Genomic DNA, 288,358 nt, shown 5'->3' with positions numbered 1-288,358 from the left:
ACAACAATGTAAAGAACAGCAGCAAACTGCCGGTATGCTCACTATTCCAGCTGACATAGCAATCATCCACTGCCAAGTGGTGGTTAAAGAAGGTCACCATGGGTGTAAGAGTCTGGGGATAATGCCTGAATACCTTGTACTTTTCCATCTGAACATGTATTTTCAGAGCTCATCCCTTTACTGCTAAGTATAAAGGTGAATATTCCATTCTCCTCGGCTGTTCATTCAAGAGACAAACAGTGGTATTCACTCAAGAGACCCATCTTTTCCTTATGGGGCTTCCTGGGGCCAGAACAATAAACCATTATAATGCTCAGTCACTCCAGCTGCTTGTGACCTGTATGGAACAGGTAATGTCTATGTTATATCTAACATTCTTCAGATTTCTTAACTTCAAATGAGGCCCTCTCTCACTGGCTACTTCTAATGGTCTTCCATAGCAGGACAAAAGTCCAAATAGTGTCCTTTTGAGTGGCTGTTCTAATAGGGTACACAAACAGCTGCCTAGTATTGGTATCTACAGCTGTAAAGGCAAATCTATACCATGAAGAAGGTAAAAGCCCTATATAATAGACCTGGCAGTGCAGCAATGACTGATCTCCTCTTTTAAATACTCCTGTTTGTCTTTTGAGTCAATGCCAATGTAGGGTGTTGGCAGCCCACTCAGGACATGCCTTACTAGCATCCACTGCCTCTACCATAGAAATATGTATACCATATCCATGGGCAATTTGTAGAAGAGTATGGGGTCCAACATGGCCACTATGCTTCTGCAGCCACATAGCCTTTTCCTTTCCTTGAGTATGTAATGTACATACCTTAGTTAAGGCTTCTGCAAGCATCATTACCTGGGTAATACTGCAGCTAATGTCCAGGTACATGGTACACAGTGACTTGAATGTGGGCACCATGCTTCCACAAGTCTTCCCATATTGGCTGTCCCCATATTGGGTGACCACTCACAGTCCAATTTTGGATTACCACTGAGGCAACCACAGGGTTAGTATTCTATACACTGCCCAGCTGTCTATACAGATACTCAAAGGTTCAGGTTCATGAATAATAACCATCCACACATTCCATAACTCAGCCCATTTGTCCCATGCCAGTTTCAAACCAGATATCTTCTATATCTAGTCTTATCCCTATGACAGTCCATTGGGATGGTTTACCTCAGGTTGGATCCATCCACATACCCAGCATCACCTAGTATGGGAGGTCAACCTTCTTTGCATGGGCTAGACTGTTCAGGCACTGAATTAACAATAGATCCTGGCATCTTCTGGGCCTAAAAGAGTCCATAAATGCATGGCTAAAGGGCTGGTACTCAAAGCTGCCCAATTGTTCCAAGTAAGCTCCCAATTTTGCTAAAGTAGATGTTTGAGCTACTCCACTACAGGGGGCTGATACCCATGACTATACCCAACATTCTGTGAGTAACAAAATGTGAACTGTTATCTTTTGAGAGACAGTGATTGGTTCACTAGCTTTCAAGGCTACATAGATGGCAGCTAATTGATGCTCAATAGGTGAATACTTAAGTGCTACCCCTTTCCATAGTTGTGACCAAAATCCTTTCGGGATTCTACATTTACCTTGAAATAGCCAGAGTCCCCAGCTGAATCTCACATCATGAGAAGTAACATCCAACTGGAAAGGGACAGTTTTGTCAAATATCTGTAAAGCTCGAGTCTGTGCTATTGCTCTCTTTGCAGCTATGAAGGCAGTTTCCTGATCATCTACCCAGTCCCAAAGCGTCCCCTTTTTTATTATGGCATATAGGGAGTGAAATATTTGTACTAGATGGGGTATAAACACCCTCCAATAGACCAGCAAACCCAAAAAGCTTGTAACTGCTTCACAGTAGTTGGTATAGGATATGCCTTAACTTTATTTATAACTGCTTCTAGGATTACTTTGGTCTTACCCAACCATACAACTCCCAAAATTTGACAGATAATCCATGTCCCTCGACCTTTGCCTCATTGAATGCCCATCCCCAGGCATCCAACATGTGGTCCAAACCATCCACAGCTTCTTCTAAATCTGTAAGAGAATCAGAAGTTAACATAACATCATCAATGTAATAATACAAAGAAACCTTGGGTTTCCCCTGCCAGGTGCCTAAATCTTGTGCCACCAATCCAAGGCAGGCAGTAGGGCTATGTACATATCCTTGGGGTAGGACCACAAAAGTCCACTGTCATCCTTCCCAAGTAAAAACAAACTCATCCTGACATTCTGGAGCTAAATTAATAGAAAATAATTCATTAGTCAAGTCCACTATGTAGTGGTATTGTCCAAACGAGGATGTCAAGTGGTCTGTTAGTTCTGCTATTGAAGGCACAGTGCTGTGAAGAGGTAGGATGACTTTATTTAATTCTTGGTAGTCCACAGTCATCCTCCACATTCCATTGGGTTTCCTGGCAGGCCACACAGGAGAATTATAAGGACTATGTGCTGCTCAAACAATGCCAGCCTTTTCCAGCTGCAAAATAGTCTGTCCAATCTCCTCATGCCCCCTGGGTAATCGATATTGATGTACTTACACTATCTGCCTAGGCACAGGCAACTGTACTGGTGGATGATATGCATGCCCATGAACCACAGGCTTAACTACTTTTACCAGCAGCCAGAATTCACTGTGAGTTGTCAGCAATGTTTGCCCCTGCAGTATGGCTATGCCCAATATATACTCTGAGATAGTGGAGATATACACAGTACATGCCCGGGGTAGGAGTTGTCTGATTCCCAAAACCACTATAGCTTGTTTTACCCAGATGGTTCAGCCTCCATATCCATCAATATAAGTTGTCAGACCATTAAATCGTTCAGGATTTCCATTTAATAAATTACATTCAGTTCCAATATCTATCAAGGCCAAAACATGTTGCACATTTTCAGGGGATCAATAAATGGACAACTCTACGTGTGGCCTCCAGTCTCTCAAGGCCCCCAACTGGGCTCCTTGGCCAGCATGTCAGTCAACAAGTCTTACTCATCTCCAACATTGTACCATAAAACATCCCATAACCATAAGGGACGATTGTCTATGACCTTCTTGCCTTTCATTTTTGTATACCGTTGCTCAGGAGCCAGTTCTCTCCACAGGGCTAACAGTACTTTGTTCAGACGCCACTGGCTTTATTCCTTATTTTATTGGATGTACACCTCTCTCTCTCCCCCAAACCTCTACATCTCCTAATTGGGCCATGAAAGTAGTTACTTCATGTATAGTACAGTCTACATAGGGGGCTAAAATGGCAGCTAAAGCCCTGAAGTTTCTGGGAGGAGTGGTAACTAATATCATGTCTTTCATGCAGGTGGTGAACAATTAATCATCTGTACCATGATATAGCTGTTGGAAAATCATTTGTCGCATTCCCATTTCCCATATAATCTGTATAAGGTCCATACATGTGGTCCACTTACTAATGGTTTCAAAGAGCTCACTGGCATTTCATCACATTTGGTGCACCAAACTCATCATCCAATTTATAACAGAGTAGTTACCTTGCACCAGCTGTTGGCTGGTCTGTATATATTGTCTCAAAGACAGATGGGTGGTAATGGAGCTCATTTAATGCATCTCTTCCCCCAATAATTCTAAGCTATCAGCCCATCATCCCAAAGACACAAAAGTCAAGCTGGGAGAGTTTCACTAGGATTTTGATAGATCTGCTTAGCCAGATCCCTCAATATAAACAACTCACACATATACATTCACATTCTAAGTGAATGATGGCTTATAACGAATGTATTAAATTATCCTTATCAGGAAAATAGAAGCAAGTAACTTTTCGATGAAGTTGTTAAATGTTCTCTATCATCTTGTGGGAGTGACTGATTCATTCTAATGCCAAGACTCAAAGGTCAGGGCAACATCTGGCTACTTTTACCTGCAACCAGAGTTCACTGTGAGTTGTCTGCAATGTTTGCCCCTGCAATATGTCTATACCCAATCTGTTAGAACATCTGTTCTAAGAAGAACAGTCAAATCAGTTCACTACAAAACTGATCCATGTAATCATAGACTTTCAAATATGGAAGACTTAAAGCCCATCGAATCAAATCAGCCACATATTGTTTATATTCACTTCTAAATATTAACTTTAAAGGTCTTTCTCACCTACATTTTAATAACTCTAGTTATAAGGAACTCATTACCAGTGAAACCTCCATCCAGCGAACTGTCCTGCAAATCCACTTAGATTTGGGAGAGTTCCAACTCTAACTAAATTAGTCCTTATATACTGAGCAGCAAGTTTTTCAATTGAGATTTTTATTTTTAAAACTACATCATATTCACAACTTACAGATAATATATGTGACACACCTGTAAAATAGTAAGCATAGTAATAAAATGAATAGTTGTGGACTAAACAAATAGAACAAAACCAGTGCTGTGCTCCACCCCTATCCCCTCTTGTGTGGTCATTAATCTAAATTTCATGTTTACTATACCTTTGTATTTTTTAAAGAAAGAATGTTACAACCAATGTAGGTATTTCTAAACCAGGGGATTTTAACAAGGGTCCATGAGCTTGAATTTAAATTCAAAAAAATTTATTCTTGAGGGGACATGTTTGTGCAGGTGTGATATATTTATTAAATAACACACAGTATAGTGTGGACTTAGTAAGGGATCTGTGGTTTTCACCTGACTGGCAAAGGGGTCCATGGAACAAAAAGGTTAAGGACCCCTGCTCTAAACAACATATTGTGGGAAAATTGCTTGAATTTGAATGTGGGAACTTGGCTTGAACTTGAAATGTTTCCATAACACAGATAAAAAGTGTGGGCTTAGGGACTCTGGCCTTGACTAGACTGAACACTGTCTTGTCAGCATGAAAATTGTTTGTATGAGGAGGCATTTGAACTTTATATGATCTGTTCCCTATTATTGTAATGTTGCAGTTCTAATAACAAACAGCCTTGAAAGTACACATAGCTAACGACTGCTTTGTAATTTCCAATAAATGCAATGTGGAAACTAGGGTTGAGGCCCTCAGTTCCAGAAGCTGTGAGTCCCCTGGTCCCTTCTTTATTTTCTTTCTTGTGTCTTTCCTTCTGTCCTTTATTTCTTAAGTTCTGCATCACCTTCCTTTCATGCAAAGCTATTGCTGAGCTGGTCTCAGCAACTGGTGCCTGAACAGGGACCCAAAAAGAAGAAGGATTGCTTCAGGTGAAACTAAAGTTGGTATAATGGTGCAGAACCCAGACTGGTTTAGAAGGTCTCCCAAGTCCTTGGTGAGTAAGGACACTCTCAGGTATTTTTGCATTGTTATGATGGGAAACAGAGACAGTTTGCCTGTATGTCTGTCTCTTGAAACAACTGCTCAAAGCAGGAGGAGCCAAGGCCAGTGAGCCTTGTATTTTAGAACTCTTACAGATTATTGAAAAAGATTGCTCACAGTTCCCAGCAATAGAAAGTTTAGAATTAGGAGATTAGGAAGAGTAGGAAAAAAGTTTTACAAATTACATGTACAAAGTATTCCATTCACTGTTACTATTTGACCCACTTGGACTGTTATTAAATCTGTTTTGATACTAAATCTAACGTTGTTTTGCCTTCAGCTCCTTCATTAATTGACTTTAGGAAGTCACCCTCCCCTCCACCAACACCTTCTACCCCTCCCATACCCAGAGACACTCAAAGTTGTCAGCTTTACAACAGGGCATCTTGCAGGCTAGAATGGAGGAAATCTTGTTGAGTCACTTGTGCAGGGAAAGGTTAACTCACAAATACAACATCCCACACAGGTAAAAGTGCTGAATAAGGCCCTTGTTCATAAAATCATGCTTGCAAGGAAACTCTCTGTTAAAATGTTGACTAAGGTAAAGAAAATATTCTGGCAGCAACTGTGCAAACTCCCTGCTACCTACATAATTATGTGGCTGTGGGTTGGTGGGAGCTGATAGAATTAAGCTGCTAGAAGAGGAGGATTCTGATTGGGCCTATTTAGCCAAATTAATAAAATTAGTACAAAATTTTTAACAAGGTGTTAAAAGGAATTTTCAGGTTTGAATAGCTTACTCCTGAACTTCAAGTCTTAGTGTAGTCTTAAAGAGTAGTAATCCAAAAACTGTGTGTTGACTGTCTGTCTAAACTGCTAAATAAGAGCTTAACTGCATTTATTCTGCTCAAGTTATCCTAACTAACAAAAGTGTTTCCAAGAACAAGCTTGCATGTTACATGCAACATGGATTCTAGAAGAAATCTTAAAAGCAGTAAAATCTAAGATGTGAAATGATGGAGCACTTAAAAACATCTATACCAAAAAAGTAAGAATTATGAGCCAAATTAGTAAGTTTTATGTTTCTGTTGGTGTGTTGTAACTGTTTTTTTGTTTGTCTGTTTATTCAATGTCAGTGTATATTTTGATACCTCTAGATGGTATTTGATAAATAAAAATTTCTAAAAGAGCTCTATTCAAATGGCCAAAAGTTAAGTAAGTGCTTATATTAATACATAAGTTTACATGTTAATAATATCTCTACAATGATAAAAATTGTAAGTCTTGATTAATAAAATTAGTATAAGTCTCTTCATAAAAGATAGTTATTGCCTAAGTTGAAATGAATAATTTATTTTTCTTCACAGGATAAAATGAAGGATGTAAAACTTAAATGAATATTAAAGGAGGTAAAAAGTTTGTGGTAGTGCTGACAGAAATTTAATAGATTTGTTCAAAAAAAGTATGTTTTGTTCTAAAATAAGATGACTAGTTTTCATAAAATCAAAATGGAAATATGCAGGACAAATCTTGAATGCATATGACAAGTGTAGAAGGTATTGTGGTAACTTTAAGTGAGGGAATGTATTCTGTGAAGATGAAATTTGTCTTAAAATAATATATAGTCTATATAGTTATAAATAATTATAAGAAGTTTGTGGAAGAAGTTTGAATTAAAGTGTTTAAATGGCTAATTCCAAGAAGTCATTATAAAAGAAAAACTGAATTGATAATAATAACAAAAGTAATTTTATAGCAGGAAAACTTGTTGGCAACCAACCTCCCCTGCCAACTTGTTTCTAAAAGACTGTTTCTAGTATTTTATGCTACTAGGTATTTGAAATAAAGAAAAGTTATATTTGCATATAACCAAATTGAATTATTATTTTAAAAAACTTTGTTTAGTGTTAATGTAATTGTATGTTGTAAGAGGTTTGTTTGAAGACAGCTTCCAAAATCATTTTAGTAACTTATGTATGTAGGGTATATAAAATGTGTTTTTATTATTACAGAAACAGAAAATAATTTTGTCCTTAAGATGATATGATTGATTATTAAGAAAGAGTAAAATGTGGAACAAAACCTGAGTGAATACAGAAAGTGCAGAAGGTTTGTGGAAAAGGAATTTTTATGGTTAAAGTTGAGTAAGATTTGATGGGTCTATCTATAGAGTTTTAAAAGCTTTAGTATCAATAGTGTACTGGTGCAAAGTTAAAATTTTGCTCTTTCTCAAAGTTTCTGAAGTCATTGGTCTGTTTTAGTAAAAGTTTATAAAGAGTTTTTCTCCTCACTAATCAATATACAAAAAAAGTCTGTATTATAAAAACAGCTTTTTGTAGTTCAACCTTATCATTCCCTTATTTTTTTAAAGAAGAAACAAGTCATCACTTTTAAGGGAACATAATGTTCAAACCTGCTTTCTCAAAATCAGATCCTGAAAAGTATCTTTTTATTTCAAGCTATTGCAAAGGATTTGTTCTTTTGCCTTGATTAAATTAATGTAATAAAATAGTTAAGTTCCTTTAATATGTTATAAGTTGAATGGAAAGTATTTTAAAGTGTTAGAAAATTAAAATGATTATTTAACCCTCTGTTAATTAAAGTTGTATGAGTAAAAAGTTCATATGAATACTTAGAGTATATAAAATTCCCAGAAATTTACCAATGTTTCAGCATAATATTAGATAAAAGTACAATGTTGATAATCATGGTTGTAATTAAAAAATAGTATGTTTCACAGAAACAACCTCTTATTGTAAATTAAAGTAATACCATTATAGTCTGCAGCAGTCCCAAATATTGCTAGTTTGTTGCAAGAAATTAATATCCAACTGTGTCACTATCACTCTGTTTTAAAACTTCCTAAGACTTTCTTAGTATTTCCTTAGGCAAGTCAAGCCAGCCGGCATTCTCCTAACTGTAAAAAATCAACAATGGACTTTGGCAGTGCTGTGTGCAAAGCTGTGTGCATAGCTGTGTGCATAGCTGTGTGCATAGCCCAACAATCTGCCCTGACCTGGTAGCAAAGAATCTGGCTGCTTAGAAGAAATTTGTAGCTGAAACCCTACTGATGACATTACCTTAGCCAGTAATCCTTTTTTCAGAATTAAAAGAAACACCAGAGACAATAGTATTTTATCTTAAGAGCCGGAAATATGCGAACAATTGGGACAGGCTGCAAGGTCCCTGCTGCTCTATCAAATTCTTAAATGTTGTTTAGTTGGGTAAGACAAAACTATACCCTCTGCTATAATTGACAGAGTCCTAAGAGAGATGTTAGAGAAGTGGGCAGAGACATGACAGGCAGTTACCTGTCACTGCTGGCAGGCATCCCAGATGTTCTTCCACAGATCTCAACATGCTTTACTTTTCAGAACTAGAGTGTAGTTTAGAGTCTACACATAGCTGGCAATGAAACCCATGTATTGCAAAATATAAAATGTTAAAATATTTTACCTTTGAATGTGGACCAGTTTCAAAGGTTGTATCTCACTGTTTCTAACAGAAAATCAATTGCTGTCAATGAGACATGTTGTGCAAATATTTTGAAAGTAGATTAATTTCATACTTGTCAATGTGGTACCGTAATTGCATATATATATATAGTCTTTAAGTGAAAGAAAGCACATTGTATTCAGTTAAATGTGTATGCTGCTTAGTTCCCAGACGTAAAGCACATGTTTTTCTGTAACACCACTATGTTTAAAGAGTGAACTAATAGTGAGTGTAGGGTTAAGGTTAGGGTTAGGTTTGAGCATACAGTTAGTCCTAGGTTTAGGTTTAGCATTAGTGTTAGGGTTAGGGTTATTGTTAGGGTTATGTTTCAATGTAAGTGAAAGAAAATACATCACAGTCAATGAAATGTGTACCAAATTTAGCTCCCAAAAGTAAAGTACATGCTTTCCCATCATAGGACTATGTTTAAAGATTGAGCTAATACTGACTGTAGTGTTAGGGTTAGGGTTAGCATTAGGAATAGGGTTAGGGACAGGGTTAGGGTTAGGGTTAGTGCTAGGGTTATGGTAAATGTTAGGGATAGGTTAAGGTTTAGGTTTCACTGTAAGAGAAATAAAGCACAAAGCAGTCAATGAAATATGTATAATTCTTAGTTCCCAGAAGTACAGCACATTTTATTTGGTCATAGCATTAAGTTTAAAGAGTGACTTAATATTGAATATAGTTAAGAGCCTACAAATAACAGGCAATAAAACTTGTGTATTGCAAAAAATACAATGAAAATCACTATGCCTTTGGATGTGTAGTACTTGCAAGAATTGTTTCTCTTTTCTTCTATTAGAAAACAAACTGCTGTCAATGAGGCATGTATTGCAAACATTTTTAAAGTAAGTTAGTTGTATACTTGTCCATGTGGTACCTCATCATCCATACACATGGGTTATAAGTGAAAGAAAGAACATAGCGGACAATGAAATGTGCATGCTGCTTAACTCCCAAAAGTAAAGCACATGTCATTTGGTAATAGAACTCTGTTTAAAGAGTGAGCTAATATTGAACTTAGGGAGTAGGATTAGGGTTAGGGATAAGGATAGTATTAGAGTTAGGGTTAGCATAAGGGATAAGGTTTGGTTAAGGTGAGAATCAATGTTAGGGTTAAAGTTAAGGTTAGTTTTCAGGTAGGGGTTATTTTTAAGTTTCACTGTAAGTGAAATAAAGTATATAGCAGTCAATTAAATATGTACAATAGTTAATTCTGAAAAGTGGAGCCCATGTTATTCAGTCATAGCACTAATTTTAAAAGTGAGTTAATTTGAGTATAGTTAAGAGTCTATACATAGCAGGCCCTAACTCCATGCATTGCAAAAAATACAATGAAGAAACACTATATCTTTGCATGTGGACCATTTGCAAGCATTGTGACTCATTGCTTCCAAGAGAAAACCAAATGTTGTTGATGAGATATGTGTGTTGTAAACATTTTGAAAGTAAGTCAGTTTTGTACTTGATCATGTGGTACCTTTATCGTATATACACATGTTCTGAAAGTGAAAGAAAGCCCATAGTATTCAATGAAATGTATATGATACTTATTTCCCAAAGTAAAGCTCATTTTATTTAGCCATGGCTCTAAGTTTAAAGAGAGAGTTAATACTGAGTGTGGTTAAGAGCCTACACATAGCTGGCAATAAAACCCATGTACTGTGAAAAATGCAATGTTTAAACACTTTACCTTTTGATATGGAACTGTTGCGAGCATTGTGTTTCACTGCTTCTAACAGAAAACCAATTGCCATTGATGAAACGTGTGTGTTGCAAACATTTTGAACATAAATAAATTTCGTTCTTGTCTGTGTGGTACCTTAATCATATATACACAAGTGTCTGTAAGTGGAAGAAAGCACATAGTAGTCAAGGAAATGTGTACACTGCTTAGCTATCAATGTGACTGCTATGTGCTTTCTTTCACTGAAAATGACACATAAACCTAATCTTAACCCTAACCCTAACTCTAAACCTAACCCTACCCCTTAGCCTCTCCCTAATCTTTAGTTTTAGGGTTAATATTATGTTTCACTGTAAGTGAAAGAAAGCACATAGCAGTTAATGAAATATGTATGAAACTTTGTTTCTGAAAGTAGAGCACTATACTTTTGATATGGACCAGTTGCAAGCATTGTGTCTCATTGCTTCTAACAGAAAACCAATTTCTGTCTATGAGGCATGTGTGTTGCAAACATTTTGAAATTAAGTTAATTTTTTACTTATCCCTCTGGTACCTTAATAGTATACAAATATAGTCTGTAAGTGAAAGTAAGCACATAGCAGTCAAAGAAATGTGTACACTGCTTAGTTCCCAAAAGTAAAGCATATGATTTTCAGTAATAGAACTATGTTTGAAGAGTAATATTGAATGTATGATTATGGCTATGGATAGGGTTAGGGATACATTTAAGTTTAGAGTTAGGGTTAGTGTCAGGGTTATGGTTAGGGTTAGAGTTAGGGATACATTTCACTGTAAGTGAAGAAAGCACATAGCAGTCAATGAAATGTGTATGCCACTTAGTTCCCAAAAGTAAAGCACATGCTATTTGGTAATAGAAATATGTTCAGTGAGGAATTATTGACTATAGAACTCAGGTTATGATTAGGATTAGGTAGTGGACAAGTTGCAAGCATTGTGTCTCATTGCTTCTAACAGAAAACCTATTGATGTTGATGAATATGTGTGTTGAAATCATTATGAAAGTAAGTTAATTTCATACTTGTCCATGTGGTACTTTAATTGTATATACACAGGTTCTGTAAATGAAAGATAGCATAAGGCAGTCAATGAAATGTGTGCACTGCTTTGTGCCTAAAAGTAAAGAACATGTTATTCTGTAATAGAAGTATGTTTAAACAGTGAGTTAATATTGAATGTAGAGTTATGTTTAGGGTCAGGCTTAGGTATAGGGTTAGGGATAGGGTTAGGGTTAGGTTTAGTGGTAGGGTTATGTTTTACTGTAAGTTAAATAAAGCACATATCAGTCAATGAAATGTGTATGATACTTTTTCCCAAAAGGAAAGCTAATTTTATTCAGTCACAGAACTAAGTTTAAAGAGTGAGTTAATATTTTGTCTAGATAAGAACCTACACATAGCTGGCAATAAAAACCTGTTTATTATGAAAAATACAATATTAATACACTTTTCTTTTGGATATGGACCAGTTGCAAGCATTCTTCTCATTGCTTCTAAAATAAAACCAATTGCTATCAATGAGACATGTGTTTTGCAAACATTTTGAAAGTAATGGAATTTAGTATTTGTCCATGTGGTACTTTAAACACATATACACATGGTATGTAAGTAAAAGAAAGCACATAGTAGTCCATTAAAAGTGTATGTTACTTTGCCCCCAAAAGTAAGGCACATGTTATTCTGTAATAAAACTATGTTAAAGAGTGAGCTAATATGGACTGTAGGGTTAGGATTATGATTTGGGTTAGGAATAGAGTTTGGGATAAAGTTGGGTTAGGGTTAGGGTAGGGTTAGGGTTAGGATTATATTTCAGTGTATGTGAAATAAAGCACATAGCCTTCAATGAAATGTGTATGATACTTAGTTCACAAAAGTAAGGCTCATTTTATTGGTCATAGCACTAGGTTTAAAGTGTGAGATAATATTGAGTATAGTTAAGAACCTACACATAGCTGGCAATAAAATCTATTAACTGTGAAAAATGCAATGTTAAAACAGTTTACTTATGGATGAGGACCAGTTGCAGGCATTGTGTGTCATTGCTTCTAACAGAAAACCAATTGCTATGGATGACACATGTGCATTGCAAAAATTTTGAAACTAAGTTAAGTTGGTACTTGTGCATGTGGTACCTTAATAGTGTATAAACATGTTCTATAAGTGAACAAAGCACATAGCAGTCAATGAAATGTGTACACTGCTTAGTTTCCAAAAGTAAAGCACATGTAATTCTGTAATAGAACTATGTTTTAATAGTGAACTAATTTTGACTGTAGTGTTATGGTTAGAATTAGGGTTAGGGTTAGCATTTGGGTTAAGGTTAAGTTTAGAATTAAGGTTAAGGTTAGGGTTATGTTTCACTGTAAATGAAAGAAGGCACATAGCAGTCAATGAAATGTGTATGATGCTTAGTTTCCCCAAAGCAAAACATAAGTTATTTGGTCATAGAAATAACTAAAGATTGAGCTGATATTGACTCTAGGTTTAGAGTTAGGGTTAGTGTTAGGGATAGGGTTAGGGCTAGGGTTTGGGTTCGGGTTAATGTTAGGTTTAAGGTCAGGGTTAAGTTTAGTGTTAGGTTTAGGTTTCACAGTACGTGAAAAAAAGCACATAGCAGTCAATGAAATGTGCACTATATTTAGTTCCCAAAATTAAAGCACAAGTTATTTGGTCTGCACAAAGTTCAAATCATGAGTTAATATTGAATGTAGTTAAGAGCATACACATATCTGGCAATAAATCCCATTTATTGCAAAAAGTACAATGTTAAAACACTTTACTTTTGAATGTAGACCAGTTGCAAGCATTGTGTCTCATATCTTCTCACATAATCCCAACTTTTGCAAGTGAGACATTTGTGTTGTACACATTTTGAAAGTAAGATAACCTCATACCTGTCTTTGTGGTACTTTAATTGTATTTACACATGGTCTGTAAGTGAAAGAAAGCACAAAGCAGTCAATGAAATGTGTATGCTGCTCAGTTCCCAAAGTAAAGCAAACGTTATTCAGTAATAGAACAATGTTTAAAGAGTGAGCAAATATTGACAGTACAGTTAGGGTTAGGATTAGGGTTAGGGTTAGGGCCAGAGTTAGAGTTAGGGTTAGGGTTAGGGTTTTGTTCAGATTTCACTGTAAGTGAAATACAACACATAGCAGACAATGAAATGTGTATGATACTTAATTCTGAAAAGTAAAGCACATGTTATTCCATCATAGCACTAAATTGAAATACTGAATTAATATTGAGTGTAGCTTAGAGTCTATTCAGAGCTGGCAATAAAACCTGTGTATTTTGAAAAGTACAATTATAAAACACTTTATCTTTTAATGTGGACATAAAGCACATAGCAGTCAAAGAAATGTGTTTGATACTTAGGTCCCAAAAATAGAGCACATGTTATTCTGTCATAGCACTAATTTTAAAGAGTGACTTAATATTGAGTATAGTTAAGAACCTACACATAACAGGCAATAAAACCCATGTATTGTGAAAAATACCATGATAAATCACTATACCTTTGGATGTGGAGCACTTGTAAGCATTGTGTCTCATAGCTTCTAACAGAAAACCAATTGCTGTTGATGACACATATGTGTTGCAAACATTTTGAAAGTAAGTTAGTTTTGTAGTTGTCCTAGTGGTACTTCAATGGTACATACACTAATATTGACTGCAGTGTTAGGCTGAGGGTTAAAGTTAAGGATAGGGTTATGAATAGGGTTAGAGTGAGGGTTAGGATTAGGATTATGCTTCACTGCAAGGGGAAAAGTGCACATAGCAGCCAATGAAATGTGTACGATACTTAGTTCCAAAAATTAACACATGTTATTCAGTCATAGCAGTAATGATGAAAGAGGTTGTTGATGTGGGAAGAGTGGGGTGAGAGGGGTGGTGGGCATATGGGGACCTCATATTTTTTAATGTAACACTTTAAAAAATAAAGAGAAAAAGGAAAGTTTATTGAACCTTTCTCTCTGTTGGAGGAGAAATATTTCTTTCCTTAGGACTGCCCTCAGTTCACTAGCCAGTGTTCTGGCAGATAATTTTTCTACAGTATAAATTGGAAAGCAGCATGGTATGTAGATTAAGGTTATAGCATTTAATGTTTTACCTAGCTTCTATAGTACATTTGACAAAACAAATCAGGAAACACATGGAAAGAAACTGGCTTTAGCCAGCATATACTAGATAGGATTTAAACTAAGGCAGCAGAACTTCCCAAAGCTCCCATTCTATTTCTTCATAGGACTTCCTGCAATTTATAATTATATATTTTCAGATTATAGATTGGTAGCTTCCTAAAGGCAAGGATCATAATTCTTTTGTTATCATCACTACACAGTACACTATGGATGTGGTAACAATCACATGATATTATTTTGCCTGTAACAAATGTTCCACTACAGTGTGGCATGTTCATAGATGGATGTTGTTTGGGAATTCTGCACATGTGTATGATTGTTTTATAGTTTACAACTTCGATCATAAAGATATACATTTTTAAAATAATAATAGGATGGGATAGGGAAAAATACACCAAATGTAAGAAAAGGACTATAATTAGTAGTAAGATTTTGACAATAATCTTTGATAATATGCAACAAAAGTCTTATGACAATGCAAGGTGTTGGTGGAGAGTTGATGTATGGGACCCCTGTATAATGTTATAAATGTTTGCTTTGTAAGTCCACAATTTTTACTATATACTTATTGTTTATGTATGTTCATATATAACTAATATAAAAATAATTATTATAATTGGGTGGGTTGGGGGAAAATACTTTGGTTAGCAGTAATGATTTGACAATGATCTTTCATCATTAGTTTAAAATGTTTAACAACAATCCAAGTTATTGGTGGTAGGATGAGTTATGAGAGTCATATATGATATTTTGTAAGTTCACAACTATTTTTATACACTTATGTATGTTTATGTGTGTGACATACTTCAATAATTTTTTAAATGTGTGCTTTGTAGCAGTTCTATACATATATATATTTAATATTGGAAATATGCTTTAACGATTTTAGATAAATATATATAAAAACATTATATTTTAATAAAACACAAGTCATTCTGTTTACCATCTCCATAAAAAAAAAGATTGAGTTAATATTGAGTGTAGTTTAGAGTCTACACATAGCTGTCAATAAAAACCTTGTATTGTGAAAAATATAATGTTAGAATACTTTATGTTTGGATGTGGACCAGTTGCAAGCATTGCATGTCATTGCTTCTAACAGAAAAATCTATTGCTATTAATGAGATATGTGTGTTGCAAACATTTTGAAAGTAAGTTAGTTTCATACTTGTCCATGTAGTACCTTTATTGTATATACACCTGGACTGTTAAGAGAAAGAAAGCACATAGCAGACAATGAAATGTGTACTCTTCTTAGTTCCCAAAATAAAGCACATGTTATTCAATGATAGAACAAAGTTTACAGATTGAGCTAATATTTGAGTGTAGTCTTAGGTTTAGGGTTAGCAATAGGGATAGGGTTAGGGATAGGGATAGGGATAGGGTTAGTTTTAGGATTAGAATTAGGGGTAGGGTTAGTTTAATGTTTAGGTTCATTATAAGTGAAATCAAGCACAGAGCTGTCAATGAAATGTGTACAACATTTACTTCCAAAAAGAACAGTACATGTTATATGGTCACAGCCCTAAGTTTAAACAGTGAGTTAATATTGAGTGTAGTTAAGAGCCTATGCATAGCTGGCAATAAAACCCATGTATTGCAAAAAATGCAATGGTAAAACAGTTTACCTTTGGATGTGGACCACTTGCAAGCACTGTGTCACGTTGCTTCTAATAGAAAACCAAATGCTGTTGAAGAGACATGTTTGTTGCAAACATTTTGAAAGTCAGTTTATTTTGTACTTGTCCATGTGTTTCCTCAATTGTATATACACATGTTCTGTAAGTGAAAGAAAGCACATAGCAGTCAATGAAATGTATACACTGCTTAGTTCCCAAAAGTAAAGCATGTGTTACTTGGTAATAGAACTATGTTTATAGAGTGATCTACTATTGTCTGTAGGGTTAGAGTTAACTTTACCATTAGTTAGGGTTAGGGATCAGGTGAGATCTAGGATTAGAGTTAGGGTTAAGTTTAGTGTTAGGTTTAGATTTCACTGTATGTGAAAAAAAGCACATAGTATTTTTTGAAATGTGTAGGCTGTTTAGCTGCCAAAAGTAAAGCACATGTTATTTCCTCATAGAAGTAAGTTTAAAGGGTGAGCTAATAGTAACTCTAGGGTTAGGTTTAGAGTTAGGGTTAGAGATAAGGTTAGGGATGGGTTTTGGGATAGGGTTAGGTTTAGGTTTAGAGTTAAGGTTAGGGTTGTGGTTAGGGTCTGATTTCACTGTATGTTAAAGAAAGCACATAGGAGTCAATGAAATGTGTATGTTGCTTAGTTGCCAATGCCTAACCCTAACAATAACCCTAACCATAACACTAACCACAATGCTAACCCTAACTCTATCACTAAAGTTAAGCCTAACGCTAACACTACAGTCAATATTAGCTCAATCTTTAAACTTAGTTTGCAGCGGCTTGCTCGGTCGGTAGAGGTGGGTCTGGCTGTGGACGAGGGGTTGGTCCAGCTCTGGACGAGGGGTCGGTCCCACTTGGGACGAGGGATCGGTCCCGCTTGGGACGAGGGGTCGGTCCGGCAGCAGACGAGGGGTCGGTCTCACAGGGGTTGCGCGGTTCGGCTGACGGGGTCGCCCGGCGAAGCCAGCGACGAAGGGTCGCCTGGAGAAGCAGGCGATGAACTGGGGACAAGGGAGGCCAGGCCCTTGTCGGGGGCTCTCAGGACTGGAGGGCGCATGGCAGAAGAACTACCACGGAGACAAGGTAAACACGCAAGTCCACTTTATTGAGGGAGAGGCAACAGTTTTATAGGGGCTGGGGAAGGCTGATTGGTCGAAGCCATGCCCTGTTCTGATTGGTTGCCGGAGAAAGGTCAGTGGGCAGTACTGGATGGGGGAGGGGTGGTGGTTAGGGATTGGCTGTCGCTGTTGCTGGGGGAAGGGGCAGGGTTTAGGGATTGGTGGCTGCTGTTGCTGGGGTGGAGGGCAGACTTGAGTTTCCCTGCCCACGCCTGGCTGTTGCGGCTGTCGGGGGAAGGGAAAAGGGCAGACTGGAGTTTTCCGCCCACGCCTGGCTGTTGCTGCTGTCGGGGGAGGGGAAAAGGGCAGACTGGAATTTTCCGCCCTGCGCCTGCGCAGGGAGAAAGAAGAAGAAGGGTGCCGCCCCACAGGCATCGTGTGGCGCCATCCGGGAGGAGGGGCGGCCGCGGAAGCATGGCTGCCGAGAAAGGGAGACCCGAGGGCACTCCGCGCCCATGCCGAGCTCCCTTCAGGGGTGGCGGTGAGTCCGACCAGCCACCCTATTATGGGGGCAGCGGCCTGGCCTGCCGCGGCTGCTCCCCCGCCAGGCCAGCAAACCACACTTCAGCCCGAGGGGTGACCGCATTAGCTCTATGACCAAATAACATGTGTGTTGCTTTGGGAGACTAAGAATCATACATATATCATTGACTGCTAGGTGCTTACATTCATTTAAAGTGAAACATAACCCTAACCCTTATCCTAACTCTAACCCTATCCCTATTCCTATCCCTAACCCTAACCCTAACCATAGCACTACAGTCAATATTAGCCCAGTCTTTAAACAGTTCTACTACTGAATAACATGTGCTTTACTTTTGGGAACTAAACAGTGTACATATTTCATTGCCTGCTAATTGGTTTCTCTCACTTACAGACCACATGTATATATGATTGAGGTACCACATGGACAAGTACAAAACTAACTTACTTTCAAAATATTTGCAACACACATTTCTCATAGACAGCAATTATTTTTCTGTTAGAAGCAATAAGACACACTACTTGCATCTGGTCCTCATCTAAAGGTATTTTGATTTGTCAATGTCTTTTTAGCAATACACAGGTTTTATTGTGTGCTATGTGTAGGCTCTTTACTACACTCAACATTAACTCACTCTTTAAACATAGGGCTATGACTGAATAACATGTGCTTTACATTTTGGATCAAAGAATTATACACATTTCATTGACTACTATGTGCTTAATGTCACTTATAGTGAAACATAAACCTAAACCTAATCCTAACACAAACCCTAACCCTAAACCTATCCCAAACTCAATCCCTAATTCTAAACCTAACCCTAACCCTACAATCAATATTAGCTCACTCTTTAAATGTAGTTCTATTACCAAATAACATGTGCTTTACATTAGCACCTAAGCAGCTATGTGCTTTCATTGACTCCTATGTGCTTTCTTTTACATACAGTGAAATCAAACCCTAAATCTAACCTTAATTCTAATCCTTAACCTCACCCAATCCCTAACCCTAACTAATGATAACCTTAACTATAACCCACAGACAATATTAGCTCACTCTTTAAACATAGTTCTATTGTCAAATAACATGTGCTGTACTTTTGGCAAATAAGCAGCATACACATTTCATTGACAAGAATGCAATTTTCACTCACAGACCATATGTAAATACAATTAAGGTACCACATTGGTGATTACAAAATTAACTTACTTTCAAAATGATTGCAAAACACATGTCTCATTGACAGCAATTGGATTTCTTTTAGAAACAATGAGACACAATGATTGCAAATGGTCCACTTACAAAGGTAAATTGATTTAATACTGTATTTTTCACAATATACAGGTTTGTCTTTTTTTTAATATTACATTTAAAAAATATGAGATCCCCATATACCCGCCACCCCCATCACCGCACTCTTCCCCCCATAACGACAATCTCCTCCATCATCATGAGACAGTCATTGCATTTGGTGAATACATCTAAGAGTACTGCTACACCTCATGGTCAATGGTGTTAGCTGTCTTTCCACTAAATGGGGCAACTGGCATGGTTACTCCTGAATATTCAGCTCCAGTATCTACCATGAAAGTCACTGGTTGGCTCCTGAGGTTTACTTTTGACTGTGGGCTTGTGGGAACTGAATTCTAGTGAGCCTGGTTACCCCTATTTGGGGTTGAGTCCTGCTAGCCCAATCAGGTGATCTTGGGGTTTGGGCTGGTATTGTCCTCTGGGAGCATTTCCCTTGTTAGTCTGGCCTTTGGGTGGACATTCATTCTTCCAGTGTCCAGTTTCTTTACAGTAGGCACATTGATCTCCCACCAGGGGCACTCTCTTGTAGGTATTCCCCCCTTTATGGGGTGGCCCTCCTCAAATGGTTGGATCTGGATTCCTTAAGGCTGCTGCTAACAGGGAAACCTACTGTTTCATTTGCTATTTTGCTTCCCTTTCAGCAGTTTTGTCCTAATTGACTAATACTTTGTTTGCAACTTCAAGGAGCTGGGAGATGTTCATTCCTGCAAATCCATCTAGCTTCTGAAGTTTCCGTCTGTTGTCTGGTGCAGCCTAGGCAATGAAAGCTGCATTGGCCATCCTCTGGCTTTCCAGGGACTCTGGGTAAAAGGGGGTATAGATCTCGAAGACTTACTCATAGACATCTCCTGGAGGTTCTTCAGGCTTTTGAGTGATGGAGACCATTTTGGACATGTTTGTGGGCTGCCTCACTCTTTCCCGTACCCCTCTGAGGAGGGCTTTTCGATACTGCTAAAGGGCAGCCCATCCCTGATTTGCGTTAAAGTCCCAGGCTGGTTGAGCTTCTGTTGCCACTTCCCAGGCTCATCTTCCTGGCTCCAACACACCTGCAGGAGCCTGTTCTTGCAACCACTTTATGGCTTCCATAAGGATCTGGTGTGTCTCTTTCATATTGAACAGGGCTAGGAAGAGTTGGCAGCAATCACCCCAAATAGGGCAGTGGGTTTGGAAAATGGACTTTATGAGGTCAATAAGAGCCTGAGGCTTTTCTGAATATGAAGGGTTGTGGTGCTTCCAGTTGAAGAGATTTGTCAATGTGACAGGCTGATAAAACAGGATTAGCCTTCTGGGTTGGGCTCTTTTGCCTGCACAAATCTGGACTGGACTCTGTATTTCACAGAGGGGCATCAGAAGCACAGGCTGCACTGACCAGAGTCTCCTTGCTAAAGGGGTTTCAGGATCCTCCTTGGGGGCTGATGGGCCCAAGGAGACTAAAAGTGGAGGATTCTCTGGGAGATCTGCTTGTGGAGGCTCCAGGGCAGGAAAATGTCCTGGAATGACTGGAACATACAGTGGGGGTAATGGGTTTTCTTCCAGAGATTTTTGTACAATAATAGGTTTTCAAGATTTGTCTATCTGAATGAATAGAACCCTATTCTGACCTTTTCTTCCAACACAGAATCGAACCCAAGGGGACAGGGTTGGGCTATTTTTAACTAGGAATTGATACAGGGAAATTGATCAGGGTGGCCAGGGGTGCCAAACTGCACAAACCTTGGCCACCTCTAGGGTTCCCTCTGAGGGCTAGGTAACACCAAACTTAGGCCACTCCAATTCGCACAGAGTCCAGAGAATTCTGGAGGAGATACAGACATCATAATTCCTGGAAAAGCCCTTTTTGAAATTTTTAACATACAATTTACAACTATGAGTTTGGATTGTGATGCATCCCTGACTGATGTTGTAGGACAAACAAAGGAGGGGTACCTCTCATGGGGCCACTCATTTGCCCACCTGTCCATGTCTCTCATGAGAACTTAGGCTCATCTTAGCTAACACATCCATACAGAGTCCAGATTAGCCATTATGCCATACAATGTAGCCAATGAGTGCAGGTTGGGGCCCACTCAGACTCCATAGCACAGTCCATGGAGCCACAGACTGGATCAGCAGAGGCAAGTCTTTGCAGTCCCCATTCATTCACTCGATCACTCAGAGGTTACACAGTCCCCTCAAAGAGCTACCCTATCCTGGCATCTCAAATCTTGAGATTTTGGGAAATGATCAGTCTCCCCTTATGACTAGAGATGGGCCTAACTGGGGCTCAGAACCCCAGGATCTTACCTTTCTGACATTTTCTGATGTTGTTCAATCCACCTCTCCACTGAGTCAGGCCAGGGCAGGGAACATGACCACAGGGATCCTTCCCCTGAAGGAGTCCCCATCAAGGGGACAGGTGGCACTGCCTCGTTCTTGTGGAGATCTCCACCAGACATGCCCACCAATACCAAACCAGAGGCTCAAAGGGCCTGCTTGGTTGGGTTTCTGGACAGGGAACCAAATGTTGCAGCAAAGCCAGGAGTTCTGAATGGCAGTATAACCCAAACAGCACTCAGAGAGGCAGAGGAACAGATTTATTATGCATGGGGCCAGAGGAGAGTCAATCTCCAAATTCTGAGTACCATTTTTCAGTTTTCATAGGTTTATATAGGATTTTATGGGGACTAGCTTGGCTCTTGATCATTGGCTTATGTGTGGCTAGGTGGAACTTTGCAAGCAGGGTTATAGAAGCAGAATGTAGGTGCAAGGTCATGCTTTCACAGGCTGATTTACAGAAGTGGGGGGCAGGAGTAGATCATTAGATTACAGAAGTGCAGGGCAGGAGTCATTTTTTTTATATTCTCCTGCAAGTCCAAGTTCTCACAGGCTGATTTACAGAAGCAGGGGCAGGAATATCATTAGATATTTTTCTGCAAAGTTATGCTTTTTATTTCTCAACACCTTCACAGTGTCCTACCTGAAACCAGTGATTCATACTGAGTGTCAGTGAACATAAGCCTGTGGGGCCTAATGACACAGCTATCTTGCTTAATTTTCAAAACTGAGGCACATGCTACCTTTAAAGAGCACTGGCTGAAACCTCTTGTTAAACATTGTTAAGTCAAACCATGCCCATAGTAGGCAATGAAACAGTATCTTGCTTAGTTTTCAAACATGGAGAAAACACTGCCTTCCCAGAGTACTAACTGAAACCAGAGAAGTCACATTAATTGAAAGTCATTTAAGCCTCTAGCAGTCAATGAAACGTGTATCCTCCCTAATTTTCAAAACTTAATTGCAAACTACTTTTGCACAGCACTAATTGACAGCAGCATATTCCCTTTGACTGAAAGACAAAGCAGTCATAATAAAGTCTACTAAATCTGCATTTTGCATTGCTTTCAAAACAGAAGGAAACACTGTCTTCATAGTGCCCTATCTGAAGCCAGTGTGTCACATTGACTGTAAGCCCACAGTAGTTAATGATACAGCTATGTCACTTAGTTTTCAAAACTGAAGTTCATGCTATGTTTACAGAGCAGTAGCTGATACCTGTGAATAAACACATTGTATGTCAAACCAAGATCATAGCAGTCAATGAAGCATGTCTCTTGTTTAGTTTTGAAAACTGAAGAAAGCTGTGTCTTCTCACAGCTCTACCTTAAACCTGGTTATTCACATTGTAACACACTATACTCACTAACAAAACTTAATCATAATCTCCCTTTGCACAGCCCAGGTTCAAACCAATTTATTCACTTTGACAGTAAGAAAACAGGTCCAAGCAAAGAAACATGTAACTTGCTTAGTCTTCAAAACTGAAGCACAGTGTGCCTTTGGACAGCAGTAGTTGGAACCAGTTCATTCACTTTAATGGCAAGACAAATAGGCCCATATCCATCAAAGAAATATGCAACATGCACGGTTTTCAAAACTGAAGCATATACAGCCTGAACAGAGCACTAGATGAAACCGTGTTTTATACTGAATATGAATCAAAGCCATCCCATAGCTGTCAAAGAAACAGGTATCTAGCTTAGATTTCAAACATGAATGAAACCCTGCCTTCCCAGAGAACAACCTGAAACCAGGGTACTCACATTAACTGTAAGTCATATAAGCCTCTATCTAGCATTCAATAAAATATGTAAACTACTTGGTTTTCAAAACCAAATCTCGAACACCTTTTACACAGCACTAATTGAAGTCAGTTTATTTACTTTGATGGAATGAGAAAACAGGCCCTTAGCAATCAATGAAATCTACGTATTGCCCTGTTTTGAAAAAAGAAGCAAACAAAGTCTTCACAGTGCCCTACCTCAAACCAGTGATTCACATTTAGTTTAAGTCAACATAAGCCATAGTAGTTAAAGATATAGCTTTATCTCACATAGTTTTCAAACCAAGACACAGTACCTTTACAGGGCACTAGCTGACACCTCTGGGTAAACTTTGATTGTATGTCAAAACAAACCCATATCAGTCAATGAAAGATGTATCTTGCTTAGTTTTCAAAACTGAAGGAAACAGTACCTTCTCAATCTCTACCTGAAAACAGGTTATTCACATTGTAAGTCATTATAGTCCATAGCTGTTGGAGAAAAGGGCCAGTCACTGGGACACAGAGACTGATTTCAGGCAGAAAGTATATTTGTTAGCTCTCCCAATGGAGGGGGTCTGAAGAATAGACTTCAGCCTCCTTGCTAGCATGATGGAGGTATGAAGAGAGACTTCAGCCCGCTTCTGGAAAGCAGAGACTTGAATTTATACAGTACATTCCTAGGTAGGGTAATGATAGTCAGTGGGAGGGGGTTGAGTGTTCAAGTGAGGTGCAGGGCCAACATGAAGCTCTAAAGGTGAAATTTTTCCCTTGTATAGTTAGAGGGTGGTGGGTTAGGGAGTTATGTTTTCTTGGAATGCTGGATGAGCAGGTGTTCCTATGATCTGCAGGGAGTGAAGGCCTTGATCTCTCTTTACTCCCATTTCCACATGGTTTCTCTGTTCAACCTTTGGGGAAGTGCCATCCTTTCAGTCATGTAGGCTTATGTGGGGGCTTGTCTTTCCTCAGTGTATGTCAGGGGGAACAGAGTCACAGCTTGTTTATTATTGCAAACCTAGAGAGAGGGTATCTCTAACATTCCTAACTCTTTGTTTATATGTTGCCAGGATCTGAGTATGGGGGTATGCGGTACTGGGCAGGATGGGAGGGTGAGGCAGTTTGGGGCATCGGCTCAATCTGGCTACTTCCTGCTGTCAAGGGGCAGAGAAAAGTTCCCTTCTGTTCTCCAGTGGGGTGTTGTTTCAGGTTTTTAAAGGGGTTGATATTGATTGTCATGTATTAGGAAGAGGACATTCACATATTTCTGGGAGGTTGGTTGTATGATTTGGTACACGAACCAGGAGACAAGCTGTAAGAGACAGGGGCTAAAGAAAAGCAGCACTATTGTCAGTAATAGTGTTGTTGATGTAGGCTATGGGTGGGAGGCTGTTTATATTTTCATAGATAACCTGAGCTGTATGTTTTCTGAGTGGTGCATTTGGAGTAGTGAGAACTGCAGCCCTGCCCTTAGTAACTATGACAACAACTCCAGTCCTGGAGAAACAGTTTAGCAATGCAAACCCTATAAACATTAAATATTCAGGGATATGCAAACCAAATGTGCTAAAAGCTTATCTAGAATGTATGAAGTCCATGCTAAAAGCTTACCTAGGATGTGGAAGATATATGCTAATTCAAGCCTATTGAGCACTGAAACAAAGAACCATTTGGCCCTTCCTCTATATAAAAGGAACTCAAAAATCTTGTTCAGGGCTCGGATTTTGGAATGAGAATCTCTGAGCCCAACCAGTCATAAATAAATCGTTTTTCCTTCCCCAACATTATTCCTGAGTCCTGGCCTTACTACACACAAATAATTGAACCTCTCGACTTCTACAACATTAAAATGGGTAAACAGATTGATTTTAAGGGTGAAGAAAAATGAGAGAGGAATGAGGCTAGCCATGTTTGATTTTCATAGTTATTATCTCAGGCTCCTTTCTGCTGTTGAGGTGTGGAGCAGGGTTTCATTGAGTTACTGTGATGGGGTTTTAGGGGCTAAAGGCTGGCACTGAATTTCATGCATTAGGAGGAGGTTGTTGACGTGATTCTGGGTGATGTTCCAGACTGTTGTTTGAATGAACTGCTGTAGCTTAGAGAAGGTACGGTTCTACTGATATTAAAAGAAGAAGGGTTTTTAATGGGGTGAATATGGGAAGTAAGTAAGAGATTCAGGGCTCAAATAATGAGGAAAATTTATCAGATATAGTGTCAGTAGCTAGATTATTAATATAATTTATTTGATGTGCCATATACTGTGAGGTTTGAGTGACATTAAAATTAGTTTAGGTATAAGAGTTTACATAGATATGCATAGAGTTTTACTGGGAATAGGAAACTTCAGATTATTAATTGTGGTTTCATAGCAATGTTTGGGTGAATTTTGTTTTTCATGGAATTAAGATTCCTATCCAGTAAGGCTGCATAGTATGGCTAAAAAGACTTTAATATTTGCTGTTTGTATAATTTTAGCATAGGCAATAACATATTATTATTACTTTTCATTTTGGGCTATTGGGTGGCTTGCACTTTATATAGGGTTCTTACATTTTTAGGCAGCAAATAGTAGTTGGCTGGTTACAGAGTTTTGTTGCAGTGTTTGGAATAGTGAAAGCATACCTTGTTCCTACTGGGAGTGGGAGGGGACTGATGTTCAGTTGTTGAGTGAGGATGATGAATATTTGTGGGTGATGTCCATGATCTCTTTGCAAACAACAAGCAGCTGGAAGTGCTGCTACAGATTTCAGTGTTGTAGAAGTCGAGAGTTTCAATTATTTGCATATAGTAAGGCCAGGACTCAGGAATAATTTGGGGGAAAGAAAAATGATTTATTTATGAATGGCCAGGCTCAGAGCTTCTCATTCCAAAATCTGAGCCCTGAACAAGATTTTTGAGCTCTTTTTATACACAGGAAGGGCCAAATGGTTCTTTGTTTCAGTGCTCAATAGGCTTGAATTAGTATACATCTTCCCCATCCTAGGTAAGCTTTTAGCATGGACTTCATACATTCTAGATAAGCTTTTAGCACATTTGGTTTGCATATCCCCTGAATATTTAAAGTTTATAGAGTTTACATTGCTAAATTGCCTCCCAGGACTAGAGTTTTTGCCATGGCCAGCAAGGGCAGGGCCACAGCCTCTCACTGTCCCACACCCACAAGTCAGGACACATAGAGCTTAGGATATCTACAAAGAGATGAACAGCCTCCCACCGATAGCCCACATCATCAGTAGTCATGATGCTTGTTTTTCTTGCAGAGCTACTCTGCTGCTTTTGGGGTTTCAATGGTATAACTCTGGATCTTCATGAGGGTATTTGCTTTAACAGTCTGAAGAGTGGTGTTAGAGGGGACATGATAGATAGTTACCTGTTGCTGCTGGCAGGCATTTCAGATGTCTTTCTGTAGAATTCTTCTTCTCAGAGGATGTTTTATGACAATTCATTGTTCTTGTCTTGTTTTTCCTATCTGCAATTCACCTTTAGATAGAGGTGGCAGTCTTCAGAGTGACCAGATACTAATGATTTAAGCCTTTCACTTACAAAAGGGTGTGGTAAACTACACACAGTTTTTTTTATTTTTAATTTTTTTTATTTTTATTTTATTAAGAGGCTATACTATAATTTGGTCCCTCTTACAATTGTGATTGCAACCCAAAGGATATTTGTTTAGAATGTTGCCTCTGCCACAAACCTTACTTAAAGCTAATGTTGATGCTGGCTACATTTAATTTACAAGGTGAACTACAGTTTACTCTTTTACTGCTTAAGCTTAGGTCAGTGCCTTCTCTGCTTTTTTTTTTTTTTTTTTAAAGCAATCTGCTGTAGGTTCTTTTATTTCCATAAACAAGTTTTCTAGGTTAACATATACAGTGGTTTTAATATAAAAGCTAAATGAGAAATGAAGGGTTTTTAGTATTTTAATAATATTACAAACTCATTAATTTGAGAAAACATTGTACTTTACCAATTACAGCAGAAAGTAATAGTTTTTGTTTTATTCAACTAAACATTAAAGAATTGACAGAGCAGCTTGGAATTAAGAGCTTGTTTCAATTGTTTGCCCATTTCAGGTTTTTAAGATAAGATACTATAGTTTCTGATACTTCTTTTATTTTTTTTAAGATTTATTTCTTTATTTATGCCCCACCCCAGTTGTCTGCTCTCTGTGTCCATTCACTGTGTGTTCTTCTGTGACCACCTCTATCCTTATCAGTGACCAGGAATCTGTGTTTCTTTTCTTTGCGTCATCTTGTGTCAGCTCTCTGTGTGCGGTGCCATTCTCGGCCAGGCTGCTCTTCCTTTCATATTGGGTGGCTCTTCTTACAGGGCACACTCCTTGCACATGGGGCTCCCCTACGTGGGGGACACCCCTGCATGGCACAGCACTCCTTGCATGCATCAGCACTGCGCATGGGCCAGCTCCACACGGGTCAAGGAGGCCTGGGGTTTGAACCGCAGACCTCCCATGTGGTAGAAGAATGCCCTATCCATTGGGCCAAGTCCGCTTCCTATCTGATACTTCTTTTAATTCTGTAAAAAGAATTATTGGTTAACATAACATTATTAATATAACAAAATAAGGTTATAGCTACAGGTTTTTTATGCAATCAGATTTTTTTCACCAGGCCAGGATAGATGATTGGGTTATGCACACAGCCTTGGGAAGGCACTGCAAAATCCACTGTTGGTTTTTTCACATGAAGGTGAATGCAGGCCAACTTGATTTGCCTAAGGAGATACTAGAGAAAGCTTTAGCAAGTTTGAAAACAAAGTGATAGTGACATAACTGGATATTAATTTTTGTAATAAACTAACAATAGTTAGGGTTGCTGCATATGGCAGTGGTATTACTTTAGTTTATGAAAGCTTGCTGTAACATATGACCTCATGAGAGCTTTCAATGTGAATTGAACAAGTATAAGTTAAAGCATCTGCTCTGCAGCAGCTTTCATGTAAATCAGACAAGTATGAGTTAAAGCATTTGTTTTTTGATTTTCAGGCAGAGAGGTTGTTTTTATGATACATACTATTTTTAATAATAGTTAAAACCATGATTAGCAACATCATATTTTTATCTAATATTATGCCAGAATAAATTTTCAGAAATTTTATATACCTTTAAGTATTCATATGAAATTTTTACTCATACAACTTTAATTAACAGAGGGTTAAAGAATTTCTTTTAACTTTATAGCACTTTTTAAACACTTTTCATTCAAATTATAACATTAAATGAACTCAACTATTTTATTACTTCACTTTTTAAGGTGAAAGAACAAATCTTTTCCAATAATTTGAAATGAAAAGATACATTTCAGGATTTGATTTTGAGAAAGCAGGTTTGAACACATTATTTTTAAGAGTGATAAAATTTTTCTTAAACAGCCAGGAAAATGATAAGGTTAAAGTACAAGAAGCTATTGTGATAAAAGAGACATTTTTGTACACTGATTAGTCAGGAGAAAAACTCTTTGTAAACTTTTGCTAAAACAGACTAACAATTTAAGAAACTTTATTAATTTAACAGAGGAAGAACAAAATTATAGCTTCATATTGGTATATTCTTTGATACCATAGCTTTTAAAACTTTTATAGATAGACCCAATAAATTTTATTCAACTTCAGGCACAAAAATTCCTTTACTGCACACCTTTTGCACTTTCTGTATTCATTCAGGTTTTGTCCCACATTTTATTCTTTCTTAATAACCAGTCTTTTTATCTCAGGACAAAATTACTTTCTTTTTCCTTAACACAGAGAAAATAAAACACTTTCTATACCCTCCATATTTAACTTACCAAACTAACTTTGGAAACTGTTGCAAAGCAAACTTCTTATAGAAGAACAAATACCTTTAAAAGTAAACAAACTTGTCAGAATAATGATTTTGTTAGACAAACCAACAGAAACATAAAGCTCACCAATTTGACATATACTCTTACTCTTTTTTTTAAAGATTTATTTATTTTATTTTATTTCTCTCCCTCCTGTCCCCCCCCCCCCCCCCAGTTGTCTGTTCTCTGTGTCTATTTGCTGCGTGTTCTTCTTTGTCAGCTTCTGTTGTCCGTGGAATGGAAATCTATATCTCTTTTTGTCGCGTCTTCTTGTTCTGTCAGCTCTCCGTGTGTGCAGCACCATTCCTGGGCAGGCTGCACTTTCTTTCACACTGGGCAGCTCTCCTTACAGGGCAAACTCCTTGTGCATGGGGCTCCCCTATGCAGGGACACCCCTGCGTGGTACAGCACTCCTTGTGCGCATCAGCACTGCACATAGGCCAGCTCCACATGGGTCAAGGAGGCCTGGGGTTTGAACCGCAGGCCTCCCATGTGGTAGACGGATGCCCTAACCACTGCCAAGTCTGCTTCCTATACTCTTACTCTTTTGGTATGACTGTTTTTAATTTTTTTATTATTTTACATTTCTGATTTTACTACATGTAAGATTTTTCTGGAATCAATATGGTCTGTAATATGCAAGCTTGTTCTTGGAAATATTTTTATTATTTATTACATTTAAGATTTTTCTGGAATCAATGTTGTCTGTAATATGCAAGCTTGTTCTTGGAAATATTTTTATTAGTAATTAGCAACCATTTAGGAATATTTGAGCAATATAACTGCAGTTTAGCTTTAACTTAACAGTTTAGATAGGCAAATATTTAACAATGCATATATTTTGGATTATTATTTTTTTAGGAGTACACTTAGACAGACTTAAATTTCAGGAGTAAGCCAAAGGTTTATTTGTAAGAGGTGAGTAATAATAGGTTTGATACTTAGCAGGGTATAAAGAGGGATAGGATATTGGGGTTTTAATGGGATATGGGTAGGATTTTTTAGTTGAACTGTGACTGGTTTGTGATGGGCAGAAATGATAAGAACTTTAGTATTTTAGATTTCAGGACTGACAGAGTTTGGCAGAAAAACGGGGATCAGAGGAGGGAGCGAGTGGGTGAACAGATGGCTTTTTAGTGAGTACAGGAAAACAGGGGTTGTAAAATGATTTTATCAACCTTTACTACCAAGTTAAGGAGTGAGTTAGGGGTTTCGGGACTTTGGGAAGAGCAGAGTAAGTGGTTTTTTTTGTATTAATAAGAAATGAAATTGGCTTACCTGCCACCATCAGAGTTACCTGAGATTCTGATTTCAAGATTGGCATGGGGACCTGCACAGTTTCTGGGTATTTAATCATCCATTGCTAGTTTCAGAAGGTCTGGGAGGTTGAAGCTGGGTAACTGATGCCCTTTTGCCTTGAGAGACCTGGGGAGTCAGACTTTCAGTGGATTTCTTGCTTACACAGTAGGCATGACCTTGGAGGACATTGTGGGTTTGGGCCCCCTTGACCCAGTGTCCAGGTTTTTGCCTTTGAAGCATGGCTTAGGTGGATTTTTGATAACTGACCCTGAGGGCAGCAGCAAGAAGGGAGACTTTAATCTGATCTTGCTTATGTTTTTCCAATTTGACTTCCTCTTCTCTACTATTAAAGACCTTGAAGGTGGCTTTAATTAGGTCTTTCTGAGGGGTTTGAGGGCCATCCCCTAACTTCTGTCGTTTCTTCCTAATATCAGGATAAGATTGGGTGATTAAGTGGGTGTGTAAATATAGTTGACCAGAATCTGAGTCAGGATCTATGTTAGTATGTTTAAGGAGAGACTTGGTTAATCTATTCATGAAAGCAGCTGGATTTTCATCATAATCTTATCATAATTAACTGCCTTATGAGCAGCCTTCTTCATGCCTTCTATTATGTAGGTTAAGAAATGGGCCACATGAGCAAAGTCAGTGGAGTCTTGTTGGTAACCCCAGGGAAAGCTAGTGGTGGGAACTGCAGTGGGGCTGCCCGGATATTAAGACCTTGGGTATGCATGGAATCTGCAAAAGTGGTAGCTGCAGTCCCAATGCAGTTTTTTCCTTCTGCAATTATGAAGGAGTTAATGATAATGTATGTGTCTTGATAGGAGGTCATATGAGTGAGTGAGGTGTTGAAATTCTTTGATGTATATAGCAGGGTTTTCAGAGAAAGATCCTAAACAGTCCTCTATTTGGCTTAAATCTGAGAATGAGAAAGGAATATTACTCTATTTCTTCAGCTCCCAGAAGGGTAAGAGAAGAGCTGGCATCCGTGTGGAGTGAGGAGCCTGTGTGCTGACAGAGGTGGAGGGCTGCAGTGCAGAAAGAGGGGAAGTAGTTCCTGCAAGTGAGTATGAGGAGGGGAGAAAGAAGGGGTAGTAGGCAGGGTGATGAAGAGGGGAGGAAGAAGGGGTGCAGGGGGAGTTCAGAGATTGCGGTGGCTTGCTCGGTCGGTAGAGGTGGGGTCTGGCTGCGGATGAAGGGTCGGTCCAGCTCTGGACGAGGGGTCGGTCCCGCTTGGGACGAGGGGTCGGTCCCACTTGGGACGAGGGGTCGGTCCGGCAGCAGACGAGGGATCAGTCTCACAAGGGGTTGCGCGGTTCGGCTGACGGGGTCGCCCGGCGAAGCCGGCGATGAAGGGGTCGCCCGGAGAAGCAGGCGACGAACTGGGGACAAGGGAGGCCAGGCCCTTGTCGGGGGCTCTCAGGACTGGAGGGCGCACGGCAGAAAAACTACCATGGAGACGAGGTAAACACGCAGGTCCACTTTACTGAGGGAGAGGCAACAGTTTTATAGGGGCTGGGGAAGGCTGATTGGTCGAAGCCACGCCCTGTTCTGATTGGTTGCTGGTGAAAGGTCAGTGGGCGGTACCGGACGGGGGAGGGGTGGTGGTTAGGGATTGGCTGTCGCTGTTGCTGGGGGAAGGGGCAGGGTTTAGGGATTGGTGGCTGCTGTTGCTGGGGTGGAGGGCAGACTTGAGTTTCCCGCCCACGCCTGGCTGTTGCTGCTGTCGGGGGAGGGGAAAAGGGCAGACTGGAATTTTCCGCCCTGCACCTGCGCAGGGAGAAAGAAGAAGAAGGGTGCCGCCCCACAGGCATCGTGTGGCGCCATCCGGTAGGAGGGGCGGCCGCGGAAGCATGGCTGCCGAGAAGGGGAGACCCGAGGGCACTCTGCGCCCATGCCAAGCTCCCTTCAGGGGTGGCGGTGAGTCCGACCAGCCACCCTATTATGGGGGCATTGGAATTAGGCCTACCGCGGCTGCTCCCCCGCCAGGCCAGCAAACCACACTTCAGCCTGAGGGGTGACCGCAAGAGATAACTCCAGAGGATTTTATGGAGAAGATATGGGGGTTGCATGATCTGAGGGAACAAAGTTCAAGTGTTCAGAAGTTTTATGGGGTAGAAGCAATAAGGAGGAAGATTTCTGAGGAAGTCTCTGGTATAAAAAAAGAATTTGGTAGAAGAATAGGATTAGCAGAGGAAGGGAAAGAAGGAAAAGGAATGTCTGAACATAAGGGATCTCTGATCATCTGCCATTGCATTGGATAAAGTTCTCCAACTTTGGAAAACTGGAAATTGAAAGTGCCATTTTTCAGCCATTGACTTTCTTTTTTTTCCTTTCTTTTTTCCTTTTTTTTCTTTCTTATTAAATTGTCCTTTTTAAAGATACATAGATCACAAAATATGTTACATTAAAAAATATATGAGGTTCTCATATACCCCACACCCCACACCACCTCACTTCTCCCACATTAACAACCTCTATCATCATTGAGGCACATCCATTGCATTTAGTGAATACATTTTGGAGCACTGCTGCACCACATGGATTATAGTTTACATTGTAGTTTACACTATCCCCCAGTACATTCAGTGGGTTATGGCAGGATATATAATGTCCAGCATCTGTCCTTGCAATATCATTTAGGACAACGCCAACTCCCAAAAATGCCCCCACATCACATCTCTTCTTCCCTCTCCCTGCCCTCAGCAACTACTGTGGCCACTTTCTCCACACCAATGCTACAGTTTCTTCCATTACTAGTCACAATAGTTCTATAGTATAATACCAGTAAATTCACTCTAATCCATATTTTATTCTTCCATCCTGTGGACCTTGAGTTGCTGAAGTCCACTCCACTTCTATATCAAGAGAGGGCTTAGATCCCACATGGTTGATGGATGCAATTCTGCATAGAGTTGTAGTCACTCTCAGTTCCCTGGTGTGGTGGTTGACTATCTTCACCTCCCTGCCCTGTGTAAGTCCAACAAACTGGAGAGTAGTTGCAATTCTGCTGAGGCTTGGGACCCAGATGAGACATGGCCAGTCCAAAGATTGAAGGCTCCTGGGTATATACCAACCCTAGTACCAATCCACTTATTCAGTAAAAATGACAGAAGAGGCATGTGTAGAAAGGTCAAATCTGAGTCCAACTCCATCACACTCAGGAACACAAATTACAAAGTAGCGTCCACTGACAAGGCACTGAACTCCAGAGCCAACTGCCATGACAGTAGAGCCTATGCTTCTCTGTAGTCTTCAGGAGCACCAGTTCCTGGGGTTGTGTCTACTTTGACTATCTCTGGGATCCTACTGAGATGTGCATAAGGACGACCCCTTTGATGACCTCCTGACTCTTTTTTGAAGATTCTTAGGCATATAAACTCATTTGTCTTTACCATTTCCCCTTTTATTCAAGATCTTTTTCTAGTTGCATCACTGGTTAGTGATTGGTAGTAATCCCTTTGTGCCGGGGAGGCTTATCCCCAGGTGTCATGTTCCATGCTGGGGGGGAAGGTAATGTGTTTACAGGCTGAGTTTGGCTTAGACAGTGGCCACATTTGAGCAACATGGAGGCTCCCAGAAGGTAAATCTTAGACACCATGCAGCTCTAGGCCTACTTCAAATTTCAGGCACACAGGCTCATAAGCATAGTCATCAGTATCAAGGGCTCATCATTGGACCACCATTCTTCACTGGTCTTTGCCCTTGCACTTGAGGGATTGTTGTTGTCCCATTGGGGAATGTGACAGAGCTCCTCTGGCTAGGAACTCAGCACTCCGTCAGTTGTCATTTGTAACTGTAACTACTATGAAAATACCCAATATATATCCAAATATTTTTATAGCTTTTTGTCTTTATTTATTTTTTTAATGTTACATTCAAAAAATATGAGGTCTCCATATACCCCCCATCCCCCTCACCCCACTCCTCCACCCATATCAACCACCTCTGACATCATCATGAGACATTCATTGCATTTGGTGAATACATCTCTGAGCACTGCTATACCTCATGGTCAATGTTCCACACCATAGCCCACACTCTCCCACAGTCCACCCAGTGGGTCATGGGAGGACAAAAAATGTCTGGTAACTGTCCCTGCAGCACCACCCAGGACAACTCCAAATCCCAAAAACGCCCCCACATCACATCTCTTCCTCCTACTTCCTACCCCCAGCAGTCACCATGGCCACTTTCTCCACAACAATGCCATATTTTCTTCGATTACTAATCACAATAGTTCATGAATAGAATATCAGTACATCCACTCTAATCCATACTCTATTCCTCCATCCTGTGGATCTTAGAATGGTTGTGTCCACTCCACATCTATATTAAGAGGGGACTTAGATTCCACATGGACAATGGATGCAATTCTCCTGCTTTCAGTTGTAAGCACTCTTGGCTCCCTGGTGTGGTGGTTGACCACCTTCACCTCCATGTTAGCTGAGTGGGGTAAATCCAATAAGCCAGAGCGTAGGTGTGCAAGTCCCAAGTATTTTTATGTACCCTATATACTTGCCCTGGGGAATTCCCTCCCAACCGTGTGTCCCCCATCAATAACACCCCACTCCAGCATTCCTCCTCTGCCATAGTTGAACTCCTCTGTAGCCCAAAACTTCTTCAAAAATGAAGCCTAATATATTGCCAAATTCAGTTAATAGGAAAATGAAATAGTAATGATAGGTTTAAAGTTTATATTTAAATGCAAAACTATTGTAATAGACAAATGTGGACACCATATATTGATAAAAGGGTAATATATCAAGAAGAAAAAACAGTATTAAACATTTACATACCTAACCAGTGTGCCTCAAAATTAATGATGCAAGTCCTGGAAAAATTAAGGAGAGAAATAGATGCTTCTACAATTATAGTGGAGGACTTTAATACACAATTATCACCATTAGACAGAACATCTTGTCAGAGAATCAATAAAGAAACAAAGACTTTACAAAATATACTAGAAGACCTAGACCCAATAGACATATACAGAGCAATACACCCAAATACAGCAGGATATACAGTCTTCTAGGTCACAGAGCAACTCTCAATGAATTCAGAAAGATTGAAATAATAAAAAGTAATTTCTCCAACCACAATGGAATGAAGCTGGAAATCAGTAAGGGGCAGAGAACCACATTAGGCACAAAGATATGGAAGCTAAACACACACTCTTAGACAACCAGTGGGTCAAGAGGTAAATCACTAAAAAAATCAGTAACTACCTTGAAATGAATGAAAATGACAACACATGTATAAAAGCCTATGGGATGCAACAAAAGCTGTACTGAGAGGAAAATTCATAGCCTTAAATGCCTATATTTAAAAAGAAGACAGAGCTAAATCAAAGACCTAACTGCAAACCTGGAGGAATTAGAGAAAAAAAACAACAAACTAACCCCAAAGAAAGTAGAAAGAAGGAACTAAAGAGTGGAGGAGAAATACATGAAATTGAAAATAAGAAAGCACTAGAAAAAAATAAATAAAATGAAAAGCCAGTTCTTCAAGAAGATTAATAAAATGAACAAACCATATTATTAGCCAGACTAATAAAGAAAAAAGAGAGAGAAGAGGCAAATACATAAAATACGAAACAAGGAAGCAGATATCATCACTGACCCCACTGAAATAAAGAGGATCATAAGAGGATACTTTGAAAAATTTTATACCAACAAAATGGATACTTCAGAGGAGATGGGCAAATTCCTAGAAACACACAACCTGGGGACATTATTAAAGAAGAAACTGATGAGCTCAAGAGATCAATCACAAGTAATTAGTCATCAAAAGCAACCCAATTAAGAAGAGCCCAGGACCAGATGGCCTCACAGGTGAGTTCTACCAAAAATTCTGGAGAGAACTAACACCAATCCTGCTTAAACTCTGCCAAAAAATAGAAGTGGAGAGAACATTGTGTAACTCTCTCTAATGAACCTAGATGAAAATATCCTCAACAAAATACTTTGCTAATCATATTCAACAACACATCAAATTATATACCATGACCAAGTGGGTTTCATCCCTGGTATGCAACAATGTTTCAACATAAGAAAATCAATGTAATACACTGCATAAATACATTGAAAGAAAAAAATCACATAATCATCTCTACAGATGCAGAAAAAGCATTTGACAAAATACAACACACTTTCCTGATAAACACACTGCAAAAGATAAGAATAGAAGGAAACTTCCTCAACTTGATAAGGGGTATATATGAAAAACCCACAACTAACATTATATTCAAGGGTGAAATCCTAAAAATTTCCCTCTAAGATCTTGAAAATGAGAAGGATTACCGCTCTTATTTAACATTGTGTTAGAAGTATTGCTTGAGCACTTAGGCAAGAAAAATATATAAAAGGCATACAACTGGAAAGGAAGAAGTAAAAACTTCACTATTTTCAGATGACATGATCCTATACATAGAAAGCCCTGAGAAATCTACAACAAAGCTTCTAGAGCTTATAAATGAGTTCAGTAAAACACAAGTTATAATACCAATGTGCAAAAATCTGTAGCTTTTCTGGACACCAATAATGAGCCATCTGAGGAAGAAATCAAGAAAAAATCCCATTTATAATTGCAACTGAAAGAATCAAATACCCAGGAATATATTTAATTAAAGATGTAAATGACTCCTACTACACAACACTGTTAAAGGAAATCAAAGAAGACCTACATAAATGGAAGAATATTCCCTGCTCATGGATAGGAGGACTACACACCAACAAGATTTCTATCCTACCAAAACTGATTTACAGATTTAAGGCAATCCCCATAAAAATTGCTACAGAAATTTTACTGAATTGGCAAAGCTAACTACGGAATTTTTTTAAACAAATCAATTTTATTGGTACATGTTTTTTCTTCCCCTCTCCTGCCCTGCTGTTTTTGCTGTGTCCATTTGCTGTGTGATCTTCTGTATCTATTGCTCTTCTTTTTTTCTCTCTCTTTTTCTTTTCACCTTTGTCCTCCAGAATTCACCAAGATTCAATCCTGGGACTCTGATATGGAGAAAGATTCCCTGTCAATTGAGCCACCTCAGTTCCTAGTCTCTGTTGCACTTCACCTTGACTTTCCCCTTCATCTCTCTTTTGTTGCATCATCATCTTGCTGTGTAACTCACTTGCACAGGCACTGGCTCACCACGTGGGCACTCAGCTTGTTGTATGGGCACTCAGTTCACCATGCAGGCACTTAGCTCACTGCATGGGCATTTGGCCCACTGTACAGTCACTCAGGGTACCATGTGGGCACTGGCTCACCATGCAGGCATGTTTTCTCTTCTTTTTCACCAGGAGGCCCCAGGGATCAAACCTGGGTTCCCCCATATGGTAGATGGAGGCCTTATCACTTGAGCCACATTTGCTTCCCTAGCTATGAAATCTATCTGGAGTCAAGGGGCCCCAAATAGCTAAAGAAATATTGAAAAAGAAAAATGAAATCGGTGGAATCATGTTCCCGGACTTTTAAACATACTGGAGTTTTCCCCACGTGTCTGCCACCCAGGGGAGGCTCCCCAGCGGCAGCGGGCCCTCTACGGCTGGCGGTTGGTGCAGAGCACACTGTTGGCGGCCCCAAGAGGCCTCGCCTCCCCATGCTCGTGCCCCAGCTGCCACAGCCGGGCTGTGCATGTAGTGCCCGGCTCAGACCCATAGGCCCTGGCAGGAAGAGGAGTGTGAGGAGGCGGTGGCGGCTGGGAGAAGGATGGGGGCCAACCAGCTTGTGGTACTCATCGTGTGCAACATGTACTGGGTGAACTAATACACCTCTTCCATTGGAACTGGAGTTTTTCACTCAGGAATTGAAGTATACGGCAGAGAATTTACTTATGGTGGCCATCCTTACCCCTTCTCTGGAATATTTGAAATTTCCCCAGGAAATGCTTCTGAACTAGGAGAAACATTTAAATTTAAAGAAGCTGTTGTTTTAAGGAAGACTGACTTCCTAGAGGATGACATAGAAAAATTGTAGAAGAACTGGGAAAAGAATACAAAGTCAATGCCTATCATTTGAGGCATAAAAACTGCAATCACTTTTTTTCAGCTTTATCAGAGATTCTTTGTGGGAAGGAGATTCCTTGCAGGATCAATCAACTTGCCTACTTCAGCTCCTGTATGCCTCTCCTACAGAGTTACCTCCCAAAGGGGTGGCTTACTCCTGCGGCTCTCCAGGCTCTTGTCAGCCAGGAGTTCCAGGGCAAGGTGGAGGAAGCAAAAGATGCTGCTGCATCAGCTGCTGCAGCAAGCACGGCAGTGGGCTCCCGGCCTGGGCGGCACACGGAGCTCTAAGAGTCTCCAAAGTCACACATTCAGAACTGTCTCTGGTGGTTGAATATCGCTAGAGAAAAGCAAAGAGTAAGCATCTTTTGGATATTTCATATGCAAAGATGACTCTCCCCCAAATCCCAGTTTTTCAGCTCAGAATTATATTTGTAATCGAGAAAAAAAAAAAAATCACTTGGCGCAGGAGGGAGAACTTTGTATGAAGCCACCTTGTTTTTTTTTTTACCCACTTGTAAATTTAGATTTACTTGTGTTTTAAACAAACTCTGTTATGTTTACAGTATTTTGTATCACTGTTTACAAATCTTGCATGGACTCCTGCCACCATGAAAAAAGAAAATCATCAGGTCTTTAAAAATTAGGCAGATAATCTTTGTATACTTCTGACAATTGCCAGAGCTGTGGCATAAATAATAGGCACATGAAAAGGTACGCACAGTTGTAGTCACTGTCATCTGCTTCAGGATTGTCTTTTGGGTTTTTTGTTTTTGGTTTTGTTCTTAAAGGTGTTGGCACCAGGATGAAGGAAGCCAGACTGACCAGGTGACAAGCATGCACCCTCCCTGCCTTGAGTAGCACATCCACCAGGCTTCCCGCTGGACAACTGGGCCATTACCAATAACTGACCACCTGGCAGGTGACTCCTTCCTGTGTGTATCTGGCACTGATGCCTTTGATTCTAAAATTAAGGTGGTTTCCTTTAAGGATATTCTTGCTAGTAACTTACACGTGGTTTTGCACATGTCTGGGGGAGGGGAGGCTCATTTTTATTTTAGTACACAATGATTTCCTCCCTGCACAGAATTTTGTGAATGAGGTAGGAATATCTTAAGTGGTAGCCTCTGAGTAGTAGTGTGAGTTGATATTCAATTGCTTTTAACTATTCGGGCTACTTTTGCTACTAAACTTTAAAAACCAGAGTCTAAAGTAATACACCCCGAAAGATAATTCTTTGACATTTCAAACTTTTTAGGAACCACTTCAGGAGTTTGTTGGAGTTTGTTGGGGAAGTAGTTTCACCTCATAAATAGAATACCTAGTCTCATTGGCCTCTTGTTGAAAAATCACAGTCGTGTGTCTTTACATGTGTCTTCCTGTGTTCTGTCAAATGTATGTCTCCTACATATAGCATGCACTACAGATGAAGCCGTCAGCCCAGACAGGGTCTCCTTCACAAGGAAGCTGTCTGCTCAAGTCTACTCCCAGTATGATCCTTGGATATAAGAACCAAGTCATTATATGTAAAATTAGATTTTTCTGCCTAAGAATGAATGTCCTGTGTAAACTCTCAGATGCAGTGTATAAGTTATCCAAGGCAGTCACTTGAGCTTCATGTATATTGTTAGTTTTAAAGTCATTTAGGTTTATTTAAACTTCTAGACTGGATTGTTTCTTAATGCTCTATGTGATGATACATATCTTACAATAAACTACATTTATAATTTTTCCAAAGCTGATTTTGAATCATTTTATCAACTAAAGCACACCCTATTCATGGGGAAAATAAACCTTGGGTTACAAGCATCGGCCTGAGGAAAATGAAGCCACTTAACCTAATTTGTGCTCTTGACTGTTCAGTTTCTAGAGAGAAAGACCTTTACAAATTACTCTTTGTTATTTAGGGGCCAGAGCACTTGTTCTAAGAGATTTGACAAAAAGAGGAAAAGAATATATGGTTCAGGTCTAAAAATGCAATTTAGGGCAAAACACTAAGACTGTAGCAGTGAGTTCAGTCATTGAAAGAGGAGTCCTGAGGTGATTGGTGGCAGTTTGCTGGGCATTTTGCTTCTTATAATATGGTGGGTTATGCTTCTTCCTACTCCATTCACATGCCTGGTTGAAATCTGGGTCCCCCACAAATGCAAAGGGGCAGCCATTGGGCCCTTCTCAGTGATGGCCAAGAGCATCCTTCCATGCTCACCCAAGGTCCAGCAGCTCCACACACAAGTGATTCTGTTGTGACTTTGTTGTATTTCCTGTCATCTGCAGCATTTCAGAGTACAATAAATATAGCATAAAGGGTCCTTGTCAAGCTAAATAGTGGACTAAGCCCAATTATTGTAAATGGTCAGCAGGTAAAAAATCTGGACATTAGATTTCTTGCAACCTAATTATACCTGAGCTTGGAAAATAAGGAAATTTTTTCTTTAATAAATCTCATTCAAGTCAGGTCCTTCTCTCAAACTTGATTTGGAGAGAGTAGATTCTGTTAACAAACATTTAACCAGCTTTTCCTTGCCTTTGGAGAAAAAGCATCTTGTTCTTAACCTGCCCTCTGGTAAGAACAATCCTATATCAAAAACCCAGGAGAGTGGATGTACCTCAGTGGTGTGGTGCCTGCCTCCCATGTACAAGGTCCTGGGTTCAATCTCTGGTACTTCCAAAAAAAATCCATTCTTTATAATGTATAATATAATGGACTCAGATATTCCCTTTGTAGTTTTAACAAGTGAAGCATACTTCTTTCTCATGGTGGATTGGACCATATAGAATGTTCAACTATCAGTAGCTGATGGTTTCCACTGTTTGTTTTAAATGCCTTTTTTCCCCCTGTAAACCCAAAGAAGGTGGCATCAGTTTTGGAAAGTGACTTGTGGGGATGTAGAAGGTGGTGGTACTCTAGTACAGAGAACTGCCATGTGATACGTGAAACCAGGCAGATGTCACTCTGACCCATGGCAGTCATGCAGTTACCTTCACCAGCATTTGTATAGAGCAGGGAATTCTGGTTTTAGCTTGTTAGTAGCAATGTGTGAGGAGATTCAACCATGCAGACTGTTGCAGGACTGTATCTGTGGCTTCTTTCCATCACGAAACGGGTAGAAACACATTCACTGCTTCAGGGTTCTAATCTGTTTATCTTCTTGTGATTCCATTTCTGTAAGATACTCTGTAATTTTTATACATGCTGTGTTTTCTTTAAATGACTTAAGTTTAAAAGACTTGCTTTGTCCAGCAAGCCGACCATACTGCTGTGTCCCTTTCACTTTGGCGTGGTGGTGGTATGAGCTGACGTAGACTACCAGTCAGCACAGTCTCCACTGCTTGAGAGGTGTGACAGCTGTGAATGAGTCTCTGTGAACCTGGAGCCGTTCTTGTGGAGTTGAATGCAGGTGTGCTGTCATTCATAGTGTTTATATTAAAAAATCACAGGACTCTTCACTTTTGCTACCTTTTTTTTTTTTAAGATTTATTTACTTATTTATTTCTCTCCCCTTCCCCCAACCCCCCTGCCCTGGTTGTCTGTTCTCTGTGTCTATTTGCTGCATCTTCTTCTTTGTCCGCTTCTGTTGTTGTCAGCAGCATGGGAATCTGTGTTTCTTTTTGTGTGTGTGTGTGTGTGTGTGTCATCTTGTTGTGTCAGCTCTCCGTGTGTGTGGTGCCATTCTTGGGCAGACTGCATTTTCTTTCATGTGGTGGCTCTCCTTATGGGGTACACTCCTTGCACGTGGGGCTCCCCTACACGGGGGACACCCCTGTGTGGCAGCGCACTCCTTGTGTGCATCAGCACTGTGCATGGGACAACTCCACACAGTCAAGGAGGCCCAGGGTTTGAACCATGGACCTCCCATGTGGTAGATGGACACCCTAACCACTGAGCCAAGTCTGCTTCCCCACTTTTGCTACCTTAATACAACATTGGACAATCATGTTACAATACTGAGATCCATCAATTTATTTTAAAAAAATACTTTTATAAGAAAAAAAATAAAACATACTATAAGTCAAAAGTGCATGGTATTGGCACAAGGATAGACATACTGGCCAAAAGAACCAAACTGAGATTTCTGATATAGGTCCTGACATATACAGTCACCTGATATTCGACAAGGCCACCAAGTCCATTCAACTGGGAGAGAATAGCCTCTTCAACATATGGTGCTTAGAAAACTGGTTTACCATATCCAAAGAATGAGAGAGAAATAACACTTCATACCTTATACAAAAATTAACTCAAGGTGGATCAAGGATATAAACAGAGTCAAGATCATAAAGCTCCTAGAAGGTAATATAAGGAAGCAGCTACAGGATCTTGTATTAGGAAATGGTTTCATGAAATTTACACCCAAAGCACAAGGAACAAAAAAAATAGATAAATGGGATCTCCTCAAAATTAAAAACTTTTGCACCACAAATGGATTTTTTAAGAAAATGAAAAGGCAGCCTACTCAATGGGAGAAAATATTTGATAACCATATATCTGATAGGAGCCTAATATCCAACATGTATAAAGAAATCTTACACCTCAAAAATAAAAAGGCAACCCATTTAAGAAATGGGCAATTGATTTGAATAGACACTTCTCCAAAGAAGAAGTACAAATGACTAAAAAGCACATGAAAAGATGCTCAATATCACTAATAACCAGGGAAATGCAAATCAAAACTGCAATGAGATATCATCTTATACCCATTAGACTAGTGGCTATTAAAAAAGAAGAGGACTACAAGTGTTGGAGAAGATGTGGAGGAATGGGAATATGTAGATTGCTGGTGGATATGTAGAATGATGTGGCCATTGTGGGTAATAGTTTGGCAGGTCCTCAGGAAGCTAACTAAAGAACTGCCATATCATCCAGCAATCCCACTCCTGGTTATATACCCAGAAGAATTGAAAGCAGAGACATGAACAGATGGATGTACACCAATGTTCATAGCAGCATTATTGACTATTGTGAAAAGGTGGAAACAACCCAAATGTTCATCAATAGAAGAATGGATAAACAAAATGTGGGACATACATACAATGTAATATTACTCATCTGTAAGAAGGAATACAGTATGGATGAATCTTGAAGACCTTACGTTGAGTTAAGCATGTCAGGCACTGAAGGACAAATATCACATGACGTCACTGATATGAATTAAGCAAATTGAGCAGGTTCACAGAGCTAGAGTCTGGAAGATAGGTTTACAAAGGGCAGAATGGAGAAGGTTGTGAGTCAATGCCCATATGGGCAAAATCTATGATAAGGTAGAGGGGTTTAGTTGTGCAGTGGATGGGCATAATAGTGGTGCAATGATGCTATTGGGCTATGTGGTGCTGGTCTATGAGTTAGGTAGGTTGGGGAGAGTGGATTAAATTGTCCGTGGAACTGGGGGAAGAAATGGGGGAGGGAGCAGGTGAACTCTGGGGAAATGTCAGTATGTGGTTGAAACTACAACATTGGGAATGTTCTTTTGGCAAATATGGAAGGGAAGAGTTACTGATTTAAGGTGTTGGATGTCAGTGGCCCATGGGACAATGTTCACCTTAAGGCAAGCTTCTAGGGAATGTGTAGCATTCATCTTGTCAAAATGTGTTGTTTCAGAGGGTGGAGACTCACATCATGAGTGGGAAGGTGTTGGACTCCCATCCTTCAGAGTCCTGCTATGATCTAAACTAGAGGGGCAAGAGTCTCTTGAGAGCACAGGCAGCACCTAGTATGGGAGGTTTTGAAGAGTTATAATATAGTTAGTTTGGGAAACAAATCTATATAATATTTTCACAGTTCATTATGTACATCTTATGATTTAACATTTTTGCAAGTAATATCATTACCCAGCATTGAATAAAGCATGTATTTTTAAAGTATCCAAAACCAATCAAGAAAATCCTATGGGTTTTTTTGTTTGTTTGGGTTTTTTTTTAGATTTATTTATTTATTTCTCTCCCCTTCCCCTCACCCTGACCCCGGTTGTCCGTTCTGTGTGTCTATTTACTGCGTCGTCTTTGTCCGCTTCTTTTGTTGTCAGCGGCAAGGGGAATCTGTTTCTTTTTGCTGCATCATCTTGTTGCATCATTTTCTCCGTGTGGGCGGCGCCATTCCTGGGCAGGCTGCACTTTTCTTTGGCGCTGGGCGGCTCTCCTTACGGGACACACTCCTTGCGCGTGGGGCTCCCCTATGCGGGGACACCCCTGTGTGGCACGGCACTCCTTGCGCACATCAGCACTGCACATGGGCCAGCTCCACATGGGTCAAGGAGACCTGGGGTTTGAACTGCGGACCTCCCATGTGGTAGATGGATGCCCTAACCACTGGGCCAAGTCCACTGCCTGAATCCTATATTTTAACATTTTTTGTAAGTCAACATCAGTACACAGCGTGTATTTTAGTAAGGATTCAAAACTAGTCAAGAAAATATTTTCCTTGTCCACTATGTGAATCTTGTGTTGCATATTATTTGTAAGTCTACATCAGTACATAGCAGTGAATAAAGCACGCATTTCAGTTACTTTGGAAACTAAATAAGAGAGTGTTTTATAGTTCACCATTTGTATCCCATTTTTTAACACTGTAAGGCAATATCAGTGAATAGAGAATATATTTTAGGAAGTTTTTCAAAAAATCCAGATAGTGTTTTCACAGTTTGCTTTATGCAACCTGTGCTTTAACATTGTTTTAAGTCAATATCACTACAAAGCAATGAATAAATCATGTTTTTTAGTTAGTTTTAAAACCTATCAAGATAATGTTTTCAGATTTCACCATGTGTAGTAAGTACTTGGCAGTGAATAAAGCATGTATTTTTTTTTTTTTTTTGGAAGCTAATCATTATAGTGTTTTCATTGTTCAGGATGTGAATTCTGTGTTTTAACATTGTTTCTAAGCCAATATATTACATAGCAGTGAATAAAGCATATATTTTGGAAAGTTTTCAAAACTATAAAGAAAGTGTTTTCATACATTCAATAAGTGAACCCTGTGTTTTAACATTGTTTTTAAGTCTATATCAGTACATAATGATAAAAGCACATATTTCAGTTAGCTTTTGAAACTAATCAAGATAGTGTTTTCACAGCTCACCATGTGAATCCTGTGTTTTAACATACTTTGTAATTCAATAACAGTACATAGTTGTGAACAAGGTATGTGTTATAGTTTTTGAAAGAAATCAAAATAGTTTTATGACAGTTAAATATGTGAATCTTGTGTTTTAACATTGTAAGTCAAAATATGTTCATAGCAGTGAATAAAGTATGTATTTAAGTTAGCTTTAGAAATTAATCAAGATATATATTTTCAGGAAGTGCACTTGACCCAATGGATATGGCATCCACCCACCACATGTGAGGTCCGTGGTTCAAACCCCGGGCCTCCTTGACCCACGTGGAGCTGGCCCATGCGCAGTGCTGATGCACACAAGGAGTGCCCTGCCACGCAGGGGTGTCCCTCACATAGGGGAGCCCCATGCTCAAGGACTGTGCCCCATAAGGAGAGCCACCCAGTGTGAAAGAAAGTCCAGACTGCCCAAGAATGGCACTGCACACATAGAGAGTTGACATCAACAAGATGATGCAGCCAAAAGAGACACGGATTCCCAGTGCCACTGGTAAGGTCAGAAGCAGTCACAGAAGGGCACACAGCGAATGGACACAGAGAAGCAGACAACTGGGGGTGGGCAGGGAAGAGGAGAAAAAATTTTAAAAAGATATGTATTTTCACAATTCACTATGTGAATCCTGGGTTTGTACATTCCTTATAAGGCAATATCAATATCTAGCAGTGAATAAAAAGTGGGTCTTATTTGGTTTTGAAAACTAATCAAGATAGTAATTTTACAGTTCAATAGGAGAATCCTGTATTTTTTGTAAGTCATTATCAGTATATAGGTGTGAACAAAGCATGCAATTTACTTAGTATTTGAAACTAATAAGACAATGTTTTCACAGTACTCTGGGTGAATCTCATATTTTAACATTGTTTATAAGTCAATATCACTACATAACAGTGACTAAAACATGTATTTAGTAAGTTTACTAAACTAACCAAGATAGTGATTTCAAAGTTCCCTATGTGAATCCTGTTTTAACATTGTTTAGTTCAATATCTAAATATAGCAGTAACTAAAACATATATTTCAGTTTGATTTTGACACTAATCTTTATAGTTTTCACAGTTCGCTATGTAAATCCTGTGTTTTTACATTGTTCTTAAATCAATATCAGTGCATAGTAGTGAATAAGCATATATTTTAATTAATTTTGGAAATGAATCAAATTAGAGTTTTCAAATTTCACTGTTAATCATGCATTGTAAAACTGTAAGTCAATATCAGTGAATAAAGCATGTATTTTAGTTAGTATGTGAAACTAATCAAGATAGTGTTTTCAAAGTTTGCTATGTGAATCCAGTGATGTAAAATTGATTGTAAGTCATTATCAGTACAAAGCAGTTAATAAAGCATGTAATTAATTAGTATTGATAACTAATCAATATGCTGTTTACATAGTTCAGAATGTGAATCCTGTATTTTAACATTACTTGTAAGTCAATATCTGTCCATAGCAGTGAATTAATCATGTACTTTAGTTACTATTAAAAATTAATCCAGTTAGTGCCTTCACAGTTCAGTATGTGAATCCTGTGATTTAACAATTTTTGTAAGTCAGGAGCAGTACATAGCAGTGAACAAAATATGTTATTTTATTTGGTTTGGAAAACAAATCAATAGGGCATTTTCATAGTTCACTATGTGAATCCTTGTGTTGTTTTTTTTTTAAGATTTATGTATTTATTTCTTCCCCTTATTGTTTTTGCACTTACTGTCTGCTTTCTGCATCCATTTGCTGTGTGTTCTTCTGTGTCTGCTTGTCTTCTCTTTAGGTGGCACCAAGAATTGATCCTGGGAGAGAAGTGCTCAATCTCTTGTGCCACCTCAGCTCCCTGGTCTGCTGCATCTCTTATTGTCTCTCCTCTGTGTCTCTTTTTTTTTTTGCATTATCTTGCAGTGCCAGTTCTCCATGTGGACCAGCATTCCATGTGGGCCAGCACTCCATGTGCACCAGCATTCCTATGTGGGCAGACTCTCCACTAAGACAAGCGTACCACATGGGCCAGCTCGCCTTCACACAGAGGCCCCAGGAATCAAACCCTGGACCTCCTATATGGTAGATGGGACTCCAATCAATTGAGCCACATCTGCTTCCCTGAATCCTTGTGTTTTAACATTGTTAAGTCAATATCAGCACATAGCACTTAATAAAGCATGTATTTTATTTAGCATTCAAAAACTAATCAAAATAATGTTTTCACCATTCAATATGTGAATCCCGTGATTTAACATTGTTTGTAAGTCAGTATCAGTTATTGAAGTGAATACAGTATGAATTTTAATTTGTTTTAAAAACTAATCAAGAATGAGTTGCACATTTCATTTTGTGAATCCTGGGTTTTAACATTGTTTTTAAGTCAATATCAGTATACAGCATTGAATAAAGCATGTATGTTAGTTGATCTTAGAAACAAGCCAATTCAGTGTTTTCACAGTTCACTATTTAAGTCCTGTGATTCAACATCATTTGTTAGTAAATATAAGTAAATAGCAGTCATTAAAGCATGTATTTTACTGCACAATGATGTTCATAGCAGCATTATTCATGATTGCCAAAAGTTGGAAACAACCCAGGGGTCCATCAACAGAAGTATAGATAAACAAACTGTGGTCTATTCACACAATGGACTATTATTCAGCTTTAAGAAGAAATGAAGTCATAAAGCATATGACAACATGGATGAAACTGGGTGACATTATGTTGAGCAAAGCAAACCAGACACAAAAGGACAAATACTCTATGATTGCATTTCTATGAACCAAATATATTGTGTGATTGCATTACTATTAACCAAATAGATTGTGTAACATAATGTATGGTTCAAAAAAATTTATATCCAATTTAGTGAATTAAATTAATTCATTTAATTGAGAAATGTATGTTTTTATTCAACTGTTTTCCTTTTAGTTTTTGTTTATATTTCCAATTATTAAATGTGAAATAAAGTTAAAAATTTTTTAAAGCATGTGTTTTAGGTAGTTTTGGAAACTAATTATAGTGCTCTCACAGTTCTTTATTTTAATCCTTTGTTTTAACATTGTAAGTCAATATCAGTACTTAGTGAATAAAGCATGAGTTTAAAGTGGTATTCAAGATGACTCAAGACAGTTTTTTGCAGTTTACTGTAAAAATCCTGTCGTGTACAATAGTTTGTACATCAATACCAGTACATGGGAGTGAATAAAGCATGTATTTTAGTGAGCATTCAAAACTAATCAAAACAGTGTTTTCCCAGTTCACTATGTGAATCCTGTGTTTTAAGATTCTTTGTAAGTCATTGTATTAGTCAGCCAAAGGGGTGCTAAAGCAAAATACCAGAAATTGGTTGGTTTTTATAAAGGGTATTTATTTGGGATAGGAGCTTACAGTTACCAGGCCATAAAGCATAATTTACTTCACTTGCCAAAGTCTATTTTCATGTGTTGGAGCAAGATGGCTGCCAGTATCTGTGAGGCTTCAGGCTTCCTGGGTTCCTCTGGGCTCAGCTCCTCAGTTTCCTCCACAAGGTCAACTGTAGACTCTCAGGTGAATGGCTCTGTCTCTGTCCCTGGGATTCCAGCTTCAGCATCAAACGCCAACATCAAAAACCCTCAGCTCTATTCTTTGCCTTGGCTTTTATCTGTGAGTCCCCACCCATTAATTCCCTAATCATAACTCAGTCATGCCCAGGAACATATCAGATTATAAACATAATCTAATATCTATTTTTGGAATTCATAAACATACCAAACTGCTACAGTGACTATCAATATATTTGTGAAAAAGCATGTATTTTAGTTTTTTAATTTAATCAAGATAGTTTTTTCACATTTCACAATGTGAATTGTGTGTTTTAATAGTTTGTAAGTCAGTCTCTTAGTATATTAGTATATTAGCATTAGAAACTAATAAGAGTGTTTTCACAGTTTACTCTGTGAATTCCAAGTTTAAACATAGTTTGTAAGTCAATATTGGTACACAGCAGTTAATAAAATATTCTGTTAACTTTTAAAAACACATCCAGGCAGTGTTCTCACAATTCATTGTGAAAATCCCATGTTTTAACATTTTAGTAAGTCAATATTAATACATAGAAGTGAATAGACCATATGTTTTAGAAAATTTTCCAAACATCCAGATAGTTTTCACAATTCATTATGTAAAACCTATGTTTTAACATTGTTAATAAGTCAAATAACACACTAGTACACACTAGTGAATACAGCATATATTTTAGTTAAGTTTTCAAACAAACCCAGGTATTGTTTTCACAGTTTCCTGTTAAACTTGTGATTTAACGTTGTTTGTAAGATAATATCAGTACATAGTAGTGAATAAAGCATGTATTTTAGTTAGTTTTGGATACTAATCAAGATAAGGTTTTCAGAGTTCACTAAATTTATCATTGTTGTAATATTGTAAGTCAATATCAGTACATAACAGTTAATAATTTATTTTAGTAAGTATGGAAACTAATCAGGATAGTATTTTCATATTTCACTATGAATCCTGTGTTTTAATATAGTTTGCAAGTCAGTTTCAGTGCATAGCAATGAATAAAGCATGTATTTTAGATGTGTTTGGATATGAAGCAAAGGTAGTGTTTTCACAGTTCACTATATGAATGCTGAGTTTTAACATTATTTGTAAGTCAACACTACATAGCAGTGAATAAAGATATATTTTAGTTAGTTTTGTAACCTAATCTAGAAAGTGTTTCCACAGTTCACTATGTGAATCCTGTGTTTTAACATGGTTTTGTAAGTCAATAACAGTACATAGCAGTGAAAAGAGCATGTATTTTAGTTACTTTTGGAAACAAATCCTAACACTATTTTCACAGTTCACTATGGGAATCCTGTGTTTTAACATTGTTAGTTAATATCAGGACATAGGATTAAATAAAGCATGTATTTTAGTCAGTATTTGCAGCTATACAGCATACTGTCTTCTGAGTTTGCTATGAAAAATCATTGTTTTAACATAGATTTCAGTCAATATCAGTATATAGCAGTAAAAAAAGCATGTATTTAATTTTGTTTTTGAAACTAGTTAAGATAGTTTTTCCTCAGATTGTGATGTGAATAATGTATTTCAACATTGTTTATAAGTCTCTGAAGTACATAGCAACCAATGAAGTACGTATTTTTTAGTTGTGGAAACTAATCAAGTTTTCAGGTTTATGTGAATCCCATGTCTGTTTGTTTGTTTAAAGATTTATTTATTTATTTATCCACCCACCCACCCCCATTGTCTATTCTCTGTGTCCATTCACCGTGTGTTCTTTCTGTGTCTGCTTGTATTCTCACCAGCTGGCTCTGGGAACCAATCCTGGGACCCTCTGGAGTGGGAGAGAAGCACACCCTCCTGGGCCACCTCAGCTCCATGTTCTGCCATGTCTTCTCATTGTCTTTCCTCTGCACCTCCCACTGCATTATCCCACTGCATTATCCCACTGTTCCAGCTCTCCACCTTGGCTGACACTCCTGCATAGTGTGGCACTCCTATGTGGGGTGGAATTCCCACACAGGGTAGCACTCCCGTGTGGGTCAGCACTCTGCCAGACCAGTGTGTGGGCCAGCCTGACTTCACCAGGAGGCCCTGGGCATCAAACTCTGGACCTCCCATATGGTAAATGGGAGCCCAACTGCTTGAGCCACATCTGTTTCCCCATATTTTTTAATACCATTTTTTATTTTTTTAAAAAAGAGAATTAGATAACATAAATGTTACATAAAAATATACAGGGGAAGCAGATTTCCCTCAATGGATAGGTGGTAGCCTCCATCTACCATGGGAGGTCCAAGGTTCAAACCCAGGGCCTCTTGACCTGTGTGATGAGCTGGCCCATGTGCAGTGTTGATGCGTGCAAGGAGTGCCCTATGATGCAGGGGTGTCCCCCACATAGGGGAGCTCCATGCACAAGGAGTGCACCCCATAAAGAGAGCAGCCCAGCGTGAAAAAAATTTCAGGCTGCCCAGGATGGCACCACATACACGGAGAGCTGATGCAGCAAGATAATGCAACAAAAAGAGACAGAGATTCTCAGTGCTGCTGACAAGAATATAAGCAGAAACAGAAGAACACACAGCAAATGGACACAGAGAGCAGACAACTGCAGGGGGGAGGGTGGGGAAGGAGAGAGAAATAAATAATCTTAAAAAAAAAAAAAATATATATATATATATATATATATAGGGGATTCCCATATGCCCCACTCCCTAGCCCTCCCATATTTTCCCACATTAACAACATCCTTCATCTGTGTGGTAGATTTGTTACAATTGATGAACACATTTTTGAGCATTGCCACTAAGCGTGGATTATAGTTTACATTGTAGCTCACTCTCTCTTCCACATATTTTTGTAAGTTATTATGAAATACATAATGATCTATATTTGTCGTTGCAAGGTAATTCAGGACAATTCACAAGTCTCAAAAATGACCCCAAATTACACCTATTTTCCCCCCTCATTCCCCTCAAAACCTCCAGTGGCCACTACCTCCACATCAATGAATAGTTCTTCCATAGCTTGGATCACAATTATTCTATAGTAGAATAATTGTAAGTCTACTCTAGTTCATCATTCATTCCCCAATCCTGAGGTTTCTGAGATGATGATGTCCACTCCAGCTCTAATTGAGAGGAGCTTAGATTCCATGGGGCAGATGGATGGGACTATCTTGCTTGCAACTGCTAACTCTGTTCCTTGGGATGGCCATTGTCCATCACCTCCTTGTTAGTTGTCCCAGGTGAGTCCAATGAAATAGAGAATAGGTGTTTGAAAGTCTGTTGTGATTCAGGTCCCAAATGGTACATGGAAGTCCAAAGATTTAAGTCTCTTGGACATACATCTATCAACTCTATTACTAACTAGAGGTTCAAATAGAAGTGGCAAAAGAGCCATGTGTAGGGAAACATAACTGAATCTAACTCTGTCACACTGGGGAACATAAACTCCAAAGTATGGCCCACTGGCAGGTGGCAAACCCCTGAACTGTCAGTCCTGCCTATAGTTTCTGGATGTCTCCAAAGAAGCCCCCAGGAGACTCATTATTTGAAGCAATACTTATTTGGGCAGTCAAAATTTTCCTGCTGAGGTGTGCAAAAACATGGCCTCTGGAATGCCTTCCTGACTCACTTTGACATCTCTTAGCCAGAGAAACTCATTCACCTTTACTCTTTCCCCCTTTTGGTCAAGGTCTTTTTCCAGTTGCATTGCTAGTTGGTACTTCATAGCAATCCCTCAGTGCCAGGAGGCTCATCGCTGAAAGTCATGTCCCACACCAGGGGCAGGGTAATGCATTTATATGTTGAGTTTGGCTTAGAGAGAGGCCCCATTTGAGCAACAAGGAGGCTCTCAGGAGGTAACTCTTAGGCACCCTATAATACTAGGCTAAGTTTCAATTTCAAAAGAAAAAGTTCAATCAGGGTAGTGTTTTCACAGTTCACTATATGAATCCTGTGTTTTAACATTGTTTTTAAGTCCATATCAGTATATAGCATTGAATAAAGCATATATTTTGGTTAGTTTTGGAAACTAATCAATGTTGTTTTCACAGTTCACTATGTAAAGCCTCTTTTTAACATTGTAAGTCAATTACAGTAAATATTGCATGATTTTAGTTTGTATTCAAAGTAATCAGGATGCTGTATTCACAGTTCATGATCTCAATCCTGCGATTTAACATTATTTTTTTTAAAGATTTATTTTTTATTTATTTCTCTTCCCCGCTCCCAAAGCTGTCTGCTCTCTGTGTCCTTTCGCTGTGTGTTCTTCTGTGATCGCTTCTATTTTTATCAGCAGCACCGGGAATCTGTGTTTCTTTTTGTTGTGTCATCTTATTGTGTCAGCTCTCTGTGTGTGTGGCACCATTCTTGGGCAGGCTGCACTTTCTTTTGCACTGGGCAGCTCTCCTTATGGGGCTCACTCCTTGCACATGGGGATCCCCTATGCGGGGACACCCCTACGTGGCATGGCACTCCTTGCGTGCAATCAGCACTGTGCATTGACCAGGTCCATACGGGTCAAGGAAGCCCGGGGTTTGAACCGCGGACCTCCCATGTTGTAGGCAGATGCCCTATCCATTGGGCCAAGTCCACTTCCCTTAACATTGTTTGTAAGTCAATATCAGTAAATAGTAGTGAATAAAGCATGTATTTTAGTTAGTATTGTGCACTAATCAAGATAGTGTTTACATAGTTCATTACATAAATCCTGTGTTTTACTATTCTTTCTAAGACAAAAATAAGTACATATCATTAAATAAAGTATGTGTTTTTACCAAGATGTGGAAACTAATCATGATAGTGTTTTCAATGTTAAACATTGAATCAGGAGTTTTAATGTTTTTTAAGTCAATATTAGTACATAACAGTGAATAAAGCATGTATCCTAGTTAGTTTTACAAACAAATCAGGATAGATGTTTTATACTTTGCTATGTGAATTCTGTGTTTTAGCATTGAATGTGAAAAAATATCAGTACAGGTTTGTGAATAAAGCAAGCATTTTAGTTGGTTTTTTAAACTAATCAATATAATATTTTTACAGTTCACCATGTGAATAATTTTTAAGAATGTTTGCAAGTCAATGTCAATATATATCAGTGAACAAAGCATGTATTTAGTTTTATAAACTCTTCAAAATTGTTGGTTCACAGTTCAGTATGTGAATAATGTGTTTTAACATTGTAAGTCAATATCATTACATCACTTTGAATAATGCATGTATTTTAGTTAACTTTGGAAACTAATCAAGATAGTGTTTGCACAGTTCATTTTGTGAATCCTGTATTTTAAAATTGTAAATCAATATCAGTACAGAGCAACGAACAAAGCATATATTTTAGTTAGGTTTGGAAACTAATCAAAGTATTGTTTTCACATTTCACTGTGTGAATCCTGTGTCTAATATTTTTGTGAAACAGAACATCATAGTGTTTTCATGGCTTAAAAGTAGATATTTGGTTTTAAAATTGTTTTTAAGAGAATAAAAGTGAATGAAGAATGTATTTCACTTTGATTTTGAAACTAATCATGATTGTGTTTTCACAGATCACTGGGTGAAACTTGTTTTAACACTTTTGTAATTCAACACAAGTATGTAGATGTGAATGAAGCATGTATTTCACTTAGTTTTCAATACTAAAGATCAAGGTGCTTTTGAAAATACTAATGAAATGTGTGCTTTAACATTTTTCCTAAGTTGTACAGATACATGGAAATGAATGCAGCATGTATTTCACTTTGATTTAAAAATAAACATAGATATTTTGCTATTCAGTAGGTGAAATGTGTTTTAACATTGATTAAAAGTCAACAGAATTGTTTAGATATGAAAGAATCATGTATTTCCTTTTTGTTGTTTTTTAAGCATGTATTTCATGCAGGTTTCAAAACTAAATACAAGTGTTTTCACAGCTCTCTGGTAAACTTGTGTTTTAACATTGTGAGGCAATAAAATTACATAGAAGTGAATGAAGCATATATTTATTAGTTTTTGAAAGTAAACTTCAGAGTGTCATTGCAGCACACTTGTGTTTTAACATTTTAAGTCATACAAATACATGAAAGTGAACATGACATATATTTCTCTTAGTTTTCAAAACTAAATATCATATGCTTTCTCATTTCATTTGGTAAAAATTGTGTTTTAACATTGTTATTCAATACAAGAACATAGAAGTGAATGAAACATGTATTTTAGTTATTTTTCAAAATATACATCATAATGTTTTCACAGCTTACAATGAGGAAGTTCTGTTTAAACATTATTAGTAACTCAGTATACAAACATGGTAATGAATGAAGAATGTATTTCACTCAGTGTTTGAAAGTGATCATAACTGTTTTTGCAGCTCACTAGGTGAAACATGTTTTAGCATTGTTTATAAGTCAAAGCACATACATAGAAATGAGTGAAGCATGTACATCACTCAGGTTTCAAACTAATCATCATAGTGTTTTCATAGAACACTAGATAAAACTTGTGTTCTAACATTGATTGCAATTCAACAGAAGTTCATGTAAGTGAATGAAGCATGTATTTCAATTAGTTTTTTAAAGCAAACATTGTAGTGTTTTCAAGTTTCACCAGGTGGAACTTGTGTTTTAATATTGTAAGTCACACTAGTACATAAAATTGACTAAAGCATGTATTTCTTTTAGTTTTCCAAACTAAGAATGATATTTTTTCCTATTTCACTAAATGAAACTTATGTTTTAACATTGTTTGAAAGTCAATACAGGTACATAGCAATGAATGAATCAAGTATTTCACATTATTTTTGAAACTAAACCTCATACTGTTTTCACAGTTCACTAGGTGAAATTTGTGTATTAACATTATTTCTAAGTCAATACGAGTTCATAGAGGTGACTGAACCACGTATTTTTCTTAGTTTTCAAAAGTACACATCATAGATTTTTCCCAGCTCACTAGGTGATCTGGTTTTTTAAACTTTTTTGCAGTTCAATACAGCTACATATATGTGATTGAAGCATGTATTTCACCTAATTTTTTACAGTAAATATCAGAGTGTTTTCCCAGCTCAAGAGGTGGCATTGTGTTTACAAGGCTCATAAGTCAAAACATGTACATTGAAGTGAATGCTGTATGTAATTCACTAGTTTTGAAAATAAACAATAACATTTCAAAGTCAATAGGCAAAGTTTAAATTTGAACATTTTTGTGAGAATACACGGATATAGAAGTGAAATGTACATGTGTTTCACTTTGTTTTCTAAAATGAACTTGGAACATAATAGGCTTTTCATGACTCACTAAGTGAAACATGTTTTACCATTTTTTACAAGACAATAAAAGTACATAGAAGTGGATTAAGTATGTATTTCATTTATTTTTCAAAACTATACATTATAGTGTTTCATAGCTCACTGGGTGAAACTTCTATTTTAACATTGTTTATAAAGCTGTAGAATTACATATAAGTGAAGGAAGTATGTATTTCACTTAGATTTTGAAAGTAAACATCATAGTGTTTTGCAGCTCACTAAGTGAAACTACAGTTTCAACATGAATGTAAGACAATACATTTATATAGAAGTGATTGCAACATGCATTTCATGTATATATTGAAATTAATCATCAGTGTTTTCAAGCTCACTAGGTGAAACTTGTGATTTAACAATGATTGCAAGTCATTACAAGTACATATGAAGCATGTATTTCATTCAGTTTTTTTAACTGTTTCAAGCTCTCCAGGAGAAACTTGTTTTTTAACATTGCTTGTAAGTCACTAGAAGTACATAGAAGAAAAGGAAGAATGTATTTTACTCAGGTTTCTTAACTAAATATCATAGTGTTTTCACAATCCATGAGTTGAAACATACGGTTTAATATTGTTTGTAAGTCTAGAAGTATAGAGAAGTGAATGAAGCAGGAATTTCCCTTAGTTTTTTATCTAAACATAGTGCTTTTTGCTTTTTTTTCTCTTTATTTTATCTTTTTTTTAAAGATACATAGAGCACACAAAATGTTACATTAAAAAATACAAATTTCCCATATACCCCACTCCCCACACCCCCACTCCTCCCACATTGACAACTTCTTTCAATAGTATGGTACATTCATTGCTTTTTATGAGTATGTTTTGGAGCATTGCTACATAGCATGGGCTATAGTTTATGCTCAGAAGGTGAAACTTGTGTTTTAACATTGTAACTAAAACAAGAACATAAAAGTGAAAGAAGCATTATTATTCTTAGTTTTTGAAAGCAAATAGCTCACTAGTAAAAACCTTGGTTTTATATTGTTTGTAGTTCAATAGAAGTACATAAAAGGAAATGAAGCATGTATTTCACTTAGTTTTCAAAACTAACATCATAAAGTTTCACAACTCATGAAGTGAAATGTGCTTTAACATTTTTTTAAGATTTATTTATTTCTGCCCGCCTCCCTCCATTGTCTGCTCTCTGTGTGTTCTTCTGTGTTGTCCGAACTGGTGGGGGCGGGTTCCAGGGACCCGTGGGAAGAAGTGGGTGCAGGGGTACGAGAAGAATGGAGGCAAGACAGGATTCTGATCAAGCCTCATTTATTGGGGGTAAAACACGGGGATATATAGAGAGGGAAGGGAACGTGTACATAAGTGATAGGCTGGTTTTACGGGTGGCAGATGTCCAAGGAGGGGATTGGCTGAAAGTTCGTGCCGGGTCTGCGGAGTTTTGCGCCTTGTGCGTGCGTATTGCTGTGGTCACCTGAGATGCAGCAGGAAGGGGAGAACAAAGAAGCAGGGAGGAAGAAGAATAAGGAAATGACAGAGCAGATTTGTGAACTCCGCCATGTTGTGAGATCCGCCATGTTGTGAGAGGCTGTAAATAGGTCTCACAGCGGGTGGCTCCCTACACTGTGTCTGCTTATTTTCTCTTTAGGCAGATCCAGGAACCAATCGTGGGACCTTCTGAAGTGGAAGAGGTGATCATTCTCTTGATCCACCTCAGCTCCCTGGTCTGCTGCATCTCATATTGTCTCTCCTCTGTGTCTCTTTCTGTTGCATCATCTTGCTGAATTCTCTCTCATGTGAGCCAGCACTCCTGCATGGGGCAGCACTCCTGTGCAGGGCAGCACTCCTTGCATGTGGCAGCACTCTGCATGGGCCAGTTTACCACACAAGCCAGCTTGCCTTCAACAGGAAGCCCTGGGTATCAAACCCTGGACTTCCTATATGGTAGATGGGAGCTCAACTACTTGAGCCACATACACTTCCCTTAACATTGTTTTAAAGTGATTAAAAGTAAGTACATAGATGTGAATGAAGCACATATTATATGTATTTTTTCAAATCTAAATACCATAATCTTTTTATATCTCAATAGGTGAAACATTTGTTTTAACCTAAGTCACACAAGTATGTGAAAGTGAATGAAGCATTTATTTCACTTAGTTTTTGAAATTAACATCATAGTATTTTCACAGCTCACTAGGAGATACTTGTGTTTTAACATTGTAAGTCAATGAAGTGCATAGAAGTGGATGAAGCATGTATTTCACACAGTTGTCAAAAGTAAACATCAGTGTTTTCTCAGAACTCCAGATGAAACTTCTGCTTAATATTTTAAGTCAATAAAGTACATAGAATTGAATGAAGCATTTATTTTTCTATTATCAAAACTAAATATCATAGCTTTTTGCAGCTCACTAGGTGAAACTTTGGTCTTATTATAACTTTATTTGTAAGGGAACAAAAGTATTTAGAATTCAATGAAGCATGTATTCACTTGGGCATTTTTAAACAGCTCATGATAGTGTTTTCACAGATCACTAGGTAAATCTTGTGTTTTAACATTGCTTAGAAGTCAATACAAGTACATCAAAATAAATGAATCGTGTATTTCACCTAAATTTGAAAGTGAACATGATAGTGTTTTCAGAGATCAATAGTGAAAGTTATGTTTTTACATTTTTGAAATTCAGTATGGGTGTAAAATTCAATATGGAAGTAAATGAGGAATTATTATTCATAGTTTTTGAAACTAAACATCATGTTTTCACAGCTTACTAATAGAAACATCATTTTAACATGCTTTAAGTCAGAAGTGTATAGAACTGAATGAAGCACTTACTTCCTTTAGCTTTTTTTTGCTTCTTTAAAAGCAATTTTATTGAGATACATTCATATACCATACAATCCACCTAAAGTATACATTCAGTAGCTTTCTTTTTATTTTTTCTTCCTTATTTTTCTTAAATGTTACATTAAAAAAATATGAGGTACCATATACCCCCCTCCCCACCCACCACACCCCTCCCACACTAACAACCTCTTCCGTCATTGTAACACATCCACTGTACGTGGTGAATACATTCTGGAGCACCACTGCACCACATGGACAGTAGTCCACATTGTAGTCCACACTCTCCCCCAGTCCACCCAGTGGGCCACAGCAGGATGCACAATGTCCAGTATCCATCCCAGCAGCACCACCCAGAACAACTCCAAATTCTGAAAATGCTCCCACATCGTATCTCTTCTTCCATCTCCCTACAATCAGCAGCCACCGTGGCCACCCTCTCCACATCACTACTACAATTTCTTCCCTTACTAATCACAATAGTTCCCCAGCAGAACACCAGTTCATCCACTCTAATCCATACTCTATTCCTCCATCCTGTGGACCCTGGGATGGTTATGTCAAGACCACCTCTATATCAAGAGGGAGCTTAGTTTCCACATGGATGATGGATGCACTCTCCTGCTTGCAGCTGTAGGCACTCTTGGCTCCCTGGTGTGGTGGTTGACCCTCTTCATCTCCTGTCAGCTGGCCAGGGTAAGTCCAACAAACCAGAGGGTAGGAGCCACAAGTCTGCTAAGGCCCAGGGCCTGACCATCATATGGACAGTCCAAAGATTCAGGTCTCCTGAGTATACACCAACCCAAATGCCAAACACAGGTCCAGTAAAAGTAACAGAAGAGGCATGTGAAGAAAGATCATGTCTGAGTCCAAAACCATCACACTCAGGAACGCAAACTCTAAAGTAGGGTCAACTGACATGGCCCTGAACTCCAGAGCCATCTGCCATGATCATAGAACCTATGGGTCTCTGCAGCCCTCAGGAGAACCAGCACCTGGGTTTCCATCTACCTTGGCTGCCTCTGGTACCCTGCTGATGTGTGCATAGGCATCACCCCTCTGATGACCTCCAGACTCTTCTTTGGAGACTCATAGCCATATAAACTCACTTGTCCTTCCCATTTCACCCTTTTATCCAAAGTCAAAACGCAGTTTTTAACACCTGATATTACATGTAGACTGAGATATTCTGCCGGTCTGAGTTGACCTCTTTATTCAAGTCTTTTTCTAGTTACATCATCAGCTGATGCTGGTAGTAATCCCTTGGTGCCAGGCAGGCTTATCCCTGGGAGTCATGTCCCATGCTGGGGGGAAGGCAATGCATCTATATGCTGAATTTGGCTTAGAGAGTGGCCACATTTTAGCAACATGGGGGCTCTCAGGATGTAACTCTTAGGCACCCCACAGCTCTAGGCCTAGTTCATATTTCAGGCACATAGGCTCATAATTGGAGCCATCAGTATCAAGGTCTCATTGTTGGATCATCCATCTTTGTTGGTCTTTGCCATTGCACTTGGGAGATTGTTGCTGTTCCATTGAGGAATGTGATAGAGCTCACCTGGCTAGGAACTCAGCACTCTCTCAGCTGTTGTTTCCAACTGAAACCACTAGGAACATATCCAAACCTTTCTATGTACCCTGTATACATGCCCTGGAGAAATCCCTCCCTACCATGTGCCCCCACCAATAATACCCCACACAAGTGCTCCTCCCCCACCATAGTTGAACCTCTCTGTAGTCCAAAACTTCTTCAAAATGGAAGCCCAATATATTGCCAGATTCCATTAATAGTAAAATGGAATATAGTGATGGGTTTAAAGGTTAGATATAGAATACATAGTAATGTAGAAAAATTAAATAAAGGAAAAACAAATTGGGGTATCAAAAAATGAAAGAATGAAAAAGCTTTGCTTTTACATTTTGCCTCTCATCACTGCTATAGGTGCTGCCTTGTATGTACAGTGGCAAGGCAGTTTCTTCCATTTCTTCCTCAGTGTCTACATCCTTTCTCTTTTTTTTCTAATTATTAAGTTTGTCTTCACATAAGTTTTACATCACAGTAATTCACATATATAATATATGGTACTCCCACATATCCCACATCAAACCCTTTGTCCTTTCCCCGGTAATGATCTTTTTACATGTTAATATTATATTTGCTGGAGCTGATGTACAGATATTGAAACAATAGTTTTCAAACATGATTCCATTTGGGTTTACATTATGGTATATTTTAGACTATACAATTTTCTAAATTTTTAGTTAACTTATGTTTTACATCAAGGTTTACATTTTAGCCTATAAACTTTTATACATTTTTTATGTAATTTAACATGTCCTATATCCATCATTGCATAATTTTGTGGAACACTTCCATTGCCCCCCAGTTACACTGATTCCATCTATTCAACACCTCTTTCCCCCTCCCCTCAGAACCCACCATGACAATCAATCTTTATTACTTAAAGGACCATATTCAGAGGCGTTTGCAACAATATTGAGGGCTTCACATACTTGACTGCCCTAACCCACTGGGAGCCACCAATTCTCCCTAGAGATACAATTCCTTCTGTTTGAGAACATCAGTCCTCCCCAGGATGTGGGTATACCTTCACTCTAGTTGTATGGGTCTCCATCCAATGATATAACCCACTGTAACAAAATGAGCACTCACACACTCCCTAGAAGCTCACCCTGTGTCAGATGCCCACCCTTATGCATCTTAAACAGGTAAACTTTCATATTATATTTTCTAAAAGAGTTTTCTCTACATTATAATTTCAACCATATACCTGACAATCTCCTATGTTCAAATGTTCCCCCTACACTCCCTCCAATTTCTTAGGCCATCTGACCCTTCCCCACATTCCTAGCCCCCTTCGAGCCCACAAAGACCCACCTGAAAGTATCCCTATGCCCCCATTTGATCCCTTCCCATTACAAATACTTACCTCAAGCTTATCATAGATATCAACCATGTAGGTGTCAACTCACAACCTTCCTCTACCTCCCAACTAAAGAGACCCACAGGTTTTATGGTCATGGCAGATGGAGTTCACTGCCATGTCAGTTGGCCCTTCTCTGGAGTTGGTGTTTCTGCATGATGAAGCTGGACTCAGATGTGATCTCTTTTCACAAGCCTTTCCTGCTACTTTACTGGAATTATAGTTGGTGCTGGGGTTTAAGATATATCTAGGGGATCTGAATCTCTGGACTGACAATATGATAGCCAGGCCCTGAGCCTCAACAGACTTCAGCTCCTACACTCTGGTTTATTGGACTTACTCCACTCAGCTAACATTGAGTTGAAGAATGCCAACTACCACACCATGGAGCCTAGAATGCCTACAACTGAAAGCAGGAGGATTGCATCCAGTATCCATGTGGAATCTAAGCCCCCTCTTGACATAGATGTGGAATGGACACAACCATACCAAGGTCCACAGGAAGGAGGAATAAAGTAAGGATTAGAGAGGACTTACTGATATTCTATTCATGAACTATTGTGGTTAGTAATCGAGAAAATGTGGCATTGGTGTGGAAAAAGTGGCCATGGTGGCTGCTGGGTGCGGGGAATGGGAGGAAGAGATGAGATGTGGAGGCATTTTCGGGACTTGGAGTTGTCCTGGGTGGTGCTGCAGGGACAATTACCGGACATTGTATAAACTCCCATGGCCCACTGGATGGAACGTGGGAGAGTATGGGCTATTATGTAAACCACTGACCATGAGGTGCAGCAATGCCCAGAGATGTACTCACCAAATGCAATGGATGTGTCATGATGATGGGGGAGAGTGTTGCTGTGGGGGGAGTGGTGGGGTGGGGGCGGTGGGGGTGAATGGGGACCTCATATATTTTGAATGTAATATTTTTTTAATGAATAAATAAAATAAAACTAAAAAAAAGAGGAATAAAAGGAGGGAAAAAAAAGAACATATAAATGAATGCACCATGCATTTCACTTAATTTTTGAAACTAAATATCATAGTGTTTTCAAAGTTCACTAGGTGAAACATGAGCTTTAACATTGTTTGTAAATAAACACAAGTACATAGAGGTGAATGAAATATGTATTTCACAATTTTTCAATGCTAAGCATCATAAGGATTTTGCAGATTACTAGATAAATCTGTTTTGACAGTGTAAGTCAATAGACGTACATAGTGTGAATGAAGATTGTATTTCAACTAATTTTTGACACAAAACATTTTTAGCAGCACAGGAGGTTAAATTTGCATTTCAACATTATACGTAAGTCAATAAAAGTACATATAAGTGAATGAAGCATATATTTCACTTAATTTTCGAAACTAACATCTTTGTATTTCCACAGCTCTCAAGGTGAAAATGAGTTTTATCATTGTAAGTAAATACAAGTACATAGAAGTGAGTGAAACCTGTATATCCCTTACTTTTTAAAAAAATCATCATTGAGTTTGCAGAACTGACTAGGTTAAACTTGTGTTTTAACATCCTATGTCAGTCAATTAAAGTACATAGAAGTGAATGATCTACAACAGCAAGCAGGAGAATCCCATCCATCAGCTATGTGGAATCTAAGCCCCCTCTCAGTTTAGAGGTGGAGTAGGCATTACCATCCCAGGGTCCTCAGGATGGAGGAATAAAATATGGATTAGAGTGAAAATAAAAGAGTTCATGATATATATATTCTTAATTTGATTTTAATTTATTCAAAAAAATTCTATTTGACACATACAGAAAAGAAGTAAATGATGCATTTATTTCACTTAATTTTTGAAATTAACATCATGGTGTTTCCACGGTTCTCTAGGTGAAAAATTGAGTTTTAATATTGTTTATAAGTAAATGCACATGCACAGAAGTGAATGAAGCATGTGTTTCACTTATTTTCCCAAACTAAGCATCATAGTGTTTTTGCAACCCATTTGGAGAATCCTTGGATTTATCATTGTTTTTAAGTCTATAGGAGTACATACTAGTAAATAAATCATGCATTTCACTTATGGTTTGAAACTGAACATCATAATTTAGGGGGCTGAGTAGGTGAAATATGTGTTTTAACATTTTTAAGTCAATGTAAGTACATAGAAGTGAAGGGAGCATGTTTAATTTGTTTTTGAAAGTAAGCATCATACTGTTTACAAAAGCTGAAACTAGTGTTTAACATTGTAAGTGAATATAAGCTCATAGAAGTGAATGAAACATGCATATATTTAGTTCTTGAGACTAAATTTTATAGTGTTTTCACAGCTCTCTGAGTTCAACTTGTATTTTTTTAATGAAATAGACTTTATTGTCTTTTTAAAGATACCTACATCACACAAAATGTTACATTAAAAAATATGAGATTCCCACATACCCCATTCCCCACACCCCCCACTATTCTCACATTGATAATGTCTTTCCCTAGTGTGGTACATTCATTGCATTTGATGGGTACATTTTGGAGAACTGCTACACAGCATGGATTATAGTTTATGTTGTAGTTTACACTCTCCCAGTCCATTCAGTGATTTATGGCAGGATATAAAATGTCCTACATCTGTCCCTGTAATATCATTCAGAACAATTCAAAGTCCCAAAAATGCCCTCACAACTCACCTCTTTGTCTCTCTCTCTGCCTTCAGCAACTCCCGTGACCACTGTCTCCACATCGGTGATATAATTTCTTCCATTCCTAGAGTCACAATAACTCTAGAGTGGAGTATCAGTAAGTCCACTCTTATAAAACATGGATTCATTTAGTACTCTGTTCAGGCAGTATATGCTTCAGTTTTGAAAACAGTGCAAGTTGCATATTTCTTTGACTGCTATAGGCCTGTTTGTCTTACCATTAGAGTGAATGAACTGGTTCCAACTCCTGCTGTGCAAAGGCATTATTTGCGCCAGGTTTTTTTTTTTTTTAGCATTTTCTCCTTTCATTTTTTTGTCTTTATTTGTTTTTTTAACATTACATTAAAAAATATGAGGCCCCCATATACTCCCACCCACACACACCACTCCTCCCTCCATAACAACAACGCCCTCCATCATCATGAGACATTTATTGCATTTGGTGAATACATCTCTGAGCACTGCTGCACTTCACGGTCAATGGTCTACACCATAGCCCACACTCTCCCACAGCCCACCCAGTGGGCCATGGCAGGACATACAATGTCTGGTAACTGTCCCTGCAGCACCATCCAGGACAACTCCAACCCCCAAAAATGCCCCCACATCACATCTCTTTCTCCCACTCCCTACCCCCAGCAGCCACCAGGGCCACTTTCTCCACACCAATGCCACATTTTCTTCAATTACTACAAATCACAATAGTTCATGAAGAGAATATCAGTAAATCCACTCTAATCCATAATCTATTCCTCCATCCTGTGGACCCTGGAATGGTTGTGTCCACTCCCTAACTAAATCAAGAAGGGGCTTAGATTCCACATGGATGCTGGATGCAATTCTACTGCTTTCAGTTGTAGGCACTCTTGGCTCCCTGGTGTGGTGGTTGACCTTCTTCACCTCCATGTTAGCTGAGTGGGGTAAGTCCAATAAACCAGAGTGTAGGAGTTGCAAGTCTGTTGAGGCTCAGGGCCTGGTTATCACATGGTCAGCCCAGAGATTCAGGTCCCCTGGGTATACATTAAACCCCAGCACCAACTATAGTTCTGGTAAAAGTAACAGGAGAGGCTTGTGGACAAAGATCACATCTGAATCCAGCTCCATCACATAGGAACACAAACTCCAAAGTAGGGCCAACTGACATGGCACTGAACTCCATCTGCCATGACCACAGAACCTGTGGGTCTCTGTAGCCCTCAGAAAAACCAATACCTGGGTTTGTATCTACTTTATCTGTCTCTAGCACTCTGCTCAGGTGTGCATAAGGGCAACCACTCTGTTAACCTCCCAGCTCTTTTTGGAGACTCATAGCCATATAAACTCATTTATGCTTTCCATTTCCCCTTTTTATTCAGGTCAAAAAGCATTTTTAACTCCTGGTATTATATGTAGACTGAGATAATCTGCTGGTCCGAAATGACCCTTTTATTCAATGTCATTTTCTAGTTACCTCATCAGCTGGTACTTGGTAGTAATCCCTCAGTCACCAGGCAGGCTCATCCCCAGGAGTCATGTCCCATGCAGGGGGGAAGGCAACACATTTACATGCTGAGTTTGACTTAAAGACTGGTCACATTTGAGCAACACGGAGGGTCTCAGGAGGTAACTCTTAGGCACCCGGTAGTTCTAGGCCTTGTTGTTATTTCTGGTGCTCAGGCTCACAAGCATAGTCATTAGTATCAAGGGCCCATTGTTGGACCTTCCTTCTTTTTTGGTCTTTGCTACTGCACTTGGGGGATTGTTGCTGTTCCTTTAGAGACTGTGATAGAGCTTCCCTGGCTAGGAACCCAGTACTCCCTCAGTTGTTTTTAATTGTAACCACTATGAAAATATCCAAACATTTTTATGTACCCTGGATATATGCCCTGTAGAACCCCCTGCCAACCATGTGTCCCCTGTCAATAACATTGCACATCAGTATTCCTCCCGTGCAACTGTTGAACCTCTCTATGATCCAAAACTTCTTCAAAAGTGAAGCCCAATATATTGCCAGGTTCCATTAATAGTAAAATGGAATATAGTGATGAGTTTAAAGCTTAGATATAGAATACATATTAATTTAGAAAAATTAAGGTAAAAATAAATTGGGGTATTAAAAAATTTTTAAATGCAAAAGCTTTGTTTTTGATGTTTCGCCTTCCATCACTGTAATAAGGGTTTCCCTGTATACAAATTGGCAAGGCAACTTCTTCCATCTTTTCCTCAGTGTCTATGTCCTTTCTTTTCTTTTTCTTCCTAATTTTTAAACTTATCTTCACAAAAGTTTTAGATCACAATAACTCATATATACTATATACAGTACTACCATATATCCAACGTAAAACCCTTTTCCCTTCCACAGCAATAATCTTTTTACATATTCATACTATATTTACTGAAACTGATGTACAGATATTGAGACAAAAGCTTTCAAACCAGATAACATTTGTGTTTACATTGTGGTTTATATTTTAGACTATACAATTTTCTAAAGTTTTTGTTATCTTATGTTTTACATTATGATATACATTTTAGCCTATCAGCCCCTATATATTTTTGGCATAATTTAACGTCTTATATCCATCCTTGCATAACCTTGTGGAACACTTCTATTGCCCACACAATTACATTGGTTCCATCTATTTAATACCTCTCTCCCCCTCCCCTTAGGACCCACAGTGATGGTCAATCTTCATTGCTTAGAGGGCCATGTTCAGAGATACTTGCAATATTTGAGAATATCAGTCCTCCCCAGGATGTGGGTATACCTTCACTCTCATTATATGGCTCTCTATCCAGTGATATAACCCACTATGGAAAAATGAGCACTCACACAGTCCCTAGGAGCCTGTCCTGTGTTGGATTATCCTCTTTAAGCATCTTAAACAGTTAACCTTCCTTATTATATTTTTGAAAAAGTTTTCTCAGCATTATACTCTCAACCAAATCCTAAAAATCTCCTATGTTCATATGTTCCCCACCTCCCACCAATTTCTTGGGCAACATTACCCATCCTGCCATCCCTAGCCTCCCTCAAGCCTGCAAAGCCCCACCCAAACATAACCCTATGCCCCCATTTTATCCCTTTCTTGTACAGATACTTACCTCCAGCTTATCATAGATTTCACCCATGTAGGTGTCAGCTCATATCCTACTTCTACCCCCCAATTTCCTTTAAGCCTATCATCCAGTCACTAGGTCTCTGAGGCAGCTTGGTTTACTTATTTCATATTGTTGAGGTCATGTAGTATTTGTCCTTCAATGCCTGGGTTGCTTCACTCAACATAAGGTTCTCAAGATTCATCCATGTTATCACATGTGTTTGTACTGTATTTGTTCTTACACCTGAGTAGTGTTCCATTGTATGTATACACCACATTTTATTTATCCATTCATATGTTGTTCAGCAATTTGGTTGATTCCAACTTTTGGCAACAGTGAATAGTGTTGCTATGAACATTGTTGTGCATGTATCAGTTTGTGTCCTTGTTTTCAGTTCTACTGGGTATATGCCCAGCAGTGGAATTGCTGGGTCATATGGCAAATCTATAGTTAGTTTTTTGAGAAACCGCCAAACTGTCCTCCAGAATGGCTGGATCCTTCTGCATTCTCACTAACAGTGGATGAATGTTCCCATTCCTCCACATCCTCTCCAGCATTTGTAGTCTTCTGTTTTTCTTATAGCTGCCAATCGTAGGGGAGTAAGATAGTATCTCACTGTAGTTTTGATTTGCATTTCCCTAATAGCTAGAGATTTGGAGCATTTTTTCATGTGCTTTTGAGCCATTTGTATTTCTTCTTTGCAGAAGTGTCTGGTTAAATCTTTTTCCCATTTTTAAAATGGATTGTTTGTCTTTTTATATTCGAGATATAGGTCTTTATATATGCAGATTATAAGTCTCCTATCAGATATATGGTTACCAAATATTTTCCCCCATTGTGTAGGCTCTCTTTTCACTTTCTTGACAAACTCCTTTGAGGTGCAAAAGGCTTTAATTTTGAGGAAGTCCCATTTATCTATTTGTTCTTTTGCTGCTCGTGCTTTTGGTGTGAAGTTCATGAAGCCATTTCCTATTACAAGGTACTGTAGATGCTTCCCTACACTACTTTCCAAAGTCTTTATGGTCTTGGCTCTTATATTTAGGTCTTTGATCCATCTTGAGTTGATTTTTGTATAAGGTGTGAGTTGGTAATCCTATTTCATTCTTTTACATATGGATATCTGGTTCTCCAGGCATTTGTTGAATAGGCCATTCTCTCCCAGTTGAGAGGGTTTGGTAGCTTTATCAAATATATACATATGAGGATATATATCAGAATTCTCAATTCAGATCCATTGGTCTGTGTGTCTCTCCTTATGCCAATACCATGCTGTTTTCACTACTGTAGCTTTGTAGTATGTTTTGAAGTCAGGTAGTGTGATTCCAGCAATTTCGTTTTTCTTTTTCAATATGTCTTTGGCTATTCGGGGCCTCTTTCTTTTCCAAATAAATTTCACAGTTAGTTTTTCTAGTTCCTTAAAGAATGCTGTGTTGATTTTTATTGAGATTGCATTGAAAGTGTAGAACAGTTTTGGTAGGATAGACGTCTTAATAATATTTAGTCTTCCTATCCATGAACAGGGAATAATCTTCCATTTATTTAGATCTTCTTTGATTTCCTTGAACAGTATTGTGTAGTTCTCTGTGTATAAGTTTTTTACATCTTTAGTTAAATTTATTCCTAGGTATTTGATTTTTTAATTTATTATTGTAAATGTTATTTGTTTCTTGATTTCCTCCTGAGCTTGCTCATTATTGGTGTACAGAAATGCTACTGATTTTTGCACATTGATCATATAACCTGTGAATTTACTAAACTCCTTTATGAGTTCTAGAATATTTGTTGTATACTTCTCAGGGTTTTCTATGTATAGGATCATATCACCTGCAAATAGTGAAATTTTCATTTCTTCCTTTCCTTGAATGCTCTTTATGTCTGGTTCTTGCCTCAGTGCTCAAGCAAGTACTTCTAAGTCTATGTTAAATAGAAGAGGTGATAGTGGGCATACTTGTCTTGTTCCTGATCTTAGAGGCAAAGCTTTCAGGATTTCACCATTGTAAATGATGTTGGCTGTGGGTTTTTCATATACACTCTTTATTATTATGTATTCCAAACTTTTGCACTGTTTTTATCAAGAAAGGGTGCTGTATTTTATCAAATGCTTTTTCTGCATCTATAGGTATAATCATGTGATTTTTTTCCATTCAATCTGTTTATAAGGTGTATTACATTGATTGATTTTCTTAGGTTGAACCATCCTTGCATACCCAGAATGAATCCCACTTGGTCGTGGTATATAATTTGTTTAATGTGTTATTGAATATGGTTAGCAAGTATTTTGTTGAGAATTCTTGTGTTCATTAGAGAAATTGGTCTGTAATTTTCCTTTCTTCTGGTGACTTTGTTTGGCTTTGGTATAGGGTAATGTTGGCATCATAGAATGAGTTAGGTATGTTCCTTCTGTTTTGATTTTTTGGAAGAGTTTCAGCAAGATTGGCATTAGTTCTTTCCAGAAAGTTTTGTAGAATTCACCTGTGAAGCCATCTGTGCGGGGCTCTTCTTAGTTGGGAGGTTTTTAATGACTGATTCTATCTCTTGACTTGTGATTGGTTGGTTGAGATCATCAATTTCTTCTTACATTAATATAGGCTGCTTGTGTGTTTCTAGGAATTTGTCCATTTCCTCTGAATTGTCATTTTTGTTGGCATTTAGTTTTTCAAAGTATCCTCTTATGATAGTCTTTATTTCTGTGGGGTCAGTGGTGATATCTCCTTTCTCATTTCTTATTTTGTGTATTTGCATCTTCTCTCTTTTTTTCTTTGTTAATCTCACTAAGGGTTTGTCAATTTTATTGATCTTCTCAAAAAACCAGCTCTTGGTCTTGTTTATCTTTTCAAGTGCTTTCTTATTTTCTATTTCATTTAGTTCTGCTCTTATCTTTGTTCTTTCTTTCTTCTTCCAGTGGTGTCACTTTGTTGTTTTTTTACTAATTCCTCCAAATGTGCAGTTAGTTCTTCAATTTTTGCTCTTCTTTTTTGATGTATGAATTTATGGCTATAAATTTCCCTCTCAGTACTGCTTTTGCTGCATCCCATAAATTTTGGTATGTTGTCTTACCATTATCATTTGTTTCAAGATAGTCATTGATTTCTTTTGAGATTTCCTCTTTGACCCACTGTTTTTCTAAGAGTGTGCTATTTAATTTCCATATCTTGGTGTGATATCTGGACCTCCAGCCCTTACAGATTTCCAGCTTCACTCCACTGTGGTCAGAGATATTATTTTGTATGATTTTGATCTTTCTGATTTCATTAAGCCTTTCTTTGTGGTCTAGTATATGGTCTATCTTGGAGAATGATCCATGTATACTTGAAAAAATGTATATCCTACTGTGTTTGGGTGTAATGATCTGTATATGTCTATTAGATCCAGCTCCTCTAATATACTGTTCAAATATTTTGTTTCTTTAGTGATTCTCTTTTTGAGATGTTCTGTCCAGAGTTGATAGTGGTGTATTAAAATCCCCCACTATAATTGTAGATGCATCTATTCTTTCACTTAGTTTTTCCAGTGTTTGCCTCACGTATTTAGAGGCCCCCTTGTTAGGAGCATAAATATTTATGATTGTTCATTCTTCTTGAGAGATTGTCCCTTTCACTAATATGTAGTGTCCTTCTTTGTCTCTTACAATTGTTCCACATTTAAAGTCTATTTTGTCTGATATTATTATAGCTACTCCTGCCTATTTTTGTTATTGTTTGCTTGTAAGATTGTTTTCCAACCATTCACTTCCAGCCTCCATGAATCTCTGAGTCTAAGATGTGTCTCTTTTAGACAGCATATAGATGGGTCATATTTCCTTATCCAATGTCCCAGTCTGAATCTTTTGATAAGTGAGTTTAATCCATTGACATTCAGTGTTATTACTTTCAAGGAATTATTTATGTTAGCCATATTTTGATTGGACTTGTGTTTGTCATATTTTGTTTGTTTTTTCTTCTCTTTTTGTCTTTCTTGTTGCTATTACACTCTCCTCCAACTCTGCCTTCCCTGTTTTTTCCTTTCGTTCTGCAGAACTCCCTTTAGTGTTTCTTGAAGGGGAGGTTTCTTGTTGGCATACTCTTTTAATTTCTGTTTATCTGTGAATATTTTGAACTCTCCATCATTTTTGAATGCTAGCTTAGCTGGGTAGAGTATTTTTGGTTGGAAATTTTTTTTTTTTTTTTTTTTTTTTTTTTTTTTTTTTTTTTTTTAAAGATTTATTTATTTAATCCCCCCCCTCCCCTGGTTGTCTGTTCTTGGTGTCTATTTGCTGCGTCTTGTTTCTTTGTCTGCTTTTGTTTCTTTGTCCGCTTCTGTTGTCATCAGCGGCACAGGAAGTGTGGGCGGCGCCATTCCTGGGCAGGCTGCTCTTTCTTTTCACGCTGGGCGGCTTTCCTCACGGGCGCACTCCTTGCGCGTGGGGGCTCCCCCACGCGGGGGACACCCTTGCGTGGCAGGGCACTCCTTGCGCGCATCAGCGCTGCGCATGGCCAGCTCCACACGGGTCAAGGAGGCCCGGGGTTTGAACCGCGGACCTCCCATATGGTAGACGGACGCCCTAACCACTGGGCCAAAGTCCGTTTCCCCGGAAATTTTTTTGTTTAGTAACTTGACTGTCATACCACTGCCTTCTTGCCTCCTGGTTTCAGATGAGAAATCAGCACTTAATCTTATGGAACCTCCCTTGAATGTGATGGTTCTCTTTTCCCTTGCTGCTTTTAGAATTTTCTCTGTCTTGAGCATTGGATAATTTGACAAGTATATGTCTTGGGGTAGGCCTGTTGGGATTTATGGTGTTTGGGGTGTGTTGTGCTTCCTGGACATGTACATTCATCTCCCACAGTAGATTTGGGAAGTTTTCAGCCATTATTTCCTCCAACACCCCTTCTTCTCCTTCTGGGATGCCTATAATACATATGTTTGTTCATTTTGCATTGTCATTCAAGTCCCTAATTCCCAGCTGGATTTTTTCTATCTTTTTATAGATTAGTTCTACCATCTGTTTGATTTCAGATGTACTGTCTTCCACATCACTAATTTTCTCCTCTGCCTATTCCAATCTGCTGCTATTTGCTGAGAGTGTATTTTTGATTTCTTGAACTGTGATGTTCATCACCATCATATCTGTTATCTTTTTGTGTATGTCTGCAATTTTCTCTCCAAGTGTTTTCTTCATAATGTTAATCTCTTCCTTTACCTCATTAAGTTGTTCTCTAATATATGTTCTGAGATCTTTAATTACTTGTCTGACGTTCTGCTCCTTTTCCTGGTTTTTAGTTTGTTCATTGGATTTGACCATGTTTTCCTTATTATTGGTTTGGTTTCTAGTTTTTTGTTGCTGTCTGGTCATCATTTTATCTTAACAGGTTTAATTGTTTCCCTAGCTTCTTTGTCTAGTCTTGGGGATTAATTAGTTGTTGTTCATGTGTAAGTGTTATGTCTTCTCTTTGTCACTTTGTTCTTCTTACTCTATTTTCTTGTTGCTGGCTAAGTTCACTTTGAAGGAAAATATTAGGGCCAGAGAAAGCAAAATGAGTAAGAAAATAAAATGTATAAAGTAGTATTGGTAATAAATGTTAACAGAGCTACAATGTGAGATCTAGGAGAATGAATGTTAGACTCATGTAAGTTGTGTAGAGTTATAGCAGTAAGTAGAGTACCAATACTGAGACATTCAACTGCATTTGGGGAGGAATATAGTATGAATTAAAAGGCCAGTGTTTTCATGGGAGAGGGAAAGAGAAAAGAAAGACTAATATCAAGTGGATAAAAGACAGAAAACAGAACAAAGGTATTAGAAATAAAAAGTCAGACAATTTCGGGGCTAAAGAAAGGGAGGTGGAATGTAAGAAAAACAGTAGATGATGGAGGATAGAAAGATGTAGGGGAAAGGATATAGTGTAGGTGGCCAAAATCAATACACACAGAGAAGAGGAAATGGAGGATCAGGAAACACAGCAAATGTGGAATGCTCCCTGCAGGACCTATTATATAAAGAAAATAAAACAAAAATAAGAAAAAGAGAGAAAAGAAAAAAAGCGAAGAGAAAAATGGGGCAAAGAAAAGGAGGGAAACAAGCAAGAAAAAGAAAAAGAGAAAAAAACTAAATAAATGAAAAAGGACGTTGGGGGGTAAAACAGGAAAAAAGACCAGGAGACAGTGCAATATTAGCAACCATGCCAGAAAAAAAAAAAAGAACTGACATTTCAAGCTAGGAATCCTCTTTGCATTTAAATAATATGCTTAGGGATCTGATCTTCCCCCTTTCTCCCTTCCTCGCTTCTCTCTCTCCCAGGGCAGCAGGAAAGCTGCTGAGAGGTCTGGTAGGAGATTCAAGTAGGTCCTTGTTGAACCAACTCAACACAGAAGACTATGACTCTTTATTTCCAGCATGAGAGCACCTACACCTCACCAGAAATCCAAAATATGCTATTGGAAGCTTGGATAGCACCTCCTACAGTCCCTTCCCCTTAGATGTGCTAAGGGAGGTCTAATTGATTTTCTGATTTCACCTTCTCCCAGACCAAGTTTCCTATCCCAGAACATTTAGGTAAATTGTGCTTTCTCAGCAGATTCACCACTCCTTTCTTCCCAGACCCTCCCCAAGTCAGCTGGTACACTCCTCCAAGCTCAAGGAGAGAGAAAAAAGCAAAAACAAAAAACGCAGAGGGCAAGGGTAATCAAGGACCTCAGATGGACCTCAGGGCATGGTGAGCTTGGGAATGGGAAGTCCGTGATATTGCAGACTCAAGGTGTGTGAGTCTCTAGCGTGGGCCACCAGCGTTTAGGGGACACAGACTTGGAACCACACATCCAGTTAACATGGTACCTGAAAACACTGCAGCACAACAAAGGCTTCAGGGATCCCCACGGCTGGGTCACCAGCCCTAGGGGGAGGGGTCCCACCACAACTTCTGACCTCCATGTCAGAAACCCAAAATTCCACCTCTTGCAAGAATCCCTTCTGTCACTGTCTCACCAAATCGACATCCAGACACCTCCCACCCTGCAAGTCCCTGAAACAGCCCGCTCAGGGCTTGGGAACACCCCAGCACAACAAAGCCTTCAGTAATTGCTGCAGGCAGGCTGCCAGCCCAGGGGGGAAGGGTCCTGCCATCAACCTCCGACCTCCATGCAAGAGACCCAAAATTTTACCTCTTGCAAGAATCTCCTCTGTCACTATCCCACCAAATCGATGTCCAGATACCTCCTGCCCTGCAAACACCTGAAACAGCCCAGTCCAGCAGGCCTCCAACCCTACTCAGCCACTTCTTTGCAGGAGAGATTATGAGGTGCACTCACTCAGACGCCATCCTGCCCCGCCTCTCCTATGGTATTTTCTTGCTTCAGTTTTGAATACTAAGCAAGTTACATGTTTCTTTAGTATTGGCTTGCTTTTCTTACTGTCAAAGTGAGTAAACGGGTGGAACCTGGGCTGTGCAAAAGGAGATTGTGATTTGGTTTTGCTATGGACTACAAAGACTTACAATGTGAATAACCTTATTTAAGGTAGAGGTGTGAGTATGCACTGCATCCTTCAATTTTGGAAACAAAGCAAGATACATGTTTCATTGACTGCTATGGGCTTGTTTTGACATACAATCAATGTTTAACTGCAAGTGTCAGCTAGTGATCTGTAAAGTTAATATGTGTTTCAGGTTTGAAAACTAAGCGAGATAGCTGTACATTTAACTACTAGAGGCTTATGTTGACTTACACCAAATGTGAAACCCTGGTTTCAGGTAGGGCACTATGAAAACAGTGTTTGCTTCAGTTTTGAAAACAGTGCAAAATACAGATTTCATTGACTGATACGGGCCTGCTTTGTCTTTCTGTCAAAGCAAATAAGCTTCTTTCAAGCAGTGCTGTAGAAAAGGAGTTGGTGATTCAGTTTTGAAAATGAAGGAAGATACATGTTTCATTGACTGCTAGAGGCTTAAATGACTTTCAAATAATGTGAAAATTCTGGTTTCAGGTAGTGCTCTGGGAGGGCAGTGTTTGCTCCATGATTGAAAACTAAGCAAGATACCTATTCCATTGACTGCTATGGGCTCCGTTTGACATACAATCAATGTTTATGACAGGTTTTAGCTAGAACTCTGTAAAGTTAGTGTGTGCTTTGGTTTTGAAAACTAAGGAAGACACACATTGACTGCTAGAGGCTTAAAGGGCTTTATTTGTTTTGCTTTATTTTTTATTGCCTTTTTAAAAAAGATAAATAGATCACATAAAAGGCTCATTAAAAAACATAAGAGGTTCCCATATACTCCACTCCCCACCCCTGCTCTTCCCACTTCAACATCCCCTTTCATCAGTAAGGCACATTCATAGTATTTGCTGAATACACCACAGAGCACTGCCACACCACATGGACCATAGTTTACACTCTCATCCAGTCCATCCAGTGGGTTATGGCAGGATACACAATGTCCTGCATCTATCCCTGCAATATTATTCAGGATAACTCCAAGTCCCAAGAATGCCCCATATCACACCTCTTCCTCCCTCTCCCATGGCCACCATCTCCACATCAATGATACAATTTCTTCCATTGCTAGATTCACAACAGTTCTATACTAGAATACCAGCAAGTCCACTCCAATCCATATTATATTCCTGCATCCTGTGGATCCTGGGATGGTGATGTCCACTCCACCTCTAAATCAAAAAGGGACTTCAATCTCACATGTGAGACACATTTGAATGTTGGACACATCTGACTCCAACTCCATCACAATCAGGAGTACAAATTCAAAAGTAGGTCCTGCTGGCAAGGCCATGAACTCCAAAGCCATCTGTCATGACCATAGAACTTGTGTGTCTCCATAGCCCTCAGGAGCACAAGTATCTGGGGTTATATCTACTTTGGCTGTCTCTGGGATCCTGCTGAAATGTGCATAAGTGCGACTCCTCTGATAACCTCATGACTCATTTTGAAGTCTCTTAGCCATATAAAGCCATCACTTGTCTTTACCATTATCCCCTTTTATTCAAGGTCTTTTTCTAGTTGCATCACCAGCTGGTGATGGTAGTAATCCCTTGGTGCCAGGGAGGCTCATCCCTGGGAGTCATATCCCATGGTGGGGGGAAGGTAATGCATTTACATGCTGAGTTTGGCTTAGAAAGTGGTCACATTTGAACAACATGGAGGCTCTCAGGAGGTAACTCTTAGACACTCTGAAGCTCTAGGCCTAGGTGAAATTTCAAGTGCATAGACTCATAAGCATAGTCATCAGTATCAAGGGCCCATCATTGGTCTTTGCCCTTGCAACTTGTGTTTTAACACTATTTGTCAGTCAATAGAACATATCAGTGAATGAAGCATATTTGTCTTAGATTTCAAAATAAGCATCAAAGAGTTTACACAGCTCTCTAGGTGCAACTTGTGTTTTAACACTATTTACCAGTCAATAGAAATACATAGAGGAATTGTGGGAACATGGTCAATGGGTTACACAGATAAAGCAAAGTTCTTTCCAAAACTGAGAGGGAGCCAAGCGCTGCCTTGTTGACTTATTTTTGGGGTACAACAGACCAGGACACTGCTTCACAACTCCCAGCAGAGTTGGGCACAGAGAGGAAGAGGCTGAAACACCAAACTGTGAGTTATTGATCCTCCCACCTGAAGGGCTCCCCTTTCCCATCCCCGACATATTGAATAAAGATAAAACTCCTGGCAAATTGAATCTGACTGAGAGGAAGGCAGAATTCTTACTCCCTGCAAGCTCCTTTAGATATATATAGAGTGGGAGGGTGCTCTGGGCATCTAGGAGAGTACTGGAAAGATAAGGAAGCCAAAGAAAAATCTTGAGTTTCCTGCCCCTGTGGCAGGAAGTGGCAAACATACCCCACCCTCAAGACAAAGAGCCCAGGTGGAGCTGCCAACTCCCTCCTCCAAAGAAGTGTGACAACAAGCATCCTGGGAGGAGGAGTGTCTTGGAGGGTGGAGAGTGGTTTATTAGCCAGTTGAGCTGCCCTTGGGTGTCAAAGGAGGTGCTTACACCTCAGGAAGAGGGCAGGGGGATCATCTCAGGCAGATTGTCCTGTGCAGCAACCTAAGTAAGGAGAGGAATTACATCAGAGGGGAGGAAGAGATAACAGCCTAAGTAGCAGGACTGCAGGGAATCTAGCCTGCCCATGGGAAAAGGAGCAGATAGACTTCTGAAAGGCTCCCTAACCTAAGGAGACAGATTACCACGGTGGAAGAATTCCTGCCTAGCATATACAAGGTCTCTGATTTGATCCCCAGCTCCTCTCTGAGAAGTGATACAGGAGTACTAGGTATCCAGATGAAACTTTATGAGAGGGAACATATTGACATTCTCTTTGTTTTTTGTTGGTTTTTTTTTTTTCATTATTGAAGTACTTTATTCTTAAAATAATTATCACTGTTTTCCAAAAGTCTGGAGTCACAAATTCAGATTAATTATTTATCCAGAAGGACCAAATAAATGGGCATATTGCAAATTAGATAAAACTTCCTAATTCATAGGTACTTCCAAGATGAGTCATTTTTGCAAATGGATTATCAGATAATTACACATTTCAAAATAATAGAAGAATCTAGATTATTATAGGAAATCTCCCAATACTGAAATGTACAAAATCTACATTAAAGAAAGTGCAGCTCATAACTGGTATATTTTGGGGGAGATCCGTGGATGGTCACTGTATTTTACCCAATAAAGGTATTTTCAGTCATGGATAAAAGGGTATAAATACAACCCCAAATAAGACAATATTTAATTCAACAATATTTTAAGCATAAACATCCCCTTGAAGACCTTTTTTTTCTTTCTTAATGCATGGATGTTTAGTACTGGAAGGTGAAACAAGACAGTCACACAGATGCCATTATATTACTGTTGCATATCGAGGAGTTCAGTGCCATGTCAGTGGGTCCTATTTTGGAATGTGTTCCTGAGTGTGATGGAGTTGAACTCAGATGCGACCTTTCTACACATGCCTCTTCTGTCACTTTTACTGAACTGTGGTTGGTGCTAGGGTTGGTGTATACTCAGGAGACTTGAATCTCTGGTCTGTCCATGTGCCAGCTAGGCCCTGAACCTCAGCAGAGTTGCAACTCCTCCTCTCTGGTTCAATGGACTTACCCAAGTCAGCGAACAGGGAGGTGAAGATGGTGAACCATCACTCCAGGGAACCAAGAGGGTCTACAACTACAAGCAGGAGAATCATATCCATCAACCATGTAGGCTCTAAGCCCCCTCTCAATTTAGAAGTGGAGTGGTCATCACCATCCCAGGGTCCACAGGATGGGGGAATAAAATATGGATTAGAGTGAACTTACTGATATTCTACTATAGAAATATTGTGACATGTATAGAAAGAAATTGTAGCATTGATGTGGAGAAAGTGGCCACAGTAGTTGCTGAGGGCAGTGAGAGGGAAGAAGAGATGTGATGTGGGGGCATTTTGGGGACTTGGAGTTGTACTAAATGATATTGCAGGGACAGAAGCTGAACATTATATATCCTGCCATAACCCACTGCATGTACTGTGTGGTGGGGGTGTGTGGAGTATATGGGAACCTCTTATATTTTTTAATGTAACTTTTTTGTGATCTATGTATCTTCAAAAAATACAATTAAAAATGATGGGGGTGGGGAGTGGGGTATATGGGAACCTCTTATGTTTTTTAATGTAATGTTTTGAGTGATCTATTCACTTTTTTAAAAGATAATTAAAAATCAAATTACATTTTTAAAAAGTAAATTGAGCACTTTAAAGCAGATCTCACTCAACTCTTGTTTGAATGCTGAGGGCAGTTTATTTGCTTGCTTACTCTCAAACAGCCAATGCAACAAATGAACAATAGCCAGTTAATAGCACATGATGTATTTAAATGTGAAGGATACCACAGTCTCTAAAGTCCATCAGCCAGAAAGCAGGGGAAAAACAGGCCATACCTTTAAGTCTCCTGCTGGTCTCTGGAGCCTGGTCTATAGAAAGTTTAGTGGAGAATCCAAAGCAGAAGGCAGGAGGTGCTGGTCACCGCACTTCAGTGAGAGTAGCATTGAAGACAGGTTTTGACGTGACTGAGTGTCAATTTGTCTTAACTTGATGCTTGCCAAAGAGTTGTCTGCATTTGGATTTTCATGAGAAGTGCCCATCCTGCCACTGACATCCTGCCAGCTCATAGAATTTCTTCACACAAATGTCTGGTTATCACTTATTACAAAAACGTGTTTTTCACAATTTGCTGACATTCTAATTGTGGCCAAGACTTTTACAATATTTTAGAATTTCCTCAGCTTCTTTGCATTCTATTTGTGGTCAAGATATTTACAGTGTTTTAGAGTTTTACCAGTTTGTTTAGGTGTGATCAACATGTTTACAATGTTTTTTGGAACTGACATTCTGTTTGCATTAGCTTTTCTGGGATCTCTCTATTTCTTTTTTTTTTTTTTTTTAAGTTTCTGTTTAGTTTTTCTTATTTTACTCACTAAAATCTGACTTAAAACCTGCAAAGAACAGGCTTCAGGGTGATTGGTTGGTGAATAGCAGCAGCCTGAGAAGATCCATAAGAGTCTAAGAGAGAAGGCTGTTTTTCAATGTGTATCTTTATTTTGTGATTTTTTTTTGCCTTCTTTGTATCCTGCCGTGGCCCACTGGGTGTACTGAGGGAGAGTGTGGACTACAATGTGGACCAAGGTCCATGTGGTGCAGCAGTGTTCCAGAATGTATTTGCCAGGTGCAGTGGATGTGCCGTGATGATGGAAGAGGTTGTTGATGTGGGAGCGGTGGGGTGGGTGGGATAGAGGGTATATGGGGACCTCATATTTTTTTAATGTAACATTTAAAAGAAAAGAAAAAAGAAAAAAAATTAGTAGCTACTGTCTTGTTTTCTTGTGTTTCCCTTTGTTTCTGTTTTCCCTTTTTTCTCTTGTTTACCAATTTTCTCTACCTATGCTATATCTTTTTTCCCCTTCATCTTTATATTTTCTGTTTTCTGTTTATCTTTCATTCCAACTCTTTTTGCTTGGTCTTCATTTTTTTTTTGTTCTCATGTCTTTCTCCTACTTTCTCTGTTTTCTTTCTTTTTAATTTTCTTTCTTTCTCTTTCTTTTCCCCTATTCTCATCATTCTGGCATTTTAATTCACTCTATACTTTTCTCTATTCTGTTTCTTGTTTCATTGTTTCTATTCCATTTTTCTAATCTTATTCTTCTATAGTTCTTACTTAGGGTAATTATTCAATTTCCCGGGTCTTATAGAGCCCTCTCCTACATTTTTCTATTATTACTGTTATTCTTTTTCTATTCCAATCTCTGCAATTTCTCTGGCCCTAATTTTCTTTTCAAGGGAACCTAGACAAAAGCAAGGAAATAGAATAAGAGGAACAAAGTGTCAAAGTGAAATCTTACCATACTCGGAAAAAAAAAAAAATGAAAGCATAGAGAGGGAAGCTAATCAACTGAATAAACTCATCAAAGAAAACAGATATCTAGACACCAACAAAAAATTACAAGCCATACTAAGAAAGGCATGGCCCAGTCCAATGAACAAACTAAAAACCAGGAGGAGATGCAGAGTATGGGACAACTAATCAGAGCTGTTCAAACAAATATCATGAATCAACTTAATGATGTGAATGAAGTGATTTCAATATGGGAGAACATACTGAAACAATTATAAACATATGTAAAAAGATAACAGAGATGATGGTGATGAATGGCATAATCCAAGAAATTAAAAGTACACTGGAAGCACATAGCAGCAAATTTGAATAGGCAGAGGAAAGAATTAGCAATGTGGAAGACAGCACATCTGAAATCAAGTAGATAATAGAACAAATAGATAAAAAGATAGAAAAAATCCAGCAGACTTATGGATTTGAACAACGTGAAATGCAGAAACATATGCATTATACACATCCTAGAAGGAGAAGAGAAAGGAAAGGGGACAGAAGGAGTGTTGGAGGAAATAATGGCTGAAAACTTCCCAACCCTATTAAGGGAGATGGACATACATATCCAGGAAGTGCAGCCCACTCCAACCAGTATAAATGCCAAAAGGCCAACTTCAGGACATATACTTGTCAAATTGTCCAACACTAAAGACAAAAAGAGAATAATGAAAGAAGCAAGAGAAAAGAGAACCATCACATACAAGGGAAGCTTGATAAGATTGAGTGCTGATTTCTCATCTAAAACTATGGAGGCAAGAAGGCAGTGGTATGACATAGTTATAGTGCTAAAAGAGAAAACTTACAGCCAAGAACTCTCTATCCAGCAAAGCTGGCATTCAAAAATGAGGGAGAGTTCAAAATATTCACAGATAAATTAGGAGAGTGTGTCATTAGGAAACCTGCCCTTCAAGAAATACTAAAAGGAGTCTGCAGGACAAAAGGAAAAAACAGGAGAGACAGAGTTGGAGGAGAGGGTAAAACAACTAAAAAGACAAAGAGAAATAAGAACAACTTATGACATACATAAACCCAAAAATAATATGAGAAATATAGGTATTTCCTTGACAGTAATAATATTGAATGCTAATAGAATAAACTCACAGATCAAGAGACACTGGTTGACAAAATGGATATGGAAAAATGACCCAGAAATGAAACTTAGACCTGGGAATTCAAGGAGGTTGAAAATGAATACTTTGAAAACAACTTTACAAGCAAAAAGTAACCAAAAAAGGGTGGGAATAGCTATAATAATATTGGGCAAAATAGACCTTAAATACAAAACTATTGTAAGACACAAAGATGGACACTATATATTAATAAAAGGGGTAAACTTTCAAGAAAAAAAAAAACATAAACATTTATGCAACTAACCAGGGTGCTCAAAATATATGAGACAAACACTGGAAAAACTAGGTGGAGAAATAGATGTCTCTACAACTATAGTGGGGGATGTTAATTCATCATTATCACCATTAGAGAGAACAACTTGACAGAGAATCAGTAAAGAAATAAAGACTTTGAATAATACATTAGATCTGGACTTAGAAATATACAGGACACTACACCCCAAACAGTGGAATATACATTTTTCTCAAGTGCACATGGATCATTCTCAAAATCGACCACATGCTAGGACACAGAACAACTCTCAATGAATTCAGAAAGATTGAAATTATACAAAGAAATTTCTCTGACCACAATGGAATGAAGCTGAAAATCAGTAAGGGCCAGAGAACCAGATTAGGCACAAATATATGGAAATTAAACAACACACTCTTAAACAAACAGTGGGCCAAGGAGGAAATCTCAAAAGAAATCAATAACTACCTTGAAATGAATGAATGACAACACAACATATCAAAACCTATGGGATGCAGCAGAAGCTGTACTGAGAGGGAAATTCATTGCCATAAATACATATATCAGAAAAGAAGAGTTAAAATCAAGGACCTAACTGCCCACTGGAGGAATTAGAAAAAGAACAAAAAACTAACCCCAAAGGAAGTAGAAAGAAGGAAATAAAGATTAGAACAGAACTAAATGAACTTGAAAATAAGAAAGCAGCAGAAAAAATAAAACCAAAAGATGGTTCTTTGATAAGATTAATAAAATTGGCAAACCCTTAGCTAGACTAATGAAGAAATAAAAGAGAAAAGATGCAAATACACAAAATGAGAAATGAGGAAGGGGATATCCATACTGACCTCACAGAAATAAAGAGTACCATAAGAGGATACTTTGAAAAGTTATATGCCAATGAGATGGGTAACTTAGAGGAAATGGACAAATTCCTAGAAGTGCACAAGCACCCTACATTGATGAAAGAAGAAATTGATTAACTGAACAGACCAATCACAAGTAATGAGATAGAATCAGTCATCAAAAACCCTCCAACTAAGAAGAGCCCAGGGCCAGATGATTTCACAGAATGTTTCCAAACATTCTGGAAAGAAATAACACCAATCCTGCTTAAACTCTTCCAAAAAATAGAAGTAGAAGGAACATTGCCTAACTCATTCTATTATGCCAACAATATCCAACAAGGAAGCCACAAAAAGAAAATTACAGATCAATCTCTCTAATGAACCTAGATGCTAAAAACCTCAACAAAATACTGGCTATGTGTATTCAAGATGGGGTGCAGTGATGCTCAGAGATGAATTTACCAGGTGCAATGGATGTGTCATGATGATGGGAGAGAGTGTTGCTGTGGGGGGAGTGGGGGGTGGGGGCGGTGGGGTTGAATGGGGCCTCATATTTTTCATAATGTAATTTTTTAAAAAATAATAAATAATTAAAAAAATAAAAAAAATAAAAAGAACACATCAAATGAATTATACACCATGACCAAGTGGATTTCATCCCTGGTATGCAAGGATGGCTTAGCATAAATAAATAAGTCAATGTTATACCCCACATAAACAGATCAAAAGAAAAAATTACATGATCATTTCTGTAGATACAGAAAAAGCATTTGACAAAATACAACATTATTTCTTGATAAAACACTACAAAACATAGGGGTAGAAGGAAATTCCCTCAACATGATAAAGGTATATATGAAAAACCCACAGCTAACATCATATACAGTGGTGAAATCCTAATAGTTTCCCTCTAAGATCGGGAACAAGTCAAGGATGCCCACTATCACCACTCCTATTTAACATCATGTTAGAAGTACATGTTCGAGGACTTAGGCAAAACAAAGATATAAAAGGCATCCAAATTGGAAAGGAAGAAGTAAAAATTTCAGTTTGTAGATGACATGACGCTATACATAGAAAGCCTTGAGAAATCTACAACAAAGCTTCTAGAGCTTAAAAATGAGTTCAGTAAGGTTGTGAGTTATAAGATCAATGTGCAAAAATTACTAGCATTTCTGTACACCAAAAATGAGCAATCTGAAAAAATTCCACTTACAATACCAACTACAAGTATCAAATACCAAGGAATAAATTTAACTCAGGATGTAAATGAGTTATATGCAGAAAACTATACAACAATGATAAAGAAAATCAAAGAAGACTTAAATAAGTGGGAAATATTCCCTGTTTCATGGATAGGAAGACCAAACATCATTAATGCAATTGGAAAAAGACCTCAAATAAAAGAAGGGAAAGGTAAAGACAAATGAGTTTATATGGCTAAGAGAATTCCAAGTGAGTCAGATACCTTACGCACATCTCAGCAGGATCTCATAGACTGCCAAATAGTAGGGCTCCCGAGGGCTCTGGAGACACCCAGCACCCATGTTCAGGGCAGATAGTCCGGGAGATTGGTGACTTTCCAGTGGGACCTACTTTGGACTTTGTGTTCCTGAGAGTGGCAGAGTTGGGCTCAGTTATAGCTTCTCTACATACGGCTCATCTTTCCCTTCTATTTAAACCTACACTTGGTGCTGGAGTTTGTTGCTGTAAACCTACACTTGGACTGGAATCTTTAGGTTCTCCATGGTGCCAACTGGGCCCTTAGCCTCAGTGGAGTTGCAACACCTACTCTCCAGTTCATTGGACTCAACCTGGATAACAAGGAAGTGAGGATTGAAAACCACCATACCAAGGAAATGAGCATGCCTACAACTGCAAGCAAGAGAGTCCCATTCATTGACTGTATGGGATCAAAGCTCCCTCTCAATTAGAGGTGGAGTGGACATCACCATTTCAGAATCCTCAGGATTGGGGAATGTACTATGGACTAGAGTGAACTCACTGGTATTCTGATATAGACTTGTGATTCTAGCAACATTCATACAATATTGATGTAGAGGCAGTGGCCCCTGGAGGCTCTGCAGGAGGGAGAGGGAAAAACAGGTGTAATACAGGGATCTTTCTGGACTTGGGAATCATCCTGAATGATATTGCAACAACAGATATAGGCCGTTTCATAACTTTCCTATAACATGCAGAATTGCGTGGGAGAGAGTATGAACTACAATGTAAATTATGGTCCATGCTCAGTGGCAAAGCCCCAGGATGCACTTATCAATTGCAATGAATGTGCCACATTAATGAAGAATGTTGTTTTGTGGGAGATGTGGGGAGTGGGGCATATGGAAATCCCTATATTTTCTAACATTTATGTAATCTAAGTATCTTTTTTAAAAATAAAAAATGTTATTTAAAAATAAATAAATAAATAAACACCATTAAATATCTATCCTACCCATACTTACCTACAGATGAAATGCAATCCCAATAAAAATATATACAGCAATTTTTCTGAATTGGAAAAGCTAACCATGACATTTATTTGGAAGGACAAGAAGCTCCAAGTAGCTAAAAACTTGTGAAAATGAAAAATGAAATTGGAGGAATCATATTACCTGACTTTAAAAAGTACTGCAGGGAAGCATATTTGGCTCAACTGATAGAGCATCCACCTACCACATAGTCGGTCCAGGGTTCAAACCCAGGGCCTACTGACCCATATGGTGAGCTGGCCCACGTGCAGTGCTTATGCACACAAGGAGTGCCATGCTATGCAGGGGTGTCCCCCACATAGGGAAGCCCCACACACAAAGAGTGCACCCATCAAGGAGAGCCACCCTGCAAAAAAAATTGCAGCCTGCCCAGGAGTGGTGCCACACACATGGAGAGTTGTTGCAGCAAGATGATGCAACAAAAAAAAAGAAACACAGATTCCCAGTCCCACTGACAAAGAATGCAAGCAGACAAAGAAGAACCACAGCAAATGGGCACAAAGAGCAGACAATGGCGGGGGGGGGTGAGAGGAGGGGAAGGGGAGAAATAAACAAAATAATTTTTTTAAAAAAACATACTACAAAGCTACAGTGGTCAAAATTGCATGGTATTGCCACAAGGATAGACATACTGACAAATGGAACCAAATTGAGAGTTTTGATACAGATCCTCACAGATACAGTCATCTGATATTCAACAAGGCCACCAAGCCCACTCAACTGGGAGAGAATGACCTCTTCAACAAATGGTGCTTGGAGAACTGGATATTTCCAAAAGAATGAGAGAGGAACACCATCTCACACCTTATCAAAATTAACTCAACATGGATGAAAGATGTGAATATAAGAACCAAAACCATAAAGACCTTGGAAGATAATGTAGGGAAGCATCTACAGGACTTTGTAATAGGAAATGGTTTCATGAACTTCACACCCAAAGCATAAACAGTGAAAGAAAAACTAGATAAAGGGATATCCTCAAAATTAAAAACTTTTGCAACTCAAAGGAGTTTGTCAAGAAAGTGAAAAGGCATACTACCCAAGGAGAAAGTATTTGGTAACCATATATCTGAGAGGGGCCTAATATTCTGCATATATAAAGTAACCTATATCTCAAAAATAAAAAGCCAAACAATCCATTTTAAAAATGGAAGTGATTTGAACAGACATTTCTCCAAAGAAAAAATACAAATGGCTGAAAAGCACATGAAAGGATGCTAACATCAATAGCTATTAGGAAAACGCCATAATGAGATATCATCTTACACCCATTAGACTCACAGCTATTTTAAAAAACAGTGGACTACAAGCATTGGAGAGGATGTAGAAGATTGGGAACACTCAGCTACTGCTGGTGGGAATACAGAATGGTGCAGCCATTGTGGAGGACAGTTTTTGGTGGCTCCTCAAAAAACTAACTATAGATCTGCCATATGATCCAGCAATTCCACTGCTGGGTATATACTCAGGAGAATTGAATGCAAAGACATGAACAGATACATGCACACCTGTGCATTATTCACTATTGAAAAAAGTTGTAATCAATCCAAATGCTCATCAATAGATGAATGGATACATGAAATGTAGTATATACATACAATGGAATATTACTGAGATGTAAGAATGAATACAGTACTAACACATGGGATAACATGGATGACTCTTGAGGACATTATTTTACTAAAACAAGCCAGGCATTGAAGGACAAATATTACATGACTTCACTGATACAAATTAAGCAAATCGAGCAAACTCACAGAGGTAAAGCCTGGAAGATAGGTTTAAAGGAAGTAGAAAGGAAGATGAAGGTTGTGAACCAATACTCATATGGGTGAAATCTATGATAAGGTGGAACTGTGTATTGTGCAGTGAGGGAATATGACAGGGGTATCGTGATACAATTGAGTTGAGTGGTGCAGGTTTGGCAGGTGGGGAAGGTGGAGAGGGTGGGTGGTTGGTCCGTGGAACTTGGGGAAGGGAGCACGTGAACACTGGCTATTAGTGGGTACATCATTGAAACTACAATATTGGGAAAGGTCTTTTGGCAAAATGACAAGGAAGGGTTACTGGTTTAGGATGTTTGATGTGGGACATTCAGGACAGGGAACACCTGGGGCAGTCTTCTAGGGAGTGTGAAAGTGATCATTTTGTCGTAGTGTGTTTTATAAGTGGGGAAAGACCCACATAAAGAGTGGGAAGGAGTTGGACTCCCATACTGGAGAGGCCTACTATGTTCTCAAGCAGAGGGACAAGAGTCTCTCAAGGGCATGGGTGGTACCTAATAGAGGAAGACAGACCAATGTGTCAAGCCCTCAGTGTTGTTGCACATAACTATGAATCTTGTCCCTCAAGCAGTGAAGTCTGGTGGTTGCTGTGGGCCCCAAGTGGAGGGGGAGGGAGAAATAGAGTAGATGGGACAGAGGGTATTCTGCGGGTGATGGAAGTGTTCTACATGATTTTACAATGATGGATACAGGCCACATTAAATTTCATCAAAAATTTATAAAACTATGGATCAAAATATAAACCATATATAAATATATAAATGTAACCATATACACATATATAAATGTAAGTCATTCACTGTGATTAGTAGCTATATTTCAAAACCTGTATGTTAGTTGTAACTAATGTATCATCTACATATAAAAAGGTTATTAATACAAGAATGAGGAAAATATGGAGGTTGTTGCGTAAATGGGAGTTCCCTGTATTATGTATGTGTTTACTCTGACCTAAAACTTCTTTGAAGACAAAAAAAGAAGAGTAAGACACTGAGGAAATAAATGGGAAAAAATGTCACTGTACATACAGGACAACAAATCTTACAGTGATGAAAGGCAAAATATGAAAAAAATTAAAATATTTTTCATTATTTTTAATACCCCAATTTATTTTATTTTTAGTTCTTTAAAATTTTTCTGTATTTTATTTCTTAAGTTTAAACTCTTTATTATTTCATTTTATTAAAAATTGTATTTGGCTATTTTGTTGGCTTAATTTTTGAAGAAATTTTGGGTCACAGAAGGGTTAAAACTGGTAGGGAAGGGTCATTGGTATATGGTGTCAGTAATGGGGGATACATGGGAGGAAGTTCACTTGGGCATACATAAAAGTCATATAGATGTGTTCACATGTTCATGGGGCATTGTCACAATAGGTGGAGATTCACACAATAAGCAAAACAATATCAAATTTCCATACTGGGGAGTTCTGCCACAATCTCCAAAGGTACAGCAACAATACCCCAAGTACAGGGGCAATGACTAGTGAAGGAAGATGGTCTATTGATGGGTCCTTGATACTGATGACTATGCTGATGAGCCTTTGTTCTTGAAATTGAAATTTAGCCTAGTGTTGTAGGGTGCCTAAGAGTTATCTACTGGGAACCTCCTTCTTGCTCAAATGTGGCCTCTCTCTAAGCCAAACTCAACATATAAATTCAATAACTTCCCACCGGTATGGGACATGACTCCCAGGAATGAGCCTCCCTGGCACTGAGGGATTGCTACCAAATACCAACAAGCAATGTAACTGGGGAATAAATAGACCTTGACCAGGAAGCAGATCTGGTTCAATCAACTGGGTTCCCATCTACCATATGGGAGACCCTGGGTTCACTTCCCAGGGCCTCCTTGTGAAGGCAATCTGGCCCATGCCCACAGAGAGGGGATGCTCCATACCCATAGAAAGCTAACAGCCCACCCCCATGGAGAGGTGATGACCTGCGCCCATGGAGAACTGGAGCAGCAAGACGATGTAACAAAGGAAGAAAAACAAACAGGAAGAACTCACAGCAAATGGGCACAGAGAGCAGACAGCAAGCAAGCAGCAAGGGGGGGCGGAATAAATAAATAAAATAAATCTTTTTAAAAAAAGACATTGACCAAAATGGGGAAAAGGTAAGTAAAAATGAGTTTATGTGGCTAAGAGACTTCAAAGTGAGTCAGGAAGTCATTCCAAAGGTAATGCTTATACAAATCTCAGCAAGATCTCATTGACAGCCAAAGTAGATAGTACCCCCCAAAAGCAGGGCCCCTGACAGCTCTGGAAACACCCAGACACTATAGTCTGGGTGGATAGCTCAAGAGTTTGGTCCCTTGCCAGTGGGCCCTACTTTGGAATTTATGCTCATCAGTGCGATAGAGTTGGACTCAGTTGTGGTTTCCCTACACATGGCTCTTCTGTCCTTCTATTTGACCTTATAATTAGTACTAAAGTTGGTATTTATACATCCAAGAGACTTAAATCTTTAGGAGGTGCAACACCTATTCTCCAGTTCATTTGACTCCTGCAGGACAACTAACAAGGAGGAGATGATGGATAACCAACCTACCAAGGAACTGAGAGCGTCTACAACTGCAAGGAAGACAGTCCCATCTATCTGCCATATGGGATCAAAGCCCCCCCTCTCAGTTAAAGGGGGAGTGGGCATCACCATCCCAGAATCCCCAGGATTGGGGAATGAACTATGAACTAAAGTAGACTTACTAGTATTCTACTATAGACTTATTGTGATTCTAGCATTGGAAAAAATATCACTGATGTGGAGGCAGTGGCCACTGGAAGTTCTGAGGGTAGGGATAGGGAAAAACAGGTGTAATGTGGGGGCATTTTCAGGACTTGGAAATCGTCCTGAATGATATTACAATGACAGATATAGGCCATTATAAATCTTGCCATAACCTACAGAATTGAGTGGGAGAAAGTGCAAACTACAATGTAAACTATAATCCATGCTTAGTAACAATGCTCCAAAATGTGTTTATCAATTGCAATGAATGTACCACACTAATGAAAGATATTGCTAATGTGGGAAAATGTGGGAGGTGTGGTGAGTGGGGCATATGGGAATCCCCTATATATTCTCTGTGACATTTATATAATCTAAATATCTTTTTAAAAATAAAAAAATGATAAGAAAAAAGTACATATATCATTATAGCAGTTTGATATTATTAATGAATGATATTATTAAGTGAATATAGCATTATAGAAGTTTGATATTATTAATGAATTCCAAAAAGAAATATTGGATTATGTTTGTAATCTGATCTGTACCTGGACATGATTGAGTTATGGTTAGGGCATTGGTGGGTGGGGACTCACAAATAAAAGGCATGGTAAAGAACAGAGATGAGTGTTTCTGATGAAGCTTTGATGTTGGAGTTTGATGCTGAAGTCTTAAGCTGGAGCCCCAGGGAAAGAGACAGAGCTGTTTACCTAATAGTCTACAGCTGACCTTGTGGACAGAGGCACTGAGCCCGGAGGAATCCAGAAAGCCTGAACCCTCACAGACCTCAGCAACCATCTTGCTCCAACATGCGGAAATAGATTTTAATGAGGGAAGTAACTTATGCTTTATGGCCTGGTAACTGTGAACTCCTACCTTCCAAATAAATACCCTTTATAATGCCCAGCAGGTTTCTGGTGTTTTGCATCAGCACCCCTTTGGCTGACTAATACAGAATTTGGTACCGAGAGTAGGGTAGTGTTTTTGCAATTACCAAAGTGCTGGAAAGGTTTTATAAATGGGTAAGTGGTATTTTTTTTTTTTTTTGAGGAATTGTGAGATGCTTGGAAGACCTACAGTGCTTTGAAGAAACTGTTGATAGCAATATGGATGCTAAAGAGACTTTTTATGATGCCTTAGAAGCAAATGATGCAACTATTATTGGAAACTGGAGGAAAGGCAATCGTGTTTTAAAGTTGCAGAGAACTTAGCAAGATTAACTACTGGTGTTGTACAGAAGACAAAATTTGAAAATTGTGTGCCTGGGCACTTAGCTGAAGACCTTTCCAAAGTAAACCCAGAGAATGCAGTTTGGCTTCTGCTTGCAGTTTATAGCAAAATGCTAGATGAGAGAGATAAGCTAAGGACTGAACTGTTTGGAAAAAGAAAACAGAAACTGATTCTGGAAATTCCAGGCCTTTGGATATCAAGTTCCCAGATGAAAGTGTCCCATTTGAGGACTTAACTAAACTTGGAACAGGTAAATCAAGATTGAAGACGCAGTTATCTAGGAAAGATTTGTGGAAAGTCTTACTGTCTGATGGCTTGAACCCCTGCTTCCTGCGTGCTAAACCAACAGACTCTTTGAGAGAGCTGTATGAATAATACCACTGTCAGCCTGGAATAAAAAAGACATGGAAAGGAGAGATTGAAGAAGAAACAGCTTTAAGAAGAAAACCATGAAAGCTGAGCTCTGGGATTAAGACTTCACCTCGGGCCAAGAGAGGAATCCCACCCATGTGTACAGAGAGGGTGAGTTTGCTCCAGCAGTTGAAGAGGGTGGATGTTCCTGTCTAATGTTCTGGGACTGTTTTGCTGTCCCAGGGTTCAGAGAGGGTGGAGCACATTCCCCACAGATTAGGGCAGTTAAGGTCAGTACCCCACAGGTCTGAGAGGGGTGGACCTGTCCCCCAAAGGTTAGGGAAGGCCAGGTGGCCAACTCATTGCTTTTAGAGGGTTGAGCCTGTATGCCAAAGGTTAGGGGGAATGTTGTCTTCACATCATTGTACTAGGGGGGTTAAGACTATAACCCAAAGATTGGGTGAGGTGTGGCAATCACCCTAACACTCTTGAAGGGAGAGATCTGGAGCTTGGTTGACACCTAAATGCTTGATGAGGGTGGAACCAAGAGAATGGCCATTGGGCAAATCAGTGGAAAGGGTGAGTTCCCATAACACCCCAAGAGGAATAAACATCTTCTTAAGAATGACTCTCAGACTTTGAAATTGTAAAGAGGATTCCCTGCAGGTCTACTGAACTGTAGAGAAATTGTGATTCATGTTTCTCTCCCAATTTCTCCTTATTGTAATGAAAATGTTTATCCTTTGTCAATTTGTGTATTGGAAGCAGATGAATTGTTTTGTAAGTTTCAGAGGTCTATAGCAGATGGGGTTTGCCCCAAGGCAAACTGTATTTCTTTAAATTGATTCTGATATGATTTAGCACTTGCATTGTAACTGATTTAAGGTATTTTTTTAATAGTGCAATGTCTTTTTGGAATTCAGAGGGGGGAGCATAGCATTTTGATATTATTGATGAATTCCAAAAGAAATATTGGGTTATGTTTGTAATCTGATCTGTACCTGGGCATGATTGAGTTATGATTAGAGCATTGAGTCCCCACCCAGTGGTGGGGACTTACAGATAAAAGGCATGGCAAAGAACAGAGTAGAGGGTTTCTGATGTTGGAGTTCTGATGTTGAACTTTGATGCTGAAGTCTTAAGCTGGAGCCCTAGGGAAAGAGACTGAGCCATTTGCCTAATAGTCTACAGTTGACCTTGTGGGAAGAGGCAAAGCCTAGAGAGCCTCATAGTCTACAGCTGGCCTTATGGAGGAAACAGAGACACTGAGCCCAGAGGAACCCAGAAAGCCTGAACCCTTACAGACCTCAGCAGCCATCTTGCTCCAATATGCTAAAATAGATTTTGGTGAGGGAAGTAATTTATGCTTTATGGTCTGGTAACTGTAAGCGCCTACCCCAAATAAATACATCTTACAATGCCCATCATATTTCTAGTATTATGCATCTGCACCCCTTTGGCTGACTAATACAAGCATGTATTTCACTTAGTTTATAAAACTAAACATCATAGAGATTTTACAGCTTACTACATGAAATTGTCTTTTTGCATTGTAAGTCAATGGACTTATATACTAGTGAATGAAGAATTTGTTTCAGTTAGTTTTCATAACTAAACATCACAGTATTTTCACAGCTCATGTATTAGTCAGTCAAAGGGATGCTGATGCAAAACACTAGAAATCTGTTGGCTTTTATGATGGGTTTTTATTTGGGGTAGGAGCTTACAGTTGAAGCATAAGTTACTTCCTGCACCAAAGTCAATTTCCAAGTGTTGGCGCAAGAAGGCTGCTGATGTCTGCTAAGAGTTCAGGCTTCCTGCATTCCTCTCTTCCTGGGGCTGTTTCTCTCCAGGCTCAGCTGCTGTGCTTTCTCCACAAGGTCAGCTGTAGACTATCAAGTAAACAGCTCTGTCTCTCTCACCAGGGTTTCTGCCTTGTCTAAGGAGCTGTCTCTATTCCTCTGTGTTCTTCTCCTGTGTGTTCACTTTCTGAGCTCTAGCTCAAAAAAACTCCCAACTCTGTCCTTTGCAATGTCTTTTCTCTGTGAGTCCTCACCAACCAAGGGGCAGGGACTCTATGTCACACTGATGAGGCCCAAGGTCCTAATCATAATTTAATCAATTAAAGGTGATATCTCTGACAGAACAGTTTACATAGTCCAATAACTAATTTTGGAATTCATAAGCAATTCCAAATTGCCACAGCTCATTAGGTAAAATTTGTGTTTTAACATTACTGTAAATCAGTAGAAGTACAAAGAAGCTAATGAAGTGTGCATATCACTAGTTTTTGAAACTAAACATCTAGATTTTGCAGTTCACTAGAAGAAATTGTTTTAACATTGTTAAAGAAACTTTAGATTACATAAATGTTACATAAAAATTATGAGCTCCCCTATGCCCCATTCCCTCCCCCTCCCACACTTCCCCACATTAACAACATCCTTCATTAGTGTGGTACATTTTTACAATTGATGAACCCATATTGAAGCATTGCTACTAACCATAGACTACAGTTTACATTATAGTTTACACTTTCTTCTGCATAATTTTGTAAGTTATGACAAAATACACAATGGCCTGTATCCGTCACTGTCATACAGGACAATTCCAATGCCCCAAAAATGCCCCCATATTACACCTATTCTTCCTTCTTCCATCCCTAATTCACTTCTGTGTACTTCTATTGACTTACAATGTTAAAAGACAATAACACCTAATGAGTTCTGAAAACATAATGACATTTAGCTTCAAAAGCTAAGTGCAATGCCTGATTCTTTCACTTCTAGGTACTTGTATATATTAACAAACATCGTTAAAATACAAGTTTCACTAAGTGAGATACGAGTACACTATGATGTTTAGTTTTGAAAATTAAGTCAAATACATGTTTCATGAACATTTTTTCATATATTTTTAATTGAAGTATATCATTCATACATGAACACACATAAACAATAAGTGCATAGTAAAGATTGTGAACTTACAAAATAAACATACATAAACATCACACAGGAGTCACATATATCATCCCTCCACCAACTCTTTGCATTGGTGTGAAACATTTTTTACAAACTATGCAAGAGCATTATCAAAATATTACTACCAAGTATATTTATTATCTTACATTTGGTGCATTTTTCCCCCAACCCATACTATTTTTTAATGTATTTTTGTTACAGATATTGTCAACTTACAAAACAATCATACAGATGTGTAGATTTCCCACACAACTCCACACCCTGATGGAACATTTGTTACAGATTATGAGATAATATCATCAGATTATTACCATCAATCATGGCCCATAGCATACATTTGGCACAGTTTTTCCATACACCTTCATTATCAACACAGTAGAGCTTGGCATTGATGCAAGAATATTATAGTATTGCTGTTAACCACAGTCTATAGGTCAAAACAATTGTAGTTTTCCCATGTTTCTGCATATTCCCATCACCCTGCAGTAGTGATGTACATCTGTTCTAGCTAACAGAAGGACTCTCTTGCATTGGTACCCTTAATTCTCAACAGCCTCTGGGTTCACTGTGTTATTCAGTGCCCAGATTATTCATTAGCTTTCTTTCTATTGACATTCACTTCCCCAGACTACCCTTTTCAGTCACAATCCCATTTATAAACCAGTTGTTACTCACTATAATGTGTTACTATCAACTCTATCATCTCCACACTTTTACAGTCAAGTTAATTAAAATTTCTACACACATTAAGCATTGATAGTTCTTCTTAACCCTCCTCTTATCTCTTTATAACCTATACTCCAGATTTTAATTCCATATGTTTATTATTAGTATTTAGTTCATATTAATCAGACCATGCAATATTTGTCCTTTTGTGTCTGGCTTACTTCACTTAGTATAATGTCTTCAAGATTCATCCATGTTATGTCCAGGGTGCATGGTAATGTTTGGATATACTCATAGTGGCAACAATTAAAAACCACAGCAGGGGGGGTACTGGGTTCCTGGCCAGTGGTGCTCTGTCGTGGTCCCTAGGGGAGCAGTGACAGCCTCCCAGGTGCAGCGGCGGGGACTGGGAGGGAGTGAGGGTTCAACAGTGAGCCCCTGACGCTAATGACTATGCTTGTGAGCTGATAAGCCTAAAATAAGAACAAGGCCTAGAGCAGCATTGTGCCTGGGAATTTCCTCCTGTCAGCCTTCATGTTACTTAAATGTGGCCAGTCTCGAAGCCAAACTCAGCATGTAAATGCAATGCCTTCCCCCCTGCATGGGACATGACACCCGGGGATGAGCCTCCCTGGCACCGAGGGACCACTATCAACTACCAACTGATGATGCAACTGGAAAATGACCTTATACAGAAGGTTCAAGGCAGATCAGCAGAATATCCCTGTCTACATAAAATAACATGACTTTAAAATGCTGTTTGACCTAATGTAAGGGGGAAATGGAAAGGAGAAATGAGTTTATATGGCTACGAGTCTCTAAAAAAGAGTCTGGAGGCTGTCAGAAGGATTGCCCTTATGCACAACTGAGCAGAGTCTGAGAGACAGATAAAGCAGATACAACCCCCAGATATCGGTTCCTTCGAGGGCTAAAGAGACCCATGGGAGTTATGGTCATGGCCAATGGGGTTAACTACCAGGTCAGATGGCCCCTCTTTGGAACTGGTGTTGATGTGTGACGAATCTGGACTCAGATGGGATCTCTCTTCATAAGACTTTCATGCTAATGTGCTGGAGGTGCAGTTAGTGTTGGGGTTTAAGATATATTTAGGGGATTTGAATCTCTGGACTGACAATGTGATAGCCAGGTCCTGAGCCTCAACAGACTCCAGCACCTACAATCTGATTTATTGGACCCACCACACTCAGCTAAGATGGAGTTGAAGAAGGACAACCACCACACCATGGAGCCTAGAGTGCTTACAACTGAAAGTGGGAGGATTGCATCCAGCATCCATGTGGAATCTGAGCCTCCTCTTGACATAGAGGTGCAATGGACACAACCAATCCAATGTCCACATAGAAAAGGTGGCATTGGATTGGGAAAAGTGGACATGGTGGCTGATGGGTATGGGGAAAGGCAGGAAGAGATGAGAGGTGGAGGTGTCTTTGGGACATGGAGCTGCCCTGGATGGTGCTTCAGAGGCAATCACCGGACATTGTAAATCCTCACAGGGCCCACTGGATGGAATGGGGGAGAGTATGGGCCATGATGTGGACCATTGACCATGAGGTGCAGAGGTGCCCAAAGATGTACTTACCAAATGCAATGGATGTGTCATGATGATGGGAATGAGTGTTGCTGGGGGGGGGGGGGGGGGAGAGAATGGGTGGGGGTGGTGGGATTGAATGGGACCTCATATATATATATATTTTTTAATGTAATACTATTACAAAGTCAATAAAAAAAAAGATTCATCCATGTTATTGCATATGTCCCAATTTCATTTCTTCTTATTGCAGCATAGTATTCCGTCATACGTATATACCACATTTTGTTTATCCATTCATTGGTGGATGGACACTTGGGTTGTATCTTTTGGCAATTATGAACAATGCTTCTGTGAACATTATAGTGCATATGTCTGTTCATGTCATAGTTTTTAGTTCTTCTGGATATATTCCTAGTAGAGGAATTGTTGGATCATATGGCAGTTCTATATTTAGCTTCCTGAGGAGCCGCCAAACTATCTTCCACAGAGACTGCACCATTTCACTCTCCCACCAACAGTGAAGGAGTGTTCCTATTTCTCCACATCCTCTCCAGCACTTATTGTTGTATGTTTTTTTTTTTTAACAATGGTCATTCTGTATGGTGTTAGATGATACCTCATTGTTGTTTTAATTAGCATTTCCCTAATAGTAGTGATACGGAACATTTTTTTCATGTGTTTTTGGCCATTTGTATTTCGCCTTTGGAGAAATGCCTATTTAAATAGGCATTTGTCCATTTTAAAATTGGATTGCTTGCTCTTTTATTGTTGAGTTGCATGATCTCCTTACATAGAATGGAAATCAAACACTTATCAGATAAGTGGTTTCCAAATAATTTCTCCCATTGACTGGGCTGCCTTTTCACCTTCTTGATGAAGTCCTTTGAATCACAGAAATGTTTAAGTTTGAGGAGGTCCCAATTTATCCATGTTTTCTTTTGTTACTCATGCTTTTGGTGTAGATTTAAGAATCCACCACCTACCACCAGGTCTTGAAGATGTTCCCCTACATTTTCTTCTAGAAGCTTTATTGTGCTTCCTTTTATGTTTAGGTCTTTGATCCATTTTGAGTTAATTTTTGTATAAGGTGTGAGGTAGGGGTCTTCTTTCTTTTGGCTATAGATATCAAGTTCTTCCAACACTAGTTGTTGAAAAAACTGTTCTGCCCAACTGGGAGGGCTTGACAGGCTTGTCAAAAATCACTTGGCTGTAGATGTGAGGGTCTGTTTCTGAACCATCAATTCAGTTCCACTCATCTATGTGTCTATCTTTATGCCAACACCATACTGTTTTTATCACTGTAGCTAGGTAATATGATTTAAAGTCTGGAAGTGAGAATCCTACAACTTCATTTTTTCCTTTTTAAGATGATTCTGACTATTTGGAGCCTCTTACCCTTCCAGATAAATTTGATAATTATGTTTTCCATTTGCTTAAAAAAAATGCTAGTGGAATTTTTATTGGGATTGCATTGAATCTGTATATAAATTTGGGTAGAATTGACATTGTAATGACATTTAGTCTTCCAATCCATGAGTATGGAATGTTCTTCCAATTATTTAGGTCCTTTTTTATTTCTTTTAGCAATGCATTATAGTTTTCTGAATATAAGTGCTTTTCATCCTTGGTTAAGTTTATTCCTAAATATTTTATTCTTTTGGTTGCTATTGTAAATGGAATTTTTTTCCTGACTTCCTCCTGAGATTGTGCATTATTAGTGTATAGAAACACCACTGATTTTTGTGTTTTGGTCTTGTATCTTGACACTGTACTGAAATCATTTATTAGCTCTAGCAGCTTTGTTGTAGGTTTTTCAGGACTTTCTAGATATACAATCACATCATCTGCAAATAGGAAAGTTTCAATTCTTCCTTTCCAATTTGAATGCCTTTTATTTCTTTTTCTTGCCTGATTTACTCTAGCTAGAACCTCTAGCATTATATTGAACAACAGTGGTGACACTGGGCATCCTTGGCTTGTCCCTGATCTCAAAAGGAAAGCTTTTCATTTTTCACCATTGAGTACAATGTTAGCTGTGGGTTTTTCATATATGGCACTTATCATGTTGGGAAAATTTCCCTCAATTCCTATTTTTTGTAGTATTTTTATCAAGAAAGGATGCTGTATTTTGTCAAATGCCTTTTCTGCATCAATTGATAAGATCATGTGATTTTTCTTCTTTGATTTATTAATGTGGTGTGCTATGCTGATTGATTTTCTTATGTTGTACCAGCCTTCCATGCCTGGTATAAAACTCACTTGATCATGATGGATAATTCTTTTAATGTGTCCCTGGCTTCGATTAGCAAGTATTTTATTGAGGATTTTTGCATCTGTATTCATTAGACAAATGGGTCTGTAATTTTCTTTTTTTGTAATATCTTTATCTGGCTTTGGTATTAGGGTGATATTGGCTTCATAGAATGTGTTTGGTAGCAGTCCTTGTTGAATTTTTCAGAAGAGCCTGAGTAAGATTGGTATTAAATCTTCTTTGAATGCTTGGTAGAACTCACCTGTGAAACTGTCTGGTCCTGGGCTTTTCATTTTGGGGAGCTGTTTGATGACTGTTTCCATTTCTTTACTTGTGATTGGTTTGTTGTGGTCTTCTATTTCTTCTAGTGTCAGTGTAGGTTGTTTGTACATTACTAGGAAGTTTTCCATTTCACCCACATTGTCTAGTTTTTTAGCATAAATTTGTTCATAGTATCCTCTTATGATCTCCCTTATTTCTGTGGAGTCAGTAGTAAGGTTCCCTTTTTCATTTTTTATTTCATTTATTTGCACCTTCTCTCTTTTTTTCTTAGTCAGTCTAACTAAGGATTTGTCAATTTTGTTAATCTTCTAGAAGAAGCAACTTTTGGTTTTGCTAATTTTCTCTATTGTTTTTTTGTTTTCAATTTCATTTATTTCTGCTCTGATTTTGTTATTTCATTCCTTGTACTTGCTTTAGGATTAGTTTGCTGTTCTTTTTCTAGTTCCTCCAGCTGTGTAGTTAGGTCATTGATTTTAGCTCTTTCTTCTTTTTTAATGTAAGCATTAAGGGCTATAAATTTTCCTCTCAATACTGCCTTCACAGCATCCATATGTTCTGATATGTTGTATTCTTATTGTCATTTGTCTTGAGATATTTATTGATTTCTCTTGAAATTTCTTCTTTGACCCAATGGTTATGTAAGAGTGTGTAGTTTAATCTCCATATATATGTGAATTTTCCCTTAATTTGCCACTTGTTGAATACCAGCTTTACTCCATTATGATCAGAGAAAGTGCTTGTATCATTTCAATTTTGGGGAAGCAGACTTGGCCCAATGGGTAGGGCATCTGCCTACCACCTGGGAGGTCTGCAGTTCAAACCCTGGGTCCCCTTGACCCACGTGGAGCTGGCCCATGTGCAGTGCTGATGCATGCAAGGAGGGCCATGCCATGCAGTGATGCCCCCCCATAGGGGAGCCCCACTCACAAGGAGTGTATCCCATAAGGAGAGCCACCCAGCATGAAACTACAGCCTGCCCATGAATGGCACCACACACACAGAGAACTGACACAGCAAGATGATGCAACAAAAAGAAACACAGATTCCTGGTGCTGCTGATAAAGATAGAAGCAGTCACAGAAGAACACACAGCGAATGGACACAGAAAGCAGACAACTGGGGTGGGCAGGGAGGGGAGAGAAATAAATAAAAAATAAATCTTTTTTAAAAATTCCAATTTTGTTGAATTTATTGAGATCTGCTTTGTGTCCCAACATATGGTCTATCCTGGAGAAAGATCCATGAGCACTTGAAAAGAATGTATAGCCTGCTGTTTTGGGGTGCAATGTTCTGTATACGTCTATTAGGTTTAGTCCATTCATCATATTATTCAAGCTCTCTGTTTCTTTATTGACCTTCTGCCCAGATGTTCTATCCAATGCTGAAAGTGGTGTATTGAAGTCTCCAATGATTCTTGTAGAGATGTCTATTTCTCCCTTCAGGTTTGCCAGTGTTTGGCTCATGTATCTTGGGGCATCCTGGTTAGGTGCATATATATTTATGATTGTTATTTCTTCCTGGTGAATCATCCCTTTTATTAATATGTAATGTCCTTCCTTGTCTCTAATAACAGTTTTGCTTCTAAAGTCTGTTTCGTCTGATATAAGCATAGCTACCCCAGCTTTTTTTTTTTTTTCTTTTTTGGTTACTGCATGCATGGAATATTTTTTTCCAACCTTTAACTTTCAATTTACTGGTATTCTTGAGTCTAAGGTGACTCTATTGCAGACAGCATATAGATGGCTTATATTTTCTTATCCATTCTGCCAGTCTGTGTCTTTTGGTTGGGGAGTTTAATCCATTAACATTCAATGTCATTACTATAAAGACAGTTTTTATTTCATCCATTTTGATCTTTGCATTTTGTCTGTCATTTTATATTTGACACTTTTAGTTAATGTTATTAATACACTTGTCATTTCTAGACTCTTTTCCAGGCCTCTCTCCTGTCTTTTCTTTTCAGGCTGTAGCACGCCCTTCAGTATTTCTTGTAAAGCTGGTATTTTTGTTATAAACTCTCAGTTTCTGTTTTTCTGTAAATATTCTAATCTCACCCTGATTTTTTAAAGATAATCTTGCTGGGTATAAAATCCTTGGCTGGCAGTTTTTCTCCTGCAGTATCTTAAATATATCATACCACTGCCTTCTTGCCTCCATGGGTTCTGATGAGAAATCAGCACTTGTTATTATTGGTTATCCCTTATATGTTATGCATTGCTTCTCTCTTGCTGCTCTCAGCATTCTCTCTTTGTCTCTGACATTTGACATTCTGATTAGTATGTGTCTCAGAGTTGGTCTATTTGGATTTATTTAGATGGGAGTACATTGTGCTTGTTGGACATGGATATCTATATCCTTTACTATGATTGGGAAATTTTCCACCATTAATTCTTCAAATATTCTTTCTGCCCCTTTTCCCTTCTCTTCTCCTTCTGGAACATCCATGACATGTATGTTTGCACATCTCTTGCTGTCATTTAGTTCCCTGAGACCCTGTTCAATTTTTTCCATTCTTTTCTTCATCTGTTCTTTTGTTTGTTCACTTTCAGAGGCCATGTCTTTGAACTCATGGATCCTTTCTTCTGCTTCCTCAAATCTGCTGTTGTATGCCTCCAGTGGGTTTTTAATTTCATTTATTGCACCTTTCATTCCCATAAAGTCTGCTATTTTTCTATGTATGCTTTCAAATTCTTCTTTGTGCTCATCCAATATCTTCTTAATATCCTTAATCTCTTTAGCCATCTCATTGAGTTTATTAAGGAGATTTGTTTGAATATCTAAGATTAGTTGTCTCAACTCCTTTATGTCATCTGCAGACTTATCTTGTTCCTTTAATTGGGCCATCCCTTCCTGTTTCTTGGTATGGATTGTAATTTTTTGTTGGTGTTTCCACATCTGGCTTGCTAGATGTATTTACTCTGGGTGCAGTTCCCCCTTTAGTTTAGGCATTTGTTATCTTTCCTCCCTTGCTGTCTGTGTAGTAGGAGCCAAGGATGTAGTTGGTGTTGTAAGCTATTTAGGCTGAAGCTGCCCATGTTGCCCCAGCAATTGATGAAGTTTCTCCCACCTTTCTCCTCATTGTCCAGAGAGGCTGTGGAGACACCAAAACCCTCTATCCTATTGGGGGTGGGGGTGGATTCATAGGCATCCAATAGTAATAGTCTGGACCATGCAGGCTGAAGGCCTGCTGTTGCCCAAAAAAGGCTGTGAAAAGACCAGCCCCCTTCTTTCCTATTGGGAGGTGAAGGTGCATCTACAAGTACACACTATACCAGGCTTTGTGATCTAAAAGCACCTGCAGTTACCAAAAGAGGCTGGGCAAACACAGTCTGTCTCTTGTCCTATTGGGGATGGAGATGGAGCCATAGCTGCCCAACAGTCAGACTTGTGCAGCCCAAAACTGTTGCCCTGAGACTCTGAGGTAACACCAGCCCCCTCCTATCCTGTGGGGGGACAGAGGTGGAGGGCTCAAAGGCACCCAACAAATCTGTGTGGGATGAAAACTCCTGCCATTAACTGGACAGACCAAGGATACCCAGCTCTTTTACTATTCTCTTGGGGTGCAGGGATGCAGCTCCAGGTGTCCAACTATTCAGCCTCTGCCAGCAGAGAGCACTTGCACTTCCCTAGAAAGCCTGGTGCAAGTCCTGCCAGCTACCTCTCTGCTGGAGGTGGAGATGGAGCCCAGGTTAGGGCTGCAGTCTGATCTTGGTGGAAAGAAGCCCATCCCTAACTTCACTGGATTTCAGTCAGCCAGGCTCCCCCTCCTGCCAGGGGTAGAGTCAAGATGGCAGCTACTGGACTCTTTCCCATTTGGAGAGGCTCAGACCCTAGCTGGCTCTAGGATTATACTTTAGCCAGACAAGTCCACTAATCAGTAGCTGAGTTCACTGGACATCTCTCTCTTCCTCCACCATTTGTGGGAAATGGAGCATTCAGCTCCAGCCACAGAATAGCTCCTGAGGTGGCCTGTGTCCCTGAAGTAGGATGGGCACCAGTCTCTGCAGCATGGCTTGCAGCTTCCCAGAGAGGTGGTGCAAGTCCCCCCAGCTTCCTCCCTATCAGAGGTGGGACTGGGGTTTAGGCCAGACCTGCAATCCAACCTGGGTGGAAAGAAGCCAGTCCACACAAGCACTGATTTTCAGTCAGCACCACTTCCCCTCATGCCTGGGGCCAAGTCAGAATGGTGGCCACTGGCTTCCCTCTGACCTGGACAGGCTCAAAGTTTATTTGTTCCTAGGATTCTATGTCAGCCTGCCAAATCCACTAATCAGTAGCTGAAGCCAGTGCCACACCATGTTCTCCTCCCATTTTTATTGGGGGAAAGGGAACTTCAACTCCAACCATGGAATAGCTCCCAAGGAGGCTTGCAAGCCACAGGCATCAACCTCTGCAGCATGGAGGGCTCTACTCACTATTCCTCTGTGCAGATGGGTAGTCTCCTCCTTCCGCACTGTCAAGGATGTTGCAGGATACTCCTCTGGTCTCCTGGGTCCTCCAAAAGGCACTTTAGGTGGCTCTGGGTGACCACCCTGTTTCAGGAACCGACTCCAGGAGCTCCTTACCCTAATGCCATCTTGGCTCCACCCCTCATGAACTTTTATGTACTTGTAAGATTTACAATGTTAAAACAAAATTTCTCTTGAGTTCCAAAAACACTATTCTGCTTAGTTTTGAAAACCAAGTGAAATACATGCTTCATTCACTTTTACCTATTGGTACTGACTTAATAACAATGTTAAAAAATGAGTTTCTCTTAGTGAGATATGAAAACACTATGTTTACTTTCTAAAATTAAGTGAACCCCATGCTTCATTCAATTTTATTTAACTATGTGACTTGAAAACAATGTTCGAACACAAATTGTTCCTAATGTGCCATGAAACACTGTGTTGTTAGTTTCAAAACTAAGTGAAATGAATGTTTCATTCACCTCTATACACTTCTGATGATGTACAATGTCAAACACAATTTCACCTAGTGAGTTATGAAAACACAGCTGTTTTGATTCAAAAACAAACTGAAATATATACTTCATTCATTTCTTTGTACTCCAATTGATTTGCAAACAATTTTGAAACACTAGTTACACCTAGTATGCTATAAAAACACTATGAGGCTTAGTTTTGAATACTCAGGGAAATACGTGCTTCATTTATCAATATACTTCTTTTTATTTTCAATGTTAAAACAAAGTTTCAACTACTCTGCAAAAACACTAAGAAGTGTTATTTTCTTCTTTTTTTGTATTTATTTATTTATTTTAAAGAAACTTTATATTACATAAATGTTACATTTAAAAAATTTAGGGGATTCTCATATGCACCACTCCCAACCCTCTAACACTTTCCCATACTAACATCCTTCATTAGTGTGGTACATTTGTTACAATTGATGAACACATATTGAAGCATTGCTACTATCCATGATTATAGTTTACATTATAGTTTACACTCTGTCCCATGCAATTTAAGTTATGATGCAATATATAATGGTCTGTATCCATTGCAACATCATGCAGAACAATTCCAATGCTCTGAAAATGCCCCCATATTACACCTTTTTTTCCCTCTCCCTCCCCTCAGAACTTTCAGTAGCTACTGCCTCCCCATCAATGATAAAAATTCTTCCATTTCTACAACAACATTAAGTCTATAGTAGAATAATAGCAAGTCTACTTTACTCAATTGTTCATTCCCCAATCTCAAGGATTTAGGGATGGTGAGCTCACTCTGCTCTGAGAAGGAGCTTAGATCCCATGAGGCAGATAGATGGAACTATTTTGCTAGCAGCTGAAGACTCTGTGTTTCTTGGGATGGGTGTTGTCTATAATCACTATCTTGTTACATGTTCTGGGTGAGTCCAATGAACTGGAAAGCAGGTGTTGAAGTTCTGCTGAGATTCAGGGCCCAACTGGCCCAAAGAATTAAGTCCCTTGGACATACACCTATCAAGTATAGTGCTTACTATAGGTTCATATAGAAGGGTCAGAAGAGCCATGTGTAGAGAAACCAAAAACAAGTCCAACTCTGCCACACTGGGGAGCATAAATTCCAAGGTAAGGCCTACTGGCAGGGTGCCAAACTCCTAAGCTCTCTGCCTTGCCTGTAGTGTCTGGATGTCTCTAGAACCTTCAGGGGCCCTGCTATGTGATATACTATTTACTGTGGCAGTCAATGAAATTCTGCTGAGACATGCATAAGCATAACCTATGGAATGACCTCCTTATTCACTTTGAAATCTCCCAACTATAAGAACTCATTTGTATTCACCATTCCTCCCGTATGTTCCAGGCCTATTTCCAGGTGCATTGTTATTTGGCACTTTGTAATTATCCCTTGGTGGCAGGGAGGCTCACCCACAGGAGTCATGTATCTCACTGGGGGAAAGGTAGTGAGTTTACATGCTGAGTTTGGATTAGAGAGAGGCCACATTTGAGCAACAAGGAGGTTCTCAGGAGGTAACTCAGGCAACATATAATACTAGGCTAAGTTTCAATCTCAGAAAAAAAAGGTTCATAGGTAGCATCATCAATATCAAGTGCCTTCACTAGGCAACACCCCTGTACTCAGGGGACTCTTGCTGTCCCATTAGGGAAGGTAGCAGTATTCCCCAGTATGGGAATCTGATATTCTTTCAGTTGTGTTGATCTTCACCCACTGTGAAAATGCCCCATGAACACTTGGACACATTCAAATGCCTTAGATGCATGCCTCAGATGAGACCACTCCCATACATCCCCCATCACCTACACCCTACACCAATGTTCCTCCCCTGCCACAGTTGTGATGCTTCTGTGATCCAAAACCTCTATAAAGATGAAGCCAACAAAATAACCAAATAAAAATAATAAGAAAATGAAATGATGAAAGTTTTAGAAATAACATGTGAAATACAAAAAAAATTTAATGTTTTAAATTTTAAAATGGTTTTTAGATATTATGTGTTTCAACAGTGTAAGATCCATTGCTTTGTATGTACAGTAACATTTTCTTCCATATATTCCCATGTCCTTTTTTTTTTTCATGTTACCTTCATAGAAGCTTTAGGTTACAGAAATGTCACATACAAAATATGGGGGATTCCCATATACCAACTCCCTCTCCTTTTACCCCTCTCCCCTTTTAATATTTTACATGCAGATGGTACATTTATAACAATTGATGTATAATTAAAGCATTGCTACTAACCATGGTCAATGCTTTACATTTTGATTTACATTTTGGACCATACACTTTTATAAGTTCTGATGAAATTTAAAATGGTCTCTATCCATTAATAGAAGATCATACAGAACAATTACAATGCCCTAAAAATGCCCTGTGTTCCACCTACTCTATTCTTCCCTCATCCTCCCCTCAGAATGTATGATAACCACTAAGTTTTACATTTTGAAGAATAAGTTTCATACTTAATTGCAATAACATTGAGGGCTTGATATATTGGTCTGTTTCATTTTATTAGGCACTCCCTATGTTCTTAAGGGACTCTTGCCCCTCTATTTGAGAACATAGCATGATTCCCCAAAATGAGAGTTTAATATTTTCTTGTTTATTTTGTGGGTCTCCACCCACTGATATAGCACACTATGACAAGATGAACACTTATATATTCCTTAGAAGCCTTCCACAGGTGCACCCTGTTCTGAATGCCCCCACAACATCCAACAATGTACACCAGGAATCCCCCCCCCCCGCGCCATATTTGTAAAAAGAACATTCCCAATGTTGTAGTTTTAACCACAGACCTGCAAAATCCCAAGAGTTCACCTGCTCCTTCCCCTGTTCCACGGATAGTCCAACCCAACCTCCTCACCCTAAACCCCTCACAGACTAACACCACCAAACCCAAAGGCATTACAACACCAGTCATGCCCATCCACTACACAACTACAACCTTCCACCTTATCCTAGATTTTGCCCATATGGGCATTGACTCACAACCCTCTACTCCCTTTCTGTCTCCTGTAAACCTATATTCCAGACTCTAGCGCTGAGAGTTTGCTTAATTTATTTAATTCATACCAGTGAGGTCATGTAATATTTGTCCTTCAGTGCCTGGCTTACTTCATTCAGTGTAAGGTCCTAAAGATTCATCCATGCTATCCCATGTGTTAATACTTTCATTCCTTACAGCTAAGTAATATTCTATTGTATGTATATACCAGAGTTTGCTTGTCCATCCATCTGATGATGGACATTTGGGTTTTTCCAACTTTTGGCAATAGAGAGTAATGCTGCTATAAATATTGGTGTGCTTATATCTGTTCGTGTCCCTGCTTTCAATTCTACTGCATATATACTTGGCAATGGGATTGCTGGATCATATGGCTTTTCTATAGTTAACTTCCTGAAGAACTACCGAACTGTCCTCCACAAAGGCTGCATCATTCTACATTCCCATCAGCAGAGGATACGTGTCCTCCTTCCTCCACATCCTCTCCAACACTTGTAGTTCTCCATTTTTTTAATAGCCATGGGTCTAATGGGTATAAGATATCTCATTGTAGTTTTCATTTGCATTTCCCTATAGCTAGTGATGTTGAGCATCTTTGCATGTGCTTTTCAGCCATTTGCATTTCTTCTTTGGAGAAGTGTCTATTCAAATCTTTTCACACTTTTTAAATCTGCTATTCATCTTTTTATTTTTGAGATGTAGGATTTCTTTATATATGCTGGATATTAGGCCCCTATCACATGGATGGTTACTAAACATTTTTCCCATTGAGTTGGCTGCTGTTCACTTCCTTGACAAGCACCTTTGAAGTGCAAAAGTTTTTTTAGTTTGAAAAGGTTCCATTTGTCTATTTTTTATTTTGTTGCTTATGCTTTGGGAGTAAAGTTTATGAAACTGTTTCCTACTACAAGATCTTGTAGATGCTTCCCTGCAGTATCTTCCAGGAGATTTATGGTCTTGGCTCTTATATTTAGATCTTTGATGAAGGTTAATTTTTTAATAGGGTGCAAAATGATGGTCCTCTCCCATTCTGTGGCTATGGATATATTTTTCTCCAAGCACAATTTGTTGAAGAGGCAATTCTTACCCAGTTGAGTGGCTTGATGGCCTTGTTGTATATCAATTGACTGTATAAGCAAGGATCTATATCAAAACTATGTCTCTTCCATTGGTCAGTACGTCTATCCTTGAGTCAATACCAAGGAGTTTTGAACAGTGTAGCTTTGCAGGACATTTTAAAGTGAACTAGTGTGATTCCTCCTATTTCATTTTTCATTTTTAATATGTGCTTGGCTATTCAGGGCCCACTGCCCTTCCAAATAAATTTTATAGTTAATTTTTCCAATTCAGTAAAAATTGCTGTGGGTATATTTATTGGGATTCCATTAAATCTGTAAATCAGTTTGGGTTGAATAGACATCTTAATGATATTTAGTCTTCCTATCCATGAACAGGGAATACGCTTCCATTTATTTAGGTCTTCTTTGATTTCTTTTAACATGTGTTATTTTTCTGCATAGAAGTCATTTACATTTTAGTTAAATTTATTCTTAGGTATGGGAAGCAGACTTGGCCCAATGGATAGGGTGTCCACCTACCACATGGGAGGTCCACGGTTCAAACCCCGGGCCTCCTTGACCCATGTGGAGCTGGCCCATGTGCAGTGCTGATGCGTGCAAGGAGTGCCATGCCATGCAGGGGTGTCCCATGCATAGGGGAGCCCCATGTGCAAGGAGTGTGCCCCATAAGGAGAGCCACCCAGTGCAAAAGAAAGTGCAGCCTGCCCAAGAATGGCACTGCACACACGGAGAGCTGACACACAAGATGATGCAACATAAAGAAATGCAGATTCCCAGTGCCGCTGATAAGGATAGAAGCAGTCACAGAAGAACACACAGTGAATGGACACAGAGAGCAGACAACTGGGGGGGAGAAGAGGAGAGAATAAAAAATAAATCTTTTTTAAAAAATTTACTCTTAGGTATATGATTTTTTTTTGTTGCTATTGTAAAAGGGATTTTCTTTCTTGATTTCCTCCTCAGATTGCTCATTATTGGTGTACAGATGCTAACGATTTTTCACAGATCTTATAGCCTGTGACTTTACTGAACCCATTTATAAGCTCTAGAAGCTTTGTTGTAGATTTCTCAGGGCTTTCAAGGTATAGGATCATGTCATCAGCAAATCATTACTTTTTTTTTCCTTTCCAGTTTGGAAGACTTTTATATCTTTTTCTTGCCTAAGTCCTGGAACAAGTACTTTAAATGCAATGTTAAATAAATGCAGTGATAATGGGCAATCTTGTCTTCTTCCAGATCTTAAAGTGAAAGCTTTCATCATTTCATTCGACCTGATATTAGCTATGTGCTTTTCATATATACCCTTTATCATGTTGAGGAAGTTTCCACCAATTCCTTTCTTTTGTAGTGTTTTTATCAGGAAAAGAAATTTTCAGATACTTTTTCTACATCAATAGAGATGATCCTATGATTCTGTTCCTTTGATCTGTTAATGTGGTGTATTACATTGATTGATTTTCTTATGTTGAACCATCCTTGCATCTAGGGATAAAACCCATTTGCTCATTGTGTATAATTCATTTGGTGTGTTGTCGAATAGGATTAGCAAGTCTTTTGTTGAGTATTTTAGCATATGGATTAGAGAGATTGGTCTATACTTTTCCTTTCTTGTGGCATCTTTTTGTGGCTTTGATTTTTTTTAAGATTTATTCTCTTCCCCTTCCTCCCACCCCCAGTTGCCTGCTCTTTGTGTCCATTCGCTGTGTTCTTCTGTGATTGCTTCTATCCTTATCAGTGGCACCAGGAATCTGTGTTTCTTTTTGTTGCGTCATCTTGTTGTGTCAGCTCTCCATGTGTGTGGCACCATTCTTGGGCAGGCTGCACTTTCTTTCACACTGGGCAGCTCTCCTGGTGGGGCACATCAGCACTGTACATAGGCCAGCAGCCAACAAGGGGCTAAAGATATGCAACCCTCCCAATCACTACCTCTACTAAGAGGGACTGATTGTTGAGGTCTCAGAGGGGAGTGGAAATAATTCCAACCCTGGAAAAGGGAGAAGGCTGCCAGAGAAGGCTGAAGAACTGTCATGGAGAAAGTTTGAATTACAAACCTCTTAGCATCCAGGCAGGTAGCTCCATCACATTGACCTATACTCTGACCAGGCACTGAACTGAGAGCTGCCAAAGAGCATCATCTGCTGGCAGAGCAAGGAAGTGCATGTGAGAGGCTTTTTCTGGTCTTTATACCTTCCCTACTCAAGGCCCCTAAGAGGCCAATCTGCAACCAATTACTGGTTCCAGAGCCCAGCTTTGAGCAACTATCAGGAACAATTGTAGCAATCCAGGACAAGCTAAGAATCAAAAATCAGTAGTAGTTTGTGTTCCTGAGTGTGATGGAATTGGACTCAAGTGTGATCTTTGTTCGCAAGCCTCTCCTGTCACTTTTACCAGACCTGTGGTTGGCACTGGAGTTTAGTGTATACCCAGGGGACCTGAATCTCTGGACTGTCCATGTGATAGCCAGTTCCTGAGTCTCAACAGACTTGCAAGTCCTACCCTCTGGTTTATTGGACTTACCCCAGCCAGCTAACAGGGAGATGAAGAAGGTCAACACCAGGGAGCCAAGAATGCCTACAACTGCAAGCAGGAGAATTGCATCCATCATCCAAGTGGAATCTAAGCACTCTCTCGATACAGATGTGGAGAGGACATAACCATCCCAGGGCCCACAGAATGGAGGAATAGAGTATGGATTAGAGTGGACTTACTGATACTCTATTCTGGAACTAATGTGATCAGTAATGGAAGTAAATGTAGCACTGTGGTGGAGAAAGTGGCCATGATAGCTGCTCAGGGTGGGGAGTGGGAAAAAGAGATGTGATGTGGGGTCATTTTCAGGACTTGGAGTTGCCCTGGGTGGTACTGAAGGGACAGTTACACTAGATGTCCTCCCATGGCCCCCTGGGTGGACTGGGGGAGAGTGTAAACTATAATGTGGACCATTGACCATGTGGTGCAGCAGTGCTCAGAGATGTATTCACCAAGTGCAATGAATGTCCCATGATGATGGAGGAGATTGTGGTTATGGGAGGAGTGGGGTGAGGGGGGTGGAGGGTATAAGGGAACTCATTTTTTTAAATGTAACATTAAATAAATAAATAAAGGCATGGTGGGGGGTGGAAGGCAGTAGTAACACACAGGCTTCTGCCAAAATCCCTATGAAAGAGAAAAAAATTGAGCACAAATAAACTACAACCTAATCAGTGCCTAGACATCAGCAAAAAATTATGAGCCATATTAAGAAAATGGAAGAATTGGCCCAAAAAATGAATATATCAAAGACCCAGAAGAGACACAGGATTTGAGACAACTAATTAGCAAGATTCACACAAATTTCCAAAATTAAATTAATGAGTTGAAAGACAATATGAATAAAGAATTAAATTATATCAAGAAAATATTGATCAAGCACAAAGAATTTGATATCCTGAATAGAAAAGTAACAGAGTTCATGGGAATGAAAGACACAATAGATGAGGTCAAAAACACATTAGAGTGAAGCATACGTGGCTCAGGTGACTAGGTTCCTGCCTACCACATGGGAGGTCACTGGTTCGGATTCTGGTGTCTCCTAAAGACAGCAAGCTGGCATGACTAGCAGGCATAGCAAGCTGACACAACAAGACACAGGAAGAAAAAAACATAATAAGAGACACAACAAAGCAGGGAGATGTTCCAGGTACCTCCTAAAGAAGACTGCAAGCTGAAATGAGGGGCAAGTGCAATGAACTGAAGCAGCAAGATGATGCAACAAGAGATGTGGGATGCACAAAGAGGTGAGAACGCAAAAAAACAGGGAATGGAGGGGGCTCAAGCAATTAGACACCTCTCTCCCACATAAGAGGTCCAGTTTCAGTTCCTGGTGCCTCATAGAGAAACAAAGAAGATGAACAGACACAGCAAATGAAAAACAAGGGGAGAAACAAATAAAATCTTTTCGAAATAAAAAAAAAAAACCACATTAGAGGCCTACATAGCAGGCTTGAAATGATAGAAGAATAAGTAATACCAAAGACAAAGCAGGTAAAATGGAAGAGAGAAAAGAACACAGAGAAAAGTGTGGGAATTTGAATTTGAATGTGGGAACCTGGCTTGAAGTTGAAATGTTTCCATAACACAGATAAGAAGTGTGGGCTTAGGAACACTGGGCCTTAACTAGATGGAACACTGTCTTGTCAGCACAAGAATTGTTTGCATAAGGAGGCATCTGAAATTTTTATGGCCTGTTCCCTATTATTGTAGATGTTGAAGTTCTAATACAAACAGCCTTGAAAGTAAACATAGATAGCTACTGATTTTTTTTTGACATTTATTTTTATTTCTCTTCTCCCCACTGTTGTCTGCTCTCTGTGTCCATTCTTCTATGACCACTTGCATTCTTGTCAGTGGCACCAGGAATCTATGTCTCTTTTTGTTGTGTCGTCTGCTGCAATAGCTCTCCGTGTATGCAACACCACTCTTGGGCAGGCTGCACTTTTTTCATATAGGGCAGCTCTCCTTGAGGGGTATACTCCTTGTGCATGGGGCTCCCCTATGCAGGGGACACCCCTGCATGGCATGGCACTCCTTGCATGCATCAGCACTGCACATGGGCCAGCTTACCACATGGGCCAGGACACCCTGGGTTTGAACCCTGGACCTCTCATATGGTAGGAGGGTACTCTATCAGTTGAGCCAAATCTGCTTCCCATGCTTTGTAATTTCTAGTAAATATGATGTGGAAACTAGGGTTGAGGCTCTCAGTTCCAGAAGCTGTGAGTCCCCTGGTCCCCTCTTTATTTTCTCTCTTGTGTCTTTCTGTCTCTTTGTTTCTTATGTTCTGCATCACCTTTCATTCAAGCCAACCTATTGCTAAGCACGTCTCAGCATCTGGTGCCCAAACAGGGACTTGAAGGGAAGAAGGATGACTTGAGGGAACTAAAAATGGTGCATTGGTGCAGAGCCCTGAGTGGTTTAAGAGCCCTCTGAAGTCCTCAGTGGGTAAGGACACTCTCTGGTATTTTTACAGGGTTATGATGGGAAAAGGAGACAGTTCAGAAAAATATTGCCCTTATGTCTGTCTCCTGAAACAGCTCCTCAAATGAGGCAGCGGGAACTTAAGCTAGTGAGTCCCATATTATGGAACTTTTACAGGTTGCTGTGGCTCACTGTTCATGGTTCCCAACATTGGGCAGTTTAGAGTTAACTGTTTGGGAACAAGTCGGTAAGGGATTCAAAAAAAATTACATGTTCAAGAGGCTTCCATCCCTGTTACTATCTGACCAACATGGACTATTATTAAGTTCGTCTTAGAACCTTTACAAACAGAGGATGAAGAAGATGAAGAAAAGGTCCATGATGGCCCTTCCCCTCTAAAAATTTCTAAAGGTTTTGATTCTAAACTATCTTTGCCTATGGCCCCTCCATTAATTAATTTTGAGAAAGCTGACATACCTTCTCTTCCTCCACCTCTTACACCTCTGCCTGGAAATACCCATCCTAAATAATCCTCTTTACAAAAGGGAATCTTGCAGGTTAGAATGGAGGGAAATCATGATGAGCCACTTGTGCAAGGAAAGGTTAACTCAGAAATACAACATCCCACACGGTAAAAGTGCTAAATAAGGCCTTTGTTAGTGAAATCATGCTTGTAAGAAAACTCTCTGCTAAAGTGTAACTAAGATAAGGAAAATATTCTGGCAGCAACTGTGCAAACCCCCTGCTGCCTACATGATAATGTGGCTGTGAGATAGTGGAGGCTGATAGAATTAAGTCACTGGAAGAGGAAGAAAACATGACAACATTGGTGTTCTGCTTTGTTTCTATGCTGATTCTTATTGGGCCTATTTGGCCAAATGAATAAAATTATTACAAAATTTTTATCAAGGTGTTAAAAGGAATTTTCAGTTTTGAATCAATAGCTTACTCCTGAACTTCAAGTCTCAGCATAGTCTTAAAGAGTAGTAATCCAAAAAATGTGAATTAACTGTCTGTCTAAACTGCTAAATAAGAGCTTTCCTGCATTCATGCTGCTCAGGTTATCCTAACTGGTTGCTGATTACTAATAAAAGTGTTTCCAAGAACAAGCTTGCTTGTTACAGGCAACATGGATTCCAGAAGAAATCTTTTTTTTTTTTTTAAAGATTTATTTATTTCTCTCCCCATCCCCCCAGCCCCAGTTGTCTGTTCTCTGTGTCTATTTGCTGCGTGTTCTTCTTTGTCTGCTTCTGTTCTTGTCAGCGGCATGGGTTCTGTGTTTCTTTTTGTTGCATCATCTTCTTGTGTCAGCTCTCCGTGTGGGTGGTGCCATTCCTGGGTAGGTTGCACTTTCTTTTGCGCTGGGTGGCTCTCCCTATGGGGCGCGCTCCTTGCGCATGGGGCTCCCCTACGCAGGGGGACACCCCTGTGTGGCACGGCACTCCCTGTACTCATCAGCACTGCACATGGGCCAGCTCCACATGGGTCAAGGAGGCCTGGGGTTTGAACTGCTTACCTCCCATGTGGTAGATGGATACCCTAACCACTGGGCCAAGTCCACTTCCCAAGAAGAAATCTTAAGAGCAGTAAAATCAAAGATGTGAAATGATGAAGGGCTTGGAAACAGCTATACCAAAAGAGTAAGAATTATTGGTCAAATTAGTAAGCTTTATGTTTCTGCTGGTGTAATTACAATTACAACAGTAATTGTTTTTGTTTGTCTGTTTATTAAATGTCAGAGCATATTTTGATACCTCCAGATGATAATATAAACTGATAAATAAAAATTTCTAAAAATGCTCTATTCAAATGGCCAAAAATTAAAAAAGCATTTATATTAATATGTAAGTTTAAATGTTAATAAGATCTCTACAATAATAAAAAATTTAAGTCTCTTCATAAAAAATAATTCTTGCTGAAATTAAAAGGGTTAATTTTTCTTCACAGAATAAAATGAAGGATGTAAAACTGAAATGAATATTTTTTAAAAAGGTAAAAACTTTGTGGGAGTGCTGACTGCAATGTAATAAATTTGTTCAAAAAGTGTGTTTTGTCCTAAAATAAGATGGCTAGTTTTCATAAAATCAGAATGAACATATGCAGGACGGGACTTGAATGCATGTGGCAAGTTGTGGAAGGTATTGTGGTAAAATTGTGGTAACTTTAAGTAAGGGAATGTGTTCTGTGAAGGTGAAATTTGTCTTAAAATAATATAATGATAGTCTGTATGGTTATAAATAATTATAAGAAGTTTGTGGAAGCATTGTTTGAATTAAAGTGCTTAAATGGCTAACTCCAAGAAGTTATTATTAAATAAAAACTGAATTGATGATAATAACAAAAAGTAATTTTACAATAGGAAAACTTGTTGGCAGCCAGCCTCCCCTGCTAACTTGTTTCTAAAAGACTGTTTCTAGTATTGCATGTTACTAGGTATTCGAAATAAAGAAAAGTTATATTTGCATATAATCAAAGTAAATCATTATTTTATCAAGTTTGTTTAGTGTTAATGGGAATTGAAAGTTGTAAAAGGTTTGATTGGAAACAGTTCCCAAAATCATTTTGGTAACTTATGTATGTAGGGTATACAGAATGTGTTTTTATCATTAAGGAAACAGTAAGTAATTTTATCCTAAGAGAAAATGATTGGTTATTAAGAAAGAGTAAAATGTGGGACAAAACCTGAATGAATACAGAAAATGCAGAAGGTTCATGGAAAAAGAAATTTTGTGGATAAAGTTGAGTAAGATTTGATGGATCTATCTATAAAGTTTTAAAAGCTTTAGTATTAGGGAAGCAGATTTGGCTCAATTGATAGAGCATCTGCCTACCACATGGGAGGTCCAGGGTTCAAACCCAGGGCCTCCTGGCCCATGTGGTAAGCTGGCTCACATGCAATGCTGATGCATGCAAGGAGTGCCCTGCCGCACAGGGGTTTACCCTGCATAGGGGAGCCCCATGCACAAGGAGTGCACCCTGTAAGGAGAGCAGCCCAGTGTGAAGAAAGTGCAGTCTGCCCAGGAGTGGTGCCACTCACACAGAGGGCTGTTGCAGCAAGATGACCCAACAAAAAGAGACACAGATTCCCGGTGCTGCTGACAAGAATATAAATGGACACAGAAGAACACAGAGCAAATGGACACAGAGAGCAGCCAACTGGGGGGGGGGGGGGGAGAGGGAAGGGAAGGGGATAGAAATAAATTTTAAAAAAATAAATCTTTAAAAAAACTTTAGTATTAAAGAGTATATTGGTATAAAGTTAAAATTTTCTTCTTTCTCTCGTTAATGTGACAAAGTTTCTCAAGTCATTAGTCCATTTTAACATCAGTTTATAGAGTGTTTCTCCTAAATAATTGGTATACAAAGAAAGTCTATTTTATCAAAATAGCTTCTTGTAGTTTAACCTTATCATTTCCTCAGTTTTTTAAGAAGAAACAAGTCATCACTTTTAAAGGAACATAACGTTCAAATCTGCTTTCTCAAAGTCAGATCCTGAAAAGTATCTTTTTATTTCAAACTCTTGAAAAGATTTGTTCTTTTACCTTAAAAAAAATAAAGTAATAAAATAGTTGAGTTCATTTAATGTGTTATAATTTGAAGGGAAGGTGTTTAAAATTGTCCTAAAATTAAAAGGGATTAGCCCTCTGTTAATTAAAGTTGTATGAGTAAAAAGTTCATGTGAATACTTAAAGAGTACATAAAATTCCTGGAAATTTAATAACGTTTCACCATAATATTAGATAAAAGCATAATGTTAATCATGGTTGTAATTATTTTTTAAAAAAGTATGTGTCACAGAAACAACCTCTTATCATAAATTAAAGTAACACCACTACAATATGCAGCAGTCCCAAATATTGCTAGTTTGTTGCAAGAAATTAATATCCAGTTATTAATTTTGTTTTACCATCATTTTGTTTTAAAACTTGATAAGGTTTTCTTTAGTATTTCCTTAGGCAAGTCAAGCCAGCCCACATTGCCCTATCTGTGGAAAAGCCAACAATGAACTTTTACAGTGCTTCCCAAGACTGTCTGAATAATCTAACCATCTGCCCTGGCCTGGTGGAAAATTATCTGACTGTGTAAAAGAAACCTGTGGCAGCAACTCTACTGATATTATGTTAATGAGTAATCTTTTTCTTACAGAATAAAAATAAACATCAGAGGTAATAGCATCTTATCTTAAGAGCCTGAAGTAGGCAAGCAATTGGGACAGGCAGGAAGGTCCTGCTGCTTTATCAAATTCTTAAGTGTTGTTTGGTTGGGTAAGACAAAACTCTATCCTTTGCTGTATTTGATAAAGTACAATGTTTTCTCATATTAATGGAGTTTGTAATATTGTTGGAATACTAAAAATCTTTCATCCCTCACTTAGCTCAAATATTAAAACCATTGTATGTGTTAATTGGGAAAAGTCCTTCATGGGAGTAGGAAAACCTTTAGCAGGCTGCTTTAAAAATTAAAAAAAGGGAGGGAAAAGGTGCACATTAATTTACCCTGTAAATTGAATGTGGCCAGCACCAATATTGGCTTGGGGTGGGGTTTGTAGCAGAGGCAACATTCTAAACAAGTACCCCTTGGGTTTTAGTCACAATTCTAGGAAGGGGCCAAAAGTACAATATAAAAAAGCATAGGAAACCCTACTGAAAGTGAAAGATTTAACCCAATAGTGTCTGCTCATTCTGAAGACTGCCATCCCTATCCAGGGGTAGATTGCAAATACTAAAAGACAGAAACAAGGGACTGTTGTGAATCACCCTGTATGTGGGAGAGATATGTAGAACAACATTGGGACACATGCCAGCAGTGACAGGCAACTGTCTGTCATGTCCCTTCCCACTCCTCTAATATCCCTTTCAGGACTGTTGAGGCAGATGCCTTCATGAAGATCCAGAGAAGAAGCAGAGTAGTATTTGAACATCATGAGTACCAAAGGCAAACATCATGAGTGCCAACCTTGTGATGCCTAGCCCAGCAGTTCTGGCTGGCTGTTGCTTGCTAACAGCCTGTGGACATCATCCAAGAGTGTCCTTCATGCTCACTTCAATGACTGTGACATCAGTCCCCTCATGTTCTTGGAAGGGACAAGGTATGCTTTCACTGCAACAAATGTTGCATCAGGACTCTTATAACAAGCCAGCAATTATTTTCTGCCTAGAAAATAAATCCTCACAACAATGGACTAAGTTAAAATTCACCACTGAGTTGTAGCTCCAGGTCCAGTGAAAATGCTAAGAGCATGACCAATGAAGGCATTGAAATTATGAGATAAACTTCCAGCTGCCCCACAGCCCAAAATGGGGGAGTAACAATAATTTGTCACTGCTTATGCCTCAAACTATACAAACTGGGGAAAATGAGGTCATTTTTGATCAAGTACTGGCCTATATAGCCTTGCTGGTTGGGAATCATAAGCACATGAGAAATGAAAGTCTATTCATTAAAGATCTGCTAGTTGGAAGTCTTATTGTTTGTTGTTGTATAATCTACTGCCATTATATATTATGTATAAAATGCTATTCTAAGCTTGGAAGAAAAATTACAAACTGTAAATATGAATTTATGCCTACAATGTGATTGGAATATATCTAGTTTTTGTGTGACTCCCTATGTATATAATAGCAGTGATACTTCTTAGGAATCAGTGAAACATCATTTGTGTGGCCATAGAAACACTTTAAGTTTAGATATTTCTCAATTACAAGCCCAAGTAACAAGCATTCAACAGGCTCATTTGCAATTGCTTCCTGCCCCACAAACTACGACAGGAATTGCGGAAGGATTAAGATCCCTGAGCGCATTTTTGGGGGTTGGAGTTGTCCTGGGTGGTGCTGCAGGGACAGTTACCGGACATTGTATGTCCTGCCATGGCCCACTGGGTGGACTGTGGGAGAGTGTGGGCTATGGTGTGGACCATTGACCATGAGGTGCAGTGGTGCTCAGAGATGTATTCACTAAGTGCAATGAATGTCTCATGATGAGGGAGGAGATTGTTGCTATGGGGGGAGGAATGGGGTGAGGGGGGTGGGGGATATATGGGGACCTCAATTTTTTTAATGTAACATTTAAAAAAATAAAGAAAAAAAAAAAAAAGATCCCTGAGCCCTATGATACGGATTAAGAATTGGAGAGGGGGTCTCCTAGGAGGTATATTAATTATCTGTTCCTGTCTGGTTTGTATGTGTTTAGTCCTCAGATGCATGCAACAAACCCTCTGAGGATTAACACTATAAGAAACCACCTGAGCTGTATTCATTACTTTGCAAAAACAAAAAGGGGGAAATGTGGGAAAATAGCTTGAATATGAACGTAGGAATCTGGCTTGAAGTTGAAATATTTTCATAATGCTAATAAGAAGTGTGGGCTTAGGAACACCGGGCCCTGACTAGATGAAACACTGTCTTGTCAGCATGAAAACTGTTTGCATGAGGGGATATTTGAACTTTGCATGGCCTGTTCCCTTATTATTGTAGATGTTGCAGTTCTACTAACAAACAGTCTTGAAAGTAAACATAGATAGCTACTGCTTTGTAATTTCTAATAAATGCAATGTGGAAACTGGGGTTGAGGCTCTGAGTTCCAGAAGCTGTGAGTCCCCCAATCCCATCTTTATTTTCTCTCTTATGTCTTTGTCTCTTTATTTCTTATGTTCTGCATTACCTTCCACTTGAGCCAACCTATTGCTGAGCAGGTCTCAGCAGAAAAGAGTGCAAAAAATTGAACAGGGGAAAAGAGAGTTGAATGGCAACATGAAATGCAAAAATATACATGACATTGGAGTTTCAGAAGGTGAGAAGGGAAAGGAAGCAGAAAGAGTATATGAGGAAATAACAGGAGAAAATTTCCCAGCTCTCACCAAAGAAATGAACTTGCAAGTTCAAGAACACTGTACCCTAATCAGAATAAATCCAAAAAGATCAACTGCAAGACACAACTACTTAGAATGTTAAATGTCAAAGATAAAGAGAAAATTCTCAGAGCAGCCAGGGAGAAGCAAACCATCACATACAAGGGATGCCCCATAAGACTTAAGGTTGATTTCTCTTTAAAAATCATGAAAGGGGAAATGGACTTGGCCCAGTGGTTAGGGCGTCCATCTACCACATGGGAGGTCCACGGTTCAAACCCCGGGCCTCCTTGACCCGTGTGGAGCTGGCCCATGCACAGTGCTGATGCACGCAAGGAGTGCCGTGCCACGCAGGGGTGTCCCCTGTGTAGGGGAGCCCCACGCACAAGGAGTGTGCCCCAGAAGGAGAGCTGTCCAGTGCAAAAGAGAGTGCAGCCTGCCTAAGAATGGCGCCACCCACACAGAGAGCTGACACAAGATGACGCAACAAAAAAAAGAGACACAGATTCCTATGCTGCTGACAACAGAAGTGGACAAAGAAACAAGATGCAGCAAATAGACACAGAGAACAGACAACCAGGGTGGGAGGGGAGGGGAGAGAAATAAATAAATAAATCTTTTTTTAAAATCATGAAAGTGAGAAGACAGTGGTATGATACAATTAGAATACTGAAATAGAAAAACCGTCAGCCAAGAATTCTTTATCCAGCAAAATTGTCCTTCATTTATGAAGATGAGTATACAATATTCACAAACAGAAACAAGGAGACTTTGCAAAAAAGAATCGAACTTTTCAGGAAATTGCTACATTCAGCTCACAATAGGCTGGCTCAAAGGGAAGACAATGCAGAAATAAAGATAGAGACACAAGAGGGGAGACAAACCTGGAACCAGGGGACTCACAGCTTCTGGAGCTGAGAGCCTCAACCCTAGTTTTCCCATCACATTTATTGGGAAACTACCAAGCAGCTGTTTGCTATTAGAACTTCAACATCATTTACAATAACAGGGGACAACTGCAACATCTAGCAACTGCTACATTTAACAGGTGTAACATTTACAATAACAAACAGGTAAGCCAGTTTCCCACAACAGGAAATAGTACAGGAAGCCTTAGAACCTGTAAAAAAAGACAGCAGAGAAAGGCCTGGAGGAGAGTTCAGAAGAAATAGAGGAAAGATAACCAAAAGAGTAAAAAGACAGGGAAACGGACTTTGGCCCAGTGGTTAGGGCGTCCGTCTACCACATGGGAGGTCCGCGGTTCAAGCCCCGGGCCTCCTTGACCCGTGTGCAGCTGGCCCATGCACAGTGCTGATGCGCGCAAGGAGTGCCGCCCCATGCAGGGGTGTCCCCCGCGTAGGGGAGCCCCACGCACAAGGAGTGCACCCATAAGGAGAGCCACCCAGCGCGAAGGAGGGAGCAGCCTGCCAAGGAATGGCGCCGCCCACACTTCCCTGCCGTTGCCGCTGACGACAACAGAAGCGGACAAAGAAACAAGACGCAGCAAAAAGACACAGAAAACAGACCCCCGGGGGGAGGGGAGGGGAATTAAATAAATAAAAATAAATAAATCTTTAAAAAAAAAAAAAAAGAGTAAAAAGACAAATTTATAATGCAACATAAGAAAACAAAGAATAAAATGGTAGAACAAATAGAGCATTTATAGTAATATCACTGAATGTGAATGGACCAAAATCCCCAATCAAAAGATACCCGCTGAGAGAGAGGATAAAAAACATGAGTCCCCTATGTACTGCTTACAAGAAATTCACCTTAGACCAAGGGATACAAACGAGCTGAAAATGAAAGGTTGGAAAAATATACTCCCTGCAAATCATAACCAAAAAAGAGCAGTGGCAGATATAGTAATATCGGACAAAACATACTTCAAATGTTAAAAAGTTATATGAGATACAGAAGGCCATTATATGTTAATAAAAGGACCAATCCACCAGGAAGATATAACAGTTATAAATATCTATGCACCTAACCAGGATGCCCCAAAATACATGAGAAAAACTCTGGCAAAACTGAAGGGAAAAATAGACATCGCTACAATAATCCCTAGAGACTTCAACACCCCATTCATATCATTAGAGAGAACTAGACAGAAGATCCACAGGGAAATAGAGAACTTGAACAGCATGATAAATGAGTTAGACCTAACAAACATATGTAGAATGCTGCATCCAAACTAAGCAGGTTATACATTCTTCCCAAGTGTCCATGGATCTTTCTTCAGGATAGACCACATATTAGGGCAAAATGCAGCTCTCAATAAATATATGAAGATTAAAATTATACAAAGCATCTTTTCAGATCATAATGGAATGAAACTGGGAATCAATAATAGACAGGAAAAAAGTAAATCTGCAAATGTGTGGAGGCTGAACAACACACTCTTAAATAATCAGTGAGTCAAAGAAGAAATTGCAAGTGAAATCAGTAAATATATTGAGACAAACAAAAACAAGAACACAATTTATCAAAATGTAATGGGATACAGCAAAGGCAGTCTTGAGAGGGAAATTTATAGCCCTAAACACATATATTTAAAAAGAAGGAAGAGCTAAATTCAAAGATTTAACTAAACAACTAGAGAAACTAGAAAAAGAACAGCAAACCAATTCCAAAGCAAGCACGAGGAAAGAAATAATAAGGATTGGAACAGAAATAAATTATTTCAAAAAAAATAGGGAAATTCAACAAAACCAAAAACTGGCTCTTTGAGAAGATCAATAAAATTGACAAACCCCAGCTAGACTAACAAAGAAAAAAGAAAGATGCAAATAAATACAATCATAAATGAAAAGAGGAAGTTATGACTGACCCAACAGAAATAAAAAGGATCATAGTAGGTTATTATGAGAAACTGTATGCCAACAAACTAGATAGCCTAGATCAAATGGACAAATTCCTAGAAATACAAAAGCAATCTGTGCTGGCACAACAAGAAATAGAAGAACTTAACAAACCAATCACATTTAAAGAGTTTGAATCCATCATCAAAAATTCCTAGCAAATAAAAGAGAAAAAATAAAAAACAAAAAAGAATTTTAAAAAAAAGATAAAAAAAGATTGAAAAAAAAAAATTCCCAGCAAAGAAAAGTCCAGGACCAGTTGGCTTCACAGGTAAATTCTCATGTAAATGCATTGCCTTCCCCCCAGCATTGGACACGACTCCCGGTAATGAGCCTCCCTGGTGCCGAGGGATTACTACCAAGTACCAGCTGATGATGTAACTAGACAATGACCTTGAATAAAAGGGTCAACTCGGGTTTACCAAGCATTTTGAAAAGAATTAACACCAATCCTGTGTAAACTCTTACAAAATATTGAAGAGGAGGGAAAATTACCCAACACATTTTATGAAGCCTGCATTACGCTTGTACCAAAGCCAGATAAAGACACTTCAAGAAAGGAAAATTACAGACCAATCTCTCTAATGAACATAGATATAAAAATTCTCAACAAAATACTTGCAAATGAAATTCAACAGCATATCAAAAGACTTATGCATCATGATCAAGTGGGATTTACTCCTGGTATGCAAGGCTGGTTCAACATAAGAAAATCAATCAACATAATACACTACATTAACAAAGAGAAGAAAAAAAGACATGTTCATCTCAATTGATGCAGAAAAGGCATTTGACAAAATCCAGCATCTTTTTTGATAAAAACACTTCAAAGCATAGGAATAGATGACCATTCTTCAATTTGATAAAAGGCAAATATGAAAAACACACAGCCAACATTTAAATGGGGAAATGTTGAAAGCTTTCCCTCTAAGATCTGGAACAAGACCATATTGCCCACTGTCACCATTGTTTATCAATATTGTACTAGAAGTTCTAGCTAGGGCAATTAGAAAAGAAAATTTAAAAAAAAGAAAGGCATCCAAATAGGAAAAGAGGAAATAAAACTCACTATTTGTGGATGACACGACCCTGTACTTAGAAAATTCTGAAGTATCCATGACAAAGCTATTTGAGCTAATATATGAGTTCAGCAAAGTGGCAGGATACAAAATCAACATGCAAAAATCAGCACTGTTTTTGTATACTAGTACTGAACAATCTGAGGAGGAAGTAAGGGGGGAAATTTCATTTACAATATCAATAAAAACACTCAAATACCTAGAAATTAATTCAACCAAAGAAGTATAGGACCTATATGCAGAAAACTACAAATCAATTGCTAAAAATTTTTTGAAAGACCTGAACAAATGGAAAGATATTCTGTGTTTATGGATTGGAAGAATATAGTGAAGATTTCAAACTTTCCCAAACTATTTATCGATGAAATGCAATACAAATCAAAACTCCAACAGCCTCCTCTACAGAATTAGAAAAAGTAATTACCAAATTCATTTGGAAGGGAAGATGCACAGAAATAGCAAAAAGCCTTCAAAAAACAATGTGGGATGAATTTCAACTGCCTGACCTTGAAATATATTACAAAGCTATAGCAGTCAAAACAGCATGGTACTGGCATAAAGATAGACACATCAACAAGTGGAATAGAATTGAGAATCCAGAAATAAACCCTCACCTATATGGTCAATTGGTTCTTGACAAACCTACAAAGTCCATATTAATGGGACAAAACAGTCTCTTCAACAAATGGTGCTGGGACAACTGGATATCTATAACCAAAATAATGAAAGAAGACCCCTTTCTCCCTATACAAGTGTCAGTTCAAATTGGATCAAAGACCTAAATATAAAGCCAGGACCATGAAAATACTAGAAGAAAATATAGGGAAACATCTTCAAGACCTTGTGGCAGTATTGCTGTGGAAGGGAAAAGGGTTTTATGTTGGATATGTGGGAGTCCTGTATATTATATATATGAAATTACTGTGATCTAAAACTTTTGTGAAGATAAGCTTAATAATTAGAAAAATGAAAAGGAAAAGGAAAAGATAGGATGTAGACACTGAGGAAAAGACAGAAGTACTTGCCTTGCCAATTTGCATACAGGCAACACTTATTACAGTGATGGAAGGCAAAATATCAAAAACAAAGCTTTTGCATTTTTAAATTTTTTAATACCCCAATTTATTTTTACCTTAATTTTTCTAAATTAATATGTATTCTATATCTAACCTTTAAACTCATCACTATATTCCATTTTACTATTAATGAAACCTGGCAATATATTAGGCTTCACTTTTGCAGAAGTTTTGAATCACAGAGAGTTTCAACAATGGCAGGGGAGGAATACTGGTGTGGGATGTTATTGACAGGGGACACATGGTTGGCAGGGAGTTCTACAGGGCATATATCCAGGGTACATAAAAATGTTTGGATATTTTCATAGTTAAATGAAAACTTAAAAACACTTAAAAACAACTGAGGGAGTGCTGAGTTCCTAGCCAGGGGAGCTCTATCACAGTCCCTAAAGGAACAGAAACAATCCCCCAAGTGCAACGGCAAAGACCAAAAAAGAAGGCAAAGACCAAAAAAGAACGAAGGTCCAACAATGAGCCCTTGATACTAATGACTATGCTTGTGAGCCTGTGCATCTGAAATAAGAACAAGGCCTAGAGCTCCAGGGTGCCTAAGAGTTACCTCCTGAGCTTACCTCCATGTAGCTTAAATGTGGCCATTCTTGAAGCCAAACTCAGCATGTAAATGTGTTGCCTTCCCCTCAGCATGGGACATGACTCCTGGGGATGAGCCTCCCTGGCACCAAGGGATTACTACCAATTACCAGCTGATGATGTAACTAGAAAATGACCTTGAATTAAAGGGTCAACTAGGACCAGCAGAATATCTCAATCTACAAATAATACCAGGAGTTAAAAATGCTTTTTGACCTGAATAAAAGGGGGAAATGGAAAGGACATATGAGCTTATATGACTATGAGTCTCCAAAAAGAGCCAGGAGGTTGTCAGAGGGGTTGCCCTTATGCACAACTGAGCAGAGTCCCAGAGACAGATAAAGTAGATACAATCCCAGGTATTGGTTCTTCTGAGGGCTACAAAGACCCACAGGTTCTATGGTCATGGCAGATGGAATTCGGTGCCATGTCAGGTGGTGTACTTTGGAGTTTGTGTTTCTGTGTGATGGAGCTAGACTTAGATGTGATCTTTGTCCACAAGTTTCTCCTGTTACTTTTACCAGAACTGTAGTTGGTGCTGGGGTTTAATGTATACCCAGGAGACCTGAATCTCTGGACTGACTATGTGATAGCCAGGCCCTGGGCCTCAACAGACTTGCAACTCCTACACCCTGGTTTATTGGACTTACCCTACTCATCTAACATGGCGGTGAAGAAGGTCAACCACCACACCAAGGAGCCAAGAGCCTACAACTGAAAGCAGGAGAACTGTATCCAGCATCCATGTGGAATCTAAGCCCCCTCTTGATATAGATGTGGAGTGGACACAATCATTCTAAGGTCCACAGGATGGAGGAATAGAGTATGGATTAGAGTGGAATTACTGATATTCTATTCATGAACTATTGTGATTAGTAATCGAAGAAAATGTGGCATTGGAGTGGAGAAAGTAGCCATGGTGGCTCCTGGGGGTAGGGAGTGGGAGGAAGAGATGTGATGTGGGGGTGTGTTCAGGACTTGGAGTTGTCCTGGGTGGTGCTCCAAGGACAGCTACCGGACATTGTATGTCCTCCCATGGCCCACTGGATGGACTGTGGGAGAGTGTGGGCTATGGTGTGGACTATTGACCATGAGGTGCAGCGGTGCTCAGAGATGTATTCACCAAACGCAATGAATGTCTCATGATGATTGGGGAGGTTGTTGTTATGGGGGGATGAGTGGGGTGAGGGGGTGGGAGACATATGGGGACCTCATATTTCTTGAATGTAACATTAAAAAATAAATAAAGACAAAAAAAAAAGACCTTGAGGCAGATGGTTTCATGGGCCTTACACCCACAGCACGTGAAACAAAGAAAAAATATATAAAAGGGACCTCCTCAAAATTAACACTTTTTCACTTCACAGGACTTTGTCCAAAGGGTGGGAAGTCAGCCTACTTAATGGGAGAAAATATTTGGAAATCACAAGTCAGATAAGGGTTTAATATCCAGGATATATAAAGAAATGTTACAACTCAACAATAAAAAGGCAAATGACCCAATTAAAAAATGGGCAAAAGATTTGAATAGACATTTGTCCAAATAAAATATACAAATGGCAAAAAAAAATATGAAAAAATGCTCAACATCACCACTGATTAGGGAAATGTAAATCAAAACTACAAGATATCATCTTACACTATCAGAATGCCCACTATTAAAAAGACAAAGAACTGCAAGTGTTGGAGAGGATGGAGAGAGAGAGGAATACTTATTCACTATTGATGGGAATGCAGAATGGTACAGCCACTGTGGAGGACTGTTTGGAGTTCCAAAAGAAGCTTAATACAGACTTGCCACATGACCCTGCAATATCACTACTTGAGAGCTGTGACATGAACAGACATCTGCACAATGATGTTCGCAGCAGCATTATTCATGATTGCCAAAACCCAGGTGGCTATCAACAGATGAACGGATAAACAAACTGTGGTGTATTCACATGATGGAATATCATGCAGCTGTAAGAAGAAATGAAGTCATAAAACTTATGACAACCTGGATGAACCTGGAGGACATTAGGCTGAGTGAAGTTAGCCAGACACAAAAGGACAAATACTGTATGACTGTATCTCTATAAGCCAAATATGTTGTGTAACATATTGTATGATTCCAAAAAATTACATGTATCCAGTACATTTACTTGAGAAATATTTTATTCAACTGTTTTTTTTCTTTTTAAATTATTGTTTAAAATATATTCAATTATTAAATGTACAAAATAAAGTAAAAAAACAAAAACAAAAAACCAGGACAAACAGCCTTCCCTCTTAAGACCCTAAGGAGCTTCTCAGGCTGTTAGTGCTCATCAATCAATCACCCTTCAGTGTGCTCTCTGGAGGTAATATACTGGGTTTTAGCAAATAAAATTTTAAAAAGTAAAAGGAACTGATAAATTTTTAAAAATAAATAACAGATCCAAGAAAACCTAAAACAAGAAAAAACTTGTCTATATGTTACCTGGCGTAAGGTACTAGCTGGGTAACTGCTAACCTGGTAGTTCACTCTCTGGATCACTTCTCTAAGGAGACCCAGGGCTCAAACCAGGGGCCTTGTATATGCAAGGCAGGAATTCATCCGCTGAACTACACAGGGTCCACAGTTTAAGCAGGCTTCACAAAGCTTATCTGGCACTACCTGCCCCCTTTCCCTCAGGCAGTTTAGTCTTCTAACAGTTTGCCTAACTGGGCTGTTTAGGCCCCTGTGTATGTCCCCTCTCTACTTTAGTTCCTTTCTCAGGTTGGCTTGGTGTGATAGCCTTCCTGATCAGATCCCCCTTCCTTCTCTCCATGGTCACCTCAGGCCAGTTTGAGACCCTCTGAGATTCAAGGGGCCCAGCTGGGTACACTCACCACAAAGAACTCACTCTTCATCCTCCTCCAGACTCCTCTTCCTCTTGGGGAATGCTCAGTCCCACTCCATTGGTTGCAGTGAGTCAGGCTTTACAGAGGCTATTTGCCTTGAGGGTGGGGTATATGTGCCATTTCCAGCCACAGAGGCAAATAACTCACAGTTTTTCTTTGTTTTCTTTATCTGTCTAATTCCCTCCTAGATGATGTGTAGCACTTTCCCATTCTATATATCTCAAAAGCAGATTCCTCTGATAGGTTTCTGCCCTTTCTCCGTTCTTTTTTGTGAGGGAGTTGGACTCTGCCTCCCTACTTCAGTGCCATTTTCCCAGAAGTTTGATATTTTGTTTCAAAAAGTGAAAGACATGCTTGGGAAGTGGATGTGGCTCAAGAGATTGAGCTCCCACCTACCACATGGGAGGTCCCAGGTTAATTTCTGGTGCCTCCTAAAGAAGACAAGCAAAGTAGTGAGCTGAAGCAATGGGCTGGTGCAGCTGAGCTGATGCAACAAGATGATGCAACAAAAGACACAAGAAGGAAAATCATAATGAGAGAAAAAAGCAGAGAGCAGAGGTGGCTCCAAGCAATTAGGCACTTCCCCCCTACATGGGAGGTCCCAGTGCCTCCAAAAAGAAGAAGAGGAGCACACAATGAACAGACACAGAGATCTCAAACAATGAGGGGTCGGGAGAAATAAATAAAATATTTTTTAACAGGACATTCCTCATTCATTATTATATACATCTACTGACTTACAATGATAAAACGGTTTCATCTAGTGAGCTGTGAAAACTCTATGATGTTTAGTTCAAAAACTAAGTGAAGTACTTGCTTTTTTCAATTCTATATACTTCTAATATCTTACAATTTTTAAACACAAGTTTCAACTAGTGAGTTGCAAGAATATTATGATGTTTAGTTTTGAAAACTAAGTGATTTATATGATCCTTTCACTTCTTTGTAGTTCAATTGACTAAACAACATTAAAACACAAGATTCACCTAATGAGGTGTGAAACCACTATGGTGCTTACATTCAAAATCTAAATGAAATAGATGCTCCATTCACTTCTATGTACTTGCATTGACTTACAAACAATGTAAAAAAATACAAGTTTCACATAACAAATGTGAATTCACTAAGAGGTTTAGTTCTGAAAACTAAGTATATGTATGCTTAATTACCTCTATGTACTTGCATTCACTTATAAAAAATGTTAAATACAAGTTCAGTTAGTGACCTGTGAAAACACTATGATGTTTATTTCAAAAGCTAAGTGAAATGCATGTTCCATTCACATTTATGTACTTGTATTGACTTAAAATGTACAATTGACTTACATAAATCTCACATAGTGAACTCAGAAAACCCTATGGTGTTTAGTTTCAAATCTAAGTGCAATTCATGCTCCATTCACATCCATGTTCTTGTATTTACATACAAACTATGATAAATATCAAGTTTCACTCCACAGATGTGGAAAAAAAATGATGTTTAGTTAAAAAAGAAAAAGCTAAGTGAAATACATGCTTCACTCACTTCTATGGACTTCTATTGACTTATGAACAATGCTAAAACCCAAGTTTCAAATCATGATCCATTACAGCACTGTGAGGTTTAGCTTTGAAAACTAAGTGAAATATTTCCTTCACTTCTATGTGCTTCTATTCACTTACAATGTTAAAACCCAAGACTCTCTCAAAGAGTTGTAAAAATAGTATGATGTTTAGTTTTTTAAAACTATGTGATTTCATGCTGCATTCACTTCTGTACACTTCTTTGACTTTCAGTGTTAAAACACATGTCACTATGATGTACACATTCAAAAACTCAGTGTAATACATGTCTCATTTATATATACTTGTATTGACTTACAATATTAAAACACAATTTTCACATAGTGAACTATGAAAACACAATTTTGTTTTGTTTCAAAAACTGAGATACATGCTTCATTCAGTTCTATGTTCTTGTCTTACAAATAAGGCTGAAACATAAGTTTCAACTAGTGTGCTGCAAAAACTTTATGATGTTTAGTTTTTTAAATTAAGTGAATTATATTTTTCCTTCACGTCTATGTACTTGAGAGACTTACAATGTTAAACCAAAAGTTTATTCCAGTGAACTGAAAAATAATATGTTGTTCAGTTTCTTTACCTGGGTGAAACACATGCTTCTTTCAGTTCTATTCACTTGTACAGACTTACAAACAATGTTAAAGCACAACTTCTACTTAATGAGCTATGAAAATTCTATGTTTTTTAATTTCAAAAGCTAAGTGAAATACATGCCTCATTCAATTGTATGTAATGTAACTCTGACTTACAATGTTAAAACAAAAGCTACACATAGTAAGCTACAAAAACACTATAATGTTTTGTTTCAAAAGCTAAGTGAAATAAATGCTTTCTTCACTTCTATATTTTATTTACAAACATTAAAACATGTTTTGGGGGGCAAGGCAAGATGGTGTCTGAGTGAGTGCACCCTCACCCTCAAAACCAGCTGAGTGGGGTCAGAATCCTGCCCGAGTGAGCAGTTTTAGGAACTTACAAAGCAGGGCGAGTATGGACATTGATCTGGAGAGACTGTGACAAAAGGAGTACTTGCCCAAGGTAAAACCGTGGGCTTCTGACACTAAAGTCAGAAGGTGTGGGAAGGTAAAACCCTTCCCCTAGGGCTGATAGTTGCAGCATTCCCTGAACACTGCCGGTTGCACAGTGGTGGCCCCAAGCATCATGCTCCCCACACACATGATCCCCAAGCCCATATTCCCTGAACCTTGCATTCCCTGAACCCCACATTCCCTGTAACCCACGCTCCCCAAACCCAGATACCCTGACCTGGCATTCTCCCAAGCCCATGTCCCCGAACTCAGCACTCCCCAAACTCAGGCATTCCTGTAGCCCTCCAGTCTCGGAAAAACTCCAAGAGTGGGAGAGTTTTTGTGAGGGGTGCAGAGGGGCCCGAGGAGTCTGCACTTATTTTGCGCTTGAAGGAGCATACCAGCTGGCTTGGGGGGAGGCTAGGAAGAAGGGAGAGGTGAATCTGCTGACAGAGCCCAATTTACCTTAATGCCCTGGAATAGAGAAACTTGGGCTGGGAGAAGGTGGAGTCAGAAAATTAACTAGTCCTCTGGAGCACATCTAAGGGAGTGGGAGAGTAGGACAGGCTTACAATCACATATTTAGGGTTCCTGGCAACGTGCGGGTGCTCTCTCTCAAAGAAACTAAGAGTCATTATTTTCTGTGATGAGTTAGTTCACCAGGGTCCCATTTGAATCTCAAGGGGCACCTTCACACAGCCTTCTTGCTGTCCTGGGAGAGAGGGAAGTGAGGAAGGGAGAAGGAGGGAAGGTCAGATTCCTAAGCAGTTTATTCAATTGCAAAGAGGATTCCCTGCTTGAGGCCATGTCTGATCTTTTTTGTTGGTTTGGTTTCCTCATATTTCTTTCTTCAGTATCCCTCCATGGCTCTTTTTCTTTTTCTTTGCTTTTTTTTTTTTTTCCTTTTTTACCTTTTTTTATTTTTTCTTTTTTTCTATTAGGTGTTGAAGGCAGTGATTCTTTTTTTAAAGATTTATTTATTTTTCTCCCCTTCCCCCCCATGCCAGTTGTCTATTCTCTGTGTCTATTTGCTGCATCTTCTTCTTTGTCCACTTCTGTTTTTGTCAGCAGCACAGGAATCTGTGTTTCTTTTTCTTGCATCATCTTGTTGTGTCAGCTCTCCGTGTGTGCGGCGCCATTTCTGGGCAGGCTGCACTTTCTTTTCACACTGGGCGGCTCTCCTTATGGAACTCACTCCTTGCACATGGGGCTCCCCCATGTGGGGATACCCCTGCGTGGCACGGCACTCCGTGAGCGCATCACCACTGCGCATGGGCCAGCTCCACTTGGGTCAAGGAGGCTTGGGTTTGAACCGCAGACCTCCCATGTGGTAGACAGACACCCTAACCACTGGGCCAAGTCCGCAACCTGGCAGTCATTCTTATTTGCTCTGCTTCCTCATCCTCGATTTCTTCATTTCTGTGTGTTCTGATTTTGGGTACCAATGCTATCCCCTTTCCATTACATCTTTCTCACTTCCATCATCTATTGTTTCTCTTACATTCCACCTCTTTTTGTTTAGCCCCCAATTTTTCTGACTTTTTATTTCTAACACCTCTATTCTGTTTTCAATCTTTTCTTCACTCTTTCTGTTATCGTCCTTTCTTTTCTCTTTCCTTCTCTCCTGACCTCACTGGCCTTTTAATTCATACTATATTCTTCCCCATATTCAGTTACAATCTCATTGTAGGTACTCCACTTTTTTACTGTTATAACTCTACACAACTTACATGAGCTTAACATCCATTCCCCTAGATCTCACATGGTTCTTCTGCTAAAATGTACTATCAATACTACTATTATATTTTTTTCTTTTCTTACCTCATTTGCATTCCCTGGCCCAAATATTCTCCTTTAAGGGAACTGAGAAAACAACAAGGAAATAGAATGAAAAGAACAAAGTGTCAAAGAGAAGACACAAAAACAATACCTTAAATAAACCCGAGTAGATGAAGAAACTAATCAACTGAACAAACCCATCAAGATAAAAACCACCAGATAGCAACAAACAATTACAAACCATACCAATAATCAGGAAAGCATGGCCCAATCCAATGAAGAAACTAAAAACCAGGAAAAGGAGAACATCAACCAACTAATCAAAGCTCTCAAAATATATATCATGGACCAATTTAAGGAAGTGAAAGAAGAGATTAAGGATATCAGGTAAACACTTGGACAGCATACAGAAGGAATTGTAAACATATGCAAAAAGATAATGGATATAATGGTGATGAACAACACAATCCAAGAAATCAAAAATACACTCTCAGGAAATAACAGCAGATTTGAAGAGGCAGAGGAAAAAATTAGTAATGTGAAAGACAGTACATCTTAAATCAAACAATGGTAGAATTGATCAATAAAAAGATAGAAAAAATCCAACAGGGACTTAGGGACCTGAATTACAATGTGAAATGCACAAACATATGCATTATAGGCATCACAGAAGGAGAAGGGTCAGACGGAATGTTGGAGGAAATAATGACTGAAAATTTCCTAAACTTATTGAGGGAGATGCACGTACATGTCCAGGAAGCACAATGCACCCCAAACAGCATATATCCCAACAGGCCTATGCCAAGACATATAACTGCCAAACTATTCAATGCTCAAGACAAAGAAAAACTACTGAAAGCAGCAAGAGAAAAGAGAAACATCATGTACAAGGGAGGCTCCATAAGATTAAGTGCTGATTTCTCATCTGAAATCATGGAGGCAAGAAGACAGTGGTATGGCAGAGTCAAGGTACTAAAAGAAAAAAATTTCCAACCAAGAATATGCTCATCAGTGAAGCTGGCATTCAAAAATGATGGAGAGTTCAAAATATTCACAGATAAACAGAAACTAACAGAGTATGCCAACAAGAAACTTACCCTTCAAGAAATGCTAAAGGGAGTTCTCCAGGATGAAAGAAAAAAACAGGAGAGACAGAGTTGGAGAGTGTAAGAAGAACTAAAAAGACAAAAAGAGAAAAAACAACAACATATGACAAACACAAATCCAAAGAAAATATGGCTAATATAAGTAATTCCTTCAGAGTAATAACACTGAATGTCAGTGGATTAATCTCACCTGACAAGAGACTTAGACTGGAAGATTGGATAAGGAAATATGACCTATCTATATGCTGTCTACAAGAAACAAATCTTAGACTCAGTGATTCAAGGAGGTTGAAAGTGAAAGGCAAGAAAACAATCTTACAGGCAAACAAAACCTAAAAGGGCAGGAGTTGCTATATTAATATCAGACAAAATAGACTTTATATGTAAAACCATTGTGAGAGACAAAGATGGAAACTACATGTTAGTGAAAAAAGTCTTTCAAGAAGAAAGGAAAATCATAAACATTTATGCTCCTAACTGGGCACCTCCAAATACGTAAGCCAAACACTGGAAAAATTAAGTGAAGGAATAATGGCCACTACAAGTATAGTGGGGGACTTTAATACACCACAATCACCATTGGACAGAACATCTCAACAGAGAATCAATAAAGAAACAAAGACTGTGAACAATATATAACAGGAGCTGGCCCTAATAGACATATACAGAATATTACACCCAAATAAAGCAGGATATACATTCTTCTCAAGATCACAGGGATCATTATCCAAGATAGATCACATGCAAGGCCACAGAGAAAGTCTCAATGAATTCAGAAGGACTGAAATCATAAAAACTAATTTCTCTGAACACAGTGGAATGAAGATGGAAATCTGCAAGGGACAGAAACCTAGATTTGGCACCAAGATATGGAAGTTAAACAACAGACTCTTAGAAAAAAGTGGGTCAAGGAGGAAATCTCAAAAGAAATCAGTAACTACCTTGAAACTAATGAAAATGATAACACAACATATCAAAACTTATGGGATGCAGCAAAAGCTGTACTGAGAGGGAAATTCATAGCCATAAATTCCTACATCAAAAAAGAAGAGCTAAAATTGAAGAACTAACTGCACACTTGGAGGAATTAGTAAAAAAAAAAAAAAAAAACAAAGGAAGAAGAAAGAAAAAAATAACAAAGATCAGAACAGAATGAAATGAAATAGAAAATAAGAAACTGCTAGAAAAAATAAACAGAACAAAGAGCTGGTTCTATAAGAAGATCAATAAAATTGACAAACCCTTAGCTAGGCTAACAAAGGAAAAAAGAGAGAAGATGAAAATACTAAAAATAAGAAATGAGAAAGGGGATATCATCACTGACCCCACAGAAATAAAGACTATCATAAGAGGATACTTTGAAAAACTATATGCCAACAAGAAGGACAATTTAGAGGAAATGGGAAAATTCCTAGAAACACAAAAGCAGCATATACTGATAAAAGAAGAACTTGATGATTTCAATCATAAGTAGAGAGACAGAATCAGTCATTAAAAACCTCCCAACTAAGAGTCCTGGGACAAATGGCTTCACAGGTGAATTCTACCAAACATTCTGGAAAGAACTAACACCAATCTTGCTTAAACGCTTCCAAAAAATCGAATTATAAGGAATATTGCCTAACTCATTCTATAATGCCAACATAACCCTAATACGAAAGCCAAACAAAGACACTACAAGAAAATAAAAACACAGACAAATCTCTCTAATGAATCTAGGTGCAAAAATCCTCAACTAAATACTTCCTAATCGTATTCAACAACACATTAAACAACTATGCCATGATCAAGTGGGTTTCATTTCTGGTAAGTAAGGATGGTTCAACATTAGAAAATCAATTAATGCAATACACCATATAAACAGATCAAAGGGGGGAAATCACATGAAAAATCTATAGAAGCATAAAAAGCATTTGAAAATATACAGCACCCTTTCTTGATAAAAATATTGCAAAATATAGGAATAGAAGGAAACTTTCTGAACATTACAAAGGCTATATACAAAGAACAAACAGCTATCATCATTTCCAATGGTGAAATCCTAAAATCTTTCCCTCTAAGATCAGAAACAAAACAAGGATGCCCACTATCGCCCCTACTATTTGACATTGTGTTAGAGGAACTAGCTCAAGCACTGAGGCAAGAAACAGATATAAAAGGCATCCAAATTGGAAAGGAAGAAGTCAAAATTTCACTATTTGCAGATGACACAATCCTATACAAAGAAAGCCCTGAGAAGTATACAACAAAGCTTCTAGAACTTATAAATGACTTCAGTAAAGTGGCAGGTCATAAGATCAATGTGCAAAAATGAGTAGGATTTCTGTGCACAAATAATGAGCAATCTGAGAAGGAAATCAAGAAACAGTACCATTTACAATAGTAAATAAAAAAATTAAATACCTAGGAATAAATTAAACTAAAGATAAAAAAGACTTATACACAGAAAACTACACAACACTGCTCAAGGAAATTAAAGAAGACCTAAATAAATGGAAGAATATTCCTTGTCCAAAGATAGGAAGACTAAATATCATTAACATGTCTATCCTACCAAAACTGATCTACAATTTAATGCAATCCCAATAAAAATCAACACAGCATTTTTAAATGAACTAGAAAAACTAACTATGAAATTTATTTGGAAAGGAAAGAGGGCCTAAATAATCAAAGACATATTGAAAAAGAAAAATAAAATTTGAGGAATCACACTACCTGACTTCAAAACATACTACAAAGCTACGGTAGTGAAAATGGCATGGTATTGGTACAAGGATATATACACTGACCAATGGAACTGAAGTGAGAGTTCTGATATAGATCCTCATATATACAGTCATTTGATATTTGACAAGGCCACCAAGCCCACTCAACCAGGAGAGAATAGTCTCTTCAATAAATGCTGACTGGAGAATTGAATATCCATATGAAAAAGAATGAAAGAGGATTACCATCTCATACATTATACAAAAATCAACTCAAGATAGATCAAAGACCTACATATAAGAGCCAAGACCATAAATACCTTGGAAAATAATGTAGGGAAGCATCAACAGGAACTTGTAATAGGAAATGCCTTCATGAACTTCACACCAAAAGCACAAGCAGCAAAAGAACAATTAGATAAATGTGACTTCCTCAAAATTAAAGCCTTTTGCACCTCAGAGTTTGTTGAGAAAGTGAAAAGACAGCCTACACAATTGGAGAAAATATTTGGTAACCATATATCTGATGAGACTAATATCCTGCACATATAAAGAATTCCTATATCTCTAAAATAAAAAGACAAATGACCCATTTAAAAAATGGGCAAGAGATTTGAACAGCTGCTTCTCCAAAGAAGAAATACAAATGGCTAAAAAGCACATGAAAAAATGCTCAAAATCACTAGCTATTAGGGAAATGCAAATCAAAACTACAATGAGATACCATCTTACTCCCATAAGACTGACAGTTACTTAAAAAAAAAAACAAAAACAGAAGACTACAAGTGTTGGAACGGATGTGGAGGAATGGGAACACTCATCCACTGCTGGTGGGAATATAGAAGGATCCAGCCATTCTGGAGGACAGTTTGGCAGTTTCTCAAAAAAAACTAGCTATAGATTTGTCATATGACCCAGTAATCCCACTGCTGGGTATACACCCAGAAGAACTGAAAACAAGGACACAAATAGATATATGACCACCAATATTCATAGCAGCATTATTCACCATTGCCAAAACTTGGACTCAATCCAAAAGCCCACCAACAGATGAATGGATAAACAAAACGTGTATATACTTAAAATGGAATACCACTCAGCTATAAGAAGGAATACAGTACAAACACATGGGATAACATGGATTAATCTTGAGGACCTTGTTGAATTTGGCAATATATTAGGCTTCATTTCTGAAGAAGTTTTGGACCACAGAGAGGTTCAACTATGGCAGGAGAGGAATACTTGTGTGGGGATTTATTGATGGGGGGGGCACATGGTTGGGAGGGAATTCTCCAAGGCATGTATATAGGATACATAAAAATGTTTGAATATATGTTGGGTATTTTCATAGTAGTTACAGTTACAAATGACAACTGAGGGAGTGTTGAGTTCCAAGTCAAGGGAGCTATATCACATTCCCCAATGGAACAGCAACAATCCCCCAAGTGCAATGGCAAAGACCAACAAAGAAGGATGGTCCAACAATGAGCCCTTGATACTGATGGCTATGCTTGTGAACCTGTGTGCCTGAAATATGAACTAGAGCTAGAGTTGCAGGGTGCCTAAGAGTTACCTACTGAGAGTCTCCATGTTGCTCAAATGTGGCCACTCTCTAAGCCAAACTCGGCATGTAAATACATTACCTTCCCCCCAGCATGGAACATGACACCCGGGGCTGAGCCTCCCTGGCCCCAAGGGATTACTATTACTATTGGTTATGCAACTAGAAAAAGACCTTGAATGTAAGGGGGAAATGGTAAAGGACAAATGAGTTTATATGGCTAAGAGTCTTCAAAAAAAGAGTTGGGAGGTCATCAGAGGGGTTGCTCTTATGCATGCCTCAGCAGGATCTCAGAGACAGCCAAAATAGATACAACACCAGGTACTGGGTACTCCTGAGGGCTAGAGACACACAGGTTCTATGGTCATGGCAATTGGCTCTGGAGTTCAGTGCCTTGTCAGTGAACCCTACTTTGGAATTTGTGTTCCTGAGTGAGATGGAGTTGGACTCAGATATGAGCTTTCTACACATGCCTCTTCTGTCACCTTTATTGAAACTGTGTTTGTTGCTGGGGTTGGTGTATACCCAGGAGACTTGACTCTCTGGACTGGCCATTTGCCAGCTGGGTCCTGAGCCTCAGCAGAGTTGCAACTTCTCTCTGGTTTGTTGAACTTACCCAGGTCAGCTAAAAGGGAAGTGAAGATGGTCAACCACCACACCAGGGAACTGAGAATGCCTACAGCTCCAAGCAAGAGAATCACATCCATCAACCATGTGGGTCTAAGCCACCTCTCAATATAGCAGTGGAGTGGACCTCACCATCCCAGGGTCCACAGGATGGAGGAATAAAATATGAATTAGAATGGACTTATTTTTATTCTACTATTGAACTTCTGTGACTAGTAATGGAAGAATCTGTAGCATTCATCTGGAGAAAGTGGCAATGATAGTTGCTGAGGGCAGGGAAAGGGAAGAAGAGATGTGATGTGAGGGCATTTTCAGGACTTGGAGTTGTCCTAAATAATATTGCAGGGACAGATGCCGGACATTATATATCTGGCCATAACCCACTGTATGTACTGGGGAGAGTGTAAACTACAATGTAAACTATAATCCATGTGGTGCAGCAGAGCTACAAAACGTATTCACCAAATACAATGAAAGTGCCACAATGATGAAAGAGGTTGTTGATGTGGGAGGAGTGGGGTGGTGTGGGGGTGGGGTATGTAGGAAATTTAATATTTTTTAATGTAACACTTTTTGTGATCTATGTATCTTCAAAAAAAATACAATAAAAATAAATATTTTTTAAAAAACATTTCACCTAGTGAGCTGCAAAAATAATTTGATATTTAGTTTTTGTTAATTTTTCTATCTGGTTTGCATCAGCATCTTTTGGGTGCATCACATCACTGTGCAGGGGCCTTGTGCCTCTCCGCACAGGTCTGGAATGCCTTTTTTTTTTTTTTTACCAGGAGGTCCCGGGTATTGAACCCAGGTCCTCCATATGGTAAACGGTATCTAAATTGCTTGAGCTGGGAAACGGACTTTGGCCCAGTGGTTAGGGCGTCCGTCTACCATATGGGAGGTCCGCGGTTCAAATCCCGGGCCTCCTTGACCCGTGTGGAGCTGGCCATGCGCAGCGCTGATGTGCGCAAGCAGTGCCCTGCCACGCAGGGGTGTCCCCGCGTGGGGGAGCCCCACGCGCAAGGAGTGCGCCCGTGAGGAAAGCCGCCCAGCGTGAAAAGAAAGAGCAGCCTGCCCAGGAATGGCGCCGCCCACACTTCCCGTGCCGTGCCACTGACGACAACAGAAGCGGACAAAGAAACAAGACACAGCAAATAGACACCAAGAACAGACAACCAGGGGAGGGGTGGGGGGGAATAAATAAATAAATAAATCTTTTAAAAATAAATAAATAAATAAATTGCTTGAGCCACAGCCATTTCCCTGATATTTAGTTTTAAAGACTAAATGCAATCCATGCTTCATTTCTATGTACTTTTATTAACTTTCAGTGTTGAAATGTTTAAAATAGTGTGCTGTGAAAACACTCAAGTTTAGTTTTGAAAACTAAGTGAAATACATGTTTCATTCACTTCTATGTACTTCTGTTGACTTACAAAAAGTATTGAGAAAGCAGAGAATTGCATCCATCATCCTTGTGGAATCTAAGCCTCCTCTTGATATAGATGTGGAGTGGACACAACCATTCCAGGGCCCACAGGATGGAGGAATAGAGTATGGATTAGAGTGGACTTACTGATATTCTATTCTGGAACTATTGTGATTAGTAATTGAAGAAAATGTAGCATTGATTTGGAGAAAGTGGTCATGGTAGCTGCTGAGGGTAGGGAGTAGGAAGAAGAGATGTGATGTGGGGGCATTTTCAGGACTTGGAGCTGTCCTGGGTGGTACTTCAGGGATAGTTACCAGACATTGTATGTCCTCCCATGGCCCACTGGGTGGACTGGGGAAGAGTGTAAACTGTAATGTGGACCATTGACCATGTGAGGCAACAGTGCTCAGAGATGTATTCACCAAGCGCAATGAATGTCCCATGATGATGGAGGAGGTTGTTGTTATAGGAGTGGGGTGAGGGGGGTGGGGTATATGGGGACCTCATATTAATGTAACATTTAAAAAAAGACAAATAAATAAATAAAATATACCACTGTCAAAAAAATATATATTGAAACTCAGCCTTCCTCTAGTGAACTGGTTAAATACTATGATGTTTAGTTTCAAAAACTAAGTGAAATACATTCTTCTTTCATTTCTATGTATTTCTATTGACTTAACAAATCCCCCGAAGAAGAAAAGTGCAGGACCAGATGGTTTCACAGGTGATTTCTACCAAGCATTTACAAAAGAATAACACCAATCTTGTTTAAATTCTTCCAAAAAATTAAAGAGGAGGAAAAATTACTGTAGCAGTTTTATTATTTATGAATTCCAACAAGAGATATAGATTGTAAACTGGTGAGTTTGCTCAAGCATTTGAAGAGGATTGATGTTCCAGCCTGCTGTTCAGAGAGTTTTGCCAACCCAGTTTACAGAGAGGGTGGAGCACATTCCCCAAGGATTGGGGAGAATGAGGTCAACACCCCAGTCCTCTGAGAGGGGTGATCTGTTCCCCATAGGTCAAGGAGAGTGAGGTCAACACCCCCACAGCTCTGAGAGGGGTGGGCCTGTCTCCCACAGACTAGAGAAAGCCAGGTCACCAACTCATTGCACTGAGAGGGTTGGGCCTGTATGCCAGACATTAGGGAGAATGTTGCCATCACCTCATTGTACTAAGGGGGTAGAGACTCTACTCCAGAGATTGGGTAAAGTGTGGCCATTACCCCAGTTCTTGGAGTGTGAGGTCTGGAGATGAGTTGCCACCCAGATGTTTTATGAGAGTGGAACCCAGAAAATGGCCATTGGGCAAGGCTGTGGAAAGGGTGGGCCTCATGGAGGGAGAAAAAACTATCATCTTAAGAATGCATCTCAGACTTTGAAATCTAATGGAGTCTGCCCTACTGGTTTTTGGAAATGTAAGGGACCAGTGCCTATTATTTCCCTCCCAAATTCTCCTTATAGTAATTCAAATGTTTATCCTCTGTACACTAGAAGCAGATAAATTGTTTTGTAAGTTTCACAAGTCTACAGCCAAGAGGAGAATTTGTCCCAAGACAAACTGTGTCATTTCTTTAAACTGATTGTGATGTGATTTTGTACATAACATTGTTAGTGATTTAAAGTTTTTTAATATTGTAATTTCTTTTTTTGGAATTCAGAGGGTAGAGTGTAGCAGTTTGATATTATTTATTAATTCAAAAAAGATAAAGATTATGTTTGCAGACTGACCTGTTTCTCTGGGTGTGATACCCTTTGACTGTATTAAATTCAAAGGTTTTGTTTACCTGATTAAATCAAGATTAGGACTTTGATTCAACCATATCAGTAGGTCATAACACAGAGTCTGGCAGTTCCTAAGAAAGTTGAATACAGACTTGCTGGGGAATCTGGTATTACCATTGCTAGGTATATACCCAGAAGAACTGAGAGCACTGACATAAATAGATATCTACACACTGATGTTCATAGCAGCATTACTCATGATAACCAAAAGTTGGGAACAACCCAAGTGTCCATCAACTGATAAATGAATAAACAAATCGTGGGGTGCACATGATGGAATATTATGCAGCGGTAAGAAGAAATGAAGTTGTGAAACCTATGACAACATGGATGAACCTGGAGGACATCATGTTGAGTGAAGCAAGCCAGCTGCAAAAGGACAAATACTGTGTGACTGCCCTATTATGAATTAAATGTATTATGTGAAATATAAATATATTATGTGAAAAATGAATATGGGTAGAATTGTACACATAAGGCCATTTTTCTTTTTTCTTTGCAGCTGAACAAATGTAAGTTAATACTACAAAATGGTAATACCAGACCAAAAAAAAAAAAAAATACTAAGTGAAGGAGACCAGACACAGAGTACTATGTATTGTATGATTCCATTTATATGAAATGTAAATATAAATCAATTATAAAGGTGAAATGAGAATAGTGGTTATGTAGATCTGAGGAAGGAATGCTAAGGGGTGTGAAGTCTTTCTTTCTGAAGTAATGAAATTATTCTAAAACTTTTGAGATGATGAATGTACACCATTGTGAGTATACTAAAAGCCGTTGATTATACAACTTTGGATCAAATAGCCAGAAATACCAGCTATGTATGGTGGAGGAAGCATTGAGAGGTGAGGAATTTTCTTGTTTGTCTGGTTTTTGTTTATTATTATTGAAATACTGAAAAAGGTCTAATAATGATTTAAGTCATGAACACACAACTATGTGATTATACCATATACCACTATGGATGAATTGTATGCTTTATCACTATGTATCAATAAAACTGATTTGTAAAAAAAACAACTGAAAACCATCCAACTGATAAATGGATGAACCAGAAGGATAAATAAGAAGAAATGAAGTAATGATACATGCTACAGTATAGATGAAACTTGAAAACATTATGCAAAGTGAATGAAGCTAGACACCAAAGGCCACACTGTATGATTCCATGCATATGAAAGGCCCAGAATAAGTAAGTCCATAAAACAGAAGGAAGACGACCCATTGCCAAGGGTTAGAGGAAAGAAATGGGGACTGCTAAGGCCTTGGTGATGGTTACACAATCTTATAAATACACTAAAATGCACTGAAGTGTACACTTGAAAATGGTGAATTTTACAATATATCAAAAAATATTCCTAAGTCTCTAGTGTCTAAATCCTCACTTCCCTCCAGAAGTGAAATCTTCATTGCACCTCTAGAGATGAAGTTTCTAATTACTACTACTGAGACTCCATCCACACGATGACAGGCAGTCACCTGAGGCACTCAATGACCTACATAACCTGCACCAGGACTGGCCAGCAAATCTTGAGGCCTCATACCTGAAACTTTCTGTCCATCTGTCAGATGCAGTACAGAGATCAACGTGAATGGCTTGCTGGAAGTCCTGGGTCCTTCAGGGAGGATGTGAGCACCTTTTCAGAAAGGTGCTATGTGGAATCAGGAGATCCTGAGACCCAGGCATAAATCCAACCTCCAGCACACGCTGGTCACTTTCGCCCTTTCCTGGCTTCTAAATGGCCTCTGCAATGAATTGTAGAGCCCAGAATGGCATATTGAGCTGTCAGGGCCTTTAGGGAGAGTACTAATGCCTTTTAGCCTGGGCATCAAACTTCCTTGTACCTCTACAGCCCTGGACCAAAACCTGGCAGGAACCTGGCTCTTAGGTCCACCTGATGCCCACAGAAGCTTAGCCCATACAAAGCCTTGAGACCTTGATGCTTTGGGAGTCTTTCCACACCTGCTGCACAATTGGTCATCTCTTTAACCTGGCTTCAGAATAGGGTATCTAGTCTATCCACACATGGAAAGAACATCTGAGTCACACGAGATTTCAGGACATCTGGTCAATCTGGTTTCTATCTTTAGATGCTAAACATGTTTTGCTCCAGCAACTGAGTCTGACCTCTCCTTGCAGCAACTAAAATTCACTTTTCCTCCAGAGAAAATGGTCCTACTAATCTCCTTTCAGAGCCTATCATAGATATAGAGATACAGGCAGGGAAAGGGAGTGGCAACATAGATTTAATATAGATGTAAATATAGATAAAAATACAGAACGATGCATGTATACATGTAGTTATAAAAATAATATTTTAAAATATACACACATATGATTTTCAATATGCAATTGTCAGGCTCATGTTTATAAGTTGGAGAACACTCACAAATGTGTTGGAAATATGGACATGTGGATAGAGATAGTAGTATCTCTGATCTCTGGCTATATATCAGGGGAACATTTTTTTAAAATCTAATGACATCATATCAATACTATCAAAAAGCTATATCAAATTCTTTTCAGGTAGACCTATGCCACTAAAGTAAGTGTGGGTGTGTTTCAACTCACAAATTAAGCAATGTACAGTTCATATTAGGAGCAATAACTTCTACTGAGGGTAATTTGGTAATTTAACAGGAAAGAAGGCAAATTGTTAAAAAAAGAACACTTATTTTTCAAAGATATTTTTATTACACCAATATAACTGCCATATGTTTATTAGACCATTTTGTATTTTTAGGAGTTAACAGAGGGTGACAAATTAGAATTTTTAGGAATACATATAATTTATTATAAAATTGGAAACTTTACAGATAAATATACATGCAAAAATACATCAAAAAGCTAAAAAGGTAAAAATATTAACATCAGTAGACTTTATTTTTATGACTGTATGATGTTCTATTTTCCTTGCAGTTTTCTGCATGTTTTAAATCAGTCAAAGGAAAAAATATTATATGTTCAGAATACATCATAATACATTTAATCTTTCTCTTATTGCTGGATACTGAGGTAGTTTCCAGTTCCCAATTCCAACCCTCATACTAGGGAAAAAACTCATTTTTATGAATGCACATTTTGACAGTTCAAAATTACTTCATGAATCCAAAAAGAAAAGGATTATATTCTTGAGCTAATATATTTCTATGGGTGTGGGGCCCTTTTAATTGGACTACATCAGTGAGGAGTGACTCTCTGCCCTCTAACTGGAGCTTTATATAAACAGAGACACAGAGAGCGACACACAGAGAAAAGAAACTGCCATATTGATGCTTCTACATGAAAGAGAGTACTGCAGGAAAACAGAGAAGTCCCAAGAGGCTGAGATAGCCCAGGGAATGGAATAAGCAGATTTTTTGGTAAAGAATGCAAAATATTGTGATTATACTCAAAGCCATTGATTATACACTTTGGATGAAGTGTATGATATGTGAATATATCTCAATAAAGCTGCTTTAAAATAATAAATGTGCAATAATAGCCAGAGATAGCAGCTACATACAACCAGGGGAGAAGAGAGAATGAGAGATTGTCTATTATTATTATTGAAATAATGAAATATTCTAATAATGATTGAAGTGATAAATGCACAACTATGTGATTTTCCCAAATACCATTGACTACACACTTTGGATTAGTTGTATGCTTTATTCATATGTATCGATAAAATTGATTTTTTTAAAAAGCCAACCCATTTCTGGTACTTTGCCTCAGCAGCCCTTTGGCAAACTAAGACACACATCATCAGGAAATATAGCATGCCCTCATTTTCCACACATTAACCTCATATCAAGTTTGGCTTTCCTCCTGGTCAAAAGGGAAGATGCAGGTAGACCTTTTCTCCCATTCCGAGTTCATTACAGTTCATGGATTGCTAAGATTGCTCAAAAAATGATGATTGCAAGGAGGAGGTCACATGTATCACGAAACTGCTTATCAAACACTCAACAACCATGATCTTCACAGAGATCAGCAACAATCTTTGGTGAGGAAGTAACCTTGAGTTGGACTCTTTACGGTCTTCTAACTGTAAGCTTCTGTTCCAAATAAATACCCTTCATAAAAGCCAAAAGATTTCTGGTACTTTGCTTCAGCACCCCTTTGCCTGACTAATACAGAATTTGGTACCGAGAGTGGGGTTGTGCTTTCGAAATTCCCAGAAGTGCTGGAATGGTTTTAAAAACGGGTAGGAGTATTTTTTGGAAGAACTGTGAGATTCCTCTATGAAAACGCCTAGATTGCTCTGAAGAGACTGTTGGTCGGAATATGGAGCCTGAAGTTATTTCTGACAAGGCCTTACAAGGAAATGAAACTATTATTGGAAACTGGAGGAAAGGTGATTCATGTTTTAAAGTTTCAGAGAACTTAGCAAGATTGAGTCCTGAAGTTATATGGAAGGCAGAATTTGAAAATGGTAAACCTGGACATTTAGCTGAAGAACTTTCCAAAGTAAACTCAGAGAATGGGACTTGGCTTCTCTTTGCAGCTTATAGTAAAATGCTAGATGAAAGAGATAAGCTGAGAACTCAATTGTTGGGCACAAAGAAACCAGAAACTGATTCTGTAAATTCCAAGCCTCTGGAGATCAAGCCCCCAGACGATAGTACCCCATTTGAGATATTAACTAAACCTGGAACTTGTAAGTCAGAACTGAAAATGCAATTATTCAGGAAACCATGTCCACTGCCTGGTACCCATAGTGCCTCCAGAGGTAGTGTGCAGCTTCAAAACAATCATTTATTCAGTGAAGTGAACAGAGAAGGTAAGTACTGCCTATAGCAGGATAAAAGTCTGCATTTGGGTTTAAAGTGGTTTATCCTTCTCTGTGTGTTAGCCTTGCTTCAGAACATTGTGTCTTCCATGTTCATCATCCTTTAAATTCCACTGATCCTGCATCAAAAGAAAGGAAGCACAGACTAGGGCTGTGAGGATGACATCTTCCTCCTTTCAAAGCTGAGGCCCTGGTAAGCTTTACAGCATGTGGAGCAGAAACCGAACTCTTCCTTGCTGAGGGGTGGTTTGGGTAGTGGGAAGCCCTGCTCCTATGGATCTAGATTCAGAAAAGGTTGTGCCTTTTACTGTAAATCTGTGGTTGGCAGATGTTGGTTTAAAGGCTTGACATTTCTAGTTATTGCTGGTGCCATTGGTAAAGAGAATGCCTCTTCAGCTGACTGTGCCAGATGCCGCTGCAGGTCTATCTCAGTGGGTCGTGCATGTCCAAGTGTCCCTTCAGGAGGTTCCCATTCTGCAATCAGAGCTTGACACCACTCATCCCACCACTGGACTAAGAAAGTTATGTCTTGCTGACCTAGATCCTTCAATTGTTTTTTATTGTCAGGTTTATGTTGCAAAAAGTTCTTTGACTGTAGTACACCCAGGCCAGCGTGTTCATTGTGGTCCTGGCATTTCTCTTGGTGTTGAGGCCTGAAAGAAGTCTGAGTATCTAAGAATCCCCTTCCTGGAGGCAGTACTATTGGCACGTGATTCATTAGCGTCAGAGGTGAGTGAGGGTTCTCCACTGCCTGCACAGTCTGGGTGGGCTGGACCATCAGGACACTTGATGCCTGACTCACACAACCCCCAAAGGGATCCCATGGAATAAAGGATGTGCAGAATAGAAGGCAAGAGTTTTGCTTGATGCTGAAAGAGCTGGAGGGAAGAAAATTATGGTACCTGGTTGGGAGTATAGAATGGTCGTTTTGGTGCTGCTGAACAGTCAACTCTTCCGTCAGATTTGCAGTATCTCCCAAGGAATTCACAGGTCTCCTGGTGCTCTGCCTTTGGTGCCGAGATCTTCGGTTCTGAAACCATATCTGAGTGAGGAGTAGAGAGACATGGACAATAGAAGACACAAGATTCCAATTCCATTGCTCATAGCCTGTAAAGCATAGGAGCTATTTCTATAAGGCCTAATCGCAGAATAATTAAAAATATATCATTTGGACTTTTAAAACATGTCCAAATTAGGCCAATCATTTACACCTGGCCTGGAATGTATTCTATATTGATTTCTGAGAATTCAGGGCCTTTATCACTGTCCAGCACTACTCTTCAGCTTCATTTTTTGTAATTCTATAATTTTATTATTACCCTCATTTTTTATATAGGGCATATATTTGGAAATCCACCAGCTTCACCCAAAAAAATCTCATTCCTCAAAAATTTTCCCTTCTTAGTCATTCCTGTCATCCAAACAAAAACCACCATCTCTGGCACAGACGTTCTTTCCTGGTTCAGGAGTTAATAATACTATATCTGGTCCATGTGTTCAGCATATATATTTATGTATATGCATACACACACACATATATATGTATATGTATGTATATGCATATAGGCACACATATACAAAAGAAAACCAAATTGAGACCGCGATACTCAGCTATCAACTACAGATTAACTAGAAACTCTAGTTTAAGACATCTGGTCTTTACAATTTACCTTCTAATTCAGATATGCAATCATTATTGAAAAGGCTGACACTTCCTATTCTTTGACAATGAGTTGAAGGAATACCTGACTCAGACACAACTGTATAACTATGTTCATAGGTTTATAGACACAATTAAGAGCAGCTCTGAATATATTACCCTGTGAATTTACCTCATAATCACAAGCATTTAACAAAGAGATGAAGGTACTCAATGGAGGTGATTTTAGCCCTCAACCTAAGTACTTCTGGCAATGTCTATAAATTCAGTTTCAGTTATCACAACTCGGGGGTTGGGAGCATACGCTCTACTGGCATCTAGTGGATTAAAACCTGCGATGCTGGGAAGCAGATTTGGCTCAACAGATAAAGCATCCGCCTACCACATGGGAGGTCCAGGGTTCAAACCCAGGGCCTCCTGGCCCATGTGGTGAGCTGGCCCACACTCAGTGCTGATGCGCACAAGGAGTGCCGTGCCACGCACGGGTGTCCCTCACATAGGGAAGCCCCATGCACAAGGAATGCCCCCTGCAAAGAGAGCCGCCCCACAGGGAAAAAGCACAGCCTGTCCAGGAGTGATGCCACACACACGGAAAGCTGAGGCAGCAAGATGATGCAAGAAAAAGAGACACAGTTTCCTGGTGCCACTGACAAGAATGCAAGCGGACAAAGAAGAACACACAGTGAATGGACACAGAGAGCAGACAACAATGGGGAAAGAAGGGAGAAAAATAAATAAAAAATAAATCTTGAAAAAAAAAAACCTGCAATGCTGATAAACATCTTACCATGCACAGAGCAGGCCCTCATGACAAATGTGGTGGTGTGAAGCTGCTGTGCACCAGAAAACATTCTTGGGAAGCGGACGTGGCTCAACTGATAGAGCATCCACCTACCATACGGAGCGTCCAGGGTTCAATACCCAGGGTCTCCTGACCCATGTGGTGAGCTGGCCCCCACACAGTGCTGCTGCACGCGAGGAGTGCCGTGCCACGCAAGGGTGCCCCTGCACAGGGGAGCCCCACATGTCAGGAGTGCACCTTGCAAGGAAAGCCGCTCCTTGTGAAAAAAGTGCAGCCCACCCAGGAGTGGTGCTGCACACATGGAGAGCTTACGCAGCAAGATGATGCAACAAAAAGATGCCGTTTCCTGGTGCTGCCTGATAATGCAAGCAGATGCAGAAGAACACACAGGGAATGGACAGAGAGCAGACAACGGGGGGGAAGGGGAGAGAAATAAATAAAATAAATCTTTAAAAAAAAAAAAGAAAACATGCTCTTAAATCTAATCCATTAATTTGGGGGTGAACCCATTGTAATTATGGCTTTCTGATGAGGTTACTTCATTAGGGGTTGACCCACCTCATTGAGGGTGGGTATTAACAGAGTCCTTCATTACTGGAATGAAGACAGAGAGAGAGAAGCACACCCAGGATTGAAGAAGTTGAAATCAACAAAATCCAGAAAAGACATTAGAGACTAGGAGATGCTACCACATGTCTTGCCATGTGACAGAGGAGCCAAGGATTGCTGCCACTGGTCTTCAGGAAGAAACCATCGCCTGGATGATTGGTGCCTTGATTTGGACATTTTCCCAGACCCTCACCATAAGCGAATAAATTCCCATTGTTCAAGCTGAACCATTTCATGTTATTTGCTTTCAGCAGCCTAGGAAACTAAAACAACAAAGAACTACCTGGTGAAAACGACAACACTGCCAAGGTTTAGAAACACTGGCAAAGAGTGTCCTCAAAATAATGAAATTGTTCTAAAATTTGTTCTGGTAATGAATGCACAACTCTGTGATTATACTGAAAGCCATTTATTGTACACTTTGGATAATTTGTATGATATATGAATATATATCAATAAAACTGCTCTTTTGGGGAAGCAGACTTGGCCCAGTGGTTAGGGCGTCCGTCTACCACATGGGAGGTCCGCAGTTCAAACCCTGGGCCTCCTTGACCTGTGTGCAGCTGGCCATGCGCAGTGCTGATGCGCGCAAGGAGTGCCCTGCCATGCAGGGGTGTCCCCCACGTAGGGGAGCCCCACATGCAAGGAGTGCGCCCCGTAGGGAGAGCCGCCCAGTGTAAAAGAAAGTGCAGCCTGCCCAAGAATGGAGCCGCATACACAGAGAGCTGGCACAACAAGATGACGCAACAAAAAGAAACACAGATTCCCGTGCCGGTGACAACAGAAGTGGACAAAGAAGAAGACGCAGCAAATAGACACAGAGAACAGACAACCAGGGCAGGGTGGGGAGGGGGGAAGGGGAGAGAAATAAATAAATAAATCTTTAAAAAAAATAAAATAAAATAAAACTGCTCTTTTGAAGAAAAAAAAAAGAAACACTGGCAAAGAGTGTTCTTAAAATAGGTATCAGCTTTCATTTTTTTCCATTTTTGCCTGCTATTATTTCTTTTTTTATTTCTTTGTCTTTATTTTTTAATGTTACATTAAAAAAATATGAAGTCCCCAAATACCCCCCCACCCCCCTCACCCCACTCCTCCCATAACAACAACCTCCTCTATCATCATGGGAGGTCATTGCACTTGGTGAATACCTCCCTGACCACTGCTGCACCACGTGGTCAATGGGCCACATTACAGTTTACACTCTCCCCCAGTCCACCCAGTGGGCCATGGCAGAACATACAATGTCCAGTAACTGTCCCTGCAGTACCACCCAGGACTATTGTTTCTAAATGCATATACTACTGGCAGGTAATAAACACTGGCAAAGAGTGTTCTTAAAATAGATATCAGCTTTAATTTTTTTTTCCACTTTTGCCTGCTATTGTTTCTATTTTTTTTTCCTCTCCCCTTCACCACCCCTCCTCCCCAGTTGTCTGCTCTCTTTGTCTATTCACTGTGTGTTCCATGTCCGCTTGGATTCTTGTCAGCAGCACCAGGAACCTGTGTCTCTTTGTTGCATCATCTTGCTGTGTAAGCTCTCCATGTGTGTGGCGGCACTCCTGGGCAGGCTGTACTTTTTTCACGTGGGGCAGCTCTCCTTATGCATGGCACGGCACTCCTTGCACACATCAGCACTGCATGTGGGCCAGCTCACCACATGGGTCATGAGGCCCCAGGTTTGAACCCTGGACCTCCCATGTGATAGGCGGACGCTCTATCAGTTGAGCCAAATCTGCTTCCCCACTATTGTTTCTAAATGCATATACTATTGGCAGGTACGTTTGAAAAATCTTCCTTTTGCAACACTGTACATGTAATGTTGGGTGTTTATAATCCCATAACTTTGCCCTGGATCTGTGAGGTAACCCAAAATAGTCCAAATATTTCTACGAAATCTCAGGGGGCTAAACCACTACCCAATCAGGTGTGACAAATTTGGTGCTATGAACATGGAACTTACCTGAATTCTTGATTCCGGAATGCCTGTTTCTTTAGCCAGTTCTTCCCTAGTAGCAATACCAGGGAATCGGTTCTTCTCAAAGGCTTGAACTAGGATACGGATTTGAGATCTTGTCATGTGTATCCGATTTCTTCTGTGTCCTGCTCCTAAATATTTTGAAGAACACAGGAACAAAAGAGTGCTTTAGGCAAGTTTTCACAATCATTCTCTGGAGCAGTTTGATATGGTTATGAATTCCAAAAATAGATATTGGATTATGTTTGTAATCTGATCTGTACCTGGGCCTGACTGAGTTATGATTAGGGCTTTAATTGGGCCACGTCATTAGGGCACTGAGTCTCCACCCCTTGGTATGGGGCAGTTCCTGATGTTGGAGTTTGATGCTGAAGTCTTAAGCTGGAGCCCCAGGAAAAGAGACAGAGCCGTTCACCTGACAGTCTACAACTGACCTTGAGGAGAAAACAGGAGCTGAGCCCAGAGGAACCCAGGAAGCCTGAACCCTTGCAGACGTCAGCAGCCATCTTGCTCCAACATGTGGAAACAGACTTTGGTGAAGGAAGTAACTTATGCTTTATGGCCTGGTATCTGTAAGCTCCTACCCCAAATAAATACCCTTTATAAAAACCAACCAATTTCTGGTGTTTTGCATCAGCACCCCTTTGGCTAATACAATCCCTAAGCACAAATTTCTGAGTATCATTCTGACCATCTTTATTCCCTCTGAATGCCCCACAAGGAACTCATAGACCAGTCCTGATAATGGGATAAAAGCCTTGTGGTAATAAATGAGAGAAGACTGCACTACCTAGCAGCAGTAGGAGAAAAATGTCTATAAGTTTCCTTGCTAAGAACCTACCTGGCCTAGTGGGACAATGTTTGTATCTCTGACACTAAGGTGCCCAGAACAAGCTATATTTTGTTGTCCTAGCATTCTTTCCCAAGATTTTGGGCACATCATACAGAGTTGTTTACACTGTCAATGGGATAAACTGAGGAACTGCATTTGATCTGGTAGGTTTTCACCTTGAGTCCTAAGCAAAGGCTGATCCTGAACATGAGTTTGATCTTCTTCTAAGAAGTATCCAGACTTTGGTCGCTGTGCCTTTAACTGTCGCGCTCTATGGTTCTGAAACCACACCTAAAAAGGAAAAGAAGATACAAAAATCACGCCTCTCCATCATTCTAAATATCAAATTCAGAGAAGATGGCAAATTACAGAGACACAGGACTCATTTCTATCAGAAAAACGGGTAAAGGACAGGCAAAAATGGCTTACAACAGCAGGGGAAGGCTAGATGCCAACCAGAAGAGAGAGGGGCAAATGAAAAGAATATCAATAACAAAACTGATTAAAGTGCCCATTCCCCATTCTCCAAGCAGATAGCTTTGCATTCTCTGGCCTCTGGCCAGCTGCTGTGGACAAAGAGGACCACAGGGATCTAGCTCACAAAGAAAGGGGAGAGAGAAGGATGCAGCCGAAGACTGAATCAGCTTTTGGCAAATAAATTTGGTCCCCTGTGACCCACGAGCCCTTCCAGGCCAGGTGGGGCTGTGCCATTGTTGGTTCTGGGAGCAGGCAGGGATGAAAGAGATCCAACCCTCTCAAACACCTTTCCTACTTACTGGGACTGGGTGTTGAGGACACAGAGGGGATAGAATTATTTCCGTCCTGGAAAAAGGGAAGAAGCTGCCATCAAAGGTTGCAGCACAGCCTCGGAGAATGTTTGATCTACCAGGCTCTGAATAGCCTTGAAGCAGGATTCTCTGTCACACCATTGTGATAGGTGTTGTAGCAAACACAATCCCACCAGAGTTTAAAGAGAGAGGGCTGTTGAAAAATACCATCTGCTGGTGGGCCAAGAAAGTGCATATGAAGAAATTAAAAGTAAATAAACAGGGAAGCAGACTTGGCCCAGTGGTTAGGGTGTCCGTCTACCACATGGGAGGTCTGCGGGCCTCCTTGACCTGTGTGGAGTTGGCCCACACGCAGTGCTGATGCGTGCAAGGAGTGCCCTGCCATGCAGGGGTGTCCCCCGCGTAGGGGAGCCCCACGCGTAAGGAGTGCCTCCCATAAGGAGAGCCGCCCAGCGTGAAAGAGAAGTGCAGCCTGCCCAGGAATGGTGCCCCACACACGGAGAGCTGACACAACAAGATGACGCAACAAAAAAGAAATACAGATTCCCGTGCCACTGACAACAGAAGCGAACAAAGAAAAAGACGCAGCAAATAGACACAGAGAACAGACAACTGGGATGGGGGGAAGGGGAGAGAAATAAATAAATCTTAAAAAAAAAGAAAGTAAATAAACAAGGGTTTTTCCAGGCTTTACAGCCGCCCTCCCAAGAATATTGGAAGTGGGTTGCAAACAAATACTGGGCCAAGGGCCCAGATTTGAGTAACTAATGGGGACAATCCTAAAGACCCAAAACAGGTTGAACCAAGAATCAAAGACCAACTGTAACACACAGACTCCTACCACTAAATCCCTGCACAAGAGATAAAAATTAAGAATCAGAGTAAAGAAAAGATATCTAGACATCAGCAAAAAACTACAAGCCATACTAAGAAAATGGAAGAAATGGCCCGAGCAAAGGAATGTATCAAAGCCCCAGATAAGACACAGGATTTGAGACAACTAATCAATGGGATACACACAAATTTCCAAAATCAAATTAATGAATTGAAAGGCAATAAGGCTAAAGAGATAAATGACATCAAGAAGACATTGAGCTGAGCACAAAGAAGAATTTGAAAACCTCAACAGAAAAGTGACAGAGCTCATAGGAATGAAAGAAATGATAGGTGAAATAAAAAATACATTAGAGGGAAATGGATGTGGCTAAACCAATTGGGCTCCCGTCTACCATATATGAGGTCGGGGTTCGATGCCCAGAGCCTCCTGGTGAGGGAAAGCTGGTTCACGTGGTGAGCTGACCCACACGGAGTGCTGGTCCATGCTGGAATGCTGCCCCACACAAGAGCATTCCCCTGCATGGGAATGCCACCCAGCACAGGAAAGTCACCCTGCACAGGAGTGCCAGCCGACACTGAGAGCTGGCACAGCAAGATGACGCAACAAGAGACACAGAAGAGAAAAATAAGAAGATGTAGCAGAACAGAGAGTTGAGGTAGCACAAGAGAGTATTTGCCCCTCTCCCACTCCAGAAAGTCCCAGGATCAGTTCCTGGAGCCACCTAATAAGAATACAAGAAGACACAGAAGAACACACAGTGAATGGACACAGAGAGCAGACAACAGGGGGAATGGGAGGGGGGCAGAAATTTAAAAAACAAATCTTTAAAAAAAGCACACATTAGAGTGCTCACTTCGGCAGCACATATACTAAAATTGAAGCGATACAGAGATTAGCATGGCCCCTGAGCAAGGACGATCCGCAAATTTGTGACACATTCCATGTTAAAAACACACACACACATTAGACAAAAAAATAAAATATTTTTAAAAGTGTATAAAAAACACACATTAGAGATGGGAAGATGACCTCAGATTAGGCCATCTAATCCAATTAGATCAGCTGTCTCACAAAAACAATGGAGAAAGAGCCAAAGGCTGCCTACAGGACATGCTTTGGGGGTCAACAGAGCAGAATGGTGCTTCACAGCTCCCAGGAGAGTGAGGGACAGAGAAAGGAAGAAGCCAAAACAACAAACTGAACCTCCTGGCCACCCCCACCCCCACCCCCACAATGTTCAGTGGGGTTAAAACCCCTGCCTCATTACCGCTGACTGAGAGGGAAGAAGACGTCTTCCCTGTTGGCTGTTACAGAAGAAAAAGGAGGGGGAGTCAAGGGCTTTTCTTCAGTGAATTGGGCCAGCAGAGCCTGCAGTGATTTTCAGCTAAGGCGAGAGGGAAAAGAAGGAAACTCTATAGAGATATACCTCCATGGAAAGGAGTGCCAACAAGCTCCATCTGCTGGCGGGTCTGGAAATTCCAAGGAGAAAGACTGCTTTTAGAGCTCTCTCTACCCCATCCCTGGGAGAAAGTCTGTGCCCCATTATGAAGTCCCTGACATGATTTTTGAATAACTTAATCTGGGCAATCTTAAAAACTAGGATAAGTTGAACCAAATATCAAAGAAGAGCTGTGAAAAAATAATAGGCAAGAGAGAGAAATTGGCCATCAGAGTAAATTCACCAACCTATCAGATGGCTAGGCATCAGCAAAAATTTACAAGTCATACAGGAAACAGGAAGAGATGGCCCAGCCCAGACAAAGGAACAAACCAAATATCTTAAATAGATTCTAGATTTAAGACAATTAATCAATGATAATCATACAACTCTCCTAAATCAATTTAAAGCATTGAAAGAAAATATGACTAAAGAGATAAAGGATATTAAGGAGACACTGGGTGAGCATAAAGAACAATTTGAAAGTCTGCAAAGAAAACTAACACACCTTATGGGAATGAAAGACAGAGTGGATGAGGTTAAAATATATATTGGAGGCACATAAGAACTGATTTGAATTGCCTGAAGGCAGAATAAGTGATTTCAAAGACAACATTTGAACTGGAAAAGACAGAAGAACAGAAAGGTGCAGGGAATTGAATAACATGAGACACAAAAACACATGTATTATCAGTGTCCCAGAAGAAGAAGGGAAAATGGGCAGAAAATATTTGAGGAAATAATGACTGAAAGCTTCCCTACCCTTATGAAAGCCATAAATATCAATATCCAAGAAGGGCAATGCTCCTCAAATAGAATAAACATGAACAGACTTACCCTGAGACACCTACTATTCAGAGTGACAAATATCAGTGATAAGATTTTGCAAGTAGCAAGAGAAAAGCAAAGCATTACATACAAGGGCAACTTTATAAGATTAAGTGCTGACCTCTCCTCAGAAGCCATGGAGGAGAAAAGAAAGTATTGTTAAGGTATTGAAAGAGAAAAACTGCCAGCCAAGAATTATGTGTCTGGCAGAGCTGTCCTTCTAAAATGAAGGGGAGTTCAAGGTCTTCACAGACAAACTAAAACTGATAGAATGTGTTATCAAAAGACCAAAATTATAAGATATACTAAAGGGAGTGCTGCAGCCTGAAAGGAAAAAAAAAAGGGCAAGAGACTTGGAGAAGAGTGTAGAAATAAAGATTATTAGAAAGGGTAAAAAAGATGACTACAGTATGATATGATAATAGAAAGCCAAAGGTGGAAATGGATGACGTAAGTGATACCTTTACAATTATAACATTGAAAGTTAATGGCTTGATACCCCTCTCAGAAAATCCAGACTGACATAATGGATAAAAAAATATGAGCCATCTATATGTTGTCTACAAGAGACTCACCTCAGACATAAGGACACAATCAGGTTAAAAGTGAAAGAATGGAAAAAGATTCCATGCAAACAGTAACTGAAAAAAGAGCTGGAGAAAAAATAGATTTTAAATGCAAAACTGTTATAAGGGATGAAATTATATATTATTATAATAAAAGGGCTGTATTCACCAAATGCAATGAATGTCTCATGATGATGGAAGAGGTTGTTGTTATGGGTGGAGGAGTGGGGTGAGGGGGGTGAGGGGTATATGGGGACCTCATGTTTTTTAATGTAACATTAAAAAATAAAGAGAAAAAAAATATATATATATGTAGTAATAGGGGCAATTCAACGAGAAGAAATAACTGTTCTAAATATTTGTGCACCTAACCTCAGTGCCCCAAGATACATGAGGCACACACTGGCAAAGCTGAAGGAAGAAATAAATGTCTCTAAAATAATAGTTGGAGGGAAGCGGATTTGGCTCAACAGATAGAGCAACATCCACCTACCACCTGGGAGGTCCAGGGTTCAAACCCAGGGCCTCCTGACTTGTGTGGTGAGCTGGCCCAAACACAGTGCTGATGCAGGCAAGGAGTGCCGTGTCATGCAGGGGTGTTCCCCATGCAGGGGAGTCCCACATGCAAGGAGTGCGTCCCATAAGGAAAGCCATCCCGTGTGATAAAAAGTGCAGCCTGCCTAGGAGTGGTGCTGCACATACGGAGAGCTGACACAGCAAGATGACACAACAAAAAGAGGCACAGATTCCCAGTGCTACTAACAAGAATACAAGTGGACACAGAAAAGCATACAGCGAATGGACACAGAGAGCAGACAACTGGGGGGGTGGAGGGGAGAAGGGGAGAGAAATAAATAAAAAATAAGTCTTTGAAAATAATAATAATAGTTGGAAATTTCAATACACCACTCTTGGTATTGGATCAAACATCTGGACAGAGGCTAAATAAAGAAACAGAGAGCTTGAATAATACGATAAATGACTTAGACCCAACAGATATCTATAAAGCATTGTACTGCAAAATAGCAAGATATATATTCTTTTCAAGTGCTCATGGATCCTTTTCCAAGACAGACCATATGTTGGGTCACAAGACAAGTGTCAAAAAATGTTAAAAGACTGAAGTTATACAAAAACGCTTTCTCAGATCATAACAAAATGGAGCTGAAAATCAATAATGGACAGGAAAAGGGGAAATTCATAAATATATGAAGATTAAATAACACAATCAGTGGGTCAAAGAAGAAATTGCAAGAGAATTCAGCAAACATCTTAAGACAAATGAATATGAAAACAGAACATATCAAAACCTAAGGGACACTCAAAGTCTGTGCTGAGAGTGAAATGTTTAACCCTCAATACTTACAGTAAAAACGAAGAGCTAAAATTGATGATCTAACTGCACACCTGGAAGAAGTAGAAAAACAAAGGCAATCTAATATGAAGCCTAGCCAAAGGAAAGAAATAGGAAAGATCAGAGCAGAAATTAATGAAATCAAGAACAACAACAACAAAAAAAAACCGAGATAATCAACAAAATCAGAAGTTGGTTCTTTGAGAAGATCAATAAAATTGACAAACCCTTAGCTAGACTGACAAAGAAAAAGAGAAGACAGAAAATCAGAAATAAGTGGTGGACATTACCACTGACCCCACAGAAATAAGAGAGATCATAAGAGGATATAATGAACAGATGTATGCCAAAAAAAAACTAGAAAATGTAGACGAGAGGACAAATTCCTAGAAATACATGAACCACCAAGCCACCTACACTATTTTAGAAGAAACAGAAAACCTCAACAAACCAATCACAAGTGAAGAGATTGAAACAGTCATCAAAAACCTCCCAAAGATGAAAAGCCCAGGACCAGATGGCTTCATAGGTGAATTCTACCAGTCATTCAAAAATGAACATTAATACGAACCTTGCTCAAGCTCTCCCAAAAAACTGAACATGAAAGAATGCTACCAAACTCATTCTATGAAGCCATCACCATAATACCAGATAAAGATACTACCAAAAAAAGAATATTACTAACCAATATCTCTAATGAATATAGATGCAGAAAACCTCAACAAAATACTTGCCAACAGACTCCAAAAGCATTTGGATGAAAAGAATTTGCACGACGATCAAATGGGTTTTATCCCAGGTATGCAAGGGTGATATAACACAAGAAAATTATTAGTGTAATAATCCACATTGATAAATTGAAGAAGAAAAATCACATGATCCTCTAGAATGATGCAGAAAAGCCACCTGACAAAATGGAGCACACTTTCTTGATAAAAACACTCTAAAAGATAGGAATAGAAGGAAGCTTTCTCAATATGATAAAGTGCATATATGAAAAACCTACAGCTAGCAATGTACTCAATGGTGAAAGACTGAAACCTTTCCTGCTGTATCAGGAAGAAGACAAGGATGCTCAGTGTCACCATTATTACTCAATATTGTGCTAGGAGTTCTAGATGGAACAATTAGACTAAATAAAGAAATAAAAAGCACCCAAATAGGAAAGGAAGAAGTAAAACTTTCACTCTTTGCTGTTGACATGATTTTATATCTGCCCTGAAAATCCAAAACAAGTCTACTAGAATTAAAAAAACAAGTTTAGCAAAGTGGCAGAATACAATGTTAGTATGCAAAAAAAAATAGCATTTCTATACACTATTGATGTGCAATCTGAGGAGGAAATCAGAATAAAAATTCCATTTATAATAGCAACTAAAACAATCAAATATTTAGGAATAAATTTTATCAAGGATATAAAGAAGCTGTATTCAGAAAACTACAAAACATTGCTAAAAGAAACCAAAGGAGACTTCAATAAATGGGAAGACATTCTGCATTCATGGATTTAAAGACTAAATATCTTAAGAAGTAAATTCTACCCAAACTGATTTACAGATTCAATGAAATCCCAATAAAAATCCCAATAGCCTTTTTTGCAGAAATCATAAAGTCAATAATCAAATTATTTAGAAGTATAAGGGGCCCTGCATAGTAAAAACAAATGTCTTAAAAAAGAAGAACAAAGATGGCAGGCTCTCACTTTCTGACTTTAAAGTATGTTACTTAACTACCATGATAAAAAAAAAAAAAACAGCATGATTATAGCATAATAACAGACAGATTAATGGAACTGATTCAAGAACTCAGAAATTGACCCTCACAACCGTCTGTTCAACAAATGGTGCTGGGAGAAGTGGATAGCCATATCCAAAAGAAAGAGGACCCCTATATCACACCTAATACAAAAATTAACTCAAAATGGATCAAGGACTTAAATATAAAAACAACCACCATAAATCTCCTATTACAGACCATCTTCAAGATCTTGTGGCAGGGCATTGTCACAGTGGGTGGAGATTCAAACAAAAACCAAAAGAATACTGAATTCCCATCCTAGAGAATACTACCACATTCTCTAACGGAACAGCAACAATCCCCCAAGTACAGGGGAAATGACTAGTGAAGGATGGTCCATTGATGGGCCCTTAATAGTGACAACAATGCTTATGAGCCTCTGCTCTTGAAATTGAAACTTAGCCTAGTGTTATAGGGTACCTAAGAGTTACTTCCTGAGAGCCTCCTTGTTGCTCAAATGTGAGCCTCTCTCTAAGCCAAACTCAGCATATAAATGCATTACCTTCCCCCTCATCATGGACATGACTCCTGGAGAGGAGCCTCCCTAGCACTGAGGGATTACTAGAAATGCAACTGGAAAAAGACCTTGAATAAGAGGGGGGAAAGGTAAAGACAAATGAGTTTATAAGGCTAAGAGACTTCAAAGAGAGTGGGGAACTCATCCCAGAGGTAACGCTTATGCATGTCTCAGCAGGATCTCAAAGACTGCCAAAGTAGATACTATCCCAATAAATTTCTAAGGAATTTACTGAACAGAAGCACTAACACTAGTGTACAAAAATATTTATCATAATATTTTTTGTAATAAAGAGAAAAGGAAAAGCTCATTTTAATGTCTAATTAACAGGGGGATAATTATCCCATGCAACAGAATAGTATATGGATATTATCAAGAATTATGTATTTTGATATAAGGACAGGTATTTCTGATATGATCTTAAGTAAAAAGAAAAGAGTTGCAAAACAATATATATAATATCATCAAAGTTTTATTAAAAACAACAACAAATACTTTTTGGGTAGAGGAAGAATAAAGTTTGGGGCTCTGGGGTTAAACTGTCCACATCCAAAGCCTGGCTCAACCACTTATTAAATACTTCAACAAAGATAATAATAGTACATACTTCATGGGGATTGCATGTTAAAATTCATGTATAGTTCGTACCACACTTCCTAGTTCATAGTAATTATTCTATAAAATTAGAAAACATTGTGAATATAATACAGATACAGATATATCATACAAGTAGATAAAGGTATACACAAGTATATAGGCAGAATAAAATCAGAAAAGAAACAATGTAAAAAGTTACAATAGCCAGGCAATGAGACTGGTAGAAGGGAAATTTTTCATTTTTACTTTGCACTTTTGTTTTACATGAATCTGTTATACTAAAACATGTGATGCTATTTTTATAATTGAAAAGACATTAAACCCTTTAAAAAAAATCTTGTGGCAGGCAGTAGATTCTTAAACCTTACGCCTAAACCACAAGCAACAAAAGAAAAAATAGATAAACGGGATCTCTTCAAAATTAAACACTTTTGCACCTCAAAGAACTTTGTCAAAATGGTGAAAAGACGGCTAACTCAGTGGGAGAAAATATTTGGCAGTCACCTATCTGAAAAGGGTTTAATATTCATGATATATAAGAAACTCATAAACTCAACAATAAAAAGAAAGTATCTGATTAAAAAATGGGCAAAAGACTTGCAAAGACAACTGTCTAAAGAAGAAATATAAATGGTGAAGAAACACATGAAACCATGTTCAACATGACTAGCGATTACAGAAATGAAAATCAAAACTAAAATGAGGCACAGCAAGTGCAAACAATGAGGGGATGGGGAGAAATAAGTAAAATAAATAAAATAAATCTTTAAAAAAAACTACAGTGAGATATAATTTCACACCTATTAGACTTGCCACTATTAGAGTCAGAAAACTGTAAATGTTGGAGAGGATGTGGAGAGATAGGAACACTTATTCACTGTTGGTGGGAATATAGAATGGTACAGTCACTGTGGAGGAGGGTTTGGCTGATCCTAACAAAGTGAATATAGACTTGCCATGGGACATGGCACTACCATTGCTAGGTATAAACCCAGAAGGACTGAGAGAAGTGACACGAATAGATATCTGCACACCAATGTTCATAGGAGCATTATACACAATAGCCAAAATTTGGAAATAACCTAATTGCCCATCAACTGATGAATGAATAAACAAATTGTGGCATATTCACATGATGGAATATTATGCAGCAGTAAGAAAAAAATGAAGTCGTGAAACATATGATAACATGGATGAACCTAGAGGACATTATGTTAAGTAAAGCAAGCCAGACATAAAGACAAATACTTCATGACTGCCCTAGTACGAACTAAATATATTATGTGAAATATAAATATATTATGTGAAAAATGAATATGGGGGGAAGCAGATGTGGCTCAATTGATTGGGCTCCCATCAACCACATGGGAGGGCCTGGGTTCACTTCCCAGGGCCTCCTTGTGAAGGCAAGCTGGCCCATGCCTGCGGAGAGTGGACAGCCCATACCCACAGAGAGCTGACAGCCCACACCCACAGAGAGCTGGTGCAGCAAGATGACGCAACAAGAAGAACATGCAGAAAATGGACAGAGAGAGCAGACAGCAAGCAGCCGATGCGGGGGGATAAATAAATAAGTCTTTAAAAAATAATGAATATGGGTAGAATTGCATATATAGGACCATTTTTCTTTAAAACTGAACAAATGTAAGTTAATACTACAATATGTTAACATCAGGAAAAAAATCATATTATGTAAAGGGACCAGACAGAGTACTACATATTGTATGATTCCATTTATATAAAATGTAAATATAAATCAATTTATAAAGATGAAATGAGATTAGTGGTTATGTAGGTCTGAAGAAGGAATGCTAAAGGGTGTGGAGTCTTTCTTTTTTGGAGTGATGAAATTGTTATAAAATTTTTGAGATGATGAATGTACAACATTGTGATTATACTAAAAGCCACTGATTATACACATTGCATAGAATAGCCAGAAGCAGGAACTATGTACAGTGGGGGAAGCATAGAGTTTTGTTTTGTTTGGTTTTTTAAATATGGAATGCTTCACAGATTTGCATGTCATCCTTGCACAGGGGCCATGCTAATCTCTGTATCGTTCCAATTTTAGTATATGTGCTGCCAAAGAGAGCACAAAGCATAGAGTTTGAGAAGTGAGAAATTTTGTTTGTCTGATTTTTATTTACTACTACTATCATTGAAATAATGAAAATGCTCTAATAATGACTGAAGTGATGAAGGCACAACTATGTGATTATACCAAATACCACTGATTGTACATTTTGGATGAACCATATGCTTTATTAATATGTATCATTAAAATAGGTTTGATGGGGAAAAAACACATTAGAGGCATATGACAGCAGACTCAAAATGAGAGAAGAAAGAATAAATGATGCAGAAGACAGAACAGCTGAAATTGAAGAGAAAGGATATATAGAGAGAAAAGAATGGGAAAATTTGAGCAGGTGCTCACAGAGTTAGATAACAACCTGAAACACAATAATATATGTGCCGTGGGAGTTCAAGAAGGAGAAGAGAAGGGAAAGGGGTTGAAAGAGTATTTGAGGAAATAATAGCTGGAAATTTCCCAACTCTCATGAAAGATATGAACTTACATGTCCAAGAAGCTCAGTATGCCCCAATCAGAATAAATGTGAATAGACCTACTCCAAGGCACATATAATACAGAATGTCAAACATCAAAAACAAAGAAAAAATTCTGATAGCAGCAAGGGAGAAGCAAACCATCACATATAAAGAAGGCTCAGTAAGACTTAGTGCAGGGGAAGCAGATATGATTCAAGTGATTGGGCTCCTGCCTATCACCTGGGAGGTCCATAGTTAGGTTCCTGGTGTCTGCCTCCTAAAGAAGACAGCTGGTGCAATTGGCAGAGGTGGCAAGCTGACACAACAAGATGATGCAACAAGAGAGAAAAGAAGAAAAACATAAGAGACCCAACAAAGCAGGGAGCAAAGGTTCCTGGTGCCTCCTAAAGAGGATGAACAGAACAGCAAGTGGCACAACAAGATGACACAACAAGAGACACAAGGGTAAAAACATAACGAGACACTACAAATCAGAGAATGGAGATGGCTCAAATGATTAGGTACCTCCCTCCCACATCAGAGGTCCTGGGTTCAGTTCCCAGTGCCTCCAGAAGAAACAAAGAAGACAAACAGACACAGCAAGTACCAACAACAAGGGGATGGGGAGAGATAAATAAATAAAATAAATCTTAAAAAAAAAAAAAGACTGAGGATTTCTCATCAGAAAACACAGAGGCGAGAAGACGGTGGTATGATAAAATAAGGATACTAAAAGAGAAAAGCTGCCAGTTGAGAATTCTTTATCCAGAAAAACTGTCTTTCAAATATGATTTGAAAGGATAACCAAAGGAGTAAAAAGACAGACAAAAATAAGATGTGGCATATGAAAACCAAAGAATAAAACAGTGGAAGTAAATAATGCATTTACAGTGATATCACTGAATGTGAATGGATTAAAATCCCCAAAATCAAGAGATATAGGCTAAAAGATGGATAATAAAACATGAGCCATCCATATGCTGCCTACAAGAGGCAAACAGTAGCCAAAAGAGAGCAGAAGGGAAGCGCATGTGGCTCAATCAACTGGGCTCCTGTCTACCATTTGGGAGGCCCTGGGTTCACTTCCTAGTGAAGGCAAGCTGGCCCACACCCATGGAAACCTGACAGCATGTGCCCATGGAAAGCTGGCGCAGCAAGATGATGCAACAAAGGGAGACAAGCAGATACAGAAGAACGCACAGCAAATGGACACAGAGAGCAGACAGCAAGCAAGCAACAAGGGGGGTATAAATAAATAAAATAAAACTTAAAAAAAAAAAGAGAGAGGAGTAGCTATACTAATATTGGACACAACAGAATGTAAATGCAAAAAGTTACAAGAGATAGAGAAGGTCATTATATTAATACATTAATAAAAGAGTGTACCAGGAAGAAATTAACAGTCATAAATATCTATGCAACTAACCAGGGTACCTCAAAAAATGAGGCAGTAAGATCAGGAACAAGACAAGGATGCCCACTATCACCCCTTCTATTTAATATTGTGTTAGAAGTACTTGCTTGAGCACTGAGGCAAGAATCAGACATAAAAGGTATCCAAACTAGAAAGGTAGAAGCCAGATTTTCACTATTTGCAGATGACATAATCCTATACATAGAAAACCCTGAGAAGTCTACAAGAAACCTTCTAGAACTTATAAATGAGTCCAGTAAAGTCACAGGTTATAAGATCAATGAGCAGAGGCGGACTTGGCCCAGTGCTTAGGGCGTTTGTCTACCACATGGGAGGTCCACGGTTCAAACCCCAGGCCTCCTTGACCCATGTGGAGCTGGCCCATGAGCAGTGCTGATGCGCACAAGGAGTGCCCTGCCATACAGGGGTGTCCCCCGCCTAGGGGAGCCCCTCGCACAAGAGTGCACCCCTTAAGGAGAGCCGCCCAGGGCAAAAGAAAGTGCAGACTGCGCAGAATGTTGCCAACCACACGGACAGCTGACACAACAAGATGACGCAACAAAAAGAAACACAGATTCCCATGCTGCTGATAACAACACAAGCGGAGAAAGAAGACACAGCAAATAGACACAGAGAACAGACAACCCAGGGTGGGGGGGAAGGGGAGAGAAATAAATTTAAAAAAAAAGATCAATGAGCAAAAATGAGTAGCATTTCTGTACACCAATAATGAGCAAGCTCAGGAGGAAATCAAGAAACAAATACCATTTACAATAGGCAATAAAAAAATCAAATACCTAGGAATAAATTTAACTAAAGATGTAAAAGACTTATACACAGAAAACTATACAACACTGTTCAAGGAAATCAAAGAAGACCTAAATAAATGGAAGAATATTCCCTGTTCATGATTAGGAAGACTAAATATTATTAAGATGTCTATTCTACCAAAACTGATCTATAGATTTAATGTAATCCCAATAAAAATCAACACAGAATTCTTTAATGAACTAGAAAAACTAACTACGAAATTAATTTGGAAAAGAAAGAGGCCCTGAAAAGTCAAAGACATATTAAAAAAAGAAAAAGAAAATTGGAGAATCACACTACCTGACTTCAAAACATACTACAAAGCTACAGTAGTAAAAACGGCATGGTATTGGCACAAGGAGAGACACACTGACCAATGGAAGTGAATTGAGAGTTCTGATATAGATCCTCATATATACAATCACATGATATTTGACAAAGCCACCAAACCCACTCAACTGGGAGAGAATGGCCTCTTCAAAAAATGGTGCCTAGAGAACTGATATCCATATGTAAAAGAATAAAAGAAGATGACCAACTCACACCTTATACAAAAATAAACTCAAGATGGATCAAAGACCCAAATATAAGAGCCAAGACCATAAAGACCTTGGAAAGCAGTGTAGGGAAATATCTACAGGACCTTATAATGGGAAATGGCTTCACCAACTTTACACCAAAAGCACGAGCAACAAAAGAACAAATAGATAAATGGGACTTCCTCAAAATTAAAGCCTTTTGCACCTCAAAGGAGTTTGTCACAAAAGTGAAAAGACAGCCTACTCAATGGGAGAAAATATTTGGTAACCGTATATCTGATAGGAGACTAATATCCTGCATATATAAAGAACTCCTATATCTTGAAAATAAAAAGACAAACAACCCATTTATAAAATGGGCAGGAGATTTAAACAGACACTTCTCCAAAGAACTACAAATGGATAAAAAGAACATAAAAATTGCTCCCAATCACTAGCTGTTAGGGAAATGCAAATCAAAACTACAATGAGATACCATCTTACTCCCATGAGACTAGCAGCTATCAAAAAAACAGAAGACTACAAGTGCTGGACAGGATGTGAAGGAATGGGAACACTTATTCACTGCTTGTGGGAATGCAGAAGGATCCAGCCATTCTGAAGGACTAGCTATAGATATGCCATATGACCCAGCAACTCCACTGCTGGATATATACCCAGTAGAACTGAAAACAAGGACACAAACTGATATATGCACACCAATGTTCATAGCAGCATTGTTCACTATTGCCAAAAGCTGGAATCGACCCAAAGGCCCATCAACAGATGAATGGATAAATAAAATGTGGTATATAAATACAATGGAATACTACTCAGCTATAAGAAGGAATACAGTACAAACACATGTGATAACACAGATGAATCTTGAGGACCTTATGTTGAGTGAAGCACGCCAGGCATTGAAGGACAAATAGTACATGACCTCACTGATGTGAAATAAGTAAACTAAGCTGTCTCAGAGAGCTAGAGACTGGATGATAAAGTTAAAGGGAGTTGGGGGGAGAGAAAGGTTGCGAGCTGACACCTAAATGGGTGAAATCTATGATAAGCTGGAGGTAAATATTTGTACAGGGAAGGGATAAAATGAGGGCATAGGGATACCTTTGGGTGCGGGCTTGAGGGGGGCTAGGGGTGGGAGGATGGGTCAGATGGCCCAAGAAATTGGGGGGGAGGATGGGGGGAACATTTGAACATAGGAGATGGTCAGGTAAGTGGCTGAAACCACAATATTAAGAAAACTCTTTAGAAAATATAATTAGGAAGGTTACCTGTATAAGATGCTTAAGGGAGGTCATCTGACACAGGGAAGGCTTCTAGGGAGTGTGTGAGTGCTCATTTTGTCATAGTGGGTTATATCATTGGGTGGAGACCATACAATGAGTGTGAAGTTATACCCACATCCTGGGGAGGTGTTCTCAAACAAAGGGAAATGTGTCTCTCAAGAGAATTGGAGGCTCCCAATGGGTTAGGGCAATCGAGTATGTCAAGCCCTCAACATTGTTTCAAGTACCTGTGAATATGGTCCTACAAGTAAAGAAGATTGATTATCATTGTGGGCCCTGAGCGCAGAGGGAAAGAGGTATTGAATAGATGGAAATCAGTGTAACTGGGGGACAATGGAAGTGCTCCACAAAATCATGCACTGATGGATATAGGACATGTTAATTACACTGAAAATGTATAAAATTCTGTAAGCTAAAATGGAAACCATAATGTAAAACATAAGATAACTAAAAATTTAGAAAATTGTATAGTATAAAATATAAACCATAATGTAAACCAAAATGGAACCATGTTTAGAAGCTTTGTTTCAATATCTGTACATCAGCTGCAGCAAATATAATATGAACATGTAAAAAGATCATTTTTGGGGAAGGGACAAAGTGTTTGCTGTTGGATATGTGGGAGTACCCTATATTGTATATGTGAATTACTGTGATCTAAAACTTTTGTGAAGACAAACTTAATAATTGGAGAAAAAAAAAAGAATGGATGTAGACACTGAGGAAGAAAAAGAAATTGCCTTGGCACTGTACATACAGGGCAACACCTATTGCAGTGATGAAAGCACAAAACATCAAAAACAAAGCTTTTTCATTTTTTCATTTTTTTATATTTCAATTTATTTTTACTTTGATTTTTCTAAATTAGTATGTATTCTATATCCAACCTTTAAATCCATTACAATATTCCATTTTACTATTAATGGAACTTGGCAATATATTAGGCTTCATTTTTTAAGAAGCTTTGGACCACAGAGAGGTTCTACTATGACAGGGGAGGAATACTGGTATGGGGTGTTACTGATAGGGGGCACATGATTGGAAGGGAGTTCCCCAGGGCATGTATACAGGGTACATAAAAATGTTTGGATATTTTCATAGTAGTTACAGTTTAAAATGACAACTGAGGGAGTGCTGAATTCCTAGCCAGGGGAGCTCTATCACATTCCCCAATGGAACAGCAACAATCCCCCAAAATGTGGCTGGTCTTAACCTTTCAGTTCAAGAAATTCCCCTACTCAAGGGCAAATATTTCCTTTTTTTTGTTTTTTTGTTTTTCTTTCTTTATTTTTTTAATGTTACATTCAAAAAATATGAGGTCCCTGTATATCTCCCACCTCCCTCACCCCACTTCTCCACCCATAACAACAACGTCCTCCATCATCATGAGACATTCATTGCATTTGGTGAATACATCTCTGGGCATCTCTGCACCTCATGGTCAATGGTCCACATCATAGCCCACACTCTCCCACAGTCCACCCAGTGGTCCATGGGAGGACATACAATGTCCAGCAACTACTTTGGAGATTTTTGATGACTGATTTAACCTCTTTAAATGTGACTGGTTTGTTGTGTTCTTGAATTTCTTGTAGAGTCAATGTAGGCTGTTTGTGCATTTTCATATGTGTTTTCTCATTTTTTTCATTCATCTCAAGATATTTGCTGATCTACCTTATAATTTCTTTGACCCATTGATTAAGATTTTGTTATTTGACTTCCATATATTTGTTTATTTCTATGCCTGTTATTGATTTCAAGATTCATTCCATTGTGTTCAGAGAAGATGCTTTATATAATTTCAGTCTCTTAAAATGCATTGAGGGAAGCGGATGTGGCTCAAGTGATAAGGCCTCCGCCTACCATATAAAAGGACCCAAGTTCGATCCCTGGGAACTCCTGGAGAAAAAGAAGAAGAGTAAGCATGCCTACGCGGTGAGCCAAGTGCCTGTGTGATGCCTGCATGGTGAGCCAAGGGCCCGCGTGAGTGCCCGCGTGATAAGCCAGTGCCCACATGGTGACCCAGCGCCTGCGCAAGTGAGTCATGCAGCAAAATGATGATGCAACAAAAGAAAGACAAAGGGAAGAGTCAAAGTGAAGTGCAGCAGAGACCAAGAACTGAGGTGGCACAATTGACAGTAAACCTCTCTCCACATCAGAGGTCCCCAGGATCAAATCCCTCTGAATCCTAGGGGAGAAAGATGAGAAGACAAAAAAAGAGAAACAGATACAGAAGATCACACAGCGAATGGACACAGACAAAACAGCAGGGAGGCAGGAAGTAAGTAATTTTTTAAAAAATTTAAAGAGAGAGAGATAAGATAACTCAACAATAAAAAGACAAACTACCCGATTAAAAAATGGGCAAAAGACTTGACTAGATATTTGTCCAAAGAAGAAATACAAATGGTGAAAAAACACATGAAAAAGTATTCAACATTACTAGCAATTAGTGAAATGCAAAGCAAAACTACAATGAGGTATCATTCCACACCTATCAGAATGGCCCGTTAAACTAGAATATATGTGACCAGAAAATAGAATGAGGTTAGAAAATGGAAAGCTGAGGGTTAATCTGTGCAGATTTGGTAAAAAAGGTTGTTTATAAACCTTTGGAAATGAATAGAAATGGTGAAGGCACATCATAGTGTTTGTAACTAGCAGTGATAATATATGGGTATGACAGTAGGTGAAAGGGAAAGTCTAAGGGCATATATATTACTAGAAGGAAAGCTAAAAAATATAACATGGAACTGTATAACATAGTGAAACTTCATGTGAAATATTAATATGGGTAATATTGCATATATAAGACTGTTTTTTAAAACATAAATATAAATAAAATAGAGAAAGAGAAACAATAGCAGTATGTACAGCAGGGGAAGCATAGATTGAGAGGGGATGAGCTTTCTTTGTTTCTTTGGTCTTTTTTTGTTTTTATTATTATTGGAATAATGAAAATGCTCTAATAATTACCAAAGTGATGAATGCACAACTATGGGATTATACCAAATACCATTGATCGTACACTTTGAGTGGATTGTATGTTTTATTAATATGCATCAACAAAATTGGTTTAAAAAAATATATCAAATGCAATAAAAATTTGGTGTAGCCAAATTATCTACAACAGAAAGGCAATTATCCTAGAAATAATGTTATTATCTCAAAGTATTAGCTGAAATTCACACAATCTGTATTGAATTCAAATTAGCATTTCTTTTTTAAGTCATACGTGGGGATTAGTTCCACCACTTCAGCAAGGGCATGGTTAAATGATTTATTAAAGCTCATCTGTTCTTGCTTCAGAGCAAAAATAACTCTGTCCCTGCCTATCTCTGCACAAGCTAATCTCTTTTCGCTTGAAGCTTGAAAACGGCTTCCTCTTGAACTTTCTGCCGCTAGACAGGATGTGAGTCTAAAGACAAGGTTCCTTGTTCCAAGACTAAACATCCTTGAGAAATTTAACTTTAAACACAGCCCTTGGCCGAATCCAAAAATACATGATATATAAGCAAGAGAAATAAAGCAGACAGAGTCGTCCCCGCATATGCCTTTTGGCGTGGGTGTCTTCATTCCCGCAGCAACTGGCACCCAAACACAGGGCAGCTGACTTGCCTCCTAGCTGAGGGGAATTTTTCGGGATGGCCCCCGGGAACAGCCCAGTGTAACTACAGTCCAGACGTTCTTCGCTGCCAGCGATCACAGCCACCCTTGAGGTAAGCTGCTCACTGGGTTCAGTTATAGAACGTGTCGCCATGGTGAGGTTGGTCCAAACCATGCATCCTGCACCGGCAGGACATCAGCTGCCCTGAGAGAGGTAAGCTGACCACAGATGCTAGTATAACATGGGAAACACATTATCAGAGCAACAGGAGATCTATCTCCACACTTTACAACAACTATTGAAAGCAGCTAATTGTAAAGTGAAAGAAGAACAAATTATTATATGGCTTCAAACAGTACAGACCTTTTGTCCATACTTCCCCAATGAGAGAACCTTGGATTTTGAATCATGGGAACTCTAGACCTAGAATTATGGGGCAAATTGTAAACTTTATGTCTCTGTTGGTGTGTTATAATTGTTTTTGTGTTTGTCTGTTTGTTCAATGCCAGTGTATATTTTAGTGCCTCTGGATGGTAATATTAAATTAATGGATGGAAGTTCCAAAAGGAACTTTATTCAAATAGCTAAAAAAATAAATAAGTGCTTATCTTAATACATAAGTATAAATGCTAATAAGGTCCCTACAATGATAAAAACTGTGAGTCTTGATTAATGAAATTACATAAGTTTCTTCATAAAAAAGTTCTTGCCTAAATTGGAATGAATAGTTTATTTTTCTTCACAGAATAAAATGAAGGATATAAAACTTAAAGGAATATTTTAAAAGGTAAAAGGTTTGTGAGAATGTTAACTGAAATTTGATAAGTTTATTCAAAAAAGTGTGTTTTGTCCTAAATAAAATGACTAGTTTTCATAAAATCAAAATGGAAATACGCAGGACAAAACTTGAATGCATGTCAAGTTGTAGAAAGTATTGTGGTAGCCTTCAGTGAGAGAATGTGTTCTGTGAAAGTAAAATTTGTCTTAAGATAAAGTAATTATAGTCTATGTGGTTATGAATAATTATAAGAAGTTTATGAAAGCATTGTTTTAATTAAAGTGTTTAAATAGCTAATTCCAAGAAGTCATTATTAAACAGAAACTAAATTGATAATAAGAACAAAAAGTAACTTCATACAGGAAAATTTATTGGCAGCCAGCCTCCCCTGTCAACTTATTTCTAAAACACTGTTTCTAGTATTACATGCTACTAAGTATTTGAAATAAAGAAAAGCTACTTTTGCATATAACCAAATTAAACCATGGTTTTAACATTTGTTTAGTGTTGATGGTAATTGCATGTTGTAAGAAGTTTGCTTAGAGGCAGTTTCCAAAATCATTTTGGTAATTTATGTACATAAGGTGTATAGAATGTGTTTTTATTATTAAAGAAACAAAAAATAATTTTGTTCTAAGATAAAATGACTAGTTATTAAGAAAGAATAAAATTTAGGACAAAACCTAAGTGAATACAAAAAGTGCCGAAAATGTGCGGAGACGGAATTTTTATGGTTAAAGTTAAATAAAATTAATGGGTCTATGTATAAAGTTTTAAAAGCTATAGTATCAAATAATGTACCAATGCAAAGTTAAAATTTTGTTCTTTCTCTGTTAAAGTAACAAAGTTTCTTAAATCATCAGTCTGTTTTAGCAAAAGTTTACAAAAAGTTTTTCTCCTGACTATTCAGTATACAAAAAAAGTCTATTTTATCAAAATAGCTTCTTGTAATTTAACCATATCATGTCCTTGGCTGCTTAAGAAGAAACAAGTTTTATCACTTCTAAAGGAACATAATGTTCAAATGTGCTTTCTCAAAGTCAAATCCTGAAAAATACCTTTTATTTCAGGCTGTTGTAAACGATTTATTCTTTTACCTTGAAAAAAGTGAAGTAATAAAATAGTTAAGTTGATTTAATAAGTTATAAATTAAATGAACAATATTTAAAAGCATTATAAAATTAAAAGGGATTCTTTAACCCTCTGTTAAAGTTGCATGAGTAAAAAGTTCATATGAATACTTAAAGAGTATATAAACTTCCCCAAAATTTAATAGTTTTCCAATGTAATATGGAACAAAATATAATGTTAATCAGTTTTAATATATATATATCATAAAAACAACCTCTCTGCCTGGAAATCAAAAAGCAAATGCTTTAACTCATACTCATCTGATTTCCACTGAAAGCTGGCAAAAGGCAAATGCTGTAACTCAATCTTGTCCAATTTACATTGAAAGCTGCCACGGGGTAATCTATAACAATAAGCTATCATAAATTAAAGTAACACCACTGCTGTGTGCAGCAACCCTAAATACTGTTAGTTTATTACAAAAATTAATACCTAATTATGTCACTATCAATTTTAAAGCTTGCTAAAGCTTTCTCTAATACCTCCTTAAGCAAGTCAAGCCAGTCTGCATTCATATGTGAACAAGCCAACAGTAAATTTTACAGTGCTTTCCCAAGGCTGTGTGCATAACCCAATCATCTAACCTAGCCTAATAACAAAAATCTAACTGTATAAAAAACCTGTAGTTTAACTCTATTTCATTATATTAATAATATGTTCACAAATAATTTTTTTTAAAGAATAATCTCACTCTACCTTAAAACGATGCTTACAAAACAAAAAAGGGGGAAACAGGGTGTTAGGTCTAACCAGTCCAAAAGATGTCATACAAATAGCCTTATGTACTTTAAATTTTTTTAATTGCAATGAGGATGGTTATACAACAGACATTTTGAGATAGCAATTGTAAAAACTTATCTTAAAGTGTTATACAAACCCCTGGATGGACAAAAAGCTAATGGTAATTAACATGGTACAGTAAATTTACTAACATGGCGAAGAGGGTATGCATGAGTTCTCTCCCCAGGAGGATCTCTTTGGCTCCCAGCAAAGCAAGTAAAACTATCACACCATTGCCCGGTGGGATCTGCAGCACTACCCAATACCAAGCCTGGAGGCACTCAACCTGCAATCAACCAACACCCTCCTGAGGATTACCCAAGGAGCCGAACCAGTTATACAGGAGAGTCTTTAAAAATTAGGCAACCAAGCACAAGCTCTTATGGCACAAGCTGGGTGCCCTAAGATGCCTAAAATTACTTTTTTAGCTTATTTCGCAGTATTCACTACTGCTTCTGCTAAAGTGGGAACATGGAAAATGTACATATGCTCATCCTTATGTCTTTTAACCCCTGCACTGCTCATCACACCTATTGGTCCCATATAACAGATGCAGCCCTATTTGCTCTCACCTCCTGGTGGGATCCTGAGCCCCCATTATCCTCAAACAATTCAACATGGACAGGAAGATATCAGAGTTCCTGCCGCCGGGCCACTAATAAATGAAAGCCAGACAGCAACTAAATTGTCACTGGGGGGGGCATTTTAGCATTTGTGTCACTCCTTTAAAATGGAAATAACACCCCACATAATTGGAACCAAATAAAAAGCACCTTCAAATGCCTTCTCCACTCGTATATCGGATGAAGTGGGGGCTCTCCATCTCCAATTAAAGCAGCAATTATGGAACTTAAAAAATCAAACTCAACAAACCGCACTAAAAATTTTAGTCAAACAGTTACAATGTCTGAATCCTTCGATATGGTTTTCCAATCTAAATTTTAAATGGTGGGCAACAACAGGAAGATTAATTTGTCTCTGTCTTGTTATATTTATAGAATGCTATGCATCTTCCAGCTATGGCAACATATCACACAACATTATGAGTACCTGGCTGCCATAGCCACAGCTACTCAAATAAAACCACCTGCTCATAAAAGAAAGGGGGGTGGGGGGGATGTGGGGACTACCCCCACCACTTTGACAAGGACATGGTTAAATGATTCATTAAAGCTCGTCTGTTCTTGCTTCAGAGCAAAAATAGCTCTGTCCTTGCTTATCTCAGCACAAGCTCTTTTCACTTGAAGTTTGAAAACGGCTTCCTCTTGCCCTTTCTGCCACTAGATAGGACGTGAGTCTAAAGACAAGGTTTCTTATTCCAAGACTAAAGATCCTTGAGAAATTTAACTTTAAACACAGCCCTTGGCTGAATTCAAAAATACATGATATATAAGCAAGAGAAATTAAGCAGACAGGGCCTCCCTGCATATGAGTTTTGGTGTGCGAGTCTTTCATTCCCACGGCAGTCACTCTCATTGTATCCAAACTAAATTTCCAGATTTAAGAGAAAGCTTTTGATCAACAAAAAGACACCTCTCCCCTTCCTCGCCATCTCTAACCATTTCTTTGTTAGGGAGAGGTCAAAGTCTGAATGTCTGTCCTTGTCCCTATTAGATTCCAATAGCCAGTACCATTTCATAACACAATAACAAGGAATTAATCTCTGCTAAAAATTTACTGACCAAGATGGCAGTGAGATATTTTTTTTTGTTTAAAAAATCTGATTTTAATATTGCCACTCCAATATCTTTTGTTGAGCATATAACATAAACTTTTTTAGATGAAATAGACTTTTTTAAAGATACATAGATGACACAAAATAAGATAGCTATTATTAAAAAATGGAAAACAGATTTTTTAAAAAAAGGAAAATAAAAAGTGTTGGCAGAAAGAAAGCCACAGGGAAGAGCCAAAGTCAGCAGATCAGAAAGGAAAGGAGAGGACATTGTTATGTACTGATTGCCAGACCTCCAGATGCTACTGATCTGGGAGGAAGCAAGCCTTCTAGACAGCATATCTCAAACAGTGAGTCACAGAAGACCCAATATGGTGACAAAGTAGGAAACTCTAACAAATCAGCTCCCACAGGGCAACTAATAATCAGCCAGGATCTTCCAGATCAACTGTTTGCAGGACCCTAGAGACCAGAAGAACATAGTGCACCATCAAGGGAAGAACAAGAGGAGGAGACTAACAGCCTGCGGTGAAGATTCCTGAGTGGCTTCCTCCACATTGCAGAGGTGGCTGCCCATCCCTGAATGGTGAGGAAGGCCATCTCGGGACCCACTGCCAGGCTGGAAGCAGAAGCTCTTTCCCAAAGGCAAGGTGGGGGAAGTGGCCTGGCACCAACTACAGCTGTTGATTGGCAAATTTGGGTACCTGGATTTCAATCTTGAACACAGCTGAGGTTTAAACCTGTCCATGCCACAAAGAAGCCAGCAGCCGGAAGTGGATGTGGCTCAAGCAATTGGGCTCCCATCTACCATAAAGGAGGTCCAGGGTTCAATGCCCAGGGACTCCTGGTGAAGGCAAGCTAGCCCCCACGGAGTGTTGGCCTGCACAAAGTGCTGCCCCCTGCAGGAGTGCTGCTCCACACAGGAGTGCTGGCCCATGTGGAGAGCTGGTGCAACAAGATGATGCAACAAAGATACACAGAGAAGAGATAGTAAGAGGCACAGCAGATGAGAAAGCTGAGGTGGTGCAAGAGAATGACTGCCTCTCTCCCACTCCAGAAGGTCCCAGGATTGGTTCCTGGAACTGCCTAATGAGAATACAAGCAGACACAGAAGAAGACAAAGCGAATAGACACAGATGGACACAGAGAGCAAAGGGGGTGGGGAGGGGCAAGGGGGAAATAAATAAATAAATGAATGAATGAATGAATGAATGAATGAATGAATGAAGCCAGCAGCCTTTTATGCTGTCTCTGCCCCCAGCAGAAGTAGAAGGAGTAGAAGCAGGGGTGACTGAAAAACACACCAGTCCCCCAGGGTGGGAGGGAAGCAGAGTCACACTGGGCCCCATCACCCCCTGGAGAGAGAAGTGCACACTCTCAGGCAGTACGGGCAGATTCAGCCAGCCCACCTTGAGGCCACTGCACATGTGGCCCCAACACGCCCCTGGATGGAGTGGAAGTGTGCACTCTCTTGGGCAGTGCAGGCAGATTCACCCTGCTAACCCTGAACAGCCGCTGCACTCGCACCCCCAAGATGCCCCAGGAAGGAAAGGAACCAAGAGCAGTCCTGTCACTCTCTCTCAAGAAGCACAGGCAGTCGCCCCACCCACCTGGGGCAGGGGGAGGACAGCACGGCGGTGGCAGTTGGGCAGAGAACTCAGATCTCAGGGGCTGGGAGCTGAGCAGCGGTTTCATCAAGGATAGGCTGGTAACCTCGGCCTCAATCACATCCCCACCAGGAGGTAAGGCAGCTGAGAATTAAAGGCACAGAATAACCTTGGACAGCAGGGAACAATTGGATAAAAAGTGCCTACCTGCTGGGTACCTTAGGAGAACCTAGCTTGGGAGAGACATCACAGAGATTGGAGGCCTTTAGGGTCTCTCCTCCAGAGCACATTGGAATTGATCTACACTCCCTTCATAGGTCCCTTCATAGGTCCTCTGAGCCACAGCTAGGAAGGTTGTCTCCCATGGGACATTTCTACCAAAATTAGCACTCCAGGTAATAGCAATGAGAGAAGATAAAAGGAGTATTAAAAATATAGAGGCAAATAGAAAACAAACTGAACAGACTAACATTCACAGAGGAAGAACAGGGGAAGCTTTAGCGAAAAGCCAACCAATAAGAAAGCCACAGGCTAAAGAGAGAAACTGAACACAGAAAAAACACATTAAAAAAACCAGATGCCAAGATACCAGCAAAATTACAAGCCACATTAAGAAAAAGGAAGATACAGCCCAGCCAAAGGAACAAATTAAACCTTCAGACAAAATACAGGATTTGAGACAACTAATCACAGGTATCCAAACAAATCACTGATTGAATATAAATACGAATTTGAGGGAAGCGGACTTGGCCCAGTGGTTAGGGCGTCCGTCTACCACATGGGAGGTCCGCGGTTCAAACCCTGGGCCTCCTTGACTCGTGTGGAGCTGGCCCATGCGCAGTGCTGATGCACGCAAGGAGTGCCCTGCCACGCAGGGGTGTCCCCCACATAGGGGAGCCCCACATGCAAGGAATGTGCCCCGTAAGGAGAGACGCCCAGTATGAAGGAAAAATGCAGCTTGCCCAAGAATGGGCCGCACACATGGAGAGCTGACACAACGAGATGACGCAACAAAAAGAAACACAGATTCCTGGTGCCGCTGATAAGGATAGAAGCGGTCACAGAAGAACACACAGAGAATGGACAACTCAGCAGACAACTGAGGGGGGGGAGGGGAAAAAGATTAGAGCAGAAATAAATGAAATTAAGGGGAAAAAAAGAGAAAATCAACAAAACGAAAAGCTCATTCTTTGAGAAGATCGATAAAATTGACAAAATCCCTACCTAGACTAACAAAGGAAAAAAGAGAGAAGGTGTAAATAAATATAATCAGAAAAGAAATAGCAGAAGTTAGAACGGAACCTACAGAAAGAAAAAGAATCATAAAAGGATATTATAAGAAACTGTACGCCAACAAACTAGACAATATAGATGAACAAATTTCTAGAAATGCACAATCAACCTATACTGATATTACAAGAACACAAGAACTTTTTTTTTAAAGATTTATATTTTATTTCTCTCCCCTTCCCTGCCCACCCCCTCCCCCAGTTGTCCGCTCTCTGTGTCCATTCACTGTGTGTTCTTCTGTGTCCCTTGTATTCTTGTCAGCAGCACCAGGAATCTGTGTCTCTTTTTGTTGAGTCATCTTGCTGCGTCATTTCTCCGTGTGCGCAGTGCCACTCCCGGGCAGGCTGAACTTTTTTGCGCTAGGCGGCTCTCCTTACGGGGTGCACTCCTTGCATGTGGGGCTCCCCTACGTGGGGGACATCCCTGCATGGCATGAGACTCCTTGCACGCATCAACACTGCGAGTGGGCCAGCTCACCACACGGGTCAGGAGGCCCTGGGTTTGAACCCTGGACCTTCCATGTGATAGGCGGACGCTCTATCCATTGAGCCAAATCCGCTTCCCTAGAATTCAAGAACTTAACAAACCAATCACATTTAAGGAGACTGAATCCATCATCAAAAATCTCCCAAAAAGAACGAGTGTTGTTGGGGGGGGGGGAGAGGGGGGGTGGGGGGGTGGGTTTGAATGGGACCTCACATATATATTTTTAATGTAATATTATTACAAAGTCAATAAAAAATAAAAAAATTAAAAAAAATAAAATAAAATAAAATAAAATAAAAGCACATGATACCAGCAAAAAAAAAAAAAAAAAATCTCCCAAAAAGAAAAGTCCAGGACCAGATGGCATCACAGGTGAATTCTACCAAGCATTTTGAAAAATATTAGCACCAATCCTGTTCAAACTCTTCCAAAATACTGAAGAGGTGGGAAAATTACTCAACATATTTTATGAAGCCAACATCACCCTAATACCAAAGCCAGATAAAGATAATAAGAAAAGAAAATTACAGACCAATCTCTCTAATGAATATAGATACAAAAATTCTGAACAAAATACTTGCAAACCAAATACAACAACATTTCAAAAGACTTATACATCATGACCATGTGAATTTATTCCTGGCAAGCAAGGCTGGTTCAACATAAGAAAATCAATCAACATAATACACTATATTAACTGAAGGAAAAAAAAACACAATAATTTCAATCGACACAGAAAAGGCATTTGATAAAATCCAGCACCCTTTTTTGATAAAAACAATTCAAAAGATAGGAATAGAAAGAAAATTTCTCAATATGATAAAAGGCATATATATGAAAAACCCACAGCCAACATCTTATTTAATGGGGAAACGTTGAAAGCTTGCCTTCTAAGATTGGAAACAAGACAGAATGCCCACTCTCACCATTGCTATTCAATATTGTACTAGAAGTTCTAGTTAGGGCAAAGAGACAAGGGGAAAAAAATGAAAGGCATCCAAATAGGGAAAAAGGAAGTAAAACTCTCACTGTTTGCAGATTACATGATCCTGTACTTACAAAATCCTGAAGTATGCATGACAAAGCTAATTGAGCTAATAAATGAGTTCAGGAAAGGAGCAGTATACAAGATCAACATGCAAAAATCAGTAATGTTTTTCTACACTAGTAGTGAACAATCTGAGGAGGAAATCAGGAAAAATTCAATTTTAAATAGCAACAAAAAGACTAAAATGCCTAGGAATCAATTTAACCAAAGAAGTACAGGACTTATATGCAGAAAAGTACAAAACAATGCTAAAGAAATGAAGAAAGACCTAAACAAATGGAAAGACATTCCATGTTCATGGACTGGAAGACTAAATATCGTGAAGATGTCAATCTTACCCAAACTGATTTAATAATTCAATGTAATACCAATCAAAATTCCAACTGTCTACTTTACAAAATTAGAATAAGTAATTACCAAACTTATTTGGAAGGGATAATACACCTGAATAACCAAAAGTATTCTAAAAAAGAAGAGTGAAGTGGGAAGAATTTCACTGCCTGGCCTTAAAACATATTACAAAGCTACAGTGATCAAAACAGCATGGTACCTTTTTGTGTGATCTATGTATCTTTTTTAAAAATAGACAATTTAATAAATAAATAAATAAAAAATTAAAAACCAGCAGGGTACTGGAATAAAGAGAGACACATTGATCAATCGAATAAAATCGAGAATCCAGAAACAAACTCTCACCTATAGAGTCAACTGGTTTTTTATAAACTTATCAAGTCCATGTTAATGACACAAAACAGTCTCTTCAACAAATGGTGCTGGGACAACTGGATATCTATAACCAAAAGAATAAAAGAGGACCCCAATCTCACTTCCTATACAAAAATCAACTCAAAATGGATCAAAGACCTGAATATAAAGCCAGGACCATAAAATTACTAGAAGAAAATGTAAGGAAACATCTTCAAGACCTTGTGGTAGGTGGTGGTTTCTTGGACCTTATACCAAAATAGATAAATGGGATCTCCTCAAAATTAAACCTCACAGGGCTTTGTCAAAAGGGTGAGAAGGTAGTCAACACAATGAGAGAAAATATTTGGAAATCACATATCAGATAAAGGTTTAATATCCAGGATATATAAAGAAATATTACAATTCAACAATAAAAAAGCAAATGAGGGAAGCAGCTGTGGCTTAATCAGTTGGGCTCCCGTCTACCGTGTAGGAGGCCCTAGGTTCACATCCTGGGGCCTCCTTGTGAAGGCAGGCTCACCTGCAGGTTGCAGAGCACTGCCCAGCCCGCAGGTGCCACAGAGAGCCAACTCAGCAGGGTGACCCAACAAAAAAGGGAGACAAGCAAGAACACAGAAGGGCATGCAGCGAATGGACACAGAGAGCTGACAGCAAGCAAGCTGCAAGAGGGAAGGGAAAATTAAATAAATAAATACAGACAAAGAAGAGCACACAGTGAACGGACACAGAGAGCAGAAAGCATGCAAAAAAAAAAAAAGCTGCAAAGGCAGGGGATAAAAAAAAAAAATGGCCCAGGAACAGATGTGGTTCAAGCAGTTGGGCTCCCATCTACCATATAGGAGGTCCAGGGTTCGATGCCCAGGGCCTCCTGATGAAGGCAAGCTGGCCCATGTGGCAAGCTGGCCCATGCAGAGTGCTGGCCCATACCAGAGCGCCAGCCAACGCGGAGAGCCAGTGCAGCAAGATGACACAAAAAGAGACACAGAGGAGAGACAATAAGAGACATAGCAGAACAGGGAGCTGAGGTGGCGCAAGAGAATGATTGCCTGTCTCCCACTCCGGAAGATCCCAGGATCGGTTCCGGGAACCGCCTAATGAGAATATAAGCAGATACAGAAGAACACACTGTGAATGGACACAGAGAACAGACAATGGGGTGAGGAGAAATAAATTTTAAAATCTTATTTAAAAAAAAAGGCAAATGACTCAATTGAAAAGTGGACAAATGACTTGAATAGACATTTTTCCAAAGAAGAAATACAAATGGAAAAAAAAACACATGAAAAAATGCTCAACATCACTAATGATTTGGGAAATGCAAATCAAAACTATAATGAGACATCATTTCACACCTATCAGAAGGGCCACTATTAAAAAGAGAACTACAAGTGTTGGAGAGGATGTAGAGAGAGAGGAATGCTAATTCACTGTTGGTGGGAATACAGAATGATACAGTCACTGTGGAGGACTGGCAGTTCCTAAAGAAGTTAAATGCAGACCTGCCACATGACCCTGCAATACCAAACTGGGAGCAGTGTCATGAACAGACATCTGCACACCTATGTATATAGTGGCATTATTCACGATTGCAAAAAGTTGGAAATAATGCATATGTCCATCAACTGATGAATGAATAAAGAAACTGTGGTGTATTCACATGATAGAATATGCAAGAAGAAACGAAGACATAAAGCATATGACAACCTGGATGAACCTGGAGGACATTATGTTGAGCAAGCAAATCAGACACAAAAGGACAAATACTGTATGACTGCATTACTATGAACCAAAAAAAATTTTTATATGTATTCAGTACATTTAATTGAGAAATGTATGTTTTATTCAACTGTGTTTTCTTTTTATTTTTTAATTATTGTTTATATTTTTAACTATAAAATGTACAAGTTAAAAATATATTACTAGCTTAGGGAAATACAGATCAAAACTACAATGAAGGACGTGAACTAACATTTGCACACAGATGTTCATAGCAGCATTATTCACAATTTACTAAAATACGCAAACAACCTAAATGTCCATCAACTGATGAGTGGATATACAAAATGTGGTATATACATACAATGGAGTACTATTCAGCAGTAAGAAGAAATGAAATCAGGATGTATAGGATAACATGGATGAACCTTGAGGACATTATGTTGAGTAAAATAAGACAGACACAAAAGGACAAATATTGTCTAGTCTCACTATTATGAACTAAAACAATGAGTAAACCTCCAGAAGTAAACTCTAGAGTATAGGTTACTAGGAAATAGAATGTGGGCTGAGAATGGGAGATTATGCTATATATGTAGAATTTTTAATAAGGTTTTTGTAAATGTGTGGAAATTAAAAGAGTTGATGGTAATACATTATAGTGAGTTTAACTAATACTCTTGATTTTTAAATGTGATTATGGCAGAAAGGGGCAATCTGTGGATGTAATATTTCAATTGAAAGGAAGGTAGAGGTAATATAGAGACTGTATAACTGATTTTGGTGGTAGATAAAGATTGTGGTTAACTGTGTAAGTATAAGAATGTTCTTTTTTTTTCATTTTTTTAATATTACATTAAAAAAAATGAGGTCCTCATATACCCCCCACCCCCCTCATCCCACTCCTCCCCCTGTAACAACAATCTCTCCATCATCATGAGACATTCATTGCATTTGGTGAATGCATCTCTGAGCACCGCTGCACCTCATGGTCAATGGTTCACACCATAGCCCACACTCTCCCACGTTCCACCCAGTGAGCCATGGGAGGACATACGATGTCTGGTAACTGTCCATCCCTGCAGCACCACCCAGGACAACTCCAACCTCCGAAAATGCCCCCACATCTCATCTCTTCCTCCCACTCCCTACCCTCAGCAGCCACCATGGCCACTTTCTCCACACTTTTATAAGAATAATGGTGAAACGTGGGAAAACTACAACTAGTTTAACTCATGGATTATAGTTAACAGTAATATTGAAATATTTTTGCAGCATTGTCAAAGAAGATATATCAATTCTAAGGGACATCAATAGTGGGGTATAAAGGGGTATGGGATTTTTACTTTTGGAGTAATGAAAACATTCTAAAATTGGATTGATGGCCTCAACAGACTCCAGCTCCTACAATCTAACTTATTGGGCTCACCACACTCAGCTAAGATGGAGTTGAAGAAGGTCAACCACCACACCATGGAGCCTAGAGTGATTACAGCTGAAAGTGGGAGGATTGCATCCAGCATCCAGGTGGAATCTGAGCCTCCTCGTGACATAGAGATGCAATGGACACAACCAATCCAATGTCCACATAGAAGAGGTGGCATTGGATTGGGAAAAGTGGACATAGTGGCTGATGGGTGTGGGGAAAGGCAGGAAGAGATGAGAGGTGGAGGCGTCTTTGGGACATGGAGCTGCCCTGGATGGTGCTTCAGGGGCAATCACCGGACATTGTAAATCCTCACAGGGCCCACTGGATGGAATGGGGGAGAGCGTGGGCCATGGTGTGGACCGTTGACCATGGGGTGCGGGGGTGCCCAGAGATGTACTTGCCAAATGCAATGGATGTGTCATGATGATGGGAGGGAGTGTTGCTGGGGGGGGGGGAGAGGTGGGGTGGGGGTGGTAGGGTTCAATGGGACCTCATATATATATATATTTTTAATGTAATATTATTACAAAGTCAATAAAAATAAATAAATTAATTTAAAAAAAATTGGATTGATGACAGCACAAGTCTGATAAATAAGAGAGACACCGAGTGCACACACTGAACGGTTTGTACAAAGCATGAGACTGTATAAGACAATGAACCCTGTGGTGGAAGACGGACTGTGGTTAAACAAACAAATATGAGAACATTTTCTTATGAACCACAACAAGTATATAATACCAATATGAGGTGTTAATAACCAGGTGAGTTGGGGGAAAAATATACCAAATGTAAGATATTGGCTATAGTTGGTAGTAAGATTTTTGATGATGCTATTTCATAGTTTGTAACAATTGTTTCACAGCAATACAAGGTGTTGGTGTTGGGGTGATATATGGGAGCCCTATATGATGTTATGCATGTTTGTTTTGTAAGTTCACAACTTTTACTAGACACTTATTGTTTATGGATGTTCAGGTATGAATGATAAACTTCAATTTTTAAAAAGTTTTTAAAAAAAGTATTGGCAATGAAGCAGAGAAATAAGACTCCTCATACATTGTTGGTAGGAATGTAAAATGGTGCAGCCTCTGTAGAAAACAGTTTGATCGTTTCTTAAAAAAGTAACCGTAAAATTACTATATGACCCAGCAATTCTGAGTATATACCCAAAAGAACTGAAAGCTGAGACTCCAACAATGATTTGTACACCAATGTAATATCAGCATCATTCACAACAGCCAAAATACAGAAGCAAACCAAGCATCCATCAACAGATAAATGAATAAACAAAATTGGTATATACATACAATGGAACATTACTTATCTGTAAAAATGAAGTTTAATACATGCTACAACAGAGAGGAACCCTGAAGACATGCTGAGTGAAATGAGCCAAAGACAAAAGGACAGATACTATATAATTTCACTTTATAAATAATTAAAATATACAAATTCATAGAGACAGAGAGTACAATACATTTTACCAGGAGCAGGGAGTGAAGAGTGATGGGGAGTTAATGCTTAATTGTTGCAATTTCTATTTGAGGTGATGAAAAAGCTTTGGTGATAGGAGAACAACATTGTGAATGTAATTAATACCCCTAAAATGTATATTTGAAAGTGGTTAAAATGGGAAACTGTATGCTGTGTATATATGTAGTACCACAATAAAAAAGAACTTAAAAACAATGTAAACTATAATCTATACTCGTGGCAGTGCTCCAAAATGGGTGCATCAACTGCAATGAATGTACCATACTAATGAAAGAAGTTGTTAATGTGGGGAAAAGTGGGAGATGTGGAGAGTAGGACACATGAGAATCCCTTATATTTTTTTATGTAATCTAAGTGTCTTTTTAAAATAAATAAGATATTTTTAAAAAATATTTTTTTTAAATCCCTTAGTCAGGAAGGCAAAATTGGACATCACAAATTACTGGGCTAACATTCATTCACATTTAACTTTCATTTCATTCCAGAATGAGGTATAAAATAATAAGGTCCTTTTGTATGATCTATGTATCTTTAAAAAATGAATTTTAAAAATCTATTTAAAAAAATAATAAGATCCTAGCAACCCAAATAAATAGCTTTGAAGCAATTATCCCTGTATAACCAAATAAATAATGGTCTTAGTTCCTCATTTCTAGAGCGAAAATAGCACCATACTTTCTAATAATCTGAGTGTTTTATTTTGAAAATGTGATAATTCATAACACTTATAATCTTAATGAAAACCAATACCTGTTGAGTCACTCAAGTCTCAGACATTTTTCTAAAAGTACTTATTTGTTCTCTGTATTAATTTTCCAAATATTTTCAAATTAGTTGTAAAAACAGAAAGAAACTTGAACTAATCAATTAATTAGTGAATAGCAGGGCATAGCTACCCTTATCCTATACTGTTTCCTGGACAATCACTTGATAAGCCTGGTGCTCTCAGCAAGCCAGTCCCCAGGTCTTCCCCCAAGACACACTTTCAGATGGGATTTGTGTATCCCATCCACTCGCCCAGGAAAGATACACAAAGAGATAAGAAACATTTCATCTCCCCAACATCTACTCAGACTGAGGAAGGGCAAATACTGTATGACTGCATTACTATGAACCAAATATAATGTGTAACATATTGTATGATTCAAAAAAAAATTTAGAGGTATCCAATACATTTAATTGAGAAATGTATTTTAAAAAAAGAAAAAAAAACGTGTCCTATAAAAAGACATTTTTACTTGTTCTTTGTCCAATACTGCTTCTCCAGGCCTAAATGTGGTTTTTTCCCAGCTATGTCTTTGATAACTGATAGCTTCATTTTTCACACAGATACTTTTTTTTAAATCTGATTATATAACATTGAGAAAAAATCATTATCATATATGTGCTTTCTAAAAATGCTCTCCTATTGAGTAGGCTGCCTTTTCACCTTCTTACCAAAGTCATGTGAAGCACAAAAGTGTTTAATTTTGATGAAGATGAAGCCCTTCTATCTCCTTTTACTTTCATTGCTCATCCATTGTGTTTAAGGTTTAATAAACTATCACAGACCACAAATTATTGCAAGTATTTCCCTACATTTTCTTCTAGATTTATGGTACTAGTTTTACATTAATGTCCTTTTTTCATTTGAAGTTAATTTTTGTAAAAGTTGTGAGATAAGAGTCCTCTTTCTTTGTGTTTTACCTACGGATAGATGAATATTAAATTATTCAGAACTTGATATAAATAATAGATATCACTTGTGAGATTAAAATGGAATTCCATATGGACACTTACATGATATTGTCTGGCATGTATTTTTTTTTAGATGAAAAACTTTATTATCTTTTTTTAAAGATACATAGATCACACAAAATACATAAATACTTCTTATTTAACATGGGATTGGGTTTCAAACAGTCCAATATATAAAACACATGTGAAATTATTTTCTAAATAATTCGGAATTTACATGAGTTCTTAAAGAGTTCTTACCACACACTATTAATATTAATGATATATTAATCATTATTCTGTTGCATCTATTCAAATGATTATTGATCTCATATCCTTACCATACTGATCCCCTTAACTAAATTCTATAAGGTCCCAAATAAGATACAATTATCTCCTATTGCAAAAGCCCAAGCCTGCACATTCACCTTCTCCACTCAGTGAATACACCCAGTCTGTTGCTCACCGTTGTCGAAGGCATAGAGTTCACGTTTTAAATTTATCTCTAATATTATATAACAGAAAAAAACTTCTAAACAAAATGCCTGACATAAGAGTATTGCTCGCAAGTGCTTAGCGTGGCTACATTCTTTACCAGGCTCTGAGAGAGAATAAAATAAAACTTAACGCCTACCTGAATTCTAGACTCCGGAATACCAATTTCTTTGGCTAGCTGCTCCCTGGTAGATATACTAGGGTAAGGGTTCCCCTTAAACCATGCTTCAAGGGTATCCTTTTGTCTCTGGTTCAAAATAGTCCTCCTTCGCGGGGCTTCTCTTTGTAGGGTATCTGAAAGAGACAAAGGGGGAGAAAGAATATAAAGAATATGTTTTTGCATTAAAAATTGAGGCCTGAGTCTTCTGTTTATCAGATTGAAAGTTTCTAAGTACAATGATTAGTATGTATTTTTACATTATGGGTAGCACTAAAGCCATGCTAAATTGGACACTTACAGTTGTAAATAGCATTAGAAAGACGATAATCATTGTTATTGTTATAAGTATCCAAAGCAAAAATTTAGAGAATCCACAAAATTGCATGCAAAGAAAATCAGGCAATAATAGAAATGAAGAAAATTAATGAAAAGAAACAAATAAAATTAATGGAAAATGTATAAAATAGTTTTCAATAAGTAATATATTTCCATAAAATATAAAACATTAGATATTCTAGATTTTTCACTCCATCTAAAGCATTACCTTTAAAACTTTCAGTAGACCAACCATTTATGGGACTTGTGGCTGCCATCTTAATTTTGAACTTCGAGAATGGCGTTTCAAAGCAATCCTCAATCCCCTGACTTAATTTATCACTGAAAAACAGCCACACCTACAATCTATCCCTCGAATCGTGGTTTTGATTTAAACTTTCATAATCTCTGGAAAACACACAAGGCATTTGGCATTATCAAGACCAGAACAAGGAACTTGGTGGAAACTTACCACTAGTGCTGGTAAAATCCATTTTGGGAAGAGTCACCTGGACTCCACAGAGATTTGCAACTAAGTGAGCAGCAACCAGAGAAGCAGGCATTATCACAACCAAGGGTGTCCCATCCATTTCTTAAATATCTTTCTATTTAATCCCTTCATGAAATATTTAACACCTTTAGAAAGAATCCTGACGTAATCAGATTAAGTGGAAGTTTACTTTTAAATGGCAGGACAGAGTCTACTAGGAAATTTTGCATCCTCCATAATATCACTACAAATGATTTTGTTTCTATGCTCTCTAGTTTAAACACATACAAGCATTTTGTTCTCTATTATTTTCAAGTCCTCTTATCTCTTAATCATTTTACTTGGTCATATTAATACAGAGAAACTATCACCTCACTTGGAACTTTCAAATTTTCCTCAGCTTTTTCTTAAACCTATTTGTTTCCACCATGTCATTTTCAATTTATGCATCACCTTAGGTAGATTGTGTTTCCCAGTTATTCAATCAAATTCTAATCTAGTGTTGCTAAGGAAGATATTTTGAAGATGTAATTAAGGTAATAACTATTTGACTTTAGGTAAAGGTTATTATTCTAGATAATCTGGTGGGTCCTGATTCAGTCAGTTAAAAAGAGGACTTAAGAGCAGAGTTGAGGCTTCTCTGAAAAAGAAGATATTCAGCCTGTGGAGACCACTTCAGCTTATGTCCAAGGATTCCAGCCTGCCCTATAGATTTTAGACTTGCCTAACTAGCTTCCACAATTATATAAACCAAATACATGTCATAAATTTCTCAAAAGGGTCTGGTTTTGTTTCCCTGGTTGAATCCTGATGCAATCATCAGATTCTTTATTTTGAAATGTGATAGAAGAAACAAATTCATATGTGGATTTGTCTCAGGGGACAGACCATGGGTAATGCAAAGTTTTACTGCATCTTAGAAAGATAACAAGGGAAGCGGACTTGGCCCAATGGATAGCGCGACCGTCTACCACATGGGAGGTCCAGGGTTCAAACCCAGGGTCTCCTGACCCGTGTGATGAGCTGGCCCATGCACAGTGCTAATGTGTGCAAGGAGTGCGCCCCGTAAGGAGAGTCGCCTAGTGCAAAAAAAGGACAGCCTACCCAGGAATGGCACAACACACGCAGAGAGCTGATGCAACAAAATGATGTGACAAAAAAAGAGACAGATTCCCGGTGCCGCTGACAAAAATACAAGTGGACACAGAAGAATAGCGAATGGACACAAAGCAGACAACTGGGGGGGAGGTGGGGAAGGGGAGAGTAATTAAAAAAAAAAAAAAACAAGAAAAATAACAATAGTTCTATAGTAGAATATCAGTAAATTCACTCTAATCCATATTCTATTCCTCCATCCTGTGGACCCTAGATTGTGATGTACATGCTACTTCTATATCAAGAGGGGGCTTAGATCCCACATGGTTGATGGATGCAATTCTCCTGCTTGGAGTTGTAGGCATTCTTGGTTCCCTGGTGTGTTGGTTGATCATCTTTACCTCCCAGTTAGCTGACCTGTTTAAGTTCAGCAAATCGGAAAGTAGATGTTGCAATTTTACTTGATGCTCAGGGCCCAGCTGCCACATGGCCAGTCCAGAGATTGAAGTCTCCTGGGTATACACTAACCCCAGTGCCAACCACAGGTTCAGTAAAAGTGACAAAAGAGGCATGTGTAGAAAGGTCGAGAGGGAAAAAGAGATGAGTTGTGGGGGCACTTTTGGGACTTGGAGTTGTCCTAAATGATATTCCAGGGACAGATGCTGGACATTATATATCCTGCCATAACCCACTGAATGTATTGGGGAGAGTGTAAACTACAATGTAAACTATAATCCATGAGGTGCAGCAGTGCTCCAAAATGTATTCACCAAATGCAATGAATGTGCCACAATGATGAAAGAGGTTGTTGATGTAGGAGGAGTGAGGGTATAGGGGGTGAGGTATGTGCAAATCTCTTATATTTTTTAATGTAACATTTTTTGTGATCCGTGTATCTTTTTAAAAAAAGACAATTTAATAAACTTAAAAAATAAAAGACAATTTAGACCCAAAAAAAAAAAAGATAATAATCTTTATGCCACTGTAAATCTTGTGGTCAACCTACAAGCCAGAAAAGGGGACAAATCCTGTTGTGCTTTGCAATAATAAAAATAAAGTATCATGATCACCATATATCTTTCTGGCTATTATTGTTAGGGAGTATCAAGAAAGAACGAGCTAAGAAAGGAGTGCTATTGTAACAGGTTGGAGGGTGAGAAAAACAAGGTAAGGCCTACAGACAGATTTTTTTCTCAATTCAAATGAGGAAACAGAAACTTAGAGGTCCTTTTTCAACTACCACCACCAAGTTTTGTTTTGTTTTAACCAAAAATCAAACATGATTATGGCTGTCACACCTTTGGTTTAAAGAATTGAGTAGATTATTAAAACTTCTACCAAATTATATCTGGGGGGGGGGGAGTTGTGTGCTTTGCCACTTTCAAACGATAAGATCAAGACATGCTAATTAAGATAAGATAAAGAAAGTATGGCCAGCATGATTTGGGGCAGGTGCTAATAGCTCCTGGAATTAAATGCAATCATATACATTAATTGGCCTTTATTTGTGCTTGTTTGTATGTTTGTAGGCAAGTATGTGTTATTACCAGAAAAATCACACACCTGAACTAAAAGAATTTTTTTTTTGCATGATAATAATGTTTCTAGACCACCAGGATGCCATTCAGATGGAAAACCTCCAAGAGAATCAAAACTTCTAATGCAATAAAAATGAGGCCAAGTTGGGAAGCAGATGTGGTTCAATTGATTGGGCTCCTGTCTACCATATGGGCAAGCTGATCCACACCCATGGAGAGCTGGCATAGCATGATGCAACAAAGGGAGACAAGCAGACACAGAAGAACGTGCAGCGTATGGACACAGAGAGCAGACAGCAAGCAAGCAGCAAGGGGGGAGGGTGGATAAAAAAATAAAATAAATCTTTACCAGGAAAAAAAAAATGAGGCCAAGCAATATAAGGGAAAATGGAAAGTCAACCCTGGGCAACTTGTCAATTAAGCAGAAATTGACCTCATTAGTAGGGACCTCAGTTAAAGGGAACCAATATCCACAAACACCTTCCCAGCTGCATCTTGGTATTGCTATAGCCACAGTGGTGTTATGTCTTACCTCTTCTTCTATATCATAAAAGAGAACCTGTTAAACAGTAACACAGTCCCTGTTCCAAATGTGTCATCTCAGAATGATCTGGATGATTACATGGGTCTTTTCTTTGAATACCTTGAGGAAGAGGTCCATCAGGATCTGCCAGATGCTTTGGATGTTATGGGAAGCTCTGGCTTTGTGCACAAATTGTGTTTGGAAAGAACTTTCATATAGTACCTAGTGGATAGGATTATTTTGTGTACTTAAGGGATGGAAGTTAATGATTTTGACCAAAAAGATGAGCCAAAATATATCTGATAACAGGTAAATATTTCTTGCCTATCCTCATGGGACCAGCCCAGTGGGGCCATGTCCTCCAAGAGGGCTACCCTCTCCAACTAGTTGATTTCAGGATTTGTCTTGTGTCTTTTTTCAGTCAATGACATAGGAGTGGATATCATGAAGGCATCTGTGCCATCTCTGAACAGGATTCACCATCTATTTGTGCCACTGTTCTCTTCTCATTACTGTGAGATTTCTATGTTCTAGATAGGGAGTAATAGGTTAACTGGAATTCCAGAAAGGGAAGTGAAAAATAAACTTTTGCTTTCATAACTTATTTGTGTTTGGAGGTCTTTTGCAACCACAGCACAATTTAGACTAAGGTAATAGGTATTCAAGTTTCCTTTAGTTATCTTCATGCTCTATCCCCAGAATTAGTCTTTATTTTTCAACAATTTTCTCAACATTCCCCAAAATACATTTTCTTTGCATTTTGTAGCCTCCCTTTTTTTTTCAATTGAAATAAAATGTTTGTGAAATTTAGAAGGGCCTGAAATCCATTTTCTAAGTAAAATGTTCCCAAGAGACTTGTCATTCTCTCATGCTGGAAGCCTAAAGAGGTACCAGGACAACATCCATCACGTTGGAGATCATAGGCAGATGTTTGCGCAGGTGCTCACGTGATACGCAGAAACTGAGGGACGCTCTAACGGACTAATGAGAAAAAAATCTCAATGTTTCTTACATATGGAAGAGGGAATCTGCTCAAGAGACTTCTTCATACTTGAGGGGCAGGTTATTTGTACTGCTGGAGAAAAGGACAAAAAGGAGTAAAACAAAAATCTTCCTGGATTTGGTTGTCAAAGTTCTAAAGCTATCTTTCTGTTAAAAGTGGAGAACAATCCACAGTCTCAAGGCCAATATAAGGCATAGCTTTTTAATTCAGAGAATAAGAAAAACATCACAGATTTGTCCCAGAAAAAAAGGCTATAATAATCCAACCCTCCCATAAGACGGACAAAAGACATGTGAAGACAGTACCAGATTTCCTCGCCATGCTGCCTGGGATGATATTCTTGAAGCAGCTGCCGAGCATTTCTAAGCATATGTCTACTACTCAAGGTGGGAAAGGGAGATGTCTGAGTTTTATCTTCCATCATTAGGCCCACACCTTGAGAGAAGGGTCCAAAACATCCATGTAGTTCAGATATTGTTTATGAACAAGTAAATGCCTCTATGTCAAAAACACTGCTTGAGACTTTTCTTTGATGAGAATAGACAGGCGATATTTCAAAGTCTGATAAATCAACAACAGGGACTAGAATGCTCTAGAGCACGTATCATGAGGCACAGCAGTCACTGCTCACTAAAGAGGCTACACAGAACCCAGGTCAGAGCCATTACCTAGCATCCAAACCCCTTCTAAACCCCAGTCTTTCAGAACGAACCATCACCAGTTAATAAAGCTTTGATGCCAGCCTGCACAGTCAGACCTGCTCTGGAAAGGGGGCAACAACTCCGTGGTGCACACCAGCCGTCATGGAGGTGCCAAGGGTCAGCAGCCGTGGCTCCACGTGCCCCAGCTCATTCTTTGCAACTTAGGCAGAGCTCACGCATTCTCCAGGTCATTTCTTGTCAAATCTCTTGTTTTGAGAGCAGTTGTGTCATTTTGCTGCCGAGTCCAGTTTCAGTTAGATAGCAAATACCCCAGTGATGTTAGGGCGTGGTCCTGAGAAGCACTTGATCCACCACTCAAGCATTTACAATGCTTTTTCCTAAATCTTTTTTTTTTTTTGTAGGATAATAATCATTAATTTTTACAATTAGCTGTGTTCACTTTTTCACGGCCAGCCACAAATTCTAGGGTATTCTGGCCACGAACAAAGCCCACCGGCCAATGTTCTGCTAAAGACCTGACGCTTTGCAACGGGCACCTCGTCCCAACTTGCCCTGCCAGAGAATGAGTCGCAACACTCCCGCCAGGAACAAAGCCCAGACCTTCCTCTCCAACGACTAAAATCCGTCCCAGCCCCTCCCCCCCCTCCCCCCCAGCAGCGAAAGCCTGATTCTGGCTCCAGAACCTTTCGACAGGCGGCCCCCAGGCGGCGCCAGACAATGGACGCGACCGGATCGGAAACTGGCCTGCAAGACCCGCGACCTCGTCCTTGACTCTTCTCCAGTTTTCCAGGTTCTGAGGCTCCAGCGGTGGGAGAGCGACAGGGCAGGTCTGTCGGGTCCGGGGCCCCGCCGTGGGCGGAGGTTGTGTCGGCGGCGGATCTGGGATGACTCGAAGGCCCAGACAGGACGGCGACTAGGGCTGCGCGCCGCCGCTCGCCCTCCTCCGGCGCCCGTGGTTACTCTCCTCGCAGGTGCGGTCCCGAGCGGCGCCGACGCCGGGCGCGGCGTCCGGGGCCTGCCCAGGGCGCGCACAAGCCTTGGCGCCCAGACTTTCTGGGGACAGCGCGGGCGCCGCTGCCAGAGACCCGGGCCCTCGCGAGGCTCGGCTGAAACGACCGCCCCGGGACTGCCAACCTCCCCGCCCAGGTCTCTCGGCCCTGCTTACGGCTCGCGGAAGTCCCGCCCACACGGAACCTGCAGGCCCCCGTGCCTTGCCCCGAACGCAGGTTCTTCGGAAAGACGAATCCCTGGCAATAAATCATGATAAGACTAGAGAAAAGGTATAAATCGAATATGGAACAGGCACAGTAATGCATCGCTGTCATTCCCATCTAATTGCACTGCTAGTTACAAGCCTTATGGGAAAGTCCAAGGTCATGTATATTACTAGAGGGAAAGCTAAAAAATGTAACATAGGATTTTTAAGTGTAGCTTGACCTCATGTGAAATATGAATAGGGGTAGTATTGCATATATGACTTTTTAAAAAACTGAACAAGTGTATTTTAATTTTACAAGATAGTAATATAGGGCAAAAAAACTTATGCTAAGTAAAAGAAGGCAGACGCAAAGTACTACATACTGTATGAGTCCATTTATATAAAATGTAAATATTAATCAATTTATAAAGATGAGATTAGACTAGTGGTTATGTAGGGCTGGGGAAGGATAGAGGGATTGATAGGTGACTGCTAAGAGGTGTGGAGTTTTTCTTTTTGGAGTAATGAAAATTGTTGTAAACTCTTTTGTGGTGAATGCCCAACACTGTGATTATACTGTAAGCCATTGACTGTGCACTTTGGATGGAATGTATGGTATGTGAATACATCTCAATAAAACTGCTTAATAAGTAAATATGCAAGAATAGCCAGAAATGTACAACAGGGGAAGAATAGAGAGATTAAGAAATGAAGAATTTTCTTGTTTATTTGTCTGCTTTTTGTTTAAATTATTATGGAAATAATGAAAATGCTGTAATAATTATTTTTTTTTTGTTTTTTTTTTGTTTTTTTTTTTTAATTTTTTTATTTTTTATTGACTTTGTAATAATATTACATTAAAAATATATATGTGAGGTCCCATTCAACCCCACCCCCCCACCCCCCCTCTCCCCCCCCCCCCCCAACAACACTCGTTCCCATCATCATGACACATCCATTGGATTTGGTAAGTACATCTTTGGGCACCTCTGCACCTCATATACATTGGTTCACATCATGGCCCATACTCTCCTCTATTCCATCATGTAGGTGTAATAATTATTGAAGTAGTGAATGCATGACAATGTGATTAGTATATACTAAATACTATTGATTGTACTCTTTAGACGAATTGTATGCCATGTTAATATGTATCAATAAAATTGATTTGTTTTTTAAGAAAAGAAAAATTCAAGTTCCCAAAACTCAAATCTGAGGCTTATATCATTAACATGATAGAAACCCCTCAAAAATAATAGCAGGAAAGAAAATTATTAGAGGCCAATCTCACTCATGGAAATAAATGCCAAAATTTTTATCAAAATATTGATAACCTCAACTCAACAAGATGTAAAAAATATGTCATGATTTAGTTGGGTTATCCCAGGAACACAGGATTCTTTAATATTAGAAAACCAATTAATTTAAATCACTAAGAACAGGTCACCAAGAAAGGACAAAATCATATGATAAACACAAAGAAAAAATTTGAAATGTGAACGGGGTAGGGGGGGAAGCTGAACAAAATAGGAATAAAAGGGAACTCCTTAGGCTGATATTGGTAATGTATGTTAGCACACATCACACCTAAGGAGAAATTTGGAAATGTAGACAATGATGCCACTTCTCACTACTCTGATTCAGTATTTTACTGCAGTTCTCAGACAATGCAATAAAGTAAGGAAAAATAAGTGTATAAGGACTGTATAGAGATAAAATTGCCATTATTGGCAGATGATGTGAACGTGTACATAAAAAATCCATTGAATCCACCAAAGCATCAACTATTATTTTTAATCATGGTTTTATTTAAAGTTATGTTTCATAGTTTAGGAAGAAAGGCATTCTTTCTCTAAGCACATGCAGTTCACTTCAATTTGATGCAATTAGATGGGCCAAATTTCCATGAACTTCCTTTTATGAGTTGTTTATGCTTTCAGGTGTGAGAAAATGAATAAAAATCAGTGTTGAAATTGAGAAGCCCAGTAATCAGAAATTCAGACATATAAAGAAAACCTTTTTTTAATAAACACTATAACAATGTTCTTTGAGATATTTGACCAGTGTTTCAATTTCTTCCCAAGTCATTAACTTGCTCAATTTTTCAACTTCATTTTGAAGAAATCATTGATCCTTTGCATTTTCCAGAAATGTTTTTAATTCATACAGTCTTTATAATTTAGTAGCATAGTTATTTACATAATATTTGTCTATATCTTTCTCCTCCAAACCTGATCTTAAATCCCTTTTCTAGCAAATATTAAGAGATAGTTTCTGGGGAGCAGATATGTCTCAAGCAATTGGGCACCTACCTCCCATAAGGGAGGCCTGGGTTCAGTTCCCAGTGCCTCCTAAAGAGGATGAGCAGACAGATGAGGGAGCCATGGGGGTGGAGGATTAAAAAAACAAAGGGAAGCGGACTTGACCCAGTGGTTAGGGCGTTCGTCTACCACATGGGAGGTCCGCGGTTCAAACCCCAGGCCTCCTTGACCCGTGTGGAGCTGGCCCATGCGCAGTGCTGATGTGTGCAAGGAGTGCCGTGCCATGCAGGGGTGTCCCCCGCGTACAGGAGCCCCACGCGCAAGGAGTGCGCCCCGTAAGGAGAACCGCTCAGCACGAAAGAAAGTGCAGCCTGCCCAGGAATGGCGCCACACACATGGAGAGCTGACACAACAAGATGATGCAACAAAAAGAAACACAGATTCCCGTGCTGCTGACAACAACAGAAGTGGACAAAGAAGACTCAACAAATAGACACAGAGAACAGACAACTGGGGTGGGAGGGGAGAGAAATAAATCTTAAAAAAAAAAAAACAAATAAAAACAAAAAATAATAACCTTTAAAGGAAAACATTTTTTTTAAAGTTTCTAATTTTTAAACAACCCTAAATCTAATGATCTATGCAGATTATATAACAAAGGCAGCAAGGGAAATCTTCACCATACCCTATATAAAATAGCATTACCCTAATAAAATGCATTTTTTTTCTAAACTGATTCTATGATTGTATTAGTCAGCCAAAGGGGTGCTGAAGCAAAATATCAGAAATTGGTTGGTTTTTATAAAGCGTATTTATTTGGGGTAGAAGCTTACAGTTACCAGGCCATAAAGCAAAAGTTACTTCCCTCACCACAGTCTGTTGCCACGTTTTGGAGTAAGATGGTGGCTGACATCTGCCAGGGTCCAGGCTTCCGGGGTTCTTCTCTTTCCAGGGCTCGTTTCTCTTTGGGTACAGCTGCTCTGCTTGCTCCACAAGGCCAGCTGTAGAATATTAGGTGAACGGCTTTGTCTCTTTCCCCAAGGCCTCTGTCTGTGTTGGATGGAGACTTCTGTTCTTCCTCAGGTATCTGCCTCTCTGTGTGTTTACTTCTGGGGCTCCAGGATCAAAACTCCCACCTCACTTCTCTGGGGTGCAGTTTCTCTGTGAGTCGCAGCCCACCAGAGGGGCGGGGACTCAACATCCTACTGATGTGGCCCAATCAAAGCCTTAATCATTATTTAATCAAGTAAAAGCAAAACTTCTGAATCCAGTATGCCCAGAGAAAAAGACCAGTTTACAAATATAATCCAATATTTCTTTTAGAAATTCATCAATAATATCAAACTGCTACCAGTATCTCAAAAAATTGCAAAATATTGGCTCATGCAGCAAAGAGTATGAAGCACCATGCTGCCAGAGACCATGTCTGGGATCAGGGACATTATTAATAAACTGACAAATTCCTTATGTATATCTTAGTTATGTCTCTTTCCCCGAAACATCAGACTTGCATATTCAACTGTCCACTTAATATCACCACTTGGAAGTTTATCTACCATATATTTCCGATGTCCAAAGCTGATCTCCTGATGTCTTTGACATGAACATCGTGTTTTTCCCTGATTAGTAAGAATCAACTCCTATCTTCCTTTTGTTGCCGAATTTTCTCTAGGTTCTTAGCTAAACTACAAAAAAATGAATTTTAAGTACAAGAGAGTTTAGTTAGGCCAGTAATTTTTTAAGGAACGGAGAGAAGAGAAAGGGGAGAAAATACCAGATTATGGGTCCCAGGTAGAGAGAAAAGGAGCTGAAATTAGACTAACAGGGCTGATTTATAGATTACAGGTGCCCATTACAGACTACAAATCCCCTGGTTTACTTGCATGCTGATCCAGGCAGAGGTAGAAAAGCCAAGAACACAGACATTTTGGATTCTGCTCTTGCTTGTTGAACAATTAATTATTCTGCCTGTTTGCTAATGTTGGGGGAGGAATTCCAGTTGTTTGCTGTTTTGAGTGATTACCCTACCTCTCAGTCTTCCGGGGGCTCCCAATAATAAGGCCCCTGGAGAACATCCGGGACTTCTTCTTGATTCCAGAGGAAATCCTGTTCTGAATGGGGGTTCTCACAAGGTTCTTCCAGCAGCCATCTTGTGGGTATGGCCACGTGGGCTTCCTGCCAGGTTCCAGATACATCGATTGATTCATAATCTAGCCTGCCTCACATTTACTCAAGAGAAGACTTTAACTCCACATATCCAGTACAGCAGCACACTCAGGCAGCTCCACCTCCAAACTGTGTTCAGAATCCTACTGGAAGCCAAGAGTGCTTACAACTGCAAGCAGGAGAATTGCATCCATCATCCAGGTGGAATCTAAGCCCCCTCTCGGTATAGATGTGGAATGCAGTGGGAAGAAGAGATGTGATGTGGGGGCATTTTCAGGACTTGGAGTTGTACTGGGTGGTACCACAGGGACAGTTACTAGACATTGTGTGTCCTCCCATGGCCCACTGGGTGGACTGGGGGAGAGTGTAAACTGTAATGTGGCCCATTGACCACGTGGTGCAGCAGTGGTCAGGGAGGTATTCACCAAGTGCAATGACCTCCCATGATGATGGAGGAGGTTGTTGTTATGGGAGGAGTGGGGTGAGGGGGGTGAGGGGGTATATGGGGACCTCATATTTTTTTAATGTAACACTAAAAAATAGATAAAAAGATTGGAAAATTTGTTTTAAAAAAAGGAGGTACCAGAAATGAAACCCAGGGCCTCATACATGCAAAGCAGGCACTCAACCACTGAGTTACACCACTATATAGTTAAATTATAGAACAGTCTTTTGGTGGCTTTTTTTTTTTAAGGAAGTACTGGGGACCTCATACATGGGAAGCAGGCACTCAACCACTAAGCTACACCCACTCCCTTTCCTTAATTTGAGTAAAGGAGTTTTTTTTTTTTCCATCTCAATGCTACATTTACTTCCATTCCTTATCACATTCATTCCAGAATAGAATATCAGTAAATCCACTCTAATCCATACTCTATTCCTCCATTCTGTCGGCCCTGAGATGGTTATGTCCACTCTACCTTTATATCGAGAGGGGGCTTAGATTCCATATGGATGATGGATGCAGTTCTCCTGCTTGCAGTTGTAGGCACTCTTGGCTCCCTGGTGTGGTGGTTGACCTTCTTCACCTCCATGTTGGCTGGCCGGGGTAAGTCCAATAAATCACAGAGTAGGAGTTACAAGTCTGTTGAGGCTCAGGGCCTGGCTATCACATGGACAGTCCAGAGATTCAGGTCCCCTGGGTATACACTAAACCTAGTGCCAACCACAGGTCCGGTAAAAGTAACAGGAGAGGCTTGTGAACAAAAATCACATCTGAGTCCAACTCCATCGTACTCAGGAACACAAACTCCAAAGTAGGGCCAACTGACATGGCACTGAATTCCATCAAGAGCAGGAGCTCTTAACAATTTTTGCTCCATGGACACCTTTGCCAGTCATGTAAAATGAATACTACTGTAATTTATTTATTGCTTGCATTCATAGGTGAAGGAAGTGCTAAATTTCAGTTTGAGGTCAGAGAAAACAAAGGTAATACATTGATTTTTTTCAGTTCAAACTCAAAGACCCCCTGAAATCTTTCCACAGACCTCTTGGGATTAACAACCTCTGTTTTAGAGTATATGGAGATCAAATCGTAAAGGGCCTTATAGCTACTATAAAGACTGGCATTGTGTGACATGGTATGTCATTGGAGGTAGAACCAGAATTAGATGAGGCTTCTGAAGGCTTAGCCTGGAGCTTGCCAAAAAAAAGTAATGGAGATAAATAATATTTTAATGTAATAGTTTTAAAAACAAAACTGGCAAAATATTTTTGTAAACAAAGTTTTATTAGAACAAGGTGGGATAGGATCCGAGACTGTCATTATTTAAAACTTTGATATTTTGGTCACCACAGATTTTTTAACAGAATTTTTTAGTTTTTAAGTGTTGTGCCTAAAGAGTATTTATCTTGGCTAGAATTTGTCTGGGGTTTGAAATGAGAGTCTCTCTGAAGATTGGGCACAGTGTTTATTTCGAAATAAATAAAATAACGCTTTGCCCGAATTCTGATTTTACTTCTACATAGCTCACACATTGTTCTCTTCTGAACCTTCACCTCTTTAGAGAGGAAGACACACTGAAGCTTGCAGCTGTGAATAGAGAACAGGCTAGGTGAGACGCGCTCTTGGCCTTTTCTTTTTAAGATAACTGAACATGTCAGTAGGGGAGCCCCACGCGCAAGGAGTGCGCCCCGTAAGGAGAGCCGCCCAGCGCGAAAGAAAGTGCAGCCTGCCCAGGAATGGCGCCGCACACATGGAGAGCTGACACAGCAAGATGATGCAACAAAAAGAAACACAGATTCCCATGCTGCTGACAACAACAGAGGCAGACAAAGAATAACATGCAGCAAAATAGACACAGAGAACAGATAACTGGGGTGGGGGGAAGGGGAGAGAAATAAATAAATAAATAAATCTTAAAAAAAAACAAAGAGACCCAACACCATATTTCAGATGTGTGGACTTTTTTTAAAGGTTTATTTATTCATTTATTCTTCCCATCCCACCCCCCAGCTATCTGCTCTCTGTGTCCATTCGCTATGCGTTCTTCTGTGTCTACCTGTCCTCTCTTCAGGTGGTATCGCAACCCGGGCAGTGCAGTCCCAGTCGAACTGGGTCTGCACAGTCCCGAGGAGGGGGAGGTGAGAGGATGAAGAAATGAAAGACACGAAATAGTGGGGATCCGGGGGACTGTGAGGAGCTGCAGGAGTACAACAGCTACCTCAGGCATCCAGCTTAATTACACAATTTATTTTATATCCTTAGTACAAACAATGATACAGCAGTTCTCACGGGAAGCTCTTGTCTCTAGGTCATTACAAATGCACAAGTTACTCTTTGACCTTGCTACTAATAACACAGTTTTCTTAGACTTCTTATCCATACTCAGTACAGTTTGTTCAACATATAACCTTGACCAGGAGCCCCTCCTTCTTTATCTCCAATCTCTTCAGGGGCACCTCCTTCTTTATCTACATTTTTCTGTGAACCTTGGAGCCTTGCTTTGCAGGGCTCCCCACAAGGTGGCACTGGGAACCAATCCCTTCTGGAGTGTGAGAGAGGTACACAATCTCTTGAGTCACCTCAGCTCCCTGGTCTACTGCATCTCTTATTGTCTCTCTGTGTCTCCTTTTGCTGAGTCGTCTTGTTGAGCCGGCTCTCGGCTCCAGTCAGCTTGCCACATGGGCCAGGACTTGATGTGTGGACTTTGAAGATGTGTCATTACCACCTGGAAAAGAGGCTGCATAGTCACAAGGGGCAACCACATTGGGCAAATGAGAAAATGTTCACAAGGACCACTGTATTTTCCTCAAAGGTAAACCCTGGTAGTTATAAACTGACCACTTAGCCACATGTCAATTTTGTAAGTCTCTTCTTCAGGGATTAGGCCATAAGAATGTTTTTTTCCGAAATCAACTCACATTTCACCTAAGTACATTTATTCTTAAAGGAAAGCTTTACATTGTTACCTGTAAGTAAAAATGTGTGTCACTTTTTATTTAAAAAGTAGTGAAGGGGAGAAGATGTGTAGCTCAGTGGTTGAGTGCTTGCTTCCCATGTATGAGAACCTGGCTTCAATCCCAGGTGCCTCTTAAAACAAACAACAACAACAACACAAAAAAAAAATCCAAAGAATGAAAGAGGAATACCATCTCACACCTTATACAAAACTCAACTCAGGATGGATCAAAGATCTAAATATAAGAGCCAAGACCATAAAGACCTTGGAAGACAATATAGGGAAGCATCTGCAGGACCTTGTAATAGGAAATGGCTTCATGAACTTCACACCCAAAGCACGAGCCATGAAAGAAAAAATAGATAAATGGGACTTCCTCAAAATTAACACCTTTTGTACCTGAAAAGAGTTTATCAAGAATGTGAAAAGATGGTCCACTCAATGGGAGAAAATATTTGGTAACCATGTAACTGATAGGAGCTTAATATCCAGCATATATGAAGAAATCCTATATCTTGTAAACAAAAAGAACCCATTTTAAAAATGGGCAAGAGAGTTGAACAGATGCTTCTCCAAAGAAGAAATGCAAAAGGCTAAAAGCACATGAGAAATGCTCAACATCACTAGCTATTAGGGAAATGCAAATCAAAACTACAATGAGATACCATCTTGTACCCATTAGACTGGCAGCTATTAAAAAAACAGAGGACTATAAGTGTTGGAGAGGATGTGGAGGAATGGGAACACTCATCCACTGCTGGTGGGAATGTAGAAGATCCAGCCATTGTGGAGGACAATCTGGTAGTTCCTCAAAAAACTAGCTATAGATTTGCCATATGACCCAGCAATTCCACTGCTGGGTATATACCCAGAAGAACTGAAGACAAGGACACAAACCGATATATGCACACCGATGATCATAGTGGCCTTATTCACTATTACTAAAAGTTGGAATCAACCCAAATGCCCATCAACAGATGAATGGATAAACAAAATGTGGTATATACATACAATGGAATACTACCTCAACTGTAAGGAGGAATACAGTACAAACACATGGGTTAACATAGATTAATCTTGAGGCCCTTATGTTGAATGAGGCAAGCCAGACATTGAAGAAAAAATACTACATGGCCTCTCTGATATGAATTAATAAAATTGAGCTGTCTCACAGAGCTAGAGCCTAGAAGATAACTTACAGGAAATAGGGGGGAGAGGAAGGTTGTGACCTAATGTCAACACAGGCAAAATCTATGACCAAGTGGAGGTAAGTAGTCGTGCAGTGAAGGAATAAGATGGGGACATAGGGATACTATTGGGTGGGGCTTTGCAGGCTTGAGGGGGCTAGGGTTGAGAGGATGGGAAAGATGGTCCATGGAATTGAGAAGGTTGGGGGGAGCAGGTAAACACAGATTGTCAGGTATGTGATTGAAACTATAATGTTAAGAAAACTCTTTAGAAAATACAATAAGAAAGGGTTACTGGTTTAAGGTTTTTGACGGAGGGCATCTGGCACAGGGTGCACCTGGGGCAGGCTACCAGGGAGTGTGTGAGTGCTCATCTTGTCATAGTGTGTTATATCAGTGGGTGGAGTCCCATACAATGAGTGGGAAGGTGTTGTGCTCCCATCGTGGGGAGGCCTGATATTCTCAAACAAGGGGAGGATGTCTCTTGAGAGCATTGCTCCCAATGGGGGAGGACAGACTAATGTGTCAAGCCCTCAGCATTGTTGTAAGTATCTATGAATCTTGCCCTTCAATCAGTGAAGCTTGTTTGTCACTGTGGGCCCTGAGGGGAGGGGGAGAGAGGAATAGAATAGATGGAAGAGGGAGTACTAGGGGGCAATGGAAGTGTTCCTCAAGATCGTGCAATGATGGTGTATTAATCAGGGTTCTCTAGGGAAACAGAATCAACAAGGGATATCCGTGATAGTAAGAGATTTATCAGAGTCTCTCACACAGCCGTGGGGATGCACAAGTCCAGGTTCCACAGGCAGGCTGCAACCAGGAACTCAGATGAAAGTCCAATGAAGATTCTTGATGAATTCTGGGAGATGCTGTCTGTCCAAAGATGAGCTGGGAAATTCTCTCTCAATGCTGGAATCACTTCCCCTTTTAAGGGATTCAACTGATTGGGTTAAGGTCACTCATTGCTGATGGCAATCTCCCTGACTGATGTAATTACAACCAGCTATCTAGGATTTACCACTGCAGTAAAGTCAATGGTGACTAAAGTCCATAAATGCCCTTGTGTCGCTGAGCGTGAGGGTTTCGACCTCACTCAGGCCCAAGAGTCGGGGGGGGGGTGGCTCCTGCCGAACCGCCGGCGGGGGTACTCCAAGAAGGAGCACCGGTTCTCCAGGCGTGGGGGACGCGCGGTTGAGGAAAAACCACGAAGACCGCTTGAGCGCAAGAACAGGTCTGCTTTATTGCGGAAGTACACTTAGTTATATAGGGTTGGGTAGAGGGAGGAGTGTGAAGAAGGGAGGGCTGGCTACGGGGCGGCTGTGGATAGGTTGAAGCTGATGGACAGACCTGAGGTAAGCAGTTACTGGGGAAGAGGGCAGATTGTAGGTTGGCAATATGGGCGGGACTGGCGGGAAGGATGGCGGGGGCTGGAAGGGGAGGAGGGGTGGAGAAGGCGGTAACAATTGGCGGTAACACCCTTGTATTACAGTTAGCCCAGTGCTTGCTTGACCAAACAACTGGGCACAATTACCTGACCGAGTTGACACAATAGCCTAACCATCACAGATGGATACAGGCCATGTTAAATTTCACCAAAAATATATAAAAGTGTATGGTCTAAAATGTAAATCATAATGTAATCAAAAATTTATAAAAGTGTACTGACTAAAATATAAACCATAATGTAAACCATAATGGAACCATGGTTAGTAGTCATGTTTCAATATCAGTATATCAGTTGTAACAAATGTAACATCCACATGTAAAAAGATCATTACTGGGGAAGGGGGAAAATGGTTTGATGTTGGGTATACGGGAGTCTCATATAATCTATATGTGACTTTACAGTAACCTAAAACTTTTCTGAAGACATAACTAAAAATTTTTTTTAAAAAAAGGATGTAGACACTGAGGAAGAAATGAAAGAGATTGCCTTGCCACTGTACATACAGGGCAACACCTATTACAGTGATGAAAGGCAAAATATGAAAAAAAGTTTTTTGATATTTTTCATTTTTTAATACCCCCATTTATTTTTTACTTTATTTTAGCTTTTCTAAATTACTATGTATTCTATTTCTAATCTTTAAACCTGTCATTACTATTTCATTTTCCTACTAATTGAATTTTGCAATATATTAGGCTTCATTTTTGAAGAATTTTTGGATTACAGAGGGATTCAACCATGGCAGGGGAGGAGCACTGGTGTGGGAAGTCATAGATGGGGGATGCATGTATGGGAGGGAGTTCTCCAGGGTATGCATATAGGGTAAATAGATATGTTCAGATGTTCACTGGGTATTGTCATAGTGGGTAGAGTTACACACAACTGAGGGAGTGCTGAGTTCCCATCCTGGGGAGCTCTGTCACATTCCCCAATGGGAACAGTAATAATCGCCCAAGTGCAAGGACAAAGACCAGTGAAGAAGGATGGTCCAGTGATGGGCCCTTGATACTGATGACTATGTTTATGAGGTTGTGTGCTTGAAATTTCAACTAGGCCTAGAGCTGTCTGGTGCCTAAGAGTTACCTCCTGAGAACCTCTATGTTGCTCAAATAAGGCCTCTCTCTAAGCCAAACTTGGCATTGCCTTCCCCCAGTAATGGAACATGACTCCTAGGGGTGAGCCTCCCTGGTACCAAGGGATTACTACCAAGCACCAACTAGAAATGCAACTGGGAAAAGACCTTGAATAAAAGGGGGAAAAGGTAAAGACAAATGAGTCTATGGCTAAGAGACTTCAAAGTGAGTCAGGAGTTCATCTCAGAGGTAATGCAGGATCTCATAGACTGCCAAAGTAGATGCTACCCCAAATAGTGGGGCTCCTGAGGGCTCTGGAGACACCCAGGCCCTATGATCATGGCAGACAACTCTGGAGTTGTACTCCCAAGTATGACAGAGTTGGACTCAGTTGTGACTTCTCTACACATACCTCTTCTGTCCCTTCTATTTGAACCTATAGTTGGTGCTGGAGTTGGTAGGTGTATGTCCAAAGGACTTAAATCTTTGGGTTGTCCATGTGCCAGTTAGGCCCTGAGCCTCAGTGGAGTTGCAACACCTACTATCTAGTTAATGGGACTCACCCAGGACAACTAACAAGGAGGTGAGGATGGACAGCCACCATGCCAAGGAGCTGAGAGGGTCTACAACTGCAGGTGAGAGAGTCCCATCCATCAGTCATATGGGATCAAAGCCCCCTCTTAATTAAAGGTAGAGTGGGAATCACCATCCCAGAATCCTCAGGATTGGAGAACAAAAGATGGACTAGAGTGGCATACTGGTATTCTAATATAGGCTTATTGTGATTCTAGCAATGGAAGAAATTATATCATTGATGTGGAGACAGTGGCCACTGGAGGTGCTGAAGGCAGGGAGAGGAAAAAAGATGTATAATATGGGGACATTTTGGGGACTTGGAATTGTCCTGAATAACATTGCAATGACAGATACAGGCCATATATATATCCTGCCACAACCTACAGAACTGAGTGGGAAAAAGTGTAAACTACAATGTAAACTATAATCCATGCTTAGTGGCAATGCTCCAAAATGTGTTCATCCATTGCAATGAATGTACCACACTAATGAAAGAAGTTGTTAATGTGGAGAAAAGTGGGAGGTGTGCGGAGTGGGGCATACTGGAATCCCTTATATTTTTTATGTAACATTTTATGTAAACTAAGTATCTTTTTAAAAAAATAAAAAGTAAATTAAAAATACAATAGAGGGAAGTGGATGTGACTCAAGGAACTGAGCTCCCACCTACCACATGGGAGGTTCTGGGTTTAGTTCCTGGTGCCTCCTAAAGAAGATGAGCAAGAGAATGAGCTGACGTGATGAGCTGGTGTGGCAAGCTGGTACAACAAGATGATGCAACAAGACAAGCAAGACAGTGAGCTGACTTAACAAGATGACTCAACAAGAGACACAAGGAAGAAAACATAATGAGAGACACAAAAAAGTAGGAAGCAGAGGTGGCTCAAGTGATTAGGTTCTCCCTCCCACAGAGGAGGTTCCAGGCTTGGTTCCCAGGGCCTCCAAAAAAAAGTGCGGGGGGGAGGAGGTGGGGAAGAGATGAGCACACAGTGAACAGACACAGAGAGCACCAACAATGAGGGAGTAGGGAGAAATAAATAAATGAAAATAATTATTTAATTAAATACAATAGAGGCGTGCAACAGCAGATTTGAAATCATGGAAGAAAGAATCAGTGACACACAGAACAGCTGAAATTGAAAAGAGAGAATTAAAGAGAAAAGAATGGAAAAAATTGAGCAGGGGCTCAGTGAGTTGAATAATAGCATGAAGCACAAAAACATACATGTTACAAGAGTTCCAGAAGCAGATGAGAAGGGAAAAGGGGCAGAAAGAGTTTTTGAGGAGAACATCTGGGAAGATGGCAGACTTGATATGGGACTCTCTTCTCTCCCAGAAAAATAGCTAAAGGTCACACTGAAATGGCCTGGAAAAAGATCTTCACAACAGCAAAACTGTGAGTTGAAACCAGCAGCTGCTACTCCTGGCACCCTTTGACACACTAAAGACACTTGAATTCTCAGGCCTCTGAGCCAGATAAAAACAAAGGAGGCTCCAGCAATTAACCACCCCAGGAAAAGGGAGAGAGAAGTACACAGCCTAAGACTGCCTCTGCTTTTGACTCACAAATTTGGTCTGCTGTGTCCCACCAGCCCTTCCAGGCTGGGTGGGTCTGTGCCATTGTTTGCGTGGGCATTGGCAAGGGACTAAAGAGATTTGGCCCTCCCAATCTCCCTCTCTACTAACCAGGACTGATTGTTGAGGATGCAGAGTGTAGTGGAATTGTATCCTACACAGGAAAAGAGAGGGGGCTGCCAGAGAAGACAGGAGAACTGTCTCCAAGAAAGTTTGAATTACAAGGCTCTTAGCACCCAGGCAGGAAACTCTATCACTTTGACCTGGTCTATGTTGCAGCAAACACACTCTGATCAGGCATTGAACTGAGAGGACTGCCAAAGAGCCCCATCTGCTGGCAGACCAAAGAAGTGCATGTGAGAAAATTAAAAGTAAGAGAGGCTTTTTCTGACCTTTATAGCCTCCCTCCCCAAGGCCCTAGGAAACAGGCCTGCAACCTATTACTGAGTATAGAGCCCAGTTTTGAGCAACTAACAGGGACAATCCTAATGATCAAGGTTGAAACAAGAATCAAAAAGCAGGGAAGTGAACATGGCTCAACTGATTGAGCATCCGCCTCTCATATGGGAGCGTCCAGGGTTTGATACCCAGGGCCTCCTGACCCGTGTGGTGAGCTGGCCCATGCACAGAGCTGCCACATGCAAGGAATGCCACGCCATGCACAGGTGCCCCCGCATGGGGGTGCCCCACATGCAAGGAGAGTGCCCTGCAAGGAGAGTTGCCCCACGTGAAAAAAAAAAAATGCAGCCCATCCAGGAGTGGCGCCACACACACAGAGAGCTGATGCAGCAAGATGATATAACAAAAAAGTGACACAGTTTCCTGGTGGCACTGAGGGTGCAAACAGACACAGAACACACAGCAAGTGGACACAGAGTGCAGACAATGGGGGGGGGGGAAGGTGGAGAGAAATAAATAAAATAAATCTTTAAAAAAAATCAAAAAGCAGCAGGAACACACAATCTCTTGCCATTAAATCCTAGACATCAGCAAAAATTATAAGCCACACTAAGAAAATGGAAGACATGGCCCAAAAAAGGAAATATCAAAGCCCCAGAAGAGACACAAGATTTGAGAGGACCAATTAACGAGATGCACACAAATTTCCAAAATCAAATTAATGAGTTGAAAGAATATATGGCTAAAAAGAAAAGTGACATCAAGAAGGCATTGACTGACTACAAAGAATTTGAAAACCTGAATAGAAAGGTAATGGAGCTCATGGGAGGGAAAGACACAATAGGCCAGCTAAAATACACATTAGACAATTAAAAAAAAAAAAAATTAGAGGTATATAACAGCAGACTCAAAATGATAAAAGAAAGAATAATTGATACCAAAGGAAGAACAGCTGAAATTCAAGAGAGAAAAGAATAGAGAGAGGGAAACGGACTTTGGCCCAGTGGTTAGGGCATCCGTCTACCACATGGGAGGTCCGCGGTTCAAACCCCGGGCCTCCTTGACCCGCGTGGAGCTGGCCATGCGCAGCGCTGATGCACGCAAGGAGTGCCGTGCCACGCAGGGGTGTCCCCCGCCCACGCGCAAGGAGTGCGCCCATGAGGAAACCCGCCCAGCGTGAAAAGAGCAGCCTGCCCAGGAATGGCGCCGCCCACACTTCCCGTGCCGCTGATGACAACAGAAGCGGACAAAGAAACAAGACACAGCAAATAGACACCAAGAACAGACAACCAGGGGAGGGGGGGAAATTAAATAAATAAATAAATCTTTAAAAAAAAAAAAAAAAGAATAGAGAGAGAAAAAAAATAGAAAATATTGGGAAGGGGCTCAGGGGGTTGAATAGCAACATGAAACACAGCAACATATGTGTCATGGGAGTCCCTGAAAGAGAAGAGAAGGAAAAAGGGGGAGAAAGAGGAAAGGAGGAAATAATAGCTGAAAATTTCCAAACTCTCATGAAAGAAATGAACTTACATGTCCAAGTACACTGTACCCCAATCAGAATAAATCCAAATGGACCTAGTCCAAAACACATACTACTCAGAATGTCAAATGTCAAAGATAAAGAGAAAATTCTGAGAGCAGCAAGGGAGAAGCAAACCATCACATATAAAGAAGGCTCAGTAAAACTTAGTGCAGATTTCTCATCAGAAACTATGGAGGTGAGAAGACGGTGGTATGATACAATTACGATACTGAAAGAGAAAAACTGACAACCAAGAATTCTTTATCCAGAAAAATTGTCCTTCAAATATGAAGATGAATATAAAATATTCACAAACAAACAGAAACTAGGGAGTTCATAATAAAGAAGCCCAAAGCAAGCAGAAGGAAAGAAATAATAAAGATTAGAGCAGAAATAAATGAATTTGAGAAAAAGAGAAAATCAACAAAACCAAAAGCTGCTTCTTTAAGATGAATAAAGTTGACAAACACCTAGCTAGACTAACAAAGAAAAAAAGAGAATATGCAAATAAATACAATCAGAAATGAAAGAGGGTAAGTTAGGACTGAACCCATAGAAATAAAAAAGATCATAAGAAGATACTTTGAGAAATCATATGCCGACAAACTGAAAACCTGGATGAAATGGACAAATTCTAGAAATGCAAAACAACCTGTGACACTATAAGAAATACAAGAACTTAACAAACCAATCACATTTAAAGAGATTGAATCCATCATCAAAATCTCCCAGCAGGGAAGCGGATTTTGTTCAACTGATAGAACATCCACCTACCACATAGGAGGTCCAGGGTTCAAACCCAGGGCCTCCTGGCCCATGTGGTAAGCTGGCCCACGTGCAGTGCTGATGTGCGCAAGGAGTGTCTTGCCACACAGATGTGTCCCACAAATAGGGGAGCCCCACACATAAGAAGTGTGCCCCTCAAGGAGAGCCACCCCACATGAAAAAAGTGCAACCTGCCCAGGAGTGACGCCGCACACAGAGAGCTGATGCAGCAAGATGACACAACAAAAAGAGACACAGATTCCTGGTGCTGCTGATAACAATGCAAGTGGACAAAGAAGAACACACAGTGAATGGACATGGAGAACAGACAACGGGGTGGGGTGAAAGGGAGAGAAATAAAAAATAAATCTTTTTAAAAAAGAAAAATCTCCCAGCAAAGAAAAGCCCAGGACCAGATGGCCTCACAGGTGAATTCTACCAAGCATTTCAAAAAGCATTATACTAATCCTGTTTAAACTCTTCCAAAAAATTGAAAAGGAGGGAAAATTACCCAAAGCATTTTATGAAGCCAACGTAATCCTAATACCAAAGCCAGATAAAGACACTACAAGAAAAGAAAATTACAGAACAATCTCTCTAATGAACATAGATGCAAAAATTCTCAACAAAATATTTGCAAATAGAATCCAACAGCATATCAAAAGACTTATACATCATGACCAAGTAGGATTTATTCCTGGTATGCAATGTTGATTCAACATAAGAAAACTACAAAACAATGCTAAAAGAAATCATCTGCACTTGGAGGATTATTGTTGTTCCTTAAAGAAAAGAAAAGAAAAGAAAAGAAAAGAAAAGAAAAGAAAAGAAAAGAAAAAAAAGAAAAGAAAAGAAAAGAAAAGAAAAGAAAAGAAAAGAAAAGAAAAGAAAAGAAAAGAAAAGAAAAGAAATCATGGAAGACCTAAACAAATCCTTGACTTTTTCCCAATCATTGAGGGAAAGCTTTCAACATTTCCCCATTGAGTGTGATTTGGCTGTGGGTTTTTCACATATGCCTTTTGTCATGTTGAGGAACTTTCCTTCTATTCTTATCTTTTGAAGTGTTTTTATCAGTAAAGGATGCTGGATTTTGTTGAATGCCTTTTCTGTGTTGATTGAAATGATCATATGTCTTTTCCCCTTCAATTTATTAGCATGCTGTCTAATATTTATGATATATAAAGAGATGCTACAACTCAACAATAGAAAGAAACGACCCAATTGAAAAGCGGGCAAAATGGGAAGCAGATGTGTCTCAGATGACTGGGCTCCCACCTACCACATGGAAAGTGGCTGATTAGGATCCTGGTGCCTCATAAAGAAGACAGCAAGCTGGTGCAAAGGGCAGGTGCAGCAAGCTACACAACAAGAGACACAAGAAGAAAATAACATAATAGGAAACACAAGAAAACAGGGAGCAGAGGTTCCCTGTACCTCCTAAAGAAGACAGCACACTGAACGCAATGGGCAGGCACAGTGAGCTGATGCAACAAGAGATGTAGGGAGGAAAAAGTAGAATGAAAGACACAACAAAACAGAGAGTGGTGATGACTCAAGTGATTAGACACCTCCCTCCCATGTCCAAGGTCCCCGGTTCAGATCCTTGTGCCTCCTAAAGGAGGAGACAAACAGACTCAGCAAGGGAAACACAGCAAGGGAGTGGGGAGAAATAAATAAAATAAATCTTTCAAACCAGTGGGCAAGAAACATGAACAGACATTTTTCTAAAGAAGAGATATAAATGGTGGAAAAAACACATGGAAAAATGTTCAACATCACTAGATATTATGGAAATGTAAATCAAAGCTACAATGAAATATCATTTCACATTTACTAGAATGGCCACTGTTGAAAAAAAAAACAGAAAATTGTAAGTGTTGGAGAGGATGTGGAAAGATAGGAATGCTTATTCACATTGGTGGGAATGCAGAATGGACAGCCATGTGGAAGTGAAGCAGGCTAGGTAGGAATCAGTAGATAGATCTGGAACCTGGCAAGAAGTCCACGTGTCATGCATTCCCCCCACCCAAGATGGCTGCTCGAAGACGCTGATGAGAAATGCACTTTGGAATGAGATTTCCTCAGGAAGCCAGGAGAAGCCCCGGATATGTCCAGGGACCTTATTATTGGGTCCTCCTGGGGGACTGATGGGTGGGGTAATCAATCAAAATAGCAAACACCTGGACCTCCCCCTGTGCCATTATCAAAGGGGTGGAATAATAAGCTGTTTAAAAAGCTACTCTCTTGCCTTCGAACTCATTCTTGCCTTCTGCACCTTGATCTTGCCGTGCTCCCCTGCATGGATCAACACGCAAGTAAAACCTGGGCATTTATAATCTATAGTGGGATATTGTAGTCTGTAAATCAGCCTGCTTTATCACTTTTCAGCCCTTTCCTCTCTACCTGGGACCATTACTCTTCCCTCCCGACCTTAATAAATTACTGGCCTAACTAACCCAACGTGCTCTTGAAATTCATTTCTGCAATATAGTCAGGAACCTAGACATAGCCTGGTTACATAAGTTTGTTAGGCGGTTCCTAAGGAAGTTAGATAAAGATCTCCTATGTGACCCCACAATACCACTACCAGGATTATATCCAGAAGAACTGAGTAGTAACATGAACAGAAAATTGTACACCAAGGTTCATAGCAACACTATGCACAATTGCCAGAAGATGGAATCAACCCCGGTGCCCATCAACTGACGAAAGGACAAGCAAACTGTGGCACATACACGCAACGGAGCCCTGCTCTCCCTTCTCTCTGGACCAGCTTGCGAGGATACCTGGGAACCTGTAATCTGCGAACTTCTCCTCTTCTCTCCTTTTCTTAATAAAATGGCCTAACTCAACAGGCCTGTTCTTAAATTCTTTTAAGAACCTAGAGGAAATCTGGCGACATCTGCTGGCCAGCCAGTCAGGGGAAGGGGGCCGTCTTCCTCAGTCCGGGTGAGGTGAGTCTGAACTACCCACCACCGCCTTTTCAGTGGCGCTTTTGGTTCTCCATGCTGAGCGCGTTCCCCTTGTAGGACCCCGCGGGACACAGTCCCCAGCCAAGGGCAGGGACAGGCCATGGGACTGCGCATCCGCGCCCCGTGCCCGGGCTTGTTAGACCTGACCCCAGCCAGGGGGGGCGCACCCTGCTGAGAGAGGGGGTCCCGGGCCAAACCCAGGGCGCAGCAGAGCCACTGTCCTGAGCCGGGTCCACGCTACAGCCCCGCTTTTTCAGCAGCTACCCCAGCCCCGCGTTGAGCCGCCGCCTTCTCCTGCCGCCCTCCCCGGCAGCGGAGGTGATGGGGAAAGCTCGGCGGTCTGCGCTGGCGCCTTCCGTGCTTCCACAGCTCTCTGGCCCTAGGACCCCACCTGCTCCCTCGTCTGGGACGGGGGAGGCAGCGGCTGGCGGGGCCGGGGTGCCTGGCGGCCGCCTTCGCTTTCCTTGGGGCGTCATGAACCAGGGGCTGTGTCCCTAATTCCCCTTAACTCCACATTTAATCTCCCTACTACTGAATTTCTCATTTGTGAAATGCTTTAGAATGTTTTAAACCTGACAATGGATTCATTAGTGAAGTTTTTGTCCTATCCATGGCACAGGGCGCAGCAGCGCGTTAACTGGAACAAATGATCTCTCCTCTCTTAACGGGCTTTTGATGTCTGGTTTAGGTGTAATTTTACAGGTAGAGGTGTAAAGACTGCTCCCTAAGACCTCTGTAAGAATAGGAGGGGAAAAAAGAGGAAATACACACACGACGGGATAGCATGCAGTTCTAAGACATGACGTTGTGAAGCGTATGTCAGCGTGGATGAACCTGCAGGACATTATGTTGAAAGAAGCAAGCCAGGCACAAAAGGACAAATATTATATGATTTCATGACTATGAACTAAATATAATGAGCAAACTCATGGAGTTAATAGCTAGAATATAAATCACCAGAGAATAAAATGTGGTTAGAGATTGGAAACCTGAGATTTATTCTGTGCAGAACTGGTAAAAAGTTGTTTGGAAATGAATAGAAATGGTGAAAGCACATCATAGTGTTCGTAATTTTGCTAATATATGGGTATGACAGTGGTTGAAAGGGTAATCTAAGGTCATGTATATTACTAGAAGGAAAGCTAAAAAATGTAACATGGGACTGTATAGCATAGTAAAACCTCAAGTGAAATATGAATATGGGTAATATTGCATAGATAAGATTGTTTTTTGGAAACTGAACAAATGTATGTTAATGTCACAAGATGTATCAGCAAAGGTGATACAAGAATGTATCAGCAAAAAAAAAAGCTAAGTGAAAGAAACCAGATGCAGGTCGCCGTTACTCTGAGGAGAGAACAGTCGGTAGAGGGTGGAGAAATGCAGAGCAATAAAACCTTTAACCTGGAGAAGCAAAACCATACTCCAAGGAAGCATCATCAGCATCACCATCCACAACACCACCCACAGCAACAACAGCAGCAGCCACCACCACCACCAATACCTGCAAATGGGCAACAGGCCAGCAGCCAAAATGAAGGCTTGACTATCGACCTGAAGAATTTTAGGAAACCAGGAGAGAAAACCTTTACCCAACGGAGCCGTCTCTTTGTGGGCAATCTTCCTCCTGACATCACTGAGGAGGAAATGAGGAAACTATTTGAAAAATATGGGAAAGCAGGCGAGGTCTTCATTCATAAGGATAAAGGCTTTGGCTTTATCCGCTTGGAAACATGAACCCTAGCGGAGATTGCCAAAGTGGAGCTGGACAACATGCCACTCCGTGGAAAGCAGCTGCGTGTGCGCTTTGCCTGCCATAGTGCATCTCTTACAGTCAGGAACCTTCCTCAGTACGTGTCCAATGAACTGCTGGAGGAGGCCTTTTCTGTGTTTGGTCAGGTGGAGAGGGCTGTAGTCATTGTGGATGATCGAGGAAGGCCCTCAGGAAAAGGCATTGTTGAGTTCTCAGGGAAGCCAGCTGCTCGGAAAGCTCTGGACAGATGCAGTGAAGGCTCCTTCCTGCTAACCACATTTCCTCGACCTGTGACTGTGGAGCCCATGGACCAATTAGATGATGAAGAGGGACTTCCAGAGAAGCTGGTTATAAAGAACCAGCAATTTCACAAGGAGAGAGAGCAGCCACCCAGATTTGCACAGCCTGGCTCTTTTGAGTATGAGTATGCCATGCGCTGGAAGGCACTCATTGAGATGGAGAAGCAGCAACAGGACCAAGTGGACCGCAATATCAAGGAAGCTCGTGAGAAGCTGGAGATGGAGATGGAGGCTGCTCGCCATGAGCACCAGGTCATGCTAATGAGGCAGGATTTGATGAGGCGCCAAGAAGAACTTCGGAGGATGGAAGAGCTGCACAACCAAGAGGTACAAAAACGAAAGCAATTGGAGCTCAGGCAGGAGGAAGAACGCAGGCGCCGTGAAGAAGAGATGCGACGACAGCAAGAGGAAATGATGCGGCGACAGCAGGAAGGATTCAAGGGAACCTTCCCTGATGCGAGAGAGCAGGAGATACGGATGGGCCAGATGGCTATGGGAGGTGCTATGGGCATAAACAACAGAGGCGCCATGCCACCTGCTCCTGTGCCAACTGGTACCCCAGCCCCTCCAGGACCAGCTACCATGATGCCAGATGGAACCTTGGGATTGACCCCACCAACAACTGAACGCTTTGGCCAAGCTGCTACAATGGAAGGAATTGGGGCAATTGGTGGAACTCCTCCTGCATTCAACCGTGCAGCTCCTGGAGCTGAATTTGCTCCAAACAAACGTCGCCGATACTAATAAAGTTGCAGTGTCCTAGTTTCTCAAAACCCTTAAAAGAAGGACCCTTTTTGGACTAGCCAGAATTCTACCCTGGAGAAGAGTGTTAGGGATTTCCTTCCACTAGTTAGGTTTTTCCTTTCTGTACTACTCTAGGGAGACCTAGGGCATGGGAGGGAGGGTGGTATTTAACAAATCAGTTCAGTGTGGTATATATTACTTAACAAATCAGTTCTGTGTGGTGCATTCCTGAAGTCTCAAATGTTACTGATGTTGGGGCCTGGGGGGAGCCATGACAAAAATGGATCCAGTTAGAGCCCCATTAATCCTGATCATTCCATTCTTTGTCCATCCTTTTCTGTTTGCTTTCTAATCCTTCCACCCCCTGGCCCCCAACCTGAGACACTGCCATATATGCCACAAAACAAAAAACAAAAAAAACATCACCCAATGACCTTAGCCCCATTTCTCCATTCACTCCCAGGTCAGAATTCAGGCAAATGTCCATAGAGGTCACAGACAGCATACATATTGTTCTGTTATATCTCATATATTACCCCTTAATGTCCTAAAGAAGACATTTTCTCATAGATTTTCATTTTAGTATATCTTTAAAAATATCTTGTGTTAACTTGCATCCATCTTTTTCTTGGGTGAGGACTGCCCAGGAATGGCCCTTTTGTGTCTAGGATGTTGCTGTTCACAGCTTTTCTTGATAGGCTTAGTACAATCTTGGAAACAGGGTTGCTGTATGCTAAAGGTCTGACAGTAGCTCTTAGCCTTGCCTATCTTAGGTAGTTACGCTGTGCATTTTTTATTGGTGTACCATGTTTGATTTGTCTCTGAAACCTGAAATTTGGAGTTTTTCTGAGAAATGGAGCAGTAATGCAGCATCAACTTATTAAAATACATTTTAAGCCTTTAAAAAAAAAAAAAGAAACCAGATGCAGAGTACTACACATTGTATGATTCCATTTCTATGAAATGAAAATATAAATTAATTTATAAAGATGGAATTAGATTAGTGGTTTTGTAGGGCTGGGGAAGGATAGAGGGATTAAGAAGTGACTGCTAAGAGGTGTGGAGTTTTTCTTTTTTTTTTTTAAGATTTATTTTTATTTTTCTCCCCTTCCCCCGCCCCTCCACCAGTTGTCTGCTCTGTGTCCATTTGCTGTGTGTTCTTCTGTGTTCCCTTGTATTCTTGTCAGTGGCACTGGAATACTGCATCTCTTTTTTGTTGCATCATCTTGCCGTGTCAGCTCTCCCTGTGTGCGCACCACTCCTGGGCAGGCTGCACTTTTTTCACACGGGGTGGCTTTCTTTATGGGGTGCACTCCTTGCACTTGGGGTTTCCCTATGTGGGAGACACCCCTGCATGGCAGGGCACTCCTTGCGTGCATCAGCACTGCGCGTGGGCCAGCTCCACATGGGTCAAGGAGGCCCAGGTTTGAACCCTGGACCTCCCATGTGGTAGGTGGACACTCTGTCAGGTAAGCCAAATCCGCTTCCCAAGCTTTTCCTTTTGGAGTAATGAAATTCTTCTGAAAATTTTTGTGATGATGAATGCACAACATACTGATTATACTAAAAGCCATTGATTGTATACTTTGGATAGACTGTATGGTATATGAATATATCTCAATGAAACTGCTTTTTTAAAAAGTCTAAGGTCATGTATATTACTAGATGGAAAGCAAAAATCTGTAACATGGGACTGTATAAGATAGAAAAACCTCATGAAAAACATGAATATGGGTGCTATTACATAAGACTGTTTTACAGATTATAAATACAAATATACTAGAGAGAAGGAAACAGAATAGCAGCTACATATGGCAGGGAAGCATAGAGATTGAGAAGTGATGAGTTTTATTTGGTTATTATAATTTTTAAAGATTCATTTATTGTATTTTTTATTTATCCCCACTCCCCTAGATGGTTCTTTCATCTGTCTACTCCAAGAGTAGCCTTCTCCAAGAGACACTGGGAACTGAACCCAGGACCTCCCCCATGAGGCGAGTGCCCTGCAGCCTGAGCCACACCCGCTCCCTGTGGGCTGTGGTATCTGCTGGCTTGTGGCATCTGCTCATGGTAGCAGGGGCAGCATCTAGCTCAATTCTGCAGCAAGGGCAGAATCTAACCTGTTATGGTGGGGCAGTAGCTGCTCATCTTCTTTTAGAAGGCACCAGGACACTAACCTGGGACCTCCCGTGTGGTAGGTGGGTGCCCAACTGGTCGAGCCACATTTGCTTCCCATACTATTTTTATTGGAATAATGAAAGTGGTAAGAATGATTGAAGTGGTGATTTCACAAATATGTGATTACATCGAATACCATTGATTATACACTTTGGATGGATTTATGCTTTATTAATATGTATCAATAAAATTGATTTGTTAAAAAAACAAAAAAAAGACTGGCAGAGTAGTTGTAGCTCAGCGGTTAAGTGCCTGCTTCACATGTACAAGGTCTTGGGCTCAATCCCTAGTATTGCCTTTAAAAAAAAAAAAAAAGCACTGAACAAATGTACATTGATATTACAAGATGTTAATATCAGGCAAAAATACAAACAAGGCAAAATATGGACAGTAGTGTATATTAATAATTCTAATCTTCCATTAAGCATAAAAGAAAAGGAAATATACTAAAATAAACTAGACAAACGGTTCTACATATCCTTTAATCCCATCTATACAAAATATAAATACAAATGAATTATAAAGACAGAAATAGCTATGTATGGCAGGGGAAGCATAGACAGGTAATTATTAAGGGGGCAGAGCTTTTTTTTGTCTGATTTTTGTTTATTATTATTATTGGAATAATGAAAATAATAATGACTGAAGTGATGAAAATACCATTTATTGTACACTTTGGATAGATAAAATACGGTTATATATATATATATACACAATGGAATATTATTCAGCACTAAAAAGGAATGAAGTTCTGATTCATGCAACAAAATGGATGAACCTTGATGACACGTTGAGTGAAATAAGTCAGACAGAAAGGGACACTATTGTATGATCTCACTGATAAGAAATAGAGTGAGCAAGCTCTCAAGAGTCAGAATCTAGAATACAGGCTACCAGGGGCTAGGTTAGGGATAGGAAATGTGGAGTTTAATGCTTAAATTGTACAGAATTTCTATTTGGGTTGATTATAAAGTTTTGGTAATGGATGGTGGTGATGGTAGCACAACATTGTGAATGTAATTAACAGCACTGAATGTGATCAAAAGGGGAAATCTTATGTTGTATGTATGTGACTACCATAAAAATTTAAAAACTAACAAACATAAAACTGTACGACATATTGAGTCCTAATGTAAACCTTGGACTATAGTTAATAGCACAATTATAAAAATGTTCTTCCATCAATTATAATAAGTGTACCACATAAGGTGTCAATAATATAGTAGTATATGGAAATCCTACATTTTATGCATGATTTTTCCATAAACTCACAACTTCTCTAATAAAAAAATTAATAAACATAAATAGAAGATATAGGGAGCAACTACTACCTATAATATTGAGGCAGAATATCCAAGGAATAGACAAATGTAGAAGAGTAACACCACCCACCACCCACCCACCCACACACCCCTGGGATCCATTCCTAGTTGTGAGGGGATAGCTGTTGCCCTCTATGATGGAGAGGTGCCATAGCAGCAGGCCTCTCCTTGCAGCCACCAACAGAAGTGACACCCTAGATGCTAAGAGACGCTTCCCATCAGGAGGTGCCAAGCCCGGGGGACTGTGCTGGGAAGCCACCCTCTGGGATGCTGGAAAAAGCTGCCCACAGGGAAATGCCCCTCCTCCTCTCCCTCCCTCCCAAGTGAAACTTGTGAGAAGCTACCCTCTGGAGTTCCAGGGAAAGTTACCAACACAGGGAAGCCACCCTGGAGAATCAACGGGGAAGCCTGCCATGGGGTTGATGAATTGAGAAGCCATATTCCGGGGTGCTGGGGAGAGCTGCCCACTGGGAAACACCGTGTGCTTCTGGCCCCTGGTTAAGCAGGACCCCGTTGAGAGATGCATCCCAGAACTCTAAGGAGAAACCTCTTCTTCCTGTGATGTCCCTCCACTGCCCTCTACTGACATAGTAAAACAAAGCTAAATGTTTACAGGCGTCACCTCCACTATTAAAGAGCAGAAAATGAAAGGTGGATTTGGAGCTGAGTCAAAAATGGTTAACTGACATAGGCTGGTTTTTTTTTTTGTTTGTTTTTTAAGATTTATTTTACTTATTTCTCTCCCCTTCCCCACCCCACCCCCAGTTGTCTGTTCTCTGTGTTCATTTGCTGCATATTATTATTTTTTGTCCGCTTCTGTTGTTGTTAGCGGCACGGGAATCTGTGTTTCTTTTTTTCGTTGCGTCATCTTGTTACATCAACTCTCCGTGTGTGCGGCACCACTCCTGGGCAGGCTGCACATTCTTTTGCGCTGGGCGGCTCTCCTTACGGGGCGCACTCCTTGCGCTTGGGGCTCCCCTACGCGGGGGGCACCCCTGTGTGGCATAGCACTCCTTGCGCGCATCAGCACTGGGCGTGGGCCAGCTCCACACGGGTCAAGGAGGCCTGGGGTTTGAACCGCAGACCTCACATGTGGTAGGCAGATGCCCTATCCCTTGGGACAAGTCCACTTCCCTGACATATGCTGTTTTGATCATTTATGTTTAATTTTTTTACTGATGTCTCAATTTAAATCTACCCTCTTGCTAGTTATTTCCTTTTTTCCATATAATAAACTTTATATTACAAAAACAAAACAAAATTTATTTATAGAGAAGTTTTAGATTGCTTAAAAGTTACATTGAGGAGGAGGAAGTGGCTCAAATGATAAGAGCTTCCGCCTACCATATGGGAGGACATGGGTTCGATCCATGATAAAAAAAAAAGGAAGAGAAAGTGTGCCCGGACGACAAGCCAGTGCCCACGTGAGTGCCCGCATGGTGAGCCAGTGTCCACACAAGTGTGCACGCGAGTGCCTGCGTGGTTAGTCAGTGCCCCGCGCAAGTGAGTCAAGCAGCAAGATGATGATGCATTGAAAGAGAGACAAGTGGAGAGTGAAGGTAAAGCACAGCAGAAACTAGGAACCAAGGTGGCAAAATTGATAGGGAACCTCTCTCCCAATCAGAGATCTCCAGGACCAAATCCTGGTGAATGAGAAAAGACAACACAGACAGCAAAAACAGGAGGGCAGGAGGAGAGAAGGAGGGGGGGGAATAAAATCGTAAAAAAAAATGTTAAAATAAGGGAAGCAGGGAAACGGACTTTGGCCCTGTGGTTAGGGCGTCCGTCTACCACATGGGAGGTCCACGGTTCAAACCCCGGGCCTCCTTGACCCGTGTGGAGCTGGCCATGCGCAGTGCTGATGCGCGCAAGGAGTGCCGTGCCACGCAAGGGTGTCCCCCGCGTGGGGGAGCCCCACGCGCAAGGAGTGCGCCCGTGAGGAAAGCCGCCCAGCGTGAAAAGAAAGAGCAGCCTGCCCAGGAATGGCGCCGCCCACACTTCCCGTGCCGCTGACGACAACAGAAGCGGACAAAGAAACAAGACGCAGCAAATAGACACCAAGAACAGACAACCAGGGGAGGGGGGGAAATTAAATAAATAAATAAATCTTTAAAAAAAAAAAAAAAAAAAAAAGGGAAGCAGATGTGGCTCAAGAGATTGAGTACCTGCCTCCCACATGGGAGGTCCTGCATTCAGACCCGGGACCTCCTAAAGAAGACAAACAAACAATGAGCAGACAACAAGCGAAAAATTACGAGCAGAGAAGGGGAAAAAAACAATGAGGGAAGTGGATGTGGCTCAAGCAGTTGGGCTCCCATCTACCATATGGAGGTCCAGGATTCGATGCCCAGGGCCTCCTGGTGAAGGCAAGCTGACCCATGTGGCGAGCTAGCCCATGCAGAGTGCTGGCCTGCACGGAGTACTGCTACTCCACGCAGGAGTGCTGCCCTATATGGGAGCGCTGGACCACACGGAGAGCGGGAGTAGCAAGATGCTGCAACAAAAAGAAACACAGAGGAGAGACAATAAGAGACGCAGCAGACCAGGAAGCTGAGGTGGCACAAGAGAATGATCCTCTCTATCTCACTCTGGAAGGTCCCAGCATTGGTTCCCAAAGCCGCCTAATGAGATACAAGCAGACACAGAAGAACACACAGCGAATGGACACAGAGAGCAGACAATGGAGGGAGGGGGGAGAAATAAATATATAAATAAATCTTAAAAAAACAACAACAGGAAACGGACTTTGGCCCAGTGGTTAGGGCGTCCGTCTACCACATGGGAGGCCCGCGGTTCAAGCCCCGGGCCTCCTTGACCCGCGTGGAGCTGGCCCATGTGCAGTGCTGATGCGCGGGGTCTGGCCCATGTGCAGTGCTGATGCGCGCAAGGAGTGCCGTGCCACACAGGGGTGTCCCCCGCGTAGGGGAGCCCCACGCGCAAGGAGTGCACCCATAAGGAGAGCCGCCCAGCGCGAAGGAGGGAGCAGCCTGCCGAGGAATGGCGCCACCCACACTTCCCGTGCCGCTGACGACAACAGAAGCGGACAAAGAAACAAGACGCAGCAAAAAGACACAGAAAACAGACAACCGGGGGAGGGGAGGGGAATTAAAATAAATAAAAATAAATCTTTAAAAAAAAAAAAAAAAAAAAACAACAACAAGCAAGACAATGAGCAAACCATGAGCAGACAATGAGCCAAAACAAATGAGCAGGGAGTGGGTGTGGCTCAAGCAGTTGAGCACCCACCTCCCACATGGGAAGTCCAGGTTCAGTTCCCCGTACCTCCTAAAGAAAGAACAGATGAGGTAGCCACATGGGGGACATGGGGGGGGGGGGTGGCCAGGGCAGAAAAATAGTTTAAAAAAAAAGTTACATCAAAAGTATAGGGGATTCTCACATACCCCATCCTCTTCCTCTCCCACATTTTCCCCTATCAATAACAGCTTACATCATTATGGTAGTTTTGCTGCACTTAATGAACAAATATTAAAACATTGCTAATAACCAAGGTCTATAGTTTACATTAGGGTTTACACTTTTGACTGTACAGTTTTATAGGATGTGGCAAAATGTATCATTGCAGTATCGTGCAGAACAATTCCAAAACCCTAAAAATGCTCTATCTTCCACCTATTCTTTCCTCCTCCCCACAGAACCTTTGGTAACCACTATCTTCATATCAATATTTCAAGTTCTTCCATTACAACAATAATAATATATCACCATTGTTATCAATTGTGTATTTCCCCTTATGTTTGCTCATTTCTCAATCTTAAGGATTTGGGGATGATGATGCCCACTCGGCTTCAGATTGAGAGGGGGTGTTATTTTCTATTTGTCCCTTTTTTTCCTTCTTCTTGCCTTCTTTTGAATTAACTGATTTATTTGTTATGCTTCCATTTTTCTTTTCATTTTTCATTTTATTATCTTTTTTTTAAAAGATACATAGATCACACAAAATATGCTTCCATTTCTATCTCTATTATTGGCTCACTAGATTTGCTACCTTTGCAGGGTTTACAATATATATCTTTTACTTATTACAGTCTACCAATAACTATTACATAATTCATGCATAGTGTAAGAACATCACAGCCATTTACTTTCATCTATTCCCTCCCATTTTGGTACTATTGTCATACATTGCACTTGTCCGTGTGTTGCAAGACACACAATACATGAACACTTTTTGCTTTAGAGTTATATTTTAAAGAGTCTAAACCTGAGAAAAGTGTCTTGTATATTTTTTCTCATTCTTACCATCTCCAGTGCTCTTCATTTCTTTGTGTAAATCCAAATTTCCTTTCTTGTACTGCAGGTCTGCTGGCAGTGAATTTTCTAAGGCCTTATCAGAAAAAAAAATTCATTTCTCCATTATTTCTGAAATACATTTTGCAGGGCATAGAATTCTAGGCTGATAATATTTTTTTCATTTAGCATTTTAAACTTAGATGATTAACTTTCTTCCAATGACTGAGGAGTGGCCAGCGGGACACCTTCTCCTCTAAGGAGAGTTTATAACCAGGTGCAGCCTCACAGAAGGGTTAATCATCTAAGTCCATTGAAGAACAGGAAGCTGAGTCCCAACAAGAAAAACTCAGTGAAATAAATGAGGGTATTTGCCCAACTGATGAAAAGGGAGGCTACTAGAGCCTGCACCATGCCAGGCAATATTTTAGATATTATGGAAGAAGTTGGCTCTTTAGTCCACAGGAAACAAGAAACAACAGTGCCTCACAGTAGGGCCTAAATGGATTACAAGCTTTTCAGGCTGTGCAGAGAGCAGAGCTATTCATTACAAGCTACCCAAGCAGTAGGTACACTGAGGTGCCAATGCCCGCTGACTGTGAGCCTCAAACTGGAACTGTATTCCATAAACATATAAGTGTCCTGGGAGCATAACTTATTTACCTGGGAGCATGAATCATTTACTGGGAAATACTCATTTGCATAGATGGGCATATCAAGTAATTGACACATGGAGCTTAGGAATCTTCAAAAGAAATGAAGAGTTTTAAAAGGTTATATGGAAACGGATATGGCTCAACAGAGAGTTTCCACCTACTATTTAGGAGGTCCAGTGTTTGATACTCCTGGCCTGGGTGGCAAACCGGTCCATGCAAGTGCTGCCACATACGAGGAGTGCTGCCCCGCACAGGGGTGCCCCCCATGTAGAGGTGCCCCCCACGCAAGGAGCGCCCCCTGCGCAAGAAGTGCTGCCCCGCCCAGGAGTGCAGCCCGCCCAGGAGTGCTGCTGCCCACACGGAGAGCTGATGCAGCAAGATGACGCAACAAAAAGAGAGACACAAAGAAGAGACAACATGAGACGCAACAAACTAGGGAGCTGAGGTGATGCAAGAGAATGGTCGTCTCTCTCCCACTCCAGAAGGACATAGGATGGGTTCCTGGAGCCACCAAATGAGAATACAACAGACACAGAAGAAACACACAGTGAATGGACACAGAGAGCAGACAAAGAGGGAGGGGAGAGTTATATGGTGGGAGTGGATGTGGCTCAAGCAATTGGGTGCCTGCTTCCCACATGGGAGGTCCCAGGTTTGGTTCCTGGTACCTCCTAAAGAAGATGAGCAGATGCCACAACCAGCGAGATGCCGCAACATGCAGATGCCGCAATGAACAGGGAGCAGAAGTGGCTCAAACGGTTGGACGCTTGCCTCCCACACGGGAGGTCAGATTTGTTTCCTGATGCCTCCTAAAGAAGACAAGCAGACAGTTGAGGGAGCCATCAGGGGAGGGGGGATTTAAAAATAGACAACAAAAGAAGTTTTTTTTAAAAAGTTCTGGGAAGCAGATATGGCTCAAGAGACTGGGCTCCTGTCTGCCACATGGGAGGTCCCGGTTTCGTTTCCCATGCCCTCCTGGTAAAGCTGAAGTGGCCTATGTGGGGAGCTGCCCTGCACAGTGAGCTGACACAACAAAATAGCACAACAGAAAAGAGACAGAGGAAAGACAATAAGAGACATAACAAACCAGGGAGCTGAGGTGGCTCAAGCAATTCGGTGCCTGTCTCCCACATTGGAAGATCCTGGGATCAGTCCCTGTGCATCCTAAAGAGAAGATGAGAAGAGAAGACAAGCAGACACAGAAGAACGTGCAGCAAATGGACACAGAGACCAGACAGCGAGTGTGAGTGGCAAGAGGGAGTATAAATAAATAAAATAAACCTTTTGAAAAAAAGGTTATCAGGAGGAGCAGATGTGGCTCAATAGTTGAGTACCCACTTCCTACATGGGGGGTACTGGCTTCAGTCCCTGGTGCCTCCTAAAAACAGAACAAACAAAAAAACCAACTCTCATTGGGGAGCAACATTGCTCAGTGGTTGAGCACCTGCTTCCCATGTACAAGGTCCTGGGTTCAACACCTAGTACCTCCTTAAATTAAAAAAAAACACTGCTGAGAGGTAGACAGGCATTACCAAAGCTCAGAGAAGATAGTTCATTTACTCAAAAGTAGGAAAAAAACCCTGAAACAAACAGACAAAAAAAAATACAGCAAATTATGAGAGCTACACTTATACCCATCATTGTTCTAAGGAATTTGCCAACATTAATTTATTTAAAAACTTACAACAAGCTAAAGGGGTAGATTTTATCACCATTAAGTAGAAGATGAAATCAAAGTACAGACAGGTTAAGGTACCTTCTCTTGTCTAAGACAACATAGCCAGTTTTAAACAAAATTTCTGTTTGAACACAGGTACATGAATCCAGTCACAACCGCCGCTCTGTGGGCCCGGCACTCACTCAGCTTTCAGGAGCAGAATGGCTACACGTTTCTAGCTTCACCACACAGTGCCAAGTATCAGTTCAAAAGAAACTGTGCAGATTCACATTTTCTATTACTTTTGTAATAAATAGGTCTGTATACTCTATTGCCTTGGAAAGATAGCTAGGCCATACTTTTATCTGAAAATAGAGCAATTTGAAATGTGTATCTTTTAAAATACCAACTGTGTGCAACTTACAGGAGGACATACACCGCAGGGTTTACAATGGTTAGCTCAGCAGTGTGAACTTGGAGTGCGCTGGAGAACACCCTTCACGGTGCAGATCTTTAGTCTTTTAATAGAAGTCACTGTTGACATTAGAGTTGCCCCTTGGAGTGTTATATTTACAAAGATACTAGGGAGTACAAATAGAAGTTGCTGCCTTTAATTGAAAAGCATCCAATAGTTGTTATTAAAAAAAAAAAAAAATAGGTCAGCACAGGGCATTCAGATGCTCAGTTGGATATCTTCAGATCTGCTGACCCTGGCTCCACACCCACGGCTGACTCGATCACAACCTTCTGGATTCTTAGACAACAGCTGTCAGCGAAGACAGGATGGTGAGAGCTGCACACTTGCTTCAGCAAAGGATCCTCCTAGGGTCTTGAAAGTAGACATCTGGGGCTGTAGCACCATTGGAAGCTCCTGCCTTTTGGATGAATGGAGGTCAGGCTGATGCTGTTGGGGTGCCCCTCACAGTCAGGGCTTCAGTGGGGCTGGCTGCTGGAGGAGATATGGCTGTTGTCCTCTTAGGCCATGCCCCATGTCCTGGAGATACTGACCTGGTCCATAGATTACATGGATTAGCAGCCCTGGAGACCACCAGCCAGAAACTGCAGCAGTGGGATCCTTGATTCTCTTGTACTTCTTGTTGGATACTAGCTTTTGAGAAGGACACCGAGCAAGGCAGTGGCTATCCAATGCTTTCCTCTTGAGCAGGAATTGCTTGAGTTTAAAACTGTTTTTGTTTGGGGGGGGGGGTCCTCCTGCAGCCTTTGTGGTTTTTAAGTTTGCACTCTATGCTCTAACCCAGCTTCCTCTGGGTCCTTTAAACTCCATGGTGAACTCAAAACAAAACAAAACAAAAACAAGGGAGCTGATGTGGCTCAGTGATTGAGTGCCGGCTTCCCACATGAGGTCCCAAGTTCAATCCCTGGTCCCAGTACCTCAAAAAATAAAAATAATAAAATAAAGAAATAAACACCATGGTGATTTTTCTGAAAGGATCAAAAGTTCAAGAAGCATTCTTAAAGATGGCTTTTTTTTTTTTTTAAACACATTTAAGCTGCTGAAAAGACCTTTGGTTCATGGGCTGCCTATTGCTCTCTCAACTCAGGCTTCATTTTCTGGGGCTACTTCCCCGGTCCCTGACATGCAGACCATTGCAGCAGAGGACCCCTCATCCCAGTACTGCTGCATTTGGGCCCTGGGTTGCTCTGCAACATCTTGCTGGAAACCTTGCCCCAAGGCCTGCAGTGGTGACTTGGCCAGCATTTGGGGAGTAGCCTGCTGTAGCTGAGGGCACAAGGACTGATCGTTAGTTTGAGGATACTGACTCTGCTGCTGCTGCGACTGAAGGGAGGGCAAATATTGCCCTAGAATCTGGTGGTTCAAGGGCTTTATAAGCTGTTCCTGGAACAGTGACTTCTCTAGAAAATTCTGAGGCTCTTGAGGTTGCTGCAGATGACATCCCCATCCAGTCTGCTCCTGTCCTGGCAATAGTGGGTAGTGATAACCGGCCACACTCTGCTCCTCCTGCTGGTCCCCCACTCCATGAGCATTGTTAATATAATCCAAAAGGAAGGGATTTGCATGTTGCCTTCTCCCTACCCCAGGACTGGCCCTGTCAGAATAATTCATAGAAGGTGTATGAAGATGAGTGTAAACTGCCGAGCTGTAGCTTACAAATGGATAGTCAGGAAAAGATGCATTTTCTGTGTCACCTGGATTCTCCAAAGCATAGCCCAGTTCCTCTTTAATGCCTGGGATCCCAGAGTCACCTGAATCCACCTGCTGAACGGTAAAACACTGTTTCTTCAGAGAGGAGCAGCCAGCGCCAGGTAGCAGAGCCTCCTGGGCACAAGAGAAGCTCCGTTCAGCGGTATATTTTGGGGCTTTAGCCTGGGCATCCGGGAGGCTTACAAGTGGGAGACCTTGGACAGGGTACTCGTGCAGTTTCCTAGCATCAAATAGTCTGCGTCTCTCTCTAGGTGGTAGTCGGGCTCTTTTGTTCTGGAACCAGTTCTAAAGGGAGAAGAGAATATGATTTTATTAAATCTACCTATCTGGTTATATTTTACAATGCATTTCTATAATGTGGGATTTTGAACTTTAGCCTGGTCCAGCATTATTGCTAACTTGTCTTCTGACCTTGAGGAAGATGTGAAAAATGAAGGCGTCCTTCCTGGGGTTGCACATGTGGTTATGGAGGACACACACTGCACATTTCCAGAACCACAGCCTCCTCCCCTGGATGCAGTGGCCCTCCTGTACATGCAGACCCAAGCCTTTCAAGACCCCTACCCACCCCTGCTTGCAACCCATTACAATGCAGTCTTCCGCATTTAAAGGCAGAACAGTATTCCCCGCTGTTCCTGCAACACATTGCATTGTTCTCACAGCTTCTTTTATTTCATGCAAGCTGCCCTTCTAGAATGAATTCATGACTCAATGTACTCTTGATAATATTCTTAAATATTTTTTTTTCAAAGACTACAAAGAGGGCAAGCAAGAGTTTGAGTTGATATATGATCCTCAACATTCTCATTCAACCCCACTAATCCTTATTTTCTTTCTCCTCCATGAAATGAGGATAATAATACATGCCGGCAATAATCCCCAGGACTCTGGAGGAGGCCAAAATGATCAAATGCTCTTTTAGACTATCCATTCTAATAAGCCATGGTTGTGGTTGGGAATTAGAGTCATGTACCACAAGTGATACTATCTGGAGACCTTTCTCCATTTGCTTACTCCTGGAACCACTCTGCATCTTCAAGTTCAGAACTTCTTTAGGCTTCTAGTAGCAATGAAGCTACAAGGACCTCTGATCCACATATATGATGACTGTTTAAAGCAAAACTCTCTGAGAAACCCAATAGTCAGAAATTCAGAAACAGTAAAATAGATAAAAGGATAAGAATGTTCATTTAAATATTTGACCACCCTTTTCATTTCTTTCCTTATTTAGATTTTCTACTTCTTTTAGTGAAATCATTGATTTGGTATTTTCCTTGAAATATTTCCAACTCCTGAAATTTTTACATTACGTTAACATCATTACTTATAGAGTATTGACCTATATTTTTCTTTTATCCTCCAACTTGCTCTTACATTCCCTTTCTTATTCCACTAAGACAATTTCTCTCTGTTGTCAAGCAACCAATAAAAATTTAGTGGCGAATACAGAACAAAGAGAAATACAGATATCTCAATTATGAGTTATAAGACAGTATAACTAATACAATAAAATTTTATGCAGTAATTAACAATCATTTCGAAAATTATATCAGGAATTCTCTAAAATATTGTTTCATGCAAGAAATGGTGATGAAGCCACTACAAAGACTGTGAGGCCCTTTGCCAGGTGCTGGGGACACTAATCAATTTTTTATATTTCTCCTAAACTTCAGACTTGTATTTCCAACTGTTTACTTACTATCTCCTCTTGGATGCTTAACTGACATACCAAATTTAATACATCCAAGGTAAAATTCCTGATGTCTCGGCACAAAACTGCTCCTCTCCCAGGCATTCACAACTTAGTTAAAGGCAATTCCAGGGGAAACGGACTTTGGCCCAGTGGTTAGGGCGTCCGTCTACCATATGGGAGGTCCGCGGTTCAAGCCCCGGGCCTCCTTGACCCGTGTGGAGCTGGCCCATGCGCAGTGCTGATGCGCGCAAGGAGTGCCGTGCCACACAGGGGTGTCCCCCGCGTGGGGGAGCCCCACGCACAAGGAGTGCGCCCCATAAGGAGAGCCGCCCAGCGTGAAAAGAAAGAGCAGCCTGCCCAGGAATGGCGCCGCCCACACTTCCCGTGCCGCTGACAACAGAAGCGGACAAAGAAACAAGACGCAGCAAATAGACACCAAGAACAGACAACCAGGGGAGGGGGGGAATTAAATAAATAAATAAATCTTTAAAAAAAAAAAAAAAAGGCAATTCCAATCTTCCACTTGCTCAAGTCAACGCTTTGTAACCACCTTTACCTCTTCTTCCTCACTGCACATCACTGCACATCAGCAAGCTCTGTCATCTCCACCTGCAAAATATACTGAGTCCTCCCCGTTTTTTCGCACCTCCACAGTCAGAACCCTGGCCCAAACTGTCATCATCCTATCCTGGATAATTACAATCGCTTCTCCTCAGCTGATGTCTGCTTCCAAACTTGCCCCAGGATAGTCAGTTTTTCATAAAACACAATACACAATATATTTGTGCCCACACTGAGATGAACAAGAAGAGTGAAAAAAAATGTTTAACACTTTTTCCTATGTGATGAAATGCTATTAAATTATTTCATACTCCTTTACATCATCCATATTGTCTACAAAAAAATATATGCATGCAAAGCTGTAGACATTTGACTTACATCGATTACAGACACATGGCAATGGACTTGTCTGGCCATTTCTTCTCTGGTTGTAAAATCAGGGTAAGGGTTCTCTATAAATGATCTGTTAAGTATGTTCAGTTCTTCCTTGGTAAATTTATGTCTTGTTTTCCCTTTTCCTCTTTCCCATTTTGTTCTTGCTTCATTACGGCTAGCCTCTTCATTTGGGGAGCCTAAAAAATGTTTAAGTAGAAAGAGAAAAGTATTGGTGAATACTGATAGTGTCCAGACAAAGAAAAGACTACTTAGTACACAGCATTGGTTCAATTAGCTACCTATTCATAAAATAAAAGAAGTAGAGCCTACCAAATAACCACTCTCAATAATAAAATTACAAGTGGATTAAGGCTTATCTTTAAAATTATGAGAAAATTAGATTATTTATGATCTCCCAGATAGAGAAGGAATTCTTTAGTCTTATAAAAATGCACATACTATCAAGGAAGAACTTGAAAACCCAGGAAAAAATCTCAGCCTCATTAGTAATTGTTCAAATTCCTGGCACCCAAAAAGAAATTAAGAAGTCTCCTGGTACTAATAATAATGTCTGTATTATTTCTTACAACTGCAAGTAAAAATATAATTTACCTTAAAATAAAAAGGCAAAAAAATTGAAAGAGCATAATTTGACCATTCAAAATATATATATAAGCATTATTTTATACACCATAGCACACATCTATCCAAAAGGTAAAATAAGAAATCCCAAAGAGGGAAGTGGATTTGGCTCAATGGATAGAGCATCTGCCTACCACATGGGAGGTCCAGGGTTCAAACCCATGGGCCTCCTTGACCCAGTGCTGATCTGTGCAAGGAGTGCTCTGCCACGCAGGGGTATCCCCTGTGTAGGGGGGCCCCACGCGCAAGGAGTGCACTCCGTAAGGAGAGCCGCCCAGTGCAAAAGAAAGTGCAGCCTGCCCAAGAATGGCACCGCACACACGGAGAGCTGACACAACCAGATGACGCAACAAAAAGAGTCACAGAGTCCTGGTGCCACTGATAAGGATAGAAGTGGTCACAGAAGAACACACAGTGAATGGACACAGAGAGGAGATAACAGAGGGGAGAGAAATAAATAAAAATTTAAAAAAAAAAGAAAAAGGAAAAGAGAATATTACTAAAAGAAATCATAAAGATAAAAAAATTATTGAAAAATCATATACAAATACTGGTAGTCTAAAATAAAATTGATAATAATTAATGGCGCCAAAATATATATATGATATATATGAATATATATATGATTAAAGGGGGAATTTTGAGATTGTGTATATAGTAACAGAACAAAAATTTTAAAAAAAATCCCTGGAACAGCACTACACAGCCCTAAATCAAACCATGGACTATAGTTAGTAGTACAATTATAAAAATGTGCTATCATCAGTTGTAACAAATGTTCCATACCAATGCAAGGTCAATAATGATAGGGAGGTATATGGGAATCCTGCATTTTATGAATGATTGTTCTGTAAACCAACAACTTCTATAATAAAGAAAAAAAGAAACAGTAAGAACAAGAGGGGATAGAAAAATAAAATAGATAAATGCTTGTTGAGAAAAAGACATTGCACATATAACTAATATTAGAAATAAGAAAAGAACTATCACATAGATATACAGATATTAAAAACTTCAGGAACTTTTGGGGTAATGGAAATGGTCTATATCTTGATAGTGGCGGTAGTTTTACAACAGTACACGTTTGTCAGAATTCACAACTCTATATGCCTAAAACGGGTAGTTTCAATGTAAATTATACTCCAACAAACCATATTTTAAAATAAACAGGCCCAGAAGAAGAGTATTAGAGGTTTGCAATAATTAATAACATGTACCTCAGTTTCCCCTGATATGCATTAGAAAAAAAGTAAACCCTGTCCCCCGAGTGGCACTTTCCCACAGGTTGAACAAAGGAAGCTGGCAGAGGCAGGAGTGAAGGGAGATAGAGATCTTCACATCTGCATATCAGAGGGAGATGGAGATCTTTACTACCTCTACCTGCATATCAGAGCTAGACAGGGACAGAAAACTTCACTATTTATAAACCCTTTAAAACCTTACAGATCAAAAGAAACATTTGCTCCTGCAGCATTCCAAGAAGCCATGGACTTCCTCGACCCCCTCCCACTACCTCGCTCAGACCCTCAACCCCCTCCCACTATCATTTCCCCACCTAGGAAAGTTCTGTATAAATACAAGTCCTGCCCTTCCAGGAGTGGGCTGAAGTCTCTCTTCAGACCGAAGTCTGTTCTTCAGATCCCCTCCATTGGGAGAGCTTCTCAAAAATTAACTCTTTGCTTATGGTCAATCAGTCCCCGTGTCCCAGTAAGAGCCGTATTTTCTCCAGCAAAGATACTGTGCCAGGTGTCCCTAAGCCCACCCACATGATCAGTGAATAGCTAGAATGACTCAAGACTCAGCGCATAGTTGTACTTGTGGCAAAGATTTACTAGAGCGTTGTAGTGAGGATACACTGTCTGGAGAAATCCATTTGCTTCTTTACCCTCTCCCGCCCATGAGGGCACACAAAGCACACTTTTCCCCTAGCAATGAAAATGCAATAGGATGTGCCCTTATTTCTGCCAGCGAGCCCATTAGAGACACGGTCCAAGGTTTTTCTTGTGGGGTGGTCAGATAGGCAACCTCTGCTTAGCAGGTATCAATCTTCTACAAGCTCAGAAGGAAAGCAGATACCACATTGAAAGCATAAACCATATTGATTATGAAAACAGTCTGGGAACTGTGAGTCATCCCAGTTAACTGTTGACTGGAAACACTCTGAGAACTTTGCAAACAGGCCCTTCAAAGGACAGAAGTCTCAGGCCTGCTATGTTAATTCTTTTCTGCACAGTCCATCCCCCTGACCCTAGGCCAAGGCATCATTACAGTAAAAAAATTATCTTAGGATCCCACGCAGTAGGGCGAGACTACCCCAGCCCTCAGATATGCCCTCAGGGGGGTTGGATTTAGCTAATTAAAACAAATCCCATTAATGCATAAAGGGCTATCTTATAAAGCCAGGTGGCCCTACTTAAGCTTTTGTAGTAACTTTTTTACCTAGCCCACGGCATCAATTCAGGCACAGCATAACTTGGACCAGTAAACTGAAGTTGACCTGAATGCCTTCCACTACTGAGTCACGGTCATTAAAATAAGGGTACACAGGCAAGTACAATCCCTAGAGGCACAAGTGGGAAAGTCCTAATAATTCACCTGAGTCATGGGTTTCAGAGAGACTGCCTAAAGGCAGTCAATTCCAAACCTTTCGCTTGTTCTTTACACCAGTGCTGTCAGGTGTGATTATGGGTCCAGTGGCCACTTTGAATTTAAAGTGCTGCAAGCAGTTTAGCTTTCTTCAGGAAGAAGAGAAAGCTGTCAGAACAGTTCTTTAGACCAATATTGTTTCACAAGAGAATTGAGCAACACATTCCATCAAACATTTAAGGAACAAATGATGCAAGGGAGAATAATCCCCAAACAGGTTCATGGGGCCAGTGTAACCTTGATACCAAAATCTGACAAAATTACACAGAAATCTCACTCAAACATAGATTCAAAATATGAAAGAATCAAGCCTTCCTAAATAGCACATGAATTTTTTAAAACAAAGAGGGTACCATCTAGTAGAAAAATAGGTAAAATAAACATAATAATCACAGAATTATATATAAGATAACAGAACTGAGACCAAGCATAAAAGTAATTCAGTAAATGTGAATGGGATTAACTTGTCTATTAAAAGAAAAAGATTTTCAAAATTAGTTCACAAAGCAAAACCCAACTCTGCTGCATATAAGAAACACTTAATATATAGGGAGTAAACACACATATCTATGTCCAAATAATTTGACAAGGATGCTAAGTACCTTACTTCAGGGAAGAATGGTCTTTTCAACAAATGGTGCTGAGAAAACTGGATATCCGCAGGCAAAAGAATCAAGTTAGACCTCTTCTTCACGCAATATACAAAAATTAATTCAAAATGATCATGGACCTAAACATAAGAGCTAAAACAATAAAACTATGAAGAAATATAGGGAGAAACCTCCATAACCCTGGATTTGGCAGTGATTTTAGATATGACCTCAAAACATGAGCAACAAAAGAATCATGGAGGGAGCAGATGTGGCTCATAGTTGAACACCTGCTTCCCACAAGAGTTCAAAACCTGCGTCTGAGGCCGACTGGCCTTTGGACAGGGCTGACTGCTGCTGCCCTCCCAGGCCACACTCCAGGCTCTGGATGGAGGCCACTGTCACAGCAGTTTCACATTCCAAAGCTGCTGCCACTGAGCCACCATTAATTTGGGAGCTTTTGGGTGTAGATTTTTGCCGGGGTCACAGAGATGGTGGCAGGACCAGTGGACTCCTGGGTCCACTGTAGTTGGGGAGCCTCTGACAATTCAGATATCCCCCATGAGAATACAAGAAGACCAACAAGGCATAACTGGAGCTGACAACACAGGAAGAGCGTTCCCTCCTCCGTTAAGGCTTATCTAGAAAAAGAAATCAAAGCCAGAAACTCAAAGCTTGGGTATACCACCTTCTCAAAGAACAGGAGTGTCAAGCCTCATCCATATATCCAGTTTGAAAAGGTCTAATATTTTTCTGAACTTCACAGGGTATCAAATTGCCACAGCTGTGAAACAGGGAATAAAACAATCCCCGGGGCCACATCTACAATTCCTCCAGGAAAGCTCTTTTGGTTTGGGGAGGTTTTTGTTTCTAATTTTTTATTCTGTGAACTTTCATATTCTGAAGAGAATCCCAGATATGTCATTGTATCCGGTATCTCTAAAATATAAAAAATAACTTTTAACATAACCACAGGTAACTTCATTTTTTTTTTCATTTTCAAATAGTACATCTTTCCTTAAGTCCTAATACCCAGTTCCATTCTGAACAGCAACCACAGAAAATTACATCAGTTTTATACTAGCTGTCCCCAGTCTATATGCTTTAACTTTTAAAAGATGAAAACTCAAACCCTGCAGAAAACTAAACATCAGGCAGTTTTCTAGGAGAAAAACACAATTAATTCTCTACCAAAGGCACTCACCATTGGAAGCCATGTTGAAACTCTAGTCCAAACTCTGAGTATAAATGTGCTGAACTCTAGAGCAGTATTAGCTACATATACCCCTACGGTGCCCACCCTAGTTGTAGACCCACCCTAAGCTCAGCTCCACCTTAGAATTAGCTCCACCCTAGAGTCAGCTCTGCCCTAGGCACAGCTCTTAATCTCTTTATCAAATTTGCCTTTCCAAAACCTAGCTTCTATTCACTGAGACGAATTTTCTTATTAATCCCCACAATACCTTTATAAAGTAGGTACTATTTTATTCCCACTTAAGAGTTGAGGATCTTGGGGGCAGACACAGAGTGACCACCTGATCTCCCACCTAATGCCTGTCACCATTACACTATTATAGTATACGCCACACACGAGATGACGAAAGCTTTGTTGAACTCACAGCTGATCCACATTGCCTGATATATCATTAACTAAAGAATACTGGAGGGAAGCGGACTTGGCCCAGTGGTTAGGGCGTCCATCTACCACATGGGAGGTCCACGGTTCAAACCCCGGGCCGCCTTGACCCGTGTGGAGCTGGCCCACGCGCAGTGCTGATACGGGCAAGGAGTGCTCTGCCATGCACGGGTGTCCCCCGTGTAGGGGAGCCCCATGCGCAAGGAGTGCACCCCGTAAGGAGAGCCGCCCAGCGCGAAAGAAAGTGCAGCCTGCCCAGGAATGGCGCCGCACACACGGAGAGCTGACACAGCAAGATGACGCAACAAAAAGAAACACAGATTCCCGTGCCGCTGACAGCAACAGAAGCGGACACAGAAGACGCAGCACATAGACACAGAGAGCAGACAACCGGGGTGGGGGTGGGGGAGAAATAAATAAATCAATCTTTAAAAAAAAATACTGGATTTGGAGGCAGGAGAGACCTGAGACCAACACTGACTAAGGATTATGGACAGAACATGTTAATTCATCTTATCCTTACAGCAGTCCTGTGAGAAAACCCAAACCTTCATTTTACAGATGACAGAACTGCAGGTCTTTGAGGATTCCTTTCTTCACAACTGTGGGACTTTGTGCCATCCAAAATGTGTGGGAGAAGGTAGCAGTATTTTGAAGTATTTTATGTTCCAGGTATAGAAGCACACGTCACGCTTGACATGTTTCAAATTAACTCATATGAATTCAGAGGGATCCACGCATCCCTCTTTCCATTTAAACAAATCACTCCCAATTTATGAGGACTCAAGAGGTGCCAGGCCCAGAGAGCCGGTTTTTCATTCATTACCTTACTTAAATTTCATAGCTGCCTATGGGGCTACATATCATTCCCACTCCTTATATGGATAAGGATGTTGAAACTGAGAGAGATTAACTAATTTGCCCGATATCTAACTCAGAGGAGAATGCATTAAAAAATAAGGTTTTTAATTAGGCAAATTAATGGCTGAGGTACTGACAGACGGAAAGGAGCCCAGGATGAATCATCCATTTCTGACTTGGTTGCAGGATAGACCTTAGCCTCACCAACCAAAATAAAGAAATGGAGAAAAAGTAAGAGAGACAGACTTGACATTCCCCCTGAAACAAAGGGAGACCATGTTAATAAGTTGTGATGTCGGATTCTATGCTGTCTACACTGGGGTCAGAGGCATTGGTCGCTCAGGAGGTCCTACTGGGCAGTAGTAGCAGGTGCTTTGGGAGAAGGTGGGGGAATATTGTGGGAAGTGGAGGAATTAGAGACTAAGCGAGAAGAACCTCTTTAAGTTTCTTTACACAGTCATAGAGAATGCATGACAGTGTTCTTCCTTTATTTTTCCATACAATTTGTAATGGATAACTTAAATTTGTGTGATATAAATATATATATATTATATACATATATAAAATTCTCAATTATCACATGCAAGAAAAAGGCAGAACTTGCTGGAATGCTTGACAGGGAGCTGTGTGAACTGGACGCTACATCCCTTTCAGCCACACCTGTGAAATTTCTTCACCATCTGCAAACTCGTGGCTTCAATCAGACTTGACCGTTTCTAGCTACCGAGGTAGTCTCTGCCCTTCTGATCTTTACATCTGCTTCAGCTGCCACACAGAAGGGCTCCAGGTAACTTTGGAAGAAAGTACTTTGACCAGAAGCAAGTTGGTCACATGGCAATCCAATTAAAATGATCGTCTGTTTAAAATAAGAAAAAGGGGAAACGGACTTTGGCCCAGTGGTTAGGGCGTCCGTCTACCACATGGGAGGTCCGCGGTTCAAGCCCCGGGCCTCCTTGACCCGTGTGGAGCTGGCCCATGCGCAGTGCTGATGCACGCAAGGAGTGCCCTGCCACACAGGGGTGTCCCCCGCGTAGGGGAGCCCCACGCGCAAGGAGTGCATCCATAAGGAGAGCCGCCCAGCGCGAAGGAGGGAGCAGTCTGCCCAGGAATGGCGCCGCCCACACTTCCTGTGCCACTGATGACAACAGAAGCGGACAAAGAAACAAGAGGCAGCAAAAAGACACAGAAAACAGACAACCGGGGGAGGGGAGGGGAATTAAATAAATAAAAAATAAATCTTTAAAAAAATAATAATAATAAAATAAAATAAGAAAAAGGCAATAATAACAGGTAAGTGTTATTAGTGAATTTGGTGCACTGTTCAGTGCTTTCTGTTTTCCTTGAGTGATTTTTTTCTGTTGCCCCCCTCAGAATTTGTGTTCATTTTTCCCTTTTTTATATGATGCTATAAGGTACCTTAACTTAAATGTCCAAAAATAGGGTCAGTCCTTGGTTTGCCTACTTCAAAAATGCAGTATTTTCCTTCTATGCAGATGGTTGAAACAGGGTATTTCAGTCATTCATTTATTCGGTAAATAGTTCAGAGCCACTACTATGTGTCAAAATTGCCCTATGCACTGATTGTCAATGATGTGTTGGTTATATCCAAATCTGGGTCTTTTTTTTTTTTTTCTGGGTCATTTTTTGTTTTTACTTTTTTCAAAGACTACATCTACTTCTGGGTGATAGTGTTGTCTTTTTCTTTCTTAATGTGTACAGTCAAAGGAAAAGTACCAGGTATTTTTGTTTCCTTCCATCCCTTACCCTACCGAAGCAGGCTAGTAAGATAGGGAATCAATAGACAGATCTGGGACCTGGCAAAAAGTTCACATGTCATTTGGTACCCCCAAGTTGGCTGCTGGAAGGCCCTCACAGGATTCTGCCATCTGGAATGAGATTTCCTCCAGAAGCCAGGAGAAGCCCCAGATATCCTCCAGGGGCTTATCATTGGGCCCTTCTGGGGGATTGATTGTTGGGGTAATCAATCAAAACAGCCAACAGCTGGGACTTCTCCCATGCCATTAGCAAACCGGCAGAATAATTAATGGTTCAAAAAGTAAGTGCAAAAGAAAAAATAAAAGAATAAAGAACAAAACAAAACAAATACAAAAACTAAGAAAAAAAAAAGCAAGCAAAAAGGCCCAGTCTCTCTCTTGCTCCCTCTTGCCTTCACCCTGTCCTGATAGCAGTCTTGGTGCTGGTCCGTGTGCCTGTTCCTGCCCTCCACATCATGCTCTCACCGTTTTTCCCCTGCCATGATTACCACACAAGTAAAACATGGGCATTTATCATCTACAATGGGAAATGGTAGTCTGTAAGTAAATCAGCCCGCTTTATCACTTTTCAACCCCTTCCTCTGTACCTGGGACCCATGATATTATATTCTTCCATATCTCTTCCCTCCCTACCTTAATAAGTTACTGGCCTAACCAACGTGCTCTTGAAATTCATTGCGGGAGCATAGTCAAGAACCTAGTCAAAATCCAGTTGCATTAAGCTGAAATATTGGTTACTCATAAGGGGCAGCGGATCTCTATCAAATTATATGCAGTGTGCAGAAGTATTGAAGCAGGCTAGTAAGATAGGGAATCAATAGACAGATTTGGAACCTGGAAGAGTCCACGTGGACATCAGTAACCCCCAGGACGGCTGCTGGAGGACCCCCACCCCCGGGACTCTGCCATCCAGAACAAAGACTTTTGGAAGCAAAGAAAAGCCCCAGATATTCCCCAAGGACTTTATCCTTGGGTCCTCACTGGGAGATTGATGGGTGGGTAATCAATCAAAACAGCAAACAGATAAAACCCCTCTCCTGCCATTAGCAAAAGGGTGGGGTAATTAACAGTTTATAAAGCAGACTGCAAGGCCTAAGTGCGCTCTCGCCCCCCGCTTTTGCCTCTGGACCCGTTCCTGCCCTGTGTGCTGCTCTCGCCATTTTTCCTCTGCCATGCGGCCACACAAGTAAACCTGGGGATTGATGACCTATAACGGGGAATTGTAGCCTGTAAATCAGCACGCTCTATCCCTTTTCAACCCCTTCCTTTCTACCCAGGACCCCTGATCTGTTATTTTCTCCCATTTCTCTTCCCTCCCTACCTGAATAAATTACTGGCCTAACTCACCCGACCTGCTTTTTTTTTTTTTTTTAACTAGAAAAAGGATAAGTAGATACTACATAGCCTCAATGTACTCTCATAATTAATTCCTTTTTGAAAGTTTTTCAGATGTGTATCAGCCAATAGTAATAATAAACATTTATTTATTGCTTACTTATGTACCAGGCATTAAGCCTAGCACTTTTTAAACATTATCTTATTTAATCCTCACAACAACCATATGAAAGGAAATATTATGACCATGTTATAGATGAGATAACTAAGCCTTATCATTAAGGACCTTGCAGAATAGAATGGAATGGAATGGAATGGAATGGAATGGAATGGAATGGAATGGAATGGAATGGAATGGAATGGAATGGAATAGAATAGAATAGAATAGAATAGAATAGAATAGAATAGAATAGAATAGAATAGAATAGAATAGAATAGAATAATAGAATAGAATAGAAGGAACATAGGGCATTTTGGGGGCATTGGAATTGTTCTGCATAGTCTTGTAATAACATATGGGCCATTTTAAATTTCGTCAAAACCTATAAAAGTGTAGGGTCCAAACTGTAAACCATAATGTAAACCACTGACCATGGTTAGCAGCAATGCTTCAATATTTGTACATCACCGACTTGCTCTTGAAATTCATTTCTCCAGCATAGTCAAAGAACCTAAACAAAATCTGGTAACAGTATTCCATGAGAAAGAATAAAATTATTCGTGTGTGTGAGGGTTAACCATGAGGCTATGAAGCACTTCAGAGTGCCAGGAGAGCCCCCTAACCAGAACTGGATGCCAACAGTCAGACTTCTTTTAAGTGGGAAGAAAATATAGGGTTAGTTTTTCCATAGCCATCTCTAATACTAATGTAATATCCTACCTGAGAAAAAGGCCAAAGAATCCTTTAGAAATTCCAAAAGGTCAACATTTTATAAGACATACATGTCTGGAAAAGCTATTTAACATCCCTATTGAAGTATTAAAGCAACAGTCCATAAATTTGGTGAATTTGCCAAATTGGCAATTCAGCAAATTGGCTTTTAGCTCAGTGGGTTTCCTTGAAATTTCATGGCATTTGCCCAATGAATTTGTATTTTCTCAGAGTTTTGTCAGCCCTTTGCCTGCCTCTTCTTCCCACATCACAGCACCTAGCTCACTGAACTTTAATAATAGTAAGAACAACAGCTAACATTTATTGAGTTTTTACTTTGTGCCACCCCTAAACTAACCACTTCCCAAGTACGTATTAAAAAAACATTTCCTACAGGGCCAAATTCTTCAAATTCTTGGATAAAGCTTATTTATCCTCCTCCTCATCACACCACCCTCATTATTTGAAATGGAAGATTTTTCGGTCAGGACAAAACTGCTTTCCCCACATGCCACCACACCTTATTGGATTATCCTTGTCCTCTTCATTCATGTGTTAATCAGATGCCCTGAAGACATTTCTGCTGGCAACCCCTAATATGGGATCACATACTTTAAGGATAACACAGGTACTTGTATTTTAAAAGTTAGGCAAGTTAGAAATCACATTTCTATTGCTTTGCCTGCCATCTGAACTACACTGTACCTATCCTAAGAGCTAGGGACCACATGGGTCTTTCTCTCAGTTTTATCTCACAGCACCTGACACCAAATGGACCCTCAAATATTTATTGAATACTGCAATCGAATCATGTATCTTTTCTCGATTCCCATTATACTGCCTTTCATCTTCTCTGATCTGGAAATAAACACCCAAATGAGAACAAAGGCTATTTATTCACAGGTTGCTGTAGCAAGGAAGTCAGCTTCCATCACTTGCATTTGGCAAATTAAAAGCAGGCAGGTATGTGAAAGCTTTTTAGTGGAAAAAAGGGAAGACTCTTGCCTGCCTGTTTCATACCTAATACCTTTCGTATTCCAGGCCCTATCTTTCCAGCCTCATCTTTCTTCACTCTATTTCACCATTTTCCTTCTAGTAGCCACAAACTGCTCCTAATTCTCTAAACACAAAGCTCTCTTCATATTAACTTTGCTTTTGTTTAGAATGCTTTCCCCCTTTCCTCTGATCCTGAGAAAGTGTGTTTTGGTTTTTTTCCCCTACATCTCAACTCATGCCCATTAGAGATACTAATTCTCTAAATCCTGTGATACTGCATTATCTGTGTATTTGTTTATAGGATGGCAGGAGTGGGGGGAATAAAGTTTAAAATGTTTTTTTCCCCCAAATAGATAACCAATTCCCAAATAATTTACTGAACAGTTTATTGTTCCCTTCTCTATTTGAAACGCTACCTTTATCATAAAATGCTTGGAGATTTATCAGCTCTTTCTCTAGAAGCTGTCAGTTTGTATATCAAATGCCAAATAATTTTCATTATTATAGCACAATATAGTGTGCCTTGATACCTGGTAGGCTGATCTTATGGGGGGGGAGTATCTTTTTTTTAATTTTGCATTTCCCAAATTGCTCATGAAGTTGAACATGTTTCATGTTACTTGGTCATTCAAGCTTTCTCTTTTGAGGACGTCCAATTCATATCCTTTGCTTATCTATTATACATATTGAGAATTCCTTCTTCCAGGTCTTCCAACTTTATTTTTGGTGTCTTTCAAAAGAATTAAGTTTTTAATTGGGAAGCAATTAAATTTTCTATCTTTCCTTCTATGGCTTTTAATTTTAATATCTTGCTCATTTTAATATTTCCCCTGCTTCAATGGTTGTAAAATTATTCTCCCATAGTTCCTTCATAGTTTTCCATGTTTAAGTCATTAGCCCATCCAGACAGAAGAAAAAGATTATGTCCAGGAGTGAGATTTCTCTGCCAATCCAGAGGGGAAGGCAAGGTGGGGTGTTTGGAAGATCACGAACTTAGCGGCCCCTTTCACACATGAAGGGAGAAATTGAACAGAAGAGAGAAGCCTCCCTGAATCTCTAGTTCACTGTGGTTTCATTATTGATGACAGAAACTACTCCAGCAGAGTAAAGATGTTCTGGTACATTCTTCTGAATTCCTTACAGTTGTGGGTCAGTCTCATGTTAAGACCCTTTGATTATGGGCTCTACCACTCCTCCTCTCCATAAGGGATATAGACCCGGGGAGGCACAGGACAGTAAGCAATTTGCTAGACCCAGAGATGGTGGTGGAAGATATGACACTACAGCCTAGTTCCCAGGAGTCTGAATCCTGAGTCCTTTGACCCAAGTCATTTGCTTTTCCAAGCTACGTTTATCCATGCATGAATTATGTTGCATATATCTCTCAGATCTAAAACCCGAGGAGAACAAAATAAATAAATAAATAAATAAATAAATAAATAAATAAATAAATAAATAAAAGACAAAACAAAACAAAACAAAATTAATTAAAACCCTGGAGAGAAATACTGAAAAACAATAACTTCAAATTCATGAAATTGTTGAAAAGTTTTGGTAGGACTAAGGCTTGATCAAAATTACATGAAGATAATAACTCTAACATTTGTGGGGCAAGCACATTATAGGGACTGCACATGGGTTTTGTTTTTGTTTTTTTTTAAAGATTTATTTTATTTCTCTTGCCTTCCTTCCCACTTCTGCCCCAATGTCTACTGTCTGTGTCCATTCTCTGTGTATTCTTATCTGACAGCACTGGGAAACTGTGCCTCTTTTTCTATTGCATCATCTTGCTGCATCAGCTCTCCGTGTGTGTGGCACCACTCCTGGGTGGGCTGCACTTTTTCCACACAGGGCAGCTCTCCTTGCAGGGTGTACTCTTTCGTATGGGACACCCCTACACAGGGGCACCCCACAGGTCAGGAGGCCCTGGGGATTGAACCCTGGACCCTCCATATGGTAGACGGAAGCTCTATCAGTTGAGTCATGTCCATTTCCCTGCACATGGGTTTTTGAAGTGGAAAGTTCTTGTAGAGCTTCTGGCAGAAAATAAACCATGGTTTAATCCAGAAGGGTGAGATGTTGTACTCAATCAATACTACTTTTTTTTTTTAGGATACATAGAACACACAAAATGTTACATTAAAAAATATAAGAGGTACGCGCTGCAGCAGGTGGGCTCACCGCGCTTGGCCTGGCTCCCTCCTGTCCCGGAACCACTAGCTCATTGGTTGTTTTTTGCTCTTGTTTGGCATTGCCCCAAATGATCCCAGTTTGTATCAGCTGCAGAAGGGGCGGCTGGCAAAACAGGCCTTCTTGATCCGAGCCTCCTGTCCCCAGGGAGGGAAACAGGGAGGCTCGGGGTGCAGACAATGAAGTGCAGGACCCGGGCTCCCCCAGGACCTGACGAGCTTGCACAAGTTCTCTTCCTGGTGGCAGCGTTTAGCCAGGGTGCTGGGGTGCCAGCCGGAGCCTCCCTGGACAGAAAAAGGGCACAGTTCCATTTAGAGGTCGAATATGGAGCCCCAGAGGCTCAACTGGTTGTGTGGAGTGAGGGAGTGAGGTCATCGGGAGCCCTGTCCAGCCGAAGCCAGGTGCCAGGAATGCCAAGGCCTCCAGGCTCCCACTTCCTGCTGGTGCCAGGCTGGCATTGGCAAGGGGTAGGGGAGTAGCTGGGCACCCCTGGCTGGGGTTGATACTAGGGAGTTAGAACCCATGACCTCAGGTTCCAGGCAGGAAGCCCTTTTGAACTTTGTGCTGAGTGCATCGATTTGTCTTTTTTGTTCTGTTTTGAACTTTGGCATCCACGCAACCCACCCACAGTGTGTTCAGCTCCTCCCTTTGCCTTTTTCCTGCTGCTGGGTGCAGTGCCGGTGGGCCTGGGAGGGAATTCGGAAGAGTGGAGGCTGGGGGCTTCCCCGCCTGAAAAGGCAGCGCAGGGGCCTCCTGCTCCCGGGGCTGCTCCCTGGTGAGCACAGATCCTCAGGTTGTTGGTGCACCACTTGGGCCAGCTACACTCGTGTGCACTTTGCTAGGTCAGGAGAAGGGAGCAGAACTACCTCCAGCCTGTCCTAGGGTGTGGGAAACAAAGGCATATTGTTTCCATGGAAGCAAGTTACTTTCTGACCACTGGGTCATGCTGTCCCTAGAGATATATGTGCAGGTGGCTAATCTCTCTGGGAAACATAACATTCCAGCAGAACCCAGACTTGATAATTCAAGTGACCTGGGCAACAAGATTAATGAGTATATTTGTTTCAATGATATAATAGAACATTATGAGCTTTGTTAACTATCTTATCCACTGTGCACTGTGTTATTTAGAATGAGGTAATGGGAATAGTTAGCTAGAATAGTTGCTGGTTCTCACAATTGCTTGGGGTATATAAAGAAGCCCCTGAGATTAATAAACTTGTCTGATGAGCTTGAGGCTTCAATGCTCGCAGATCCCCTGAACCCAATCTTTCTTTGTCTTTCATTCCCGATACCCTTGGGTCCATTGACTCCTACAAGTGGCGCCTAAACATGGGGCCCAGTCTCGAAGCCAAACTCAGCATGTAAATGCAATGTCTTCCCCCCAGCATGGGACATGACACCCGGGGATGAGCCTCTCTGGCACTGAGGGATCACTACCAAGTACCAGCTGATGATGCAATGAGAAAATGACCTTGAATTAAAGGTTCAACGTGGACCAGCAGAATATCCCTGTCTACAGATAATAACAGGAGTTAAAAATGCTGTTTGACCTAAAGTAAGGGGGAAATGGAAAGGACAAATGAGTTTATATGGCTATGAGTCTCTAAAAAAGAGTCTGGAGGTTGTCAGAAGGATTGCCCTTATGCACACCTGAGCAGAGTCTCAGAGACAGATAAAGTAGATACAACCCCAGGTATTGGTCCTTTTGAGGGCTAAAGAGACCCACAGGTTCTATTGTCATGGCAGATGGGGTTCACTGCCATGTCAGTTGGCCCTTCTTTGGAGCTGGTATTTCTGCATGATGGAGCTGGACTCAGATGGGATCTCTTTTCACAAGCCTTTCATGCTACTTTACTGGAATTGTAGTTGGTGCTGGGGTTTAAGATATATCTAGGGGATTTGAATCTCTGGACTGACAATATGATAGCCAGGCCCTGACCTCAACAGACTTCAGCTCCTACACTCTGATTTATTGGACTTACTCCACTCAGCTAACATGGAGTTGAAGAATGTCAACCACCACACCATGGAGCCTAGAGTGCCTACAACTGAAAGCAGGAGGATTGCATCCAATATCCTTGTGGAATCTAAACCCCCTCTTGACATAGATGTGGAATGGACACAACCAAGCCAAGGTCCACAGGAAGGAGGAATACAGTAAGGATCAGAGTGGACTTAATGATATTCTATTCATGAACTATTGTGGTTAATAATCGAGAAAATGTGGCATTGGTGTGGAAAAAGTGGCCATGGTGGCTGCTGGGTGCGGGGAAGGGGAGGAAGAGAAGAGATGTGGAGGCATTCTCGGGACTTGGAGTTGTCCTGGGTGGTGCCCCAGGGGCAATTGCCTGATGTTGTATGTCCTCCCATGGCCCACTGGATGGAACGTGGGAAAGTGTGGGCTATGGTGTGGAACACGGGACATGGGGTGCAGCAATGCCTGGAGATGTACTCACCAGACGCAATGGATGTGACATGATGATGGGGGAGAGTGTTATTGGGGGGGGGAGTGGTGGAGTGGGGGCGGTGGGGGCGAATGGGGACCTCATATTTTTTTAATGTAATATATTTTTTAAAAATGAATAAATTGAGTAGAATTTGGAGAAAGAAAAAGAAATGTCAGACAATGTCTCTTGGGTTCCTTCAATTACTCATTACCTGAAACTTTTTAAGATCAACTTTTAGGGAAATAGGTTTCATTTTTATTTGTCCAGTTTTATTCTATACATTTTATTCTATATATTACGTGTGTATATACATTCAAATGTATTGAGCTTGGTTATGTTTTTATGCTTTAATGTTTAATATATCTATTTTAAATTGCATTGAAATAACATTTGCAAGGAAAATTACTTTTGTTTATCATAATACTTCACATCATAGAAGGTATACTTTCATGACTGTCATTAAAAATGATTCTAAACCAAAAAAATAAATAAATAAACATGGGGCCCGAGGCAATAACTTCAGCAGAGATTCTTCCACGACAGTATCGGGAACATAGAAACAGAAAAGCCTTCTTTAAGGTAAGAGAATCAGTCAGTAGTAACCCGGGTTTGGCATTGCCGTGTATAAATATATTTTAATATTGTTTCTGCTAGCATCAGGGTACGGGTAATCAGCCAGGACGCTTGGAAGAATATTCACAAGTTTTAAAAATGCTTTTACATACAGTTGGCATCACAATAAAAACAGCAGATTTACTTGAGCTTTTTGCCTTAGTTTGGAAACATTGTTACTGGTTTCAGCCTCAGGGGTGTAATGTTTTAAATTTGAAACAGTGGAAATGTGTAATGAAAGCTTTATGAAGAGTCTATCAAAGAGGGGAATCCATTCCTTTATCTTTGTGGGCTTTGTGCCAGCAAATTGCTGCCGCCTTAGATCCTTTACAGTCTGAAGAAGGAGAGAAAGATGAAATTACTATATTTTCTAAGCCCATAAGTAAATTTAAAATGAAAGAAAGTAAATTGGAACAAAAACAGGAGGTTGAGGCAAATGGGGAACCATCATGTTTTTCCCCCTCATCCTGATATTAACCCTTTCATCAATAAAAGCTCAGTGAAGTGTCTTAATGAAATATCTTCTGTGTAGCCAGTACAACTCTCTGCACCTACTGAATTGCCTTCTGTTACTAAGCCTAAATTAAAAATGTTTTCAGATGTTGCCGATGCTTTGCCTTATGTTAAACTATTATTATCTGCTTTCCCAGTAACATTACATGCGATACCACCAGATACAAAGAATCTGCAAGGGGGTGTCAAGTTTCATCCTGAGCCAAAAACTTTTAAACTATTGAAAGATTCAAAACGGGCAAAGGTACTAAATAATGTCCTTGTTAGTGAAATCAGGCTTGTAAGAAAACTCTCTGTTAAAGTGTTAACTAAGATAAGGAAACTGTTCTGGCAGCAACTCTGCAAACCCCCTGCTGTCTACATGACAATGTAGCTGTGGGCTAGTGGGGGTTAATAGAATTAAGACACTGGAAAAAGAGGAAAACATGGCAACATTGGTGTTCTGTTTTATTTCCATGCTAATTCTAATTGGGCTTATTTAAACAAGATATTAAAATTAGTACAAAATTTTTATCAAGGTTTAAAAAGGAATTTTCAGTTTTAAATCAATAGTTTACTCCTGAACTTCAAGTCTCAGTATAGTCTTACAGAGTAATAATCCAAAAATGTGTGTTAATGGTCTGTCTCAAGTCATCTTAACTGATTGCTGATAACTAATAAAAATGTTTCCAAGCACAAGCTTGCATGTTACAGGCAACATGGATTCCAGAAGAAATCTTAAGAAGTGATATTTAAAATGTAATATAATGGAGAGCTTAAAAGCAGCTATACCAAGAAAGTAAGAATTATGAGTTAATTGTAAACTATGTTTCTGTTCTCTGTTGTGATTGTTCTGTGTTTGTCTGATCGTTCAATGTCAGTGTATATTTTGATACCTCTGGATGGTAATATAAATTAATAAAAATTTATAAAAGAGCTCTATTCAAATGGCCAAAAAATTAAATAAGTGCTTATATTAATACTTAAGTTTAAATGTTAATAAGATCTCTACAATGATAAAAATTGTGAGTCTTGATTAACAAAATTACGATAGGTCTTTTTATAAAAAGTTGTTTTTGCCTAGATTGAAAGGAATAACTTATTTTTCTTCACAGGATAATATGAAGGATGTAAAACTTAAATGAATATTAAAAAGGTTAAAAGTTTGTGAGAATGCTAATTGAAATTTAATACATTTTTGCAAAAAGGTGTGTTTTGTCCTAAAGTAGGATGACTAATTTTCATAAACTCTTGGAACTTAAATACATGTTGCAAGTTGTAGAAAGTATTGTGGTAACTTTAAGTAAAGAAATGTGTTCTGTAAAGGTAAAATTTGTCTTAAAATAATATAATTATAGTCTATATGGTTATAAATAATTATAAAAAGTCTTATGAAGCATTGTTTAAATTAAAGTGTTTAGGTGGCTAATTCCAAAAGGTCATTATTAAACAAATCTGAATTAATAATAATGATAATAATAATAAAAGGTAATTTTATAACAGGAAAGCTTGGCTGCAGCCAGCCTCCCTTGACAACTTGCTTCTAGGAAACTGTTTCTGATATTGCATGCTACTAAGTATTTAAAGTAAAGAAAAGTTTATTATTTTAACAAGCTTGTTTAGTGTTAATGGTATTATGTTATAAGAAGTTTGCTTGATAACTTTGTATGTGGGCTACATGAAATGTGTTTTTATTATTAAGGAAACAGGAGATGATTTTGTCCTAAGATAAAATGATTGGTTATTAAGAAAGAGTAAAATATGGAACAAAACCTGCACGAATACTGGAAGTGCAGAAGTTTCGTGGAAAAGGAATTTTTATGGTTAAAGTTGAATAAGATTTGATGGGTCTATCTATAAAATTTTAAAAGCTTTAATATCAAGTAGTATACTAACGCAAAGTTAAAATTTTGTTCTTTCTCAAAGCCTCTCAAATCAGTAATCTGTTTTGATAAAAGTTTTTATCCTCAATAATCAGTATACAAAGAAAGTCTGTTTTATCAAAATAGCTTCTTGTGCTCTAACCTTATCATTTCCTCCGTGTTCCAAGAAGGAAAAGTCTTATCTCTTTTAAAGGAACATAATGTTCAAAATTGCTTTCTCAAAATCAAATCCTGAAAAGAAGCCTTTATTCCAAATTAATTATAAAAGATTTGTTCTTTTACCTTGAAAGAAAAATTAAATAGTTAAGTTCATTTAATATGTTGTAAGTTGAATAAAAGGTGTTTTAAGTGTTATAAAATTAACAAGTTTTTTCTTTCCTTTAACCCTCTGTTAATTAAAGTTGTATGAGTAAAAGGTTTCTATAAATGCTTAAGAGTATATAAAGTTACCAATATTTCGACATAATATTAAAGAAAAGTACAATGTGGTTAATTATGGTTTTAATTGTTATAAAAGAGTATGTGTCACAGAAACAACCTCTTATCATAGATTAAAGTGACAACTCTGTAGTAAGCAGCAATCCCAAACACTGCTAGTTTGTTGCAAAAAGTTAATGTCCAGCTCTATTGCTATCACTTTGTTTTAAAACTTGCTAAGACTTTCTTTAGCATCTTCTTAGACAAATCAAGCCAGCTGCATTCCTCTATCTATAAAAAAACCCAACAATAAACTTTTGCAGTGCTTTTCAGGGCTATGTGCATAGCCCAACCATCTTGAACAGTATTTACTGATAGTAATAAAAAAGCAGCATACGTTACTTCTCAAAAAGAACAGGTTTGGCAAACTCCTTATTCATCTGGTCAATGCACAGAGCTTTCAGCCATCATTAAGGTTTTACAAATGTTTTGAGAGCCCTTGAACATTGTCTCTGACTCTGAATATGTATGTCTTACTGTCAAACATATTGAAACAGCTCATATCTTTGTTACTGGTGAGTTATCTCAACTTTTCACTGACTTGCAACATCTCATCAGGTTAAGACAGCATCCTATTTACATTACTCATATATGCTCTCATACCTCTTTGCCTGGTCCTATGACAGCAAATAGTGCTCAAGCTGATTTATTAGTAGGGTGTTTACAAGGTGCTCATGATTACCATGCTGTAACTCACATTAATGCTAAAGGCCTGCAAAATAAATATCAAAAGTTAACAAGACTACAGGCACAAGAAATTATTCACACTTGTCCTACTTGTGGACCACTAACAGCGGTGCCTTTTCAGGCTGGAACTAATCCCAGAGGCCTGACTCCTAATCAATTATGGTAGATGGATGTTACTCACATACCATCCTTTGGTAAACTACAATATGTTCATGTTTATATTGACACTTATTCTCATTTCATGTGGGCTACTGCTCAAAGTGGGGAATGGTTTCATCATGTTCACTCACACCTCTGGTCTGCTTTTGCTGTAAAGGGATGCCCTCTGAAAATTAAAACTGATAATGGACCTTCTTACATTAGTAAATCCTTTGAATCTTTTTGTTTAAAATATGGTATTGAACATGTTGCTGGCATTCTTTATAATCCTACAGGTCAAGCCATTGTTGAACGCAGCCATCATACCCTAAAAACTATGCTTTTAAAACAAAAAGGGGGAGATGATGGTATTATAACACTAAAAGATCAATTGGCAAAAGCTTTATTTACTTTAAAATTTTCTTAATGTTTATAATTTATTGACACCTGTGGAATGTCACTTTGGAAAATGTCAAATATCTGCAGTGGATGCAGGAAATGAAGATCAACCAATATTCTGGAAAGATATTTTAAGCAATGAATGGAAAAAAGGCAGGATTAAAGTAAGGGGGCGAGGCTATGCTCTTATTTCAGAAAATGGAGAACAAATGTGGCTACTTGCGAAGAGGATTAAACCCTGGAATGAAGAGATGGGGTCTCCTGCAACTTTTGATGATGGTGATCGTAAGTAATGAGGAAGCTGCCCGTAATTACACTTATTAGGCCTATATACCTAACCCCCCATTACTTAAAGTGTTAACCTGGAAAGATCCATTCTTTCATATATATCTGAATAAGACCCATATATTCCCTGGGCCAATTGATGATAGATTGCCAATTAAACCCTATGAGGAAGGACAAAGAATCGATAATCTCGTATTACCATTTGATTATTGACCCTTATGCATTGGTAACCATCCTTCCTGTATGTATGTTAAAAATTGGGCCATAATTATCTTCAAAAATAATAATACTTAGTTTATTGTGACTTTATTTCCCTCTTCCAATTTATTCAAGACCAAAAATCCTACTTATGATTGTCTGCAAAAAGACAGTAGAGATAAAGAAGGATGGCAAGAGTGCCATATAGGAAGAGGATCTGTCATTTTTAATGATTCCTATGGAATAGTGTGGGAAAGTGCCCCTATGGGGAGTCCCATTGAATATAATGACAGATTTATTTGGCATGATCTAAATAGTAAAGGACAACAAAAAATAATTTTTACTAAAAATAATAATGCTTGGAAACAGAAAGGGAAATGGATCCCTTCTCCATGGTGTGATATTACATCTATACATAAACAAAAGAATTTGTGGAAAGTTTTTCTAGGAATAGCTCCTACTATAGAATGGATTGGGAATAATAGTAAGAATGGTCAATATCTGCATTTAAATCAAATTCATCATCTTCAGGTGTGTGTAAGAGATCCTTATGTGTTTGTGGTTGGAAAATTGACTATAACTGAGAATGCTCTATTTTATAAAAGTGAGCCTTGCATACTTATTTGTCTAAGAATATTTTACAGAATGGAGATTTCATTACAATGGCTCGAAGGTGGTGGGGAGTTTGGATCCTAGTGCGACTGAACCAAATTTGGCAATTGTCACCTGAGAGTCAACTGCTGTTCCATATGGCTCAAGAAATCCTGAAGCACTCGTGGTGATTTGTGGGACTGCTAGTAGCTGGCATATTAGGACTGATTGGTGTCATTGCAGCTGCTGCTACAGCTACAGTGGCCTTGCATGAGATGGTGCAGACTCAACAATACGTGCATGAATGGCATAAGAATGCTAGTGACTTATGGCATAGTCAAGAATATATTGAGGGAAGTGGACTTGGCCCAGTAGTTAGGGCATCCGTCTACCACATGGGAGGTCCGCGGTTCAAACCCCGGGCCTCCTTGACCCGTGTGGAGCTGGTCCATGCACAGTGCTGATGCGCACAAGGAGTGCCCTTCCACTCAGGGGTGTCCCCGTGTAGGGGAGCCCCACATGCAAGGAGCATGCCCCGCAAGGAGAGCTGCCCAGCGCGAAAAAAGCGCAGCCTGCCCAGGAGTGGAACTGCACACATGGAGAGCTGACACAACAAGATGACGCAACAAAAAGAAACAGATTCCCATGCCACTGACAACAACAGAAGCAAAGAAGAACACACACAGCAAATAGACACAGAGAACAGACAAATGGGCAGGGGAGGGAGGGGAGAGAAATAAAATAAATGAATCTTTAAAAAAAAGAGAATATATTGATGGAGAATTAAACAGTAGAGTTAATAATTTAGAATCAGCTGTTTTGCATATTGGAGATCAATTGTATAATTTAAACTTAAGGGGATTGAAATGTGATTGGAATGAAAGTAACTTTTGTATTACTCCACTTGCTTATAATAATTCTATGTTTGATTGGGAAAAGATTAAAAATCATTTGATAGGTCATAAAAGTAATATGTCATTAGAAATAGAAGAATTACAGAAAAAGATATTAGAAATGTCTCATAATCAGATTTATGTAGCTGAAGATAAGGGTATCTTTAATGATTTAATTTCTCATTTTAATAAGTTTAATCCAGTAGATTGGTGGAAGTCTCAATATTTTTTATCAGCATTAGGAATAGGATTTTGTGTATTAATCTTGTTGCTCATTGTTGTCGCTTGCCTGGGATGAGAAGTATGCCGAAGACTGCACCATGTTGATGCAATGGGACAAGCTAATAATTTGGTACTTGCAAAAAATCTGATATAGTTCCCCATGGTCAGAGCGCTTGGCTAGTAGTCAATGACGGGTAAGACTCTCAGAGGAGGGCAACCTAAGACAGGCACAGGCACCCTGACTAAAACAAAAAGGGGGAAATGTGGGAAACAAAGGCATGTTGTTTCCATGGAAGCAAGTTACTTTCTGACCACTGGGTCATGCTGTCCCTAGAGATATACGTGCAGGTGGCTAATCTCTCTGGGAAACATAACATTCCAGCAGAACCCAGACTTGATAATTCAAGTAACCTGGGCAACAAGATTAATGAGTATATTTGTTTCAGTGATATAATAGAACATTATGAGCTTTGTTAACTATCTTATCCACTATGCACTGTGTTATTTAGAATGAGGTAATGGGAATAGTTAGCTAGAATAGTTGCTGGTTCTCACGGTTGCTTGGGGGTATATAAAGAAGCCCCTGAGATTAATAAACTTGTCTGATGAGCTTGAGGTTCAATGCTCGCAGATCCCCTGAACCCAATCTTTCTTTGTCTTTCATTCCCGATACCCTCAGGTCCATTGACTCCTACACTAGGGAAACCATCACCAGGCATCTTGGGGTTTCAGGTCAACAAGCAAGTCCCAAGACCTCCCTGAGTCTTGGTTTTCCCATCTGTAAAATGGGGGGGGGGGGGGCGACTCTGATGCGTGCCTCCTGTAGCCTCACAAGTAACCAGAGGTACTTGAGCTCCTAGGGGCTGAGCTGAGCTCCTTTAGGCACTCAAGTCGTGGGTCTGGGCACCCAATCGGGACTGCCAGGTCCCTCTTGTAGAAAATTCCTGTAATCTGGTGTGGTGAGTGTTCAGGCAACCCACGATGCCGTTGCAAAAAATTCTGTTAACCATTGTAAGAGGTGTGCTTGCTTCCCCCTCTCCCCCAAAGGCATTCCTTTCCTACATAAAATATCTCATTAACTTTTGCTAATTAGTTTTAGCCTAAATTTGTTTGCATGGTGGGTCTGGGCCCAAGGAGCTGAGCTGGAGTTCAAGCTGTGCCCCCCTCTTTTGTGGATGGCTCTCCATGGGGCGGGAGCAACAACACCCAGCCCTGCTGCTCCCCTGCTTAAAGTCTGCCCATTCACCCCTATCACAGGCCTAAATGTGCTCAGCTTGAGCCTCCCCCACCCCCACACTGGCCCAAAGCAGCGGCCGCCCAGGTGGCCTAGATGACCACCTGGAGGCAAGTTACTTGGCCACTCTCAGCCTCCATTTCCTAAATTGCAGTGATAGCAGCTACTTCACACGGTTTCCAGGATTAACTGAGGAGATATTTATATATGTAAAGCAAGTAGCTTGGTGCCTGGCATACTAAATCTGTGCTCAGTAAGCGTTGATCACTATTTAATATTTCACAGTGATTATTACATGCCCACCCATGGGCTCTGCATCTTACCCTCTGGTTGGGCAAGAACAGCTGTGGCCCAAGTCTGGCTCTCAGCAAGTGCTCAGTCAATGGCCGCTCTGTTCAGTAATCATGTTGTCACAATAATTATTAAACAATAGCACAATCTGGCAGCCTCCTCTCCCAAGCCACTCAGAGGTCTGAATTTCCCTCAGGTGCGCCACGGTCTCGGCCTCTGAGCCTTCTTGCCTGATATTCCCCTGCCTGGGAACACTTCCCTCCCCAGCCTCTCCTGTTCTGTCCTTGCATCCTTGATGGCTCTGAACACACAATCTCTTAATTATTATAATCACCCTCCCAGGTTAAAAATATATATATATATATATATATATGAGGTTCCCATATACTCCATTCCCACACCCCCCACTTCTCCCACATTGACAACTTCTTTCATTAGTGTGGTACATTCATTGTATTTGATGAGTACATTTTGGAGCATCATTACACAGCATGGATTAAAGTTTATGTTGGAGTTTAAACTCTCTCCCAGTTCATTCAGTGGGTTGACAGCTGACTTGATAAAGAAAAACCAAGGCTGGGAGTTCACATACCTAGAAGAAAAGTGCTGTTAACATAAATAGGGGCCTTTTCCGCAGTTGTCGTCATGGGGGTAAGGGGTGTTCGTATGTGGGCTTAGTGGTGGCTGGTAAAGGGAAATAAGGGACAAGCACCTTCCTCATTTCTGGAGCGACGTTTCCGCAGAGGTTGACACACAGGGAGGAGGGTGCGTCCCCCTGCACGGCCGCCGCAAGAGCCTGGGGTCCCCGAAGGCCAGGCCACCCTTCCCAGGGCCTGCCACGGGTCGCATGCTAATCCGAGAGTTGGGTCACAGACTCACTGCAGGATATTGAAGACTGCAGCCTCCCATCATGACGTGTAAGGTCTCAGAGAAGCGAGTGCTGGAGAACGGTGGGTCAGGCAGAGAGATTCCACTGGCAGCAGTTGCTCAGCCCAAGAGATAAGAGGCTATATCCTCAGGCTGGTCACCTGTCTGTGACAGGGGCAGAATTCCACCATCCATTTGGACCATGAGAAATTACACACCATTAACCATCTGGACCAGAGTGGCTGGAACATCCTCCACTTGCACTGAGTACCTGGCGGCCGTTCTTACCAACACCGCCAAGAAAAGTCTGAAACTTTCTGGGACAGGCATGTTTAGTATCACCCATTAGATTCTGTCATTGTTCTTGCCAGGGTGCCAAAGAGCTTCTGAAATACGAGTTTTTTTAAAAAATAAATTTTTAAAGATAAATATATTTTAGTTGTAAGTAATTTTGAGACAGAACCGAGGTCTTTAAGCAGGAAACTCGGAAAACGGACTTTGGCCCAGTGGTTAGGGCGTCCGTCTACCACATGGGAGGTCTGCGGTTCAAGCCCCGGGCCTCCTTGACCCATGTGGAGCTGGCCCATGCGCAGTGCTGATGCGCACAAGGAGTGCTGTGCCACACAGGGGTGTCCCCCGCATAGGGGAGCCCCATGCACAAGGAGTGCACCTGTAAGGAGAGCCGCCCAGCGCGAAGGAGGGAGCAGCCTGCAGAGGAATGGCGCCGCCCACACTTCCTGTGCGGCTGACGACAACAGAAGCGGACAAAGAAACAAGACGCAGCAAAAAGACACAGAAAACAGACTCCCGGGGGAGGGGAAGGGAATTAAATAAATAAAAATAAAATCTTTAAAAAAAAAAAAAAAAGCAGGAAACTTTTTTTTTTAATGCTGATTTCTCAACTGAATTTTTTTTTTTAAGATTTATATATTTATTTATTTCTCTCCGCTTTCCCCCCTCCCCCCGCCCCGGTTGTCTGTTCTCTATGTCTATTTGCTGCATCATCTTCTTTGTCCGCTTCTGTTGTTGTCAGCAGCACAGGAATCTGTGTTTCTTTTTGTTGCATCATCTTGCTGTGTCAGCTCTCCGTGTGTGCGGTGCCATTTTTAGGCAGGCTGCACTTTCTCTCACACTGGGTGGCTCTCCTTATGGGGCGCAGTCCTTGTGTCTGGGGCTCCCCTACACAGGGGACACCCCTGCGTGGCACGGCACTCCTTGTACATATCAGCACTGAGCATGGGCCAGCTCCACACGGGTCAAGAAGGCCCAGGGTTTGAACCACGGACCTCCCATGTGGTAGACGGATGCCCTAACCACTGGGCCAAGTCTGCTTCCCCAGGAAACTCTTAAATTCCAATTTCTCCTGAAATTGATATACCCATGCAAATGTCCATGACAAATACAATAAAGAACTGTCTTTGGTATTGGTTCTTAACAAAAAAAACAACAAAAAAACATAAATAGGGGGAAGTGGCTGTGGCTCGGCTCCTGCCTACCACATGGGAGGTTGGTGGTTCGGATCCCAGTGCCAGCAAGCTGGGGCTACGGGCAGGTATAGCAAGCTGACACAAGAGACATAAGAAGAAAAAAACATAATGAAAGCTACAACAAAGCAGTGAGCAGAGGTTCCCAGTGTCTCTGAAAGAAGACAGCGAGCTGATGCAATGGGCAAGCACAGCAAACTAACCAGCAAGATGATGCACCAAGAGACCTGGGGAGTAAAAATAGAGAGTCACAACAAAGCAGGGAGCAGAGGTGGCTCCCTCCCACATCAGAAGTCCAGGTTCCACCCCCATTGCCTCCTAAAGAAACAAAACCAGAGAAGAAGGATGGTCCAATGGTGGGCCTTTGAAATTTGAACTCAGCCTAGAGCTGCAGGGTGCCTAAGAGTTACCTCCTAAGAGCCTCCATGTTTCTCAAATGTGGCCACTCTCTAAGCCAAACTCAGCATGTAAACCCATTTCCTTGCCCCCAGTGTGAAATATGACTCCTGGGGATGAACCTCCCTGGCGCTGAGGGATTACTGCCAAGCACCAGCTGGTGATGCAAGTAGAAAAAGACCTGGAATAAAAGAGGGAGCGGTAAAGACAAGTGAGTTTATATGGCTAAGAGACTTCAAAATGAGTCAGGAGGTCACCAGAGGGGTCACGCTTATGCACATCTCAGCAGGATCTCAGAGACAGCCAAAGAAGATACAACCCCAGGTAGTGGTGCTCCTGAGGGCTACACAGACACCCAGGTCCTAAGGTCATGGCAAATGTCTCTGGAGTTCAGTGCCTTGCCAGTGAGCCCTGCTTTGTAATTTGTGCTCCTAAGTGTGATGGAGTTGGACTCAGATGTGACCTCCCTACGCATCCCTCTTCTGTCACTTTTACTGAACCTGTGGTAGGTGTGGGATTGGTGTATGTTCAGGAAACTTGAATCCCTGGACTGTATATGGGCCAACTGAGCCCTGAGCCTCAGCAGAGTTGCAACACCTACTCTCCGGTTTATTGGACATACCCAGGTCAGCTAACGGGGAGGTGGTGATGACACCAGGGAACCGAGAGAGTCTACAACTGCAAGCAGGAGAATTCCATCCATCAGACATGTGGGATCTAAGCCCCCTCTACATTTAAAGGTAGAGAGGACTTTGCCATCCCAGGGTCCTCAGGATGGAAGAATAAAGTATGGATTAGAGTGGACTTACTGGTGTTCTACTATAGAATTATTCTGACTCTAGCAATGGAAGAAAGTATTTCATTGATGTGGAGACAGTGGCCGTGGGAGTTGCTGAAGGGAGGGAACATGAAAAGGAGGTGTGATATTGGGGCATTTTCGAGACTTGGTGTTGTCCTGAATGATACTGCGGGGACAGATGCAGGACATTATATATCCTGCCATAACCCACTGAATAGACTGGGAGAGTAAAAACTACAACATAAACTATAATCCATGCTGTGTAGCAATACTCCAAAATGTACTCATCAAATGCAATGAATGTACTACACTAATGAAAGAAGTTGTTGATGTGGGATGAGTGCACGGAGTGGGGTATATGGGTATATTTTTTACTGTAACATTTTGTGTGATTTATGTATCTTTAAAAAAAGATAATAAAAAAAGAAACAAGAAAGACGAACAGACACAGCAAGTGCAAAACAAGGGGGTAGGGAGAAATAAATAAAATAACTCTTAAAAACAAATAAATAAAAAGGGGAGTCATGGTGAGGATTGACTGTTTGGATAACAGCAAACGACTCTGCCTGTGAGATGGAACTTGACACCTGGTAGAGGTGACCTGGTAGACAACTAGAGAAAGAGACTACACTGGAGAGATAATATATTCATGTAAAAAAAATTGTGGAAACTCAGCCTTGGTGGCTTTCCAAGCTAAGTGAAGAAGTTCTGAGAATATTCCACCCTTGTATTGTATATTCCTTAAGAGCACCATCTCTAGTTGGACCACTTGGCTTCCAATACCCTCTACCCACTTATGCATTAAGGCCTTGAGAACCTCGTCTCTGCTACTTCCTCCTCTTTCAAGTATAATAAGAGTATCCATTGCAGAACGTTGTTTTAGGAATCAAATGAGCTTACCTTCGTATAGTCACTTTAGAATAATGCCTTCAACATATAAAGTGCTCAACAAATACCAGTCATTGTTTTGTTGTTTCAACCATTTTTAAGGCCCAGGTAAAACCTAATTTCTCTAATGAAGCTTAGTAAGAAGCCACTTGGGCTCAACCTGTGCTGCTTCTAAAATACCACTGCCATTGGCGGTGCCAAGCACATACACCAAAGGGCCACTGATACTAATAATCAAAATGTACAAAGCACTGTGTGCCACTTTCTAAGTGCTTTTACAGTTATTAACTCATCCATCCCCAAAAAACTGAGGTAGGAACTGATATACCACCATTTTACACAGAGAAAAACTGAGGCTCAGACAAGTAACTACTCTATGTTTATTATACAAATAGTGGCTGAGTCAGGATTTAGCCCTAAGCACTCGGTTCCAGGCCCGCGCTGTTAAATGCTCTGCTGTACGGTTCCACACTCTTTAATTCATTAGGAACAGCATTATTCTTCACGCCGCACAGCACAGGGCCGTGCTTAAGTGCCTCAAAGCACCATCTAATCCAACCCTTTCATTTAAGACGCGGGAAACAGACACGCAGAGAGACGACTCCCCGAAAGATGAGGAACCAGCCCGCCGAGCCAGAACCGAGGTGTCAGGATTCCAAGTCCGCTCCTCCAGGGCTGGGCGAGGCGGAGACGTGCTCGAGCCCCGGGGAAGTTTCCGACTCCCTCCCGGGATGGACTTGGGGAGGGGGGAGGAGCGGGAGAGCTGGCCTCCGCCCCGCCCCCGGCCCGCCCCCGGCCCCGCCCCCGGCCCGCCCCCGGCCCGCCCCCGCCCCAGAGGAGAAGAACCGCCGCGCAGACTGAAGAAGCTGCTGCGATGCGGAGCGCAAAGAGCGAAGGGGCTTACTTCCAGAAGGCCAGTCTGTTCTGGCTCACGGTCATCACCCTCTCCATGGGCTACTACACGGTAAGTGCTGCAGCTGCCGAGGAGCAGCGAGCGCTCCATTCAGTGTGGCTCCACCGCGGCCCGCGAGGAGGGTCCGCGCAGGCGCAATCCAGGCTCTCACGCGCTGAACCTGGCGCCCTCGTCTGCCAGCGCCTTTGCCCTGTACTCCAGGTATTTCCCGGTCGTGAGGAACCTGTTAGCCAGGATTTCCCAACATGGGGGCGGTGTCAGCGCCCCACCCAGCGCCTCAGTAGCGAGCTCTTTCAGGATGGTGGCGGCGAAGTCGGGGGCTGGCCGGGCTACTGCCGCCTACTTCCGCATCGCCAGACCCTTGCCCTTGCTGGTCACGGTCCTGGGACTGGGCTGCTATACGGTGAGGCGTGCGGCGGGGGCACTTTTTGGCCTTCCAAGCCCCTCGTAGGGAGGGTGGGCGGGTAGCTCTGGGAACATAGTGGTTGCGCATGCGCGTGTTGCTGTGGTTACTGGTGTACGCAGGTGTTGGGTATGCTCAAAAATGGTTTTTGCTTTAGAGTATACCTGTCTTGGCATAACTCGCCCTCTACGATTCCCGCTTGTTTGACATAGCGTAAGGACAGGACTTCCGGAAGCGGGGTGTTTGAGGCAGTTGGAATTCCTTGGAAACCCGGGATAAATCTACTGGATGATTGGGATTAACAGGCATACTAGTTTTATTTTGCTTTCCTTTATTGCCCTTCGCAGATAGTTCGTTATTTTTTTTTAAGGATTTATATTTATTTATTCCCCCCACCCCCGCTGTTTTGCGCTGTCTGCTCTGTTTCCATTCGCTGTGTGCTCTCTGTCTGCTCTTTGTGTCTTCTCTTTAGGAGGCACCAGGAACCGAACTTGGGACCTCCCATGGGGGAGAGAGGCACTCGGTCCCTTGAGCCACCCCAGCTCCCCGCTTTGTCTTGTCTCATTGTCTTTCCTCTTTGTTTCTCCTGTTACATCATCTTGTGTCAGCTTACTGTGCCTGCTCTCTGTCTTGCTCCTCTTCTCCAAGAGGCACTGGGAACCAAACCCGGGACCTCCCACGTGGTAGGGAACTCAGTCACTTGAGCCACGTCTGCCTCCCATGTTATTTCCAAATTGAAGTTTGTGGCAACCCTGTCTTGAGCAAGTCTGATGGTGCCATTTTTCTAACAGCATGTACTCACTTTCTGTCTCTGTGCACATTTTGGTAATTCTTGCAGTCTTTCAAGCATTTTCTTTATTATTCTATCTGTTATGGTAATCTGTGAACTATGATTTTTTTTTTTTTTTTTTTTTTTTTTTGCCCCTGCCACCGGAGGATCTATGATTTTTGATGTTACTGTTATATTGTTTTGGGGCACCACAAACCACACCCGTGTAAGATGGCAAACTTAGTTGATAAATGTTGCATGTGTTCTGACTGCTCTGCCTGCTGGCGCTTCCCAGGTATCTCTCCCTCTCCCTGGGCCTCCCTGTACTCTCAGACACAATATTGAAATTAGGCCAATTAACAACCCACCATGGCCTCTGAGTTCCAAGTGAAAAGAAGAGTCAGAGGTTTCTCACTTTAAATCTAATGCTAGAAATGATTAAGCTTAGTGGGGAAAGCATGTTAAAAGCAGAGGCAGGCCAAAATCTAGGCTTCTTGCACCAAACAGCCAGGTGTGAGTGCAAAGGAATAGTGCTACTCCAGAAAGCGAAAGTCTTATTGCTGATACAGAGAATGTTTCAGTCTTCTGAGTAGAAGATCAAACCAGCCCCAACATTCCCTTAAGCCCTAAATCTCTTCAGTTCTGTGAAGGCTGAGAGAGGTGAGGAAACTGCATAAGAAAAGTTTGAAGCTACCAGAGGTTGGTTCATGAAGTTTAAGAAAAGAAGCCATCTCCATAACATCAAATGCAGGGTAAAGCAGCGAGTGTTGATGTAGAAGGTGCAGCAAGTTATCCATAGGCTCTAGCAAAGATTGCTAAAAATAGTCATTCTAATTCTCAGTGAAGGTGGCTACATTAAATAATAAATTTTCAGTGAAGGTGAAACAGCCCTCTATTGGAAGAAGATGCCATCTAGGGCTTTCATAGCTGGAGAAGTTAAGTCAATTCCCAGTTTCAAAACTTGAAAAGACAGGCTGACTCTTGTTAGGGACTAACGCAGCTGGTGAGTTTAAGTTGAAGCCAGTGCTTATTTACCATTCCAAAAATCCTAGGGTCCTTAAGAATTATGTTAAATCTACAATGCCTTTGCTTCGTAAATGGAACAACGAAGCCTGGATGACAGCACATCTGTTGACAACATGTTTTGCTGAATATTTTAAGCATATTATTGAGACCTATTGCTCAGGGGAAAAAAAAGATTCCATTCCAAATATTACTGCTCATTGACAATGTATCTGGTCACCCAAGAGCTCTGATGTTGATATACAATGAGATGAATGGTGTTTTCATGCCTACTGACATGCCATCCTTTCCGCAGCCCATGGATCAAGGAGTCATTTCAAATGTCAAATCTTATTATTTAAGAAATACATTTCATAAGGCTATAGCTGCCACAGATAGTGATTCCTCTGGATCTGAACTAAGTAAACTGAAAACGTGAAAAGGATTCACCATTCTAGATGCCATTAAGAACATTTATAATTCAGGGAGGAGGTCAAAATATCAAAATGAGTTTGGAAGGTGTCAATTTCAACTCTCTTAGATGACTTTGAGGGGTTCAAGACTTCAGTAGTGGAAGTGACTGAAGATGTGTTGGAAATAGCAAGAAACTAGAATTAGAAGTGAAGCCTGAGGAGCTGACTGAATTGCTGCAATTTCACGACAGACGAGCAAAGAAAGATTCTTGAGATCTTTACTCCTGGTAAAGACACTCTGAATATTGTTGAAATAACAAGAAATGATTTAGAATATTGCACAAACTTAACTGATAAAGCTGCAGCAGAGTTTGAGAGGATTGACCCCAATTTTTAAAGATGTTCTAGGGTGGGTAAAATGCTATCAAACAGCATCACATGCTAAAGAGAAATCTTTCATGAAAGGAAGAATCAACCAATGTGGCACACTTCCCTGTTTTATTTTTCAAATTGCCACAGTCACCCCAACCTTCAGCAGCCACCACCCTGATCAGTCAGCAGCCAGCAACACTGAGGCAAAAAGATTATGACTCGCTGAAGGCTTAAATGATGGTTAACGTTTTTTTGCAAGAAAGAATTTTTTTAATTAAGGTATGTTATGTTTTTTAAGGTAATATTATTGTACACTTAATACATTACAGTATTGAGTAAACAGTATAGTGTAAAAGTGATACTCGCTTTATTGCGATGGTCTGGTACAATCTGAAATATCTCTGACGTATGCCTGTAATTGGTAAGTGTAGCAGTTTGATAAAGTTATGAATTCCAAAAATAGATACTGGATTATGTTTGTAAACTGGTCTGTACCTGGGCATGATTAAACTGTGATTTGGGCTTCGATTGGGCTATGTCAGTAGAGTGTTGAGTCCCCACCAATAAAAGACATGGCAAAGGACAGAGTTGGAGAATTTGATGTTGGAGTTTTGAGCTGAAGTCCTGGGAAGTAAACACACAGAGGAGCTTAGTTGTGAGGAAAGAGAAGCAAGCCCTGGAAAGAGAGGAGCCCTGAGCCCGAAGAGAAGACTTTGGTGAGGGAAGTAGCTTATGCTTTATGGCCTGGTAACTATAAGCTTCTACCCCAAATAAACACCCTTTATAAAAACTAACCAATTTCTGGTATTTTGCATCAGCACCCCTTTGGCTCACTAACACAGTATGCAAGAACAGAAAGGGCATAACTGTTATGGCATAGGTTTGGAAGCAAGATAGTGGATCTCTAGTGAGAGGAAGAGTGACTTCTGTTAAGCTGAGGAAAAGTTTAAAAGATATCAGGAGGGAGTGGACTTGGCCCAGTGGTTAGGGCATCCACCTACCACATGGGAGGTCTGCAGTTCAAACCCCGGGCCTCCTTGATCCGTGTGGAGCTGGCCCATGCACAGTGCTGATGCACGCAAGGAGTGCCCTGCCACGCAGGGGTGTCCCCTACGTAGGGGAGCCCCACGCGCAAGGAATGCGCCCCATAAGAGCTGCTCAGCGCAAAAGAAAGTGTACCTGCCCAAGAATGGGGCTTCACACACGGAGAGCTGATACAACAAGATGAAGCAACCAAAAGAAACACAGATTCCCAGTGCTGCTGATAAGGATAGAAGCGGTCACAGAAGAACACACAGCGAATGGACACAGAGAGCAGACAATTGGGGGGTAGGGGGGAGGGAAGGGTAGAGAAATTAAAATAAATAAATAAATCTTAAAAAAAAAAAAAAAGAGTAGGTGTCATCCACCATGGGCAAGCCTGAGAACCACATATTATCCTCAGCATATAGCTTCCACTTGCCTAGCCTTTAGGGAATAGAAGTTGAGAGCCAGGCCCCAGATGATTTTATTCAGAGGGTTTTTTGTTTCTTTGATTTTTTTTGTTTTGTTTTGGTCTGCATTTTGTTTGCCAAACTGAAGGTATATGATCTTGTACAATCAGGATTATTTCATAACCTCTCTCAAAAGCAAAAAATTACTAAGGGTTTAAGTGACCTAATTGGTATTCTGTGCCTCTGGTTCTCTTTCAGTGGGTTGTCTTCTGGCCTCAGAGTATCCCCTATCAGAGGCTTGGGCCTCTGGGACCCTTCACTCAGTACTTGGTGGACAACCATCCCACCCTGCTACGCAATGGGTAAGGAGAGCTGCAGACGTGGGATGTGGACCCAGGAACTTCTGTCCCTCTGGAGATCTTGAAGGCCTGCAGTTGCCCTCAGATATAAGAGTCGTGCTAGTTCACATTCCAGTACCTTTCTCTTTTGAGGTTTCTGTGTTAGATTTTATCAGCAGATAACCGTCACCCGAAACTTTTTGTTTGTTTCAGGTTTTGGCTTGCCTGGCTGATTCATGTGGGAGAGTCCTTGTATGCCATGGTATTGTGCAGGTAAGTCTTTGTAATAGCTCTCCAGCACTTTTCTTCTGTGTCTAATATAAGGTGGGAGTAGCCACACTTACGTAATGCATGCACTCCTAGCTTAGTGTTGAATCTCCACCCTAAAACTGAGCCTGGCCCGGTAGGAGCACTCAGTAAATATTTGATAAGTGAATTCATTTCATTTGTGTCAATCAATTGTTTAGGTATTTCATTTACATGATTTTATCGTTTTTTGTATAGCCCCAACTAAAGCAGAAGGTTAGAAATTATTAACATAGGCTGATAATTCTCAAACTTAGATTCACAACTGAATCACCTAAAGAGATTTTTCAAACTACGTGCGTCCAGTTTCCAGATGCAGAAGTATTACTTAGTAGGTGTGGTTTCAAACATAGGAATCTTTTATTGTTTCCAAGCTCTACAGAAAATTCTGGGGTACAGTACAAGTTAAAAGCCACCGAACCAGACCTTACTCAGCAGCCACCAGTGTAGGTTAATACTTGGTAAGAGTCCTAAAAAAATTCTCTTTACACTTGTACTGTAGCATATACAGAAAAGATAGGGTAATGAAAAAGATGGTTTTAGTAATGTCACATTTCTTTGGAATTATTTTTTTTTTCAAGCCAAGATTAACTATCACCTCTATTCTCATGCATTACTTCTGAAAGTGGAAAGTAAGATAGCATGCCAAACATTGCTGAGTGCTTTAAATAAGTCATGTTTCTTTATCTTCTGATTTAGTAAACAAGCTGGACTCTTTAAAATAGGAGCAGAAAGCAACTTTATTCTTTCTCACCCCTCCCCAAGTAAAACTCACCCCATGACTTGTTCCCAGCCTCCCACCCCAGCCCTGGATGAAACCTCAGGCAGATCATAGGTTTTCTAGGCACCATCTGATATTATCAAGTCCAGTCTATTTATTAAAACTGCAAACTATCATCCATTCAAAATGTCTGCTTTCCAACTGGGGCTCAGGTACCTGTTATGGGGAAAAGAGTTGCTATCTTCTCTCCTTCCTTTTTTCCCTGTTCAATGGCATTAGCTGCTTGTGGTACCTTGGGATGATGGGAATGGTTAAGGAAAAAGAAGCACAGTCTCAAATGGCTGCTGCCGTGCAATCTGGTGGCCACGTCCTGTGGGTGTTGTCAGGACCCCTTTCTTGCCCAAGGGGCTTTGGTGGGTTTTTGGGAAACTGCCCAACACTAGGCATCTCCCTTTCCCTTCCCTTCAGATGCCTCCTCCAGCTAGCCGCTCACAGTTTTACCCTCAGGCTCTGTGTTGGGGGGATCCATACCCCCTTATTAATCCTTTCTACGCTCCAGTGGGCCTCTGGGCTGATTCCCTTTTGGCTCCCTTTTAAACTCCCCTGTATCCAGTGCCTTTCCCCAGGATCTGTCAGGCTCAGAGTAAACAGCTTCCTTATCCCTCCAGAACCCAGAAGGGCACACAATTCCCAGCCAGGTCTCTTTGCTCTCCTACCAGGCAGGCTGCACCAGTCTTTAAACGTTATAAGTGTGAATTAGGTGTTAATCCCCTCACCCCCCACATCGCAGGGCCCGGTGCCACGCTCTGCGGGTGGCTCTGCTGGAGCCGGTCTCTGGGCTCCAGGTGCTGTAGGCTATGCGGCAGCGTTCTCGTACCTCTTTCCAGTGGGTCTTTTCAGCCACTCAGTGAAAGTGAGCTTTGAGATGTGCAGTATGTAGGAGTACTTGACGTGTACTTTGTTTTTGGCATTTGGAGTCTCTAATGGAAAACAAAAGAGTCAAATTTAGCATCTTGATGTACTGCTCTTTGAAGGGTAGTGGGAAAACAGATGTAGGTCACTGTTATCATATTCTTGAAATCACTTCTTTATGGCCTGTCATGTGTGGTCACTGCGAACCCAAGTAATTAACCCTTTTGAATTATGAGCTAGATGAATGATTGAATAAGTTTAAATTAGTGAATACATGGCAAGATAGTACATTTAAATTTCCCAAATCCCACTACTCAGCAATAAATATTTTTAATATTTTGGTGAATTCCTTTTAACCAGAGATAAGATTGAAATATATGTTCAACTTTATGATGATAATTTTAAGTACTTTCCCATGTTTTTAAAAATTTCTTGGTAAATAAATTTAAAGTTTGCATACTATTTTGTAATTGAATAGTCCTTAATTTGTTTAACTCTAGCAATGAACATTTGATTTTTTGACCATTATAAATAATGCTATAATGAAGGTCTTTTTTTCTCTAGAGCTTTTTATGTATTTGTGATTTTCTTCAGCCAAAATTCCTGGGTGTAGAATTGAATGAAAGAGAAGGAACAGTTTTAAAGCTCTTGATACTTATTTCAAAATTGCCTTTCAGTGAAACAATACATATTTTTACTAGGCGATCTAAGAGAGTGCCATTTTTGGAGGAAAAAAAAGTTCTTTGTTATTTTGATAGGTTAAAAAGGTTTGTCTGGCCATTTTGATTTGTATTTCTTTATACAAATTCTTATTTGTATTTCTGTATACCTTCTGTGACTTGATAACATTTTCACCAAAAAATTAGATTTTTCATTAGGGATAAATCTAATAGTAGCTCTTCAAGGCCAGTATTAATGTTCATTGTTACCTTTGTACAATCTGGAGTTTTTCGTTCAGGATATATTGTGCTTCTTCTCTTAATTCAAAAATGAGTGATCCTTGCAGTCTGGCAGCTGGGTCATGTGATGTACCCCATTTTGCTTTGTAGCCCCTTGAAGGGTTTTTCAGTGCAGTTTTAGGTAGAGCAGATTCCATTAGAATTAGAAACAGGGCAGAAATTCCTTTTTTATTTTTATTTATTTATTTTTTTAAGATTTATTTATTTATTTCTCTCCCCTTCCCCCCGCCCTTCCCAGTTGTCTGTTCTCTGTGTCTATTTGCTGCATGTTCTTTGTCCACTTCTGTTGTTGTCAGCGGCACAGCAATCTGTTTCTTTTTGTTGCATCATCTTGTTGTGTGTGCGGTGCCATTCCTGGGCAGGCTGAACTTTCTTTTGCGTTAGGCGGCTCTCCTTACGGGGTGCACTCCTTGCACGTGGGGCTCCCCTACACAGGGACACCCCTGCGTGGCACGGCACTCCTTGCACGCATCAGCACTGCATGTGGGCCAGCTCCACACGGGTCAAGGAGGCCTGGGGTTTGAACCACGGACCTTCCATGTCGTAGGCGGACGCCCTATCCACTGGGCCAAGTCCACTTCCCGAGGGCAGAAATTCTTAAATGTGGATGCACCCTATGATTGGGTAGCCCATGTAACCAGAAGAGGTAGATTGTGACATTTTGGAGGTATCAGAAAGGACGGTTTTTCCAGGCAGGTAAAAATATACTCACAAGCAAAGATACTCTTACATCTAGCTAGGTCTTAGAGGTGTCATTAAGAGATACCAGTTAAATTAAGAAGGCCTTTTACACATGGGATTTGTAATTAGTAACACCAATATATGGGTATAATAGTGGTTTGTTTTCTCTTTTTTTTTTTGAGTAATGAATATATTCTAATATTGAATGAAGTGATGAATGCACAACTGGTGATTATAACAAATGCCGTTGATTATATACTTTTATTTTTTTGTTGTTGTACACTTTAGATAAATTATATGGTTATGAACAAAATATATATAATAGGGTGGGTTGGGGGAAAAATACACCAAATGTAAGATAGAGACTATAGTTATTAGTAATATTTTGAGGTTGCCCCCCCTTTTTTTTTTAAAGATTTATTTTTATTCCCCCACCCCCAACCCCCAGTTGTCTGCTCTCTGTTCATTTGCTGTGTGTTCTTCTGTGTCCGCTTGCATTCTCGGTGACACTGGCACTCTGCCTCTTTTTGTTGTGTCATCTTGCTACGTCAGCTCTCCAAGTGTGTGGTGCCACTCCTGGGCAGGCTACACTTCTTTTGCACAGGGTGGCTCTCCTTGTGGGGCACACTCCTTGCGCGTGGGGCTTCCCTACACAGGGGACACCCCTGCGTGGCATGGTACTCCTTGCGCATGGCAGCACTGCGTGTGGTCCAGCTCATCACACCAGTAAGGAGGCCCTGGGTTCCAACCCTGGACCTCCTGTATGATAAGCAGATGCTCTATCAGTTGAGCCACATCTGCTTCCCAAGGATGCTCTTTTGTAATTTGCTTCACATGTTTCACAGCAATGCAAGGTATTTATGGTGGGTTGATTTATGGGAGCTCTGTATGATATTATACATGTTTGTTTTGTAAATTCACAACTTCTATATATTGGTGATGTATGTTCATGTATGAGTGCTATCCTTCAAAAAATTGTTTTTAAAATGGAAAAAAAAAAAAAAGAAAGCCTTTTAAAAAGAGAAAATGAGCTAAGAATGCAGATACAGGTGTGTGGAGAAGAACAAGTTGTGATAGCCCCAGGAAAATACTTCTGGGGTGGCCCAGCCACTACTTTCACCCCTCTGAAGAATGCAGAGATAAGCACCTTAGTTTAGTGGGCCTGTTGTCCCAGGGGCCAGAAAATTTATTTCTTTCCCTTCCTAAAGTTTTTTATACATTCCTCAGTCATGTAAATTTACTTTCCAAAATGGAAATATTTTTGTTGTTTGCTCATTTCAAAAGAAATCATAGAAAGAATTTTTTAAAAAAATAATTGTGTTTGTTGTTAAAAGTTAAACATCTGTATATAAAATGGAAAGCAGAAAAAAAGAAGGAAAAAAAATGTAAAGCAAGTCTCCCATAATCCCAAAGATAATTTGTTCCAAATTTGAGTACTTTGTTAGTTTTGTTCAAATATCCCCTCTTGAGTCTTTCAATAAATAGAAATTCATCAATGTAATAAAATTAATTATTATTTTTCTTTATGTTAAGGTCAAGAATATATTCTTTTACATTGTCTTCTAATACTGTTAGGATTTTGCCTTTCTTACTTAGGTCTTGAATCTCCCTGGAACTGATTTTTATAAAAGAGAGGTTTCCATCTTTACTTTTTTCCACATGATGCCCACTTATCCCAGACCATTTATAGAGAAGTGCACTCTCCATTAATGTGCTCTAATATCGTGGTATATGTACTTGTATGTGTGGGTCTGTTTCTGAACTCTATTCTGTTCCACTGTTTTGGGTTTTTTTGGTTGTTTTTGTTTTTACCTTGGATGAGTACCTCACTGCCTTAATAGTGGCAACATTTAAATTGATATCTGTTAGAGCATGTCCTCACACCTTGTTTCAGAGGGTTACATGTTCTGGGCGCTCTGAATATCCACACAAATTGTCAGGTTCTAAAAAGATAAAAAGCTGTTGAAATCTTTACTAGATTGAATATGTGAATTAATTTAGAAAGAATTGGAATACTTCCAATATTGATGCTTCTAAACTGAAATAGGTATATTTCCATTTATTTACATTTCCTGTCATGTCTCAACAGTTTTATAATTTTTGGAAGAGGTCTTCTATAATCTTTGTTAGATCAGTTACTTCTTTCAGATGTTATTATAAAGAACTTTTATTTTCCAATTGTTTAATGGTAGTGTGTATGAATACAGCCAGTTTTTATATGTTGACCTTACACCTATCAACCTTGCTAAATTGATTAAATCTATTAGTTTATCTGTAGATTCTTCCCCCCACCCCCGCCCCGAGATGCCTGCCTTGTCTGTTTGCTCACTGTCTGTGCTCACTCTCTGCACTCATTGTCTGCTTGTTGTTTTGTTTTTTCTTATCTGCTCATTTTTGTTTTTTTTGTTCATTGTCTGCTCATGTTTTTTTATTTGTTTGTTAGTTTGTTTTTCTGCTTGTTATCTGCTCCTTGTCTGTTTTTTTCTTTAGGAGACACCAGAAACCAAACCTGGGACCTTCTGTGTGGGAGGCTGGCGCTCAACTGCTTGAGCCACATCCTGTCCCTGCTCATTTGTTTTTGCTCGATGTCTGCTCATTGTTTGCTTGTCTTCTTTAGGAGGCTCCAGGTACTGAACCCGGGATGTCCCATGTGGGAGGCAGGCACTAAACTGCTTGAGCCACACCCACTTCCCTGTAGATTCTTTTTTATATTCTAAGTACTCACTTGTGTCTAGAAATAAATAAAATTTATTTCTCATTTCAATTCTCTATTCCTTTTAGTTTTGTTTCTCTTTTATTTTTAAGTCCCTCCTGTTGGCACACTCATCTCTTGGCCCATTGTCTGGGCTTTGTTGTCTGCTCATCTTCTTTAGGAGGCATCAGGAACCTAACCTGGGACCTTCCATGTTGGAAGCGGGTGCCCAACCATTTGAGCCATCGGCTCCCTGCTCATTGCATCAATTCATTGCATCTGCTTGTCTTCTTTTGGAGGCTCCACAAATGAAACCCAGTACCTCCTATGTGGGAGGGGGGCACACAACTGCTTGAGCCACATCTACTCTCTAGTTTTGTTTCTTATTACACTGTCTAGTACACCTACTACAGTGTTGAAAAGAAGTGATAGTACACATTATTGCCTTGTTCATGATTGCAAAGGGAAAGCTTTGACTGGATGTTGAATTTATCACATGCTTCTTCTGTATTTATTAAAATGATCAGATGATCTTTTTCTAATTTTTGACATAGAAAATGGCATTAGTTTCACATATGTATATTTAATTTGTCATAAATAAAAGTCTTCAAAATGAGATCTATTTATTTGCAAATGAGACTCTAGCATACCATTCACTGCAGTTGGGTCTTTTTCTTTTGAGTTTCATTTTAAGCAGTTTAATTTGAATGACTATATAAGTGGGTGTTTATTATAACTATGTGACAGGATTTCTACTAATCACTTTGTATTTTATGTCATAATTATCTTAAAAGATGGATACTATTATTCTTATTTTTCATATGAGGATACTGGTTCTGAGAGATTGCATGATTTGCCCATGTTCACAGTTGGCAGGTGGCCAAGCTAGGACTCCAGTCTTATCTGTCTTTATCATTTGCTCTGAAATCACACCCCATCTGCACATCAGAATCACATGAGGATCACTTTCATAATACTAGGCAGTGCCAGACTGGTTCTCAGGGAAGAACAAGCTGTTTCAATGCATTTTTTAGAAAATCTGAAAGATGAAAAATAAATGAACTAACCAATAATTAAGAAGCCAGAGAAAAACAGTAAATTAAACTCAATGAAAGTAGATGGAAGCCAGGCGCAAAAGGACAAATCCTGCATGGCTGCATTACTATGAACCAAATACATTGTGGACCATACTGTATGATTTAAAAAAAAAAAAAAATTGTATATGTCCAGTACATTTAATTGAGAAATGGATGCTTTAATTCAACTGTGTTTTCTTTTTAGTGTTTGTTTATATATTTCAATTATTAAATGTACAAAATAAAGTTTAAAAAATTTTTTTAAAAAGGTAGATGGAAGGACAAAATTGCCAATCAACCACAAGATTTAAATTCTGGTGTTTAAACTTTTCTTTTTTCTTTTTTCTTTTTTCTCTTTTAGGTCTAAAGGTATCACAAATGGTCAGGCTCAACTCCTCTGGTTCTTACAGACTTTCTTCTTTGGAATAGCATCTCTCTCCATCTTGATGGCTTACCGACCAAAGCATCAAAAACAAACTTAAAGAAGACATCCAAAAGCTTTCTTTTACATTCGATACCGCCTCTTCTGGTAGATGCTCTGTTTACTTGATCTTCTGTCCTTCAGTGCTCCTTCAGACCCTCTAGTTTTCATTATTCTTTTATATTCCCCAGTTGAGCTTGGGTAGACCAGTTGTTTCTAACAAGAGAATAAAGAAAAGATTTTAGCTTTTTAGTTTATCTGACTTAACCTACGTGGCAGAGGGCCTCCAGCTACCTTTTTGAGGTCCTTTACCAGATTGGTGCTTTCCTCATCACTTAGGTCGAAAACCTAGCAGTTGTTTCAGACGTAGCGCCCTTTAGTCCGCCCGTGACCGAGTTCTTTTATCACTGCAGGACGGCCTTCCCATTCCACTGCAGCCCTCTTGTTCAAGGCCCTTCTCACTGCCTGGAGCATGCCAGCAGCCCTCTCATTTCAGCCTTCTCTGTACTTCACTATGTCACAAAATTAATCTTTCCGAAATCATGCTGAAAGCAAGTCACTCCTTGCCTTCAAACCTTCAGGTGCTCCTCATCTATAAAATAAAATAACCACCAGGTTAAAGTATCCAAAGCAAAGCTCTGCTTTCCAGCTCATCTCAGCTACCTGCTGGCCCTCAACCACAAACTGAATTTTCCCAGTGGCATACCTTTACTCCTGCCTTCTGATTAGAATGCCTTGCCTCCACCATCTTAACCTTTTCTTTCCCAAAAAAGTTTTTCCACCTTTTCGGACCAAAATAGAACAGCCCTTCCACAAACATCAATTCCACACAAGTATTTATTAGGCACCTGAGATGCAAGATCTTAGCCTCTCATACTTCTGTCTCTCAAACTACGGAGAAAGATTAGACAAGCAAATGCCTGGAACGGGACAGACTGAGACTTTAGCACAAAGGACGTGCTGAGAACCAAGAGGAGAGGACTGGGGAATGCCTTTTTGACCCTGCCAGTCAGAAATGATCCTTCCCTCCCCGTGGCCCCTGAGACACGATGCTCTGCAGTGTGCTGGGACCTGATGCCCCTGCTAGCGTGCTCCACTGTGTCTCAGGACCACATTTCAGACAGCTTTATTTTTTCTCCTTAGTACCTGTTCCCCTGGCTCTCCCATAGGTCAGTGTTTAGAACAAACAAGAGAAACTGATTTCCCTTTCCATTTGTTCAGTATCTTTCAATTTTTACATGAAAACTGCAGAACCCATTCAGTGTACGCTCATCTCAAAGAAAAACCCAAGAGAACCCTTGACTGGCAGTACCACCTTTCTGTGGGTTCCCTAGTGGGAAACCTGTACTTTTCCCTCATACATTCCTCTTCTGTCACTTTCTCCAGGCACCTGCACCCTCACCCCCACCCTACCCCCCACCCAGCTCTGGTTTATTCAAACACACATAACCTTGGTCTATAGATTCTAACCCATGGGTTATCCTTCTAGTTACTACCGCTCAGATTCACCTGGTTATGCCTTGCTACTACTGACTTGTAGTAATTACTACTGACAAGGAAAGGGTTCCTGATGCTGATAGGATGGCTCACCCCTAGGAGCCACTGGGGCTCCTTTCCTGAAGGACCACCTGCTTGTTCTCTGGGGACTAGTCCTCACTTCCTTTCCATGGTACAATGAGGCAGGTTATTTGTATTAAAGATTTGTGAGAAGTAGTCATACCCCCTCTCCCCCAAAAAGGCCCCAAGTGAAAATACAAACCTGAAAGATTATGAGCTATAAATTCTTTTTAGTAGAGATAAATTTGCACAAATCTCAGTGTTCCCCTCTGCCTCTCTTGTGACTAAGGGGTTGCTTTTTCATAAATAAAAGGATTTTGACCATAGAGTTACACATGGAGATGCAACCCAGAATTTTTTAAAACCATGGTCCTTTCCAAGGGAGAAACCGTAATGACAGTAATATTCACAGTGCCAGGAACTGTATGGCAGGTTATTGAATGAAATGGAGTAACTTGAATAAAATGCTGTGAATTGTTGTTTTTGTTGTGGTTTGTATTTGTCAGTGTTGATATGTTGTCACTTTTTACTTTTTCTTAAATAGACACTATTATGGAACTGTTGGGACAGTTCACCGATGAGTTTGTTGTTCACTGAAGACACAGAATGCCCTGGCTGTAGGGAGCTAGCCTGCTGAACTCTTCTACTCAGCGCTGTCACTGGGGTGAACATGAGTGCTTCCTTTTCCCTGTAGGTTGTCTCATTTTCATTTCATTCAACATTTGATATAGTCCATGAAGCAAGTGAGAGGAACAAAGGGTGAGAAATATTCTGGCATTCTTAAAATGCCAAATGTGTAGAAACTTAGAATCTTATTTGGGGCATCTTATCATGGCTTAGAGCCAAAGGGGACCTTAGTAAGCAGTTGGTGTGTGGGTCATTCATTTTATCAACCCAGAGAGGTGAAGTAACTTACGTAGTGTCACAGGGAGAAAGGCTCACCTTGGTGGGCCCTGTATGAAACTGGATGGACCCCAGAGAAGTGTTTTCTTAAGTTAATCCATTCCTGTGGGTATGGGCGCATTGTAAGTAGCATCTTTTGGTGAGTGGATCAAGATGTGACCCACTTCAACCAGGTGGGTCTTAATCCTCTTACTGGAGTCTTTTATAAGAGAATGAAATCCACAGGGTGGTGGAAGCAAGACCCTGAAAGAGAAGGGGAGAGCAGCAGATGCTCCTATGTGCTTTGCCGTGTGACAGGAGTCCAGGATTGCCTGTAGCCAGTCTTCAGGAAGAGGGTGTGGTCTTGAGGCCTTGATTTGGACATTTTCACAACCTCAGAACTACAAGCTTGTAAGATAATATATCCCCTTTGTGAAAGCCAACCCATTTCTATATATAGATATATATCTAACCCAGGACCTTAGAGGTCAGTCAGTGAAGCAAACAATAAAAAAAAAGAGAAAATATCTTTGCTTAGTGCTGTAGCCTTGGTGGTGATAGGGGAGAAACAGCTTTCATTGTTCGGATATAAAAAGGCTGGAGATATAGATGAAAACTGCTGTGGGAGGACAGACTAAACAGTTTTTTAAACCAGTCCTCCTAAAAGGTTTCCAGAGCATGTAAAAATGAAAAAAGAAAAACTAGACCTCATAACTTAGCAACAGGCTCCATATATAAATTAACACTCTCCTACATTCATCATGTTATGACTCCGTGAAATCTGAGTCTAAAACATGCTCAATAGCCTTGTGTTAAATTAACACAAGCCATGGGTTTCGGAGGTTACAAACCAGATGTGTAAAGAGGTTCTCAGCCCTTACTTGTACACTGAGGGTGTGAGTACACAACAAAGGTTAGAGAACCTGTAATTGAGAACAGTGCAGTTACATTTTATCTTGCGAGGATCCTTCCTAGAGCCTGGTTAATGATTAAAGCTCTTAGTTTAGCTTCCTGGGTTACAAATGTCATTAATCTTTCCCTTTCTTAGCAGCACAGAGAACAATTTCTTAGGAGGGCAGCAGAATAAAATATTGGTTAAGGCCATGAGACCCTTCCTTCTACAAATTTCCTTGTCCACACCAAATGGTGAATTGTGTTTCCTTTTAATTAAGTCTGGACAAGAGTCCTATAATTACCATTTCACTTTTCTCTAATGAAGAGATGTATACTCAGATTTCATAGTTGACAAATGAAAGTCCTATTCAAAATACCATATTTGCAATTTCTATCAATTATTTAAAATAGTATTCACATTGCCTCATTTCTGTTCATTTTAAGTCAAATTTATTTGGATTAGGGAAAATACCTTTGGCACACTACAAATGCTGTTCAGTGAGAAACATTCAAGAAAGAACTTTAATTCACTTTTTAAAATATGCATATTTTCCCAATACATTGCATAGTATGTTCCTAATAAATAAAAATTGCTCCAAGTAAAAATCTCCACTCAGATTGGTGGAATCTTGACATTGCTATAAATGAAAGCAGAATGGCATCGCCTATGATGTAAAGTAGGGCAGTATTTCCTAGCCTTCAGCCATGTAAGAGCGTTTATGTCATGCCTACACTAAACATGAATTCATTATTAAAGCAATTCATTTAAAAACAAAAACAAAACCATCCTAAGCAAGAATAACTATGAAAACCTTGGCTTGGTTTGTTAATTATATTTTTTCTAATATATGTGAGAATAAAACAATTACCTAAAATCACCATGTATACTAGTAATGCATTTGCTACACTATTAATAATCAAAAAGCATCAACTGCACTCACTGAGACTGAAGCTAGGGATTTCACCTGCCTCTGGCCACAGGATTTTAGGCACGTTTGTCACCTTTCTGGACCTTAATTTCACCATTAAAAATTGTGATTGAGACAAAAACAGAATGGTAAATTCAAATGAAGTCATCTTGATAAAGAAACTTGTTTAACTATAAAACATTAAGCAAGGGTAAAGTTGTACTGGAAGGTGTGTACGGGAAGGCAGATGGTAGGTGTGTTTTAGGGCCATGCTTCTCAGACTTGACCATGCACGTGTATCACTTGGGGTTCTGTGAAAATGCAGGTTCTGGTTCAGTGTGAAGTGACTCTGAGATTCTGTACGTCTAAAAGGTTCATGATCCTGATCTGTAGAACCAGAAGTCAAAGTGTAACCTTGATTTCCTGAGAACTGGGGTTGATTTCTACATGTGCCAACACGCTTTTGTTAAAAAAGAAAGTGAACAGCTAGACACCTTCACTAGGATCTTAGCACTCAGTTTAACCATTATTTGGAGTCATGACACAATCAGGCAAAGAGCATCGCTCTATGATTTTAAAATGCTGTGGGTTTTAAAAAGCCAATTGGTGTATTTGCATAATCTTCCTCCTTGGGAGTTTTAAAAAGAAAAAAGATTAAGTTCTCTTGAAAGTAAAAGAGGGAAGCAGATTTGGCTCAACTGATAGAGCATCTGCCTACCATATGGAGGGTCCAGGGTTCAAACCCCGGGCCTCCTTGACCTGTGTGGAGCTGGCCCACGCGCAGCACTGAGACGCGCAAGGAGTGCCCTGCCTTGCAGGGGTGTCCCCCGTGTAGGGGAGCCCCATGTGCAAGGAGTGCCCTGCCTTGCAGGGGTGTCCCCCGTGTAGGGGAGCCCCACGTGCAAGGAGAGCTGCCCCACATGAAAGAAGCGCAGCCTGCCCAGGAGTGGGGCCGCACACTCAGGGAGCTGATACAGCAAGATGATACAATAAAAAGAGACACAAATTCCTGGTGCTGGGGTGGGGTGGGGTGGGGTGGGGGGCATAAATAAATTTTTAAAAAATTTTTTTAAAAAAAGTAAAAACCCACTGCTTTTCAAATATTTGTTTTGTTATAGATGATGAAACAAAATATCTCATCCAATATCCGCAACTCTTTGAAGAAGCCATTATCCCCATTTCACAGGTGAAGATACTGAGGGGAGTCCTGCCAAAATTCCTAACATCCACTCAGGCCACTGATTGCCTCCGTCCCCAAAATCAAAGCTGAAGAAACAAGCCTGAGAAAAGCCCGGGAAAGTAGGGAATTCTTGCAGGGAGTTCTCGAGTTGGTGTGGGGAGGTGGGGAGGGGGAGGTAGGGCGGGCTGACTGACTGCTGCCACCTGAAAGAAGCAGCCATAGGTTGGAGGAGAACTTTTAACATTCTGCCCTTGCTGCTCCCTCCCTCCGTTGCTTTAGGACAGACAGACCCTAACTGCCCCTGCGGCATGGAAAAAAAGGCAGGAGGAGGTGGAAGCCAGCACAGGGGGAGGGGGGGTGCGGCTTTTAGGAAGGGCCCTGTGGCATTCGGCAACCCTGCTCCCAACCAAATCCCCAGGCTTGCAGATTCCATTGTTACTTCTCCCTAAGGGTTTTAAAAGTGAAACTCCCACCAAAGGAGCGATTAAGTGGATTGGCAGTCAATAAGGGTTCCATGAGCCCTGCGGGCCATGTTCTCCAACCTAGACGAGGGCTAAGCAGGCCCCCCCACACACACACACACACACACACACATCTCCTCAAGCAGAGAGGGCAGCCCCAGGGAAAATGAGATCCCAAGCCAAAGCTGGAGAGCTGAGGAGAGCAAGTGACACTGAGCAACGCCTATCGCCTTGCACAGAACTGCTGGCACAGAAGGACCCGGAACCTAAAAATGCGCCTATCTTTAAGCAGCATGGTAAGTAGAGAGGATTTAGTGACTGTGTATTGAAGGCTGGGATGCAGGAATTCTCTGACAAGGAAGGTTTATTACTACCAGCCCGGCGGCGGACTTACGTCCAAAAAAAACGGAGCCCAAAGTAGGGCCTTTAGGTTATTTTTATACAAGAGAAGCATGGGGTGGGGCCAGGAGAGGTTTTGGCGCCAAAAAGCCTCAGTTTTTTTAGTAGGGTTTAGGGGTTTGTTTGGATACCAGCTAAGCTTGGATTAACATACTGCCCACATACCAGATAAGCTTGAATTAACATATCGCTCACATTCCTCTAGATGTAAATTCAAATACACATTCAGTCTAATTCTTCCTGAATATTCAAAGCCTGTAGAGCCTAGATCACTTAATTAGCTTTCTGAAAACTAGGCAACCTTGGAGACAGAATTAGGTAAGTTTGAATTCATGCACAGGCCATATTAGTAGCAAATAAGGAGATAAAAGCAGATATTAGCAATATGAAATGAACAATAAATCATAAAAAAGAACTAAAGTGAAAGTATTGGGTATGGGCAATTAAATCATTGAAATAAAGCACCTAATACATGACGTGGAGATAGAATGAATGAAATAGAATGGTTATAGTTGGAGAAAGAATTTGCGAACACAAGGTTGTGGAACTCTTATGGAGGGCAGTAGAAAAATATAAAGATATAAAATACGAAAGATAAGCTTAGAAGTAGAAGTGGCAACACCTTGAAAATAGTTACAAATGGAAAGGAAAGTGAAAAAGAAGTGGAGGAAATATTTGAAAAGAATAATGGAGATAACTTCCCAGAAATGAACTTATTTGAAAGGCAGCATGCATCTCCTGAATATAATGGCGTTGTTTTACATAACCCAGTAATTAACTCACTGGGAAATTTTAACATTATCTTATACACAGTTCAGACTCAAGTACACCCCCACCCGCCCAGCCCATTGTGCAAATAATGTCTTTTAGATAGAGCCTTTTGGGGGGTTAGGAGCGAGGAATCTCAGGTCCAATCCAGGATCACACATAGCATTTAGTTCTTAGGTCTCTTCCTTCTTTAACTCTGGAAGGGTTCCCCTCAGCTTTTTTTTTTTTTTCTCTTTTCTTTTTATAATGGACATTTTCTGAAGACTCCAGGCCTGTTATTTTTCAGAATGGCTCTCACTTTTGTCTGTGTCCTCATAATTAGACTGAAATTAAACACTGGTAGAGATGCTACCAGGTGATGGGAGCTTTTCAGTGCATCATATCAGGAGACACACAATAATGTTTTGTTTCCATAATGATCCTAAAGCTGGTCCCTTGACTAAAGTGGTGTTCTTTGCCAGCTTTCTCTATTTTAAAGGTATCGTTCTCTGTATTTATAACGCATCTAAGAAAGAGAAGGAAACAAGGAAGACATTTGGCAACAAGGAAGATTGGAGAATAATTAATTTCTGGTTTACCATTCCTTTGTGTAGTTTTTGCAAATTAAAGCCAACACATACAAATATTTCTATTTCCACTTTTTCCTGGGAGAGCAGGTGGATAAAATGTAATGGAAATCCACCATGAAGTAGTCTCCCCAGACCAGACAAAATGGCAGGGGCACTTTCACAAAACACCTGCCATACCTTTCATTGTACTTCAGTTGTCCACCCCTGGGAGAGTAGTATATCGGGTTAAGGAACACATTTGAAGAGCTTCAAGCACTTTCTAACTTTCCTGAGTCCTCTATAAAATCAATGAACTGAATGTATTGACCCTGATACAATCTCAGGCAAGCTGAGTTGAATTAATTTCCCTTACCTTTCTTGGTTCTGGGAAATGAAATTATCCAATACAGCAAGACTGAATAAAGGCAAAGAGCTGTAAGAGAGGAAGCCTAGATTTACGTGAATCTTGTGCGTACATTACTTCTCAAAGGAAAAGTAACAGCCTAGCAACCCTCTGGGAGGGTTGATAAATAAGTCACATTTCCTTTGTTGTTTGTTGTTTCCAGTCAAGAGCAAAAGGCAGCAGGGTGTAATGGGATAGGGCCTTGGGCTTTTGCTTGACTGCTCTGTTTAAATTGTTACACACCACTTACTAATTAAATCATTTTGGGAGATGACATTACCTCCTTAAATCGCAGTATCTTCCCGCCTCTTGTTTTTTGGTTTGTTTTTTTTGTTTTTTGTTTTGTTTGTTTTGGCAAGTAAAAAGAATTTATTGGAAAATGGGAGGAAAGAACAGAGTTTGCTGAGAAATGGGAGAGAAGGACCATCATACGCACTGAGATTGGGTGTGGGCGCCTCCCTGCCTCTTGTTTTATTTCTCTTTATCCCCATTTCCCTACTGTCCCTACCCCAGGCAACAATCCCAATGTATTTCATGTGCATGTATTCCTGCAAAATGTATATTGTTGTTTTGTGAGCATGTATTTTTAATTTCAGTGTATAGTAATGTGACATGTGTGACATGTGAGACCCATGTTGCAATTGGACAATTGATATGGAACTTTGGCATTTGGGGAGGAACCCTGAGGACAGTGTGAATTTTGGCAGCTCAAATATGATTTTCATTGAATTCTCAATGACTTGCCAACAACAGCTGGGTGCCCACATTCCATGATGCTCCCTTAGAAGGGGAAAAAAAGTCTCTCCAAGATACTGTGAGATCCAGTGGGAACCTACTTGGTTGAACGAATAGGTAACGAGAGAAAAGAAAAGCCCGGGCTGGCCCACTAGTATAGCTCATCTCGGATGCCTCCAAAATCTATCTAAACTTTGCTCCACTTTTCTACAATCTCATTAAACTACGCAGGATGTAAGATGACAGAGTCATTGTCTGCTTGTAATCAGAGAGCTGGAAGGGACTGCAGAACTCTTCCGATGGACGTCCCCCTGCCTCGTTTTACACTGGGAGAAACCGGGAAGCCTGCGAGGGACAGTGACCACCTCCGCCACGCGGCGTCTCCATCGCAGACCCGGGCCCTGGCTCCTCGCTGTTTCTCCGAGCTGCCTGTCAGCAAGGCCGGATCAAGTATCCAAAGTGATGTTCTCAGCTGCATGCCTCACCTCCCACATATTTTACAGATAATATCCAAGAACGATGAGTCAAGAGTGGGAATAAATTGTTTCCATCATTGTTAGCTACCCTAAACCCCTACATCCTGTTCGCATTACTGGCGCCTGCCTTTAATACCGTATCCATAGCAACGTACAAATATTGTAAACCCTCTCCTCTGCAGACCCGGGACTTTTCTTGCCATTGGTTAAAGGCACAGCAATAGTATTCTGTACCTGCACACAGAATGGGAGTATTTATAGCATTTTTGAAGCTTTAATGTATGCATACCCAGAGAGTTTGCCAGGCTCATAAATTTGGGGAGCACCAAGTATTTCCTAGGAGACTGACAATAAATACCAAGGAGGAATATGATGGAATTTCAACTTTCAATGTGAGAGTAGTGTTGGCCTGGCCTCTTGTCAGGCTGGTGGCAAAACACACTGCTGGCCCGAGGCGGGGGTTCCTCGTGCAATCCCGTTCTAGCTTTTGAATCTGCAGAAGGGCTTCCACATGAATAAGATTAAGAGTGAATATTAATTCAGCACTCAGTGTGTGCTGGTGTTATGCTAGGAGCCTTGCTGGCATCCTTTCATATAATCCTCACTTTAACACCTCGGAGGTGGCAGGACGAGGCCCCATCCCTAGCCCCCAACCCGAATAACAGCCACGACTTGCAGAAGTTGCAGGTTTATTCTTAACCGGCCCCACTGTGGAAGTGCGACCAGCTGTTTACTGGAGCCACATCCCATGACAGAACCGCCCCCCCATCCAGAGCCTACATGTCCAGATACAGTTCATTTCCTCACAAGAATAGACAAAAAAGCCACATGACCCCACCAACCCCTCCCGCACCCCTAGAATTCACTGCCCCTAGCCCACCGGCTCCTAGCCATCCCTACAGGCCCTCAGGTCTCACCCGAGCCCCGCCCCTCTCCCACTAGACTAAGCCTGTACCCGCCTGTGATGCGCTGTATAAATTCATGACTGCCTCTGCCGGGGCAGGCTGACGTTTCTCTCTCCAGACCCCTTCCTGTTGGATTTTCTCAATAAATCCTTGCCTGCAATCGCTGGTCTCCACGTCCCAATTGTCTCACTCTGACATCTAACAGGAGCTGGTGCTGTTATCCTAGTTTTCCCAATGAGAAAACGGAGGCCTCATCAAATCAAGTAGCTTGTTTGCAGTCGGGACTGGTGAGCGGTAGAACCAGGAATAAACCTAGATCCAGGTGACTGCCGAAACCTGTCACGTGTTCGTGGCCTTTCAGTAGTAAAATAGAGATGACCACAGCATGAAATGATGATCACAGTGAAGAGCATTTCCTTCCTGACATACAGATTTAAAGTGGAATCCACCATCTAATCCCCTAGAGGTAGATGATTCCATTTTTACTTTAAGGAATCCATTTGAAAAGTCTCTGCTTTACAGGAACATCTAGTAGGAAAAGATGTTTCCATTAGAAATGAATCTGAGCAACAACTGGCAGAAGCAGCTTCCTCTGCAGCCACAGGGAAGCTGTGCAAGGCTCAGGCCTTGTAAGAGACATCAAGGATCCGCCCTGATTTTTCCCCATAAGGAGAGTTAATTCAAGGGAAGAGGAGGGGCCAGCTCAGGAGCCTAGGCCAGCCCCTGAAGCTGGAGGGTGGCTGGGAGATGGGCATGGCTAGGTTACGGAGACCCCAGGCAAGGCAGCTGCACCAAGGGCTTGGGAGGTGGGTGTGACCCGGCCCCGGCCCTGCACAGATCTGGGTGCCGTTCTCCCAACTGGGGGAGATGGTCAGCTGCACCTGCCGACCAGGTACCACTTTTGGTGTAAAATACATCCAGACTAGGTGAGCAGACCAGTAAATAGACACTAGCCTTCAGTGGTCAGTGAGTCAGTTACCAGGTATCTTGAAGCAGGATCAAGGTGGAGATTTAAAAGCCACTGAGATCAGAGGGGGCTGGGGACCAAAGGGGTAGAATTGAACCATTCCTGTGACAGGGACAGCGGGAGAGTCCCTTGTCTGGCAGAATGTGCAAGAGCAGTGCAGCCTTCATCATTTAGAACTTGTCAATCACGGATTCTTTTCCAGGCGTCCACAGATGATCCAAACAGACCCAGCAATCAGGCAGCCTGGGGTCCCCGGGAACTTGCTTCCATGTGGGAGGGTGGAGGGTGGATGCAGTGCCAAGACTCAGATGCACGAGGGAGAACAAGCGTTAGCAAGGTTAGAAGGAGAACGTATGGCATCTGCCATTTCGCTAGCCCTGAGACCTTGAGCAAATCATTTCCCCTCTCAGACTTAGGTTTCCTCACCCGGCAGTTCAACTTGATCATTTTAAAAATTCCATAACATTCCAAAAGCACTATCTACTAGGGAAGCAATTTACCAGAAGTTGTGAGTTTCCCTACTGCCAGAAGTAGTTAAGCAAAATGAGAATAGCCATTGGCTATACGGTAGAGAGAATTCATGTATTAGGTAGGAAGTTAAGGTTTGATATTAAAAGCAACGATAACAATAGTTAGCATGTAATATGTGCCCAGCACTGTTCTAAGCATTTGCACTTTGCACGTATCTCATCCTTCGAACACCCCTTGGAGCGGTTGCACTATTATTATTCCCATTTTACAGAAGACCCTAGCATCCGCGGGAGGAAGTCGCCAGAGATCTCATAGCGGGAAATAGGCAGAACTGAGGTGGGAAACGAGGTAGCCCCAGCTCCCTGGGAACTTAACCGCCATCGCCGTCTGCTCTGGCCTCGGCTCCAGGCTGGGCGGTCACGGCACGCTGCTGCTCTGCGTTCTCAGTGCAGGGGACGGGACTGCTTCCCCCGTCAACTTGCTCCCGGATGAGGAATTGAGCTGTGAAGTGCAGGCAGCAGAAGCTGCTTTCCCAAGACCCGCGGAGGACAGCAGCAAGGAGCTGCCTTCGCTGTTAGAGCCCCAAACACTCGGCTCCTCTCACCCACCCCTCAGTTCACGGATGGGGAATCTAACACCCAGAAAGCGCAAGCTACCTACCCAGAGCCACACAGCACACAGGTGGCAGGGTTGAGAACATCCGCCTCAAGTCCCAGCTTCCAATGCTTGGTGTTGTATTTTGTTTCAGTTTGGACTAAGCCATGTCAGGAGAACCCCTCACAGGTGACACGGACTGCCGGTCCCTCAGTTTCAGATCCGAATACACATATTTTAATGAAATACTAATATACACATTTTCTGTTGATCAACTACAGCAAATTGGAGATTCACAAAGGTGGCGATTATTTGACTAAACACTTGCACCTATTTTATTTTATAAGAAGACATTTCTCTTCTCTACTTTGCCTTACTCTTATTTCCTTAAATGCAAGACTCCAATGTAAGACTGTTGACTTAATAATAATTGGTACTTATTGCATGAGTACTGTGCCAGGCTCTGGACTAAGAAGTTCACATGACCTCATTCGATCCTGCTAGCAACCCTGAAGTGAGCACTGTGTTATTTCATTTATTTTTTATGTATTTATTTTTTATCACCCTAGCCCCGAGATGGCTCCCTCGTCTGTCTGCTCATCTTCTTTAGGAGGCACTGGGAACTAAACCCAGGACCTCCCACGTGGGAGGGGAATGCCCAATGGGCTTGAACCACTCCCACTCCCATTGCACCTATTTTTAAAATTCTAATCCAACCTCAGGTAACCCAATCAAATGTACCGCTAATTGATCCTGAATCAGCACCTCTGCTCTTTTTACGCATTTCCTCATTTTCCTGGAACCTGAGTTACATATTCCTAAGTACCTTTGCCCAACCCAATCACCCCAGCAGAATGGCCTCCGTATCCTCTCTGCTTTTCAGGTCTGGTGGAAATCCATGTTCAAGCAGCTGCCCGGGGGAACCCACAATGATTCCAGCACCTACTTTACAAACAGGATTTGCACGTTAGTCAGGAAGACACAGCTCCACTCCCCCTTTTAAGCCTTACAACAACGTACAAATCTTCCAATATATTTTTAGATTTATAGGGGAATAAACTCTACAGACTGGTGGGGACAGTTTCAAGTTTTCCACCCATCTACCCTTTACCCTTGGGGATTGCAGAGTCAGAAGCAGGCTTGTTCCAGGGCAAAAATCCCGGCATATACCAGCCTTCTCTCTGCTCTTTCTTCGTCTAGGTTAGCAGTTTTCAGATTTGAAGTACATTGGTAACACAGTTCAAGGATGTATAAACAACTGAGGGTTCTCCATTTAAGTGTGATTCTAAGGGTGTTTAAGGATTAAGAGGACATGTAATTTTCAGGTTAAACACTGGGAGGGGGATCAGTCCCTGAGCCAGGCGCATGTCCACAGTCTGCAGCACACTGCCGTGAAGAGCAAGCTCTGGACACCAAATTGTATACTTGAAAGTGGTTACTATGGGAAATTTTGTGTTGTATGTATGTTACCACAATATGTTTAAAAA

General features: G+C 40.1%; 3 protein-coding genes, 1 long non-coding RNA gene, 2 other non-coding genes and 1 pseudogene across 15 annotated transcripts; 4 read left to right on the top strand and 3 right to left on the bottom strand.

Annotated features, from left to right (window-relative positions):
- Positions 1–38,056: 38,056 nt before the first annotated feature.
- Positions 38,057–38,640, top strand: LOC101420083 (deubiquitinase DESI2 pseudogene; annotated as a pseudogene).
- Positions 38,641–145,216: 106,576 nt separating this feature from the next.
- On the bottom strand, positions 145,217–195,403 carry LOC101420517 (double homeobox protein 1-like). Of its 8 annotated transcripts, none has more exons than XM_071215929.1 (7): positions 193,909–195,403; positions 193,613–193,675; positions 189,184–189,362; positions 188,619–188,773; positions 153,374–153,488; positions 152,351–152,496; positions 145,217–148,358 (listed from the first exon to the last, which is right to left on the bottom strand). In XM_071215929.1, the coding sequence occupies exons 3-7, from the start codon at positions 189,230–189,232 to the stop codon at positions 147,621–147,623; spliced, it is 1,203 nt and encodes a 400-aa protein (XP_071072030.1). In that variant the 5' UTR covers positions 189,233–189,362; positions 193,613–193,675; positions 193,909–195,403; the 3' UTR covers positions 145,217–147,620. The 8 variants fall into 8 exon arrangements, with proteins under 8 accessions (XP_071072030.1, XP_058155309.1, XP_058155307.1 ...); XM_058299326.2 differs by lacking the exon at positions 189,184–189,362 and having other exon boundaries at positions 145,217–147,435; positions 148,219–148,358; positions 193,909–194,925; XM_058299324.2 differs by lacking the exon at positions 193,613–193,675 and having other exon boundaries at positions 194,949–195,403.
- On the top strand, positions 155,669–155,772 carry LOC111760279 (U6 spliceosomal RNA). The gene has a single exon (XR_002794021.1). It is a non-coding gene; the product is annotated as a U6 spliceosomal RNA (small nuclear RNA).
- Positions 163,912–164,015, bottom strand: LOC111760278 (U6 spliceosomal RNA). The gene has a single exon (XR_002794020.1). It is a non-coding gene; the product is annotated as a U6 spliceosomal RNA (small nuclear RNA).
- Positions 195,404–216,154: 20,751 nt separating the features above from the next.
- Positions 216,155–218,528, top strand: LOC101433157 (non-POU domain-containing octamer-binding protein). The gene has a single exon (XM_012519315.4). It carries the CDS (start codon positions 216,587–216,589, stop codon positions 217,607–217,609), a length of 1,023 nt encoding a protein of 340 aa, XP_012374769.4. The 5' UTR covers positions 216,155–216,586; the 3' UTR covers positions 217,610–218,528.
- Positions 218,529–219,932: 1,404 nt separating this feature from the next.
- Positions 219,933–262,394, bottom strand: LOC111762178 (uncharacterized). Its single transcript, XR_011649119.1, has 5 exons — positions 262,217–262,394; positions 232,488–232,681; positions 228,095–230,140; positions 225,370–225,454; positions 219,933–220,083 (listed from the first exon to the last, which is right to left on the bottom strand). It is a non-coding gene; the product is annotated as an uncharacterized lncRNA (long non-coding RNA).
- TMEM254 (transmembrane protein 254) lies at positions 262,113–276,759 on the top strand. Of its 3 annotated transcripts, none has more exons than XM_004484521.3 (4): positions 262,113–262,276; positions 266,876–266,979; positions 267,169–267,228; positions 274,664–276,759. In XM_004484521.3, the coding sequence occupies exons 1-4, from the start codon at positions 262,187–262,189 to the stop codon at positions 274,782–274,784; spliced, it is 375 nt and encodes a 124-aa protein (XP_004484578.1). In that variant the 5' UTR covers positions 262,113–262,186; the 3' UTR covers positions 274,785–276,759. The 3 variants fall into 3 exon arrangements, with proteins under 3 accessions (XP_004484578.1, XP_058155301.1, XP_004484577.1); XM_058299318.2 differs by lacking the exon at positions 274,664–276,759 and adding an exon at positions 273,025–273,237 and having other exon boundaries at positions 262,119–262,276; XM_004484520.4 differs by lacking the exon at positions 262,113–262,276 and adding an exon at positions 262,514–262,628.
- The last annotated feature ends 11,599 nt before the right edge of the window (positions 276,760–288,358 follow it).

Source organism: Dasypus novemcinctus, chromosome 6, assembly GCF_030445035.2.
Source record: "Dasypus novemcinctus isolate mDasNov1 chromosome 6, mDasNov1.1.hap2, whole genome shotgun sequence".
NCBI lineage: Eukaryota > Metazoa > Chordata > Mammalia > Cingulata > Dasypodidae > Dasypus > Dasypus novemcinctus.
This window is presented reverse-complemented; position numbering and strand designations above follow the sequence as displayed.

Coding starts and splice junctions, on each gene's coding strand:
- LOC101420517 (XM_058299320.2), bottom strand. CDS start 193,963: ATGCTCGGCAGCTGCTTCAAGAATATCATCCCAGGCAGCATGGCGAGG. Junction 193,676..193,908: donor CAGCATGGCGAGGAAATCTG/GTACTGTCTTCA, acceptor CCTTTTCTCCAG/CAGTACAAATAACCTGCCCC. Junction 153,489..188,618: donor TTCCGGAGTCTAGAATTCAG/GTAGGCGTTAAG, acceptor TTTCCTTTTTAG/GTGTGGTTTCAGAACCATAG.
- TMEM254 (XM_004484520.4), top strand. CDS start 262,524: ATGGTGGCGGCGAAGTCGGGGGCTGGCCGGGCTACTGCCGCCTACTTC. Junction 266,980..267,168: donor CCCACCCTGCTACGCAATGG/GTAAGGAGAGCT, acceptor TGTTTGTTTCAG/GTTTTGGCTTGCCTGGCTGA. Junction 267,229..274,663: donor TATGCCATGGTATTGTGCAG/GTAAGTCTTTGT, acceptor TTTCTCTTTTAG/GTCTAAAGGTATCACAAATG.
- LOC101433157 (XM_012519315.4), top strand. CDS start 216,587: ATGCCACTCCGTGGAAAGCAGCTGCGTGTGCGCTTTGCCTGCCATAGT.